The 288,358-nt window shown below is 27.7% G+C and overlaps 33 protein-coding genes and 2 long non-coding RNA genes across 50 annotated transcripts; 14 read left to right on the top strand and 21 right to left on the bottom strand.

Moving 5' to 3' along the window:
- The first annotated feature begins 9,067 nt into the window (after positions 1-9,067).
- On the top strand, positions 9,068-10,921 carry LOC109604769 (UDP-glucosyltransferase 2). The gene is made up of 4 exons (XM_049968514.1): positions 9,068-9,174; positions 9,245-10,077; positions 10,134-10,356; positions 10,406-10,921. The coding sequence occupies exons 2-4, from the start codon at positions 9,256-9,258 to the stop codon at positions 10,894-10,896; spliced, it is 1,536 nt and encodes a 511-aa protein (XP_049824471.1). The 5' UTR covers positions 9,068-9,174; positions 9,245-9,255; the 3' UTR covers positions 10,897-10,921.
- A 3,285-nt stretch (positions 10,922-14,206) lies between these two features.
- LOC109604770 (PP2C-like domain-containing protein CG9801) lies at positions 14,207-37,591 on the top strand. 2 transcript variants are annotated; one of them, XM_049968676.1, is made up of 10 exons: positions 14,207-14,357; positions 14,446-14,566; positions 14,624-14,838; positions 19,230-19,748; positions 26,992-27,219; positions 30,642-31,049; positions 34,642-34,889; positions 35,343-35,583; positions 35,642-36,044; positions 36,112-37,591. In XM_049968676.1, the coding sequence occupies exons 2-10, from the start codon at positions 14,448-14,450 to the stop codon at positions 36,491-36,493; spliced, it is 2,763 nt and encodes a 920-aa protein (XP_049824633.1). In that variant the 5' UTR covers positions 14,207-14,357; positions 14,446-14,447; the 3' UTR covers positions 36,494-37,591. The 2 variants fall into 2 exon arrangements, with proteins under 2 accessions (XP_049824633.1, XP_049824634.1); XM_049968677.1 differs by lacking the exon at positions 19,230-19,748.
- Positions 37,592-38,005: 414 nt separating this feature from the next.
- On the top strand, positions 38,006-38,341 carry LOC126265990 (E3 ubiquitin-protein ligase SIAH1B-like). The gene has a single exon (XM_049969104.1). The coding sequence runs from the start codon at positions 38,006-38,008 to the stop codon at positions 38,339-38,341; it is 336 nt and encodes a 111-aa protein (XP_049825061.1).
- Positions 38,342-38,895: 554 nt separating this feature from the next.
- LOC126265989 (glutamate [NMDA] receptor subunit 1-like) lies at positions 38,896-40,840 on the top strand. The gene is made up of 5 exons (XM_049969103.1): positions 38,896-39,024; positions 39,080-39,807; positions 39,856-40,161; positions 40,214-40,486; positions 40,540-40,840. The coding sequence occupies exons 1-5, from the start codon at positions 38,896-38,898 to the stop codon at positions 40,838-40,840; spliced, it is 1,737 nt and encodes a 578-aa protein (XP_049825060.1).
- A 2,312-nt stretch (positions 40,841-43,152) lies between these two features.
- LOC109604771 (glutamate receptor ionotropic, kainate glr-3-like) lies at positions 43,153-44,682 on the bottom strand. Its single transcript, XM_049969102.1, has 4 exons — positions 44,270-44,682; positions 43,921-44,221; positions 43,590-43,867; positions 43,153-43,536 (listed from the first exon to the last, which is right to left on the bottom strand). Exons 1-4 carry the CDS (start codon positions 44,680-44,682, stop codon positions 43,314-43,316), a joined length of 1,215 nt encoding a protein of 404 aa, XP_049825059.1. The 3' UTR covers positions 43,153-43,313.
- Positions 44,683-45,256: 574 nt separating this feature from the next.
- Positions 45,257-46,127, bottom strand: LOC109604773 (uncharacterized). Its single transcript, XM_049968735.1, has 3 exons — positions 46,004-46,127; positions 45,673-45,950; positions 45,257-45,619 (listed from the first exon to the last, which is right to left on the bottom strand). The coding sequence occupies exons 1-3, from the start codon at positions 46,049-46,051 to the stop codon at positions 45,319-45,321; spliced, it is 627 nt and encodes a 208-aa protein (XP_049824692.1). The 5' UTR covers positions 46,052-46,127; the 3' UTR covers positions 45,257-45,318.
- Positions 46,089-47,095, bottom strand: LOC126265988 (glutamate receptor 1-like). The gene is made up of 3 exons (XM_049969101.1): positions 46,353-47,095; positions 46,170-46,304; positions 46,089-46,122 (listed from the first exon to the last, which is right to left on the bottom strand). The coding sequence occupies exons 1-3, from the start codon at positions 47,021-47,023 to the stop codon at positions 46,089-46,091; spliced, it is 840 nt and encodes a 279-aa protein (XP_049825058.1). The 5' UTR covers positions 47,024-47,095.
- Positions 47,096-50,155: 3,060 nt separating this feature from the next.
- Positions 50,156-50,945, top strand: LOC109604774 (uncharacterized). The gene is made up of 2 exons (XM_049969100.1): positions 50,156-50,170; positions 50,445-50,945. Exons 1-2 carry the CDS (start codon positions 50,156-50,158, stop codon positions 50,943-50,945), a joined length of 516 nt encoding a protein of 171 aa, XP_049825057.1.
- Positions 50,946-51,235: 290 nt separating this feature from the next.
- Positions 51,236-52,070, top strand: LOC126265987 (MAGE-like protein 2). The gene is made up of 2 exons (XM_049969099.1): positions 51,236-51,251; positions 51,709-52,070. The coding sequence occupies exons 1-2, from the start codon at positions 51,236-51,238 to the stop codon at positions 52,068-52,070; spliced, it is 378 nt and encodes a 125-aa protein (XP_049825056.1).
- A 3,538-nt stretch (positions 52,071-55,608) lies between these two features.
- Positions 55,609-56,593, top strand: LOC109604775 (uncharacterized). The gene is made up of 2 exons (XM_020021309.2): positions 55,609-55,620; positions 55,923-56,593. The coding sequence occupies exons 1-2, from the start codon at positions 55,609-55,611 to the stop codon at positions 56,562-56,564; spliced, it is 654 nt and encodes a 217-aa protein (XP_019876868.2). The 3' UTR covers positions 56,565-56,593.
- Positions 56,594-57,163: 570 nt separating this feature from the next.
- Positions 57,164-57,766, bottom strand: LOC109604776 (proteasome subunit beta type-2-like). The gene has a single exon (XM_049969098.1). The coding sequence runs from the start codon at positions 57,764-57,766 to the stop codon at positions 57,164-57,166; it is 603 nt and encodes a 200-aa protein (XP_049825055.1).
- A 155-nt stretch (positions 57,767-57,921) lies between these two features.
- On the bottom strand, positions 57,922-59,389 carry LOC109604777 (uncharacterized). The gene is made up of 2 exons (XM_020021311.2): positions 59,309-59,389; positions 57,922-59,006 (listed from the first exon to the last, which is right to left on the bottom strand). Exons 1-2 carry the CDS (start codon positions 59,318-59,320, stop codon positions 58,365-58,367), a joined length of 654 nt encoding a protein of 217 aa, XP_019876870.2. The 5' UTR covers positions 59,321-59,389; the 3' UTR covers positions 57,922-58,364.
- A 1,475-nt stretch (positions 59,390-60,864) lies between these two features.
- Positions 60,865-62,140, bottom strand: LOC126265811 (uncharacterized). Its single transcript, XM_049968622.1, has 2 exons — positions 62,007-62,140; positions 60,865-61,702 (listed from the first exon to the last, which is right to left on the bottom strand). The coding sequence occupies exons 1-2, from the start codon at positions 62,016-62,018 to the stop codon at positions 61,061-61,063; spliced, it is 654 nt and encodes a 217-aa protein (XP_049824579.1). The 5' UTR covers positions 62,019-62,140; the 3' UTR covers positions 60,865-61,060.
- A 3,217-nt stretch (positions 62,141-65,357) lies between these two features.
- LOC109607140 (uncharacterized) lies at positions 65,358-66,524 on the bottom strand. Its single transcript, XM_020023666.2, has 2 exons — positions 66,496-66,524; positions 65,358-66,193 (listed from the first exon to the last, which is right to left on the bottom strand). The coding sequence occupies exons 1-2, from the start codon at positions 66,505-66,507 to the stop codon at positions 65,570-65,572; spliced, it is 636 nt and encodes a 211-aa protein (XP_019879225.2). The 5' UTR covers positions 66,508-66,524; the 3' UTR covers positions 65,358-65,569.
- A 7,737-nt stretch (positions 66,525-74,261) lies between these two features.
- Positions 74,262-87,050, top strand: LOC109604476 (adenylate cyclase type 10-like). Its single transcript, XM_049969096.1, has 3 exons — positions 74,262-75,020; positions 82,948-84,575; positions 84,675-87,050. Exons 1-3 carry the CDS (start codon positions 74,295-74,297, stop codon positions 87,019-87,021), a joined length of 4,701 nt encoding a protein of 1,566 aa, XP_049825053.1. The 5' UTR covers positions 74,262-74,294; the 3' UTR covers positions 87,022-87,050.
- Positions 87,051-87,133: 83 nt separating this feature from the next.
- LOC109604488 (inner nuclear membrane protein Man1) lies at positions 87,134-109,751 on the bottom strand. 3 transcript variants are annotated; one of them, XM_049969156.1, is made up of 12 exons: positions 109,447-109,735; positions 109,218-109,387; positions 108,774-109,168; positions 108,342-108,522; positions 105,495-105,722; positions 100,345-100,517; positions 94,892-95,109; positions 94,693-94,827; positions 93,986-94,310; positions 90,465-90,594; positions 89,388-89,666; positions 87,134-87,963 (listed from the first exon to the last, which is right to left on the bottom strand). In XM_049969156.1, exons 2-12 carry the CDS (start codon positions 109,385-109,387, stop codon positions 87,834-87,836), a joined length of 2,364 nt encoding a protein of 787 aa, XP_049825113.1. In that variant the 5' UTR covers positions 109,447-109,735; the 3' UTR covers positions 87,134-87,833. The 3 variants fall into 3 exon arrangements, with proteins under 3 accessions (XP_049825113.1, XP_049825112.1, XP_049825111.1); XM_049969155.1 differs by lacking the exons at positions 87,134-87,963; positions 89,388-89,666; positions 90,465-90,594 and adding an exon at positions 93,052-93,930 and having other exon boundaries at positions 108,774-108,948; positions 109,000-109,168; positions 109,447-109,742; XM_049969154.1 differs by lacking the exons at positions 87,134-87,963; positions 89,388-89,666; positions 90,465-90,594 and adding an exon at positions 93,052-93,930 and having other exon boundaries at positions 109,447-109,751.
- A 90-nt stretch (positions 109,752-109,841) lies between these two features.
- On the top strand, positions 109,842-123,350 carry LOC109604477 (DNA repair protein REV1). Its single transcript, XM_049969153.1, has 13 exons — positions 109,842-110,213; positions 110,269-110,499; positions 110,556-110,763; positions 110,818-111,027; positions 112,587-112,972; positions 113,023-113,231; positions 113,382-113,779; positions 113,835-114,131; positions 114,192-114,442; positions 122,444-122,603; positions 122,660-122,815; positions 122,870-123,053; positions 123,111-123,350. The coding sequence occupies exons 1-13, from the start codon at positions 110,157-110,159 to the stop codon at positions 123,241-123,243; spliced, it is 2,880 nt and encodes a 959-aa protein (XP_049825110.1). The 5' UTR covers positions 109,842-110,156; the 3' UTR covers positions 123,244-123,350.
- LOC109604487 (probable cytochrome P450 6a23) lies at positions 117,433-120,005 on the bottom strand. Its single transcript, XM_020021021.2, has 4 exons — positions 119,939-120,005; positions 118,137-119,280; positions 117,833-118,084; positions 117,433-117,778 (listed from the first exon to the last, which is right to left on the bottom strand). Exons 2-4 carry the CDS (start codon positions 119,278-119,280, stop codon positions 117,609-117,611), a joined length of 1,566 nt encoding a protein of 521 aa, XP_019876580.2. The 5' UTR covers positions 119,939-120,005; the 3' UTR covers positions 117,433-117,608.
- A 2,753-nt stretch (positions 123,351-126,103) lies between the features above and the next one.
- On the bottom strand, positions 126,104-134,213 carry LOC109604485 (testis-expressed protein 10 homolog). Its single transcript, XM_020021019.2, has 10 exons — positions 133,687-134,213; positions 133,419-133,625; positions 130,691-131,022; positions 128,686-128,906; positions 128,288-128,400; positions 127,986-128,232; positions 127,702-127,933; positions 126,703-126,857; positions 126,478-126,651; positions 126,104-126,419 (listed from the first exon to the last, which is right to left on the bottom strand). Exons 1-10 carry the CDS (start codon positions 133,879-133,881, stop codon positions 126,394-126,396), a joined length of 1,902 nt encoding a protein of 633 aa, XP_019876578.2. The 5' UTR covers positions 133,882-134,213; the 3' UTR covers positions 126,104-126,393.
- Positions 134,214-136,350: 2,137 nt separating this feature from the next.
- LOC109604478 (uncharacterized) lies at positions 136,351-147,387 on the top strand. Of its 8 annotated transcripts, XM_049968523.1 has the most exons (9): positions 136,359-137,221; positions 137,272-137,373; positions 137,443-137,541; positions 137,611-137,656; positions 146,161-146,213; positions 146,283-146,381; positions 146,610-146,708; positions 146,778-146,876; positions 146,941-147,387. In XM_049968523.1, exons 2-9 carry the CDS (start codon positions 137,295-137,297, stop codon positions 147,003-147,005), a joined length of 639 nt encoding a protein of 212 aa, XP_049824480.1. In that variant the 5' UTR covers positions 136,359-137,221; positions 137,272-137,294; the 3' UTR covers positions 147,006-147,387. The 8 variants fall into 8 exon arrangements, with proteins under 8 accessions (XP_049824481.1, XP_049824488.1, XP_049824480.1 ...); XM_049968524.1 differs by lacking the exon at positions 146,161-146,213 and having other exon boundaries at positions 136,351-137,216; positions 137,611-137,709; XM_049968531.1 differs by lacking the exons at positions 137,611-137,656; positions 146,161-146,213 and adding an exon at positions 137,657-137,709 and having other exon boundaries at positions 136,356-137,221; positions 137,443-137,488.
- LOC109604484 (signal peptidase complex subunit 1) lies at positions 138,997-139,602 on the top strand. The gene is made up of 3 exons (XM_020021018.2): positions 138,997-139,153; positions 139,207-139,353; positions 139,411-139,602. Exons 1-3 carry the CDS (start codon positions 139,121-139,123, stop codon positions 139,522-139,524), a joined length of 294 nt encoding a protein of 97 aa, XP_019876577.1. The 5' UTR covers positions 138,997-139,120; the 3' UTR covers positions 139,525-139,602.
- LOC109604483 (chromobox protein homolog 1) lies at positions 139,879-142,258 on the bottom strand. 2 transcript variants are annotated; one of them, XM_020021017.2, is made up of 5 exons: positions 142,071-142,258; positions 141,759-141,908; positions 141,649-141,709; positions 141,420-141,595; positions 139,879-141,364 (listed from the first exon to the last, which is right to left on the bottom strand). In XM_020021017.2, the coding sequence occupies exons 2-5, from the start codon at positions 141,904-141,906 to the stop codon at positions 141,012-141,014; spliced, it is 738 nt and encodes a 245-aa protein (XP_019876576.1). In that variant the 5' UTR covers positions 141,907-141,908; positions 142,071-142,258; the 3' UTR covers positions 139,879-141,011. The 2 variants fall into 2 exon arrangements, with proteins under 2 accessions (XP_019876576.1, XP_019876575.1); XM_020021016.2 differs by lacking the exon at positions 142,071-142,258 and having other exon boundaries at positions 141,759-142,012.
- Positions 147,388-149,123: 1,736 nt separating the features above from the next.
- LOC109604481 (chromobox protein homolog 1-like) lies at positions 149,124-152,128 on the bottom strand. 2 transcript variants are annotated; one of them, XM_049968867.1, is made up of 3 exons: positions 152,059-152,128; positions 149,449-149,721; positions 149,124-149,391 (listed from the first exon to the last, which is right to left on the bottom strand). In XM_049968867.1, exons 2-3 carry the CDS (start codon positions 149,690-149,692, stop codon positions 149,237-149,239), a joined length of 399 nt encoding a protein of 132 aa, XP_049824824.1. In that variant the 5' UTR covers positions 149,693-149,721; positions 152,059-152,128; the 3' UTR covers positions 149,124-149,236. The 2 variants fall into 2 exon arrangements, with proteins under 2 accessions (XP_049824824.1, XP_019876570.1); XM_020021011.2 differs by lacking the exon at positions 152,059-152,128 and adding an exon at positions 151,807-151,819.
- Positions 151,872-152,372, top strand: LOC126265939 (uncharacterized). Its single transcript, XR_007548414.1, has 2 exons — positions 151,872-151,947; positions 152,070-152,372. It is a non-coding gene; the product is annotated as an uncharacterized LOC126265939 (long non-coding RNA).
- Positions 152,373-159,300: 6,928 nt separating this feature from the next.
- Positions 159,301-159,741, bottom strand: LOC109604479 (protein GVQW3-like). The gene has a single exon (XM_020021010.1). It carries the CDS (start codon positions 159,739-159,741, stop codon positions 159,301-159,303), a length of 441 nt encoding a protein of 146 aa, XP_019876569.1.
- A 2,967-nt stretch (positions 159,742-162,708) lies between these two features.
- On the bottom strand, positions 162,709-173,617 carry LOC109606272 (chromobox protein homolog 5-like). Its single transcript, XM_049969095.1, has 5 exons — positions 173,458-173,617; positions 173,067-173,397; positions 172,856-173,007; positions 163,253-163,523; positions 162,709-163,192 (listed from the first exon to the last, which is right to left on the bottom strand). Exons 2-5 carry the CDS (start codon positions 173,395-173,397, stop codon positions 163,059-163,061), a joined length of 888 nt encoding a protein of 295 aa, XP_049825052.1. The 5' UTR covers positions 173,458-173,617; the 3' UTR covers positions 162,709-163,058.
- A 4,325-nt stretch (positions 173,618-177,942) lies between these two features.
- On the top strand, positions 177,943-180,719 carry LOC126265938 (uncharacterized). Its single transcript, XR_007548413.1, has 3 exons — positions 177,943-178,572; positions 179,461-179,844; positions 179,898-180,719. It is a non-coding gene; the product is annotated as an uncharacterized LOC126265938 (long non-coding RNA).
- LOC109606273 (zinc finger CCHC-type and RNA-binding motif-containing protein 1-like) lies at positions 178,578-179,451 on the bottom strand. The gene is made up of 4 exons (XM_020022836.2): positions 179,301-179,451; positions 179,140-179,248; positions 178,871-179,083; positions 178,578-178,817 (listed from the first exon to the last, which is right to left on the bottom strand). Exons 1-4 carry the CDS (start codon positions 179,411-179,413, stop codon positions 178,605-178,607), a joined length of 648 nt encoding a protein of 215 aa, XP_019878395.2. The 5' UTR covers positions 179,414-179,451; the 3' UTR covers positions 178,578-178,604.
- A 955-nt stretch (positions 180,720-181,674) lies between the features above and the next one.
- LOC109606274 (uncharacterized) lies at positions 181,675-183,119 on the bottom strand. 2 transcript variants are annotated; one of them, XM_020022837.2, is made up of 4 exons: positions 182,971-183,119; positions 182,889-182,918; positions 182,627-182,830; positions 181,675-182,003 (listed from the first exon to the last, which is right to left on the bottom strand). In XM_020022837.2, exons 1-4 carry the CDS (start codon positions 183,029-183,031, stop codon positions 181,708-181,710), a joined length of 591 nt encoding a protein of 196 aa, XP_019878396.2. In that variant the 5' UTR covers positions 183,032-183,119; the 3' UTR covers positions 181,675-181,707. The 2 variants fall into 2 exon arrangements, with proteins under 2 accessions (XP_019878396.2, XP_019878397.2); XM_020022838.2 differs by having other exon boundaries at positions 182,980-183,117.
- Positions 183,120-200,036: 16,917 nt separating this feature from the next.
- LOC109608079 (uncharacterized) lies at positions 200,037-201,037 on the bottom strand. The gene is made up of 3 exons (XM_020024517.2): positions 200,899-201,037; positions 200,790-200,843; positions 200,037-200,738 (listed from the first exon to the last, which is right to left on the bottom strand). The coding sequence occupies exons 1-3, from the start codon at positions 200,948-200,950 to the stop codon at positions 200,122-200,124; spliced, it is 723 nt and encodes a 240-aa protein (XP_019880076.1). The 5' UTR covers positions 200,951-201,037; the 3' UTR covers positions 200,037-200,121.
- A 7,502-nt stretch (positions 201,038-208,539) lies between these two features.
- Positions 208,540-209,500, bottom strand: LOC126265937 (uncharacterized). The gene is made up of 3 exons (XM_049968866.1): positions 209,351-209,500; positions 209,262-209,291; positions 208,540-209,210 (listed from the first exon to the last, which is right to left on the bottom strand). The coding sequence occupies exons 1-3, from the start codon at positions 209,400-209,402 to the stop codon at positions 208,582-208,584; spliced, it is 711 nt and encodes a 236-aa protein (XP_049824823.1). The 5' UTR covers positions 209,403-209,500; the 3' UTR covers positions 208,540-208,581.
- A 45-nt stretch (positions 209,501-209,545) lies between these two features.
- LOC109606034 (bone morphogenetic protein receptor type-1B-like) lies at positions 209,546-226,381 on the bottom strand. 3 transcript variants are annotated; one of them, XM_049968862.1, is made up of 6 exons: positions 226,219-226,381; positions 225,981-226,093; positions 225,839-225,925; positions 218,098-223,503; positions 213,813-214,551; positions 209,546-210,725 (listed from the first exon to the last, which is right to left on the bottom strand). In XM_049968862.1, exon 4 carries the CDS (start codon positions 219,848-219,850, stop codon positions 218,399-218,401), a length of 1,452 nt encoding a protein of 483 aa, XP_049824819.1. In that variant the 5' UTR covers positions 219,851-223,503; positions 225,839-225,925; positions 225,981-226,093; positions 226,219-226,381; the 3' UTR covers positions 209,546-210,725; positions 213,813-214,551; positions 218,098-218,398. The 3 variants fall into 3 exon arrangements, with proteins under 3 accessions (XP_049824819.1, XP_049824820.1, XP_049824818.1); XM_049968863.1 differs by lacking the exon at positions 209,546-210,725 and having other exon boundaries at positions 213,322-214,551; positions 225,981-226,100; positions 226,266-226,381; XM_049968861.1 differs by lacking the exon at positions 209,546-210,725 and having other exon boundaries at positions 213,322-214,551; positions 226,266-226,381.
- Positions 226,382-233,056: 6,675 nt separating this feature from the next.
- Positions 233,057-242,002, bottom strand: LOC109606032 (DNA (cytosine-5)-methyltransferase 1-like). Its single transcript, XM_049969094.1, has 6 exons — positions 241,936-242,002; positions 241,753-241,871; positions 236,447-236,996; positions 235,966-236,287; positions 233,309-233,535; positions 233,057-233,244 (listed from the first exon to the last, which is right to left on the bottom strand). The coding sequence occupies exons 1-6, from the start codon at positions 242,000-242,002 to the stop codon at positions 233,057-233,059; spliced, it is 1,473 nt and encodes a 490-aa protein (XP_049825051.1).
- A 1,079-nt stretch (positions 242,003-243,081) lies between these two features.
- LOC126265986 (DNA (cytosine-5)-methyltransferase PliMCI-like) lies at positions 243,082-256,981 on the bottom strand. Its single transcript, XM_049969093.1, has 6 exons — positions 256,793-256,981; positions 256,554-256,726; positions 248,387-248,657; positions 248,197-248,331; positions 243,394-243,602; positions 243,082-243,337 (listed from the first exon to the last, which is right to left on the bottom strand). Exons 1-6 carry the CDS (start codon positions 256,979-256,981, stop codon positions 243,082-243,084), a joined length of 1,233 nt encoding a protein of 410 aa, XP_049825050.1.
- Positions 256,982-286,349: 29,368 nt separating this feature from the next.
- LOC126264145 (proto-oncogene tyrosine-protein kinase LCK-like) lies at positions 286,350-288,039 on the top strand. Its single transcript, XM_049968865.1, has 8 exons — positions 286,350-286,428; positions 286,494-286,683; positions 286,749-286,813; positions 286,870-287,171; positions 287,231-287,428; positions 287,511-287,671; positions 287,729-287,855; positions 287,907-288,039. Exons 2-8 carry the CDS (start codon positions 286,517-286,519, stop codon positions 287,910-287,912), a joined length of 1,026 nt encoding a protein of 341 aa, XP_049824822.1. The 5' UTR covers positions 286,350-286,428; positions 286,494-286,516; the 3' UTR covers positions 287,913-288,039.
- Positions 288,040-288,358: the final 319 nt, after the last annotated feature.

Raw genomic sequence — 288,358 nt, 5'->3', positions numbered from 1 at the left:
AATAAGTGTAACATAATAAAATAAAGGTAATAGAATGAAACAGTGGAATACAATAGATAAAAAAGGGGAGTGAAGTTAAAGATAATATAAAAAAGAAAGGGATATAGTGAAACAAAAAGTAAATAATGAAATGTGGAAAAAAGGAACACAGTCGAAGAAAATGAAAAAAAAATAATAGAATGGAATATAATAACATAAAATTGAATAGATTGGAACAGAATGGAATAAACTGGAACAAAATAGAATAAATTGAACAGATTGAATTGAAATAGATTTGAATAGGATGAAATAGAATGGAACAAAATTGATTAGAATTGACTAGAGTGGAATAAAATAAACTAAAAGGGAATCTAATAATATAATTAATACTACTGATATAAAAGAATAGAATAGAATAAAAAATATAATGTAATAAAATGAAACAAAATGAAGAATAATTTTAATATAATGAAACAAAATAAAATTTAATTTAATGGAGTTAAAGGGAATAGACTAAAGTTGAATAGATTCACATGGAACAAATCTGAAAAGAACGAAATAGAATGGAATAGAATGGAATAAAATGGAAGAAAATGGAAGAGAATGGAAAAGAATGGAAGAGAATGGAAGAGAATGGAAGAGAATGGAAGAGAATGGAAGAGAATGGAAGAGAATGGAAGAGAATGGAAGAGAATGGAAGAGAATGGAAGAGAATGGAAAAGAATGGAAGAGAATGGAAGAGAATGGAAGAGAATGGAAGAGAATGGAAGCGAATGGAAGAGAAAGGAAGAGAATGGAATGGAATACAATGGAAGAGAATGGAATAGAATATAATGAAACAGTGGGATTCAATGGATAAAAAAGGGGAGTGGAGTTAAAGATACTGTAAAAAAGAAAGGGATATAGTGAAACAGAAAGTAAATAATGAAATGTGGAAAAAAGGAACACAGTCGAAGAAAATGAAAAAAAAAAAATGAATAGAATGGAATAGAATAACATAAAATTGAATAGATTGGAACAGTATGGAATAAAATGGAACAAAATAGAATAAAAGAATGGAATAGAATGGAATAGAATGGAATAGAATGGAATAGAATGGAATAGAATGGAATAGAATGGAATAGAATGGAATAGAATGGAATAGAATGGAATAGAATGGAATAGAATGGACGAGAATGAATGGAATAGACTGAAATAAAATGAATAAAAAGGAAAATAATGAAATAGAAGGGAATATAATGAAATAAATGGAACAAATTAAGAGAGAATAAAATAGAATGGAATAAAATTAAGTAAAATACAATCGAACACAATGGATAAAAAGAAAGAGAAAATGAAGAATGACATTAAATAATATAAAAAGAAGGGAAAACAGATCAAAGTGTGATATAACGGGATAGAATGAGATAGACTAAAATAGAATGCAACAGAATGGTAAAGAATGGAATAGAATGGGATACACTGAAATAGTATGGAACATAATGAAATAAAATGAATTATAATATAATTGAATTGAATACAATTAACAGAAATATAATGAAATAAAATAGGATAAATGGAATAAATTGATAAAGAATAGAATGTAACAAAATGAAGTAGAATACAATCAAACACAACGGATAAACAGAAACAGAAAATGGGCAATGAAATTAAATGAAATAAAAAAGAAGGGAAAACAGAACAAAATGGGATAGAATGGAACAGAATGGGATAGACTGAAATGGTATGGAAAAAACTGGGAGAGAATGGAATAGACTGGAGTAGAATGGAATATAATGAAATAAAATGAAATATATTTGAATTTAATAAAATTGACAAGAATAGAATGAAATAAAATGGATTAAATGGAACAAATTGAGAGAGAGTAGAATGTAATAAAATGTAGTAGAATACAATCGAACACAATGGGCAAAAAGAAACAGAAAGTGGAGAATGAAATTAAATAAAATAAAAAAGGAGGGAAAACAGAACAAAATGGGATATAATGGGATAGAATGGAATAGAATAAGGTTAAAATTAAATGAAATAGAATGGGAAATAATGTGATAAAGTGGAATAGAATGGGATACACTGAAATTGTATGGAACAAACTGGGAGAGAATGGAATAGATTGGAACAGAATGGAACTTAATGAAATAAAATGAATTATAATTGAACTGAATAAAGTGTAATAAAATGAAGTAGAAAACAATCGAACGCAATGGATAAACAGAAACAGAATGTATGGAATGATATTAAATAAAATAAAAGGGAATGGAAAACAGAATAGAATGGGATAGACAGATATAGTATGGAAAAAATGGGAGAGAATGGAATAGACTGGAGTAGAGTGGAATATAATGAAATAAAATGAATTATACTTGAATTAAATAAAATTGACAGGAATAGAATTAAATAAAATGGAATAAAATGACAAAATTGAGAGAATAGAATGTAATAAAATGAAGTAGAATACAAACATAATAGATAAACAGAGACTGAAAATGGGGAAAGAAATTAAATAAAATAAAAAAGAAGGGAATAGAATGAGATAGGCTAAAATAGAATGGAATAGAATGGGAAATAATGCGATAGAATGGAATAGAATGGGATACACTGGAATAGAATGGAACATAATGAAATAAAATGAAATTTAATAAAATTGACAGGAATAGAATGAAATATATTGGAATAAATGGAACAAATTGAGAGAGAATAAAATGTAATAAAATGAAGTATAATACAATCGAAAACAATGGATAAAAAAACAAGTAAGTAGAGAATGAAATTAAATAAAATAAAAAAGAAGGGGAAAGAGATAGACTAACATAGAATGGAACAGAATGAGGTATAATGGAATAAAATGAGATAATCTGAAATAGAATGAAGCAAACTGAGAGAGAGCGGAATAGAATAGAATGGATTTGAGTAGAATGGAACATGGTGGAAAGAAAAACAAAATGGTTGAGCATTATTAGAACAAAATGTAATAAAATTAAATAGAATATTCACAGAATACAGTCTAATGCAATTAAGAAGATAAATAGAAAAGGAGAATGAATAAAAATAAAATAGAAAAGAAAGGAATATAACAGGATGGGATATAATGAGACAGAATGAAATAAAATGAGATAAAATGAAATAGAATTGAAGAAAAAGGGAGAGAATGAAATAGTATGTAATAGAACATAATGAACTAGCATAATTTATATAACTGAAGTAGAAGGAAATATATGGAAGATAATGGAATAGAAGAGAATGTAAATAGATTACAATGGAATAAAAGGGAAAAGAAGAAAATAGAACAGAAAGGAATATAATGGAATGGAATGAAAGTGACTGTAAAATAATTGAAAAAATAATGTAGTAGAATTAAATAGAATACAACACAACGAAATTAGAAGGGAATAGAGGGGTATGAAATTAAGCAAAATGGAAAAGAAGAAAATAGAATACTATGGTTTATAATGGAACATTATAGAACAGGAAGGAAAAGTAATGTAAAAATTTAGACTGGATGAGATAGAACAGAATGGAAATGAGGGAAGAGAACAAAACAGAAAAAACGGATGGAAATTTAATTAAATAATATCCACATAAAAAATATTAGTTCTATATTTCAAAGTTAGCCTACTACGCCTATGTAAATCATGCGTTTTAACCTCGTGGTCCACCTTTGTGTCAAAACAAAAGCACCTGAACTTTCGTCCAATATGCCTCTCTATCGTTCGAAATAAAACGCAGTTGTTGCATTGTTCTTAATCCCAACCATCTCATTAACGTTTTGTTTTCTACACAGCGTGATCGACGATCATTCGCACTGTTATCACCCGTGAGAATGTAATTTATAATATTATAATTATAGATATGCAACTGAAACAAACATTGAAACCATCAAATCAATCTTCGTGTGGTATTTTCTCAAACGCAGTTTATTGTCTGGACCGCACTAAATTTAAAACTGTGTCTTTGTTTCCGAAAGTCGTCAACTATTTTTAGGCATTTGCACCGTAATATTTTTATTTTGGGGAATTTTTATTGGTTGTTGCCTTCGGTCATTTATTGTTGAGTACCAATATAATAATATATAACACCAAATCGTTAATGTCAAATGACATTAAATATGAGCAATAGACACATCAGGACTGAAATACCAAAGATATTTCGAATATTTTTTTTTCGCAAAATTATGTGTTCAGACTATAAAATATATTTAACGCTAACATTATATTAATAATATAGCTATTTTATTATTTATTACTTGTTTAATTGCTTTGCGTTAATGTTTTTATGAAGGACGTTTTATAAATAGAAAAAAATAATGCGCCATTTATGAATTGTTTTTGCAATGATCTTTGTTTCGGATCAAGATTGATTTTCACAATGAAAATACCAAGCTATATTTATATCAGCGTCGAATTTGTTACGTTGGTCAGTGCCGGTTAAATAAATTAATGTCAATATTTTAAATAGTTGGATGTTACTTTGGCTGTTGTTAACTTAATAATATTATTCTTATAAATTGGGACAATGAAAATGGTACTATCAATTGATGATAAAAAGTATAATTGCACATTATAAATAAAGTGTGGAATAAAATTCAATAAAATGTAATAAAATTAAAAAGAAAATATATTCGAATACAAAGGATAAAAAGAAACAAAAGCAGAAGGAAAAAATTAAATAAAACTAATTATTACATATAATATAATAGGTCATCAATATAAAGTAATTTTTTAATCATTTGGTGATAAAACAAGATATAATTGGGCATAATAAATGAATAAATTCAGAACAAAACTTTTGTAAAGAGAAATTTGTGAACTGTTACCAAATGACGATTAAACTTATGGTCAAGTTAATATATTAAATAACTTTGACTGGAATATACTAAAATTAAATGAAATATATGAAACAAAATGGGAGAGAATGGAATAAAATACATCAAAATACTCACATGATGATAGAATAGGTAATCAACATGAAGTAATTATCAACCATTTGGTAATAAAATAGAATAAATGGGAGAGAATAGAATAAAATACCATAAAATGTAATAAAATTAAAATGAATAGAATAAAATCAAATATAAAGTATAAAAAGAAACAAAGAAGGGAGAATGAATTTGTATAATATTAAATTAAAAAATAGGATTGAATGAAATACAATGGAATACAATGACATAGAAATACTTACATCAGCCATTTGGTTGAACATTTGAGGCATAATTGGGAATAATACATACACAAATTCGAACTCTTGGTGATAAAACAAAACACATAACTAAACAAACTAAAAGAGAATGCAATAAATTAGGAAAATGGAAAATAATGGAATATAATAAAATACAATGTAATAAAATTAAAAAGAATAGAATATAATCGGATACAAAGGACAAAAAGAAAACAAAAGAAGGAGAATGAAATTAAATACAATGATAGATGAAAGAAGGAGATAGAACAGAATGGAATACAATGGAACACAATGACTTAAAAATATAAAAATACTTAATCATAATAGAATTGGTATCAATATAAAGTAATTCTTCAACCATTTGATGATAGAACACAATTGGGTATATTAACTAAACAAACTAAAAGAGAATGAAATAAATTAGAATAAAAAGGGTAATAATGGAATACAATAGAATAAAATTTTAAAAAAAGGACAGAAAAAAACAAATGAAGGAGATTGAATATAAATAAAATGAAAAAGGAGGAGATAAAACAGAGTAGAATACAATGAAACAGAATAACGTAAAAATATAAAAATACTTACATCATCAATATAAAGTAATTCCTCAACATTTGTTAATAAAACAAAACACAATTGGGTATAATAACTAAACAAACTAAAAGAGAATGGAATAAATTAGAACGAAATGGGAAATAATACAATACAATAAAATAAAATGTAATAAAATTGAAAAAAATAGAATATAATCAGATATAAAGGACAAAAAAAACAAAAGAACGAGAATGAAATTAAATAAAATGAGTAAGGAGGAGATAGAACAGAATGGAATACAATGGAACATAATGATGTAAAAATATAAAAATACTTACATCATAATAGAACAGGTCATCACTATAAAGTAATTCTTCAACCATTTGGTGATAAAACAAAACACAATTGGATATAATAACTAAACAAACTAAAAGGGAATGGAATAAATTTGAACAAAATGGGAAAGAATGGAGTACAATAGAATAAAATTTTAAAAAAAAAATAGAATATAATCAGATACAAAGGACAGAAAAAAACAAAAGAAGGAGATTGAATATAAATAAAATGAAAAAGGAGGAGATAGAATAGAGTAGAAAACAATGAAACACTATAACGTAAAAATATAAAAATACTTACATCATCAATATAAAGTAATTCCTCAACATTTGTTGATAAAACAAAACACATTTGGGTATAATAACTAAACAAACTAAAAACGAATGGAATAAATTAGAACGAAATGGGAAATAATACAATACAATAAAATAAAATATAATAAAATTGAAAAGAATAGAATATAATCAGATATAAATGACATAAAAAACAAAAGAAGGAGAATGAAATTAAATAAAATGAGTAAAGAGGAGATAGAACAGAATGGAATACAATAGAACACAATAACGTCAAAATATAAAAATACTTAAATCATAATAGAATTGGTATCAATACAAAGTAATTCTTCAACCATTTGATGATAAATCAAAACACAATTGGGTATATTAACTAAACAAACTAAAAGAGAATGAAAAAAATTAGAATAAAAAGGGTAATAATGGAATACAATAGAATAAAATTTAAAAAAAAAAATAGAATATAATCAGATACAAAGGACAGACAAAAACAAAAGAAGGAGATTGAATATAAATAAAATGAAAAAGGAGGAGATAGAATAGAGTAGAAAACAATGAAACACTATAACGTAAAAATATAAAAATACTTACATCATCAATATAAAGTAATTCCTCAAAATTTGTTAATAAAACAAAACACATTTGGGTATAATAACTAAACAAACTAAAAACGAATGGAATAAATTAGAACGAAATGGGAAATAATACAATACAATAAAATAAAATATAATAAAATTGAAAAGAATAGAATATAATCAGATATAAAGGACAAAAAAAAAACAAAAGAAGGAGAATGAAATTAAATAAAATGAAAAAGGAAGAGATAGAACAGAATGGAATACAATGGAACACAATGATGTAAAAATATAAAAATACTTACATCATAATAGAACAGGTCATCACTATAAAGTAATTCTTCAACCATTTGGTGATAAAACAAAACACAATTGGATATAATAACTAAACAAACTAAAAGGGAATGGAATAAATTAGAACAAAATGGGAAATAATGGAAAACAATAGAATAAAATGTAATAAAATTAAAAAGAATAGAATATAATCGGATATAAAGGACAGACATAAACAAAAGAAGGAGAATGAAATTAAATAAAATGAGTAAGGAGGAGATAGAACAGAATGGAATACAATAGAACACAATATCGTAAAAATATAAAAATACTTACATCATAATAGAATTGGTATCAATATAAAGTAATTCTTCAACCATTTGATGATAAATCAAAACACAAACTAAAAGAGAATGAAAAAAATTAGAATAAAAAGGGTAATAATGGAATACAATATAATAAAATTTAAAAAAAATAGAATATAATCAGATACAAAGGACAGAAAAAAACAAAAGAAGGAGATTGAATATAAATAAAATGAAAAAGGAGGAGATACAACAGAATGGAATACAATAGAACACAATAACGTAATAATATAAAAATACTTACATCATAATAGAATAGTTCATCAATATAAAGTAATTCTTCAACCATTTGGTGATAAAACAAAACACAATTGGGTATAATAACTAAACATACTAAAAGGGAATTGAATAAATTAGAACAAAAGGGAAATAATGGAATACAATAAAATAAAATGTAATAAAATTAAAAAGAATAGAATATAATCGGGTACAAGAGACAGACATAGACAAAAGAAGGAGAATGAAATTAAATAAAATGAAAAAAGAGGAGATAGAACAGAATGAGATACAATGAAACACAATGACGTAAAAATATAAAAATACTTTATCATAATAGAATAGGTCATCAATATAAAGTAATTCTTCATCCATTTATTGATAAAACAAAACACAATTAGGTTAATAACTGAACAAACTAAAATAAGGACAGAAAAAAACCAAAGAAGGAGAATGAAATTAAATAAAATGAAAAAGGAGGAGATGGAACAGAATGGAATCTACACACAATGGTATCTAATAAGCAGTGGAAACTCTTAGAAATGGAAAATTTTGGATTATTAACAAAGGACGATTGGACTTATAATCAAACGAAAAAACTAAATAAAATTTACTGGAATATACTAAAAGAGAATGAAATAAATAAAACAAAATAGGGAATAATACAAATTGGATAGAATGGATGAAAATAAACAGAAAGAAGTAAATGAAATTGAATAAAATGAAAAGAAGGGAGTAAAATTAAGTTAAAATACTAATTTAATCTTAATACAACGGATAACCAATTTAAAATAATTCTTCAACCACTTGTTGATTAACATACATTTGGGCATAATAAATAAACAATGTTAGAATAAATTATAAATTTTTGACCCATCAACAAGTGGTGATTGGAGTTTTGATCAGGTCAAAGAAAAACCAAAAAAAAAAAAACTGATGTTACATATTAATACAAAACAAGTTCAGAGCAATTTTTTAAATAGAATAAAGAGTTTGGAAATACATATACATAGACATAATATCTCTCAACATGTTGTAACATTATGAAGCAAGTTTAATAAACAATATTTTTATTAATTTATGTAAAAATTAGTATTATTCTATTAATAAAAACTTATTGGTAAACTTAAATCTGGGAGAAATATTTCTCACAAATTATATTACCAATAAAATTGTAACTGAACTGTTCTAAACACAAGAAATAATATTTTAATTTTTATTTTTACAGATAATTAATCACATTAATTAATTATCGAATAAAAAATAAAAAACGATTGTAATTTATAGTTGTGTCATTATATTTACTAAATAAGATAAGTAAATGACCTATACCAGTTATAAATATCTCTAGTACTCACTACACACTGTAAACACTGGACGATGTCCAGTACAGACAGGTAATATAACAACCCTGTGAAAGTATTAAAAAATGTAAGTAAAATGATATACCAATAACTAATTAATGAGCCAGGACTGAACAATATTCTCATTTTTATTTTAGTCCCTTACAAAATGGATCCTAAGTATCTTATATGTGTGTTAGTGATTTTGAAGTGCGGTGAATCAGCAAGAATCCTCGCCATTTTTCAGGTCCCCTCCTTCAGTCATCAGTGCGTGTTTCAGCCCATTTGGAAAGAGCTGGCTCTACGAGGTCACGAACTGGTCGTCGTCACCTCTCACCCACTCAAGGATCCCACCATAAAAAACCTAACTGAAATCGACATAAGCTACACCAAAGACATTTTCCTCAGGCACGGCTTTCAATATGCCATGTCAAAGAGCAAACCCACCACGGATAAAATCCAGTTCATTTTCAAACTGAACTACGAACTGTCGGAAGCCGTATTCGAAGATGCTGAATTTAGGAAAATATACGAGAATCCCGACGAAAAATTCGACTTGGTTATGGTGCAGATGTTTATAAATCCCATTTTCCTCAGCCTTGGGGCAAGGTTTAAGGCCCCGGTGGTGGGTGTCAGCTCAATGGGGGCGTACATCGGTACGCACTTTGCTATAGGCAACCCTCACCATCCGGCTCTGTACTCGGACATGTTCCTGCCGTACCACGGGAAGCTGTCGTTCATGGAGAGGTGGTACAGTACCTTCTATTACTTGTGGGTTAGGGCGTACTTGCACTTTAGTGCCATTCCGAGGTGTGACCAAATAGCTAGAAAATATTTAGGAAGTGATATTCCATCCTTGGATGATTTGCACAAGAACTTGAGCCTCTTGTTTTTGAATACAAACCCCATTTTGTACGAACCGAGGGCCAACATACCAACAATAATTGAGATAAGTCAGCTACATATCAAACCTACAAAGACCTTACCTCAGGTTTGACTGTAACTTATGGTAAATAATTCAATATTACCTACAAATATTTATTTTAGGACTTACAAGACGAGTTGGACAAAGCAAAGAAAGGAGTAATTTACTTTAGTCTTGGCTCAAACATCCAAAGTGTGAACATTCCTGTAAGATTCAGGAATGTTCTCATCGAAACTTTCGCGGAGCTGCCATATACAATTTTATGGAAGTGGGAGTCGGACCACTTGCCAAACAAACCAAAAAATGTCATCACCAGGAAGTGGCTCTCCCAGCAGGACGTTTTAGGTACGAGTACCAATAATTATAGTCATAAATTTTATTGGTTGTGTTTTAGCACATCCAAACATCAAAGCCTTCATCACCCAATGTGGCTTACAATCACTGGAAGAGTCATTCCGTGCTGGCGTACCAATTGTTGGAGTACCATTCATAGGAGACCAAGAGATGAACATTAAAAGGTTAAGTGCATATGGTGTTGGGGTAGGAGTTGATTACTTGACAGTAACTAAAGAAGAACTTAAGGCAGCCATATTGGAAGTCGCTGAAAATGATAAATACAGAAAGAAAAGTAGAATGTTAAATGAACTTTTGAACGACCATCCCCAAACCAGTTTGGAAAGAGTTGTTTGGTGGACTGAGTACGTCATTAGACACAATGGTACGACTCATTTAAGAAGTCCCACTGTTGATATTAGTTGGTTTCACTTCTTGTTACTGGATGTTGTTGGAGTAACTTTAACAATTGTTGTTGTTATTGTTTATGTAATTGTGTGCATAATACGTTTATTGTTTTGTATGAAGACCAAAAAATTTAAGCATAATTAATACAAATAAATAATATACTGAATTGTAAATGATTTTTTCTTTAAAACTAATAAAATTCCAACTATAAAAGAAAAGTTTATTAAGTTTATTAACCGCTTTAAAAAATTATGCAATACAATTATTCTAATATTAGAAGATGCTTGGAATATTACCAGTAAGATATAAACATGTAATAAAAATTACCAACGGTTATTAAAACTGATAAACATGACAAGCAACTAATAAATAAAAACTTGATAATAAAGTTCAAAGCAGCAAACACCTACCTATAATAAATATACAAATATTATCTACTTTACCTGTTTTATTGACCATCTAAATAAATTAAAGTGAAGCCACAATATATTTAATATTTATGTTTCTATGCTAATTTTAAAAACATTAAAAACGATGTACACAATTTGTACTTTAAATTACAGAATTATATAAATAACATGTACTGAGTTTTGCGTTTTAACTTTCTTCAAACAATAAAATTGAAATATCTCAGAAACAACTGTAATAATCAAAATTAATCAAGGGTAATTTTTTTCCTTAATTGTAAATATAATATGAAGAGCTTAATAGTTTGAAATAGGAGTTCCCATAATCCAGGGAACTCTATCATTATGAATAAAATTTACTTACTGCAAATCAAATTAACAATGCGAATTTAATTTTTATTTGATTTTAAAATCCATATTGTCATACTAATGACAATACTTTTCATAAAATTATTTCAATATTTAAAGAAATTTTATGATTAATATTTTAATTTATTTATTACTTCAATTTTAAATCAAGATTTGGTTGCCATATTTCTAACAAATAATCAAAATTTCAATTAATTATTAAATATTATTATACTTTTCTTCTTTTCTTTCCTTTGAAAAAGATTGTGTGTAAATTTTAACAAAGTAACTGTTAATTAAGAATTCTCAAAACAGTTAAATAAAAAATTGATGAATATTCAATTATTAATACCATTTTAATTTAGCTTTTAAAATTCAGATTGTATGTTATTTCCATACTAAGGAAATATTTTTTAAAAATTTCCAAATATTTTGATAACTTTTTTTATCAACATATTTCAATATTTTAAGAAATATTATGATTAATATTTTAAATAATTTAGTATTTTATTTTAAAATCCTAATTTGGTTGTCACATTTTTATGAAAAATATATAAAATATTATTTTAGTTATTAAGTTATTTGATAAAAAATTGTCAGTAAATTTTAACTAAATAAATGTTACTTGAGAATTCTGAAACAATTTGAATAAAAATATAAAATTATCAATATAATTTTAATTTACATTAAATGTTAAAATACAGATTGTATTGTCACACTAAGAAAATATTTAAAAAAATCTCTAAATAATTTTATTTACTATGACAGCTAAATTGTCTAACATTTTTATCATAAATTTCAATTTTTTAAGAAATTTTATAATATTTTAATTAAATTACTACTTAATTTTAAAATCTGAATCATTTCCATATTTCTAAGAAAAAAATAGAAATTTCAATTAATTATCTAATATTATTTCAATTTCATTATTTAAGAAATATTATGATTAATATTTTAAATTATTTAGTATTTCATTTTAAAATCCTAATTTGGTTGTCACATTTTTATGATAAAAATAAAAATTTCAATTAATTTTAAAATATTATTTTAGTTATTAAGTTATTTGATAAGAAATTGTCAGTAAATTTTAGCTAAATAAATGTTACTTAAGAATTCTCAAACAATTTAAATAAAAATATCAAATTATCAATATAATTTGAATTTATATTAAATGTTAAAACACATATTATATTTTCACACTAAGAAATTTTTTATCAATTTATTTCAATTTTTTCAGAAATTTTATAGTATTTTAATTAAATTATTTCTTTATTTTAAAATCTGAAATTTATTTCCATATTTTTAAAAAAAATAGAAATTTCAATTAATTATCTAATATTATTTCAATATTTTAAGAAACATTATGATTAATATTTTAGATTATTTAGTATTTAATTTTAAATTCCTTATAAAAAAAATAAAAATTTCAATTAATCACAAAATATTATTTTAGTTATTAAGATCTGAATATATTTTAATGATTCTAAACAATAGACGTTTCCTTATTTAAAAATAGATTTACTCTACAAAGTGTTTTTAAATAATGTAGGAAATCTAAAAATATTTTTTTAGTTTTTCCTGGATTAAATATAGATACTTAAATATAGATCCTTAAATTTAAATTTGTTTTATTCTTATTCTATTATTTAATTTAATTTAATTAATTTACACAGATGGTCAATAAAACAGGTAAAGTAGATTGATGTTTGTTTATTTATTATAGATACGTGTGCATTGCTTTGAACTTCACTATAATGATTTTAATTACTAGAGCATTAAATTCTCTATAAAAATATGTATGTCTCTGACTTATTTTAATTTTATTTGTCTCCAAGTAAGAACATTCTAAAGTACGAAAGAAATTTTTCCATGTTATTTCCATAAGAAACTTTGGCTGGAATGAGAGTTAATATTAAGAGCATAAAAAGTTAGTAATTAAAAACATAAAGTTCAAAGCAAGGCACATGTATCCGTAATAAATAAACAAACATCTTGTTTACCTATTTTGTTGATCATTTACATAAATTAATTAAATGAACTAAATTAAGAAAATATGCAAAATCACAATATTAATGTTAATAAGAGTAAAATAAATTTAAATTTGAGAGTCTATATTTAGGTATTTAGGTATTCATTACTGATGCTCCATATTATACAATGAGCTTTTTGAAATATATTCTGTAATACAATTAAAATATTGGAGAGACCGGTAAGTAATGTCGTTTCTGCGCATGTCGATATTTGATTGTCATTTGTCACCTCACAAACTATCTCGAAAGCGTGGCAAAACCGTTTTAACATTATTGTAACTCCTGAATCATTAAATATTGAACTTTTTTGCAATTTATTGAGAAATACAACAGCATTGTGTGGTTTTCGACATTATATAATGATTAATTATTATACTTATTATTGATCAAAAATAAAGCCTCACTAGTAAAAATTTATTCGTTTGAATTTCATTTAAGAAAGCGACATTTCTTTCCGGTCCCCTAGTATATTTTTTACTGCATATTATATAGAAATTTCTGTAGATTTTCATTGCATATAAATCCTGATTTTAATATTAATATAAAATTTTCTGTTTACTAATCTATTAATGTAGGCAACCCAGATAGCAGCAAAACGGACAGGTGCATAAGTCGCGACAGTTGCAGCACTGCAATTGCAAAATAAACGAGAACTGGTAGGGTGTGACCTCAGCCAAATGTATTTAAAAATAAGTATTAACTAATAATTACACGCTGAATAAAAACACGACGTCCGTCTTTATAAGAACACGCAATCTAAATGATTTTTCACGAAGGCAGCTTTGTAGTCGACGTTAAATTTATCCAACACATTTGACAGGTAGGTTAAGTTTTCACAGCACATTGTAAATAATAAATATTTATCGTTTGTTAATTAAATCACCGTTGACATGATGTTTGTTTTGTAGCTATGCCATCGCTAAGGAAAAGAGTGTCAAGCTATTTCAGACAATTAAGTTTTCACAATGAACCCAGGGACAAGAAACACAACATTAATGAAAACTCATTTGTCACAAAATATCTGCAGGGGTAAGCCCACTGAAATAACCGGGCCTCCACAACTCTATGTAACAAATTAAATTTTAGTCAAATAACTTTAAAAGAAGGCCCTGAAATTATTTACGGAAAGAATCCCACTGATCTCCCAAATTATGAGCTAGGAAAGTATGAAAGTGGTGCTGATTCAATTATTGGTTGTTACTCAGGACCAAATGGTGGACTGACAACAGTTAAAAGGACTGAAAAACATTTATCTGTGTTGGATGCTGACATTGATTTCATAGACACAACAGATGATGTGGGTGAGTGCTCTTTTAAACCGTTCATTTTGGTTAATCTGTTTTTGTGTGATAATTGCCTTCGACTCAATATTTACTTTTACAGGAATAAAATGTATTATTATTGAACATTTTTCGCAAATAACTAAACACTTTAATAATGAATACCTGAATGATGGGCACTGCCTGTTATTTTAACAAACCTGTATGATAGTTAGTCACCACTTGATGTACTGACAAACCAGTATATCAATGCTATATAGTGGCATTCTGTCAGACCTAATTGGCAACATCATTGCTTGTCAGATGCATAATATAATTTTTTGTTGGAAAGTCGAGGAAAAATGGCAACAGTGTGGTATTTTAGAATAAAAACTCAAATATTTCAAATACAATATCTAGAAAACAGTCATTATTTGAGGAATATCCAAAACTATTTTGAGTAACTTTTATTTATATTATACCAGTATCTAAGAAAAGATTATTGATTATTTGTGATAAGAATATACTCTTTGTAATAGATGATTTAATCTTTGTTCTTTTTAAATTACATTTAATTACAACTATTTAAGTTTTCAGTAAACTAGAGTTATAAATATTGTTTATTATAATAAATTTTATGATTATTTTAATTTATTTATTACTTTGTTTTAAAACTTGAATTTGATTGCCAAATTATTAAGAATAAATTAAAATTTCAGTTAATTATCAAATATCAAAACATGTGTTATTTAAGAATTGTCAATAAATTTAAATAAATGTTTGTGGATATCAAGATGTCAATACGATTTTAATTCATGATACATTTTAAAATTCAGATTTTGTTATTATACTAAAAAAATATATAAAAAATATAATAATTATATTTATAATGACAATCAAAATTTCTAAATTATATTTACTAAATTATTATAAATATAATTATTACTTCTTTTTAAAAATTAAAAATTTTTATATTTTAAAGAAAAAATCAAATTTTCAATACAATTTTAATTTATGTTAGATTATCTAGATTGAATTGTAATACTAAGAAATTATGTAAAATAAACTACAAAAAATGTCATTTATAATGACTTAATTATTAATTATTATCAAATTATTATTAAAATTAACTATCAAATACTATTATATTTTTTAAAGTTACTTGAATAAGATTGTTAGTAAAATTAGTTAACAAAACGAGTATTATTTAAGATAATTTTTAAATAAATTCAAAAATCCAGATCTAATTGCAGTATTAAGAAAATATTTAAAAGAATCTCCAAATAATTTTATTTAAAATGAATGTCTAATTGTCCAACATTTTTTTATCGAATTTCATTTTAAAATTCGACTTTATTCATATCATCATATTTTTAAGTAAAAATCAAAATTTCAAAGTTATTTAAATAAGATTGTAAGTAAAATTTTACCAAACAAATGTTTTGTATTGATTCTTAAAGGTTTTAAATAAGGAATTGCTGAATATCAAATTATCGATACGATTTTGATTTATATTGTATTCTTATACGCAGGAAACATTTTGAAAAATCTGCAAATAATTTTAATTATAATACAGTTGAAATTGTTTAAACATTTTTCCATCGAATTATTTCAATATTTTTTAATAAGTTTTATTATTAATAATTTAATTTACTTATTAATATAAATTTAAAATCTGGATATGATTACTATATTTTTTAAGTGATTTGTACAAAATTGTATTAAATTTTAACAAAAGCCAGTGTTAATTAATAATTATTAAAAATTTTAAATAAAAAATTGGTTATTAATACTATTTTAATTTATATTAGATTTTAAAATTCATATTGTATTGTCATACTAAGGAAATATTTAAAAAAATCTCCAAATAATTAAATATTTATACTGACAATCATTTTTTATGAAATCCGAATTTGATTTACCATATTTATCATACCATAAGTTTAAAATTTTTTTCATCGAATTATTTCAATATTTTTAAAAGTTTTATAATTAATATTTTAATTTACTTATTAATATTATTTTAAAATCTGGATTTGATTGCTATATTTTATAAAAAATGTCAACATTTCAATTAATTCAAATCAAATATTATATTTTTTAAGTGATTTGTACAAAATTACTGCCAAAGTTTTAATTAATTATGAAATATATTTTTTTAAGTTATTGAACAAGATTGTAAATTTTAACAAAACAAATGTTAATTAAAAATTTACAAAAAAATATAATATCCGAATCATTTTATTTATAATAAAACAATGACAATTAAATTATCTAATACTTTTTCATCAAATAAAAAATTATGTAATTTAATTTTAAAATCTGAATATTATTACCTTGTTTTTAAATTCCTTTGACCACTTTTAAAAAAAATTTTATTGACAATTCTTAAAAAAATTAATTAAAAATTTCGTAAATTTCAAATAATCAATATAGTTTTAGTGAATTAAATTAAATCGTAAATTCATAGGAGGAGGGAAGGGCAATATATTAAATAAAATAGCTTTATTTTAATATATAATGATTAAATTAACTAATTGTCATCAAAGTATTTCAATATTTCGAGAAAATTACAAATTGTAATTAATTTTTCATGGGGATTAATATTTTCATTTATTTATTAGTTTATTTTAAAATACCGATTTATTTACCATATTTTAGTAAAAAATTTTATTTCTAAATCAAAATAACTTTCAAATATTATTATATATTTTTAAAATTCTTTGAATAAGATTTTCATTAAACTTTAATGAAGCAAGTATTATTTAAGAATTTTCAAAAAATTAAATGAAAATTTAGTTGATTTCAAATTAAAACATCTCCAAATAATTTTATATATAAAACTTTTCATATAATTTTATTTTCACTCATAAATTTCACATTTTTCAATGAAACTTTCAAGTGATAAATATATTTTAATTTCGTTATTATTTCAATATAAAATCCATACATGATTGCCTTATTTTTAAGAAGTAAAATTTTTAATAATTTTCCTATTTTTTTTTTTAAATTTCTTGAAACAAATTATTACTTAATTTTATCAAAATTTTCAAAAAATTGTTAATTGTGAATTTGACAATTCACAAAAATATACATATTAAAAAATTTAGAGGATTATTATACAGCGTGATTCATCATATTTATTATAAACTAGGAGAACGGAAAAGGGTTTTGATTTGCAATTTTTATAGTAATTATAAATTGATTTGTACTATGTACTTACTAATTTATTTTCAACATTATGTCGGAAATGTCATTAACTTTGTTATTTACAATGGAACACTCTGTATATTATTGGTTTTTTAAATTCTACAGGTATTTGTAAATAAAAAGACAAACCGTCTCCTATACCTAAATTTAATAGTTTATTAATATTAATTTTTTTTTCATCAACATTTTCTGGTCCATCAAAAATGTCTCTAAAGTCAACAATTTTAATTATGAAAAATTCATTTTTTTCATACGTGCTAAAAAAAGACCATTCTATAAGAACTTAGTAGTACTCTCAAATTTTTCACGGAGTGTTTGTTATTTATGTTTATTTTTATATATTTTAAAATATCAATAACTATTATTTTTAATCGAACTTCATATATGTTTAATCATAATTAAATTGAATCCTCTTTGCAAAAAATATTTTGTGCCATTTATTTCTCAATTACTATTAATTCTGTCTGTAGGGAATTATTATATCAATCGAAAGATATTTTTAATTTTCAATTTAATTATGCTGAAACATATGTGCTGTTCTAATATGTTAATATACGTAAAATTAAACGTAAATACTGAACATTCTGTATAAAATATAGTAGTACTAATATTGACTACATATAGGATGGTTTTTAGTTAAAGTATATGCCAAAAATGAACATTTCAGCTTCGAAATTAGTGACTTTACAAGCATTTCAGATGGACCATCAATATGTCAAAATTTTTGAAAAAATCTTAATAACTCAAAGACTATTTTATTTGAAATTATATGTAGAAATTAAAAATCTAAAAATATACAGGATGTTTCATTGATAATAACAAACTTAATGTCACTTCCGGTTAAACCGGATGTGAAATTTTATCCAAAATAAATTAGATAAATTGTTTCAGTCAACTTATAATTGATATAAAAATTTCAAATTAATACATTTTTCTGTCCTTTATAAACTTCTAATGAATAAGTTAGGTGAATCATCGTGACGTTTATGAAAGTTTTAAATTGTACCTCGATTAAAACCTAATTAAATAGTTATTTGTGAAAAATCAATTTAACAAAATCACCCATCCCAAAAGCCTGACGCACGGGAAACCTGGAAACCGCTTTTCTAACGACAACCAAGCACCCACACGCCTCCCCAACAACAACAACAACAAACCAAAACAAAAAAAAAAAAAAACTCAGGTCGTAACCCGTGGTGAATCTGTTGTGATCTCTCTTCTAGTTCCCGCCGCGTCGCCGAAACGGTCGCCGCAAAGAAAAGCCGGCCAGCCGATCGACAACACGAAAATGATAATAAAAGTGGCCGGCCACGAGTACTGCGTGACCAATTTGCCGAAGAAGTCGCACAACAAGAGCCACAGTCTGGGCAGTCTGGGCGACTTCAGCGTCGAGATCGAGAAGACGCGCATCGACCGCGAGTCGACGACGCGCGGCAGCAACAACAATTGCGACAGTTGCGAGTGCCGCAACCAGAGCCGCAACCAGGTCGGGCCGGAGACGGCGAAGGGCAGCGTCAGCGTCGACGGGCTGGCGAGAAAGTCGACGGCGGACGCGCGGCCGAACGGCGTCAGGACGAGGAAACAGTCGTCCGACGGACAGAGGCCGGCCAAGAGGGCCGAGGGCTGTGATAAGAAAGCGACGGAGAATTATCCGTTGTCGAAGTCGAAGTCGGAGGGTAACCCGTTCAATAACCGAAAGAAGGGGAAGATCATTCGAATTGCGCAAAGAGCCAACGTACAGGGTAAAGACTTGTAGCATGGAAGTGAATGCATCTACCGACAGTCATGAGAATGTTAATTTTCTTGTTTTTGTTTTTTCTAGTTTAGGTAGTTGCCGATTTTTCGTTTTGTTTTTGCATGGTTTTTTATCATTTTTTGCATTGTGCAATGGACGTTAATTGTTGTTTATTTATTTGGCAGGGTGGAATATTATTTTAAAGTTGAAATTTGCACATGTTTTTAAGGGCAAATATACTTATCAAACTAACTAACTGGTTATCCAGTTTTGTCCAAGAAATTAAGGCACCACAACAAAAATATACTATACTCCATTCGAGCTAGGTACAGCTAACCTAACATAAATAATAGTCTTTTAAAAATTATCAAAAATAGTATAAGTAAACAAGTCACAATGAAATAAGTATCACTTCAAAAAGTGTTTGTAATTTTTTATTTAATAAAATGAAATTTTTGTAAACATTCAATAATTTTACTTTTTATATAATGATTTTATTATAAATATTGGCACTAATGAAACACATATTTTTTTTTGGATTTACCAAGTTTTCCAAAGAAAAAGAACATTTGGTCTTAAAAACCTGCTGCGAACTTTACTTTTATAACGTTTCATCCTTTGTTACTTTTAGGTCTTTTGTAAATTTTTTTTATATGTGTTTTTGCATATGTTTTGCACAAAATTATATGGTTGTCTTCCCAACATAAGGAAAAAGTTTTAGACTATAGTTGGGCGTAATTGTACTTCAGCCATGTTCTGAAACTTAGCACTAATTAAAGCCCTAATTACAATTATGTTCCATTATTGGGAAGACATACGAATGACCTGTATTTAGATTTACATTGAATATTTTGTTGTGCTTATTTATTTTATTGATTTTAAAATCTTAATTAGATTACATATTATTTCTGATAAGAATTTGTTTTGGTTAATTCATTAAAAAAAAAAACTCAATTTTATTATTTTATTTATACAAAATTAATTTTATTATCAATTTTTATTATTATTTAATATTTATTTATTTATTTATTTTTTTAATTATTAAATTGAATTTTTAATAATTTTAAAAAATTAATCAATTAATTTTATTATTCTTATTTTTAATTTAAATTAAATTTTTATTACATTTTATTAAAATTACGTTTTTAATGGAACGTTCATTTTTATATGTATTATATCATAAATATAATTTAAAAGTATATATTTTAAAATAAAAATTGTATTTTCTTACTAAAAAAATATGTTTAAAACATTTCAACAAACATTTTACCAGTTTATTTTTAAATTAACTAAAAATCGTTAATAAAACAGCCAAGTGACAAACTAATTAACTAATTAATTCGTATAATTATTAATATTTTTTAAACATTCTGTTTTGATTTTAAAATCTTAATTATATTATTTCCGATAAGAATTTGTGTTTTGGTTAATTCATTAAAAAATTTCTAACTCTTAGTAAAATGTTTCTAAATTTCATTCAAATTACTTTCTACCATTATATGGTAAATACAGTTTATATAAGTATATATTTTCAAATTAAATTTTAATTTTTATAAATTTAAATTACTAATTTTAACTCAATTACTCATTTTTAACTTGAATTAATTAATATCAATTTGTTAAACTCAATTTTATTATTTTATTTATTAAAGTTAATTTTATTATCAATTTTTATTATTATTTAATATTTATTTATTTATTTTTTTAATTATTAAATTGAATTTTTAATAATTTTAAAAAATTAATCAATTAATTTTATTATTCTTATTTTTAATTTAAATTAAATTTTTATTACATTTTATTAAAATTTCGTTTTTAATGGAACGTTCATTTTTTATATGTATTATATCATAAATATAATTTAAAAGTATTTATTTTAAAATAAAAATTGTATTGTCTTACTAAAAAAATATGTTTAAAACATTTCAACAAACATATTACCAGTTTATTTTTAAATTTAAATATTCTGACAAACTAATTAACTAGTTAATTTATATATTTTCAAATAAAATTTTAATTTTCTTAAATTTAAATTACTCATTTTAACTCGATTACTCATTTTTAACTTGAATTAATTAATATCAATTTGTTAAACTCAATTTTATTATTTTATTTATTCAAAGTTAATTTTATTATCAATTTTTATTATTATTTAATATTTATTTATTTATTTTTTTAATTATTAAATTGAATTTTTAATAATTTTAAAAACTTAATCAATTAATTTTATTATTCTTATTTTTAATTTAAATTAAATTTTTATTACATTTTATTAAAATTACGTTTTTAATGGAACGTTCATTTTTATATGTATTATATCATAAATATAATTTAAAAGTATATATTTTAAAATAAAAATTGTATTTTCTTACTAAAAAAATATGTTTAAAACATTTCAACAAACATTTTACCAGTTTATTTTTAAATTAACTAAAAATCGTTAATAAAACAGCCAAGTGACAAACTAATTAACTAATTAATTCGTATAATTATTAATATTTTTTAAACATTCTGTTTTGATTTTAAAATCTTAATTAGATTACATATTATTTCCGATAAGAATTTGTGTTTTGGTTAATTCATTAAAAAAATTTCTAACTCTTAGTAAAATATTTCTAAATTTCATTCAAATTACTTTCTACCATTATATGGTAAATACAGTTTATATAAGTATATATTTTCAAATTAAATTTTAATTTTTATAAATTTAAATTACTAATTTTAACTCAATTACTCATTTTTAACTTGAATTAATTAATATCAATTTGTTAAACTCAATTTTATTATTTTATTTATTAAAGTTAATTTTATTATCAATTTTTATTATTATTTAATATTTATTTATTTATTTTTTTAATTATTAAATTGAATTTTTAATAATTTTAAAAAATTAATCAATTAATTTTATTATTCTTATTTTTAATTTAAATTAAATTTTTATTACATTTTATTAAAATTTCGTTTTTAATGGAACGTTCATTTTTTATATGTATTATATCATAAATATAATTTAAAAGTATTTATTTTAAAATAAAAATTGTATTGTCTTACTAAAAAAATATGTTTAAAACATTTCAACAAACATTTTACCAGTTTATTTTTAAATTAACTAAAAATCGTAATATTCTGACAAACTAATTAACTAGTTAATTCGTGTAACTATTAATATTTTTTAAACATTCTGTTTTGAAAATTTTAGTTAAATTTATATGTCTTGATAATAATTTAATTTTAAAATTTTAAGAATAATTACAAACTTTTCAAAAAGTGGTGGTTAGTTAGTTAATTCGTGTAATTATTAATATTTTTTAAACATTCTGTTTTGAAAATTTTAGTTAAATTTATATATCTTGATAATAATTTAATTTTAAAATTTTAAGAATAATTACAAACTTTTCAAAAAGTGGTGGTCAGAAGAATAGCACCATTACTATTTATTATTAATTAGGAATTGTTCACAATGTATATTTTATATTTTAATTTAAATAATTGCACTACAATTATTCATTTAGTATATAAATGTAATAATTTTTACTTAAATTAAATCTTAAACACGAATTGAGACTTCATGTCGGTCCCTAAATTTTCAATGGGATTTAGATCCGGATTTTGCACTGACCAATAAAATGCCATATACAATACCATCTGATACCATGTAAAATTAATCTGAAATATTTAAAAAAATTGTAACTATGCCCCCTTCAAAATTCCTTCACTGTAAGAATTAACCATATTTTTGTCCAAACTTTAGTGTTGTTCGAATATTGTTTTTTGATGCCAGTGGATTCTTTATTGAAATACATTCTTGCATGTTTGTTCATTCAGTTGAATAGATATTGTATGACTCAATTCATTATTTATTTATCTAGGTGAAAAGAATTTCATTTATTGATTCTTTCAACTTATCTGTCTCTACAAAGAATTGATTTTTTAATAAGACGATTTCTTATTGTATTTTCTGTTGATTATGTTGAAATCTATTTGTTAATAACATTGTAATCATTTTTTTGTTTTTGGGAATTTCAGCAGCAATATTTAAATCTTTTTATGAAATATCTTACAAAATGTATCTTTTTAAATTTTGTGCTACTTCTCTCTCCACCACTGTATAAAATATGTGACATTTACAATACAAAGTTTTTAATGAAAGACTCGATTCTTAAATATATTTTACATAAAGATAATATTTATTTTTAAAAATTTATTTCAGTAATCATTTTATTATTATTATTTTAATTTAATTAGTTAATTTTAATTTTTATAAATTTAAATTACTTACTTAAATTTTATTACTCATTTTTATCTTGAATTAATTAATATCAATTTGTTAAACTCTATTTTATTATTCTATTTATTCAAAGTTAATTTTTTTTTAAATTTAATTGGTTTATTTTTCAATCTTATTTTTTTTTTAATTTGTTTGTTTAATCGGTTAGGTCATATGTTTTTTTTATTATTTTTTAAACTTAATTTTTTATATTTTATTTATTTAATTTAATAATTTTATTTTTTAAATTAAATTAATCATTTTATTTTTTTTTAATTTAAGTAAATTTCACTTCTTATATATTTAAATTACTCAGATTAATTCTTTAAACATGAATTAATCAATATTAATTTGTAAACTCAATTTTAATTTTTTTAATTAATAATATTTGTTTAATCGGTTACGTTTTTTAAAATATAATTTAATAATCATATTATTATTATTATTTTAATATTTATATTTAACTTTATATTAAAATTTTTATTATTATATTTGATTAGTTAAAATTATTCTTTATATTCTTTAAAATTAAGTTAATAATTTTACTTTTTAAATTTAATCATTTTGTTATTATTTTTTTTAATTTAAATGGTTAATTTATTTTATTTCGTATAAATTTAAATTGCCCAATTTAATTCTTTAAACTTAAATTAATTATCAATTTTTAAAGTCGATTTTAATTTCTTTTAATTCAAAGTTAATTAATTTTATTATTATTATTTAATATTTGTTTATTTTTATAAATATTATTGAATTATTGAATAATTTTATAATAATAATTTAATTATTTATTTTGTAAACTTGTCTTTTAATTTAAATTACTAACTAAAATTTTTCTATCTAAATTTTCTGAATTTATTTATTAATAATAATTAATTTCAATCTTACATTATACAATTTTTGATATTTCATAAATTTATATTAATAATTTTATTATTATTATTTAATAGTTAGTTATTTTTTTATATTTTATTTGAGTTATTAATTTTATTTTTTAAATTGAATTATTTTATTATTATTTTTTAATTTAATTGATTAATTTTAATTTTTATAAATTTAAATTACTCATTTTTCTTTATTCAAAGTAAATTTTATTATCTTTAAGTTTTAATCATAATATAATAATAATAATTATAATTTATTATAATCATTATAATTTATTAATTTTATATTTTTCTAAATTTAATTGGTTATTTGAAATTTTATAAAACTTATATATATAATTTTATTATTTTTAAGCTAAACTTTTTTATTCTTTAAATTTAAATTGATCATTTTATTTTATTTTTGAAATTAATTATAAATTTATTGTTACTCAATTTTATTATTTAAACTTGAATTAATTTATTTCAAATTGTAAACTCCATTTTTTTAATTCAAAGTTGTTTAATTTTATTATTATTATATTTGTTAGTTTTTAAACTTGATTTTATTTTTTTATTTAATTAATTTTTTTTAACTAAACATTTTTTAATTCAAAGTTAATTAATTTTATTATTATTATTATTTAATATTTGTTTAGTTTAGGTTTTTATAAATATAATTTAATAATTTTTTAATAATAATTTAATTTTTTATTTTGTAAGCTTATCTTTTAATTTAAGTTACTAATTTTATTTTTTTTTATATAATTAGTTACTTTAAATTTTTCAGTCTAAATTTTCTGAATTTATTTGATTAATTTCAATCTTATATTTAACCTATTAACTTATATTAATAATTTTATTATTATTATTTAATTTGATTAGTTAATAGTTAAAGTTTCTTTTATATTATTTAAATTTAAGTTAATAATTTTATTTTTTAAATTTAATCATTTTATTAGTATTTAATTTGAATTTTTATATATTTAAATTATTATTATAATTAATTATTTTTTCTTTATTCAAAATTAATTTTATTATCATTATTTTTTAATTATCGGTTAGGTATTTAGAAATATAATTTAATAATTTTATTATTATTTAATATTCATTTTTTAATTTAAATTATTAATTTTATATTTTTCTAAATTTAATTGGTTATTTTAAATTTTTGAATCTTATTTTTTTTTTTAATTTTATTATTTTTAAGCTTAACTTTCTTTCTATTCATTAAATTTAAGTTAATAAATTTAATTTTTAAATTTAAATTAATTATATTATTTTATTTGTGAAATTAATTGGTTAATTTTAATTTTTATGAATTTAAATTACTCATTTTAATTCTTAATTAATTTATAAACTTCATTTTTTTAAATTCAAAGTTAATTAATTTTAATATTTATTGTTTAATCTGTTAGTTTTTAAGCTTGATTTTTAATTTAAATTGCTAATATTATTTTTTTTTTTATTTTGTTATCTTTTATTCTCTTTAAATTTTATATTCTTTAAAAATATAAATTAGTAATTTTACTTTTTTGTTTAATTAACTTATTTTAATTTTTATATATTTAAATTACTCAATTTTTTTTAATTCGAAGTCAATTTTATTATTATTATTTTTAATTGGTTAAATTTTTAAACTTTATTATTTAAATTTTTTTTACATTTTATAAAAATTACGTTTTTAATGAAACGTTCAATTCTTAAATATAAAAATTTCTTAAAGAAAATAGTGAAAATTTTAATATACATTAACGTGATTTAAAACAAATTATTTTTCATAAGAATTTATTATTAAAGGCTGTTTTAATAAATTAAAAAACTGCAATTTTTTAATAAAAATAAAATTTTCCAATTAATTATGTTATTATTTTGTAACATATTCATGTATATAATTGTAATAAGCTTTTTTTAAAATGTTGAATGATGAAAACAACAGCAAATGTTCTAACAAAAAGCAAACATAAATTAACAAAAATTCATAAATTTTATCACACACATCATTTTCGTAACAAAACTAATAACAAATGTAAATATGTAAGAGAAAAATTGTCTATGTCACAACCAAAATTCATGTCACATTGCGCATGCCTACATCGCAACACTCTTTTTCTTTGCAGCCGAGGATGCGCCGGAAGTGTCGAACATCCCTTCGGTGGTGATCAACGATTCGTCGCTGCCGAACGAATGGAATCGGAAATCGGACTTCGTCTACGGACTGTCGGACTCCCTTTACGATCGCAACCAGGTCACGAAGAACAAGAACGGCGACCCGATTGCCGACTGTTTCGGCATCATAGCCCGTCATGATTCTGCCATACTGGCCGTCGCCGATGGCGTCAACTGGGGTGAGTTCTACTAACGAGTTACGGGGTTGTTGGTTATTTCTTAATTCTCTAAATATTTGTTTACTTGAAAGAAATACAAAAGTTTGTTATAGATTTTAGTAATAATTTTATTATTTAATTTAATTGTTTACTTAGATAAGTATTAACAAAATTTTACCAAATATCAACCGAAAGATTTTTTTTCTCATGTTTAATTTAATTATGCTAAAACATACATGGTGTCCCTTGGAAAATAATAACAATAATATGCTATGTGCAATAAATAACAAATAATCTATAAAATATTTTTTAATTTAATTGTTTAATTTTAATTTTTATGAATCTAATTCAAATTTAATTAATATAATTTATTTTTAATCTTTGTATAATCGGTTATGTTTTTATAAATATAATGTAATAATTAAGTATTTTTTTAAGATTTCTTTTTTAAACTAATTTTTTTAATTTAAGTTACTGTTTTTATTATTATTATTTTTAATTTAACCGGTTACTTTAAATTTTTCAGTTTTATTTTTTTTATTTATATATTTTAATTATTTCTTCATTTTTTAATAATTTTATTATTATTTTATGTGTGACTAAATTGATTAATTTCAAACATATATTATATCTTAAATTTCTTATTTTTTTTTGATAAGTTTGTAAGTTTGACTTTTAACACATTTTATTTATTTATTTATTTATTTTTTTTTTTTCATTTTGTTGGTTACTTTAAATATTTCAATCTTCATTTTTTTAATTTATTTAATTAATTTCAATATTAAATTTATATTAATAATTTTATTATTTTATTAGTTACTTTTTACCCATTTAAACATAATTTTTTGTTCTTATTATATATATATATATATATACATATACATATATATATATAATAATTTTATTACGATTATTCCTTAACCTTTGTTTAGTCAGTTAGGTTCCTATAAATATAAATTTTATTTTATTTTTTAATTTATCTGGTTACTTTAAATTTTTATTTTTTTTTAACATATGTTTTATATAGAATTCAAATTTATGTAATAATAATTATATACTTTTTTAAATTTTATTAATTTTAATATTTATAAATTTAATTTAATCATTATAATTTTCAACAGTAATTAATTATTATCACTTTATAAACTACATATATATACTTTATAAACTACATATATATATATATATATATATATATATATATATATATATATGTGTGTATATTATATATATTATATGTTTTTTTGAATATAATTTTTAATATTTATAAATTTAATTTACTTATTTTAATTAAATTAGTCAATTTTTTATTATATTTTTAATTAAAATTAATATCTATGGCTAATTTTTTATACTTTATTTAAATTTAATTTGCTAATTTTATTTTTTATTTAATTGGTAATTTTTAATTTATTTTCTTTTTTTTTAATTTAATTGATTTTAATTAATTAATACCAATTTTGATTTCTTTCTATTCAGAATTAGTTAAACTAATTTTATTTATTATTGTTTTAATTGATTATTTTTTATGCTTTATTATTTAAATTTAATTTACTACTTTTATTTTATTTAATTAGTCTCATGAAATTTTTAAGCTTTATTTTTTAAATTTAAGTGGTTATTTTTTTATAAATTTATTGATAATAAATAATTTCAATTAAATTTTAATTTTGTACATATTATTTACTAATTTTATTTACTTATTTTTGTTTTAATTGATTAATTTTTTTTATGCTTAATTATTTAAATTTAAATTACTAATTTTAATTTTGTAAATTTTAATAACTAATTTTGTTAATTGGTTTCTTTAATTTTTTAAGCTTATTTTTTTAAATTCAATTTGTTATTTTTAATTTATTTTCTTTTTCTAAATTTAATTGGTTGATTTTAATTTATTTCTATTCAGAATTAGTTAATTTTTTATTATTTTCTAATTTTTTTTGTAAATTTTATTTATTTATTTTTGTTTTAATTGATTATTTTTTTTTTTGCTTTATTGTTTAAATTTAATTTACTAATTTTATTTATTTATTTATTTTTATTTAATTAGTTTCTTTAAATTTTTAATCTTCATTTTTTCCATTTAATTGGTTATTTTTTTTATAAATTTATTTGATCAATTTTAATATTTATAAATTTAATTTACTCATTTTAATTAATTAATACCAATTAAATTTGTTTTTTTTTCTATTCAGAATTAGTTAATTATATTTTTAATTTCAATTTTGTAAATTTTATTAACTAATTTTATTATTTTAATTGGTTAATTTATTTCTTTATTGTTTAAATTTAATTTACTAATTTTATTTTTTATTTAATTAGCATGTTTAAATTTTTAAACTTTATTTTACAAATTTAATTGGTTATTTTTAATTTATTTTTAGTTGAATTGGTTGATTTTAATATTTATAAATATAATTTATTTATTTTAATTAATTAAATTATTAAATTCAGGATTTGTTAATTTTTTATTATCTTTTAAATTTTAATTTTGTAAATTTTATTTATTTATTTATTTTTATTTAATTAGTTTTTTTAAATTTTTAATCTTCATTTTTTGCATAATAATTGGTTATTTTTTTATAAATTTATTTGATCAATTTTAATATTTATAAATTTAATTTACTCATTTTAATTAATTAATATCAATTAAATTTGTTTTTTTTTTCTATTCAGAATTAGTTAATTATATTTTTAATTTCAATTTTGTAAATTTTGTTAACTAATTTTATTTTTTATTTAATTGGCTTTAAATTTTTATTTATTTTTATTTAATTAGTTCCTTAAATTTTTTAACTTTTTTGAATTTAATTAATTAATACCATTTTAATTAATTAATACCAAATAAATTTGTTTTTTTTTCTATTCAGAATTAGTTAATTATATTTTTAATTTCAATTTTGTAAATTTTGTTAACTAATTTAATTTTTTATTTAATTGGCTTCTTTAAATTTTTAAGCTTAATTTTACAGATTTAATTGGTTATTTTTAATTTATTTTTGGTTGAATTTACTTATTTTAATTAATTAAATTATTAAATTAAGGATTAGTTAATTTTTTATTAACTTTTAAATTTTAATTTTGTAAATTATATTTATTTATTTTTGTTTTATTTGATTAATTTTTTATATTTATTGTTTAAATTTAATTGGTTATTTTTAATTTATTTTCTTTCTAATAAATTTTGCTAATTTTAGTTTTTTTATTTTTTAAATTTAAATACTAATTAAATTTATATATATTTTTTATTTATCTAATTAATTTTTTAGCCCAATATTTCAAATGTAATTGAAATTTTTTTTTTTTAATTTTTGACATTTAAATTATTAAACGTATATTTTTCTTTATTATAATTTGTTTGTTTAATTTTAAATTTTTTATTTTGTTTAAAAGGATACAAGTACTAACAAAATTAAAACATATGATGAATGAATTGGTTGCAGGTGAGAAGGCGTGCATCGCGGCCAAATCGGCCGTCCACGGCTGCCTCCACTACCTCGACAAGACGATATTCAACGACACGAAACCGTTCGACGACCTGACGATAAAGTCGGACGACTCGGCGCCGACGAGTCTCAGCATCGCGGACGCCCGTCCGGAGAACCTCATCAAGAACACGCGCGAGGTGTTCGTGTGTCTGCTGAGGGCGTTCAATTGCGCCCACGACCTCATCCTGGAGAACAAGGGCATGCTGACGACGCTGACGGTCGCCATAGTGTTGCCGCTGAAGCAGAGGGCGAGGCGGAACGGCGAAGAGCAGGGCACGAGGTATATTTGTTGCGTGTGCAACGTGGGGGACACTCTGGCGTACGTCTACTCGCAGAAGTACGGTGTCAGAGAGCTTACGAAAGGTTAGTAATCCAATAGGGTTCTGGATGAAGTCATGTTCTAAAAGTTGAATTCGATATTGGGAAAACTATGTAAAATTAACTTTAACCTTTTGTTACTTTATACATAAAAATAAATATAAATAATTTATTAGATTTTATGAGAAATACTACTTTCCATTTTTTCTCCTATTTTAAGAAATGCTGATTTTTGATAATTTATATCATTAATTATATTATAATTATTATAATATATACAATTACAATGCATTTAGAATCTCAAAATTTTTATGTGTTTTAGAAAATTTTGATTGTATTTATATATATATATATATATATATATATATATATATATATATTAAATTTATAAAATATTCTAAATTGATATTTTTTTTTTCTTTTTTAAGAAATGCTGGTTTTTGATATTTTATTTTTTATAATTTTAATATATTTATTTAATACCTCAATAAATGTTAAAAATTAGAATTTTCAAATTTCATTTTGTCAAATGTCTTTTTTGTTAGATTTTACTTACTCACCTATAAAAAATACTATTTTCCATATTCCCTCTTTTTTTAAAAATACTGAATTTTGATAATATTTTATTCTTTTATAATTTTTAATATATTTAGTATCTCAGAAATGTTAAAAGTTAGAAAGTTTAAGCTTGATTTTTTAACATTTTTGTTAATTTTCTATAAAATGTTCACTCTATTCTTATAATTTTTTAATATATATACAATGTTCATAACTGACAATTTTTTCCTTTTTAAGAAATGTTGGTTTTTGATATTTTATTTCTTAATTAATATTTCAAAAAATGTTCAAAATTAGAATTTTCAAATATCATTTTACTTACCACCTATAAAAAATACTATTTTCCATGTTCCCTCTTTTTTTAGAAATGCTGAATTTTGATACTTATTCTTTTATAATTTTTTTTAGAAATTTTAAGCTTGATTTTTCAACATTTTTGTTAATTTTCTATAAGATGTTCACTCCTTTCTTATAATTTATTAATGTCTATAAAATGTTCATAACTGACAATTTCTTCCTTTTTAAGAAATGTTTGTTTTTGATATTTTATTTCTTAATTAATACCTCAAAAATGTTAAAAATTAGAATTTTCAAACATCATTTTATTTACTCCCCTATAAAAAATACTATTTTCCCTCTTTCTTTAGAAATGCTGAATTTTGATATTTTATTCTTTTATAATTTTTTTTAGAAATTTTAAGCTTGATTTTTCAACATTTTTGTTAATTTTCTATAAAATGTTCACTCCTTTCTTATAATTTATTAATTTCTATAAAATTTCATAACTGACAATTTCTTCCTTTTTAAGAAATGTTGGTTTTTGATATTTTATTTCTTAATTAATACCTCAAAAATGTTAAAAATTAGAATTTTCAAACATCATTTTATTTACTCCCCTATAAAAAATACTATTTTCCCTCTTTCTTTAGAAATGCTGAATTTTGATATTTTATTCTTTTATAATTTTTTTTAGAAATTTTAAGCTTGATTTTTTAACATTTTTGTTAATTTTCTATAAGATGTTCACTCCTTTCTTACAATTTATTAATATCTATAAAATGTTCATAACTGACAATTTCTTCCTTTTTAAGAAATGTTGGTTTTCGATATTTTATTTTTTAATTAATACCTCAAAAAATGTTAAAAATTAGAATTTTCAAACATCATTTTACTTACTCACCTATAAAAATACTATTTTTCATGTTCCCTCTTTTTTATAAATGCTGAATTTTGACATTTTATTCTATTTTAATTTTTAATATATTTAGTATCCCAGAAATGTTAACAATTAGAAATTTTAAGCTTGATTTTTCAACATTTTTGTTAATTTTCTATAAGATGTTCACTCCATTCTTATAATTTTTTAATGTATATAAAATGTTCATAACTGACAACTTGTTCCTTTTTAATAAATGTTGGTTTGGATATTTTATTTCTTATTAATACCTCATCAAAAAATGTTAAAAATTAGAATTTTCAAATATCATTTTACTTACTCACCTATATAAAATACTATTTTCCATGTTCTCTTTTTTTAGAAATCCTGAATTTTGATCTTAATTTTTAATATATTTAGTTTCCACAAATGTTGAAAATTAGAAAATTTTAAGCTTGATTTTTTAACATTTTTATTAATTTTATAAATGACAAATTCTTCCTTTTTTATAAATGTTGGTTTTTCATATTTTACTTTTTAATTAAGACCTCAAAAAATGTTCAAAATTAGAATTTTCAAACATCATTTTAGTTACTCACCTATAAAAAATACTATTTTCCATGTTCCCTCTTTCTTTAGAAATGCTCAATTTTGATATTTTAATGTGTCTCAGAAATGTTAAAAATTAGAAATTTTAAGCTTGATTTTTTAACATATTGTTAATTTTCTATAAGATGTTCACTCTTTTCTTATATTTTTCTAATATCTATAAAATGTTCATAACTGATAATTTCTTCCTTTTTAAGAAATGATAGTTTTTGATATTTTATTTCTTAATTAATACCTCAAAAATGTTAAAAATTAAAGTTTTCAAACATCATTTTACTTATTCACCTATAAAAAATACTGTTTTCAATGTTCCCTCCTTTTTAGAAATGCTGAATTTTGATTTCTTATAATTTTAATACATTTAATACCTCATAATATTTATATTAGAATTTTGATACATCATTTTGTTAGATTTTACTTACTCAACTTTGAAAAATACTATTTTCCATGTTCCCTCTTTTTTAGAAATACTTATTAGACACTATTTTATTTTTTTAAATGTTCTAATACATTTAGTATCACACAAATCAGAAATTTCAACATTTTTATTAATTTTCTTTAAGATATTCGCTATATTCTTATAATATTTTAATATCTAACTGAAAATTTCTTCTTTTTTAAGAAATGGTGATTTTTGATATTTTATTTCTTATAATTTTGATAAATTTAATACCTCAAAAAATGTTAAAAATTAGAATTTTCAAACTTCATTTTGTCAAATATGTTGATTTTTAATAATATCTGTTTGTTTTATGATTTTTAATACATTTGACAGACTTAGTGTTTCAAAAAAGTGAAATTTAGAAATTTCAAGCTTAATTTTTCAACATTTTTCTTAGTTTTCTACATAATTTTTACTCTATTCTTATAGAGGGTGGACCTTCTTTATATTTTATATTTTATATTTTATATTTTATATTTTATATTTTATATTTTATATTTTATATTTTATATTTTATATTTTATATTTTATATTTTATATTTTATATTTTATATTTTATATTTTATATTTTATATTTTATATTTTATATTTTATATTTTATATTTTATATTTTATATTTTATATTTTATATTTTATATTTTATATTTTATATTTTATATTTTATATTTTATATTTTATAATGTTTTATGTTTTATATTTTAAAAATTTTATATTTATTTTACATATTATATTATTAATTAATTATTAATTATTTGGTGTAAAGTGTGTAAGTTTCCCTGCCTCTATTCTGAATATACTAGTACCAACCAAAATCAACCGATTTTAAGATAACCTCTGTATTTTTAAAATTAAAAAATTAATAAACCTTTCAGGTTCCCACGACATCAACTGTAATCGTGACATGCGTGACGCTCTGGGAGCCCTGGGCCCTGTAGACGGTATCAACCCGGAGCTCAGCAATCTGACGCTCAGCATAACGACGCTGAACGAAGGCGACATCGTTCTAGTGGCGAGCGACGGTCTGACCGACAACTTTGATCCGAACGTCTGCAAGTTCACCGTGAACGCGAACGTCGCCGAGCCGCAGAAACCTAAAAGGCAACCTCCTCAAAAAGAAGTGGTGAGTTTTAGCTTATAACAAGTGAGGATATATAAAATCTCTCTTTATTCATGTGTAATAAATAATTCAAAGTTCAGTAAGGTTTTTTATGACAGTAAATCAGTAAAATCAGTTTGTTTATATTTATTATATTATTATTTCATTGTTTAAAATCTTTTATATTATAATTTTGTACGTCAATACTAAACTTTTATATTTTTACTATAATATAATTATTAAATATTTATAAATATCTTAAGTAAAATTCATATATAATTAATTATTTGTTTTTTTGATATATTTAATAATATTAATTCAAAATTTCAAGTCGATTCCAAGATAAAAAAGTTTGTAAATACATACACATATTTTTTTTCTTTAATTTAATTCCAAATGGTTTAAGAAAATTTAGTTTTGCCACTCCTGCAAGTAACAATTACAATTTTATTAACAATAATCAATGTATGTGTACAGATAAAACCTCCACGAATTAAAAATCCGCCCACCGTCGAACAACGACCGAAGCAACCAGAACCACGAACAGATAGGACGACGACGGAGACGGCGGCCAAGCCGCCCATAAAACCACCTCGTCGTAGTAAAATGAACCGAGATTCGGTGGAGAGGGCGTCCATTAAGAGCAACACTCCCTCCATGCAGTCCACAGTCTCCACCGACAACAGTTCCAGCGTCCCAGACGATTGGCAGTCTCAAAGTAATTGTTAATTACAAATATTTGTACAATCCGAGATGATAATCTTGTTCCCACATAGGCAGCACGTCCATATCGGTGTCGACGTCGGACCACCTAGCGAACGCGTCACGAACCGACGCCCCGCCAGCCAACCACTCACGATCACCGTCCGCCAACCCAGATCCGGAATTGGAGAACAATCCGTTGGTCGCGCAGTTCGTGAAGCAGAACGCTTTGCCGCCGCCACAGCAGCAACAGGTTCAGAAGAAGACGGCCAGCTTGGACGCCAGACGGTCGACGGCGGTCGTGGACAATCGGGCGAGCAGCCTGCGCAAGCAGTCCGGCGTGAAAGCCAGTGCGCAGACGCAGACGGGCAGGGATAGGAAGCCGAAGCAGGACGCGAAGCAGCAGAAGAGCGCCACCGTCAAGGAGACCACCGGCTATAAGTTCTTGCGGTCGAAAACGTCCATCGATTTTACAAGGTAAATGTAGTTAAATATCTTCTCAGAATGTTAAAATGGTTGATTAAAATTTGTGCTTCACAAACAGGTCGTCGATCACCACGAAACAAATATCGAGAAACGCCGAAGGGGTGCCGTACGTGACGCCGATCCAACGCTACGAGTTGCAGCTGTTGCTGATCGAAGACGTGCTGCGCAACGGCATATCGGGCAAGGACCAGCCGTGCAGGACGGCCAAACGTCTCTGCGAGAACCTGGTCAACTTCACGTTGAGCATCACGTCGGCGAAACGGCACACGCTGGAGGACGTCGACCTCTATTTCGACAATCGTAACGGGGTGCTAGTTGAGGTGACGGCCATGGAGAAGAAGCTGCGCAGGAAGAAGGGGCTGGAACGTGTGCAGAATCTGCCCGGAAAGCTGGACCACGTTACGGTGGTGGCGTACAACGTCGGCAACACTTGGAGTTAGTGTGGGAAGTTGCTCAAAATGCGTTTCGTGGAAATTGTGTACATGTTTGGTTTGCAGCTTGACAATCGTAATGGAATATTTTAGTTTTATGGCAACCACTGCTACAGAAACTTATTCTAATTATTTATTTTAAAATTTAATAATTATATTCGTCTAGAAAGGTTCATTTTTAAATATATTTTTACAATTTTTATCTTATCGTTTCATCTATGTATTAATTTTACATGTGTTTTAATTATATCAACACATATAAAATGAGTTAAACATGTACATATATATTCCAGCCATTCTCTAGATTTTCTGTAATCACAAAACATTCCTAATGTTGAGCTTCCTTCAAAGCTGAGTTTGTGTCAATTTCAGTTTGTAAATAATGTATATTAGAATGCTTTTTCCATCGACGAATGAAAATCCATCAAATTACAGGGTTCCATGTCTCAAAAACGTATTTTTTAATTAAATTATTTATTAGGTAACTTTAAATTAAAATGATTTAGAAGGCGAAAAACAATGTTGATGTGACCCACAGATCTCCAGTATTGACTGACCTTAATTCTAATATGTAACGTTCCTATTACATCTTAGCGTTATTTTCAAAGGTTTCTGCTTCACCCAAATTATATAATTCTGATATAGCATTTCTTAACATATCCATTTGTATATTTGTTATGTCAAAAAAATAATGGAAATAATCCTGTACTGCCATAAACGTATTAGGTTAATAAAATATTAACTTTCAATCGAGACAAAGTACCATGTGCAATATTTTCATAAAATAACGATTATAAATCTAATTTAGAAATTTTATTTGAGAACATTCCATCATATTTTGATTATCAGGGATATTCAAAATCAAAATGTATTGATAATTTTAAATATTGAAAATTTTAATTTTCGAACACATTTAAATATCAAATATTTTTATACAGCATGTTTTTTAATGTTGTCTGACCGTTTATTTTTTGAATTCTATACATTTTATTTGATTTGATGTAATAAATTATTTTATTTTTACAAATAAGTCGTACGTTGTTGCTATGTTGTTTGCATGTTTTTCTTTTTTGTTATGTTAGTGTAATAAACGAAATAACTGATTAATATGAATTTTTATTTCATACCTTTTGTGACTGAAGACTACTTTTAATGATACTCATAGAAATTTTTATAACTTGATTCTGAGGACTCCTTATTTAATAACATAATATATCAACATTCCTAATGTTGAGCTTCTTTCAAATATGAAAATCTGAAACTGAGTTTGTCATTGTCAATTTGAATTTCAAGCTTTTCCATCAATAGAAGAAAATCTATCAAATTACAGGATGCAATGTCACAAAAACTCTCTTTATTTATTAGGTAAGCAATAAAATTTAGAGAGGACACCATTAATTTTATATAATTAATCTGAATTAATTTAATCCATCTTTGCCCCAATAATAATACTACCTGGAAGCATTAGAACAAAATAAAACTCAACTCGGACCTCCAAATCACTGCAGACTTCAATCGACAATGGAGAAAGCAAAGTCCCCCTTCAACCAATCTGAGTCCATAGCCGAATTGGCCAAGACCAACAGGGATCTGATCTCGTGCTATGAGTGTCCGGTGTGCTTCAATTACGCACATCCACCCCTACGTCCGTGCGTTAACGGTCACATCTTCTGCGACAGTTGTAGGAGCCGTTTAGACAGGTGTCCCGTGTGCCGTCAGGAAAAATCGCCGGCCAGAGATTGGGTATTGGAAGCTGTGCACGACAAGCTCTATTTCCCGTGCAGGCGAAGCTGCAGGAAGATGGTTAGGGGTGACTTGCTGTGGGATCACGAGCAACGGTGCCCGGCAAGAAAGTAGAATTCGAGGAGGTCGAATTCATATATTGTCATATATTGAGAATGGGAGACTGTGTAATTTTTTATGTCTGAATGAAACAATGAATGTGTAACCATAATAAAGAAAATAAGTATATAAAGAATATTTTTATTCCATACTGTACTTAACATCTACATATAATTAATACATAAATATACTTTATTATTTATTTAAAATAATGTTTTGTGCCCTCACGAAATTGGGAGTGAATTTTGTCCAATGAAACACTGTAATTAAATCTCTAGGAAACGTGTAATTATCTGGCTTAATACAATGGCTCATATAAAAGTTGGGAGTGTCTTAATGCTCAAGATAACTAAAAAACAATGTTGAAATTATATTTGTTATTTTTTTGTTTGGTCAAAATCGTTCAGTCTAATGATTACATGCATTTGGTTAAAGATTTTGTTAATTATCAAAAAACACCTACTAAACTTAATGCCTACGTTTGTTGGAAAAACAGTGAGTAAAACAAATGTTAAATAAATAAAATGTTTCATTTAACTTCTTTAGATGAGCTTCTAGAATTTTATAAAATGTTGTATCATGGCAAAATAATTGCAAAAATCTCTTTAGTCAACACCATCAACTACAACTTACCAGAAGAACACCAGATGTTCGTTCTGGACATGAGTTGCAACAATTCCAAAACCTTCTTAGCAAATGCAAGTGTTACCAGTAATTTTGGTTCAATATATACAATTTTCTGGGTTCTTTTAGGCAAACAAACAACAGTTTTTTAAGCAACGTTGGGTAATCTGGAACCACGACACGATCGACGACTTCAAATACATGGACTTTAGAGTTGGAAGCCACGTTTGCACAGTCTCCAAAATTGGAATCGAATACAAAATCACCTCCTTGTACAGACTCACCTTTAATTCCACAAACCTGATCGAAAACGATTTGGGCACGTGGTCGTATTTCGGTGGAATTTCCATGGCTTATCACTTCCCCAACGTCAGAAACCGGAGTAACTTGACGGAGTTGCCGTTGGGCGTCTCCTACGTGATCATAAATCCTGACATATTGAACCATTTGAGCGATTACAGGGACAAGCACGTAGACTCAATCACAAAGAACAACTACATTCTGACAAACCATGTGATTGAGACCATGAACGCCACGATTGTTCCCACTTACAAACCTTCGTGGGGTTACTACAACCAAACCACCAAAAGTTACGATTTGCAAAGTGGGCTAGCGGAAATTGGTGGTACTCCTTCTTTCATAACCATCGATAGGTTAAAAATTGTGGATTACACAGTCTCCACCACCAAAACCTACTTAAGATTTATATACAGAGATCCACCTTTGACTTACGTCACCAACATGTTCACACTACCATTTGATACGTATGTTTGGTACGCTTGCTTAGTTGTTTTTGGTGTCGTTATGGTCGCTACTTATGTTATAGTTTATTTAGAGTGGAAGGATCCGAATTTTAAGTGAGTTAGTTGAGCTTTAAGGAGTTTTAATTACAGGAAACGTTTTAGTGAAACCTTGAACTATCACGACTTCATTGCACCTTTAAAACCGGACGTTTCTGAAATTTGTATAGCTGGGGTGGGATTTATCACCCAACAGGGAACGGAGTGCGAGCCTAAAAGTAATGGTGGAAGAATCGCCACGTTTTTCTCCATGTTAAGTTTTATATTTTTGTACTCGGCTTACTCAGCAAACATTGTTGCTTTGCTACAATCTACAACTGATAGTATTCGCACATTGGAAGACATTTACAACTCGAGGATGAAGCTGGGAACCGAAGACATTGTCTATGCTCACTATTTCTTTGAAGTCAGGTTATTTCCTAGAGCATAAACTTCGTTATTTACCTCTAGGAATATTAGTTAGTTACAGTCCACTGAGGAAACAGATTTATGATCAAAAAATTGCACCCAAAGGCCAAAAGTCGAATTTCATGAAGATAGAGGAAGGCATTGCGAGGATGAAATCGGAATTCTTTGCTTTTCACGTGGAACCTTCGCGTGGTTATAAAGTTGTGGCTGACACGTTTAAGGAGAACGAAAAATGTGGTATCAGGGAATTCAACTTTTTTCCCTATGTTGTTTCTCCTTGGTCGTTGGCCAGGAAAAATACTACTTACAGGGAAATAATCAAAACCAAGTATAATTAGGATTTACAACATACCTATTTAGTTCTGAAGCGTTTGCTTTTAGTATGAAACGAATTGCAGAGTCTGGACTTCAACAAAGAGAATATGTGAAGATATACACCAAAAAGCCGGTGTGTCAAAGCCAGAGTAGTAATTTTGGAAGTGTTGGACTTATTGATTGTTATGCGTTGTTCTTGATTTTTGGTATTGGTATAGCTGTTTCTGTCATCCTTCTTATTATTGAGATTATATTTAAAAGACTTATAGGAAACTTTACTAACGAAGAAGTTAGACCTTCTACTATAAAACTTGATGATGTCGTTAAGTCGTTTAAAGATCTACCAGTTGTGGAGTATATCGAATAAAAAGGCTATTCATGTCTTGCACTTTTAGTAGTTGTTTTAACCATTTCAATTTACAAATGTAAGTAAAAAATTAAAATTATTTAATCACAAACGAGTTTTATTTGAAAAATTAGTGTTAGCTTGAATTTGTTACGTCTTCTAGACGAATACGCATCAGTTACAGACAACAAGATGGCCGACCTAGTCAAACATTTCTAAAGACCTGACTCGAAAAAATGATCTTTCTTCTTCACTAGAGCTAAATTACATGACAAGAGTGCTATGTGGAGATTGCAGTAGTTAAACAGCCTTCAAAATAGCTTCCAGAGTTTAACAAAACTCCAGAGACTTCATTGAACAAAATTTGATTGTCTGACTTTAAATAGTTTACCAAATATATGTACTTCGGAGCTGGCACCCACGTTTACTCAGTCATTAAAAAAGAAATTTAATACAAAATCAGGTTCTTGCAAAAACTCACTTTTAATACCAAAAAACCTGATCCAAAATGAATTGACACATGGTGGTATTAATTATTAATAAAGAGAAAATTAATTTTTGGGACTTAAAGCTGTCGACCAATAAGAATGTGTGATTGAAGACAAATGACGGCCATTTTGAATAATTGTGATATGTGACTTATCTCCCACTGAACTCTCCCCAAAAAGTTGTCACTAGACATGCGTGACTTATATAGAAAGCCCCATCCCCACCCACACAACGACATCTACTTGCAATAAAACATAATTATAATTATTTAAATACAATTATTTATATTGTACAAGTGCATGCAAAAACAAGGGAATAAAACACAATTATAATTATTAAATACATTTATTTATATTGATTGATAATTTTATTGGCTTTTTGAATACATATCCTTATATAAAAACAATCGCAGGTGTCGGGACCAGCAAAGGTGACTCCTCATCCTCATAACAATGTTCCAGTTGTTTTTAGTACTTTGATTATCAGTATCAGCCGAGTTGTTCTAAGTTGAAGCCTTAATGTCCGTAATTGATCTATCTTATTTAAAAGTTGTCATAGAATTATAATCCATGTAAATTTTTCATTAACCATACGACTGTAGATAGTGATCTGAACGAACCCACTTTTAAATAGTAGAGGGATCAAAGTGTTTGTTACACATCCTTCAATGCTTTATATATTTAACCAAAATCCGAACAGTTGTGTCCATTAATTCTTTAAAATTAACTAATCCAACACCACTAATGTAGGGTTCATATTTCTGTATTCAAGTACTACTAATCTCCCTTTACATCTATTACGATTTTTTAAAAACCGTTCCAATTTGTTAAGAGTCTTATTTGTTTGGCTTATAAACACAATTCACTTTAAACAATGCTGCTGCTGCTGTTGTTGCCATTCTGAATATTTGACAGCGAATGCCGCAGTGTGGCCTGGGTACAAGATTATTTTTTGACCTTCATGTGCAAGCAAAATCACCTCTGTTCAGGCAGACAGTGACGTCCCGACCATGGTACCAGTTAATGGGTTTGGGCACATCAGTATGGCCTTTGTCGGGTTAATGGATTGTTTATTGTTTTAATGCGTTGTTAATAAAGACATGGATTTGAGTCAAATGAACGGAGTCACAGATCAAAATAAGATGCTCATTATCAAATTGAACACACTTGCTGTAGGCAAAAATCACACAATTCTCATGGAATTGAGTCAAATGAACGTAGTCACCGATTAAACAAGAAATAGATTGAAATAATTCACAATTTTTATATCGATGGTTCCTGTTATAGTCCATATAGTTTAAGATGTCACTGTTTATGACCACACACAATACATCCAGAAGTAACCCCATCAAGTTAGTTCAGTTTCTGAAGTTGAAAAAATGGTAACCCTTGGAAATTCCATGGAAATACCACCATGGTCAATTCATTTTAGGTCAAGTTAAAGAGTTAAAGATGAGTTTATACAAGGAAATGATTTTGTATCAAATTACTGTTTTGGTGACTGTGTAAACGTGGTTGCCAGCTCCAAAGTACATGTATTTGGTGAACTATTTAAATCTTAAACCAGGCAATCAAATTTTGTTCAGTGAAGTCTCTGGAGTTTTCAAAACAATTTTGACAAACTCTGAAAGCTATTTTGAAGGTTGTTTAACTACTACAATCTCCACATGGCACTCTTGTCATATAATTTAGCTCTAGAGAAGAAGAAAGTTCATTATTTGAGTCATGTCTCTAAAAATGTTTGACAAGGACGGCCATTTTGTTGTCTGTAACTGATACATGTTCGTCTAGAAAAAGTTAAAAATTCAAGTTAACACTAATTGTTCCAATAAAACCCGTTTGTGATTAAATAATTTTAATTTTGACTTACATTTGTAAATTGAAATGGTTAAAACAACTACTAAAAGTGCAAGACATGAATAGCCTTTTTATTCGATATACTCCACAACTGGTAGATCTTTAAACGAGTTAACGACACCATCAAGTTTTATAGTAGAAGGTCTAACTTATTCATTAGTAAGGTTTCTTGTAAGTCTTTTAAATATAATCTCAATAATAAGAAGGATGACAGAAACAGCTATACCAATACCAAAAATCAAGAACAACGCATAACAATCAATAAGTCCAACACTTCCAAAATTACTACTCTGGCTTTGACACACCGGCTTTTTGGTGTATATCTTCACATATTCTCTTTGTTGAAGTCCGGACTCTGCAATTCGTTTCATACTAAAAACAAACGCTTCAGAACTAAATAGGTTTGTTGTAAATCCTAATTATACTTGGTTTTGATTATTTCCCTGTAAGTAGTATTTTTCCTGGCCAACGACCAAGGAGAAACAACATAGGGAAAAAAGTTGAATTCCCTGATTCCACATTTTTCATTCTCCTTAAACGTGTCAGCCACAACTTTATAACCACGCGAAGGTTCCACGTGAAAAGCAAAGAATTCCGATTTCATCCTCGCAATGCCTTCCTCTATCTTCATGAAATTCGACTTTTGGCCTTTGGGTGCAATTTTTTGATCATAAATCTGTTTCCTCAGTGGATCTGTAACTGACTAATATCCCAAGAGGTAAATAACGACGTTTATACTCTAGGAAATAACCTTACTTCAAAGAAATAGTGAGCATAGACAATGTCTTCGACTCCCAGCTTCATCCTCGAGTTGTAAATGTCTTCCAAAGTTCGAATATTATCAGTTGTAGATTGTAGCAAAGCAACAATGTTTGCTGAGTAAGCCGAGTACAAAAACATCAAACTTAACATGGAGAAAAACGTGGCGATTCTTCCACCATTACTTTTAGGTTCGCACTCCGTTCCCTGTTGGGTGATCAATGCCACCTCAGCTATACAAATTTCAGAAATGTCCGGTTTTAAAGGTGCAATGAAGTCGTGATAGTTCAAGGTTTCACTAAAACGTTTCCTGAAATTATAACTCCTTAAAGCTCAACTAACTCACCTAAAAATCGGATCCTTCCACTCCCAATAAACTATAACATAAGTAGCGACCATAACGACACCAAAAACAACGAAGCAAGCGTACCAAACATACGTATCAAATGGTAGTGTGAAAATGTTGGTGACGTAAGTCAAAGGTGGATCTCTGTATATAAATCTTAAGTAGGTTTTGGTGGTGGAGACTGTCAAATCCACAATTTTTAACCTATCGATGGTTATGAAAGAAGGAGTACCACCAATTTCCGCTAGCCCACTTTGCAAATCACCAATTAAGCCATTGTAAGTGTTGATGGTTTCGTTGTAGTAATCCCACGAAGATCTGTAAGTGGGAACAATCGTGACGTTCATGGTCTCAATCAGGTGGTTTGTAAGGATGTAGTTATTCTTTGTGCTAATTCCTGTAATAGTCCACATAGTTGAACATGTCAGGGTTTATGACCACACACCATACATCCAGAAGTAACCCCATCAAATTAGTTCAGTTTCTGAAGTTGGAAAAATGGCAACCCTTGGAAATTCTACCGAAATCCACCATGTATCACTTCATTTTAGATCAGGTTTTTGTAATTAAAGGAGAATTTATGCAATGAGATACTTTTGTATTAAATTTCTGTTTTAACGACTGTGTAAATGTGGCTGCCAGCTCCAAAGTACATGTATTTGGTGAAATATTTAAATCTTAAACCAGGCAATCAAATTTTGTTCAGCGAAGTCTCTGGAGTTCTCAAAACAATTTTGACAAACTCTGAAAGCTATTTTGAAGACTGTTTAACTACTGCAATCTCCACATTGCACTCTTGTCATATAATTTAGCTCTAGAGAAAAAGAAAGTTCATTATTTGAGTCATGTCTTTAGAAATGTTTGACAAGGACGGCCATTTTGTTGTCTGTAACTGATACATGTTCGTCTAGAAGACGTTAAAAATTCAAGTTAACACTAATTGTTCAAATAAAACCCGTTTGTGATTAAATAATTTTAATTTTTGACTTACATTTGTAAATTGAAATGGTTAAAACAACTACTAAAAGTGCAAGACATGAATAGCCTTTTTATTCGATATACTCCACAACTGGTAGATCTTTAAACGAGTTAACGACACTATCAAGTTTTATAGTAGAAGGTCTAACTTTTTCATTAGTAAGGTTTCTTGTAAGTCTTTTAAATATAATCTCAATAATAAGAAGGATGACAGAAACAGCTATACCAATACCAAAAATCAAGAACAACGCATAACAATCAATAAGTCCAACACTTCCAAAATTACTACTCTGGCTTTGACACACCGGCTTTTTGGTGTATATCTTCACATATTCTCTTTGTTGAAGTCCGGACTCTGCAATTCGTTTCATACTAAAAACAAACGCTTCAGAACTAAATAGGTTTGTTGTAAATCCTAATTATACTTGGTTTTGATTATTTCCCTGTAAGTAGTATTTTTCCTGGCCAACGACCAAGGAGAAACAACATAGGGAAAAAAGTTGAACTCCCTGATACCACATTTTTCGTTCTCCTTAAACGTGTCAGCCACAACTTTATAACCACGCGAAGGTTCCACGTGAAAAGCAAAGAATTCCGATTTCATCCTCGCAATGCCCTCCTCTATCTTCATGAAATTCGACTTTTGGCCTTTGGGTGCAATTTTTTGATCATAAATCTGTTTCCTCAGTGGATCTGTAACTGACTAATATCCCAAGAGGTAAATAACGAAGTTTATACTCTAGGAAATAACCTTACTTCAAAGAAATAGTGAGCATAGACAATGTCTTCGACTCCCAGCTTCATCCTCGAGTTGTAAATGTCTTCCAAAGTTCGAATATTATCAGTTGTAGATTGTAGCAAAGCAACAATGTTTGCTGAGTAAGCCGAGTACAAAAACATCAAACTTAACATGGAGAAAAACGTGGCGATTCTTCCACCATTACTTTTAGGTTCGCACTCCGTTCCCTGTTGGGTGATCAATCCCACCTCAGCTATACAAATTTCACAAATGTCCGGTTTTAAAGGTGCAATGAAGTCGTGACAGTTCAAGGTTTCACTAAAACGTTTCCTGAAATTATAACTCCTTAAAGCTCAACTAACTCACCTAAAAATCGGATCCTTCCACTCCCAATAAACTATAACATAAGTAGCGACCATAACGACACCAAAAACAACGAAGCAAGCGTACCAAACATACGTATCAAATGGTAGTGTGAAAATGTTGGTGACGTAAGTCAAAGGTGGATCTCTGTATATAAATCTTAAGTAGGTTTTGGTGGTGGAGACTGTGAAATCCACAATTTTTAACCTATCGATGGTTATGAAAGAAGGAGTACCACCAATTTCCGCTAGCCCACTTTGCAAATCACCAATTACGCCATCGTAACTGTTGGTGGTTTGGTTGTAGTAACCCCACGAAGATCTGTAAGTGGGAACAATCGTGGCGTTCATGGTCTCAATCAGATGGTTTGTCAGGATGTAATTGTTCTTTGTGATTGAATCTATGTGTTTTTCCCTGTAATCATCTAAATGGTTCAACGTGTCAGGATTTATGATCACGTAGGAGACGCCCAGCGGCAACCCCATCAAGTTACTCCGGTTTCTGACGTTGGAGAAGTGATAAGCCATGGAAATTCCACCGAAATACGACCACGTGCCCAAATCGTTTTCGATCAGGTTTGTGGAATTAAAGGTGAGTTTGTACAAAGAGGTGATTTTGTATTCGATTCCAATTTTGGTGACTGTGTAAACGTGGCTCCCAACTCCAAAGTCCATGTATTTGAAGTCGTCGATTGTGTCGTGGTTCCAGATTAACCAACGGAAATGTTGCTTAAAAAACTGTTGTTTGTTTGCCTAAAAGAACCTAGAAAATTGTTTATATTGAACCAAGATACTGGTAACACTTGCATTTGCTAAGAAGGTTTTGGAATTGTTGCAACTCATGTCCAGAACGAACATCTGGTGTTCTTCTGGTAAGTTGTAGTTGATGGTGTTGACTGAAGAGATTTTTGCAAATATTGTGTCATGATACAACATTTTATAAAATTCTAGAAGCTCATCTAAAGAAGTTAAATGAAACAATTTGTTTATTTAATATTTGTTTTACTCACTGTTTTTCCAACAAACGTAGGCATTAAGTTTAGTTGGTGTTTTTTGATAATTAACAAAATCTTTAACCAAATTCATGTAATCATTAGACTGAACCATTTTGACTAAACAAAAAAATAACAAATATAATTTCAACATTGTTTTTTAGTTATGTTGAGCATTAAGACACACCCATCTTTTATATGAACCACTGTATTAATATTTCAATAAAGCCAGATAATTACACGTTTCCTAGAGATTTAATTACAGTGTTTCATTGGACAAAATTCACTCCCAATTTCGTGAGCACACAAAACAAAACTTTTGATAAATAATAAAGTATATTTACTGATTAATTGTATGTAGATAAGTTTATTTTAATTTTGTTGTAACTTATTTGTGAAAATTTTGCTCCACAAAAAAACTTGAAAATCTATCCAAAAAAGTTTTATTATATTACAGAATTTTTACTTTTTAGTTGTTTTCAAGTTTTCCTACTGTAATTTATAAAATGCCTTCTTCAAAGTCAAAAAAAAAAAAATGTGGGACACAATCTGACACTTTAGATATTTAAACAGTATCAGATTTAAAATTATTTTCAGACCATCATTGAATGTTAAAAGTATATCCTTAAATATAAGAATTTTCTGTTCTCATATCATTTGTTAAAGCTTTTGGTACTGTATAAGAATAAATGGAGGTTATGTTTAATATTTGAAGAATTTAATTATTCCAAATAGTTTTATTCTATTACCCAATTGTTATTCTTTTTTACTTTTAAGATTTTCCCACTGTAATTTATAAAGGTGATGTTAAATGTTTCAGGAATGGTATGATTTTTATAAGGAAATTTTAGGTATTTGTTTTCCTTGGTATATTTTATAAAAATGTTTTAGAAATGGTTTGGCTTTCATAAGCGAATGTTAAGTACCTGTATCTTCTTCCCAATCTTTTATTGTTAAGATTTTCCTACTGAAATTCAGAGTTACATGTTACAGAAATAGTATGACTTTCATAATTATATTTCAGATCTCTGAATTTTTATAATTCTCTAATGTGAACTTATCAATGTCTAAATATTCTTAAGGCTGAAACACAACTAAAAACGTTGGTTTTAAAGGGTTCAAATCCTCCAATATTTTTTATTCGTGAAGAGAAATGTTTTACAAATGTTTTCAAAAGTAGATGTTAAATTTCTGCATCTTCTTCCCAATAATTTCCAATGCTGGAAAATTCTTGAATTTGAACTCAACAATACTCAAATCTTCCTCCAAGTCTAAAAAAATATTAAATAACTTTCCTCCAATATCTGAAATTCCTGTTTCAGTTAATTGTTGAAAATTTTGATATTTTATAAAAAAGAAGGTTTGGTTTAATATTGGAAGAATTAAGTTGTTTATTTTTTTTTAGTAAATATGTTAAACTACAAACAACAAAAGCTTTATTTATCTCTTTATCTCTTTTAATAAATATTATTGATACTATTATCCTAAAATATAAACTGAAAACTAAATAATTCTGATTCAACTCAATACCCGGAAAATTTCCCGGAATATACAACAGCCTTATGTAAAATTCAATAACCCACAGATAAAATTACTGACAAGTAACGTGATCATTCAAAATATCATTCATATTTAATCTATTACTCTGTTTTTGTAATTTTTTATTTTTAAGATTTTCCTACTAAAATACACATGTTTCAGAAATAGTATGACTTTCATAAGCATATTTCAGATGTCTGAATTTCTCTTTCAGTGATTTAATATAATCATAATTCTTTAATGTGAATATATGAATGTATAAATCTTCTAAAAGCTGAAACACAACTAAATACGTTAGTTTTGAAGGGTTCAAATCTAAAATCATAGAGAATTGTCACTATTAAATGTTTCTCCTACTGAAATTCGTGAAATGCTTTACAAATTATATGGTTTTCAAAAGCAGATATTAGATTCCTGCATCTTCTTCCCAATAATTACCAATACTGGAATTTCTTGAATGTAAACTGGACAATGCTTAAATCTTTCTAAATGTCTATAAAGATATTAAATAACTTTCCTCCAATATCCGAAATTCCTGTTTTAGTTGTTGAAAATTGTGATATTTTATAAAAAAATGAGGTTTGTTTTAATATTTGAATAATTAAGTCGTTTAGTTTTTTTAATAATTTATTATTAGTAAATATGATGAACTAAAAACAACAAAAACATCACAAAATATTGTAATCCTAAAGTAGAAAACTGTGGACAATTCCATCTAAATAATTCTTAAGTAAATTTAATAACCCACAGCTAAAATTATTGACAAATAATGTGACTATTCAAAATATCATTCATATAAAAAAAAAAATGATATTGATGCATTGAGTACTAAATAATGTCAGAAATAAACTCCTACAATCCTTATAAGTAGATTTTTATCAATAAATATTCTTTTCTTTTTTTTAAGTAGTCTCGATTAGGAGAATTAACTAATGATTAATTTCTAAATTAAGTGACTTGAAATGCACATAAATTAAATTGAAATGAAAAAAATATATTTAGTTTAAAATTTACCAATTAGTTCTATTGATACACAGGGCGATCAAGAATGGTTGACTGTCAAAAACTATTGTCTTTTTATAATTTTTTAATGTTTGGGCAAATTTGAGTTGATGGACGAATGAAATTATTCTAATTCGGACGTATTTTATTTTAAAAACACCATGATTATATCTACAATACTAAGATGAAATCAATTAGATTCAGATCAAGATTTTGGCTCTTGAATTCCGGAAGTTTCAGTGGAAGCGGATAATCTACATACCAGTCTACCATCATGTACCAAAACACGGTGAAGTAGTGGATGTCACGCCAAGGCATTAGGACATCTTAAAATATTATTTGTGGTTCTTTATTATGTTACATTATTTATAATTCGTTGCTGTTTTCGATGGCGAAATGTGGTCTGTATATTCATTCACTTTCTAACACACAGGTCGCCTGAGATTGTTGATTAAATTCGGGTCCATTTACCAATTACCATTCTGGTTCTGGTTAGTGATTTTAGAGAGTTATGTCTCGGTGACCAGATTTTAATGAATATTTTGGTTTTATTCCATTTTTAGTGTGATGTAATAGACATAGGAGCTAGTACCAACGCTTACGAGTCCGGAACTGGTGGAGGTTCAACACAGGGCGGCGATTTCGAGTCCAAACACTTGGAGGAGCACGTGAGCATCCCGACGCACACCATCGAGCACACGAAACCGGTGCCGGTGCCCGTTTACAAGAAGATCGGCGTGCCAGTTCCGCATCCGGTGGGAGTACCGGTGCCGCAAGTTATCAAGGTGCCAGTACCGCAACCCTATCCCGTTCACGTTCCGGTACCACAGCCGATCGCAGTTCCCATCTACAAATTGGTGCCGCAGGAGATTGAGAAGAAGGTTCCGATTACCGTGCATAAGATTGTGCCCGTGGAAGTGGAGAAGCCATATAAAATAGAAATCGAGAAGCACCATCTTCAGTACGTGGAAAAGCCGTACCCAGTTCACGTGCCATTCTACAAACATGTCTACCATCATGTACCAAAACACAGTGGTGGTGACGGAGGCCACGGATGGCATTAGGGCATCTTAGAATATTAGTTGTTGTTGAATTTTATTTATGATTTGTTGTACATTATTAATTGTTGTTTTATATTTCCTCATTAATCATTTGCTAGTCATCATTATCACCATAGTTTTGTCATTTATGTTTTTAAAATATTGTTGCTACTTTTCTAATAAAACTATTGATTATTACTTTGAATCATCTTACTTATTTTACATGGTACATTTAGAAGAGTGAGATGAGGAAACTATTCCTAGTTTTACATGCTGATATAAAATATAAAATTAGCATTCCATCCTCTACTAAAATGTTTCTAAAATTTGGTACTAACTAACGATTCGTTAAGTATATTTTATTTTAAAATATTGTTGCCACTTTTCTAATAAATCTATTGATTGTCTTCTATCACATACCAAAATACGTAGATGGATCATCACATATTGTGGTCATTGATGTTCCTAAAACATTTTTGTTACTTTTTTAATAAATTATATAATTAAATTATTACATTTGTTTTATATAAGACATATAAAACTAGATATAATTAAACTTATTATATTTGAAAACATCTGCTTAATTAATTAACTAATAACTTTTGAGTAAAATTAGGCAAATCTCTAACGCCATCTTTAGCAATGACTTGAATCTTAAATTTACTCAAATTAATCATAAGCCTTTTCTCAACCTGTTGAACGCAGTTCTCTAACAGTCTACAACCATCGAAAATATTCATGTCCGTCTGATAGTACCGAATCGGTACTACCGATCCATAATAGGTAGCGAAACTAGAGGTGCCCGTTTACAAGAAGATCGGCGTGCCAGTTCCCCATCCGGTGGGAGTACCGGTGCCGCAAGTCATCAAGGTGCCAGTACCGCAACCCTATCCCGTTCACGTTCCGGTACCACAGCCGATCGCGGTTCCCATCTACAAATTGGTGCCGCAGGAGATTGAGAAGAAGGTTCCGATTACCGTGCATAAGATTGTGCCCGTGGAAGTGGAGAAGCCATATAAAATAGAAATCGAGAAGCACCATTTTCAGTACGTGGAAAAGCCGTACCCAGTTCACGTGCCAGTCTACAAACATGTCTACCATCATGTGCCAAAACACGAAGGTGGTGGCGGAGGTCACGGATGGCATTAGGGCATCTTAGAATATTAGTTGTTGTTGAATTTTATTTATGATTTGTTGTACATTATTAATTGTTGTTTTATACTTTCTCATTAATCATTTCCTAGTCCATCATCATCAATCATCATCATCACCACCAGCATCATCAATATTATTATCACCATAGTTTCGTCATTAATGTTTTTAAAATATTGTTGCTACTTTTCTAATAAAACTATTGATTGTTACTTTGAGTCACCTTATTTATTTTACTTGGTACCTCCAGAAGAGTGAGATGAGGAAACTACTCCTAGTTTAAAATATAAAATTAGCAATTTGATACTAACTAATGATTACTTAAATATATTTTATTCTGAAATTGAGTAATCTAAATGTACATTTAATCAATTTTAGGATACACTGACATACTGGCTAAATAAGAAACAATCAAAAACTATTTTCCGAAATTATAAACTTTCTATTTCATTTGTAAAATATTATATCTGATATGAAATGTTTAACGTTGCATTTAAAATAAACTGAAAATTTGTGACAAGAGGATTTGAACTAATAAATATATACTATGCAATCAAAAATAAACTACTTGAAAAATCTACTTTCTAAAATAAGTGGCGGTAATATATTTTCTATCATCCTTTAAAGTTCTAACAAATTCTAATATGTCTGAATGTGGTACAAGTGAACTGATATTAATGTCAATTCTGATAATTTTATTAGGGGGCCGCTTTCTTACATCAAGTTCAAACGAATAAATTTTTAACAAGCATTTATTTCTAATCAATAATATAATCACCCTCGTTATTAACAACCTTTTGCCATCTAGTGTGCAAATTTTCAATCTCTCCAGAATTTTTGCCACTAAGAAAATGTTGTTGGAATAAGTGGAAATCCAGGGATGCAATGTAGAGTGAGTATGGTGATACCTCCCACCTCAATTCATGAATTTTTTGCAGTGTTTGTCTTACACAGTGTGGTCTTGCACTGTCGTGTTGCAGAATGACGACTTTTCTGCAGGTCTATATTAACAGTTTGTCCAGGTTTCACCACTTCAAAATGAAAAATTCTCCACCAAACAGAAGCGCCTTTATGGGATGTAAACTCGGCTTCGCAGTCCTTCGTGGTGATTTATTTGGAGAGAGCCATTGCCTTTTACAATTTAGATTATCATATAGGACCCATTTTTCGCCTCCAATAATCAAACGATCAAAAAACAGTTCTGTATGGCGCCATTGAAGCAATACGTTGCATGTGATGGATCGATTGGCTTTGTTCTCCTCAGACAGATTATGGAGGACCTAAACATCTGTTCTGCTTATTTTTCTAATATGCTGTAAATGTTTCTGTACGTTCAACCAAGATTGGTTAAGGGTGTTTGACAGTTTTTCGATTGTTTGACAAGGATTTGCTTCCACTTCTGCCCTTAGCATGTAGTTGTCTAATGTTGTTAGTCTTCTTGATTAAGAGGAGTCAGGGAGATCATAAACATGGTTGTTACTTTTTAGAAAGTCGATATATTGTTACTTTGAGTCGTCTCAAAAGATTCCAATTACTGTGGGTAAAATTATACCTTTAGATGTGCAAGAGGTACATAAAAATTAAATCCAGAAGCTGCAGCAGTAATGGGTGAGGAAGCCGTATCCAGTTTACATGGCGGTTTAAACATATGTCTTCCATCATGTACCAAATCACAGAGAAGCAATGGAGGCGATGGATGGTATCATGGCATATTAGAAAAATGTTTGTTGTTTTTTATTTGTTATAATATCTTGTACATTGTAGGTTTCTTAGTTCACCAAGACCATTTTTTTGTCATTCACATCCATAAAACATGGTTGTTAATATTTAATAAATTGCTAAATTGTTATATTGAGACAGTAGCCTAGTTCTGGTAAATTCTAATATGTTTGGATGGTATTAAAGGGTGTGCAAGTGAAATTCTTATGTTCACACAAGCCAACTTATATTGAAATCACCTAGTAATTAAGAGAAACGGTGTTTCATTGGAAAAAAAAGTATTTTTAAAATAAAAAGCTGTTTATCCAAATCAATTTTACTACAAAACTATAGACAAAATCATGAAAATAAATTTTATATAGTGCAAATAATATAAAAGTGAATTACTCATAAATAAATTTTAAGGTAAATTAGATTTTAAGAAAAAATTAAAGGATTTTACTAATCTAATAATCAATGTTGACATCCGTAGCAGAAATGTAAGCACAAATTCGACGTGACATGCTTTCTATTAAATTATTAATGTCTTCTTGGGGAACATTTTCCAGTTCTTCCGGTGCTGGTATAAGTTGTTCTGTGTTGCCACGGATATTTTGACCAGCTGTAATTCTTTTTGTAACGTTATCCCATCAGTTCTCAACGGGATTAAGGTCCGGCGAACCACTCTAATGTGGTCACACCTTCCATTTCCAAACAATTTTAGGCAAATTTGCGGGTATGTCGAGGAACACTGTCCTGCATAAATAGGAAATATTCTCCTAAAACACCTTTCCAGAGGCTTACTACAGATTGTAGCACTAAATCTACATACCTTTGACCGGTTACTGATTGTCTAATGGCAATCAAAGTAGTTTTTTCATCAGCCAAAATGCCACCCCAAAACATTAAACTTCTTTCTTTATATTTCGGGACCAATTGGTGATGATGATTGAATGATTTGTAACTTGCACACGTTGCCTTTAAAGCTTAGGATGGGATATTGTGGGACTTCCTTTTGCTATGTGAGCTAAAAAACGGTTTTGGCCTTTTGTGGTGGCTCCTCCAGGACTTATGAAGGTTCCCAACTCCAAAAACCTTGAAATATTACACCCTGTGTGGCTCCTACCGTTTGTACTATTTCTCTTTTCTACATGTCTTGTTCTGACAGAGCAATAATTCTTCCCCTTTGGACTTCTGATCCAATTCAATCCCCATTAAATAAAATTTGTAAAAATAAGTAAGTTTACTTCACTACTTCTATACCATGAGATTGGCACTGCAAGAACAAATCTTACCACATATTTATATTTTTTGTCAAAAAAATATTCGTTTTTATTAATTATTTTTTTATGAAAAACATATCTATATTGAAAATACTAAAAGGTTTCATATAAGTTTAGTTGTGTGGATTTTATTATAGAAACACCTTGTACCTTGTACACCCTTATAATACCACTTCTGCAGTTTTATTTAAATTTCGATTCACAATAAAATGTATTCCTAGGGTTTTAACAACCTCTGCTGTATAAAATGAGGAACAGCTGCGAAATGAAACAATACGAGGCCTTTCAATTCACCAAAAATATTTTGATCAATTTCTTAAAAAGCAAGTTGTGTCTTGTAAACCTTCTAATCAATAACTATTAAAACAACTAATCTAATGCTTAAATTATTAAATAATTCAGACCAATCTATCGCCAAGCAAACCAAATATTTTAATCGTCATTAAACTGCAACCTTTCACTGACAGCACACCACCCATCAGTTAGTATAAAAAGAAAAAATCCATCTGATTGCACCATCAGTACCAAAAAGTTCTTCGTCACAAGCATATAACATGATATTTCTGGTGAGTAGTGCGTTTAACATTGGTAAAAAACTTTCGACGGCGAAATGTGATCGGTACATTCATTCACATTCCACATGCCGTTTGAGATTGCTCATTAAATTCGTGTCTATTTACCAATTACCATTTTGTTTCCGGTTAATGATTTTGGATAGTTTTACTTCGTTGTTAAGATTCCCCACTTTTATTGTGAATGTAGTATAGGTTTTAGACGTGGAGATGAAAAAGCAGTTGAGCCATCTGTCTAAAATGGACATTGTTTTTGTTGCTAGAAAAATGATTTGAAATTGGATATGTTGTTGTAGAGTGCAAATTTGCTTCTGGCCTTCGTTGTGGGAACATCCAGCTCTGGCTTCGTCGGAGGTTACGGCGAAGGAGCTTCTGCCAGCCAGACGTTCGATCACGGACAAGGTTACGGACAAGGAACCGAATTGCAGAGCGGGGACGGACACGGTCCCGAGATCGACACCGGTGCCGGCAGTTACGAGACCGGAATTGGTGGAGGTTCGACACACGGCGGCGACTTTGAAACCAAACACTTGGAGGAACACGTGAGCATCCCGACGCACACCATCGAACACACGAAACCGGTGCCGGTGCCCGTTTACAAGAAGATCGGCGTGCCAGTTCCGCATCCGGTGGGAGTACCGGTGCCGCAAGTCATCAAGGTGCCAGTACCGCAACCCTATCCCGTTCACGTTCCGGTACCACAGCCGATCGCGGTTCCCATCTACAAATTGGTGCCGCAGGAGATTGAGAAGAAGGTTCCGATTACCGTGCATAAGATTGTGCCCGTGGAAGTGGAGAAGCCATATAAAATAGAAATCGAGAAGCACCATCTTCAGTACGTGGAAAAGCCGTACCCAGTTCACGTGCCAGTCTACAAGCATGTCTACCATCATGTACCAAAACACGGTGGTGGTGGCGGAGGCCACGGATGGCATTAGGGCATCTTAGAATATTAGTTGTTGTTGAATTTTATTTATGATTTGTTGTACGTTATTAATTGTTGTTTTATACTCTCTCATTAATCATTTCCTAGTCCATCATCATCAATCATCATCATCACCACCACCATCATCATCATTATCACCATAGTTTTGTCATTAATGTTATTAAAATATTGTTGCTACTTTTCTAATAAAACTATTGATTGTTACTTTGAGTCACTTTATTTATTTTACATGGTACCTCCAAAAGAGTGAGATGAGGACACTACTCCTAGTTTTACATGCTGGTATAAGATATAAAATTAGCATTCCATCCTCTACAAAAATGATTATAAAATTTGGTACTAACTAGTGATGCGTTAAATATTTTTTATTTTAAAATATTGTTGCCACTTTTCTAATAAATCTATTGATTATCTTCTATGACATACCAAAATACGTAGATGGATCATCACATATTGTGGTCATTGATGTTCCTAAAACATTTTTGTTACTTTTTTAATAAATTATAAAGTTAAATTATCACATTTGTTTTATATAAGACATCTAAAACTAAAAATAATATTAACTTTTTATATTTGAAAATATCTATTTAATTAATTAACTAATAACTTTTGAGTAAAATTAGGCAAATCTCTAACGCCATCTTTATCAATGACTTGAATCTTAAATTTACTCAAATTAATCATAAGCCTCTTCTGAACCTGTTGAACGCAGTTCTCTAACAGTCTACAACCATCGGAGACACTCATATCCGTCTGATAGTACCGATCCAAAATGGGTAGCGAAACTAGAGCACCGTAACCATGAGCTGCATAATTAACGTCGGCCAACGCTGCCAAATAATCCATATAGAACAGCTGCGGCCCATCCTTATCGTCGTATCCGGCAATCAGAAGGTTCACAAGACACGACTTGCTTTTTAAGAAATCAATCAAACTTTTCCTGGTGAAATGGGCGGCCTCGTGCGGTCTCATTTCGTAGCCGTTCCTCATTTTATACAGCAGGAGGTTTTTGGCTACGTACTGAGTGAACATTGTTTTGTCCCCTTTGTGTCCAGCCACAGCCATAACCAGTTTGGTGCCTAATTTTTGTAGCTTTTCGTCGTCCACCTTAACGACGATTATGCCTTCCAAGTTCACTGTGTCCGAAGCTAATAGGACGTAATCGTTACATTTGATGCCCATTAAGCATTCCATTTTGTTTATTTAATTCAAGTTGTGTTTGAAGTTGGATCTGACAGATCTGCTTATCAACAATACATATTATTGTTAATCCAAATTTAGTTAATTTATGAATTACAAAATGTGTCTAAAGTTGGTGGTCAAAATTTGGAAGTAGAACAAAGACAGTTTAAGTTGCGCCCAAAGAAAATACAGAAACACAATTTTTTTTATATTTTCTTCATTATTGGACGTGCTCTACCTGTGCTCAAATTTTAACCATTTATTATAAAAAATATTGGTGTTAAACATATGAACCGTCCCAAAGTTCAAAGAATATGATGATGATGAACCTGCACCACACAGTGTTTTGGTACGTGTAGAAGCTTATCGATCTCAGTGTTTTTATGTTTCATGTAATGAGGCAACTCGAAGTAATAATAAATAGATTTATTAGAAAAGTGGCAACAATATTCTAGAAGCATAAATTATAAAACTATGACGATAAAGATGATGGTTATGATGATGATGGTGGTGGACTAGGAAATGATTAATAAGAAAGTATAAAACAACAATTAATAACGTACAACAAATCATAAATAAAATTCAACAACAACTAACATTCTAAGATGCCCTAATGCCATCCGTGACCTCCGCCACCACCTTCGTGTTTTGGCACATGATGGTAGACATGTTTGTAGACCGGCACGTGAACTGGGTACGGCTTTTCCACGTACTGAAGATGGTGCTTCTCGATTTCTATTTTATATGGCTTCTCCACTTCCACGGGCACAATCTTATGCACGGTAATCGGAACCTTCTTCTCAATCTCCTGCGGCACCAATTTGTAGATGGGAACCGCGATCGGCTGTGGTACCGGAACGTGAACGGGATAGGGTTGCGGTACTGGCACCTTGATGACTTGCGGCACCGGTACTCCCACCGGATGCGGAACTGGCACGCCGATCTTCTTGTAAACGGGCACCGGCACCGGTTTCGTGTGCTCGATGGTGTGCGTCGGGATGCTCACGTGCTCCTCCAAGTGTTTGGTCTCGAAGTCGCCGCCGTGTGTCGAACCTCCACCAATTCCGGACTCGTAGCTGCTGGCACCGGCGCCGATCTCGGGACCGTGTCCGTCCCCGTTCTGCAATTCGGTTCCTTGTCCGTAACCTTGTCCGTGATCGAACGTCTGGCTGGCAGAAACTCCTTCGCCGTAACCTCTGACGAAACCAGAGCTGGATGTTCCCACAACGAAGGCCAGAAGCAAATTTGCACTCTACAACAACGTATCCAATTTCAAATCATTTTTCTAGCAACCAAAACAATGTCAATTTTAGGCAGATGGCTCAACTGCTTTTTCATCTCCACATCTAAAACCTATACTACATTCACAATAAAAGTGGGAAATCTTAACAATGAAGTAAAACTATCCAAAATCATTAACCGGAAACAAAATGGTAATTGGTAAATAGACACGAATTTAATGAGCAATCCCAAACAGCATGTGGAATGTGAATGAATGTACCGATCACATTTCACCGTCGGAAGTTTTTTACCAATGTTAAACGCACTACTCACCAGAAATATCATGTTATATGCTTGTGACGAAGAACTTTTTGGTACTGATGGTGCAATCAGATGGATTTTTTCTTTTTATACTAACTGATAGGTGGTGTGCTGTCAGTGAAAGGTTGCAGTTTAATGACGATTAAAATATTTGGTTTACTTGGCGATAGATTGGTCTGAATTATTTAATAATTTAATCATTAGATTAGTTGTTTTAATAGTTATTCATTAGAAGGTTTACAAGACACAACTTGTTTTTTAAGGAATTGATCAAACTATTTTTGGTGAAATGAAAGGCCCCATATCGTTTCATTTCGCAGCTGTTCCTCATTTAATACAACAAGGGTTATTAGAACCGTAACAATACATTTTATTGTTAATCTAAATTTAAATAAAACTGCAGAAGTGCTATTATAAGGGTATACAAGGTATAAGGTGTTTCTATAATAAAATCCACACAACCAAACTTATATGAAACCTTTTAGTATTTTCAATATAGATATGTTTTTCATAAAAAAATAATTAATAAAAGCGAATATTTTTTTGATAAAAAATATAAATATGTGGTAAGATTTGTTCTTGCAGTGCCAATCTCATGGTATAGAAGTAGTGAAGTAAACTTACTTATTTTTGCAAATTTTATTTAATGGGGATTGGATTGGATCAGAAGTCCAAAGGGGAAGAATTATTGCTCTGTCAGAACAAGACATGTAGCAAAGAGAAATAGCACAAACGGTAGGAGCCACACATGGTGTAGTTTTGAAACTGTATTCATTCATTCTGCAACACGACAGTGCAAGACCACACTGTGTAAGACAAACACTGCAAAAAATTCATGAATTGAGGTGGGAGGTATCACCATACTCACTCGACATTGCATCCCTGGATTTCCACTTATTCCAACAACATTTTCTTAGTGGCAAAAATTCTGGAGAGATTGAAAATTTACACACTAGATGGCAAAAGGTTGTTAATAACGAGGGTGATTATATTATTGATTAGAAATAAATGCTTGTTAAAAATTTATTCGTTTGAACTTGATGTAAGAAAGCGGCCCCCTAATAAAATTATCAGAATTGACATTAATATCAGTTCACTTGTACCACATTCAGACATATTAGAATTTGTTAGAACTTTAAAGGATGATAGAAAATATATTACCGCCACTTATTTTAGAAAGTAGATTTTTCAAGTAGTTTATTTTTGATTGCATAGTATATATTTATTAGTTCAAATCCTCTTGTCACAAATTTTCAGTTTATTTTAAATGCAACGTTAAACTTTTCATATCTGATATAATATTTTACAAATGAAATAGAAAGTTTATAATTTCGGAAAATAGTTTTTGATTGTTTCTTATTTAGCCAGTATGTCAGTGTATCCTAAAATTGATTAAATGTACATTTCAGATTACTCAATTTCAGAATAAAATATATTTAAGTAATCATTAGTTAGTATCAAATTGCTAATTTTATATTTTAAACTAGGAGTAGTTTCCTCATCTCACTCTTCTGGAGGTACCAAGTAAAATAAATAAGGTGACTCAAAGTAACAATCAATAGTTTTATTAGAAAAATAGTAACAATATTTTAAAAACATTAATGACGAAACTATGGTGATAATAATGATGATGATGCTGGTGGTGATGATGATGATTGATGATGATGGACTAGGAAATGATTAATGAGAAAGTATAAAACAACAATTAATAATGTACAACAAATCATAAATAAAATTCAACAACAACTAATATTCTAAGATGCCCTAATGCCATCCGTGACCTCCGCCACCACCTTCGTGTTTTGGCACATGATGGTAGACATGTTTGTAGACCGGCACGTGAACTGGGTACGGCTTTTCCACGTACTGAAGATGGTGCTTCTCGATTTCTATTTTATACGGCTTCTCCACTTCCACGGGCACAATCTTATGCACGGTAATCGGAACCTTCTTCTCAATCTCCTGCGGCACCAATTTGTAGATGGGAACCGCGATCGGCTGTGGTACCGGAACGTGAACGGGATAGGGTTGCGGTACTGGCACCTTGATGACTTGCGGCACCGGTACTCCCACCGGATGCGGAACTGGCACGCCGATCTTCTTGTAAACGGGCACCGGCACCGGTTTCGTGTGCTCGATGGTGTGCGTCGGGATGCTAACGTGCTCCTCCAAGTGTTTGGTCTCGAAGTCGCCGCCGTGTGTCGAACCTCCACCAATTCCGGACTCGTAGCTGCCGGTACCGGCGTCGATCTCGGAACCGTGTCCGCTGCCGCTATGCAATTCGGTTCCTTGTCCGTAACCTTGTCCGTGATCGAACGTCTGGCTGGCAGAAACTCCTTCGCCGTAACCTCTGACGAAACCAGAGCTGGATGTTCCCACAACGAAGGCCAGAAGCAAATTTGCACTCTACAACAACGTATCCAATTTCAAATCATTTTTCTAGCAACCAAAACAATGTCAATTTTAGACAGATGGCTCAACTGCTTTTTCATCTCCACGTCTAAAACCACTCCTACATTCACAATAAAAGTGTGAAATCTTAACAACGAAGTAAAACTATCCAAAATCATTAACCGGAAACAAAATGGTAATTGGTAAATAGACACGAATTTAATGAGCAATCTCAATTGTGGCATGTGGAATGTGAATGAATGTACCGATCACATTTCGCCGTCGAAAGTTTTTTACCAATGTTAAACGCACTACTCACCAGAAATATCATGTTATATGCTTGTGACGAAGAACTTTTTGGTACTGATGGTGCAATCAGATGGATTTTTTCTTTTTATACTAACTGATGGGTGGTGTGCTGTCAGTGAAAGGTTGCAAATTTAATGACGATTAAAATATTTGGTTTACTTGGCGATAGATTGGTCTGAATTATTTAATAATGTAGTCATTAAATTAGTTGTTTTAATAGTTTATTCATAAGAAGGTTCACAAGATACAACTTACCTTTTTAAGAAATTGATCAAACTATTTTTGGAGAAATGGAAGGCCTCGTATCGTTTCATTTCGCAGCCGTTCCTCATTTTATACAGTAGGAGTTGTTAAAACCCTAACAATACATTTTATTGTTTATCCAAATTTAAATAATACCGCATAAGTGCTATCTATTATAATGGTATACAAGGTACAAGATGTTTCTATAATAAATTACACACAACCAAACTTATATGGAATCTTTTAGTATTTACAAGATAGACGTTTTTCATAAAAAATAGTTAATAAAAGTAAATATTTTTTTGATAAAAAAAGATTTGTTCTTGCAGTGTCAATCTCATGGTACCCATGTATAGTAGTAGTAAAGTGAACTTACTTATTTCTGCAAATTTTATTAAAAATGCCTTATGGGGGGTTATCAGAAGTCCAAACGGGAAGAATTGTTGCTCTGTCAGAACAAGGCATGTAACAAAGGGAAATTGCACAAACGGTACGTGTCACACAGGGTGTAGTTTTGAAACTGTATTCAAGGTTTCTGGAGTTGGGAACCCTCAAAAATAGGCTCAGAAGAAGTCCTGAAGGAGCCACCATAAAAGGCCAAAACCCTTTTTTTAGCACACATGGCAAAAGGAAATTTCACAATATCCCATCCCAAGCTTTAAAGGCAACGTGTTCAAGTTACAAATCATGGGAGACAAGCTAGGATCCGTGCTGCCCAATCGATCCCCAAATATAAAGGAAGAAGTGTAACGTTTTGAGGTGGCATTATGATTGATGAAAAAACTACTTTAATTGCCATTAGACAATCACAAACCGGTCAAAGGTATGTGGATTTAGTACTCCAACCTGTAGTAAGCTTCTGGAAAGGTATTTTAGGAGATTCTTTCCTATTTATGCAGGATAATGTTCCTCGACATGTCCGCAGATTTGCCTAAAATTGTTTGGAAATGGAAAGTGTCACCGCATTAGAGTGGTCTTCTTGTTCGCCGGATCTTAATCTCATTGTGTCCTAATGGGATAACGTTACAAGAAGAATTACAGCTGGTAAAAATATCCTTTTTCAACACAGAACAACTTATACCAGCACCGGAGGAACTGGAAAATGTTCCCCAAGAAGACATTAATAATTTAATAGAAAGCATGTCACGTCGAATTTTTGCTTACATTGCTGCTACGGATATCAACATTGATTATTAGATTAGTAAAATCCTTTATTTTTTTCTTAAAATCTAATTTACCTTAAAATTTATTTATGAGAAATTCACTTTTATATTATTTGCACTATATAAAATTTATTTTCATGATTTTGTCTATAGTTTTGTAGTAAAATTGATTTGGATAAACAGCTTTTTATTTTAAAAATACTTTTTTTTTCCAATGAAACACCGTTTCTCTTAATTACTAGGTGATTTCAATATAAGTTGGCTTGTGTAAACATAGGAATTTCACTTGCACTTCCTTTAATACCATACAAACATATTAGAATTTGCCAGAACTAGGCTACTGACTCAAAATAGCAATCTAGCAATTTATTAAATATTAACAACCATGTTTTATGGACGTGAATGACAAAAAAATGATCTTGTTGAACTAAGAAACCTACAATGTACAAGATATTATAATCAATATAAAACAACAAAAATTTTTCTAATATGCCATGATACGAACCATCGCCTCCATTGCTTCACTGTAATTTGGTACATGATGGAAGACGTATGTTTAAACCGCCATATAAACTGGATGCACCTTTCTCACCCACAACTGCTGCAGCTTCTGGATTTAATTTCTATGTACCTCTTGCACATCTAAAGGTATAATTTTACCCACAGTAATTGGAATCTTTTGAGACGACTCAAAGTAACAATATTATCGACTTTCTAAAAAGTAACAACCATGTTTATGATCTCCCTGACTCCTCTTAATCAAGAAGACCAACGACATTAGACAACTACATGCTAAGGGCAGAAGTGGAAGCAAATCCTTGTCAAACAATCGAAAAACTGTCAAACACCCTTAACCAGTCTTGGTTGAAGGTACAGAAGCATTTACAGCATATTAGAATAATAAGCAGAGCAGGTGTTTAGGTTCTCCATAATCTGTCCGAGGAGAACAAAGCCAAACGATCCATCACATGCAACGTATTGCTTCAATGGCGCCATACAGAACTGTTTTTTGATCGTTTGATTATTGGAGGCGAAAAATGAGTCTTATATGACAATCTAAAAAGTAAAAAGCTGTGGCTCCTCCAAATAAATCATCACGAAGTACTGCCAAGCCGGGTTTACATCCCATAAAGGCGCTTCTGTTTGGTGGAGAATTGTTCACTTTGAAGTGGTGAAACCTGGACAAACTGTTAATGCAGACCAACAGAAAAGTCGTCATTCTGCAACACGACAGTGCAAGACCACACTGTGTAAGACAAACACTGCAAAAAATTCATGAATTGAGGTGGGAGGTATCACCATACTCACTCTACATTGCATCCCTGGATTTCCACTTATTCCAACAACATTTTCTTAGTGGCAAAAATTCTGGAGAGATTGAAAATTTACACACTAGACGGCAAAAGGTTGTTAATAACGAGGGTGATTATATTATTGATTAGAAATAAATGCTTGTTAAAAATTTATTCGTTTGAACTTGATGTAAGAAAGCGGCCCCCTAATAAAATTATCAGAATTGACATTAATATCAGTTCACTTGTACAACATTCAGACATATTAGAATTTGTTAGAACTATAAAGGATAATAGAAAATATAATACTGCCACTTATTTTAGAAAATAGTTTTTTCAAGTAATTTATTTTTGATCGCACAGTATATATTTATTAGTTCAAATCCTCTTGTCACAAATTTTCAGTTTATTTTAAATGCAACTTTAAACATTTCATATCAGATATAATATTTTACAAATGAAATAGGAAATTTATAACTTTGGATGATAGTTTTTGATTGTTTCTTGTTTAGCCAGTATGTCAATATATCCTAGAATTGATTAAATGTACATTTCAGATTTCTCAATTTCAAATTACAATATATTTTATATTTTATACTAAGAGTAGTTTCCTCATTTCACTCTTCTGGAGGTACCAAGTAAAATAAATAAGGTGACTCAAAGTAACAATCAATAGTTTTATTAGAAAAGTGGCAACAATATTTTAAAAACATTAATGACAAAACTATGGTGATAATGATGATGATGGTGGTGGTGATGATGATGATTGATGATGATGGACTAGGAAATGATTAATGAGAAAGTATAAAACAACAATTAATAATGTACAACAAATCATAAATAAAATTCAACAACAACTAATATTCTAAGATGCCCTAATGCCATCCGTGACCTCCGCCACCACCTTCGTGTTTTGGCACATGATGGTAGACATGTTTGTAGACCGGCACGTGAACTGGGTACGGCTTTTCCACGTACTGAAGATGGTGCTTCTCGATTTCTATTTTATACGGCTTCTCCACTTCCACGGGCACAATCTTATGCACGGTAATCGGAACCTTCTTCTCAATCTCCTGCGGCACCAATTTGTAGATGGGAACCGCGATCGGCTGTGGTACCGGAACGTGAACGGGATAGGGTTGCGGTACTGGCACCTTGATGACTTGCGGCACCGGTACTCCCACCGGATGCGGAACTGGCACGCCGATCTTCTTGTAAACGGGCACCGGCACCGGTTTCGTGTGCTCGATGGTGTGCGTCGGGATGCTCACGTGCTCCTCCAAGTGTTTGGTGTCGAAGTTGCCGCCCCCAAATCCGGACTCGTAGCCGCCGGCACTGGCGCCGATCTCAAGACCGTGTCCGCCGCCGCTCTGCAATTCGTATCCCTGTCCGTAACCTTGTCCGTGGTCGAACGCCTGGCCAGAAGCTCCTTCGCCGAAGCCTCCGGCAAAGCCGGCGCTGGATGTTCCCACAACGAAGGCCAGAAGCAAATTTGCGCTCTGCAACAACGTATCCAATTTCAAACAATTTTCCATGCAACAAAACAACGTCAGTTTTAGACAGATGGCTCAACTGCTTTTTCATCTCCACGTCTAAAATCTCTCCTACATTCACAATAAAAGTGGGAAATCTTAACGCCGAGACAAAACTATCTAAAGTCATTAACCGGAAACAAAATGATAATTGGTAAATGGACCCGAATTTAATCAGCAATCTCAAACGACATGTAGAAAGTGAATGTATGTACAGATCACATTTCGCCGTCGAAAGTTTTTTACTGATGTTAAAACGCATTACTCACCAGAAATATCATGTTGTGTGCTTGTGATGGAAAACGATTTGGTACTGATGGTGCAATCCGATGGGTTTTCCTTTTTATACTATCTAATGGGTGGTGTGTGGTCAGTGAAAGGCTGCAGATTTAATGACGATTAAAATATTTGGTTTGCTTGGCCATAGATTGGTCTGAATTATTTAATAATTTGATAACAATCATAAGATTAGATTTTTTAATAGTTATTCATTAGGTAATAATAAAAAATAACATTCCAAAGTCTTAATTTGATACATTTCATAATACAATTACTTATTGAATATTAATATTTATTATTAACATATTTTTTTAATTTATGATATTAGTACTAAAAATATTTCACGGACAGAATTAATAAATTAATAAACTTAATTTTTATTGAAATAATTAATAAATTCCTCTCAACTCTATAAAACTGAAAAATAATATTTGTAAAAATTGTTGCCAATATAATTTAAAATTGCAATAAATATATAAAATAAAATAATATTTAAAGGCATTTCAAATAATTAATAAAATAAAATTATAATTAATAAATATTATCAATGAATTTCTAATATTAATTATTAATATTGATAGAATTAAGGCAGATATAGAGTCAATAAAATTATTATATTATTTATATAAAATAAAATATATTTGTACACAATTTTATTTATTAATGTATTTTTAATAACATATATTATAGTTACACACATTATATTAAAAAATTATTTAAGAGTAAATCAATTGAATAGGATATTTTTTTAATTTATGATATTAGTGCATTAAAAAGATTTCACGGACAGAATTAATAAAATAATAAACTTAATTATTATTGAAATAAATAATAAATTCCTCTTAACTCTATAAAACTGAAAAATAATATTTGTAAAAATTGTTTGCCAATATAATTTAAAATTGCAATAAATATGTAAAATAAAATAATATTTAAAGGCATTTCAAATAATTAATAAAATAAAATTAAAATTAATAAATATTATCAATGAATTTATAATATTAATTATTAATATTGATAGAATTACGACAGAAATAGAATCACTAAAATTATTATATTATTTATATAAAATAAAATATATTAGTACACAATTTTATTTATTAATGCATCTTTAATAACATATATTATAGTTACACACATTAAATTAAAAAAATATTAAAGGGTAAATCAATTGAATAGGATATTAATTAAGAAATTTATTATTTATTTATTTTTAACATTATTTTATGAGTATATATAATATATATAAAAATATATATTAAATGTATTTTAAATTCAAAATTTAAATATTTAAAACATATTAAATATATATTAATATAGACACAATAATAATTTTTTAAAATATTGTATTAATTAGGATGAAAAACATTTATTATGATGATGATAAAAATAAAAAAATAACTACAACCTAAAAATATGATTCATCTAACTTATTCAATAAGATAATGTATAAGTTTTTGAAGAACGAAAAAAAATATTGATTTTCATAATTTAGTATAGTATATATTAGTATAACAGTATATTATGTGTAAAAATATAATATATTGTATTATTTTTTACGTATTTTTAATATTGTTTATTAAATTTACATTTTTGTAAACTATAAAATATTTAAAATATGTTAATAAATTAATTAATATAGACATAATTATAATATTTTAAAATATAAAATTAATCATTTTGATAAAAAATTAACATTAATCTTAGATTTATTGTACATATTTGATTTTGTGTTTTTTTTTTTAATTTAAATTTGAGAAGCCGCATTTTATTCATAAGAAATTATTAAATGTACCCGCTTCGAAATTTTGACCATCTTTTTTTGAGACACATTTATTAAAAAATTAATATTTGGAATAAAATAATAAACAAAAAAAAATTAAATAAAAAATAAATAATATCTTGGGTTTTTTCATCTTCTTTTTTTGATATAAATATAAAATAAACCATCATAGAATCTACAATTATTTGATAGAAAATAATAAATTAATAAATTTTAATTATTATTAAGGTCAACTAGAACATCGAGAGACATTTTGAAGACAGAAAGTACATTCGTAGCACTAAAAATGCGGTCAATAAATTAAAGAATGCATTATTAATAGTAATTGTTAAATGTAAGAATTATGGAACATAATTTAATAGTTAATACTGTATATTAATTTAGGGATAATTAAGTAATTGTTGTATAAAAATTTATGTACTTTACTGTAGTTATCCCTTAGTTGTATAATTTATTTATTAATAGAACTTATTAATTAGTCCATATCATAAATAATATTTAAGTACAAGACCACTAAATGAAGACCATAAAGAGTTTTACAAAAGACACATTATAATAATAAATTTTTAATATGATACAGTTTAAATTGTCCATTCACTTTCTTAAAATTAATGCTGTTTTTAATAGGAATTACCGTAGTAAAAGTAGTTTCTTTGCCGTTACTTTTTCGGCAACACTAAACATTAATTAATTATAATACTAAAATTTCTGCAATAACATTTTATAAGACTTTTCGTATTTAATTAAAATTTTAATTAAATCTGGAATTTATTAGTATTCAAAATTATGAACATATGCCAAGTACATTTAACATGGAAATACCCCTCTAACTTTTTAATTCAATAAAAAAAAAGAAAAAATTACAATAAGACACAATTACATAATGATAATATGTTTTCTGATCCACTAAACTAACTATGTTATTGAGAAATAAATAAGCTCATATATTTTTAATAACAAAATATTACTAATTGTGTAAAAATTATATAAAAAATAATAAAAATGTTACCCAAATAATGAAACATTTTTAGATGTTAAGACAAAGCTAAACTATTAAATTCTAATTTAAAACTAGTATTTTTAAATAAATCTTCCCATAAATAATTAATTTTAATGTAACTCAATAGTTCATACAATTATTAATGATTTTTATATGATATTCGTTATTTTCGTTACCTGAATAATTTTTTTGGACAAGCAATTTGAATTTCCCAAATTCTCAAAACGTTTTCATATTTAATTAAAATGTCAATCAAATCTGAGAGTTAAATATATATATATATATATATATATATATATATATATATATATATATCGACATTTTTTTTTGTTTCTTTATATTGAAAATCTTGTTGGAAATTGTAAAAAAAAAAATACTGTGAAAGTTACAGCTCTTAATATTAATATTAAGAGGTGCTGCATCGTAAATTTTAATTTCAGGTTTAAATATCACGGGAACGGTGTTCTCTTGAATTTTGAATTTTTTTAACTCTCGTTAGAGATAATATTTTAAAATGATCAAAACAGATTTTTATAGAAAATTTAACGCTCTACAAAAAATGTCTCTTACAGTTTTTCGATATATTCATTTTTTCAAAAGTTATTTAACATTAAAGTTGGATTGATTTAAAATTTTGACATTTTTCTCATTTTCTGACGCAACCATCAACTTTATGGGAAAATTTTATATGACATTTTTTGTAGAGAATTCAATTTACTATAATTTATCTTCGAAAAAGTTTTTGATATTTTTTACAGATCATAAGTTATCTGCAGAAAACTAAAAATTTTATTAAATAAATGTTATTTTACTGCTTAAATTTAAGCATTTTATTTAAATAAATAGATTTTTACTAAAAGAATTGATTGTTTATTATAATCAAAGTAGTATATATCTTTACACTAACATACTTTTACTACAATTTGGCAATTTTTTTCTGTATTCACTTATAACTAGCAACAAGTGTTTCACGAAAAATGAAGAACAATTACAATACTAGATATATATTAATATGACTTATTAAAGATGAAAACATGCCTGTAACTTTTTATTTAATTGGATTTTAATGAGTAATAGGTAAAAATTGAGAATAATTTATTAGCACATCAATGAAAAATTCTATATTAAATACCCTTCAGAGGGAGTAAGTGCCAAATTCCATAAAATATATTTACGTTAGAAAAATTGTGATAAAGAACTGCTGTACGATTTCTTAGCTTATATGAGCTATTTACTTTTCCAAAATATATATTTTCAATAACAAAATATTAGTAGATGTGTAAAAATTAAATATAAATACAAAAAAAGGATTGTCCAAATAAAGATAGATTTTTATATATTAAAGCAAAATATGAGTCAAATAATTATGTTCAAATTTAAAACTAATATTTTTATTAAAATCCTCCAATCAATATTAATGTTACTGTAATTCCAAAGTTCACACAATTATTGATACATTTTTGTTATTTGAATAATATTATTCGACAAGTAATTTGAATTTCCTAAATTCTCAAAACGTTTTCATATTTAATTAAAATGTTAATCAAATCTGAGAGTTAAATATATTCTAAATCACGAATATATCTTATATAAATACAGTGTATCTATTTAATATGAAAACATCTCTGTAACTTTTTATTTAACTCGATTTTAATGAGTATATTTTTAAATAAATCCTCCAATGCAATATTAATGTTATTGTAATTTCAAAGTTCATAATATTATTGATTATTTTTATACATTTTTGTTATTTGAATAATTTTTTTCAACAAGTAATTGAGTTTTCCAAATTCTCAGTTTTTCATATCTAATTAAAATTTTAATCAAATTTGAGAATTCCAAATCCCGAATATATGTTATATACATTCAGTGTGTTCAATTTAAGATGAAAGCATCCCTGTAACTTTTTCTTCAACTCGATTTTAATAAGTAATAATTAAAAAAATTAAAATTATTGAGACACTGAGGCAAAAAATAAGTTCTATATTAAAAATCCTTCAATGTGCCGCCCAAATTTCATTAAAAAATGTGACAATAAAAGGACAATTGTATTATGTTTTCTGTTCCACTAAATCAACTAAGAAAATATAATATTTATATATAATATATATAAAGTATAGAAATTAAAAAAAGGAATAAAATGTGTTACACACAATAGACAATTTTTCATATCTAATTAAAATTTTATCAAATTTGAGAATTCCAAATCCCGAATATATGTTATATACACACAGTGTGTTCAATTTAAGATGGAAACATCCCTGTAACTTTTTATTCAACTTAATTTTAATAAGAAATAATTAAAAAAATTAAAATTATTGAGACATTGAGGCAAAAAATAAGTTCTACATTAAATATCCTTCAATATGCCGCCCAAATTTCATTAAAAAATGTGACAATTAAAGGACAATTGTATTATGTTTTCTGATCCACTAAATCAACTAAGAAAATATAATATATATAAAGTATAGAAATTAAAAATAAGGAATAAAAAGTGTTACACAAATAGACACATTTTTAGATATTCAATCAAAACAGAAATTAAATTGCTAAATTCGTAATTAAAATTAGTATTTGTTGAAAATTAAACGCTCTACAAAAAAGATGTCTTATAATTTTTTCATAACTCTTACGGTTTAGAATATATCGGACGTCAAAGTTCGAAGAAATTTTTGTTTTACTTCAAAACTTGTAGATAATTAAATATTATAAAATGCCCAACACATATCATTTTAGAATATTAAATGTATTTTATTTATATAAAGTTTTTTATTTAAGAAATATCATTAAATATATAAATAGAAAAGAAAAATGTATATATATATATATATATATATATATATATATATATATATATATATATATATATATATATATATATATATATATATATATATATATTAAAACTGTTAATTATTTGGTTAAAGTTATATTTAATTATATATAAAAAGACACAAACTCAGGTGCTTATGAAAAACAGAACTTCCAACATTTAAAACTATTCTCAAATTTCTCAGACAAAAAATATTCAATTATAAATTTTGTTAAAAAAAATTGAGTTACATTTTAAATAATCCTATTGAAAAATATTAAATCACTATGTTAAATTCTGATAAGAGCAAAATTATGAAATGAAAATAGTGTTAAAAAATTGACTAGAAAGAAATATACTTCGTAACATTTTCAAAATTCATCACTTAGATGGATAAATTTAAAATATTTATTAAAAAACTATTAAAATTCTTACAAAAAATGTAAATAGATTTGGCGAGATATGGATTTTGATATATAGGATTGAAGAAAAAATGGAAAAATGAGATGAGGGGACCTTCCTATTAAGAGCATTTTTTAAAGATGTTTATGAACCAATTTTTCAGTGTAGAAAAAAATCGACAAAATTTTTTTTCTTATTTATATCGAAAATCTTGTTGGAAATGGTAAAAAAAATACTGTGAAAGTTACAGTTCTTAATATTAATATTAAGAGGTGTCGCATCGTAAATTTTAATTTCCCGTTTAAACACGGGAACGGTGTTCTCTTGAATTTTTGAACTCTCGTTAGAGATAATATTTCAAAATGATCAAAACAGATTTTTATAGAAAATTTAACGCCCTACAAAAAATGTCTCTTACAGTTTTTTGATGTATTCATTTTTTCAAAAGTTATTTAACATTAAAATTGGATTGATTTAAGATTTTGACATTTTTCTCATTTTCTGACGCAACCATCAACTTTATGGGAAAATTTTATATGACATTTTTTGTAGAGAATTGAATTTTCTATAATTTATCCGGGAAAAAGTTTTCAATATTTTTTACAGATCATAAGTTACCTGCTGAAAACAAAAAATTTTATTAAATAAATGTTATTTTACTGCTTAAAATTAAACATTTTATTTAAATAACTAGATTTTTACTAAAAAAATTGATTGTTTATTATAATCAAAGTAGTATATATCGTTATACTAACGGACTTTTACTACAATTTGGCAATTTTTTTCTGTATTCACTTATTACTAGCAATAAGTGTTTCACGAAAAATGAAGAGCAATTACAATACTTATTGCTAGTTATAAGTGAATACAGGAAAAAATTGTCAAATTGGAGTAAAAGTCTGTTAGTGTAACGATATATACTACTTTGATTATAATAAACAATCAATTTTTTTAATAAAAATCTATTTATTTAAATAAAATGCTTAATTTTCAGCAGTAAAATAATATTTAATAAATTTTTTAGTTTTCAGCAGGTAACTTATGATCTGTAAAAAATATCAAAAACATTTTCGGAGATAAATTATAGAAAATTGAATTCTCTACAAAAAATGTCATATAAAATTTTCCCATAAAGTTGATGGTTGCGGCAGAAAATGAGAAAAATGTCAAAATTTTAAATCAATCCAACTTTAATGTTAAATAACTTTTGAAAAAATGAATATATCAAAAAACTGTAAGAGACATTTTTTGTAGAGCGTTAAATTTTCTATAAAAATGATTATTTTGAAATATTATCTCTAACGAGAGTTAAAAAATTGTATGTATATATATATGTATTTAATTTGGTCCTGTTATTTTGGATTTCCCTGTTGGTCTAAAGTCTGAATTGGGTGTAAAGTCAGTTGAAATTTTATAAAATCAGGCCAAAGGTGTGGACATGAAACCATTAAATTATTACCAAGAAAAGAAACAGGTTTAAACTGAAATAAATTAATTAAGGCATCAGGTTCAAAACTTTGGACGAGTGCTATAACTTCCTTCAGAGCCTTCCTCGAACGAAGTTTATAAAAGATTAATCGAAACAGGTGATTAATTGTTTTATTTTAGTGCTTTTATATTTGTTCAATGAATAAATTTTAGGTATGAGAGAAGTTGTCTCACTTTGAAGCTTTTGGTGAGAGCTAAAAATGCAATTTTGACAACGTACTTTGGAAACACCTTGTATATTGAAGTGACATTTACCTATTGTCAGAAATTAAAGAACTAAGAAGTTTCATGTCCGGTAACTGACATGAACATGTCAAGCTTAAGACAGTCAGCCCAGGACGTAGCATCGCCCGATAAACAGAAAGGCGTCAGATGGGATCCCACCTTCTCCGAAGAGAACAACGAGCTGCGACGGCAACTCGAGCTGCGCCACATAAAACGGCAGGTGGAGATCCTCGCCACCTTCCTGCCCGACAGCATCCTGAACCTGCCGAGCCTCTACCGCAACACCGGCAGCTCCTTCTCCGGCGTCGTGCTCCAGATCGACATCACGAACTGCGGCAAAATGGTGGAGAAGTACCACAAGAACAAGGGCGGCGGCATCAACCGTCTGACCAACACGCTGAACGCCTATTTCGGCGCCATAACCGAGGCGGTCGTGTACTTTGGCGGCGACGTGCTTCGGTTCACCAACGTGGGGTTTCAGTGCGTGTGGAAGTCGGAACTGACGGAGGCCATACACGAGATCATCCATAACGTGATTGTTTGTTCGATTTACATTAGGGACACGTTTGGGAACTTTCACACGGAGGTCAACGTTGATATGACGTTGAATTTGATGATATCCTCCGGTCACTTGCAACTGGCCGTCATTGGGAATGAGCACAAGAGCTTCATTTTGTTGGGTTGTACTGGAGTGGAGAAGAAATATTCGTATGAAAAAGACATTGTTATTATCGATGTGTCTGCTTGGGGGCATTGTCGTGAAGATGCTTACGAAGTTGAATATTTGACAGAAGACAAAGTTGAAGTAAGCAATATTATTTTCTTACTTGATGATTTTTTTAATAGTATTGTAAGGTAACTCCTATGGTACCCCATAAGAAATTAATAACAAATTTACAGTATAATTATTTCTTCAGATCAAGTAATTCATATATGTTTAAAAGAAAAAAGGCAAAAATGTCCAAAATATCTGAAAATCTCTATTTTTTCCTAATTCTTAATGACAACAGTTAAATAAATTCAATTTTGTCAGATGGATTTAAATATTCAGGGAACAGTGATCATTAATTGGCTAACAGAATATTTTTTTTTTGGTGTCAGAATACAAAGAACTTCTTAAAACTCTTTTAAAATGCTGGTTTCAAAAATTCCATCAGATTTCCACTACCAGCTCTAGTTTTTGAGATGTAGACTAATTGAATTTAATTCAAGTAAAGGACATAAGTAAAGATATCTTTTGAGTATAAAATTTTATACCATAAATTGTAAACTCCAGATACTACTGATATCAGGGATTTCTGTATCATATGACTAAGGTATCCCATAAAGAGTGTAATAACTAATCCACAGTAAAATTGTTTCTTCAGATTAAGTAATTTATATATGTATTAAAAAAAAAGGCAAAAATGTCAAAAATATCTAAAAGCCTTGCTTATTCTTTTCTAAATCTTAAAGCCAACAGTTGACCAAATTCAATTTCGTCAAATGGATTTAAATGTTCAGTGAACAATGGTCTCTAATTGGTTAGAAATGTCACTCATTAACAAAATATTTTTTTGTTTGGTGTCAGAATACAAAGAACTTCTTAAAACTCTTTTAAAGTGCTGGTTCCAAAAATGCCATCAGATTTCCACTACCAGCTCTGGTTCTTGAGATGTAAACTAATTGAATTTATTTCAAATAAAAGACATAAGTAAAGATATCTTTTGGGTATAAAGTTTTATACCATAAATTGTAAACTCCAGATATTACTGATATCAAGGATTTCTGTCTCATATGACTAAGGTATCCCATAAAGAGTGTAATAACAAATCCATAGTAAAATAGTTTCTTCAGATCAAGTAATTCATATTTGTATTAAAGAAAAAAGGCAAAAATGTCAAAAATATCTGAAAGCCTTTATTATTCTTTTCTAAATCTTAAGGCCAACAGTTGACCAAATTCAATTTCGTCAAATGGATTTAAATGTTCAGTGAACAATGGTCTCTAATTGGTTAGAGATGTCGCACATTAACAAAATATTTTTTGTTTGGTGTCAGAATACAAAGAATTTCTTCAAACTCTTAAAGTGCTGGTTCCAAAAAAGCCATCAGATTTCCACTACCAGCTCTAATTTTTTAGATGCAGACTAATTGAATTTAATTCAAATAAAAGACATAAGTAAAGATATCTTTTGGGTATAAAATTTTATACCATGAATTGTAAACTCCACATATTACTGCTAACAAGGATTTCTGTATCATATGACTAAGGTATCCCATAAAGAGTGTAATAACAAATCCATAGTAAAATAGTTTCTTCAGATCAAGTAATTCATATATGTATTAAAGAAAAAAGGCAAAAATGTCAAAAATATCTAAAAGTCTTTCTTATTCTTTTCTAAATCTTAAAGCCAACAGTTGACCAAATTCAGTTTCGTCAAATGGTTTTAAATGTTCAGTGAACAATGGTCTCTAATTGGTTAGAGATGTCACACATTAACAAAATATTGTTTATTTGGCGTCAGAATACAAAGAACTTCTTTAAACTCTTTTAAAGTGCTGGTTCCAAAAATGCCATCAGATTTCCACTACCAGCTCTAGTTTTTGAGATGTGGACTAATTGAATTTAATTCAAATAAAAGACATAAGTAAAATATCTTTAGGGTATAAAGTTTTATACCATACATTGTAAACCCCAGATATTACTGATATCAGGAATTTCTGTATCATATGACTAAGGTATCCCATAAAAAGTGTAATAATAAATCCATTGTAAAATAGTTTCTTCATATCAAATAATTCATATATGTATTAAAGAAAAAAGGCAAAAATGTCAAATATATCTGAAAGCCTTTCTTATTCTTTCCTAAATCTTAAAACCAACAGTTGACCAAATTCAGTTTCGTCAAATGGTTTTAAATGTTCAGTGAACAATGGTCTCTAATTGGTTAGAAATGTCACACATTAAAAAAATATTTTTTGTTTGGTGTCAGAATACAAAGAAAAACTTTTAAAATGCTGGTTTCAAAAATTCCATCAGATTTCCACTACCAGCTCTAGTTTTTGAGATGTAGACTAATTGAATTTAATTTAAATAAAAGACATAAGTAAAGATATCTTTTGAGTATAAAATTTTATACCATAAATTGTAAACTCCAGATATTACTGATATCAGGGATTTCTGTATCATATGACTAAGGTATCCCATAAAGAGTGTAATAACTAATCCATAGTAAAATTGTTTCTTCAGATTAAGTAATTTATATATGTATTAAAAAAAAAGGCAAAAGTCAAAAATTTCTAAAAGTCTTTCTTATTCTTTCTTAAATCTTAAAGCCAACAGTTGACCAAATTCAATTTCGTCAAATGGGTTTAAATGTTCAGTAAACAATGGTCTCTAATTGGTTAGAGATGTCACACATTAACAAAATATTTTTTGTTTGGTGTCAGAATACAAAGAACTTCTTAAAACTTTTTTAAAGTGCTGGTTCCAAAAAGCCATCATATTTCCACTACCAGCTCTAGTTTTTGATATGTAGACTAATTAAATTTAATTCAAATAAAAGACATAAGTAAAGATATCTTTTGGGTATAAAGATTTATACCATAAATTGTAAACTCCAGATATTACTGATATCAAGGATTTCTGTATCATATGACTAAGGTATCCCATAAAGAGTGTAATAACAAATCCATAGTAAAATAGTTTCTTCAGATTAAGTAATTCATATATGTATTAAAGAAAAAAGGCAAAAATGTCAAAAATATCTAAAGGTCTTTCTTATTCTTTCTTAAATCTTAAAGCCAACAATTGACCAAATTCAATTTCGTCAAATGGATTTAAATGTTCAGTGAACAATGGTCTCTAATTGGTTAGAGATATCACACATTAAAAAAATATTTTTTTTTGTGTCAGAATACAAAGAACTTCTTAAAATTCTTAAAGTGCTGGTTCCAAAAATGTCATCAGATTTCCACTACCAGCTCTAGTTTTTGAGATGTAGACTAATGGAATTTAATTCAAATAAAAGACATAAGTAAAGATATCTTTTGGGTATAAAGTTTTATACCATAAATTGTAAACTTCAGATATTACTGATATCAGGGATTTATGTATCATATGACTAAGGTATCCCATAAAAAGTGTAATAATAAATCCATAGTAAAATAGTTTCTTCATATCAAATAATTCATATATGTATTAAAGAAAAAAGGCAAAAATGTCAAATATATCTGAAAACCTTTCTTATTCTTTCCTAAATCTTAAAACCAACAGTTGACCAAATTTAGTTTCGTCAAATGGATTTAAATGTTCAGTGAACAATGGTCTCTAATTGGTTAGAGATGTCACACATTAACAAAATATTTTTTGTTTGGTGTCAGAATACAAAGAAAAACTCTTTTAAAATGCTGGTTTCAAAAATTCTATCAGATTTCCACTACCAGCTCTAGTTTTTGAGATGTAGACTAATTGAATTTAATTCAAGTAAAAGACATAAGTAAAGATATCTTTTGAGTATAAAATTTTATACCATAAATTGTAAACTCCAGATACTACTGATATCAGGGATTTCTGTATCATATGACTAAGGTATCCCATAAAGAGTGTAATAACTAATCCACAGTAAAATTGTTTCTTCAGATTAAGTAATTTATATATGTATTAAAAAAAAGGCAAAAAAGTCAAAAATATCTAAAAGCCTTTCTTATTCTTTTCTAAATCTTAAAGCCAACAGTTGACCAAATTCAGTTTCGTCAAATGGAGTTAAATGTTCAGTGAACAATGGTCTCTAATTGGTTAGAGATGTCGCACATTAACAAAATATTTTTTGTTTGGTGTCAGAATACAAAGAACTTCTTAAAACTCTTTTAAAGTGCTGGTTCCAAAAATGCCATCAGATTTCCATTACCAGCTCTAGTTTTTGAAATGTAGACTAATTGAATTCAATTCAAATAAGACATAAGTAAAGATATCTTTTGATTATAACGTTTTATACCATATATTGTAAACTCCAGATATTACTGATATCAGGGATTCCTGTATCATATGACTAAGGTATCCCATAAAGAGTATAATATCCAATCCATAGTAAAATAGGTTCTTCAGATCAAGTAATTCATATATGTATTAAATAAAAAAGTCAAAATGTCAAAAATATCTGAAAGCTTTTCTTGTTCTTTCCTAAATGTTAAAGCCAACAGTTAACCAAATTCAATTTCATCAAATGGATTTAAATGTTCAGTGAACAATGGTCTCTAATTGGTTAGAGATGTCGCACATTAACAAAATATTTTTTGTTTGGTGTCAGAATACAAAGAACTTCTTCAAACTCTTAAAGTGCTGGTTCCAAAAATCCCATCAGATTTCCACTACCAGCTCTAATTTTTTAGATGTAGACTAATTTAATTTAATTCAAATAAAAGACATAAGTAAAGATGTCTTTTGGGTATAAAGTTTTATACCATAAATTGTAAACTCCTGATATTATTGACATCAGGGATTTCTGTATCATATGACTAAGGTATTCCAAAAAGAGTGTAATAACAAATCCATAGTAAAATAGTTTCTTCAGATCAAGTAATTTATATATGTATTAAAAAAAGGCAAAAATGTCAAAAATATCTGAAATCCTTTATTATTCTTTTCTAAATCTTAAGGCCAACAGTTGACCAAATTCAATTTCGTCAAATGATTAAATGTTCAGTGAACAATGGTCTCTAATTGGTTAGAGATATCACGCATTAACAAAATATTTTTTTTTGTGTCAGAATACAAAGAACTTCTTAAAACTCTTTTAAAGTGCTGGTTCCAAAAATGCCATCAGATTTCCACTACCAGCTCTAGTTTTTGAGATGTAGACTAATTGAATTTAATTCAAATAAAAGACATCAGTAAAGATATCTTTTGATTATAAAGTTTTATACCATATATTGTAAAGTCCAGATATTACTGATATCAGGGATTTCTGTATCATATGACTAAGGTATCCCATAATGAGTGTAATAACAAATCCATAGTAAAATAGTTTCTTCAGATCAAATAATTCATATATGTATTAAATAAAAAAGCCAAAATGTCAAAAATATTTGAAAGCTTTTCTTGTTCTTTCCTAAATGTTAAAGCCAACAGTTGACCAAATTCAATTTCATCAAATGGATTTAAATGTTCAGTGAACAATGGTCTCTAATTGGTTAGAGATGTCACACATTAACAAAATATTTTTTGTTTGGTGTCAGAATACAAAGAACTTCTTAAAACTCTTTTAAAGTGCTGGTTCCAAAAAGCCATCAGATTTCCACTGCCAGCTCTAGTTTTTGAGATGTGGACTAATTGAATTTAATTCAAATAAAAGACATAAGTAAAGATATCTTTTGAGTATAAAATTTTATACCATAAATTACAAACTCCAGATATTACTGATATCAGGGATTTCTGTATCATATAACCAAGGTATCCCATAAAGAGTATAATATCCAATCCATAGTAAAATAGGTTCTTCAGATCAAGTAATTCATATATGTATTAAATAAAAAAGCCAAAATGTCAATAATATATGAAAGCTTTTCTTGTTCTTTCCTAAATGTTAAAGCCAACAGTTGACCAAATTCATTTTCTTCAAATGGAATTAAATGTTCAGTGAACAATGGTCTCTAATTGGTTAGAGATGTCACACATTAACAAAATATTTTTTGTTTGGTGTCAGAATACAAAGAACTCCTTAAAACTCTTTTAAAGTGCTGGTTCCAAAAAGCCATCAGATTTCCACTACCAGCTCTAGTTTTTGAGATGTAGACTAATTAAATTTAATTCAAATAAAAGACATAAGTAAAGATATCTTTTGGGTATAAAATTTTATACCATGAATTGTAAACTCCACATATTACTGATACCAAGGATTTCTGAATCATATGACTAAGGTATCCCATAAAAAGTGTAATAACTAATCCATAGTAAAATAGTTTCCACAGATCAAGTAATTCATATATGTATTAAAGAAAAAAGGCAAAAATGTCAAAAATATCTGAAAGGATTTCTTGTCCTTTCCTAAATCTTAAAGCCAACAGTTGGCCAAATTCAGTTTCGTCAAATGGATTTAAATGTTCAGTAAACAATGGTATCAAATTGGTTAGATATTTCACACATTAACAAAATATTTTTTGTTCGGTGTCAGAATAGAAAGAACTTCTTAAAACTCTTTTAAAGTGCTGGTTCCAAAAATGCCATCAGATTTCCACTGCCAGCTCTAGTTTTTGAAATGTAGAATTTAATTCAAATAAAAGACATAGGTAAAAATATCTTTTGGGTATAAAATTTTATACCATAAATTGTAAACTCCAGATATTAATGATATCAGGGATTTCTGTATCATATCACTAAGGTATCCCATAAAGAGTGTAATATCAAATCCATAGTAAAATAGTTTCTTCAGATCAAGTAATTCATTATGTATTAAAGAAAAAAGGCAAAAATTTCAAAAATATCTGAAAGCCTTTCTTGTTCTTTCCTAAATCTTAAAGCCAACAGTTGACCAAATTCAGTTTCGTCAAATGGATTTAAATGTTCAGTGAACAATGGTCTCTAATTGGTTAGAGATGTCACACATTAAAAAAATATTTTTTGTTTGGTGTCAGAATACAAAGAAAAACTCTTTTAAAATGCTGGTTTCAAAAATTCCATCAGATTTCCACTACCAGCTCTAGTTTTTGAGATGTAGCCTAATTGAATTTAATTTAAATAAAAGACATAAGTAAAGATATCTTTTGAGTATAAAATTTTATACCATAAATTGTAAACTCCAGATATTACTGATATCAGGGATTTCTGTATCATATGACTAAGGTATCCCATAAAGAGTGTAATAACTAATCCATAGTAAAATTGTTTCTTCAGATTAAGTAATTTATATATGTATTAAAAAAAAAGGCAAAAAAGTCAAAAATTTCTAAAAGTCTTTCTTATTCTTTCTTAAATCTTAAAGCCAACAGTTGACCAAATTCAATTTCGTCAAATGGGTTTAAATGTTCAGTAAACAATTGTCCCTAATTGGTTAGAGATATCACACATTAACAAAATATTTTTTTTTGTGTCAGAATACAAAGAACTTCTTAAAATTCTTAAAGTGCTGGTTCCAAAAATGTCATCAGATTTCCACTACCAGCTCTAGTTTTTGAGATGTAGACTAATTGAATTTAATTCAAATAAAAGACATAAGTAAAGGTATCTTTTGGGTATAAAGATTTATACCATAAATTGTAAACTCCAGATATTACTGATGTCAGGGATTTCTGTATCATTTGACTAAGGTATCCCACAAAGAATGTAATATCAAATCCATAGTAAAATAGTTTCTTCAGATCAAGTAATTCATATTTGTATTAAAGAAAAAAGGCAATAGTGTCCAAAATATCTGAAAGTCTTTCTCATTCTTTCCTAGTTCTTAATGTCAACAGTTGATCAAATTCAATTTTATCAGATGGATTTAAATGTTCACTGAACAATGGTCTTAATTAGTTAAATATGTCACAGGTTAGTTGTTATGTTATAGACGAAATCTGGATTTTGTTCCAAAAATCATCTTCGTCATTGTATTTTAGTGTGAAATTGATTTTTGAAAATCTTATATTCTCATATATATGTTGTATATTATATTATTATTTTAATTGATTAGAAGAATAAATATATGAGAATACAATTTTTAATTGAACTGATTGGTACTCAGATGTTTATAAATATAACTTTTCCATTTCCAGATAATCCGTTATTACGACAAGTTGGCTTATTCGAAAGTGAACACTCACGAGCAACTCCAAACAGTACAAATCATGTGCCAAAAACACTTAAAGCACAGAGAGACGTTGCACAAACTACGTAAATTCAACGACACCCTGACCGACTTCAAAATCACCGAAAGCTTCATGCGTGACCTGCCTTCAAGACCTGCAGTTTCGGACGCACCAAGAACATGGATGACCAACGAGCTGAAACCCTTCGTCATCGATCCCATCGGGTACCAAGTCGAAGAGAAATTGGCCGTCGACTATTTGACGGAGAGTCGCGAGATAACCGTCACCACCGTCACGTGCGAAATCGATCTGGAAGATGTGGACTTGATAAAGAAGATCGAGGAAATTTACAACGTCACCTGCAAATACGTTTCAATGTACCTGGGACACGTGATAAGTCTGAGGGTCATAGGCAAAATCATCAACATCACCATCTCCTTCGGTTTGCGAGGTGTGAAGCACGAGCTGGAAAGTAGGAACGCCCTAAGGGCCTCGAATAAAATCACTTATCACGTGCGCAACGTCATGAAGATGACGAACATATCGGTCAGCGTTTCCATCGGGTTCGTTTATTGTGGCGTCTTGGGGCATCCGCACAGGCGGGAGTATTGTCTGATTGGCGAAGCTTACAAGAGATCGATAACGTTAATCAAACATTACCCCAACCAAATCACCTGCGACTATCTGACTTTCAAAAACTCCAAGCTGTCCTCTTCGTACTTTATTATTTTGAGCCAAACCCCAGGAACTAGTGGGCAAACCAACTTTAGTTACTGCGAAAACATGGACGTGGAGCCACCTGTGGAGCCACACATCAAACCCATGTTGGGACGGGAGTCCATAATGGAGTTCATCAATATGGTGATCCACCATCCACATAAAGTTGGCTATGTGTCTGGTTTAGTCCTTAAAGCCCCCCACGACATGGGGATCACTAAAATACTAAAATCAGTCGTAAGAAAGTATACAGCTGACGCATATACATTGGCAGCCATTGAATTGATCGGCAAACAAAGGCCCTATTACACAGTCTCCATACTATATAATCAAATCTATAACAAGTGGGCAGACATCGACAGCCCCAACGTGTCCGTGATCAAAAGCATGCCCCGAGACTTATGGAGCTTCAACGAGGCACTACAAAAAAATGCCAAACTAAATCCCAAAATGTACTCCGAAAGGAAGTACAAAATCGTCCAATCCTTCAAGACAATATGCAAAGGTGACAGCTCGACGAACACCATTTGCGTCATCGACAACGCCCAGTACATCGACCAGAAGAGCTTCGACGTGCTGCAGGCAGCAATGGAAGAGAAGTCGGTCCGGGTGATTTGCGGCGGATGTTTCGATCAAGGTAACTGGGACACGTTGTGGAAGTTCTCTCTGGGTGGACTTATGAAGGTTATGGACGTGTATCCGCTGCCGGAACTGTACATCGCCCCACTGCTGTGTCAGATGTTGAATGTGAAAGGCGTGTCCAAAAAGTTGGTGTCGTTAATTGTGAAAAGTTGCGACGGCAAACCCGGTTACGTACAAAAAAGTATCCTAAGACTGATTAACAGTGGTTGCATTCAAATGCAGTACATGCTGCTCTCGTATGCGGAAAGTTTGAACGAGTTGATCATCCCGGAGGAAAATACAATTGTTGAGCCAGAGTTGATGACTAGTATAACTGCCATCGATAAGTTGTTGAGCAAAAGTTTTTTGCAAGATGAAAGATATGTTATACCAGTGGCTAGGTTTGTGGAAAATGACACTGAAATAGGCAATCTAACGTTGGATGCAATAACTTACGAAGAATACAGCATGTTCACAGCCTATCAACAGTTGGTGATCAAAACCAGTTCCGTTCTGGGGGAGTCCTTCAGCAGAACTTTGCTAGTGGTTGCCCTGAAATATCCCAACGATCAGCTTCTAGCAAGCTCCATCAAAATCTTGTTCGAAGAGAACATATTTGACTGTGGCACCAAATACATCAACTGCATAAACAAAGATGTCAAACCTTTAATTTGTCAGTGTTACGACTATGACAAGGAAGCAGACCACTTGTTTGGTCTGCCTCCTTATGCCTTCTGTAAATTCATTTTTTTCAAGAACAAAACTCTAAGAGTCTTTGCTTACAATCTGGTACCTGAACACCAACGACGCGAGTTGCATACAAAGGCCACAGAAATTTTAGAATACCAGAACAACTTGTGCCCGTACTGCGTTCACGACAATTCCGCTGTTGTGATAGTGATGAGAAAGTTCGACGAACTGGCCGAAGCTTGTAACACGGGAATCTATAAAAAGCCCGCGCCAAAATGTATGGAGACTTCAAAACCCGCCGACAAAAGACTAAAAAAAATTATACGGGAAAGCATTTTATTGAGTTGCCAGCCTGGTAAAAGATCCGAAAAGCCCCCTCTGAGAAAGATATACGACTCGTCCACGTGTTTTTGTCTGGAGATGCTTACCAAAGTGTATGCCGACCTGGTGTATCACAGTAGAGCAGCTGAACACTTGGGGAAGATGATTTTTTTCCTCATCCAGTACAGCATCATCTTTTTAATTATGAACGAGGTGGAAGACTGTATTCCTCTTCTGACCGAAGCCAGTGAGTTGTGCATGTGCAATTCGAAGTTACAGTATCTGACGGAAGACTTTAGGAAGGTTAACCTAGGCAAAATTCACATGCTTCTGGCTGAGGTGCATTTAATACTCAACAATTTGGCAATTGCCAAGAATCACATTTGTGTCAGTTTAAGGCAATTCGATGCACCTATGATTGCAATGTTCTATAAATCAGCCAACTCTCTCTTAACTACAACATATTTGGAGCGAAGCGACCATTTGGTCAGGAAACCGAAACTCATACCGTTTCTAAAGTACGACTTTGGCATTTGCATGAATCTGGTGAGCATTATTCTATACAGGGAGGGGCGATACGACATGGCTAAAATGGCTACAACCAAAAGTTTGACCTATATCAAACAATTGAATCCTGATGTAAAGATGTTGTGTGATGTATATTCGACTGCCATTGAGCTTTATTCGTTTTGCGGTGACACTCACGTTTGTGAACAATTGGAAAATCGAATTAATTTAGAGATTTTAAAGTGTTACACTCAAAATACTGTGATTGAACTACTGGATATATGCAAATTGTTGTACTTGGTGTTTCAAAACAGATCTTTGTCGGGGAACATTCAAGACACGTTGAAGCTGGGTTACAGAACCATAGAAATAAATTTGGTTTGTCAGTCTTACAAAATTATTATGGACATGCTGCCTATTATGAGTTCCTTATTATTAATGGCTCAAAAAATTGAAGATGCTGTACAACTGGCCGTAATGTTGTGTGGCTATTCCACAAAATATGACCAATGGGCACTCATTGGATATTTTGCCTTTTGTTTGGAACTCGCTTTGGAGTGCAGTTTCTTTTTGGAACCGGTTGACAAAGTAATAAGATTCGTGAACATCTATTACATTGAAGAGAATAAAACGGTGGCAACAAACATTGACAACAAACTTATTTTATTAGTGGTCAACTATCACGCCAAAAACTCTGAAATACAACAAGCCAAAAAGTGGATGTTATTCTATAGATCCGAATTGGATCAAGAGTTTTCTTATATTTCCGTCTGCAATTTGATGAAAAGATTCGAAAACGAACTACTGATCATCGTAATGAGTTTAAAGTACCAAATTCCAGATCGGGACGTCCATGAGAAGGACGCAAAATTTCTAAACAAACAATGTAAAAATGCCGCACAAAAATGGAAGACATATTATCCCAGATATTTACTACTCCAAGCTTACTATTCGTTAATAAGGCAAAAGAAAAAGAAATATAAATCGCTTCTGAGGAAGGCATTGAAGGTGGCAAGTAATAGAAATAATATTTTGGAACAAAGTTGGATAACATTAAATCAATTGTCATGGAAATCTAACGGTACTTCAGACCTTGTGGAAATGAAGCAATATTCATGGTCTTTGGCTTCGCATTATTCACCACTACATTGGTCTCAAATCATGTATCCGTTACCCTTAATCTGAAGACATTAATTAAAAGTTAATAGATTTTATTAATGTGTGTATTTACTTTAAATACCCAACTTTTATGAAATTTAAATTACTGCAAACATATTTTATTAATTAAAACAACACATACAAATACGTCTTTATTAATAAATCCTGAAAATACACGTTAACACTTTAAAATTCAAAATTAACCTAGATTAAATTAACATGTAGACTAAATAAAAATTTAACTATGTTAAATATAATACATTCAATCAGTCATTTAATACCTAACAATAACTTACTTTTTTGCATAAAACTTTGTCGTCAGGGCGGATTCTAATCAAGAATTTATTGGTTTCCATTAAAAAGAAACAATTTCGACTGTGGTCCCCAATTTATATCAAAAATCTTATTAGACAACTCTTAAAGGGACTGAACTAACGTCAAATTTCAGCACCCTGTTAATTTACACGAATCAGCTGCCCAAAAAAAAAAAGAATATCAAAACTAACAAGTGCCAAACATACAATTTTAATAAAATTATCGAACAAATCTGTGGGTTGTAAGCTTGAAATCTAGTGGCTGATTCATTGTTTAGAAGCGTGACAATAGTTTTATTGTTAACCAACACGTATTCCTTAAATCAAACGTAAAATTCGCAAATTTGGCGTGTACCATAAATTAAACACGTGGTAAATATTGATAAAACCGTTTTGCGTCACCACCAGACAATAAACCATGTCACAGGCGTCCGTTAACAATAAATATTACAAGTAGTTATTTGAACAAATTTTTAAACGAAAATAACTAAGCGTATGTCTGTCTAAATAACGAACAGATCGGGCTTAACTGTCCCAATCGGTTCCTGGGGATATGGCTTTGAGGAAGGGTGGCCCGCTGACCGGCGACGAGGGGAAACGTTGCATGTATCTCTCCAAACGCAGATATTTAACCGTTACCAAATGACGGGCGTACCTGTTAACAAACAACCACATTTAATAAATTAATTGTAAACTTACGCATCGTTTAAGTGAGTCGACTCACAATTAATTGTTTTAAAATATCCATCTAGGCAAACAGAGGCCGTGAAATTCGATGTAATCGGCTTTACATTTTGTTTTAATTATACTTTTGGCTTTGGGGACTCGACTTTGGTCTTGGTGATGGGTGCCACACGCCTCAGCGAAGGCGGAAGCCCACACCACCAAAATGAGCACGTACAAAATGAAACACTTAACGTACATGTTGCTGCTTTCGAACTACTGCCAAACATGTTGAGATTGTGTTGTTTAATTGTTAATGTAAATATTGCAACACACAATTAAATTATTGCCTGTTATAATTAGTGTTAGATAAGGGGATTAAATCCACTAATAAAAGTTAAGAAATTAATGGACAATGGACATGAAATTTTGTGCTGAAAACTTTATTAGGTTTTATTAAAACATTTATGGTAAGTTTTAACAAATAATTTATGTCGAATACACTTTGAAAGAAACTAGAAAACTTATTTCTGAATTTGTAAGGTGACCAGGATAAATGTTGGGCTTCATATTTCTTATGAACAACATATGTTAAACATTTGTGACAGTGATACCATGAGAAAGAGATAGCGTCTGGAAGTTTAGTGTACCAATGATTTGGAGGGAACCACGAAACCATCACAACAATTGTCAATCTTGACTTCTAAATATCAAAAGTATTTATAGAAAAAATAGACACATATAGACATATCTTAAGCTGGATGGAGCAAATAAACGTGTATCCAATTCTGAAGGAACAACCATTTTATGCTTCAGCAGTGTTCCTGTGATGTAGGCAACATCAACGTCAAATGAAGAACACGATAGTAACTTTGAATCAGATTTCACAATTCCTTAACGTTTTAATCAGTAAGAAAGGAAGGATCTCATAAGGGAACTCAAAGAAGTCTACTGAATTACTCACAATTAGATTAAAAGGGTCCACTTTATCCTTTGTCCTTGTTCTTTCAGGAAAATGAATAAACCCCAACTAGTCTTGGAGTCTTTAGAAGACTGTCCAAGTTAACCCCTTTCTAGATCTCAAAAACTACATCTGACTGTTAAATATTTTGTATTTTGCAACCTTAGGTGAAAAATCGTTGGTTCTATGATACTCGATATCCAAAGTTAAAAAATACACTAATCCAAGAAATTAAAGCACCAACAATTAATATTAAAATAGAAAAACCTAAAGTAAAGTGTTAAATACCCCGATTCAACACACATTTTTAAGGGATGTTAATAACCATTAAAAAATCATGAAGGAAGCAAACGTTTTTCTATCCAATTCTCCCAAACTGAACCAATAACGGAAATTTATGCGCATTGTCCATTAAAACTCTAATAATCTAAATGAATTATCATTTCCACACTAACCACCATCCGTGCAAACTCATGTAGGCCTTGGCTGCGTCCGACTGGTCGGCGCACTTGAGGTAGACGCAGTTCGACGCCGTGTCGACTGCGCAGTGCAGGATGCGACACTGGTGCGCACACTTGCTGAGCACCGCCTCGCGTATGGTGTGCGTGTTGCGGTCGCCGTCCTCGACCATGCCGCGGATCTTGAGGCACGGCGTCGGCGAACACGGCAGACTGTTCACCGATCCGACCTGCGTCTCGAACGCCTGTCCTTGCCAGCTCTTGTTGCGCGGTGAACTGGAACATAATTGACAACTTACAATGGTCGAAAATCTTGTTGGAAATGGTAAAAAAATACTGTGAAAGTTACAACTCTTAATATTAATATTAAGAGGTGCCGCATCGTAAATTTTAATTTCCCGTTTAAATAACACGGGAACGATGTTCTCTTGGATTTTGAAATTTTTTAACTCTCGTTAGAGATAATATTTCAAAATGATCAAAACAGATTTTTATAGAAAATTTAACGCTCTACAAAAAATGTCTCTTACAGTTTTTTAATATATTCATTTTTTCAAAAGTTATTTAACATTAAAGTTGGATTGATTTAAAATTTGACATTTTTCTCATTTTCTGACGCAACCATCAACTTTATGGGAAAATTTTATATGACGTTTTTTGTAAAGAATTCAATTTCCTATAATTTATCTCCGAAAAAGTTTTTGATATTTTTTACAGATCATAAGCTACCTGCTGAAAACTAAAAATTTTATTAAATAAATGTTATTTTACTGCTTAAAATTAAGCATTTTATTTAAATAAACAGATTTTTACTAAAAAAAATGATTTTTTATTATAATCAAAGTAATATATATCGTTACACTAACAGACTTTTACTACAATTTGACAATTTTGTTCTGTATTCACTTATAACTAGTAATAAGTATTGTAATTGCTGTTCATTTTTCGTGAAACACTTATTGTTGGTTATAAGTGAATACAGAAAAAAATTGCCAAATTGTAATAAAAGTCTGTTAGTGAAACAAAAATGAATTTTAATAAATGGTAATTGCTAATATCTATACAAAAATTTACCTTTGCAAATTGCTACCGATCCACCTCCAAACTTCATAAGGCTCGCCCTGAACATTTTGAACTTCGGTTCTCACTCTAGATTCATTGTCTTGAATAAACTTCACAGCTTTAGCCCAAGTTTTCTCTTTTCCTGAAAATAAAACACTTAATTTAGATTTTATTACTACATTTTTTTCTTTATATTATTTTTTCCTTTGAAAGGGAAATAAACATTAAAATGGAAAGATGAATTTACTGTTTTCATAATATTTGTGGTAACAAATTCTTTACGTAAGGCACATCTTTCTCGGTGTATTTTGTTCAAAAGTTTTTAATTCTTTTAATAATTAAAAATCACAAATCTAATAAAAAATATTGTTATAGGTACAAAATATTTATTAATTAAAATATGCTTCATAAGATAGAAACAAGAAAAATGTTAAAATATTAAAATTGAATAATATGTAAGTAAAATTTAGGTTTCATAATTAACTATAAACAAAACATTTCAATTATAAATGTAAATATTATAAGAAGTAATATTTTAAGAAACAAATGGATTTAGAATAATGATAATATTTAACATATTCTATTCTAAAGTGGTTTTCAAATATAATCAAGTTTTCCCAATATGTCCAAATCTTTCAGTAAAATTATGAAAAAAACTAAAAATAAACTTTCTACTTTGTAACTTTTTCGTTTTAAAAGGATCAAAAATATAATTACATATTCATAAATGATTTTACTGACAAATGTTATCATGGAAATTTTCTTCAAATATTCTAATTCTGACTAATTAATGGGAGTAATAAAATTAAATTAAAAAATATGTATATAAAAAGGATTAATCTATTTTTTTTTTTTTTTTTTCATTTCATTTTCTCATAAAGAAATTATTTAGTTTTTCACTGATAATTAAAATTAATGATGAATTAAATGTTTTATAGTGAAATGACGTAGTTAAAATAATTTGTTACTACTCACAATTCTCATGGAATAATTCTGACAACAAATGCTCCATAAAAAACACATCCAATTTCTCAATGCACCTTTTCCAAAAACTTACTTCTTTTTGGTAATTTAAAGCCACAAATCTAATAACGAAATATATATATTTCTAGGCACAAAGTATTTGTTAATTAAGACAAAATAATCTTATTAGAAACGTCAAAAATATTATAATAAAAAGTAATATATCAATTTTATTAATGATTTAAAATCACAAAACTAATAAAAAAATTCTAGGTATAAACTATTAATTAATTATAATATACATATAGAGAATACAATACATATTCTATAATTATTTTATATATATATATATATATATATATATATATATATATATATATATATATATATTAATATTACATAAAATATAATCATATAAATACTTTAGTTTAAAATTAAGTTTTATCAAAAAATCTTTTTTTTTATAAAGGGTTTCCAATTATTTAGTTTTGTTAAATCTAAAATAATTATTTATTTTTTGTTGTTTTATTTGAATATAATAAACAATAATATATTATTATATATATTTATAAATAATTTTGTCAATAAATGTATATTAATATTAAAAATTTTGCTCAAATCAAAATAAATATACTAATCATTATTAATAAAAATTAAGAGTTTTATCAAAAAATATTTTTTTTAACCACTTTCACCCATAAAGAACTTGCCAATTATTTAGTTTTGTTCAATAATAATCAATAAGAATTAATTATGTTGTTTAAATTATTCTACAGTGTTTTTTAAAATAATCAAGTTTTTTCAGTATATCAAAATATTACAGTAAAATAGAATTTTGGACAATAAATGTTGGCTATGAATATTTTAAATCAGTCTTCAAAAATAATAAATCATAAGAAACTAATAAGATGAAAAAAGTTTCTTTGAAATATAAGTACACAAAAAGGTTTAATCCATTATATGTTATATGGTATTAATATCCATATAATATTTAAAGTCTTTAAAAGTCAGTTAATAACAAATATAATATTATTATTCATCATAGCTAATTTATGAGGGTAAGAATAATTTAATACTTTTTCATACAATTATTAAATTAGTTTTAACCAAAATTGTTTTTCTGTTTAATTTAGTCAAATTTACAACTATGAACTATTTGTTGATGATCTAGACAAATCAGTTATTATAAAATATAAATTAATAATGAATTGAGTCATTATACAATTCTGATAACAAAACTACTTCTCACTTCAGCTCTTCCAAAAGCTTTCAACCCTTTTAATAATTCAAAATCATAAATCTAATAAAAAAAATATTTTCCTGGGTACACAAACTATTTATTATTTATTAAAACAAACAATAGAAAACAAAAACGACAAAAATATTGAACATTAATTGAATAAAATAAATTAGTGGAATTTAGTATTCATAATTAATATTTAGGTAACAACTGTATTTGGGATATGAATGAATATTATTATTTAATCCAGATTATATAATTACTTTCTTCTATGAAAAAATTATATTATAAAGCTTCTCTCTTAATTCGTCCAAATTTTTCAATAAAATTAAGTGTTGGAAATAACAGTAAATCTAAAACTAATCTTTATATTTTTTGTTGTTTCATTTAAAAAGATTAAACAACTTATCTATAAATGATTTTGTCGGTGTTTATATTAAAAATTTTGCTCAGTCAAAATAAATGCACTAACCATTATTATCAAACAATTTTGTTCAATAATAATAAATCAAAATAATTTTTAGGTCTCAGATTTCACTTTTAACAATTCTGGCAACATATGCTCCATATAAAACACTTCCAATTTCTCCATGCATCCTTTCCAAAAGCTTTCATCCTTTTTAATAACTTGAAACCACAAATCTTTGGTGGTCCAAACAATAAAATAACATTCAGAACGACCAGTTATATTAAGTTGTCCTTGAATTTGGTAATAATAATTGTGATTATCGCGTAACACCAGTTTTCCATTATCAAAACCCAAAAATTTCAAAAGCCCCTTTCGCACAGCCTCCTCCACCATCATGTCTTTGGCCGAAAAGGGGCATTTCACCTCCACCAAAGCGTCCTGCGATTCCAGAACACCGTCGGGAGAGGCCGCGACAAACGGTTTCGACTCGTCAATAAATAAACCGCATTTTTTAACCGTAAACCCCGTCACGTCCTCGAAACAACGCAACGCCACGTCCTCGTGGTCGCAGCCCCACCGAACGGCCTCGTTCCCCTTAAAATCCGAATACAACAGTCCCCGCACGGTCTTCACCCGATCCGTCGTCGGCCTCAGTTTACAAATCTTGCCGAAATTGGAGGCGGTCAGACGTACGTGCCGCATCTCCCGCCACAAGGCGCTGTCCTTCTGGCCGACAGTGCGGAGCTGTATATCGTGCGGATCATCCATCGACAACCGCCGAAGGAAACCGTCTTTGGACGTCCAATCGTCCTCCACATCCTCCACGCGAGTACCCATGCTAACGTCATCCAACTCGCCTAGTTCTCCTTTAAAGAGACACCAGTTTGTCCGACCGATTACTGCGTTGAATTGGTTACTTACGTTTCCGGTCGGCCACCGGCAGGATCATGTCTCGCACGTGGTTGATCACCACGTAGTTGTCCTTCTCCTCGCTGGCCTTCATCTGCAGTATGTCGATGATGCGTTCCACCATGAAGCCGACCTCCTCGTTCTCCTTTTGCTTGTGGTGACGGTAATACTTGTAGAGATAGTTGAGGAGGTAGAACAGGGTGAAGACGGCGCCCAGGAAGAGGGCGCTTTGCACCAGGAAACGGAACGTGTTCGTCAGGAGGCAGCTCCATGGTAATTCGGGCTCCAACACCACCAACGAGGTTATCTTCTGGCCCACGTTGAAGATCACTTCCTCCTGTAATTGGCAACTTGGTAATTAATTTTGCTGGTTACTATTAAGGGAACCGGAAAGTAATCTTGCTTTCAAAGCAATAAATTCAACATGTCAATTGAGATGAAGTTGTTAGGGCCTCTGCAAGAAGGTCAATCACAGAGGTTTATGGCAAACTGGCTCCAAAAAAGTCAGCCAGTTATTTATAGATTGTGGAATCGGTGCAGAGACATTGGTATCAGTCATAGGAGACCATTTATGACCACAGGAACACATTTATCTACTCAAATCGTACGTAACAGGCTTCAAAAAGCCAATTTACACTCAAAACATGCAGCCATTGTTCAGCAAAGACATTACTTTCCAGTCCAATGCAACATTCCCAACATTTTTAGTGATTACAAACCATATTAGAGGGAAGATCCTTTTCAGTTATGACATCGTTGTCCTGGAGCGTCTGTGCTACCCGGATGTTCCAATGTTTGTTCACGTAGCTCAGTATTTCCACGTTCCTCAAGTCCCTTCTGACCTTAATTTTATCCTAAGGATGAAACAAATGGTGATTTTAGTGAAGTGGTTTAAAGTCATTGAGGTTGTTAGTTTACCTGTATGCCAAACTTGGTGGTGCAAAAGGACACGACCTCGTCCTCGCTCATGTGCGATCTGATGCTGTTGTCGTGGCACTTGTTGTTAACAGCTCTGGCGTTCAGTTCGGGCCGGAGTACGTTCAACAGGTTGATGGCGTCCTCGACGTCGTCCTCGATGATGCAGTTCACGCCGCGTTTGTTGCTCACGTCGTGCTTGCACAATGGCAAAGTGGTACCTGAAGGGAACTCTATTATTATTACAAATTGGAGACAAAATTTTGTTCTTCATTTATAACATCTATTTATCAAATTTGTAGCAGAAAATGATTTCAAACAATTTTAATTATTTTAAAGCAATATATTTGAGTGTATCAGTATTTTTTGTTAATTTTATTAATGTTTATAGATTATAATACATAATGTTTAGTAATTATGATTAAAATGACAGTTGACAGTCGTAAATTCTTAACATATAGAAGTGTATAAAATGAGCTACAACGAAGAACTGAACAACAAAAAAAGAAATTCGACATATTTAATAAATCACAACGGGATAACCAGCAATAGATACATCCCGCACAGTCATAAACATGACAGGTCGTACTTTGACAGCTGAAGAAAGGTCTTATAGAAACTTATAACATCTTAATGAAAGTCAAGTCACTGACAAGCAATGTTACGAGTATGGAGTACTGATAGTAGTAAACAGTTATAGTGAAATCTGAGGATTACAAACAAACATTGAAGAACTCCTGGACCTAACAAGCTATCCAGAATTGGCTCAAGATCCAACACAGAAAAAACTAAGAAACATCAACCTCCTAAACGGATATCTAAAAATAATTAATCAAATCAGAAGCACTTCCACATAAGGATCATGTACCACTTCGACCCATCGTTAGTACTACTAGGTCACCAACATGTAACTCAGCTAAGTATCTTACCAGATTGCTGCAACCTCATGTTGGAAACACCCCACCTTTATCAAAGATTGCACTCATTTTGTTGAGATATTGAAAGGATTACATCTTGATGTAGAAGATACGACAGGTTAGTTTCGACGTGGTGCCACAATAAAGTTTCTGTCAATGAATCCTTAAACATGATATCAGAAATATTCCCTCCAGATATAGTGGATCTTTTCCGTACGTGTCTTACTGAAAGCTTTTTCGTTTGGAACAACAAATTCTATGAACAGACTGAAGGATTAGCAATGGACACTCCTCTTAGTCCAGTGATCGCCAATTTCTTTATCGAAGAGTTTGAACAAAAAGCGAGTGAGACTTCCAAACACAAACCTTCTATTTGGTATCGTTATGTGGATGATACTTTCCTGATATGGAAACATGGACAAGAAAGACTAGATCAGTTTCTAAAACACCTAAACTCTCAACATAACAATATCAAATTGACAATGGAATTAGAGGAGAAGGAGAACCAAATACCTTTTTTGGATGTCCTAGTAAAAAAGTGAGTGAACATTTAGACCATACAGAACCGAAAACCTACACACACCCATCGGTATCAACATAAACTATCTAACCATCATCCTAGTCAAAAACAAGGGGTCATCAAAACACTAACCGAATGAGCCAAAAGGATATGTGCCGCACAGCACCTTGCTGAAGCACAAGAACACTTAGAAAAGACACTTCAGGCCAACCTAATGAGCACACGATTGGTAAAGCTTTTCTCCCATATATATGTCAAATTACCGATAGAATTTGAAAAATCTTATTAAAACATAACATCTATACTATTTTTATACCAACAAGGAACATTTAAGATTCAGATTTGCCAAAGATAGGAGAGACCATCAAACAGCTTCTGGGATATACCGCATACCATCCTCTGGCGGTACTACAAAACGTTCAATGGGGACTAGGATTAAGAAACACAAACGAAACTGCAAACTAGGACAATCAGACAAGTCTGCTGTAGATGAACATTTACTGTCAGATGAAAATCATAGGGTAAAATTCCAAGATACACAATTGCTTGCATCGACAACTGGACATCACAAGAGAATGATTAGGGAAGCAATTGAAATCCATAAACACAGAAACAACTTCAACGGAAAAGAAGAAGCTTTGGACACCAAAATCGTTAAGCAGATAAGAACGACCAATGAACAGAACGAAATTTCTAGAACATCAGTTGTCTACGTTGTCATTTACTTGTCAAGCAGATGTCAAAGAGAGACGAACCAAATCAGACCTCTGATGATGATAGCTAGCCACTCGTGCTAGTGAAACGTCAAGAAATAATTCCAACAAACGTCAACCAATAAATAAATTGTAACTTGTAATAAAATTACAATAATTAAAAAAAATATTCAATAAATAATTTTAATAATAATATTTGTTAATATATAATTTATTTGTTACTAAAATCAATAATAATCTTAACACTTCATATTAATAATTAATATTTTATCGTTTTAAATATTAATAATAACAATTCTAAGAATTTAATTTCGATTTAAGAATAGGTCATTTATTAATAATTATTTTTATTTATAAGATTTTCAAAAATAAAAAAAACTTATTATGAAGATTTAATAACAATAATTTATAATTTTAATAATATTTATTAATTTAAATGTTAACAATGTTATTTTATTAATTTTAATTTTTTTATATATATTTCTTGTTAAAATGAATAATTTTAATTTTAATGATAATTTCTTTATTAATTTAAATTGTTATATTAACTTTAAGATACAAAAGAATACACAACGTTTAATAACAATAAGGATATTATTAAGAAAATAAGTCAAAACTTAATTTAATGTAAAAAATTATTGTTACGATTTGTCACTTTGAAATTGAATTATTTTCTTCTTTTTATAACTACATTATTTCCTCTTAAAATGAATAGACTTTAATATAATAATAAAATTAATTACAATAATTTTGAAATTAATTTTAATATTATTAATATTAATCTTTATAATTTTAATAATATTAATTTAAATTATAACAACGTTATTTTATTATTTTCATTTTCTTTATGTATTTATTATTAAAATCAATAAGTTTAATTTTAATGATAATTTCTTTATTAATTTAAATTGTTATATTAACTTTAAAATAGAAAATAATACACAATGTTTAATAACAATAAAGATATATATTTTTATATTTACATTATTTTTTGTTAAAATTAATTACAATAATTTTGAAATTAATTTTAAAATTTTTGATATGAATCTTTAAAAAATGTTATTTTATTAATTTTCATTTTCTTTATGCATTTCTTGTTAAAATCAATCATTTTAATTTTAATAATAATTTCTTTATTAACTTAAATTGTTATATTAACTTTAGAATACAAAAAATACACATCGTTTAATAACAATAAAGATATTATTAAAAAATAAAACTAAATTTAATGTAAAAAATTATTGTTACGATTTTTTCCTTTGAAATTGAATTATTTTCTTCCCCTTTTTATATTTACATTATTTTTTCTTAAAATAAATAGACTTTAATATAATAATAAAATTAATTTTACAATAATTTTGAAATTTTTATAATTTTAATAATATTAATTTAAATTATAACAATGTTTTTTCATTTTCTTTATGTATTTCTTAATAAAATCAATAATTTTAATTTTAATGATAAGTACTTTATTAATTTAAATTGTTTATTAACTTTAATTTACAAAAGAATACACAACATTTAATAACATTAAGGATATTATTAAAAAAATAGTCATAAAAGTAAATTTATTGTAAAAAAATATTGTTACGATTTCCACTTCGAAATTTAAATATTTTCTCCTCCTTTTTATATTTATATTATTTTTTCTTAAAATGAATAGGCTTTAATATTATAATAAAATTAATTACTATAATTTTGAAATTAATTTTAATATTATGATATTAATCTGATTAATTTTACTAATAAGAATTTAATATTAGTAATTTTAGAAGTGTGATTGAAAAATAAGATTTTTAAAAATAAGTGGATTGTAAATAATTATTGAAATAATTTTTTGCTTTTCAATTTATTAAATTATTTTGAGCATATTCTTTTAAACATTTCTTTTTAAAATAAATATTTTTGAAAATTATTCAAAATTCAATTTACTAATTTAAATTTTAAAATAATTTAGAAATTAAGTGAGAAAATAATTGTCATATGTAAAATGTTTTAAAAATTATTAATTAATATCAACATAATATTTTATTAACTTAAATTTTAATACCTAAAAATTTAATAGTAAATTTAGTGCAATTTTTATAAATTTAATATCATTAATTTCTACTTTTATAATTTTAATATTATTCAATAATTAATATTGTCTGTACAATTCATTTATTAAAGAATTTTTTGTTTCTCAAAATAATGAAAAATAAGTTTAATTTTAAAATATTAGTCACAATTTTAATACACATGTATTTTGCTTACTTAATAATTTAATAATGATAATTTTAATACAAAATATATTATATAAAAAAGTGATAAATTTAATAATTTTATTAGTTGATCATTTATAACTTAATTAAAGAATAATATTTATTAATTTATTGGTTAAATTTAATAATGTTTAACACAAATTGTACACTAATAATTAGTACTATAGTAATTCTCCAATTTATGGATATATCTTTGTATTCATTTTGAAAATAATCTAAACGTGATCTTTCAAAAAAAAAATTATTAATTTTATTGTTCATTTTTTCATATATATTCGATTAATTTCTATATATAATAATTTTTAGTCATAAATAAAACAAATAAGATTAATCTTAATAATAAGAAAAAATCAATAGATTCTGTCCATTTATTTTATGTAATTAACAACATATTTATTGATTATTAGAACAACAAAGGAAATCTGAATTAATGTGACTTTTATGGACTTGAACTAAACCTGGGGTTTAACAAATGTGATAAATGGATGTTATCATGGAACCCTAATACTTTTGCTTTTTAATAAGCAATAAATATTTTGGTTGTAAATTAAATTGGAAAAATGAGTGGCCAAAACGGGGAGCAAAAGGTTCAATAAAAAAACAGTTTTAGAGAGCAAAATATTTATTGTTTATTAAAGTAGTACAGTAGTACATACACAAAAATGCCTAAATGTAGAAAACACAACCACCAGGGTATGAAATATAGTAAAATAAACAAACTAAAACAATGCAAGATAAAAACAAAGACCAATGAAAATGCAGTTAAAACATTGTACTTTCCGCGTCCTGAAATTCGACAGGGGGGGGTTAAATCCGTTCAAAGATGTCTCCGATAAACAAAAAATTAAAACGAAATTGTCAACAACAACTAGAACGTAACAAATCGATAAAATAAGGCACTAACTTTGATCACATGGTTAAAGTACTTGATGCTGATTCGAGTGTGTAAAATTACGCGTCTCGCCCGGAAGAGGCCCCCCGCGTGCCCAAGGCCCCGTGACGGGGCTCCGGGTCGTTCAGTTTTTAGAATAATAGTTAGGTTTACCTGCCGGCACGATCGACGTGTCGGACCGCATGCCCAGGTACAAGATGGCCAGGACGATAAAGAATAGGGCCGCACCGGCGAGAACGGCGAACGACACGAAGTTGTTCTTCAGCAGGCTCGACTGGTTGGTGCGGTAGTCGTAGGTGGTGTCGCGGCCCTTTGTCGCCCTGTAGCTGGAACAAAATGAACGTTTAGTTGTTGGTCCTCGATGAATTGTTAGGTGGGGTTCCCTTAGAAGGGATAAGAAACAGCCCATTTTTTCAAATTATATTTGTATATACAGTGAACACTCTATATAAGCAATCTCTCTATATCTTATATCTGTATAAGCAACTTATTTTTTTAAATTTGAATATTTGAGTTAAGTTTAGGCCAATTCAGAAGTAAAATCAACTGTTGAATTCTGATAGTTTCTGTTATTAAATAAATTAATTAATTAATATTTTTGTGCTTTAAATTCAACCATAAAATATGAATCAGAAGAAAAAAAGACGTTCAATTTCGTTAAAAGATAAACTATTCATTTTAAAGGACAGTGAAAATGGTAAGAAAACAAAAGACATTTGTAACGAATATAAAGTTGCTAAATCTACAATAAGCAGAGTAAAAGAAAATAAAGAAAATTTAGAAGAATGTAACTCAGAGTAAGATTAAGCGAATGAAGACAATAAAATATGGTGAAATCGACGATACAGTGTTTTCTTGGTTCTTGGAGCAGCGACATTTAAACGATTTAGTTCCAAATGATAAAATTAAAAGCACTCGAAGTAAATGGATTAAGTAATGGACCTGTTTGTGGAGAGAGTATGTCTTGCAATGTGGAGATAGCTAATTCATTTAAAAATAAATTTAAAAATTATATTGATGAAAATGGCTTTTGCCTGAACAAATATATAATTGCAACGAAACTGGTCTCGTCTATAAAAGCTTGCCCAATAAAACTAACGTTACAAATTTTGAAAAATCCGCTGCTGGAAGAAAAGCAATGAAGGAACGAGTAACAATTATGCCATAGGTAAACGCTACAGGTACGCATAAATTAGATTTGATGATGATGGGGAAATCGAAATCTCGTTGCTTCAAAAATATGGATTTGCCAGTATATTATAAATCATCTATAAATGCTTGGCAAACTTATACACTTTTTAGCGACTGGTTTAATGATATATTCATACCTTCAGTAACTAAACACTTGGAATCTAAAAACCTTCCCGTAAAAGCCCTTCTCTGAATAGATAATGCGACTTGTCATGGGTCAGAGAATAATTTTACTGGTAACCCTAATTTCAAAGTTATGTTTTTCCCCCTAATAACATACCATTATTGCAACCACTAGATCAAAATGTGATAAAATCACTAAAACAACGCTATCGCAAACATCTACTTCTATGTCTTGCAGCCTTAGGTGCAGTAGATGGAATAGTTTCAGCACTGAAAAATATAAATTTGAAAGATGTAGTTTATTTAGTGGTGCAGACATGGAATGAAATTCCCGGTCAGTTATACAAAATTCATTTAAACATCTTTTTTCGTCAACTGATGAAATTCAATACAACATTCCTTCTGATCACATTTCAGAAGACGATATTCCCTTGGCAAGATTGTATTATTCAATATTTAATGATGTAATTTAGCAGATACTGAAATTATGGAGTGGGCAAGTGGAACAAACGAAGCAAACCAACCATTTATCCTTGAAGAAAATCCTGAAGTAGAAAGTGAAATTACTCCTGTTGAATAAAATGAAAAAACATCGTGACTCCAATAAAAACATCAATGATGCTATAAATTCTTTTAATTTGGTGATAGAATGGGCAAAAAAAAATGACTTGCCCTGCAATGAGGTCCTTTTGTTACAAAGAATAAGAGAAAAAGCTATCATGAACAAATATATTTAATTGTTTTCGTTTGTTTAGGCAATTAGTGCTGTACTAAAACAAAGATTTATTAAAATTTGATTGTTTAATTTTTTTAATATAATAAATAACTACACTTATATGATAATAATAATAAAATATTTTCTTTTGCAAAATAAAACTGAATTTATTTATTCTACACAGCTTAGTTAGTAAAAGAAATAAGTAAAAATAATTTCCAGACGATAAGTATTTTTATACTGGTTTTTTCCCTATAAGCAACTTTTCCCAGTAAGAAACTTTTTTATTGAAATTGGTTCAAATGAGTTGCTTATATAGAGCGTTCACTGTATATTATATACAGCAGTGGTCATTATTACGTCAGCTACTTAAAAGTTTACCCACAACATATATTTATTGTGAACTGTTAAAATAATAGTTTACTATTGTTACATTATACAGTATTATAAATACTACTATATTCTTATTCTATAAATTTCGACATACTGTTCTTATTAATATTTTCTGAAAACGGGAAAAAGGAAAAACGTATACATACACTCTTTGTATGTATATTTAAAAATAGATTTATATTTATAATTGTTAAATCGTTTTTCTAAAAAAAATAAAAATTAACAAAATTTTTGTGTATAATAAATTTAAACTTGAAATGGGGTAAATCGGCCTCTACTACGAATGACACCCTTCTATTCATACTCAAAATTTTAATTCGAATTTCATTTTGGTCCAAATTCTCCCAAATTTCGAGTAGAAGTAGCTCCACATCCTTTAAGATATTCGGACTGTTAAGATAGTCCCTTAAATGTGTCCCAAGAATGTCTCTAAGTTCTCTTGGGTTAAGGCTGTATGTGATCGTGCATTATCCTGCATTAGTAAAACATTTGGACTTATAATAGAGACATATGGAACGACATGTTCTTATAGAATATCCAAATATAACGCTCAGTATTAAGATTCCAGGCTAATTTGATGACAATTGTAAATGGAATTCCAGACAAAACTACAATACTCCAATTTGCTTCGTACTAGAGCAGAAAACAGAGTCTAAGTCGTTGTCGAATAGTTTCAATGCTTATTCAAACCCCTTATACGTTTTCTAACTGAGTTTTTGTCATGTAAATTTAGCCCACAACCATAAAAAGCCTTTTTAGACCAAAATATCTTCAATAAGACATAGTCGGCAAAAATAATTGGTTCATTACTGTTCCTCCACATTAGCCCAACAATATTTTTCTGCTTATTAAAATAAAATATAAATATCAAACAAAAACATATTATCACACTGATCCAAGACATTAATTCATCATGTATTATTTTTAAAATAGAAAATAGTATAATCGTTTTTAGTTTTTTGTTAATCATGTTTTATTTAAACATACTAACTCTGATAAATTAGTAAAACAGGTTAAACTATCGTCATTTCCTTAGAACTAAATTAACAATCTCATATTCGTTTTAATTTTTGTATATTTTCTATATGAAATTCAAATCGGAATGAGTGTCCTCAAGATGTTCAGAAGGCATCAGAAGACCAGGAGAGGGCTGCACTCTTGTTCAAAATCATTTTTTCAGACATTCAACTCAATTAGAAAACGTAGGTGCTCGAATAAGTATTGAATCACTTGGTCAACGTCATAGGGAAGATAATTTACAACCCCTTGTTCTTGCTACAGGTCCGAATTGACCGTCGTTTATCAAAGAGCTAAATTTTGCTAGAGGACAGAACCGGATTTGGGATTTTGCACTATACAAATGAGAAATGCCCAATGTACTTACTGAATATCTCTTTATTTGGCGGAGGCGCAATTATGATGTGGGGAGGCTTTAACAGCACGTACCAATTTGATGGTCATAAATAATGGGAACCTTAAAACTGAGATTTACTTTTTGACATTTTTTAAGAACATGTCGTTCCATAGTGTCCTTTTATAGGTCCAAATTTTTTACTAATGCTGTGTTGCTGACGTTGGGATTAATGCTATGGCCCGGCCAGCTCGCAGTCCAGACCCTATCCCAAGAGAACATATCTGGGACATTCTTAGGACTATCTTAACCGTCCGAATAACTTGGGCTTTACCTTTTTGACATTATAATGCTCTTTATATTAGCCCATTTTTTTTACTAACGTAGGATAATACTTGTCCACACATTACTTATGTAGTCCATAATTAAATTGCTTCCTTTGGAATTGTTACTATGGCCTTCTTACCAAAATTTGAGATAATCTGGGTTAAAAAGAAATTCTTTTCGGATTCGAAAATCCATTAAAAAAGGCTGTCAAATTTGAATAAACTCTACGAAGAAGTTTAAAATCAATGGAAAGAAATATCTAACGATTATATTGAAATATTAATGAAATCGAGAAAAATAATGGATATACTACTAGACACTAAATAAAGAAAGAATAAATGTACGTAAACATATCATATTTTTAAACATACTGCATAACAATAATATGGATATTTAAAAATATACCTTTAACAAGACAAATGGAAATTTGCTCCAGTTTTTATAAACCTTATATAAACAGATTTAAAATTAATCTTATTTAATTTTAAATTAAAGTAAAGCATTGAATATATAGAAAATTATAATTAAATTACTTTTATGTTTTCTTTATAATAATTTGAATTAGGAACTAATTTTATGTAAAAATACTAGTAGTGGTATTGGTACATTAGAACACAGTGTTTATAATAATAAAGAAACTTTTTATAGAAAATTTTGTGCCAAAATAATATCTAATTCATAATATCAAGTGTCACTTATTTTCAGACGGTTGATTTGCCAAGACAGTGTCAAGTTTGCCAAAATATTGTATCAAAGTTCTAACACAAAAAATAAAAACGTTTTTGGCTTTGCAAACTTTGATCAACCTGCATAAATTGCATAAATAGAGAGTGATTCAAAATTATGGAATACTTTTAAAAATTAACAAAAATTATCTTATTTTTCTTATATTATTTTTTTTTTAAATAAATTAAGGATGCAGTTTTAAGGAAAATTAATATTGAAAAGACAAAAATACAATGCTATTAGGGTAATAATTAAATATAATCAGATTCTTATATTTTTCAATTTATTTACACTAAACGTCGAAGTTTAGTTTTTTCTATTTAACGGTCGAAAACAAATATTTTGGCTAAAATTTTAGGATAGCATATGGCGGAAGTTGTGAATATTCCAATATTTTGCGACGTAGTGTAGGAAGAAACTTCCATGTATGTTTACTATCCATATATAAAAATATAAAAATAAATGAATTTTACTTACTTAGAGAGCTGACTGCGGATAGAGGAGTAGGACGACCCGTTGGTGTCGTGTTCTTTAACGTCGCTCTTGTAATCAAGGTCTTTGGGCACGCTCAGTGCCGACAGACGTTTCGTGAAGTTACTCAAGTACGGAGTCTCGGCATCCAGCTTATCCGTGTTAAGTACAGACGTTGAGGGGAACGAAGGCTGGTCCGTCACCGACGTCGACTTGTTCAAACTCAATCTGGACCTAGAAAACGGATAATTTTGATCAGTCGTCGAAGTGGACAATCGCAAATATTTTCGCCTAATGATACTTGTTGGTCATAAACTCCCTCATTGTCACAGGTAATAAAAACATTTTTCAAGAGAAAATATAATCAAACAACTAATTTTTTATTGCTATCATCCAAAAATAAAGGATGAAGAGCTAATAAAAATTGATTTTTTTAAATCATAATTGGTAAAATATCTGTTAATATTCATATTATGTATAAAAAATACCTAACGTATCGAAAGGTTATTTAATTTATTCATTCTAACACACATAATGTTCCATTGAAAACTACAAATTAATGTTTTAAGGCACAAAATTAAATATCAGAAACACTCTATGTATGCCAAAAATGAACTAATATTGTAATTACTATAAAAATTCAAATTAATACCGTTCTCCGTTCATCATAAATTGAATCTTTAACACATTTATAAAAACATAAAAAATATGAAAATTCATCAGAAATTAGCTTAATTTAAAATTTAAATCGTTTGTAAGGTCAAGAGTCATAAAAAAACAGGTTACAAAATTACATAAAATAAATGATGAATGTATAATTAAGCAAATAAAATAATACACACAAAAAATAATAAAATTAATGAAATCTTGGAAATTACATTTAATAATTATAGTAGAGATCATTATTACATTGTAACTATTTTATTTAATGTGAACTGTTAGTTTACTAAAACTTATAAAAACTAATATTTTCTAAATCTATAAAATGTTACATATATTTTTTTAAATTGAGCTGGAAATAATATTTATATACCAACATGATTAAATCTGCGTTATTTAAATTAACAGTAACACTCACATATTTTTTTTATAAGATTGATGCCTCAAGATTGGGACGATCAAGACAAAACATCGATCTTTTAACCAAAATAACAGAGTTAATGTCACTTCAGGTGAAACCAAAAATAAAATTTTGTTCAAAAAGTAAATTAGAAAACTAAGTTCAACTTATAAACTTCCTATAACAGTTTCAAATCAATCATCAATCATTTTTCTGTTCCTCATATACTTCTATTAAATAAATTAATACGTCTGATGTAATTTTAAAAATGCCCACTGAAAGGTACTCACAATAAAACTGATCATTAAATATAAGAGCTATAAAAAGCTATATAAAGATAAAAAAGAAGGTAACTTTTATTTTTGATATACATATTTTGTTTGAAATTCAATGATATCAATGAATATGCACTAATTAAAAAAAAATAATACATATAATAATTAATGTTATTAATGAAATTTTGGAAATTATATTTAATATTTATCTAATTAAGTATAAATATCTTAAATAATTTAAAAAATGCTCACTAAAAATTACCTATAATAAAACGGGTAATTTTAATTTATACTTTTAATATACATATTTTGTTTGAAATGCATTCAATGAAATCAACGAAAAACTTTTATAAAATAAATAATGAATATATAATAATTAAACAAATAAAATAATATATATAATAAATAAGATTATCAATAAAATTTTGGTGTTGTTGTTGTGTTTAATAAATATATAATTAAAAATAAGTATTTGATATAATTTAAGAGTTGGTAAATAAAAGTTACCCATAATAACACAGACATAAGGGTTATAAACAAAGATATAATAAAACAGATAATTTTTACCTTTGATATACATATTTTGTTTAAAATTCATTCAATGAAAAACAGGTGACAAAAGTTTATAAAATAAATAATGAATATGCAATAATTAACAAATAAAATAGTATATATAATAAATAAGATTATCAATGAAATCTTGGAAATTATATAAATAATTATGTAATTAAAAATATGTATTTGATATAATTTAAAAGATACCCATTAAAAGTTACCCACAACAAAACACATCATTAAACATAAGTGTTACAAATAAAGATATAATGAAACAAGTAATTTTTATTCTTGACAATTAAAACAATAAAATAATACACATAATAAACAATGTTATCAATGAAATTTTGGCAATTATATTCAATAAATATGTAATTAAATATAAGTATTTGATACAATTTAAGAGATGATCTTTAAAAGTTACCCATAACAACACAGATCATTACACATAAGAGTTACAAAAAAAGATATAATAAAACAGGTAATTTTTACCTTTGATATACAAATTTTGTTTGAATTTCATTCAATAAAATCAACGAAAAACTTTATAAAATAAATAATGAATGTGTAATAATTAAAAAAATAAAGCAGTATATATAATAAATAAAATTATCAATGAAATTTTGGGAATTATGTTTAATAAATATTAAAAATAAGTATTTGAGGTAATTTAAGAGATGCTCATTAAAAATTACCCATAATAACACAGATCATCAAACATAAGGGTTACAAATAAAGATATAATAAAACAGGTAATTTTTACCTTTGATATACATATGTATGTGTAATGATAATTCAACTAATAGTCTAATATTAACTGAAGTAGTTTTAAAATGTCTGAAACTACATAATTCAACATACTTCTAAATTAAAACCTTTAGATAATTGTAACTGAAGGATCTTATTAATTATTTGACATTTAATAATGAATACAGCTTAATATTAAAAAAATTCAATATATACCTGATTTGGTTGAGGCGCTCCGTGGCGTAATCAGAAGCTAAAGAACCACTAAGGGGCGCAGTATAACTGGAACGTCCGGGTGAAACACTAGTAGTGTATGATACATTCCTTGAGAAGGAACTCTCAAGATTCTTTGACGGACTGTATGATGAATTAAACGTAGACGATTTTATGGGAGAACCTGTAACAATACAATTATTGAACACTTATCATTTATTACACCTTGAGAATATATATATTGAATTATATATGATAATAGTTTGAACAAAAGTAAACTCAAGAACAATTTTTACTTAACAAATAGCAAAAATAGAGCTTGCTGGTGATATTTTTAAGTAATGGACTGTTAAATTTTATGATAAATTTACCTATAATCTACTGAGGGTAAAATTTACTTAAAATTATCATCACTGAACTGAAGATAAAGTTTACCTCTAGCATATTCTGCAGAATTTGTTGATTTAAAACTGTTTGAGACAATATCAGATTCAGAATCAGATCCAGTATCAAATTCATCTTGCGCCTTGGCGATGATCTTGGATGTTCTAGTGGTGGCTGAAATAGTGCTTCTATACTCCTTCTTTGGAGGGCTTCTTGGCAGTGAAGCCTGTAACGTTTCAGTTAAATCGTGTGACTGGTTTTGATTGTAGACATTTACATCAGACTCTTGTTCAACTTCATTCAACCTTGAGTTGCTCCTTCTTCCTCTCGATGCTTGGGGTGGTTGCATCAAAGGTGCAGCCATCGTGGCCCTTCTGTTCTTGTCCTTTTTGACCGTTTTAACATCATTGTCACTTTCTTCTTCACTCGAATACCTTCCTAGGGATCTACGGTAAGTGTTAGAGGTTGTACGGTTGGTTATTGGTGTGCACTTACCTTCGGCCACTGGCTCCATCACCTCCGATTTTGTTTTTGTTTTCAAGCAACAGCTTGAGCTTCTTCGTCATCACCTTCCGGGTGGTGCCGGTTATCGGCATCACCGGAAACCCGAACTCGAGCAATTTCGTACGCAATTCAGCGTCGGTTAATTTATCCACATCGACCATCTGAAAATTCAACGGGGTTATACTAAAATTACATTCGAAAATTTATGCAATTCGCTTACCTTGCCCCGCGTTTAACTATACGAACAACACAAATATAATCGAAACGTTGATTTGTCGTCTGTAAATCACATTTGATCACCGATGGAAAAAAAACTAGTCGTAGCGGCGGCCGATCTAGTTAGAACACTTGTAAATCCCAACGTGTCGTTTTGTCGGTTGGATGTGCGATTGATCAAATGCAAGACACGTTAATTAACTCGGTCGATATTTAAATAAAAGCATCGATGCCGCTAAACTCCACGAGACACGCTGAAAGATTTCGGACACGGCGTGCCATAAATAGACGTGACGTCACTGTGTTTTCTAAAATGGCGGTTGGAAAAGAGCGGGTTCAAATTTATAACATAACATAAAATGGAATTAATTCTACAAATCAACATACCCTGGCGAGTAATTGAATGGAAGCTTGTTTTTATTTGTTATTTATTATTTTGAAAACTTAAAAAACAGTTTAGCTACTTAATTAGTACGCTGGAGCTACCACCAATGAGGTAGTCTCAAAGTTTGTCGGAGCATTCTGTCTAAAATATCAACTTAACCTGTATCTTTGGGATAAACAACTGATTCAAAACACATAATAAAATACGGCTTATTAAAAATATAAGTAATTAAAACAAACAATACATAAAAGCCACCAAATCTATGTTTTAATTTTACACAAATAATTTACTTGAATTTTAACATAAATTGTCCAATTAGAAACTGAATAATGGATAAGAAGCGCCGGAGACGGGAATCGGACGAAGACAACGGTTTTAAACAATGGGTAAATTTACTAAAGCATCCTCGTAAGGATGTCCTTTAAACGTTTCAGGTTTTAGGGAGGTTACATGGCTGCAAAAGTGGCCAAACTGGACGAACAATTTAAGTCAGACGCCGAACTTACCAAGATTTCCAATATTTTCAGTGGTGTTGCAATTTATATAAACGGTAATACAAAGCCGAGTGCCGAAGAATTAAAGAAACTGATGGCACAACATGGTGGTTTACATCATATGTATCAGTTGTCTTCGACCACCCACATAATTGCTTCGAACTTGCCTAATGTTAAGGTAATTTTTGGACATTACTTAATGACATGAAACGCTAATAAATAATTATGTTATAGATAAAAAATTTAGGCACTACCCCAGTGGTAAAGCCTGATTGGATTGTTGAAAGTATTTCTCTAGGAAAGTTGTTGGATTTTCGTAGATATTTGTTGTATACTTATCAAAGTGTCACACAACCAAAATTAGATTTCCCTGTTGTTGAAAAACCTAATTTAACCAACTCAGTTATAAATAACTCTAGCAATATCACTGATGTCTCTTACAGTAAGTCTCTTAGTACTTGTTCTTCATTCACATTTACAAGTAATTAACTTTCAGAAAAAAATAATGTCAGTGTGGATAAGGAGCCTACCAATAATAGAATTGCAAAAACAGCCTCAGATCCCAATTTTGTACAAGAGTTTTTTGAAAATTCCAGATTGCACCTGATAAGCACATTAAGTGCTGAATATAAGCAGTTAGTTTGTCAAATGAGGGATAAACATGATGGTATATTTATAGGACGACAAAATTTAATAGCAACCAAAGGTAAACAATTTGTTAATAATACAAATACATTTTGGCTTTATTTTTCCAGAAAAAATTCCTTCTATTCTACTCTTCTATTATTAAAAAATATGTTATTAATATTGTATGCCATTATAAATATTTGGATATCTCCGAAAATTTGGTTTAAGAAGTTAAATGTGACATTATGCTCATAAATGGGAGTCCTTGTTTTTATTTTATTGTAGTATACATACAAAGAATGTTCCAATATATAAGATGTTTCTAATGTAGGTGGTCAAAATTTGATGCAATAGTTTTACAGTCGTTTTTGAGGCATATCAGTTTTGATGATTGAAGAAATTTAAAATATTTACATTATTAATGAATACCATATAAGTAAGGATCCTAAAATGGACCATTATCTAATGCATAAGTAATTACAATTATTTAATTGTTTATTGCTCACTCAAATATGGCTGGTTTCTTTATTGCATTCTAAACAATGCATCTAATTAACAATTAGAGTTATAAACCATTTCTATTTCACAGTGGTATTTTTTTTAAATCCTTGAATTGAATTTGAAAGAACGTTTCTTAATTAGGCAGAATATTGATTAAAGAAACTTAATTATAAGAAAGTTTTAATATAATTCTCTTTTCCTTATTGACATCAAATTTATAATTTTTAAACTATTCAAATACTTTAATAATTTTGCCTCTGACTTATTGATTGAAATTACAATATTACCAATAGCAATGTACAGATTTGTACATTGTGAATTGACAGCTAGTGCATAATGGAAGGTCATTAATGAAAATTATAAAAAGTAAGAGTTCTTCAATAGAGCCCTGGATAATAAAGTAATATAGTGTTTGAATGATCCCAACTTGAACCCTTGAGTATGATTTTATTCCTTTCACAGCCAGGCATCTAAGAAATAATATACTTCATTTCATGGTGGTATTTTCTGTAAATTCTTAAACTGAATGTGAAAGGAGGTTTCTCAATTATATAGAATTTTAACCAAAGAAGCTGAGTTAATTGAACACAATTATAAGGAAGTTTTAATACCTCTGTTCTTATTGACGACAAATTTATTATTTTCTAACTATTAAACCACTTTACTTAAATCTGCTTTTGATTTGTTAATCGACGTTTCCATACTGCCTCTAGTAACATGCAAATATGCACTTAATTGTGAGTGCATAATGGAAGGTCATTAATGAAAATTAAAAAAAGTGAGGGTTCTTCAATGGAACACTGGATAATGTAGTGTTTTTCAATAATATCTAGTAATGTTACCAATGTCTGATTCGTGGGTAATCCCAATTATTTAATCTTGATCACTTGAGTATGATTTTATTGCTTTCACAGCACGGCATCTAATTAATAATCAAAGTTACAGATTTAAAATTGGTAATTTCTGTGATTCCTTGAATTGAATGTGAAAGGAGGTTTGTTAATTATACAGAATTTTGACTAAATAAACTGAGTTAATTGGACATAATTATAAAGAATTATCCTGGAATTTTCTTCCTATCTCATTACCAATTAAAATTACAAGGTGTTCCCATTTTATTCATTAACATATTTACAGGTAAAAAAACAGCAACAGTTTTACCGAACAAAGTGATAATGCACATCGACATGGACTGTTTCTTCGTGTCGGTCACCCTACGCAAGTATCCGGAGCACAGGGGCAAACCGGTGGCGATCACTCACGCCAAAAACGGCGAGACCCACACCGACCGCTCCAAATCCCGCAGCATAGAGTTCAATCTGATGCAGGAGCAGGGCAGGCACTTCGTGACGGAGGGCTCGTCGTCCACCAGTCGCATCGACAACCTCGACGGGTTCTCCTCGATGTCGGAGATAGCCAGCGCCAGCTACGAGGCGAGGAAGTGCGGCATCAAGAACGGTATGTTTTTGGGCGCCGCCGTCAAACTGTGCCCCGAATTGGTCACCTTGCCCTACGACTTTGAGGTGCTTGCTGGTTTGATGTGGGTTCGTGATGGTGATTGGATGGTTTGCAGGGTTACAGGGAGGTGTCGAACACTTTGTACAGGACGATTGCGTCCTACACTCTGGACATAGAGGCCGTTAGCTGCGATGAAATGTACGTGGACTGCACTCAGATACTGAAGGACACGGGACTGACTGTTTCCGAGTTTGCAAGCCACATCAGGGGTGAGATAATGTCGGTTACCGGTTGTCCTTGTTCCACAGGATTTGGAGCCAACAGGTAATCGTCATTCTGGTCATTTTTTGCACAATCAATTAGACACAAACACTATTTTGGAACACTTTTATTCCATTTTATACAGCCAAATTGAAAATACAACACAAACTCAAAACAGGAAACTACCCAATTGAAAAGAATGAAACGTTTCAGGTTGCAAGCCCGATTGGCGACCAGAAAGGCAAAACCGGCAGGCCAGTTTTATCTTCAGCCTGACGATGTGGAGGCGTACTTCTCCAAAATTCCCCTAGGTGATTTGCCAGGCGTGGGACACGCAACTTTAGCCAAACTGGCCGCTTTGAATATTGCAACCTGCGGCGACGTACAGGTCTCCAATTTGGATGTGCTGAAGTCTGAATTGGGTGCAAAGTCGGCTGAAATTTTATACAATCAGGCCAAAGGTGTGGACATGAAACCATTAAATTATTACCAAGAAAGGAAGCAGGTTTCGGCTGAAATAAATTACGGCATAAGGTTCAAAACTTTGGACGAGTGTTATAACTTCCTTCAGAGCCTGTCGAATGAAGTTTATAAAAGATTATCCGAAACAGGTGATTAATTGTTCGTCTTTAGTCCTTTTATATTTGTTCGTTGAATAAATTTTAGGTATGAGAGCACGTTGTCTGACGTTGAAGCTTTTGGTGAGGGCTGAAAATGCACCGGTTGAAACGGCCAAATTCTTGGGTCACGGGGTTTGTGATATCCTTACGAAGAGCTCACCATATACGATCATCAACAACGCTGAAACGGTGTTCAAACAGGCGAAACAACTGTACGATAAGCTGAATCCACCTTTTGTTGATTTACGAGGAGTTGGTATCCATTTGACTAAGCTCGAAAAGGTGACTGGTGTTAATACGATGTTGGCTAAATTCTTGGCCAAAAAAGATGATGATAAAAGTGGTAAGGTTGAAAACTAAACTCTACGCATTGATTTAATAAAACATAATATGATAATTTTAGAAAAAGATACAAGTAATATTAAAAAAGAAGAAAGAAAGTCTATTGAAACTGTTAATTCTTTAACAAGAGGTGAACAGAAAACTCCATCACCGATTCCGAAGCAAGATCAAGTTAAAAGTGTAGATAAAACCAAAGTAAAATCAGGTGGCAACAAATTAAAATCATCCAAACGAGGATTGGTAAAATCTACAACTAAACCACCCTTAAACAACACGTTGGAGAAATTTTTCAACAAAAGGAAGTCTTCAACGGTGCGTAATTATTTACTTAAACTGAAATACATCATTCATCAAAATATTTGTCATTTTTAATTTTAAATATAATAATAATTTTGTTAAAATTATTATTTAAAATTAAAGTTTTTTATTTTTATATTAAAGATCCACCAATATTTAATTAATTTTAAGAAAAACAAGATAAAATATTACAATTCAGTTATGATTAATTTAATTCAGACGAATTTGAATCTTTCTAGGATCTAAAACAATATAAAATGATGCATTATTTTTCTTATCACGTACATTTTTCAATTTAAGGCTAATAAATATTCATAATTAAAATTATTAATATCAAATATCTAGATTTTGAAAATTAATACAAACATTTTAATAAGACCATATTAAACTTGCAATTAAAATAAAATTATGAAATTTAGTAATTTTTGATTCTAGATGGGTCACAGAAATGTTGATATTTAATTTTTACATTTAGTTTTACATCATTATATTTAATGTTCACAATAATAAGATGTAATTTAATTATCAATTAGTATATTAGTTATTAAATAAATTTAAAGGTATGAAATTATAATATATATTTTTTAATTTCAATGAAAGATAAATTTTTACCAAACTATTTATTAGTAACTAATTATTTTCTTTAATATAAAATTTCTGTCTAAAATTTAAGCCAAAATTATTTAAAAATTAAATGCTGTTTTATGTCATTATATTTAAAGTTCACAATAATAAGACATAATTAAATTATAAATTTTAAATACTATATTAGTTATTAAATAAATCTAAAGGTGTAAAATTATGATATATATTTTTTAATTTCAATGAGAGATAAATATTTACGAGTCTTTTTACTAGTAACTAATTATCTTAGTTTTTCGTCATTATATTTAATTTTCACAATAATAAATTGTAATTTAATTAACAATTTAAAATACTATACTAGTTTTTAAATAATTTATAACATATATTTTTAAATTTCAATGAGAGATAAATATTTAGAAGGATTTTTATTAGTAACTAATTATTTTCTTTAATATAAAATTTCAGTGTCAAATTTTGTTATTTAAATCAAAATTATTTAAAAATTAAATGTTTTTAGTTTTACGTCATTATATTTAATCTTCACAGTATTAATTAATTTATAACATATATTTTTAAATTTCAATGAGAGATAAATATTTATGAGGTTTTTTGTTAGTAACTAATTATTTTCTTTAATATAAAATTTCTGTCTAAAATTTTCCTATTTAAGTCAAAATTTTTGAAAAATTAAATGTTTTAGTATTACGTTATTATATTTAATGTTCGCAATAATAAGATGTAATTTAATTATCAATTTTTAAATACTATATTAGTTTTTAAATAAATCTAAAGGTATGAAATTATAATATATATTTTTTAATTTTATTAAGAGATCATTTTTTCTAGACTATATATTATTATGTAATTATTTTCTTTAATAAATATTTTCAGTCGAAATTTTACTTTTATTTCAGAATAATTTAAAAATTATTTTATTTGTTCACAAAATATCAATTTAAAATACTATATTAGTTTTTAAATAATTTTAGAGGTATCAAATTATAATATGCATTTTTTAATTTCAATGAGAGATAAATATTTACGACGCTTTTTATTAGTAAGCAATAATTTTCTTTAAATTTCAGTCTAAAATTTTGCTACTTAAATTAAAATTATTTAATAATTTAATAATAAAATGTACTTAATTATCAATTTAAAATACTAAATAAAATATTAGTTTTAAAATAAATCTAAAGGTATGAAATTATAATATATATTTTTTAGTTTTATAGAGACATTATTTTTCTAAACTATCTATTATTATGTAATCACTTTTTTTAATAGATATTTTCAATCTAAATTTTACGTTTAATACAGAATAATTTAAAAATTAAATGTTCTTAGTTATACGTTGTTATATTTAAATACTATATTATTAAATAATTCTAAAGGTATAAAATTATAATATATATTTTTTAAATTTAATAAGAGATAAATATTTACGAGGCCTTTTATTAGTAACTAATTATTTTCATTAATATAAAATTTCAGTCCTAAATTTTCCTATTTAAATCATATTTATTTAAAAATTAAATGCTCTTTGATTTACGTCATTACATTTAATGTTCACAATAATAAGATGTAATTAAATGATCAATTAGTATATTAGTTATTAAATAAGTCTAAAGGTATAAAATTATAATACATATTTTTTTAATTTGAATGAGATAAATATTTACCAAATACCAAATTATATAAGTCTAAAATTTTCCTACATAAGTCAAAATTTTTAAAAATTAAATGTTTTAGTTTTACATCATTATATTTAATCTTCACAATAATAAAATGTAATTTAATTATCAATTTAAAATATATTAAATAAATCTAAAAATATAAATTTATAACGTATATTATTAAACTTCAATGAGAAATAAATATTTATGACGCTTTTTATTAGTAACTAATTATTTTCTTTAATGTAAAATATCAGTCTAAAATTTTACTATTTAAATCAAATTTATTTCAAAACTAAATGGTCTTAGTTTTATGTCATTATATTTAATCTTCTAAAATGTAATTTAATTAATAATTATCAATTTAAAATACTATATTCGTTTTTAAATAAATCTAATGGTATATTTAATATTCAATTATATTAAGATATAATATAATTTAAGCAATTTAAAATACTATATTGGATTTTAAATAATGTTTTTAATTTTTTAATTCTTCATCCTGTTAATATCCACAAACCTCACTAATTTTTTTTCTAATTATTTATCTATTTCTTATTTTGAACATTTCTCTTGTTAGCATATTTTAATTTAAAATCTTATTACTAATTACAAACCTACATAAACCTCTTTTTTAATATAAAATTAATTAGCGTAAAATATCAAATTTAATAAATGAATATGATATAATTGTTTCCAAATACCACAATTAATTCAAATGAAATAGTTAATTTTAAGTAGTTGTTAATTATTTCTATTTTATGTCTAGACATATCTTTTGACAATTAAAGAATGTTTAGTATTGATCAACTTTCATAATAAAAATAAATTTAGCAAAGATCATTATTTCGAAAAATTTTAAATATAAATAGTACGAATGTATTATAGTATATTTAATATAATTATTACATCAATAATCACCATTATTTACATTTTTCAACGTTAAGCCACACGTTTCCCTCAACAGCTAAGACACCAAAAGATTGTTTGTCAAATTTAATGGGAGTGGCAGTTTTATTGTTAAGAGATATTTTATAGTTCTTAAGAATCGTCACCAAACCAACTTTGGCTTGTAAAGTTCCAAATCTGAGCCCTACAAAGAAAATTTAATTAAAAGAGATTATTCATTAAAATCATTCTCTATTACCGATGCACACTCTTGGACCTTCCCCAAAAGGTATCCACGCAAATTGATGTCTTTTCGCCTTATTTTCCGGAGAAAATCTATCCGGATCAAAAACTTCGGGATTAGGATAAAATTCCGGATCGTTGTGTATCCCCAAAACGGGAATGGCGACCATGGTACCCTTTTCAATGACCACATCAGACCCGGGTACTTTATATGTTTTGTTGCACACTCTTGTTAAGGTTGGCCCTGGTGGATATTTTCTAAGGGACTCTGAAAGTTTATTAATCATCATGTTATTAATAAATATTACGAATTATTTTACCATGAATAACTTGCTCCAAATAAGTCATGTCCTTTATAGCTTCATAGGTAAGTTTGTTGTCGTGTTTCTCCAAAACCTCGTGGATTTCATCCCTAATTTTCTTCTGAAGATCAGGACGAGTTGAAAGTTCCAATAAGGCGAAAGTCATGACTGTAGAAGAAGTTTCGTAGCCCGCTATAAAGAAGACAAAAGCTTGAGCCGCAAGTTCGTTGAAAGTTAAGGCACTTTCTTTAACATCTTCAGCATCGTTTGTCAGCTTCTCATCGTCAAAAACTTTACCACGGTTTTTCAGCTGCAGGAGCAAATGCATGAAGTCTTTTCTGTAAATATTGTTCTCTTCTCTGTAATTAACTGTCTTCTTGACGACATCCATAAAAAATGAGGAGATCTCCTCATTGGTAAGTTTAATATTCAGCCACAAGAGAAGTCTGTGTGGGAAAGCCAACTGTGCAATGTTCTTAATAGCTTCGGTGGGTGTTAATTCGAAAACACGTCTTCCGTATTTGGCAAAATCAGAATCCGGGTTCTGCATACTGTTGCAGTCAATACCGAAAGCAACTGAGCCAATTATGTCGATCGTGAACCGTTGCAACGTTTCTTTGATGTTAATCGGCGTGTTGTCTTGTGAATGTTGGTCCACCATGCCCTTTAATCCGTTAGTACATTCAACCAACGTGTTGAACATCATCTTCAATTTACCCGAAGTGAACGTCGGTGTCAGCTTGGTCCTGAGGTTTCTCCATTTTTCGTTTTCTAGTGTGAATAAGTTTGCGCTTAATGGGTCCCCCGTTTCGTTAAAGTAAAACCCGTGGTTTATGAAGTGTTGGAAGTCCGTCTGCATGATTGATTTGATGATGTCGAGGTCGGCTGGAATGTAGAAAGGCTTGAACAAGAAGTATGCTCCTCCATGCCTTAGTCCTTTGGATTTTATGTCGAAGTAAATGTCTCTGAACAGCTCGGCGGCCGTTTGTTGTTTTGTGAAGACGTTTTTGGAGTTTCCGAAAGGTAACGTGGTGGGAGGTGCGTATAAGCCTTTTCTGGCGAAGTACGAGAAGTTCCACTTCAGATATATTATCGTTCCTGCCAAAAGAGTTACGACGAGGGCAATGAGGTCATATACTATATTGTTTGTAAGCAAAACCATCTGAAATAATAATAATAATAGACTATCTTAAATATAAAAATCCACCACGTCGACAGATATAATAAAGTGATGCAGTATTAAAAATCTTTCCTCAACTGAATCCACCAGACTCTCACACGATCAAGTAGTTTTTTGAAACTGAAGGGTCAGCAATGTTCGGGAGCTTCGTTTGTGTTGGTATTTGGAGTTGGCTGGAGGCACGCCTCAGCTCCCCTACCATTGAAACAATAGCCCGATCTTAAAGAGCATGCGCAAATGTTGGAAGCAAATAGAAATATTCAAGATTTACTTATGAACAGAATTGGAGTAAAAAGGCACATTTAGAAGTGCCTCTGGAGAACATGCATTAATTCATAATTGTTATTATTTGTTTCAGTCTCAGCTTTACAACATATATTTGTTTAAATATTAAATTATATTTAATTTTAAATGAGGTATTAAATGAACATTTTTTTATGTAATATAATTTTTGTCCCATATATAATATGCCTCACCAGACTTAAACCTCATGAGCTGCCACTGTTTTATACTCAAATCAATCTTTTTTGACTCTTTGAATTAATGGTGGAAATCTGTACCTTTTGGGGACACCCTGTATTTTATCTATTTAAATTATTTTTCTTAAATAAGAAACCTATAGAAAAAAATCAATACTTACGATTATTAATTTTTGAAAAACTACTTTTAATATTTATGTTTACTGCAACTGTGATATGCGTTTATGTATATATATTAATAAAAGTAATAATGTCATCATGACTAGGAATATGCACAGTCATCGTAATTATAGTAGTATGATGAGATCAAATAATTGTCTTAAAAACAAAAACAATGGTTTTATGACTAATTATTTTAGTTTCACTTAATTTTCATTCATTTTAAGATTAAATCAAAAGCTGTCTCCCTTAAAATAATTTTATTAAATATAATTTCATCAAATTGTTTAATACTAATTAATTATCTACATTTTTCTCTCCATATAATGAAATTTAATTTTTGTTTTTATTACTATAATTACTTTAATGAAAAATATTGATTAAATGATATATTTTTTGTTGTTATTTATAAATTCCATATCTACAAAATTGTTTTTATATTAATAATTATCAGCACTTATATTTATATTATTGTTAAGAATAATAATTTAAATTTTAGTGTAAATAATACCCATTTATTACTATTAAATTATATTATATAAATTATTTTATAAAATATAAATTTATTAATATCCAATATCTTAATTATGAAAATTATTACATTCATCCTTTTAACATAACAAAATTAAATATTCGCAAAATATCATTAAGTCAGGAATTTAAATACTACATTATATTTAAAGTTGATCTAAATATATAAAATTGTAATATAATTTTTTTAATTTCTAATATAGTATCTATTTTCTTCAATATAAAATACTAAATTCTCAAATACTATGTAACAAAAGCTAAGTATACAAAATGTCAAAAATCAAAACTATTAAAGTAATTCAGTCATAAGATGTTACTTAATTTATAATTTAATCAACAGGTCATAATTTCCACTCACTGTATTTAACTGTCGCATTATTAAAACAGAACTAAATTGAACATTTAATATATTACGTGTTTGAATTTGAATTCAGATTCATTTAGAAATTTACTAACTATTCTCTTTAATATACAATAATAAATATTCAAAACTTATATAAAAAAAATTTAGAAACATAAAACATTAAGAGGAGAATCTTTGAATATTAAATCAAAGCTTTTAAAATAATTCAGTCATAATGTCTTACTTAATTCAGGTTTTAATCAACCGGTCATAGTTTCCATTTACTGAATTTAATTGTCACATTATTATTTAATTGAACATTTAATACATTACAATTTGAAATTCTGCTGTTTAATTCAGATTAATTTAAAAATTTAGTAACTATTTTCTCTAATATAAAATTATAAATGTTCAAAACATATATAACAAAAATTTAGAAACAAAAACATTAAGAAGAAAATCTTAAAATATTAAATCAAAGGTTTTAAAATTATCATAAAATCTTACTTACTGAATTTAATTGTCACCTTAATAGAAAGAGACGTAAATTGAACATTTAATATATTACATTTGAAATTCCATCGTTTAATTCAGATTAATTTAAAAAATTAATAACTATTTCCTTTAATATAAAATTATAAATGTTCAAAATCTAAATAACAAAAATTTAGAAACAAAAAATATTAAGAGGAGCATTTTAAGATATTAAATCAAAGGTTTTAAAATAATTCAGTCATAAAATCTTATTTAATTCAGGATTTAATCAACTGGTCATAATTTCTATTTATTGAATTTAATGGTCGCATAATTATAAAAGACTGAAAATTTAATATATTCACATGTTTGATTCAAAACCCATATAACAAAAATTTAGAAGCAAAAAACATTAACAAAAAAATCTTAAAATATTAAATCAAAGCTTTTAAAATAATTCAGTCATAAAATCTTACTTCATTCGGGTTTTAATTAATTGGTCATAAATTCTATTAATTGTCACATTATAAAAACATTTAATATATTACAAGTTTGAATTTGAAATTCTGCTGTTTAATTCTGATTAATTTAAAAATTTAGTAACTATTTTCTTTAATATAAAATTATAAATGTTCAAAATCTATATAAAAAATTAGAAACAAAAACATTAAGGAGTAAATTGAAAATTTAATATATTTACATGTTTGAATCAAAACCCAAATATAAAAATTTGGTAACAAAAAACATTAAGAGGAGAATCTCAAAATATTAAATCAAAGCTTTTAAAATAATTCAGTCATAAAATTATAAAATCGTTAAAACAGAACTAAATTGAACATTATTCAAACATTTGAATCTAAAAATTCTGTTGTTTAATTTAGATTAATTTAAAAATTTATAAACTATTTTTTTAATATAAAATTATAAATAACAAAAATGTATAATATTTATTTATAATATATATATCATATATTATTAAGACATAACTAAATTGAAAATTACATGTTTGAATCTGAAATTCTATGGTTTAATTCAGATTAATTGAAAAATTAAATTAATTATTTAAAAAACCCAACTGTAAAAAAATTGTGAAAAATATATTTTTTATAATAAACAATTTTATTAAATCGAGGTAAAATATTTGATCTGTTGTTTTTAGCAAAGACCTGTCAAAGTGGATATGGATGTTTTAAGTGAACTACCCGAGGATATTCGAAACGAAATCATAAAGGAATATCAGTTAGACACAACAACAGAGGAGTCTCCGAACTTAAATTCTAAAACGTCGAAAAAGTGCACCGATACGGATGCACCAACCTGTAAGTTGGTATAGATACTATAGACACTAATCTAGTAAAACTATAATTATTTACAGGTCTTAATATGAGTGTTTTAAATGAGCTACCGGAAGATATAAGGGCTGAAATAATTACAGAGTACAATTTGGATAAGAACCTCACTCAACACAAAAATGAGAAACCAATAAACAAGGAGGTTGTTTCAGAAGCACATAAAAAGAAACAACATGATTGTAATTATAAAAATATTACCCCTATAATTTCACCTAACTTTCCAACTATTTTAGCCAGTGAACAATCGCCGTTTAAAAATTTATCCTGGAACGAAACCAAACCGGTGTTAAAAATTTGGATAAGCTCCGAACGAAGTCCTGAACCCTGCGATGTTAAAATGATCGCAGACCATTTGAGTGAGATGGTTTTCAGCAGCAGAATTGAAACTTTATTTAGTGCCTTTAATTTTATTCACAGGTAAGTCAAATTAAAACTTATTTTAACGATTTATGATTTTATGTTAATTTATTTCAGGGTTTTAAGTCAGTTAGACTGTCATTGGCACAACGCATATTATCAAATGTTGGAAGTTAGTCAAAAAGCCATGAAGGATAAGTTTGGATGTGGTCTAGATCTGAAAACAAGTTTTAACTGTTGTAAAATGTGATTTATGTATCTTATTTTGTGTTGATATTATTATTTATAATATGAAGAAATATGTGATATTTAGTTTTTATATTGTACTACATTCAAAAAATATATTTAATATTTTTAATGATAATTTAATAATTTGTTTTTTTTTTCATGGACTTTCTCCAAGTTAGTTTATTGTTAAAACCCTAAAAGGTGACTTACGTATTAATTTATTTGTGTTGTCATGTAAATTTGGTCTGCAAGATAAATTTTTCAAATCAGAAAACTCCTTTTTTATACATTTACATTTCGTTTTAATAATTTAAACTAGAAATTTACATTTATTTAATAAAGAACCCATCACATCAACGGCATTTCTTATGTTAAAAAGTTATTTCGGTGTTTTACTGGTGATGGAAAATAAATATGCAGTATTTCAAACCTTTCCACAACTGAATCCACCACGATTAAGTAGTTTTTGAAACTAAAGAATCAGTAATGAATAGCTAGAGGCACGCCTCAAGTCCCCTACCATTGAAATAAAACTGTTATTGCATATTTAATTGTCGGTTTTACTATATATTACCCCTCTATCTTAATTTAAATATTAAGTTATAGTCTATTTTAAAGAATAAAAACATAAAAAATGAATTTTTAATGTTGTTATATCAGTATAATAATTTTTATAGGGGGTTGTATATATTTTTATTTATTTGTTTTTTTTTAATTTAGGAAAATTTGAACCCAAATTAAAGTTGAACACAGATCTTGAGTATAAATAAGTTTATCAAAATGTAAATAATAAATAAAGGCACTGCAAAACACATTATAGAAAGTGTATAGTTGTTTTTCCCTTCATTTAGATATTATGACTTCACAATCTTTTAATAATTATAATTTCTGAAATTTATTTGAAATTATATCTTTACGTTAATTAGTTATTGCACAATTAAAAAATTTTGTTGTTTTGTTCAACTCAGAATTGTACTTATATCAAATATGTTTATATATAATTATATTTTAATTGATTCAAATTATTAGTATCGATTAGTTGACTGAATTCAAGTTTTGTAATTTAATTTTACATAAACTTGACTGATAAAAATAAATCTGTGACTATATGTGTTGATTCATTTTTAACTGAATCTGTGAATAGAAAAAATATGGAAAAAGATTATTTGAAAATTATAATAATTCTTGAAATTTATTTGAAATTGTTATTGACTTAGATTTTAAAATTATAATTATTCTTATAACAAACTTATTTAATTTTAATTGATAAAAATTTATTCCATAATAATTATTTCATCACACTAGTTATATCAATTAAATATTATTTTTTTTTCCTTTCAAATTGAAATTATTTTCAGATATTAAGTGACTCGAAATATTCTGAATCTCGATTAGTTAGTTATTGAATTCAAGTTTTTAGCATATCTGATAAAAATAAACCTATGACTATATATGTTGATTATTCAATTTTAATTGAATTTGTGATTATTTATTAGAATCTATATATATATATATATATATATATATATATATATATATATATATATATATATATATATATATACAAAAATTAGATCAATAAAAAAGTACTGTTTTATTTTTCTTAAATCATAATTGTTTTTAAATTCTTTGATCAAATTTAAAATTATTATTAAATAATTAAATAGTTCATCTAAAGATTTTAAATTTATTTAATTAACATCACAAACAAATAATTAACAGAATATATTGATTTTTATTTTATAATTAAAGGTAATTGAAAAAAAAATAAATAGACAAAATGATAATATCAAAATTATTCATCGCAGTGATTAATTAAATCAGAATTATATCTATCGATTAGATTAATTAGTAATTATATCAATAAAAAATACTGTTTTTTTTTCATATCAGAATTGTTTTTAGATCAAATTATTTCTTATATATTATTGTAATAATTAATTACATTAATGAATTAAATTTTTAATTTTTTTTCATAAAATTAGAATCTCGAATATGTTGATTTTTATTTAATAATTGAATTAGAGATAGTTTATTGAGAAATAGTGCTAATTTTTAAAAAATTATATGGAAATATTTCTTATAATAATTATATATAATTATATCAACACATTTTTTTTTATTTTCAAATTAAAATTATACTTAGATTAAAATGTTCAATTTTAATTGATTCGGAATATTCTGAATATCGATTAGTTCACCATATTCAACTTTCTTAATTTAAATTCATTTGAAGTAGCTCATAAAAATAAATCTATGACTGTTGGTTACACATTTTTAAGTGAATATAAATTAATTGAATTGAAAGAATTGATTAGAAAAAATATGAAGATTATTAGAAAATTACAATAATTTTCAAAATTTATTTGAATCACCTCAATTAATAATTCAGTAATTAAAAAATTAATAATTAATTTTAATTTATTCAAATGAAAATTGTTCTTAGATTAAATTTAATTACTCGAAACATTCTGCGAATTTGATTATGAATTTAACTTTAAACATCAGCGATAAAAAAATTTATAACTGAATATGTTAATTTTTATTTTATAATTAGAGGTAGTTTATTGAAGAAAAATTAATTAAACTTTAAGAAAAAAATGCTAACTTTAAAAGTATAATTTTTTATATTTATTTGAAATTATTTCATTTCACAAATTAACTACAGAAATCAGTCTAATGGGGCCTACACCGTAAGAACTGAAGCCCATAGTATAATTGAATCGCCACCATGTTTAATTGGTATTATTATGTGTAATTTGTAATATTTAATATTAGCATAATTCCCAGTGTTCTATGGTCCAGTGGATGTGACCCTAAGTATAAGTAAAAATTAGTCACATTTTAGTAGAAAACAAGGTTTAAAATAAAGTACACTCACAGAGAGTATATAATATTTTATTAAACATTAAATAAACAACACATTATAAAAAAATTAACGAGATCTTATATTTATGTATTATACAATAATACATATGGTCGTATTTGATATTTTATTGAACAACAGTTTATTACGAAAAATAAACTAGTTTTAATTATAAAAAACATTAAAATACTTCGTATTTGATAATCCAACAAACGTAAGACTTTATTACAAAAAATAAACAACATTTATTTTTATAAAAACATTGAAAAACAAAATAAATACTGAACTTAAAAACTTAAAAAAAAACTAGTTGGCAGCTTGTCTTGCACTAGCTAAAATACAAACATTTATTTAATTAGTAATATACTTAATCTACATATTGGTACATACCCCTTAAATTCAGCATCATTTTTAAGTAATCCATCAAATGAGCATTCTGTTTGGAATATGACAAAGAATCTGGTTTCATGGGTTCTTGGAGCAAATAATAAAATATTTTTAATATATCCATCTTAATTAGCTCCTCATCTTCGCAATCTAATATTTTTATTTTGTGTATATTACCTACGAATATAAATTAGCAATCAAGTTTTAGAGAATATTACCATAATTTACCCAAAACATCCATCCAATGATCATAGAAACTCTCCAAGAATGCTGTATTGCCACGTTTAGCCATTGTAAGGAGCAGTTTCACTTTTTTGGCTGAAATTTCAGGCTGCCATAGACAGTTGACGGTGTTTTGAATCCACTTATCATAATTTTCAGTACTGTAAATAATTTAATTCATTAATAATAATGTACAAACTTATTTCTACAAACATAAAATGATTAAAATTGGAAATTAATTGATTAATTTTGAAGATTTTTGATATATATAACGTTAGTTCATTTATAGTTCTCAAAGTACTTCAAAAGTTGATATTTTACCTAAAATAAATATTAATATTTACATTTTTAACTTAATAGATGAAGAGTTCTTTTGAAAATATTAGTAATAATAACCTATTTTCAATTTATTTAAAACTACGTAAACTTTAGTTGATTAATTTTGAAGATTTTTGTTATATAAATCATTAGTTCATTTATATTTCTCAAAGTACTTCAAACGTCGATAATTTTTTACCTAAAATAAATATTAATATTTAAGTTTTAAAATCTTTAAAATTATTAAAATTTAAAACTTTGTAAAGAAATTGAATATTAGCATTAATACGATATTATTATTGTTTTCTTTTAATTTAGAACTCTTCTGATACATTTTCAAAATATATAAGGAAATATAGAAAATTAAAATATTTAAATATTGGGTAAAAAATATTCAACATTTGAAAACATCAGTTTCAAAAACTTAAGTGATAATTTTAACTATAATTCCTACGAGTAAAAGTTAAATTATTTTAGAATCTTTAATCACTAATTAATGTTTAATATTTGAGAAACTTTTATTACAAGTTTTATTGGAAAAATAGATAAGGACAAGAATTAAAACTTATCCATTAAACGTCAATTAAAACCATAAATCAAATCTTTTAAAATATTCGAAAATGTGGTTAGTGGTTAAATATAATTGATAAAATCACATAAATTTTATAAAAATAATTTAGTACACACCTTTTAACTAAGTTATTTTCAGACACATCAACTAAAATAGCAAATATATCTAACTTTGTACTTTCCAGTAGTCTAGAATTTTTGTAAAATGTTATAGTATGCTCCAAAATACTTTCAATAGCTACATTATTTCTTTCCCACAACTTAGTGTCCTCAAGTAGAATTGATCTTAAAATTAGTACCAGGTACTTAATATTGGATCCATTGATAAAACCGCTAGACAGCAAAACTTCTGTAAGATAAATTAGTTATAACATCACACAACACACATATTATTTACTTACTTGTTATATACATGACGATGTTGTGAATTTTAGAATTCTTAGTACCAGTGTGAATGTAAAGAATCGAATAGATGTAACAAATTAACAAATTTTGCTCGACACATTTGGGATCGTCATTACTTTCAAGGATAGACAAAACACTCTTTGATTTTTGTTTCTGTTTGATTTTCTCGCCTTGGCTGTACGGGAAATTACTCACCAAGTGCTTAAGGAATTTTTTACCTTCAATCGATAAAAATACGTCGCTCTAAAATAGTTAAACGGTCTTAGATTAAAATGTAACTGAAACAAATTAGACTTACCACATGTAAATTTTTCTCATAGTAATTTATTTTGGTGTACTCGAACAACAAATATGCAATTTTCATGACGCAGGACAACATTGCTGCTGCCTCCTCATTTAGTATGGTGTTTTCTGTAATATTAAAATTGTATGGATATTCGAATTAAGAGAAAAAGAGGAAAATGTAATTTACGTTTCTGATTCAAATGTTTGTCACTAAGAAAAGCTTCTTCATGACAACACAACATGTTTAATGCTGAAGAGGTGAGTTCCAAGTTCAAGTTACTTGAATTTACTTGTTGAACATTGGCAATAAAATGGTTGATTATATAATATTTTGTTGAACTGAAGAAGTCAGACGTTAGAAACGTAAACTACCTTTTCCTGAATATAATTTAAGATGTTAAATATAATTACCAGTTTTAAAACCTTTATCAGGAACAACTTCAATCCAAGTTTCGTACAAAAGTGGCATTAAAGACATAATGTGTTTATTTAATTGTTTAACATTGCCACTTTCCACATCCGTGGTATTATTATTCAAAAAGTCAAGATCACATTTTTCCAGTTTGTCATTAAGATTGGTGTTATAAAGGGCATGAGTTGTTTGATTAAAATTGTAATGAATACAATTACAACTGAAATAATTAAATATGATTTAATATTGGTTTTACACAGGCAAATGGGGCAGTTCAAAGAAATTTATTAATTGAGCTTTTCATTGTTAATTAAATATATAATATATTTCAATATATTTGTTCATTCTACGTTCAATTATAATAAAATTTTATTGTTTTAAAATTATTTAAACCAAATATTAAATATAAGAATTTCAAAAATTTAATAGATTTTAGGGCTCTATTCATCAAAATTTATTTAAAAATAACTATAAAAAAATTTGAAACTTCTGGGTTACAAATTAATGACACTAAATAATAATTTCAGAATCCAAATTCACATTTGAAAATAAAATGTCAGAAGTCATACAATTAAAATTAAAAATCTTATCTTAAATTTGAGAATTAACTAAATTTTTTAGAAAATATGAGAAGGAAAACTGATACTATTCTCATACATTAAAACTATAATTTCAACAAGAAATATATCAATATTCTTAACAAAATTCAGAAATTTAAAGCAATTAATACTTAATAAGCACAAAAGTTTTCAAATCATAGATTTAAATTTAAAATCTTGTAAAGCAATTGAAACAGCCATTTCAGCAGCATTCAATAATTAAGTTATTATTTTAGAATAGATGAGGAGAACAAATACTATTGAAATTAATCTATTAAAAGTACAATTTTATCGTGAAATATATATCAATATTCTTAACATAATTGAGAAATTTAATATTTAATACACCAAAAAATTTAGAATTTGTAAAAAAAATTGAAAATTAGTCTTTTCAACAGCATAAAATAATATATTATATTATTAAATATATTACTAATGTTTTTAGAAAATATGAGAAGGAAAACAAATAGTAAAAAACATTAAAACTATAATTTAAACAAAAAATAAATGAATATTCTTAACAAAATTCAGAAATTTAGCATTTTATGAGGCCGAAAAATTTAAAAACAAAAAAATTTCAGCAGCATAAAATAATCATAATGTTAACTATTTTGGAAAGGATAAAAAGAAGAATTAAGTACTAACAAAACTTATCTATTAAAATTATAATTTAAAAGAAAAATTTGTCAATATTATTGACAGAAGTAAGAAATTTAAAGCAATTAATACTTTATAAACACAAAAATCTTCAAATAATAGATTTGAATTTAAAATCTTGTAAAGCAATTGAAAATTAATAATAATAATCATAATGTCAAACATTTTGGAAAAGGTAAAAAGAAGTAGAAAATTTATCAATTTTCTTAGCAGAATTAAGTTATTTTAAAAAACATTTAATATGTCATAAGCACAAAAATCTTCGAAGATAGAATCTTATAAATTGTAAATTAAATATATTTATTTTATATTTTGTAAAATAATTTAGCAGCATAAAATAAGTAAATTTAAATATCTAATATTATCAGTTATGATATCATCAGAATTTGATTTTTTTAGAAAACTACTAAAATATTATAATTTAGAGAATTATTCACAACAAATCCATATTTTTAGAAAAATATTCTATAAAATGTATGTAAATATTCTATAAAAATATGTTCTTGATATCAGTAAACATGAAAATTTAAAATTTCAATTACTATTTTTTTAATATTAAATTATTATTATTCACAAGATAATCATGAAAATATGAAATTATAAATATTACACGAAAGTACAAAACCCTGAAAAAATTACAAAAATTTCGAAAAAAGACTTAAATAAAATATTTAAAATTTCAAATCTAAAACTTAAACTTTCCAAACTGTCCAATTTGGCGAGAAATGTGAATACTTAAATATCATACCCATTCTCTTCCTGTTGTGACATAATGGCTTTCAGTATTTGATAAAGTCTGCTTAAAACTTTCAACCTCCAGCTGACACTGGTCATTTTGCTGTTCAAATTGACGGTCAAAGTCCTGTCGACCTGCGAATCACTCCTCAGTTTTGAAATCAATGTGAAAAAATCAGTCAGCACTTTTTCGGGATTTCTGGCGACCAAATTGGATACATGTTTTAAAAGAGCATCGAGCAACATGAGCGAGTCCTCCTGAATTGTTTTGTTTATATTGGTCATGGCACATCTCAAGTTGACCAATATGAAACTGAAGAATGGTTCAATCTTTTCCGCTGTTGCCTAAAATTTTTATTGTATAGTTATGTATTTCAATAATGTGTAATCTTATTACATTAGGAAATTCAATCACGACTTATACATAGAGAAAAAAATTAATTATTATAATTATTTAAATCAATAATAAAATATGAAACTAAAATAAATTTAACTTTTTATTGTTATTTTACAATTTTAAACCAAAAAAATCACTGAAAGGTTGTTGAAACTATTTAAATTATTTGAAAAAAATATCTTCAAAATTCATTAAAAGCACGTTAAAACGTGTATAAAAATGAAAATGACACAAATTCAATTAAATATGTAAACATCAATTTCAAGTTAAAAATCATTGAAAGAACCACGAAAAAATATAAATTATTTGAAAAATGTTTTTAAAATTAATTAAGAACATGCGTTGGTCAAATTTTTCAACATAGAATGAGAATAAATGTCAAAATATAAATTTCATGAAATAATGTTTGAAACTAGAGAAATTTGAAATTTTATTGTGTGATTATACAATTTTAAGCTAATAATCACTGAAATAATTTTGAAAAAATTTGAATTCAGTATGGAAATCTTAAATTGATTAAATTTGTCAACATACTAAAGAGTAAAAATGAATATGACACAAAAATAATTAAATATATAAACAAAAGTCATCAAATAATGTTTTAAAATAGACAAATTTAAAATTTGGTTGTGTAATTTTATAATTTTAAGCCGAAAATAACAGAAAGAACTATGAAAAAGTTAAATTATTTGAAAAATATGTTTTAATTAATTAAAAATATGCGTTAAAATTAGAAATTCAGAAAGGAAATTTTTAATTAGTAATTTTCAACATACTACATGATTAAAAATATAAATCAAAATCAGTTGATGTTATCAAATTTCATCAATTAATGTTTGAAACAAGACAAATTTGATATTTCATTGTGTAATTTTACAATTTTAAGCTAAAAATAACTGAAATAACTTGAATTTAGTAAGGAAATCTTGAACTGATTAAATTTTTCAACATACTATGGAGTAAAAGTTAAAATGATAAAAAACAATTAAATATATAAACAAAACTCATCAAATAATATGTGAAACTAATTAATTTTAAGCCAAAAATAACAGAAATAACTGTGAAGAAGTTAATTTATTTGAAAAATATTTTTTAATAATTTAAAAAAATGCGTTAAAATTAGAAATTCAGTAAAGAAATTTTAAATTAGTTTTCAACATACTACATGACTAAAATTATAAATCAAAATTAATGAAATCATCAAATTTCATCAATTAATGTTTGAAACAAGACACATTTGAAATTTTATTATGTAATTTTACAATTTTAAGCTAAAAAATCACTGAAATTACTTTGAAAAAAATTGAATTCAGTAAGGAAATCTTATACAATTAAATATATAAACAAAACTCATCAAATAATGTTCAAAACCAGATAAATTTAAAATTTGGATGTGTAATTTTATAATTTTAAGCCAAAAATAACAGAAAGAACTATGAAAAAGTTCAATTATTTGAAAAATATTTTTTAATAAATTAAAAATATGCGTTAAAATTGGAAATTCAGTAAGGAAATTTTAAATTAGTAGTTTTCAACATACTACATGACTAAAAATGTAAATCAAAATCTGTTGAAATCATAAAATTCCATCAATTAATTATTGAAACAAGACAAATTTGAAATTTTATTGTATAATTTTACAATTTTAAGCTAAAAATCATTGAAATTACTTTGAAAAAAATTGAATTCAGTAAGGAAATCTTAAATTGATTAAATTTTTCAACATACTAAAGAATAAAAGTTAAAATGACACAAAAGCAATTAAATATATAAACAAGTCATCAAATAATGTTTGAAACTAGACAAATTTAAAATTTGTTTGTGTAATTTTATAATTTTAAGCCAAAAATAATATAAAGAACTATGAAAAAGTTAAATTATTTGAAAAATATTTTTTAGTTAATTAAAAATGACTTAAAATTAGAAATTCTGTAAGAAAAATTTAAATTAGTAGTTTTCAACATATTACATGAATAAAAATGTAAATCAAAATCAGTTGAAATCACCAAATTTCATCAATTAATTTTTGAAACTAGACAAATTTGAAATTTTGTGTAATTTTACAATTTTGATATAAAAAACCTTAAAAAATTTAAATTATTTGAAAAAAATCTTTAAATACACCTAAAACATGTGTTAAAATTTGAAATTCAGTAAGAAAATTTTAAATTAATCAAATTTTTCAATATAATATGAAAATAAAAGTGAAAAATAAACAAAGTCATAAGAAATTTTGTTCATTGTTTTCAACCTAATATGGGAATAAAAGCAAACTTGAAATAAAATTAGTTAAAACTCATCTATTAAACTATGAAATTGTGTAGAGAAATAGTACTATACATACATATTCCAGAAGCTTGTCAATAACTGCCACAGATGCAGCCCGAACTTTTCCACACTTATCTTGAACTAGCGTCGTAACATTCTTTACCAGAACAGATAAATGATTTTGTATCATCTCATCACGGAAATGCTTGAGCATGTCAGTGATTTCCTCACATGCACTGTGTCTCACGTTCTCATTGTAGTGCTTCAATCGGACAACCAAATCCTTAAAAACATTTCATTAATATTATTATTAATGATGTCAATTTGCTTATCAGTTTACTTACTTTGATATCCAAACTTCTCTTACTCAAGGGAATGTCTTTGTTTTTCGACTTTAACTGCTCGGGCAGTACAATCGCCTTCACTTTGAAAGTTGTGTCTGTTACATTTTGTCCCTTCGGTAAAAATTTCGTCTTGGCACTCGTCTTCAACTTTACCTTCGACTTTTCCTCCCTCAATTTCTTCTTATGTTTACCCATTTTGTTTTTCGGACAGCTTTAGATATAACCTATATAACCAAACTTATGCACGTTGTTCCCGTTACCGGCTTTTCAAACTGAACCATAGACAAGGACGTAGGAGATTATGCACCACCGTTACAAAAGTATCAACGGGTCTCACAGCAACGAACAAATTAAATTTGTTGTTTATAGGTGAAAATACAACTTTGTTTATTTATTTATTTGTTTACTAGTTTCAAGATTTTGTGTTACCCATAGACAAATAAAAGATAGACTGATATTATAGACAGTCACTGAATCGTGTTGTCATTGAATTTAGTTATTTATCCTTTGGAATATTTTAATTAAAACTTGGTTTTAGTAAAAATATAAAAAATAATAAAATTTATTTAATAATAATATACAAGACATATTAAATTTATCACAATTCAACAATTTTTATTTTTAATCAAAATTACCATATACAGTGTGGCCCATTTTAAAGCGGAACACCCCATTAATTTTATATTTTCGTAAAATGATCAAATTTTTCGATATAGTAGAAAGAATAAAGGTGAAAATTAAATAAAATCCATTAATTATAAAACAAAAATCACCAAATTTCATCTAATAATATGTATAATTTTATAATTTTAAGCCAAAAACAATAGAAAGAACCATGAAAAAAGTTAAATTACTTGAAAAATATCTTTAAATATACTAAAGACATGTGTTAAAATTTGAAATTCAGAAAGGAAATTTTTAATTATTCAAATTTTTCAATACAGTAAGAAATTAAAAGTGAAACAGTAACAATAAAATTAATTAAAACTATTCAAATTTGAAATTATATTGGATAATTTTACAATTTTAAGCTAAAAATCACTGAAAGAACTTAAAAAAAATAAATTTCTTAAAAATATCTTCAAATTCGCTAAAAAAATCTTAAATTGAATGAAATGTTCAACATACTAAGAAAGTAAAAGTAAAAATAACACAAAAACAATTAAATATATAAACAAAAATCATCAAATAATGTTTGAAGCTAGACAAATTTGAATTTTGATTTTGTAATTTTAGAATTTTAAGCCAATAATAACAGAAAGAACCATGAAAAAAGTCAAATTACTTGAAAAATATATTTAAATACACTAAAAACATGTGTTAAAATTTGAAAAATATAAAAAATAATAAAATTTATGTAGTAATAATATACAAAACTTATTAAATTTATCATAATTCAACAATTTTTTTAATCAAAATTACCATATACAGTGTGGCCCATTTTAAAGCGGAACATCCCCATTAATTTTATATTTTCGTCCGATTTTAACAAACTAATTTTTCAATTGTTTTCAATTGTAAAACTCTGGACAAAATTTCACGTCTTTTCGCATTAAAACAAAACCTCTGAGTAATTTTTAGGTGTGAAATTAGGAGAAATTACAATAGCAATTTTTTTATAGTAAATTTAACTACACCCCCATTTTAGGCATACCTTAAAATGGGTATACACCAAACTTCAAGTTATATATATTCATAATTTTGTGGAACAATTAAAAATGGTATTCTTCTTTTGAATTTATTTTTTTTAATCATGAATGAATTTTCACCAATCCTCCATTCAATTTAACACAAGATATTATTATATCATTTTTGTAAATTCATGGTTGAATTAATGAATCATGTGCAGAAATGGCCCCACAACAATTAGGAAAAATAACCACGAACATTCGAAAAAAATATAATAAATCCATTGAATTGAACAGTGAGTTAATTAGTGGAAGTAAATGAAATTTTATATTATGTTTTTCAATTTTTAGTATAAGTACAATATTGTTGAAAAATAAGTTAATTTATATTATTTTTCATAGTATATTTTATAGACTTCTTAATCACAAAAATAAATTTATAAGAAAAAAATTTTAAGTTGGCAATTATAGAGACTGCCGATAGAACTTTTAGTATTAAAATTTGAAATTTGTTTATATGGTTTTTTATTATTTAAATATATTTGATTAAGCACTCTACAAACAGTCAAAAAGGCACAAATTATCTTATTTTTGAGAATATTGGAATATACTAATAAACTTATACTATAGTCCTTTTTTAACCCTTTAACACAATTAGTTGTTGTATTGTTTGTCCAAAAACTAATTTTGAATTTGTATATTCATAATTAAAGCAATGTCATTGAAAACAAATATTTACAATCCAATAATAATGTTTTGTTTAGAGTGACCCCATCAGTCTGTCTCTGCCTCTGATAAGTTGCGGACATATTTCTCTCTCTAGCACCCAGTATAATCGAATAATAGCCAAAAATATTTATTATGTCACAGCACAGACCACCTATCTTGCTTGTTTTTAGCTTTTTAAATAATGAAGCAAATTTACATAAACTAACTAAAGTTTCTCCTGAAGAAAATACAGTTAATTAAAAATTGTTTTTGGTCATATTACGGTAACCTTTGATACAGTCGTATTTTAATTTGGTACGTATTTTCTACACCACTGAATGAATATTTATTAAAACTGTTTAATTTTCATATTCTTAGCACGATTTAGAAAAATAGGTGCTTTTGATTAATACCAATTATCAAAGCCGTTTTTGAGGCACAATTATATCTTATTAACAGGCAGATCCATTATTCGACCTCACATGATAAAATCAAATGGATTAAGGTCTGGTGACCTAGAGGGTCAATTTATGGGAGTGTCATCTCTAATTAATTTAATTTTTTTATTTTAAAATGAATTTTTTGTTTAGATTTTTGCCAAAAAATCTATTTTCATTGTTCTTTGTGACTAAAAAATATCAATAATCTCATAAATGATCGTTATTTTTAGATAATTACTATAACTTAATAAGTGTGCGAAAAAATCATTGTTTAAAAATGTCATCACTGTGGGACTTCACTGATTTCGAAACCGCATATCAATTATTCTTTTTAAAAAATACAGTTTATTTCGGACACTCTTTATAATCCACCGAGGGGTTCCCCGAATTACGAATTATTGTTGATCAATAGAGGACACCTTGGTTTGTTGCCACGTGGAATAAATAATCGCTGTCCTGCTAAAATATCCAATGACCATTAAGTTTAGCACCACCACTTTAAGATTAGTGTTATTGTTTGTTTTTCTACATGTCTTTCATTTGATTATTTGTGAACTAATAGCTTGGTAAAATACGTGTAATTAACGAACAATAAATTTTGATTGCAAGGTATAATAATTACTTTAGCAACTGCGCTGTTTCTCTGGATAGTAGCCAACTGACTATTTAACCAACAGATATTTGTGATTTGAGACAAATATCAAGTGTTTCCGAAGTGCTCAACTGCAGCAGTTAAAAGCAACTTAATATCGGAGTTAGGTGAGTGTTGTGAGTGAATACATAAATATATTAGGTATAATATTTTGCAGATTTTAAAATTAAATTGACTACAATGGATCAACATGCATTGAACAACAGATCTAGACAATTGAATCCACAAGATCCTGTGTATTGGAGTTCCAGAGGACACAGTAAGTTTTCTTTAAATTTTTAGATCAGATTGCTAACATATTGACAATTATTTGTATAACGTTTTGTAGATCATGTAAGTACATCTCAGATGTATCAAACAACTTTAAATAACAGGTCTAGACAAATGAATCCACAAGATCCTGTGTATTGGAGTTCCAGAGGACACAGTAAGTTTTCTGTATATTTTTAGATCAGATTGCAAACATATTGACAATAATTTTTATAACGTTTTGTAGATCCTGTAAATACATCTCAGATGTATCAAACAACTTTAAATAACAGGTCTAGACAAATGAATCCACAAGATCCTGTGTATTGGAATTCCAGAGGACACAGTAAGTTTTCTGTATATTTTTAGATCAGATTGTAAACATATTGACAATAATTTTTATAACGTTTTGTAGATCCTGTAAATACATCTCAGATGGATCAAACAACTTTAAATAACAGATCTAGACAAATGAATCCACAAGATCCTGTCTATTGGAAATCCAGGGGAAGCGATAAGTTTTTTTTATATTTTTAATAGTTGGAATTGATTGAAAATATATTGATAATAATTTATAGAATACTTTGTAGATCCTATAAAATATTCGCCTCAGAGGAATCAAGAAATTTTGGATCTGATCTAGACAAATGAATCCAAAAGTTCTTGTTTATTGGCGTTTTATGGGATACACTATGTTCTATTTATATTTTTATTAGAGATATTATAGTAATATAAATATTTTTTTGTTTAACCACCTTTCTAGGCAGTTCATTAATTTAACAAGGCAACAGGCTCTTCAATAGCTTCGCTTAAGAATCTGGGGGGTCATAATAGACCAATAACGTCTGCCTCACATATATGTATATTTATATAAATATTATAAATTACTCTCAATATGTTATTAATCATATAATATTAACTCTAATGTATATATTTTACTGTATGGTTCAATTATGTGGGAAATACTCATTCAACTTTTATATTTATATCTGTGTGGTCCAATTATGTGAGAAATATTCATTCAACTTTTTTATTTATATCTCGGTGTTAAAAAAGAGATAATAAAAAGGTCTATGAATTTCACAGCTTTTTATTTTAGTCCTACAGAAATCCACTATCTTATATTAAATAGGTAGAAAATATGACAATTGATCAGGGTATTCCCCTATGAATTTTTGTCAATTGGTACATATCAAATAGTCAATTAATTACAGAATTAAATAATAACATTTTTCTCATATTGGAAAAAATATATTTTTTGTTAAAATTGTTAAAATATGGTTTTCTAAAATAAAATTGACTAAATTATTTGCAATTCTCCAAATTTTTATATTTATCTTTTGGTTTGTTATATATAAATAATACACAATTCTGAAAGTGTAAATGTTAATAACTTTTCATTCAAGATAAACCTTAAATTTTTAAAATATTAAACTATTGTCAATTTCTGAAATTTAAAAAAAAAATTAACTTTCGAATACTTCTATTAATTTATTATATTAATTTTTAAATTACTCTAAAGGCATAATAATATTTTTGATTTAAAATTGGAAAAATGAATTAAAGAAGTAGCTTTCCTATTGTGGAGACATCTAGTAGCGAAACGTCATTTTATTACCTCAACTAGTCGTCCCAGTGTGTGTTCCATGCCCCGCTATCTGTGGTTGACGTTTCACATTTGAAAGAAGAAGAAGAACCGATGTCAGTCTGGTAAAAACACGTCAACAATCTGCAATATCGAAAACAGAAAATTAAAAATGGATTTATTTAGTTCAATTCCCACGCATATGGTGAGTTTGGTCGTGCAAAAATAATATATTGTTCATTCAACATTTTCAAATAGGACTTTGAGGGTCAAGCGCGAGCAGAAAAATTGTCCAGAGTAATAATCACCCTGTTTGGTATTGTCGGTGTTGTTTGGGGCTACATTATTCAACAGTTTTCGCAAACAGTGTATATTCTCGGCGCCGGCTTTGTTCTGGCTGCATTGGTGAGTTTTATTAATCAAGCATAACTTGACTTTGATTAACATATTTCATTTGTTTAGCTTACAATTCCACCTTGGCCAATGTACAGGAAGAAACCACTAAATTGGCAACCAGCGAGGGATGTAGATGGATCTGTAAAGGAACAGTCAAATAAGAAAGGAAAAAAGAAATAATATTTTAGTTTTTTATTATTTAATAAATAATTTTTCTGTGTAAGTGACTTTTGATTCCTGAATATATTATTTACTATACTTCTTAATAGTCTGATTTACAAATAATATACTTCTAAAACTAAAATGGAGATATTAATTAAACATATTTGGCAATATTATCTAGTCAAATTATTTATAAAATCCAATTTAATACTTTGTTGGGTACCCTTTGTTATAACCACCTGTAAACAGTGTAATTGTCTTATATCATGCCCAGGGAAGGAACCCTAAACCGAAACATCCTCCTTAGTGTTTCTAGGCATCCGAATGTCCCAAATATAGAGTTTATTTAGGCAAAGAAATAAAACATACCACTGTGCTTATATAATACTTATAATTTACATAAAATATAACAGAATATAAATACCAATTTTATTGGTATATTTGGTATATTAATTCTTTAAGTAATAAATTTGTTTCAAACAGACTTTGAGTTATAATGATGAAGTTAATGAATGATTAAAATTTTATATACATTTGTATGTCTTATTTGAAGTACACAATAAATTTGTGAATTCAATAATTTACTGGTGTATGTGTAATATAATTTTAATCTTGTATAATAAAATCTTGATTTTGAACCTATCATCATGACTGAAGGTCTGTTTATAATAAATAAATTTGTTACTTATAAAATTTAAAAGTGCACACAATAAATTTGCTACTTATAATAGTATATAAGGGCCAATTCAACTAAGTACTGGTATATGTGTAATAAAACCTTAATCTTATTCATGAACTTCATTATCATTGCTCAAAGACTGTTTAAAACAAATTTATTACTTAAATAAAGAACTAATATAAAATTTAAAAGTACACACGATAAATGTGCAGCTTATAATACTATATAAGTGCCAATACAATAATTTACGGTGTGTATTAAAATATTAATCTTGTGCATGAACTTCATCATCACAGCTCAGTTTGTTTGTAAAAAAATTATTACTTAAATAAAGAAAGAATATGAAATTTAAAAGTACCCAAAATTAATTTACAGCTTATAATAGTATATAAGTGCCAATACAATATTTTACTGTGTGTAATAAAATATTAATGAACTTCATCATCACAGCTTTGAAGTTTATGAAAGTCCTAATTCAATAATTTACTGATGTAAGTGTGATAAAATCTTAAACTTATTCATAAAATTCATCATTATGGTTCAAAGACCATTTAAAACAAATTTATTACTTAAATAAAATAATAATATAAAATTTAAAAGTACACACAATAAATTTGCAGCTTATAATAGTATACAAGTGCCAATTAAATAATTTACTGGTGTATGTGTAATAAAATCTTGATCTTATTCATGAACTTCATCATAATGACTCAGGGTCTGTTTATAATAAAATTGTTACTTATAAAATTCAAAAGTACACACAATAATTTTGCTACTTATAAAAGTAGTTAATGCAATTGTTCATTGGTGTATGTGTAATAAAATCTTATTCATGCACTTCATCATCAGGACTTTCACTATCATCATCATTAAAATGATCTGAATGTGCGGCATCCTCAGAAATGCTATCCTCATCTGAGTGATACGTTTCTTCAAAACTTACTAGGGGACTATAATCGATTTTTTGTTTCTCAATTATTTCCGGCGGGGCGGTTTTCCATTCAAAATCTTCATCTTCATCTTCAGCCCACCGAATCGTTTCACCGTGCATATTCACAATCCAAAGCTTGCTTTCCAAATATCTGATCACGTACTGCGGGATTTTTACGTTGCACAATTTGGCCGGGATTATATCCACTTTGTTTATGTGTTTCCACGCCACAACGTACATAATTTTGCCTGAATTATTAAAATTTAGTGACTTATATTAATCAGAAATTGTAACGTAACATACCTCTATATTCGAAGGCGTTTATAATTTTTCTTACAGGCAACCGTCTCTCGAACGCCAAAGGCACAGGACTAGTTCGACACAGTTCATCGAACTGCTCTCGAAGTTCCCTATCAACTGAGTCCTCTTCCAGTAACATTTTCGTATAGAATTTCCTTTGAAGTGGCTCCAACTGGTTCCTGCATCATTTGATCTTTAGTTTAATATTTTCACTATTTCCCATTACACTCACATTTCGTAGTCCTTCCACATTTGTTTCTGTTCCATTTTGAATTGTCGAAGAATTGGAAATGCTAAAGTGAACAATTTTAGTACACGTAATCGTATGTGCAGAAAACTTACTTATGTTAATGGATGGCACCCATGAATCTTTCGAGCCGTCCTTCCACTCAACCAAATACATCTCGACAAATTTGTCCTCTTTGGGATTTTGCTGCACCAACTTCTGTTTCTTGATTCGTTTAATTGCATTGTAAAATTCATCATTCATATCTAGAAATAAATCGCAGTATGTAAACTCTTCGTATTATAAATGAAATTGTGGATATTTCTTAGGATTTTAATCATTTTTACTATTAGTGTTTTCACATAATGAATATATCATCTAACATAGAAAATTCAGATTTTTTAAACCCAATAAATATAAATACTTACTAAAAAATTGTAAACACACAAGTTAGGGTTAGTCCAATATACAGGCTTCTGTTAATGGTAAACAAGCCAAGTAAATCATAAATCTTTTAAATTATAAGTCAATGATTAAAGCTTTTTAAATTGTTTTAAAATTATTTATTACATATACACTATTCATTTGAACAATTCATTAATATTTTTATCGACGAAATTTTTTTAAAATAAGAGAAAAATGATAATCTTTATAATTAATAGGCAACCCAGATTACACAAAATGTGTTTTCAATGATTAAATACAAGGTATTTCTAAAATAGGTGGTCAAAATTTGAATACATGAATATTGATATTTGAATTTAGAATATATTATCCTAAAATATATACTAACAATTCTATGTAATAAACTTTTTTCACACCGTATTTTGAATGCCATTTTTTTAATTATTTCCACGCCTCATTTTGAATATAATTTTTTAACTATTAAGATTTATTTAAAGTTAAAATATTTAATTTAAATTAAACAATAATAAAATGTATAATTTTTACAAAAAAAAAATAAAAATACTTAACTTAAAATAAAAAAATTAATTAAAAAAAAAAACTAAATATTTCATTCAAAAAATAATAAATATTTGATTTAAATTAAACAAAAAGATGAAATATTTAATTTAAAATTAAAAAGTTAATAAAATATATGCATAATTTAAATTAAAAAAATTAAAAATGTTTAATTAAAATTTATAAAAAAAAATTAAAATATACAATTGAAAATTAAAAAATAATGAAATATTTATATTACATATAATTTAAATTAAATGAATAATAAAATATACAATTTTTACTAAAAAAATAAAATAAATTTATTTAAATTAAAAAGAATTGAAATATTTAATTTAAAATTAAAGAAGTAATAAAATATTTAATTTAAATTCATTTAAAATAAAACAAATAAATATTAACTATTTAACTTAAAATAAAAAAATATAAATTAAACTAAGTATTTTATTCAAATTAAAAAAATAATAAAATCTATAATTAAAATTTAAAAAAAAATATAATAAAATTAAAATAAAGAAAAAAGCTTAACATAAAAAATAATAAACATATATACTTAAAAAGGAAAAAACTAAGTATTTTATTCAAATTAAAAAAATAAGATATCTAATTAAAATTGAAAAAATATAATTGAAAAATTAAAAAATAAAAATAAAATACTAATGTTTTGAATGACATTTTTTTAACTTAAGCTTTGTTTTATTTAATTAAAATTTAAAAAAATAACAAAATAATGAATTTGAATTAAAAAATAGTAAAACATATAATTTTTACAAAAAAAAAAAAAAAATAATAATAAAAATAAAAATATTTAACTAAAAAAATATAAATTAAAATAAAAAACTAAATATTTTTTTAAATTAAAAAACATACAAACAAATAGATATTAACTATTTAACTTAAAATAAAAAAATATAAATTAAAAGAAAAAACTAAATATTTTATTCAAAGTTAAAAAATAATAAAATATTTAAATTAAATATTAAATATTAAAGAATTGAAATATTTAATATAAAAATTAAAAAAATAACATATTTAATTTAAATTGAGAAAAAATTAAACAAACAAATAAATATTAACTATTTAATTTAAAATAAAAAAATATAAATTAAAAAAAAAATCTAAATATTTTATTCAAATTTAAAAATTAAAACATTTAATTAAAATTAAAAAAATATTAATAATATATTTGATTTATATTAAATAAAAAATGAAATATTTAATTTAAAAATAAAAAAGTAATAAAATATTTATTTTTTAAAAATATTTAAATAAAAAATATAAATTAAAAGTAAAAATATTGTATTCAAATTAAAAAATTAATAAAATATTTAATTAAAATTAAAAAATAATAAAATATTTGATTTAAATTAAAGAAAAATTAAATGAAATATCTAATTTAAATTAAAAAGAATTGAAATATTTAATTTAAAATTAAAGAAGTCGTAAAAATAATAATAAAATACTAATATTTAATTTAAAATTAAAAAAAAAATGAATAAAGTGTTTCATTCATGTGACAAGTTAAAATATTTATTTAAAATTTCAAAATGTATTATCAAAATTTTCATGTAATTGACTGGCAAATTAAAATTGATTAAGGTCTGGTGCCCTTGAGGGCCTTTTATAGTATTTATATTTATATTTTATAAGACTCATTTCCAATTAATATTTTATTTTATTATTTAAAAATGGTTCCATTTATAAATTTTTAATCTTTTTATCATGTAATCATCTCTGTATGATTTCACTGGCATCGAAACCGCGTATAAATTATCAGTTTTAAAAAATACAATGTTTATTCAGAACATAATATATAATCTATTGGGGGGTTCCCCGAATTACCGCCTTGTTGATCAATAAAGGACACTTTCACTGCGTCTAGAGAATGATTCTTATTTTACTAAAATACCTAAAGGTCATTTGGCTTAGCATCACTATTTTAAATTTAGTATTACTGTTTTTTTAATAATTGTATTTTATTTGTTTATTTGTAAACAAATAGACTGATACAGTAAGTTTAAATAATGAATTTTGATGGAAAATAATGGGAATTAATGGGAATATTATGCTCACACTCTGGCTACAGGCAAAGATTTCTTTAATTATTTAACCAACCGATATTTATTATTTAAGACAAATAACAAGTGGTTCCGGACTATTCAACTACAAGTGGCAACTTAATACAAGAGATAGGTGAGTATTATAACTGAGTACTCTATTATTTTCTGTTTGATAGCATGATAAAACTTAAAAGCAACTACATTACTTTTCTACGATGTGGTTTTGTTGTTGTACCTTTGTTTGGTACCCAAATGTGAAAATACAAGTCTTAAGAACTATATATTGGGAAAAAATAAAATGCATGCATAATTCAGGTATTTCACATTTTGTTTATTCCATTATTTTAATTTAATACCATATCCTAGTTTACAAAACAATTAATGAAAACAATGAACAACACGAGAAACAAAATACTCTTGGAACAAGGTACGATATTTTATGTTTAATAGAATCCATTCCATTGAGGCTCAATTATATCTTATAATTGATCTACGTTATTAACAGGCAGATCCATTATTTGACCTCACACGGTAAAATCAACCTAGAGGGTCAATTTATGGGAGTGTCATCTCTAATTAATTTAATTTTTTTATTTTAAAATGAATTTTTTGTTTAGATTTTTACCAAAAAATCTATTTTCATTGTTCTTTGTGACTAAAAAATATCAATAATCTCATAAATGATCGTTATTTTTAGATAAATTACTATAACTTAATAAGTGTGCGAAAAAATCATTGTTTAAAAATGTTATCACTGTGGGACTTCACTGGTTTCGAAACCGCATATCAATTATTCTTTTTAAAAAATACAGTTTATTTCGGACACTCTTTATAATCCACCGAGGGGTTCCCCGAATTACGAATTATTGTTGATCAATAGAGGACACCTTGATTTGTTGCCAAGTGGAATAAATTATCACTGTCCTACTAAAATATCTAATGACCATTAAGTTTAGCACCACCACTTTAAGATTAGTGTTATTGTCTGTTTTTCTACATGTTCTTCATTTGTTTATTTGTGAACTAATAGCTTGGTAAAGTATGTGTAATTAACGATTAATAAATTTTGATTGCAAGGTATAAAGATTATTTTGGCAACTGCGCTGATGCTCTGGATATTAGCCAACTGACTATTTAACCAACAGATATTTGGTGATTTGATGCAAATATCAAGTGGTTCCGAAGTGCTCAACTGCAGCAATTGAAAGCAACTTAATAAAGGAGTTAGGTGAGTATTGTGAGTGAGTACGTAAAAATATTAGGTATAATATTTTGCAGACTTTAAAAATAAATTGACTGCAATGGATAAACATGCTTTGAACAACAGATCTAGACAACTGAATCCACAAGATCTTGTATATTGGAGTTCCAGAGGACACAGTAAGTTTTATTTATATTTTTAGAACAGATTTCAAACATATTCACAACAATTTTTATAACGTTTTGTAGATCCTGTAAGTACATCTCAGATTGGTCAAACCACTTTAAATAACAGATCTAGACAAATGAATCCACAAGATCCTGTGTACTGGAGTTCCATAGGACACAGTAAGTTTTCTTTATATTTTTAGATCAGAAGGCAAACATATTGACAATAATTTTTATAACGTTTTGTAGATCCTGTAAATACATCTCAGTTGGATCAAACAACTTTAAATAACAGATCTAGACAAATGAATCCACAAGATCCTGTGTATTGGAGTTCCATAGGACACAGTAAGTTTTCTTTATATTTTTAGATCAGAAGGCAAACATATTGACAATAATTTTTATAACGTTTTGTAAATACATCTCAGTTGGATCAAACAACTTTAAATAACAGATCTAGACAAATGAATCCACAAGATCCTGTGTATTGGAGTTCCATAGGACACAGTAAGTTTTCTTTATATTTTTAGATCAGAAGGCAAACATATTGACAATAATTTTTATAACGTTTTGTAGTTCCTGTAAATACATCTCAGTTGGATCAAACAACTTTAAATAACAGATCTAGACAAATGAATCCACAAGATCCTGTGTATTGGAGTTCCAGAGGACACAGTAAGTTTTCTTTATATTCTTAGATCAGAATGCAAACATATTGACAACAATTTTTATAACGTTTTGTAGATCCTGTAAATACATCTCAGATGGATCAAACAAGTTTAAATAACAGATCTAGACAAATGAATCCACAAGATCCTGTCTATTGGAAATCCAGAGGAAACGGTAAGTTTTCTTTATATTTTTGATTGTTGGAATTGATTGAAAATATATTGACAATAATTTACAGAACACTTTGTAGGTCCTATAAAATATTCGTCTCAGAGGAAGCAAGGAACTTTGGATCAGATCTAGACAAATGAATCCAAAAGTTCTTGTTTATTGATGTTTTATGGGATACACTATGTTCTATTTATATTTCTATTAGAGATATTATAGTATTATAAATATATTTTTGTTTAACCACCTTTCTAGGCAGTTCAGTAATTTAGCAAGGCCACATGCTCTTCAATAGCTTCACTTGAGAATCTGGGAGTCATACTAGACCAATAATGTCTGCCTCATGTATATGTATATTTATATAAATATTATAAATTACTCTCAATATGTTATTATTCATATCATATTAACACTAATGTATATATTTTACTGTGTGGTCCAATTATGTGAGAAATACTCATTCAACTTTTTTTGTCTTGTGTCAAAAAAGTGGCAATAAAAAGGTCTATGAATTTCACAGTTTTTTATTTTAATGCCACCTTACTGAAATCCACTATCTTATATTAAATAGGTAGAAAATAAGACAATTGATCGGGGTATTCCCCTATGAATTTTTGACAATTGGTACATATTGTAGAATTAAATAATAACATTTTTCTCATGAAAAATATTGGAAAAAATATACTTTTTATTCAAATTGTTAAAATATGGTTTTCTAATTGACTTTAAATTATTTGCAAATGTTAAAATTTTTATTTTTATCTTTTGGTTTGTTATATATAAATAACAAATAATTCTGAAAGTATAAATGAAAATTACTTTTCATTCAAGATAAACCTTAAATTTTTAAAATATTAAACTATTGTCAATATATTAAACTACTCTTTAAATTTTTTTGGATCAGATTGATAGTCGGAATTGGTTGAAAACCCATTATTGATAAGCATACACCAAGTATTCTTTATTTTTTTATTACAGATGTTATCCCTGTCCATTTTGTAAATGCAAAAATGTATAGTGATATCTTTTTATACATTAATTTTACAAGAAGTCTGTAACATGTTCTTCAATAGCTTGGTTTAAGAACCTAGGGGTTGAACTAGCCCATTAGTTTTTAATTCTTCTAACTTCTACCCTTAAAATGTTATTAATCATCTAACTAACTGTAAGCAAATATACAAACCATATCTTAAATAGTGTGGGGTTCAAATATGATAGGAACATCATAACTTTTTTATTTATATTTCTATTTTAATGAATAAGATGTTTAAAAATGGACAATAATAAATCAATTATTATTAATATCAGAGTTTTTTTAATGTAAGCCTTTTTTCTCAAATTTAAAGTAGTTCCCCTTATTTGTTATGTATTCTGTTCTGACTCATATGAATAGATCTTCCTTTTCGGATATCTCAGAGTCAGTTTGGATATTGAGAGCTAACGATTGATTCACTACATACATTTACAGGGAATATCTACCTTCAAAATGTTATCAGACCGACTACTCAACCCATGAGACAAAATCTGGGAGAAAATTTCATTTTTATGGACGATAAATCTCGACCCCACCGCACAAGAAATAGCCAAAATGCTTTAGAAGAAGCAAAAGTGCAAAGATTGAATATGGATATGGTAGGTTAAGCAATTTTAAGGAGGCCAAATTCACTCACAACTCCTCAAGACGAATAGGCCAACATTTCACAAGGGGACATCAATATTTTAATTTTTTCAATGCCATGGCGGATCAATTTTACTGTTTCAGAACAAAGGAAGACCTACAGAGTACTAAAGAATCTATGTATTACTGGATGTAATGTAAATTTGGTTGCGTGTATCTTCCAAAATGTATATATCTTCATTTTATTTGCCAAGATATCTATTGATTAAGTAACCTAGTAGTTTCCTTACTTAGGTATGGTGCTGGTAAAGTACCATATCTTACAGATAAACAATCTTATATTTGGGACAAGACTGGTTTGAAGAAGAAATTGTACGATATCTACTATATAGACGACATTAATTCACTTCACATTGATTGATTCTCCCAGTTGGAGGTGTTGGTTTCGTGAACTTTTCTCCAGAGTTTCTTCCTAGTTTTCCAGTGAAACCACCAAGATACAGACAAGACAAATTGATTAATTATATCCTTAATTGACCTATTCGTCATTTTAAGCTTTTATTTACAACTAAACCTTAACATCTTACATTCCCTGATGAAGAATAATAATATAGAAAGGGAATAAAATATTTGAATTAATTATGGTATTGCTTTATTTTATTGGAAAATTTTTATTTGAAATGTTTTTAACATTATTTTTACTTATTAATGTTTCACTGAGTGACTGAACATAGATCTGTCGAACCAATTACGAAGTCTTCTTATCCTCCTTGTTTTCCCTCCAACGTACACGTTCCTCATAAAATTTAATGACCACATGGGGACATTTTTCATTCGCTTCTTTGGAGTCCACCAAGTCAACCTCGTCCTTTCCCACCCACTTCATCACAAACATAAGTTTGCCTGGAACAAACATTGACGTGTTATTGCACACTTTTAATCGACGACTAAATCAAATACCTGAACAATTAGTTGCGCCTACAATTTTTTCCGGCTCGTACCAGCGAGTTCTGACGTCTTCACCAATTTTGGCTTCGAACGCTTGAATCAAACTCGGACAGTCCAAGTTCTCCTCGGGTTCCCAAGAGTTCTCGTCGCTCTCGAAGCCGATCCATTTCAGTAGATACTCCTTTTTACCGTCATCGTTTATTCTCACATCGAGGACCTCCTCGACCACGTATTCATCACCGTGTTTCCCCGCCATCTTTAATGGAAACTATCGTCAGCTATTTGCTGTAAATAAAGCCATGTTAAAAAGTTTGGGATATATAAACTTCTAAAATTTGTGTTATTTTTTGTTTGGATACTCGATGTTATTAAACTCCAATGATCGATTCATCGAAGAACTGAATAATCTCATATAGGGCAATGCACATTAAAAAATACATTTTTTATGCTTTATTTCTCTAAAATAGAATATAACTTTACATTTAAACAAAGGTAGAAGGGCAATATGTTGTAAAATCGACAATTAAATAAGCAATAACAGTTTTATATTAAATTTCTCCAGAGGCACTTTTAAATGGGCCAATTCGTCTCATAAGTAAATCTTGAAAATTTCTATCTAAACATTCACGCATGCGCTTTAAGGTTGCAATGGTAAGGTCAGGGGTAGGAAACTGTAATGTATAATGTGGTTCTAGATATCTTTACCGCCATCTTAAATTATCACTAGAGAGATAACTCTCCCTACTTCCTGTCTCTTGGACAAATCAATTTATCGTTATTTTTGGTATTCTTTGGTTAGTGTTGCTTTTATATATCGCTTTTATTAATAACCTGAGTTTTTCAATTAAAATTATTATGCTTTAATTTTGTATATTATTGTAAGATTTCGATTAGATATTCGTTCTAGTACTCGAAATATTACAATATTTCACAAAGTTAAAACAACATTAACCTAATCCAAAGATATTCCCCTAATTTAATCTCTATTTTAAGCTTATATAAATTTGCCTGGTTCTTTTATTACTGTTCAGTCCCAATAGATGTCGCTGTCCACCTTAATATTGGTCACCAATATTTAGTAGTGATATGGATAGGGGTAGAGTAGGGGAGTTGAGGCGTGCCTCTAGCCAATGAGATAACTCCAAATATCGACACAGACAGAAGTTCTAAAACATTGATGATTCTTCAGTTTCAATATTAAATCAATATACACTGCGCCGCAAATTTATGGGATACTTTATGGAATAGTTTTAAAGGAAATCTATGAACATTTATTGAAAAAGAAAAAAATACTATGCTGATAGTACTATGTAACTGAAAGAACCTTTGAGGGCCTATATCTCTTCTAGAAAGCATATTGGTATTTGGGTCGCATAGGCCTATTTTGAGGTTAAGAATATGAGGTTAGTTTATTTTTATTAATAACCTGGGCTTTTGAATTAAAAATATTATACTTCAATTTTGTATATTATTGGAAGATTTATATTCATTCTAGTGGTCGAAATATTGCACAAAGTTAAAACAACATTAACCTAATCTAAAGATATTGTCCTAATTTAATCTCTATTTTAAGGTTATATAAAATGGAGATTAAAATTGCTGTTCAGTCCCAACAGATGTCGCTGTCCACGTTAATATTGGTCACCTATATTTTGTAGAGATATAGGTAGGATAGGGGAGCTGAGGCATGCCTCTATCTAATGAGATAACTTCTCAACTTCCGACACATTTTTTTTTGAAACGTTGCAATTATTTGCTGTATTTTTCACTTTAAAAATTTTAAAAAGTAATTCTAAAATACTGTTACAAGTGTAAAACTAATTGTTTTAAAATTACAAGAATTGTCGATGTTTAGTCTTTTTCTGTTTAACAAATATTTTGGCAAAAATTTTTGGATACTTCATGGAAAAATTGCAAATGTTAATAATTTAATATACAGGTCGTTTAAAATTTTATGTGTCCCTAATTTTGCGACGCAGTGTATATTTTCAATTTAAATTACTATGACAAAATGTTTGTTGTTAAAGAAATAAACGAAGAAGAATTATCTAAGAAGAAGTGAAGTAATTAATAAATTATTTTACTGATCATATCTTTTATTTTTAAAGGGTAATACAGACATTTGGTATAAAAGGGGCCTTTTTGATTTGAAAAATTTATCTTAAGGACTAAACTTACATGACAAACGTACTGATCATTCGAATTAAGTGTTGATAATTACGCCTAAATATAAATAAAATATTGTTTTTGTTTTATTTTTTTTTTCTATATATAATGTGTCTCATCAGACTCAGACCTCACAAGTCTGCACTGGTTTGAGTATCTACATTTGTTTGGGTTTGTTGTTAAACGTTTATTGGAATTTTTTACCTACATTGAATTTAATCCCTACGTCTCTTGAATAAAAATTTTTTTGATTTTAGTAACGGTTGTTATAACAATCAACCGTTGTTTGACTTAAAGTAATTCTAACCTAATTTTGTCAACCAACAAAAGACATCAATCATCGGGGTGAGTATTCACAAAACTGTTTTCAAGTCTTAAATTCATTGTACATCAATGACCCATTGCAATTTGTCTTTTTATTATCTTATATAAAAAATACATAATAAAAGTACTTACTTGTGTTTCAGCTCCGGCACAACACACGAGTCAACCTAATATAGAGTGAAATGAGCAAGGTAGGATAAAGTCAGTGTTGCCAAATCTACCGTTTTGGGTTTGTCTAGCATAGAAGACCCAAGAAGTACCAACCCAATGTTATAAAACAACATAAGGGGGGTAATTTCGAGATGGGGCCATGTTGCCATGTTGAATACGGTGTTGCCTTTCCTTATAGATTACACATATCTCTCTCTCTTTATAAAAGGCGGGAAATTTTATATTTAAAATTTTATTTTTCTGACGGTATATAAAAATAAAACAATTAAATAATTCCCATAAACTTTATTATATATTCATGGTAAGAATAAAAAAAATTAAAAATTCGTACTATACATAAACGATACATAATATATCAAATGAACAATTTAAATATAACTTCAACATAACTGAGTATTAACATTTCTTATAGATTCTTATTCTTCTTTTCGTTAATCTTCAGAGGGAATGGGAAATCTATGTATATATTTTTTTATCAGATTAGGTTAAGAGAGTATATAAAAATAAAACGATTAAATATTTCGCCTAAACTTGTAAAGTCTAGAGATAATTTAAATATATACGATAATTTTATTTTAAACTTCAGTTTTAATTTAATTTGAATATGAATACACAAAATTGAAAAGTAGATTATTGAAACAAATGAAAAAGCTGTTAACAAAGGTTTATTAAGAAGACGAATATTTTAAAAATGTGTGAAAATGTATGAAAACTAAAAGCGATGTCCTGTTGGGGAATCCCATTTCAAGCACTGTGAAGCGTTAAAAAAAGAGGTCTTCTGTTGTCTCTTAGCCTTTTCGTACGAAGAACTCTTCTTTGAAGCATGTTCCACAAGTGGTTGATGGGGTTCAGGTCTGGGGACTGTGCTGGCCATGGTAACACATCATTATTGTTGTTTTCCAAAAATTCTATTGAAATCCTTGATGTGTGAGGCTGTTATTGTCATACATGTAAACAAAGTTGGTCTTATGTTAATTACTACTGCATATGGAAAGATAATTGACGTCAGTATCTGATTCACGTATGATCTATCCATCAAAAAGTTCTCCAGCGACTCTGGTGCCTGTCCCTCACATCTCCCTCTTCTCTATACTGTACATAGAGTGGTGAAATCAAGCTTTGACTAGTGCTCATTTCTACTGCTACTTAAATTTGATTCATGCCGAGAGGTGTCCCAAATAAGTACTGTGAGCATCGATGATGTATAATGATAAACTGAAAATAGTTGTTAAAAATGGAAGAACTAGGAAAAGCATGTACTCCAAAAAGGTACCACATGCTCTTCTAGATACTAACCAGCGTTGGTGTTATTTTCCCAAAATGATTCTAAAGAAATGTTTTACTGAGTCTTTATACCTCCACTTCCAGGGGGGTTCTAAGAGAAAAATAACACTGGATATGTCATTTTTCAGGTACTAGGTATGTTGTCAGCGATCGAATGAATATATGGCGGAATGAGTCTTATTTGCAAGGGAATGTGTTTCCATTCGTCTATACTCCATTCAATATAACTTTGCAAATTTCGTATTATTTTGTTTGATTCGTAGAAGAAGGCCTTCAACTGCATTTGTTGATCGTGTTTTTCGTCCAGATAGGACATTATAGAATTTTTAACAACAAAACACGATTATTTTCTGAAATTTGCAAGTTGATCCTATCAAAGAAGTGAAATAGTAAGAAGTATAGTGTATTCATATAAGGTATGGAGTATAAGTTCAAATAATATTTTTAGACAAATATTTAAAAGATATCCTTATGGGCTTAATAATTTAAAGTTATGTTGGCAATATTTTACCGTAATTTTTAAATAAATAATAATAAAAAATTAAATCAGTATGTAACCGGAATTGTACCATCTGGAAAAAGTTATGTATGTAGCAGTGGAGGCTATTGAGGCAGTGCCTCACCTATGACAATGATTTTATTGACATAACCTTAATATTAAAAAAATCCATTTTTTATGTTTTATTCATTAAAATAGAGTGTAACTTAATATTTAAACAAAGATAGAAAGAATATTTTGAGGCACTCAGAGGCACTTTTAAATGTGCCTCTTCGAGCCAATTTGTTTCATAAGTTGATTCCAACATTCGCACATGCACTTTAAGGTCGGGCTATTGTTTCAATGAACTACAGGGGAGTTGAGGCGTGCCTCTAGCCAATGAGATAACTCCAAATACAGACATCTAGAAATAGAAATTGATTTACTTCAATTTAGAAAAATATTAACTTATTACAGAATAATAATGGATTAAAAAATTTAACAAAAATCTTAAAATGAGATTATCGACTTTTTTGAGGCATCTCATCACAGGCGCACTGAAACTGACGTCTTAGTTCATTAAGAATCCATGGAGGGCGTTATAAATTTCTTATGCGTCGCCCTTTCATATCCTACGCATGTTCGATTGGGGAAAGGTCTGGAGATTTGGGTGGTCAAAGTAGTAAAATTATGGGATGGGATGGAATGGTTCTAGTTTAGTATTACTGGCAATGTGTGGACGTGTATCTTGCTGAAAAATTAGTCCGAGATTTCTTCTTATGTAAGAAAGAAGATAAGGCACCAAAAGATCATCTACATATCGCAGGGATGTGATATTGTCACTAATAAAAACTAAAAGTGACCTTCTGCAAAATTTTATAAAAATATCTTAATACGTCCTGGGTGTTGGGTTTCTATTTACAGTTAGTATACAGGGTGTTTCATAACTTATCCCAAATTTTTTAATCAAATATGCAAATAAGTCGATTTTAAAAAAAAACTAATAAAAGTCCAACAGAAAATGAGATAAAAAATGTTAAAGTCAACAAAACTTATTCTATAAAAGCTATTCAAAGTTTTCTCCAATACAAACATTTTGTCATACTAATTTAATTTGAAAATATACACTGTGTCGCAAAATTATGGAATATTTACCAAGGTTTGAATATCTTTTTTGAACATAAATTTTAAACGGCCTGTATATTAAATTATTAACTTTTACATCCAAATTTCTGTCAAAATATGTTTTTGTCCATTAAACAAAAAAAAACTAAAAATCGACATTTCTTGTAATTTTGAAACAATTAGTTTTGCGCTTGTAACAGTATTTTACGGTCTTAGTATAACTTTTTAAAATCTTTAAAATGAACAACACAGCAAACGATTGCAACGTGTCAAAAGTAAATTGTGCGGTGGCCTCTTTAAGAAGAAGGAATAAGTCAAAATGAGATATCAAATCAATTAAAAGTGACACAATCGTTGATTTCAAAAATGACTAAATGATTTTCGGAACGGGTACCAACGAAAGAAGACCTGGACATGGATGAAAAAGAACAATTTCATCACATCAAAACAGATATTTAAGAATCCAAAGCCCTTGGACAACGTAACGAGTGCTTTTCATTGACTTATAATGTAAGACAGTAAAACCCCATATGGTGCTGTAACAGGTCTCTTATTGACTGCAACACACCGTAGAGGCCGACTGAATTTTGCTCAAGAGTATCTTCATTGGGGATAAGCTGAAAGAGTGATGTATAGTTTACTGATGAGTTTAGATTTCTTTTAAATATCGGTGATCGTCGTAAAAGATCATATAGATGACCAGGAGAACGTTACGCTCAATGTAATATAACTGAAACTCTTACTTTTGGTGCAACATCGGTTATTATTTGGAGATGTATTAGTTTGCAGACACATATGGAACTAGTTGTCACTGTTAGAGGTTTAACGGCTGATAGGTATATAAGAGAAATCCTAGAACTTCATGTTGTACCCTTTGCTCCATTTATTGGCGAAGAGTTTACTTTTTTACATGACAAGAATAGTCAGAGACTACCTTGACGAGGTAAATATTCCGCTAATGAACTGATCAGCTAAAAGTCTGGACTTAAATCCGATTAAACATCTATGGGACCATAAGGAAAGACAAACAACCACCACCAAATACTTTAAACCTACTAAAGGAAAAGATCATAGATATTCGGGAGGGCATTGATCAGGATGGTATAAAATAAGTTCGTTGTCGTTATCAATCGGTAATTAGCGCATGTGGTGGAAAACATCCATATTAGTGTAAATAAATTTAACTTGAAAAATGTTAACATTTTGTTATATTTAATTTTTCTCTAATAGCATTGTATTTTTTTCTTTTCCAATAAATGTTCATAGATTTTCCTTAAAACTATTCCATAAAGTATTTCATAATTTTGCGGTTCAGTGTACATTTATTTAATAAAAAATCCACCAGGCCAACGTCATTTTTTATGATAATAATTTTTTTTTTGTGACTTTACTCGTCATACTACATTCAGCAATGTTATGGAACTTCGTTTGTGTCGATATATAGAGTTATCTCATTGGCTAGAGGCACTCCTCTGCTTCCCTACCCTATTCCTATCTTTACTAAATATTGGTGACCAACAAAGTGGACAGCGACATCTGTTGGGACTGAACAGTAATACAACAACCTGGCAAATTTAAACTTTATTTTATATAACCTTAAAATAGAGGGAAATAACTTTGGATTAGGATAATGTTGTTTTAACTTTGTGAAATATTGCGATATTTCGAGTATTAGAATAAATGTCTAATGGAAATCTTACATTAATATACAAAATTAAGGTATAATATTTTTAATAAAAGACTCTAAGGCTATTAATAAAAATAAAAATAATAAAAATTAATTAACCACATATTCAACCCAATTTACCATACTTATATACCATTATGCTTTCTAAGGTACAGGCCTTCAAAGGTTCTTTCAGTTGCTGTAATGCTCTTAGTAACTTATCTCATAAAATTCTAAATTAATTTTGATTTTTTAATATTTGTGAAAAAAAATTGTGATAAGTTATTAGTTACCTTGTATTATCGACTGATTGTTAGGGCATATGTTGATGTGGGTAGTCAAGAAAACCATATTTCTGCCATCAATTGAAACTACCTATTAATAAGCAAGGTACTGGCGTCCCACTTTGTAGTTTTGGAGGAGGCATTGTTGACAGAGGTGGACAAGCTAGAAGAAAGTTGTTGATTGGGCAATCAACGTTCAATATTCCGGCGGTCACGGCATCAACGATATCTTCGTTGTAGTACCTCAATACAACGGATGTGGGTAGTAGTCAAAAAATCACCCAAATCTGAATTATTATTTTTATCATGAGTAAAATAAATGTTGTCCAATTTCTGGAATAATCAAGTCGCAATAATTTGGGTATCACGTTGCAATTTTTGACAACCGTTGTGAGATTTCATTTTATCAAATCGTTGGTTAATAAAAGAGGCTGACAAGCGAGTGAATCACTAATATTGTTATTAAAAATAAGGAAAAGCACTGTTCCAAAATTTGAGCCCTGTGGCACGTCTGATGATGGAAGAGATGCCGTTAAATATTCCGGTACTCCATGTATTGTCGCCTATCAAGTAAATATGAGGACATGAGTGTACACAAATTAATTGTTAATCTAAAACATCACAACTTGTCTAAAAGAACTTTAAAGAATGACAGAGAATATTTGACAAAATGCTTTTCAAAATGGAGGTAAATTGTATCAATTGGACCTTTACTGTCCATACTCAGCGGTATAACATATTAAATGAGGCAAGCAAGATTATAGTTAGATGCTAGTTAAGTGAGATGATGTTTATCAGGAGGGCCAAAGGGTAATTTCACTTTCTTACATTAAATTCAGACGAGTAAATTTAAAAATTAATTCTTTAATTTTAAACAACAATTTTTTGCCACCTAGTGTGTAGACTTTGAATTCCGGACCTATAAATATCAATTGCCTTTTAAGTAAAACTTCTCGACATGGCATTTTATACCATCAAAATTTACAGAATAAATGGAAATCAGAAGATGGAATATAGGGTGAGTATCGTGGGTGGGGCAGTATCTTCTACGCTCCTGTCGTGACGCCTTTTCTCTTGATAATCATCGGATACTATTCGACTAAAAATTGGTTTATACGAACCAGTTGCTCACAATAAAGGTCTGCATTAACAATTTGTCCAAGTTTCAGCACTTCAAAGTGAATACCCCATCAAATACACAGAAACGCCTTTTTTGGGATGTAACCCGTGGGCTGAAAAGTCCCGGGCCTAACAAAGAAAACACGTTTTTTTTTTATTTCACCATCAAGAGCAACGCAATCTAATATTTCAGTACCACTTTTATGGAACGAATTATCTTTAGCCTCAAAATAGACCTCAGTTTCAGCGATAACCTCTTTATTCCCGCAAAATTTCTTACCTGCGAGCATTTTTTAGGTTTGCGAACAGCCAGTAGTCTCTGGGAGCCAAATCTGGCGAATACAGTGGATGTGGGAGCAATACGAAGTTCAATTCATGTAGTTTTGCCATTGTTTTGATCGACTTGTGACACGGTGCGTTGTCTTGATGAAACAATCTTTTTTTTGTCACATGCGATCGTTTCTTTGCAATTTCGGCCTTCAAATGCTCCAATAATGTTATATAGGACAGAGTTTGATCCATCTGAATCCTATGTGCAATAGAGACAGTAAGTCTCCCACTATAGGACTGACTTCTACTGTCTCTGTCATGCATGATGTCTCTCTCTAAATTCAGACGGGTCAAACGTTTTTCGTACTGTATAATATTCACTGTTGATGGTATTTCTTTTCTCAAGATAGTCAATGAATATTACATCACGCACATCCCAAAATACCGAGGCCATAACCTTTCTAGCCGATTGTTGAGTTTTCTGGTGCTTTGGACGAGGTTCACCAGTTGCTGTCCACTCAGATGGCGATCGTTTTGATTCCGGAGTGAAGTGATGGATCCATCATATTTCATCCATTGTCACGTATCGACGCAAAAATTCCCGTTTGTTACGTTGAAACATGGCCAAATACTGCTCAGGAACACGTTCTTGTTTTTGGTCAACAGTGAGACCACTTTGAACAGAGCTAAAGAAGTTTTCACTTAAATCTATTATTATTTGTTAGGAAAGGCTAATTTACATACTTCCCAAGACTAACAACGAAAACAACATTTTTTTCTTCAAAAATCATTTTTATTCATCAATCAATCAACTTTTAGAGTGATGCAATCGTTCCAACGCCTTTCCAACATTTCTATACCATGTTTATAAAAGGATTTATCCCTTTCTTTCAAAACAGGATTCAGTTTCGCCAATGGCCTCCTCATTTGAGCCAAATTTTTTTTCTTGGAGAATACGGGGGGAGTGGGGAAGCAACTCAAAGCCCAACTCGTTCAATTTTGCCTTTGTTTTCGTGGACTTGTCGCTTGCAGTTTTGTTCCACTGAAAGCAATGGCGGCACCCACTTGGAAAAAACCTTTTTCATGTTCAATTTTTCATGAAGGATTGTAAATACGCTTCCAGATGATATCTGTGTCATTTCTGCAATCTCACGGACCTTCACTTTGCGATTTTTCATTACGATTCTTAACACTTCACTCACATTTTCCGGTGTAACGGCCTCCAATGGCCTACCCGAACGTTCCGCATTGTTTGTGTCCGTACGACCACGTTTAAACTCAGCATACCACCGACAAATCGTTGGTTTGGATGGAGAGGAGTCCGGGTAATGTTTTTCAAGCCATTGCTGGGCTTCTACGGTGTTTTTATCCATTAAAAAATAATGTTTTATCAACACTCGAAACTCGCTTTTCTCCATTTTTCAAACAAATTACAAAGTGACTTTACTCTAACCTCGATAATTTTGCTGTTTGTGGTCCGATCGACGTGAAATATTTACACGTTTCATGTAAAGGTTCGTACTCTAAGGAAACGTGGCCAGTTTGGTACTACTAGGACCATTTCTGGGTTTGTCTCGGGACTTATTGAACGATGTGTTATATATATATATATATATATATATATATATATGTTAGCTTACGTCATCACCTTCTCCGATGGACCGATGCGACGTGCTCACATCTATTTAGACTAGTTTTGTTTTATAAGCAAATCTGAAGTATTTGTTTACATTTAATAATCGGGGCAGTTCTTAAGAAAGAACCAGGCAGTCAAGCTTTAGATGTTGAGGGTTAAAGTACGTTTGTTGTAATAAAGCGTATTATTGTGAATTTAGTGTTTTAATCAAACTAAAAAGACAGATTAACAGTTGCTAATCTATCATCAGAAGTGGGATATCTTCTCGTGAATTATTTCCGGATGAAAGGACCTAAAAAAAAGTAAATTTTTTTTTGTGTTTCTTTGTGAACGAAAGACAATAGTGAAAAACGCAAACGCGCAGTGAGTCCGAACGTTGTGAACAGAAAGGCATCTGAGAAAGACATTATTATTCGTTATTATTCAAAATGCAGCAAGAAAGTAACAACAGATTCCAAAAACAAAACATGGAAATTTTATCGACAATGGCCAACTACTTAAGCAATATTGAAGATGGCTGCGCAGAAGGTTTAAGTGTGGCTGCAGCGCAGTTTCGACTTGTAAGATTTAGAAATTGCATTTGAGCAACATGACTTGAATTTGTCAGGAATGGACGAGTGGGTTACGAAAGAAATAAAAGAATAACCGAATGCCGTTTGATCCCATAAACTCTCCATCAGATTATCAGAGCGCCATCGTTAAAGCCCTTGGACCACTTAAAGACGATATTGCGTTTGTTTATGTTGATGATGTGTTGTACCCTTCTCGACCCATTCAAGAATGTCTTAAGAACTTAAGAAAGGACATTGACGCCCTCAAATATACAAAAATGTAACTTTTTCCAAACATCTGTGAAATATTTAGGTGTGATCGAAAAAGGACTGGCTGGATATTTTAGACATCTTGTGAAAAACTTTGCAACTTTAACAGCACCGATATCTGCACTGTTACGTGAGGGAAAATCTTTTGAATGGACATGTAAATGTGAAAATGTACGATTGACTTCTTATCCGATTTTCAACATTTTTGATCTGGAATTGTCAACCGAACTACATACAGAAGCAAGTTCGTTAGGATTAGATGTCGCTGTTAGCTGTCGAATAGAGGAAAGTTGAAACCAAAGTATCACGGACCCTTTGAGGTAACGCACTGTTTACCTAATGAGAGGTACGCACTCCGAAGGATTGGCAGCCGAGGTAGAACTACAATAGCAGCGCATGAACAGTTACGAACCTGGCCAGATACAGAAATTCTATAAGGTATGATGGATATAGATTTATTTAATAAGATTGATGTGTGAATGTGTGTAAAGGTCCCTGCTTAGTAGGCTGTTTAAGGTCCCTGTGTATCAGGCTATATGTGAAGGTCCCTGCTTAGTAGGCTATGATTAAGGTCCCTGCTCGGCAGGCTATTTTTAAGGTCCCTGCTCTGCAGGCTTAGATTGTTGTGTCCTGGGTCTGTGAGACAAGCGGGTAATAGACCTGGTAGTGGTTGAACCGCCTCTGAGCTCCTGGCTAGAATATGGTATCTTTTGATAGCACTTGAGAGTCATGGGTGTAATAGACCTGTTGATGGTTGAGCCGCCTCTGAGCTTCTAGTGGTTGTTAACTGTGCCACATAACAGTCTATTTTGTTAAATGAAATAAGGTTTAGACTTAGTTCTTCGAATATATTTTGAGCTTGTACTGCTGTTATAATGTTTACAGATTACCGGTGTCAGGTGAATCTTTGCAAAACTGCGGAAGGTGCGAGGACGCCCCACATGTCAGGAAGGCCGTGTTAGCTTACGTCATCACCTTCACCGATGGACCGATGCGACGTGCTCACATCTATTTAGACTAGTTTTGTTTTATAAGCAAATCTGAAGTATTTGTTTACATTTAATAATCGGGGCAGTTCTTAAGAAAGAACCAGGCAGTTAAGCTTTAGATGTCGAGGGTTAAAGTACGTTTGTTGTAATAAAGCGTATTATTGTGAATTTAGTGTTTTAATCAAACTAAAAAGACAGATTAACAGTCGCTAATCTATCATATATGTATATACCATTTATCAGATCCATTACTTTTCGACGAAATTGAGCACGTTGGTAACAAATGGTAAGAGAATTGGGCACTGAATTTTGTTTTGAAAGTACATCAGAAATAAAGATGATCTTGAAAATTTCTAATATTTCTATATAGAGATTCCTTTCAGACGGCCTGATTTCAAAATGCTCTCAAATGTACAGCTGTAACTCACCCTCTAGTTCCGGGATTTTATTCTTAAGGACTAGTTTTCGGGTACCTCTCGAAACGCCGACAGACACATAGTTTGTTGGCCTAGTAACCGATGTTAAAAGCCAAATCAACAACTTTGTTCTTTTGTCTGAATTTATTAACAAAAGGAGGACGAGCATGTCGGTGACGCGAACCCTACCAACAAGTGGCCAACGCTTCTAAAAAAGTTTTCTCTTCAAAAAGTTTAATATTGAATTATTTAGAAGTAAACAAGTCACAATAACCTTAAAATGACTTTGGCACGCCTTCGAGATTCACGATGAGCTGACAATTGATAATCAAATATGGACATGCGCAGAAACGACATTACTTTCCGTTCCTCCTAATACTTAATTTATAAGGATTCATCAGTACGGTACGGTGACCATCAAAACTTACAGACAAATGCTTGATAGAATTGTTTGATCTTGAAGTTAAGCAACATTTTTTTATTATAGGCTAAAGATTTTGGGATGAAAATAAAACAATAAAACTAATAATTACAAATTTAATTTAATACAATATGATTTAAATAATAACAATTAGGGTTACATAATTAAATATACCACTATTTATAATTCTAATTCTAATAATTAATAATAATAATAATAACAAATATTTACAGTGTAATTGTGAATTTTTTTGTACTAAAAATATTCACAATAATTATTAAAAATAAATTTTTAGTTTGGAGTACTACTACAGTGTATTTGACTTTGTCATGAACAAACTATATTTGTTTAAATACTTTTCTTACCCCATACACACATTAGTTTCCAATAATTGTCTGACTCAATGACCCAAAATTCAACTGACTTAATAATTACATTGTGTTCTTGCTCACTTAGTTTGAGGACCAATCCAATCGTTCCTCATAAAATCTAATAACCATATGTGGACATTTTAAATTGGCTTCTTTGGCATGGACCAAGTCAGCCTCATCAGTTCCCACCCACTTGATCAAAAACATTAATTGACCTGTAATAAACATGTTGTTGTTGTTATTATACACTATTAATGAACGATTAGAACAAATACCTGAACAATTAGTTGCGCCAATAATTTTTTCCGGCTTGTACCCACGATTGAACCCTTCAACTTTTTTACTCTTCTCGCTTTCGAAGGCCTGAATCAAACTTGGACAACTCAAGTTCGTCTCAGGTTCCCAAGTGTTCTGACTGTCCGGGTAGCCAATCCATTTTAGTAGATACTCCTTTTTACCCTCGTCGTTTATTCTCACGTCGATGATCTTCTCCACCATGAATTCCTCTTTTTGTTGTGCCGATCTAGTCCTCATGTTTAACAGAAACTACCGGCAAAGGATTGAATGTTTATCCCAAATGATTCTGTCGAAGGAATGTGACAATATGTACGCCAAAGTTGAAGAAGACGCCACTTTATGAGGTTAGCATTTAATGTTCAAATAGAGGGGGGAAACTAAGTCCGGGAAGTTCAAATATGTACTTTAATGGTGTCTTATTTTTAAATATAATCAGAGCCCTATTTAGATATCCTAATTCTCACAGCAAATAACTTGAGAAACCCTTCACTGTTGTTGGATTTTTTGAATGTGTTGAAAGTATGTTGTATGTATGACAGTTTATAATGAGCATGCGTCAACTTAGGCCACATAGTTGCCAGATTACAGATTTTACAAAGTATGCAGGGAAAAATGTTTTTTAAAAAATCAATGGGTAATTTTATTTCCTTTTCACACTTGTGACGTTTATCTTCCGGTTACTCATATTTATTTATTAATTATTTTTACCTTATTTTACATTATTCTCAACTGTTGCGTTACTATCCTTGTAAACCTCGAAAAGCATACATTGCCGGATAAGCTCTTCTGACATTTGAGTGATTATTTCATCCAAAATTACAATATAAGTTTAATATTGAAATATTTGGAAGTCAAGAAGTCACAAAAACCTTAATATACCTTTGGCACGCCTTCGAGAAATACAATGAGTTGACAAATGACAATCAATTATTCACAATCATGACTATACTTATTAAATAAATAAAAATAGTTAAAATGCAAATAATATATTGTCATTACCACAAGATTAAATATATATAATGTTTCTAAAAATAACATCACAGGAATAGAAAGTAAAGTATTAATTATTCTCTATTGTCTCTTTTATGAAAGTACTGTAAAACCATAAATGACTGATCGAAAAAGTATTGTCAATATCATCCTCTAATTTTTATCATCGTTTAAAATTCAGATGAATTAGTACTATATTAACCCATACTTCCTTTCCCTTATTTTTACATATATTTAGGGTCACATTTAAAATACTGAGGCCCTGAACTAATATTCGTAGGAGACGAGTAAACTTTTTTATTTTGTCTCTTTGATAAGAGTACTGTAAAACCAAAAATGACTGCTCAAAAAAGAAGAAAGTGTTATCAATACCATCCTCCAATGTTTATCAACATTTAAAATTCAGATGAATTCGTTATAAATAAGGGAGAACTCGTCGGTGTCCTTTGTACGAAAAAAAAAAACATCAGTACTATATTAATCAGTACTGATGTTTTTTAATTTTCTTGTTCTGCATTTAAAATTCGGAGGCTTTAAAGTCAATATTCGGAAAAGGAGGAGAGGAAACTTATTTTAGTTGTTGTCAGTGTCATCCTTCCATTTGTATTAATGTATAAGCCATTAATAAACAATTATATTTCCGTTTTGTTGTTACCAAACGTACTGCATAACTGATAATAATGTGGATATTTAAACGGACACTTTTATCAAGACAAAATGAGTTCCCTCTATTTTTTTAACATAAACAGGCCTAACCTTCTTAGTATATTATTGACTATTATTATTTAATTTCAATAAAAAATCCACAACAAAGAAATTTGTCTTTTTTTCGAAAGTCAATTATTACTATTGGATTATTTTTAATACAGATTATTGTTGGTTACTTCTCATTAATTAAAACTTTCTATTACTCTAATGTTATGTTTGGTAAAGTTGCATTATAAAGGCCTGAATTTATGTTGGTAGTTCCCGCAGGCGCATTACTATCAAGAACTCTCACAGCGTTGCCACATCTGATATTTTATTATTTTTTGGGATACTTTGTGACTGTTTTTATATTCTGATATGAGCAGAAAATGTACATTACAATTAAATAAAACGCTCTAATTTAATTAAAAATATATTGTTTGCTTAGACAAACTAAGAATGAATTGAAGAAATTTCGACTAGTTTTATACTTATTTCGCCAAACAAATTCGTGTTGATGAGAAATAAATAGAGCTTCTGATGTCCCAAACTGACGCTTTTTGTCCTCATACACATGTTTTCTATATTTTGTGTGCATCATAAGTGTAAATCTCATCTTTTCAATTATATGTCCTACACCCATTTGAGGCAACTGAGCTATCGACATTTTTTTTCTAAAAATTAATACTAAATAAGGAATATATTTTGATCGAGTAAAATTTTCTTAGAATAAAATTAATTTTAAACTTGAAAAAGTGTTACTTTTTGCGGTTTTTGCTTGAAATTTTTATAATTTTTTTTTTTATACTATATGCCTATTTTTTTCAAAAAGTTCATTAAAAGTAGCATATTACCAAAAGAAAAAATATATGTAACATAATTTTTCGATTTTTGATGAATTTTTGAAAATTTGACTTTTATTAAATTGAGGTTTTACATTTTATATAATAAAAAATCAAATATTCGTTTCAAATATTTTTTTAAATATAATATATATATAATATTTAGAGGTAATGAAGAACTTGTCCTGGCCAATTGAAAAGAATCAAAATTTCTTAGAAAAAAATTTTAAAATTGAACCATACTGATTTTTGAAATTTTTCCTTGAAATTTTTATCAAAAATTCATATAATTTTATTTTTTTAGAAAGCTTAAAAAAATGGAATATTTTCAAAAAAAGGAAATAAAAACCAAACTTAATCTAACTTAACCTTTTTTTTTCAGGAAGTTCATCAAAAATAGAATATTATAAAATATAAAAAATTTAAGTTTTTGTTATTAGATAAATATTTGAAAATCCTACAAATAATAAAAAATTTGGAACGAAATCAAAAAGTTTGAAATAATAAATATGCTAATTTCAAAAAAAAAAAACTCAAAAATCAATATTTTTCAAATTTAAAATTATTTTTTCTGTAAAATTTCATGTGATAAAAAATAAAAACGTTATTGACATTTTTTTTTTTTTTTTTGAAATTATTCTAATTTTGATGAACTTTCCGAAAAAATATGTTATGTTAGGTTTCCATTTCTTTTTTTTTTAATATTTTATTAATTATTATTTATTACATAAAACCGTAAAAATCAAATTTAAAATCAATTTTTCTTTAAGAAATCTTAATTTTACTTGATCGAAACATATTCTTTAATGTGTCTAGAGTAGAATATTTTGAAAAAAAAGTATGAAAAAATGTCGTTTTTTATAGCAAAAAATAGGTGGAGACGAGATTCTAAACAACTACTTAAATTATTAATAATTTACTGTTAGATTCAGTGAATAAATCAAGTTTCACTTTATCGAGTTTCGGGTAGTTTCGGAATTCCCACCGAAAACCGTCTATTCCACTTGAATATTTATTTAATGACATAGGAACATGTCATACAACACAAAAGAACTGGTTCCGTATTAGTCCCCATCGAGCCAACCACTCCATCATCTTTCTTATTGAGTCAGGGAAATCTCTCAATGTGTGGTTTTCTAATTCTTCAAGTGTGTGGACTTGGTCAACAATTTCTGCGCCATCATCATTCAAATCCTTAAAAAAAAAACTAAATATGTTAATTTCGTTTCAATATTATTATTATTCATGGCTGATAATTAAAATAAACCTGTGAATACCTAAAAATACTAAGCTAAAGCTGTAGCGAAATCTAAAATAAAATTAATAATATACAAATAAATTAATATTTTACTTACCAACAAAATTAATATAAATCACACTAATCAAACACAATAAAAATTATCTATAAATCAATGAATAATCAAACTAACACAAATTAATAATTACGGAAATAAATTAAAGATAAATATAATATTATATAAAATAAATGGAAAATGTCCTATTTGGAGGTTCCAGGTTGTTAACTTAATTTTAGACCGCTATAATTCAGTTTTACCTTATGTTTTAAAATATTATATGTTATTAGATTTTTGCTTTAATTAATTGTGTAAGTTTTTATATTTTATTAATATACTTACTACTTGTTAATAATTATAGATTATTGTATATATTTGACTTTTATTTCTTATAAATTTATTTCCTTTTGTAATTAATTAATTAATTAATTAATTAACTAATTATTTAATTAGATTTTAAACACATTAATAAATAAATAAAAACATAATTTACGCATTACATTACATATTTCGATTAACATTTTCTCTACATACTTTGTTCCAATCTGAAATCTGGCAACCGTGTGGTTTAAAATCTTCCACATCGTCGATTTCAAACGAAGTTTACGCATGCTCTTTATAAACTTTCTTACGTAATCGAAGTCTGTAACTTTCACAATAAGCACATTGAAGTACTCATTTATCAACTTTTTTATAAAAAGCTTTTAAAATAATAAACGGTTATTAGACTTATCAGCATAACCTAGTTTAACTCCCCACATGTTCCATTAGCTACCTTTATGATAATCCAAGGAACTGTGTAGAAACATATTCAGGTTCTGAATAACAGTACACGCCTTACCAACGATCGAAATATTTGAATTTGTACAAACTTACATAATAAATAACACGATAAATTTACTTGCGTTTCTGCTTCAGTCGTCACGTAACATCTGTATCCTCATATAATTTCTGCCTGCAACCCTCTTTACAGGAGTGTAATCGAATGGAACGGGGACAATAAAGAAACACTTCTTACAAGAACGTAATAAGTAGCTTCGAAGGAAACAGTGCAATAGGGATACAAAACACCCGAGAAATACCAACCTTCTAATAAAAATGAAACACAACATTGGTTGATATATTGATTTGTGGTGTGTAAAGACTATTCAATAGATGTCGTCTTTCAGTTTCCTATATTGACAACTGACAAAAAGAGCGGGAATTTAAATTCAAATTAAAAATAACATTTTAATATCACTTTGTAGAGTAAGGGCTTGCACTGTCGACTTAATAATACAGTTTCAAATCATCAGCATAGGCTAGACTAGATCATAAAAACAAACTCAACAAGTCATTTCCTGTTTTAAAGACTTGACGCCCAACATAACGTTGGAGTTGTCTGTAAAACGTTTCAAAACAAAGATGGAAGTCATTCTTTGGGACATTTTTGTGTCCCTGTACTTTGGATCTCTTCCATGGACTCAGAGAAGGGATCCAGAAGAAGTGAATTATTCTTTAATGATCAATTTTAGTTTAGTGAATAGTTAGAAGTTCGCTGATTCTAAATTTGGATGTTTCAACACAGCAACCGAAAACAAATTATAATTTTTATTTAATATTATTCGAAATTATCTCTTTCGTCATTTATACAACGTTGGAGTCGTCTGTAAAACGTTTCAAAACAAAGTTGGAAAGCATTCTTTGGTATATTTTTGTATCCCTGTACTTTGGATATCTTCTATGGACTCAGAGAAGAGATCCAGAAGAAGTGCATTATTCTTTAATGATCAATTTTAGTTTAGTGAATAGCTAGAAGTCTACTGGTTCTCAATTTGGAATGTTTCAACACAACAACCGTAAAACAAATCGTAATTTTTATTTAGTGTTATTCGAAATACTCTCTTTCGTCATTTATACAACGTTGGAGTCATCTGTAAAACGTTTCAAAACAAAGTTGGAAATCATCTTTTAGTACATTTTTGTGCCCCTGTACTTTAGACTTCTTCTATGAACTCAGGGAAGAAATCCAGAAGAAAAGCATTATGTTTTAATGATCAATTTTAGTTTAGTGAGTAGCTAGAAGTCTGATGGTTCTAAATTTGGGATGTTTCAACACAACAACCAAAAACAAATCGTAATTTTTATTTAATATTATTCGAAATACTCCCTTTGGTCATTTATACAACGCTGGAGTCGTCTGTAAAACGTTTCAAAACAAAGATGGAAATCATTCTTTGGGACATTTTTGTGTCCCTGTACTTTGGATCTCTTCTATGAATTCGGAGAAGAGATCCAGAAGAACATCATTATTTTTAATGATCAATTTTAGTTTAGTGAATAGCTAGAAGTCTACTGGTTCTCAATTTGGAATGTTTCAACACAACAACCGTAAAATAAATCGTAATTTTTATTTAGTGTTATTCGAAATACTCTCTTTCGTCATTTATACAACGTTGGAGTCGTCTGTAAAACGTTTCAAAACAAAGTTGGAAATCATCTTTTAGTACATTTTTGTGCCCCTGTACTTTAGACTTCTTCTATGAACTCAGGGAAGAAATCCAGAAGAAAAGCATTATTTTTTAATGATCAATTTTAGTTTAGTGAGTAGCTAGAAGTCTGATGGTTCTAAATTTGGGATGTTTCAACACAACATCCAAAAACAAATCGTAATTTTTATTTAATATTATTCGAAATACTCCCTTTGGTCATTTATACAACGCTGGAGCCGTCTGTAAAACGTTTCAAAACAAAGATGGAAATCATTCTTTGGGACATTTTTGTGTCCCTGTACTTTGGATCTCTTCTATGAATTCGGAGAAGAGATCCAGAAGAACAACATTATTTTTTAATGATCAATTTTAGTTTAGTGAATAGCTAGAAGTCTGCTGATTCTAAATTTGGGATGTTTCAACACAGCAACCGAAAACAAATCATAATCTTTATTTAATATTATTCGAAATGCTCTTTTTCGTCATTTATACAACGTTGGAGTCGTCTGTAAAACGTTTCAAAACAAAGTTGGAAATCATCTTTTAGTACATTTTTGTGCCCCTGTACTTTAGACTTCTTCTATGAACTCAGGGAAGAAATCCAGAAGAAGTGCATTATTTTTTAATGATCAATTTTAGTTTAGTGAGTAGCTAGAAGTTTGCTGGTTCTAAATTTGGGATGTTTCAACACAATAACCAAAAACAAATCGTAATTTTTATTTAGTATTATTCGAAATACTCTCTTTCGTCATTTATACAACGTTGGAGTCGTCTGTAAAACGTTTCAAAACAAAGTTGGAAATCATCTTTTAGTACATTTTTGTGACCCTGTACTTTGGACTTCTTCTATGAACTCAGAGAAAGGAGAACAAGAAGCATAATAATTGCTAGTCGAAACGATTTGGTTCTTGTGAGTAGCAGACCACATTCTTGAAACAGTGTCGAAAATAATTAAGGTAGTGCTGTTGACACACAACAACCCCAACAACCTCCTGAAAAGACAATTATAAGAAAACTAGCAGCAATTATCTCAACAAGAGTAGACAAGCTTGTCAAACAAATGTTCTACACGAAGAGGAGAAATGAGACCCTTTATATATCAGTATTCCTCATTCCAAACAGAGTTGGTATCACTTTAAATTTGATAGGGCACCAATGAAATACCTACCTACTACACAGTGAAAAGAAAAAGGTAATAGTTGGATGAGGGGACAAATTAAGCATTATTATAAGCAGTCGTGAATGTGAATGAAAATTTCATATAAATTCTTTATTGTATGTATACAGTCAGCATTACTCAGACACATATTTTGGGAAGAAGGACACTATACATGATTGAATGAGTTTAATTTGCGTTTACTATTGTCATCGTAATATAATGTTAAGCCATATATGACGGGGACTCCTTGGATGAACAACCCCTCCTAGGCCCTCCAGGAAGCAAATGTATGTACATTTTATTCTAGAAGGAAAGCTCAAAAACTTTTTTGCACAAATTGTAGGAAGATCCAAACATAAGAGAACCCCAAAAACCATGGTAGAAAATTAATCAAATTACGACTAGAAGCATTAGAGACTAAATAACAACGTGGGTACTTAACAAAGGTGAAAACGTGATAATCGACAATTTATAACTGTAAAATTTGTCTTAACTGTTTTAATTATCTGTATCTCCAATATTTCAATATCTCCTCAAGGAGGAAATGTTGAACATTATTTTTTTTTTAATTGTTTGGTCAACTCGATTTAAATTATTTGGTGAAATCGGTCTAATGAACCTAGTACCGATTATGGAAAACACCCCACACCATGATCCCACCACCTCCTTGTTGCCTGTAGGATGTTGATATGTTGAAGTGAATCGTTTTCCAACTGGACATCTAGCAAATAATATTCTACCAGTTCCAAACATTAAAATTTTGCTTTCATCACTGAACAATTTTCTAGTCCTCTTTGTAATAATTCAAAAAAAGCGTTATCAAACGAAATTTATTTTTTTTTTTGTTTTATCAGTCTCTATATATTCTTTAATTATTTGATTTTTTTATAATCCAAGAATATAAACTTACTAATAAATGACTAATAATCATCAGACGATTGTAATGAGTAGAAAATATTGAAAGGTTCTAGAAATAAAAAAGTCTTCCGTCTTTTTATTTTCGTATATTTATAAAAACATCTGTATACCGCCGTTGATTAAATAAAATATTTAAGATTGATAAGATGTTTGAACTCCTTTAAAACCTATCCTACAATTTATCATAATAGTAATAACAATCCAAACAAATTATTTAACAACGTTTATGGAGTAAATTTTTTAAAATTTTGTTCTAAAACTAATTTCGTGTAGACGTATTTGGACGATTTAAAAAAATATATCTACTTCTATGATTTAACCTAAGAAACTACTACTCACTGCTAGATGGCACCACACGAAATTGCTTGTATTGCATATTTTTCATAATTTTGACTTTGTAATAATTATATCTTTCGTCTGTGCTCAATAATCAAATCAAATGTTTTTGTATGAAAAGCTTCATATACAGTCTCTTTTGGTTAATATTCCGTATATGAGGCAAAAAACAAACAATAAATTTATTGATTGCTATTTAAATATAAAATAGCAAAATATGAAATAAATACAACATAAAAAATGTTCTTTAACAATCTGATAGATGGTTAATAAGGAAACAAATAAAACAATAAGTTTGACAATTACTATTTTAATATAAAACAGCAAAATTACAAATTTCCTTTGTAAATACAAGCAATAAACAATAACAATTTGTGTCAAAAAATTCTAATCAGATCAAAATAAATTTCTTTAACAATTGCTAAAATATAACGTGGTTTACTTAATTAACAACAATTCCAAGGATGCGTATTTTTAAATATTACAATGAAGATACCAGAGATTTGAAATTAATGAAAAAATTGTATCTATGACATAAGTGATCATTTTTGTAATATAATATATAAATATTTTTTAAATCAGATATTTACATAAATTCTCTTTATGAAGAGAACTTCATAGCAAACTCCCAAAGTCACATTTTGTTACATAGTATAAATAAAATTAGTAATAATATTAATAAATTACTGATAAATATAATTAATGTCAATTAATATGAGTTATGAGTTGATTGTTAATACTGACAATTTATTTATATTATGTTGAATAATGTTTTACTTTGGGAATTTGTATAAAATATACGTTAATTAATAGTGGTCTTTAGTTCCAAATATTTTTCTTACCTTTTATGGGCTGACTGAAAATAAAGCAATGATAATAATTATGTCGTCTTTTCCTTCTCCTTGTTCGTAGCCCAAGTCAATCGTTCCTCATAAAATTTAATGACGACATGTGGACATTTTACATTGGCTTGTTTGGCTGGTACTAAGTCAGCCTCATCAGTACCCACCCATTTCATTAAAAACATTAATTGACCTGAAGTAAATATGTTTGATAATTTTTATCATACTTATTATTAAAAGGTAAACAAATACCCGAACAATCTGTGGCTCCAATAATCTTTTCAGGTTCACAGCCCCGATCAAATCCAACATTCTTCTTCTCTTCGCCTTTACGTTTTGTCGTTTTTGTATCTGGTGTAGGTGTATTTGTGCTCTTTCTTTTTTTGCCTTTCTCAGCTTCGAATGCCTGTATTAGACCGGGACAGTCCAAGTTTTCTTCTGGTTCCCAAGTGTTTTCACTGTCCGAATAGCCAATCCATTTTAATAAATACTCCTTTTTACCTTTATCATTTATCCTAACGTCAATGATCTTCTCCACCACGAACTCCTCTTCTTGTTGTGTAGCTTTCTTCGTTTTGCTCATCTTCAAGAGAGACCATCTTTATTTATTAAACAAATACTTCACACTGAAGTTATGACTTACATTGGTGTATTTTTCCAAAAAAAAACGATATAATACAATAAAATGTACACACAACAAACTATTTAAACAAATTTAAACTGTTAAATAGAGAAGACGCAACTTTTTGGGGTTAAGTTTCAATGCCATAGGTTAGTAAAGGCGGGAAATAAAAATATTGCCAGTTTGCAACCAATAGAAAACCAGCAGTAGCTAATAAGAGCAATGTATTGGTGGGTAACTTGTTTATCTTATTTTTGAAAATTTAGTGCCAGATTTAAAACTATATAAAATATTGAGGTGTCAGAGTCGAGGGAGGATAAATATTTGAGATTTTCGGTGTACACTCTGACAACCTGCGATTTGAATCTGTTTGTAAACAAATTTAACATAGTCTACATTTACATGTAAACAATTAGGGTACTGGTAATTAAAGCTCGGATTCATATGTACTATAAACCAAAAAAACTTAGTCCATGTGTCTCCGGATTTATATGCAATGACAATTTAAGATTAAAATTGCGCAGGTGCAAAGCATTTGATATTATTTTTTTAATATCTTTGTATATTTTATTTTATTGTTTTTTGCATATGACTTTTTTATGTACCTAGCATAGGCAATGCTAATATCTGATTATTTAACATTTCGAAGTACTATGAATAACTTCTTATAGGATACATTACAATTTTTGTTAATAAAAATATTGTCGTTAATAACTTTTTGAAATGAATCTCAACAGCAAGGAAAACGATTTAAAATATGTCCAGAATTTTACGAATAACTCAAAAATGCATTATAAACGTATATTGTAAAAAGTCCCCCTCAGATTACTTTTCAATGGAACAAAATAAATAAAAAAGTTAATGAAATAGAGAATTCTGCCAGGTTATCTAAATTTAATGAATATCATATAGATTTGAATTTTTATAAATCATAAAATAGCCCTGCACATATTTCTGGCTTAAATATGATCAATTAACTTGACAAAATCGTAAAGACATATCTGATTTTTTATTCTTTTCTATTTCAAAACTAAATAAAAAATCTATGTTAAGAGATATTTATGACATAATAGGGGGGCCAAAAAGTAATGTCGGTTCTGCGCATGACGATATTTGATTATCATTTGTCAGGTCAAGTAGTATCTCGAAGGCGTGTCTAGGTTTATTCACTTCTAAATAATTCAATTTAAACTTTTTGCAATTTGGGGTGAAATGGCTAGCCCCCTCGATAACTTCTCTGCATCGTTTGGGTATGCTCAGAATTAGATTATCGATGTTTTGTTTGGGGAATCTCATCCCAAGCATCGTGAAACGCTTAAAAAAAGTATTTTTCTGTTGTCTCTTGGCATTTCCATACAAAGAACCCTTCTTTGAAGCATGTCCCGCAAGTGTTTGATGGGGTTTAGGTCTGGGGACTGTGCTGGCCATGGTAACACATCAATATTGTTGTTTTCCAAAAATTCCAATGCAGTCTTTGAAGTATGTATCTGATCAACGTAAAATGTACCCGTCAAAAAATTTTCCAGCAAAATGAGATCGGTTCTTCCTCTGATACTGATTCCTCCCCGGACCATAAGGAAAAGAGTGCACCGTATTGTTTGGCTTTCTCAACATTCGTACTATTCTAGAATCGGGGTAAATTCCAAATCGGGATTCATCAGTGAATAGGACTGTTGCCTAATTTTCATTTAGCCACAAAGAATGTTCCTGTGCCCACAAAAGACAAACACCTCAATTTACCTATGAGAGTGATTAAACTCTCAAAGATTTGCAGTTCTGGTGTCGTCTTAGTAGGGAGTCTTCGTGCATTAATTAAGTTGCAGAAAACGGTCGTATAAGACGAACGCAACCCCGGAGCTTTACCCTCAGACCCCCCTTTTCTCTATATCGTGGATGGAGTGGTGAAATCACGTTTTCAGTAGTACCCATTTCCACCGCAATCTGAGTATCACCCTTCAAAAGACCCACCGCCCTTACCATTATTCTCTAGTTAAATATCTTCGCTCAGAGTTATCAGAAAAATTATCAACGAAATGTTTTATTATGTGCATAGCAAATAATTGATTCTTGAGCTCAATTAATTTGAATTTCTTGATATTAATTTCATTAATAAATTAATAATTAATAATATTGTGCAAAACATAATTAGAATCTTAATAATAATTCTAAAAAAAATATATAAATATATTTATGGTAATTACACCATTTCAATATTTTTTCCTGGAGCAAAATAATATTCATTCCTAAGTCTAACATTTTTGTCGTTAGTCTATTCAATTATGAGTATTTCAAGGCCTAATAGGTTATGACCGGATACAAAATGAAAATATTATGTTGAAAGAACAAGAATATAGGATATAAATAAATAAAACCTTGACTGCTGAAGTTAAAAAACATAGAGGATAGTAATTTTTCACAAAAACTAATGGTTCTTTTAATACATTCTGTTTGTCAAGAAATAATGGACAAAAAAAGACAGCTTATAAAGTCTGAGAAGTATTAAAGCAGCTGATTGAGGCTATAGCCAATCATAATTTAGATCTCACAGTTACACTGCATCCTCTGGTGTACCGCAGGGGTATAACTTGGGATCCCTATTATTCCTTTTATTCATCAATGACTTATTGAGTTTGTTTTTATGCTGTAGTCTACCCTATGCTGATTATCTGAAGCTGTATTATTAAGACGACAGTATTGTACAAGATCTTACTCTACAAAGTGATATTGACACTTTGGTCGCATGGTGTCAGACAACCTCCAGCTAAATGTAAAAAAAATGCTTTATCGTAAGTTACACCAAACGTAAATTGCCAGTCAAGTTTTCATACAACATAAATATGTGAGTGCTGGTGAGGAAGGATTGCTGTAAAGATCTGAAAGTTTTACTCGACAACGAATTATCTTTTTTCCCGCAAATAATAGAAGTTTCTACACCAGCTTCCAAGACCTTGGGATTTGTCTTAAGAAACTGCAAATTGCTTAATTCTCAAATTGCATTACAGACACTGTTTTCTGCATTAGAACGAAGCAAATTGAAGTAGTGCAGTATTGTCTGGAATCCCATTTCCACTTTCCATCAAATTAGCCTGGAATCTATTCAGCGACAATACCTTAAGTACTTGAGCTTTCGTAAGAACAATGTATACCCTGGTCTTAACACCGATCACAATCTATTGCTGCAGGAACATTCTATGGACTGCTAGTAAGAAGAGAAAAATCTTTAGCAAAGTTTCTTGTCAGTATTTTACATGGCAAAATTGATTGTTCTTATATACTAGCCAACATTGGATTTAACGTGCCAAGATTTAATTCAAGAAGCAGCGTTTCTCTCACCATACCAATACATAGAATCAATGTTCCATTAACAAGTAGTAGTCCAGTTTTCCAAATGTGCAGGAATACTAATAAATATTGCGATGACATTTTTAATTAAGATGTATTATTTTATACAGTAGGAAAAGGGTTTGACCCTTCTGAATGTAGAAAGATGCATCATGCAAGACAGACACAGTAGAACTCTGTCTGGGAGACCGACTGTCTCTATCGTATATGATATTTCTCCCAAGATTCAAATGAACCAAACACTTTTCATACTGTATAAAATATTATTATGTAAAAAATGAATTAATTGAGTCATACAGTATTAGTGTGTCTAGTAGAACAATCAAGCGACGACTGAATGAACAAAACATCCAAGAATATATTTTAGTAAAGAAATCATTGAAATCAAATAGGAATATTCGAACAAGACAATAAGTTTGAACAAAAATATATTAATTATGCTCCAGAACTTTGGCAAAGATACTTTGGGGTGATGAATCTATGTTCAATAATATAAAATCATCCAGTAAAAATAAGTTCATCGTTAAAACACTGAAACATTGTGGAATAGAAGTTTTGGTTGGGGTTCCATTCTTTGGCATAGCATAGGACTATTACAGAAAATTATTAGTAAAATGAACTGTTTCATATAAGGAGACATCATGAGAGGTGTAATCGAACCATTTGCCAACGATAATGTACCAGTTACATGGATATATATGAATGATAATGATTAATGAGTTAATCAAAGTTCGTCAAAAGATAAAAATATTGAGACCAGCGTAAAGTCCGGATCTAAATACAATTGAAAAATTATGGAACATGTAGTCTCAATTAACACAAAAAACCATCAATGGTTACTAATTGAAGAGTCTATTTCATTGAATCTTTATATCATCGTTTATAAGTAACAAACGGTACCCAACAGAATATTAATAATTTTGTTTAAAGTTATGTCACCAATTTTCGCAATTAATTTGTTTACGATTTAATTTAAGTAGAAATTATTTTGATTCAGATACAAAACGAATAATGGTAGAAAGAATAAAGTGCAGTTATTTTAAATAAAATATTTTGTTCTATTTAATTGGAGGTGTGCCTTTCCTAATTAACGATAGGATAGTATGTATGTTTTTTCTTTGGACACCACTGTATGTTGAATTTAAGATTAAGATGAGGCATGGTTCCACTTAAGTGGATATGTTAATTAAGTATTTGAAGTGCTGGTAATTTACACGTTCTTCAAGAGACATCTGATCCCATAAAAATTGGTCTCTATTTAGCAATGTCAAGAAGATAGATAAATGGACTTGTTTTATTTTTCAATGATAAGCTAAATGCTGAATGATATCAAAACATGACAAGTTTTTGTAGATCAACTTCCCCATGATGAATTGCAACAGAGATATTTTCAACATGATGATGTTCCTGCTGTAAGAACAACATAACATATTGAATAGAAGAATATTATGAATGTCAACTGATTAATAGAGGAATTTGACCACTAAGATCTTCAGATTTAAGTACTTTGGACTACTTTTAGTTTGGGTATTTAAAGAATTCAATTTATGGGAATGGGAATTGACACAGCAATCGAAGAATAAAAAGATGCAATTACAAATGTCGTTCACACAATGAACAACAATTACAATGTGTGTTTGAAAAGATGAAAAAAAGATGGATCTTTGTGTAGTTAATTGTAGATTACATTTTGTACAGTTCTTATAAAACAAAAGGCGTAACCGAGTGTTGTGAATCATAACCATTATCAATCAGTTATTTAACAACAAAGGAGTAAATACAAAGAACATTTTGGTATGGTATAATCACTCAGTATATATTTATATTTAATCACTTTCTTCTTCATCACTAAAATATGAACTTTTTTTTATTTTTTTTGAAGAAATATTCGTTTTTTCATCATCTTCATATTTTCCTGTTGCCACTCTGTACCTATAATTCTCCAATTCCTGTTTCTCCTGTTCCAAAGCAATGGCTGCACTTAATGTTTCACAGTCGTCTACAATCTTATCTTCACTGTCCGAGTCTAATATTTGTGCCTACGAGACAACAAATAAAACTTATATAAGAATCTATTTATATCAAATAGTACCTCTTCATCAACAATCTTCTTTTTCCTTTTGCGCACTTTTTTCGGCGGTGGTTTCCGTTCACCAAGTAAATTGTTGCAGCAATTGTAGCTCATGTGGCCGTACTCACCACACTCGTAGCATCTGGTTTTGTCCGGATACTCTTTTCTCCTAATGAATTCCGAACTACGCCCATTATCCTTGGCTATGCTGGCCTTTAGGGTTCTGCCATACATCTAAAAGAGTATTATTTTAAACTAATTCATTAAACATACATACACTAAAACCATACCTCCTTAGAGTCAGTTTCTGCGACGCATTTTTTAGCGTCTTCCGGGTTCAGGTACAGGATAAAAGCGACCCCTTTGCTTTTGCGGTTGTTGTCTTTCAGCACCGTTACCCTACGATTAATATATTCAAATCAAATAGGTTAAAGCTTTGGACATTTTTTACTTTACTATTTTGCCGTGTTTCTCGAATAGTTGATGGATGTCATTGTTTTTCAAATCAAACGGGAGATTTGATACGTATACTGTACTTTTACTTGGCACAAGTCCTCCACTCATTCTTTTAAATTAAATTGTTGTTGTTTCAATGTTTGTTTACATTTTAGGTTATGGATTTCTTCTTCTTCTGTGTGGTTTCATAAAACGGTTGTCATAACTCTTCAGCAGCAGCCAAGGATGTGTTTTTACCAATGACATTGCATTATTAATATATAAATAATAATATTAGTTTAAGATAAGTTTTTTGTTTGAAAATTATTTTGTGTAAACAAATGTAATATTTACATGACTATTGTCTACAGGTATACACTTGTGAATCTATTGTAAACAATCTTGTTATACAGGATGATTCATTTATAACCGTAACGGTGTTGTACAGGGTGTTCCAAAATTGGCACAAATAAATGATACTACAGTAATGATCATTATTATAGCAACTTTTTAAAATGTAAAATATTTAGCCTGGAAAAAAATAAAATAGTTTATTTAAGGTGAGTTGTTAAATTAATATTAATTAACTACTGTTGTTTTATATTTTGTATAGGGTTGATGTTTGGAGGTTGGGATAGGCAATTTTACCAGTCAGTGAGCCATTTCTTCAGTGCAAACGGTTGTTTAATATATCCCTTTTCATGTCAGTCCAAGGTGGCCTACGCCAGAAGAATTGAAGCATCCCCATAGCATAAGATTGACTATAAGTTTTTTCAGACAAATTTTTTCATAGATACACTTTGCCAGCTTTTCTAGCTAGATAGAAGAAAACTATAGAAACTATATAAAGAATGAGTTGGAGAATCCAAACATTCTACCAAAAAAACTTCTCATGAAGATAGTATTGATATTTATGATCACTCGGTGGAACATATTTTCACTTTGAAATCCATAAATATGAATTCAATTCTGAAGCTTTTAAAGAGGGACTACTCTTTGGATACTGTTTTGAATCTTGTGACTCGTCTTCTTCAGTTTTTAATGAGTCTGTATTTTGAAATGAGGAGGAAGAGGAACTGGAATTATACTGGATCTTACTCTAAAAAGACATACAAAGAAACCAAAATACAAAGAACAAAAGATGAGAAAAAGCCAAGGAAAGAAAACGAGAGTTTTGGTGAGCTTCAAAAATAAAAAATATACCATAGATTATTCGAAGAAGTAAGGATGAAATATCAATTAAAACACTTTCAAGGAAAGAAAAAAAATGTATTGGAGTTCAATAATTCCTTCCCAGTCTTCGATTTGGAGCTACACCTATTAACATTCCTGAATTGTATTCAAATTTAGTCGTAGTGATTAATGTCAATTATTTAAATTTAGATACGAGATGTTAGTAAAATTGTGGTTTAATATAGAATTGAACCAATCAATTTCTGTGTGACTTCTTTTAATAAAATATGTCCTCTTCAGTTCGTGCAAATCTCATAATAGCCATCGAAGTGAAGTTGGACAATGTATGAATGAACATTGCGTAGCCAGGCCATTGAGGTAAGTCCTGACTCAAACTAAAATCCGCTATTAATATGTAGAGGGATCCTATTATACATCCAAATAGGAACATTAAACAAAATAGCAGAAGCAGTTTGGCAACGAGAGCTGATTTGCAACACCCATCTTCATAAAATGATCTTTCACGTAACACGTTCAAGGGAATCAAGTTCAAAAGGATACCACAAATCGTGCTTAAGGTGGCTGAAATGATTAATTTATAAAGTGAGACATTTGTGGTACTGGAAGTACCTGGTACACAGTAAATTCGATTTTCTTCTAAAATATTTCCATATTGCACAATCACGTCAATGAATATCCACCATCCAACAAAGAACAAACATCCTGCGAGTATGGAGACAACAGAGTTCCTCGCAATTATCTGGTGAAAGTTCATTATTACAAGTACAAATAAAAATAAAGTGTTTTAATAATTTATGACATTCCATTTGACAAGCTCTAATCATCAATTAAGTTCAATTCTTCGTTTTTAACTTCAGTGGATCAAACTGGGTATGGTCGTGTAAAGATTTTGGACTTCCTTGAGGGTTGCCCACTCATTATCGTGTCTTTGATAATGATAATTATTATTGGTTGAATCATTGCATAAGTAATGCAAAACCTAATTGATTTCTGAATAAACTACTTCGTGTTAATAGATGTCAAGTTTATTAATTGTCTACATTGGAATTATATAATTACCACAATCAGTGCCTTACACAATTTTCTTGATAACTTGTCCTCACTGTAATTAATATGTCCTTGATTAGTAATCAATAAAGACTGAGAATACAATACTTCTCCTTCAATGTCTCTGATTTCCAAAATATTTTAAAAAATATAAGACGATTCTTTATTTTTTTAAAATCTCATTACAAATATTTTATAATATTTTTTAAAATTGTTTTCAATATTTTTCTATATTCATAAAATTCTTCTCCAATATTTATGTGGAAGATTTCGAGTAATTTCTTCAATACATCTATTATTTTATTTATATCTGGTACAACATTAATAGATGGAGACTGACCAATATTTATTTGGAAGATTTCGAGCAATTCTTTGGTTATATCTACTATTTTATTTATATCTGACGTCTGAACAGGTGAACCTGTAAGGGTATTTACGAGGTTGAGGATGAGGGGAAGTTTTTTTTTCAAAGTATTATCTAAAATAACAACGATGTTAATAAGTAGAAAACTTATGAGATTAATTAGTTGCTGAAAAGTTTGTACAAATTTCTATAACATATTACAAAGGTGGAACAAAAGACACAGCAAACCAAACGTAATGACAACGACGTCACTTTAGTCAGTTTCATCTAGACTTAACTCTCATCATCATCTTAAGAGATTTATTGACCTCCATTACAGGAACTGTTGTACTAACAGCAATAATGGACCTCTTGGAGAGCTATCTAAGAAAGTTTATAATCTAAATCGATAATAAAGTCCTCTACTAACAGGATGGTTTACCAGTGGGTTCAATCAATGTGCATCGCACCCCTAAATTTTGTTGTTAACTGTTGGCATATTCCAAAATTAAAATTACAGGGGCAAGGTGTTCAGAAGAAAGTCTTCTTTGAGTCATTTTGGCGTCCTAAACAACAGATAAATTAATAAAAACCGAATAAAATGTACTGAATGTCCAATTCCTTTTAAATATATAAAAATATAAAATAAATATAATAAACTGACCATTTAGAGTAGCAAATATTTTAGTTAAAATTATTATGACCACACGTGTTAAGAATTTGTTCAAACATTTCAGCAAATACTAAGAAGAATATACCATTTCCAGATTTAGATCCATATTTTTCATTACCAGAAATGTCATTATTCATTAAAAACGTCATTACATCCCCATCATTGGTACTTGTTGTCAGAGGACTTAGAAATGTTACATGATCATCTGAGGAAATATCTTCCTCACTACTACTTCCTACTTCCACATCGTTTTTAATTACATAGGAAATAGCCTTGATTATGTCGGGATCTAAACAAAATGTTAATTTAGAATAAATAAAAAATATATATTTTGTAAATTTATTTACCAATGGGACGTCTTTTTGGCCGAAGTGAACCTACAAAATAATACACTCAAAATCATGGTTATTTTACTGTTAGTGAAATTACCATATTCACCTGCAAATCCTGAAACGATACAAAAAGTGAGAAGGACAATAAAAGTTTTCATGTTTTCATTAAATTTTGTATGTTGATTTATATTAAACTGATTTAACACTTTTTGAACAAATAGTAAATGTGACCTTCCTGATAAGAAATATGTGTTCACTTTTTATTTATTTCTAAATTTAATTTGATTTTAGGTGTACGTTTTATGGCAAAACATTAAATTTGTATTTTTTGTTATTGAATAACGTATTAAAGTTAGTTTTTTATTTATATTAATGAATAATATTTTACAATTTATTACTATTCTATTGATTCTTACTTATGGCATTTGTTCCTTGCAGTAAACGTGTCTGGTGGTCAAAAAATTACTTTTTTCCAAATACAAAAACTATTATTCGATGAAAATAATAATAATATTATCAATTGTTCATAAATATATATATATATATATATATATATATATATATATATATATATATATATATATATTATAATTCTTGTTCATTGTATAGGTACAGAGTGGCAACAGAAAAATATAAAGATGATGAAAAAACGAATATTTCTTCAAAAAAAAAAAAAAATAAAAAAAAATTAATATTTTAGTGATGAAGAAGAAAGTGATTAAATATAAATATATACTGAGTGATTATACTATATCAAAATGTTCTTTGTATTTACTCCTTTGTTGTTAAATAACTGATTGATAATGGTTATGATTCACAACACTCGGTTACGCCTTTTGTTTTATAAGAACTGTACAAAATGTAATCCACCATTAACTACACAAAGATCCACCTTTTTTTCATCTTTTCAAACGCACATTGTAATTGTTGTTCATTGTGTAAACGACATTTGTAATTGTATCTTTTTATTCTGAGATTGGTGTGTAATCAATTCCCATAAATTGAATTCTTTAAATGCCCAAATTAAAAATAGTCCAAAGTACTTAAATCTGAAGATCTTAGTGGTCAAATTCCTCTATTAATTAGTTGACATTCATAATATTCTTCTATTCAATATGTTATATTGTTCTTACAGCAGGAACATAATCATGTTGAAAATATCTCTGTTGCAATTCATCATGGGGAAGTTGATCTACAAAAATTTGTCATGTTTTGATATCATTCAGCATTTAGCATATCATTGAAAAATAAAACAAGTCCATTTATCTGTCTTCTTGACGTTGCTAAATAAAGATCAATTTTTATGGTATCAGATGTCTCTTGAAGAACGTGTAAATTAACAGCACTTCAAATACTTAATTAACATATCCACTTAAGTGAAATCATGCCTCATCTTAATCTTAAATCCAACATACAGTGGTGTCCAAAGAAAAAGCATACATTACTATCCTATCGTTAATTAGGAAAGGCACACCTCCAATTAAATAGAACAATATATTGTATTTAAAATAATTGCACTTTATTCTTTCTACCATTATTCGTTTTGTACCTGAATCAAAATAATTTCTACTTAAATTAAATCGTAAACAAATTAATTGCGAAAATTGGTGACATAACTTTAAACAAAATTATTAATATTCTGTTGGGTACCGTTTGTTACTTATAAACGATGAGATAAATATTCAATGAAATAGACTCTTTAATTAGTAACCATTGATGGTTTTTTGTGTTTTAATTGGGACTACATGTTCCATAATTTTTCAATTGTGTTTAGATCCGGACTTTACGCTGGTCTCAATATTTTTATCTTTTGACGAACTTTGATTAACTCATTAATCATTATCATTCATATATATCCATGTAACTGGTACATTATCGTTGGCAAATGGTTCGATTACACCTCTCATGATGTCTCCTTATATGAAACAGTTCATTTTACTAATAATTTTCTGTAATAGTCCTATGCTATGCCAAAGAATGAAACCCCAACCAAAACTTCTATTCCACAATGTTTCAGTGTTTTAACGATGAACTTATTTTTACTGGATGATTTTATATTATTGAACATAGATTCATCACCCCAAAGTATCTTTGCCAAAGTTCTGGAGCATAATTAATGTATTTTTGTTCAAACTTATTGGCTTGTTCGAATATTCCTATTTGATTTCAATGATTTCTTTACTAAAATATATTCTTGGATGTTTTGTTCATTCAGTCGTCGCTTGATTGTTCTACTAGACACACTGATACTGTATGACTCGATTAATTCATTTTTTATTTAGTAATAATATATACAGTATGAAAAGTGTTTGATCCATCTCAATCTTGAGAGAGATACAGATGGACAGAGGCAGTCGGTTTCCCAGACAGAGTTCTATTGTTTCTGTCACACATGATGCATTTTTTTACATTCAGACGGGTCAATCCTTTTCCTATTGTATAAATAATAAATTTTATTTATGGCCCACTTTAAATAGACACAACAACAAATAGATATAAATAAATATATATATACAGTACGAAAAGAGTTTGGTCCATCTGAATTCTGAAAGAGACATCATGTACAATAGAGACTGCTAATGTAGAAACTTCCATTATTTGTGGCATAAAAGATAATTCGTTGTCAAATAAAACGCCAAGATCTTTACAGCAATCCTTCCTCACCAACACACATCCATTTATGTTGTATAAAAACTTGACTGGCAATTTATGTTTGGTGTAACTTACAATGAAGCATTTCTTTACATTTAGCTGGAGATTGTTACTCTGACACCATGCCACCAAAGTGTCAATATCACTGTATAGACTAAGGGCTTGTACAATACTGTCAACCTGATAATACAGCTTCAGATCATCAGCATAGGGTAGACTACAGCATAAAAACAAACTCAACAAGTCATTGATGAATAAAAGGAATAATAGGGGTTCCAGGTTATACCCCTGAGGTGCGCCAGAGGATGCAGTGTAAGTGTGTGATCTAAATTATGATTGGATATAGCCTCAATCAGCTTCTTCAATACTTCTCAGACTATATAAGCTGTGTCTTTTTGTCCATTATTTCCTGACAAATAGAATGTATTAAAAGAACGATTAGTTTTTGAGAAAAATAACTATCCTTTCCGTTCTTTCAGCATAATATTTACATGTTTTAACCTGCTGGGTCTTGAAATAATAATAATTGAATAGGCTATGGACAAAAAATGTTAAACTTAGGATATGAATATTATTTTACTGCAGGAAAAAATGAAATGACGTAATTACCATAAATACATTTTTATAAATTGTTTTGTAATTATTGTTAGGATTCTGTTTATGTTATTAAATACTATATTTATACACAATAATATTAATTATTAATATATTAAAGAAATTAATATTAAGAAACTCAAATTAATTGAGCTCATAAAATAATAATAAAATTAGTTTAAGAAATAAAATATTTATAATAAATTAACCATCATTAGACTTCAATAATACCATTTTATATCTGAAATCAATATTTATGTTTTATTAGTTACGCATTTGTTATCAAATAAAAATAAGTATAGTAGTAATTTACTATTACTACTTACGTATACATCAAGGTAGAGTGAAAACTATGAATATTAAAAGCCATTCACAAATCTTAAGTACGTTCATTTAGCATAACATTAATTGTGTTACACTAAACATTATTTTAGAAATTGTTAGACTGTACTGGATTCTCGGGAGTATTCTTAGAAGCTTCGCAGTTGCTAAATATGCTGCAGTATTTGTACTAACTATACAAGTGCCTATAATTATTAATCATATCATTCATATTCATCGGAAATTTGAATTAAATATTGTGATGAATGACATGTGTATGATTAGCCTTTTGGTACACGTAAGTATTTTAATGTAACAGGTCTTTGTTATTGATGTCGTCAGAGTGACTGTGATTTATTTGGTGGGCTAAGTGCTTGAAATTTAATGACAAAATTAAAACATGTTTTTTTTTTTAATTTTTGACAAATAAATATTGGGATAATATATAAACTGGTGACAATGAAATGGGTAACCATGTATAATAATGTAACAAGTGGTCTGAAAAGTAATCATCTTGACCACCAAAATGGGCTGCGAAAAAGATTATGATGACTTAGACTCCATTCATGCTCCACAAGAGCATCGATTTAAGGCCAATTGCTTTCCCATCCACCTTATTCGTCAGATTTAGCTCAATCGGACTATTATCTCTTCCCAAATCTCAAAAGATGGCTCATCAATAAAAAATTCAGCTCAAGGAGGAGTATTTTGCAGACCTACTGGAAAATTATTTTTTTAATTTTCGGACAGGATTAAGAAGTTGAAAACTCTCTGGAATGCTCGAAGGCAACAATATTGAATAATAAAATCAAATTCTGTAAAAAAAAAAAGATTTGTTCTATGGTAGCCTACGAACTTTTCAGCCCAACTGTTACACATTTTTTACACACTACAGTACGTTTCAATATTACAAAAAACTTCTATAGAAATACTTAAAAATTGAAATTTATCATAAATGTATTTCTTAATTCTTAACTATTGTAAGATTTGAGGAAGTAAAAGTTCAATAACAAAGATACAATAAATCGACCCTCTGCATATTATGATTTGTTATATTTCAGTTTGTTGTATGTGCGATGTGTCTTACAAACAAATTTTACGAAGCACAGTACGTCATCGTTAGAGAAGGGAAAAAAATTGATGATTTAATCAATTTTATAATAGAATATCAATATGTCCAACGAGTTGTTGTCTTTAGATTAATATTTTATATTAACATCCATTTTTTGGCTATTATTTTTCAATGTATTACTCTCAATGTGGAGTTTTATTCATTATCTTCACTGTACTTAAGTCTAGAAAATATCAGTTATCCAATGTACGTATGTTTCTTCTACTTGTTTAAACTAAGTTGGATAATTGCTACTTACGTTGCGTTGACTGATCCATTAATATTTTATTGTCTTTCTACTTATATATCAATGAAAATTGTTGTTTGTAAAAAAGTTTGTAAATTTATTAAAACCACCAAAAATAATAAGAGGCGTTGGTATTACATCCGACATTTGGTTAAAAAGCATCATGAAACAAAAGCGTAAGTAACTGGTAAGATTACACAACGAAATTAGATATTAAATTTATTTATTTCAGATTGGTGGAAACTTTACAAAATTTCATGCAGGTCAACATAATTACATATACGACTTCAGCAACATTCTTGGGTTTGGGAATATTGTCAAATATTATTTTCTATCAGGCAAGTACCATTTTCAGTCTAAAAAGTACAAGTGTGAATAAATATTTTTTTAGATTGTGGACCATATTTCGATAATTGAAACAATTTTCATTGGAATTTTATATGTTCACATAATATTGTGTTTTTCAAGTGGTGGACAACATGTTGAAGATGACGTCAGTATTGATATTAAATAGTATACAAAAAATGTTTAATTATATATTTCAGAGTGAAAAGCTCCAATATTACATTTATGATACAATGTGGGAAACAATGGATTATAAAAACAGAAAAGCTTTAGCTATAATCATAGGAAATACATCTAAACCAATAAGATTTTATTTTATGGAGGGATTGGCAATAAACAATCTACTTATAATGAAGGTAATTCGATTTTTTGGAAATTTAATTTCAAATTCTGATCGATATTAATTATAGATTTTCAAAACTGTATATACTGGTGTTATGATGGTGTTTAGCATAATGTGATGTGATCAGAAGAGTTTTAATTTGTACTATTTAATATAGTACATTCATGTACTGTACATCTACGTATACATTTTTGGGTTTATTCAAACACATTTAAAAACTTCGAAAGAGTGAAGACGCACAAATTAATTATGTGAAGTATGGCTGGCATTGTACACACGTATAATATTTTTGTGTACTTCTAAAATTTAAATTTTTGAAATTTGTACATGTATTTTCTCTTAATAAAGTTAAACTAACATCAAGTGTACTATATATTTTTTATATACATCTATATTATACATTAATACTCCGAACATCATACCTATACACCATTCAACAAAGGTACGTAATAATATACATTTAGGAGCGTGATAAGCACGTGAATGAATAACATGTTTATTTTTGGTCAGTTCGAAAAGGTTGGCCCGTGTTGATATCAATTTCATATCTAAATTTTCATTTTTCACCATTCCAGTTACATATTTAATAAATTTATTATTATTTACAATTACAGTAAATAATACCCATGATAATGTTCCTCTTTATGTATAGTTTTAAATTAATATTCATAAACTCAAATTAATCAATACACTAGAGGTCATAAAATAAGTAATGACCTGATTTTAAGAAATAAAATATTTATCAGCAATTAACAATATAATATTAATTTCCGATTACGAATACACCACAAATGATAAACTGATGACATTTTTTGTAAATAAGGAGACGTTTCATTTAATTAGTTAATTGTTTCAAAGCCGATATTGATTTTAGATCTTCAAATCTGTATTCTCTGGTGTCATGATGATGTTTAGCATAATGAGACATGTTCGGAAGGGTTTTACTATTCAATAATGTACAGTACCTTCATGTACGTACACAGTTTATGAGTTTATTTGAACATATTCGGAAATAACTTGGTTAACAGAGTTTTGACTGGCACGTACCATGAATATATGGTATATTATTTATATGTATTTCTAAAATTCAAAGTTTTGGAATGTTTGTATGTATTGTCTTTGGATAATAATATAACATCATACCTATACTCCATTCAACATAGGTACCGAATGACATAAATTTAGTTACAATGTTCCTCTTTATGTATAGTTTTAAATTAATATTCATAAACTCAAGTTAATCAATACACTAGAGGTCATAAAATAAGTAATAACATGATTTTAAGAAATAAATTATTTATCAGCAATTAACAATATAATATCAATTTCCGATTATGAATACACCACAAATGATAAACTGATGACATTTTTTTGTAAATAAGGAGACGTTTCAATTAATTTGTTAATTGTTTTAAAGCCGATATTAATTATAGATTTTCAAAACTGTATACTCTGGTGTCATGATGATGTTTAGCATAATGTGATATGTTCGGAAGAGTTTTACTATTCAATAATGTACAGTACCTTCATGTAGGTACACAGTTTACGAGTTTACTTGGACATATTCGGAAACAACTTGATTAAGTGAGTTTTAACTGGCACGTTCCATGAATATACAGTATAATATTTATATGTATTTCTAAAATTTGAAGTTTTTGAATGTGTGTATGTATTGTCTCTGGATAATATTAAACTACCATTAACTGTATCATTATATGTATGTTATAAATAACGCATCAAACATTTTATATATATACTCTATTCAAATTACGTACGGAGCAACACAAAATACGTGATCGTATGTAACTGATGGATAACATGTTTCATTCTGATCAGTTCGCATGGTTGGCCCATGTTGAAACCAATTTCATACTTAAATTTTTGCCAGGATGGCATTCAGGCACAAATAGTACCCATCATTCCAGTTACATATTTATTAATTTTATTATTATTTAAAATTACAGTAAATAATACCTATTATAACGTTCCTTTTTATCTACTTTTACATTAACATTGATAGACTCAAGTTAATCGATATCCTAGACCTCATAAAGAAAATAATAAAATAATTTTAAAATATTAAATAGTATACAAAAGATGTTTAATTTTATATTTTAGAGTGAAAAGCTTCAATATTATATTTATGATACAATGTGGGAAACAATGGATTACAAAAATAGGAAAGCCTTAGTTATAATTTTGGGAAATACATCTAAACCAATAAAGTTTTATTTTATGGAGGTATTGGCAATAAACAATATGCTTATAATGAAAGTAATTCAAGTTTTTGGAAATCTAATTTCAAATTATAACCGATATTAATTAAAGATTTTCAAAACTGTATATACTGGTGTCATGTTGGTATTTAGCTTAATGTGATATGTTCTGTATGGTTTTACCCCGACAATTTAATTAAGTGAGGTATGACTGGCATTGCATACACACATAATTACATATATAATTCAAAAATTTAAATTTGTGAAGTTTGTATGTGAATTGTCTCTAAAGTTAAACTATCATTAACTCTATCATTAAATAATATAACATCATACAGCATTATACCTATACTCCATTCATCATAGGTACCGAATAACAAAAATTTAGTTACAATGTGTCTTTTTATGTATAGTTTTAAATTAATATTCATAAACTCAAGTTAATCGATACACTAGAGGTCTTAAAATAAGTAATAAACTGATTTTAAGAAATAAAATATTTAACAGCAATTAACAATATAATATTAATTTCCGATTACGAATACACCACAAATGATAAACTGATGACATTTTTTGTAAATAAGGAGACGTTTCAATTAAGTAGTCTAATTGTTTTAAAGCAAATATTAATTAGAGATTTTCAAAACTATACTTTGGTGTCATGATGATGTTTAGCATAATGTTTGGAAGGGTTTTACTATTCAATAATGAACAGTACTTTCATGTAAGTACACATATTACATATTCGGAAATAACTTGATTAACAGAGTTTTGACTAGCACGTATCATGAATATATAGTATATTATTTATATATATTTCTAAAATTTAAAGTTTTGGAATGTTTGTATGTATTGTATCTGGATAATGTTAAACTATCATTAACTGTATCATTGTATGTATATTTTAAATAACGAATCAAACATCATATCTATACTCTATTCAAACTACATACGGAGCAGCACAAAATATGTGACCGTATGTATGGATAACATGACACTGACAACTTGATTAAGTGATATATTACTGGTACTGAGAGCACGTACCATGAATATACCCTATAATATTTTTATGTATTTCTAAAATTTAAATTTTTGTAACAACCATTAATTGTACCGTTATATATACACTAATACTCCATTCAACAAAAGTATGAAGTGACAAACAAATTACGTAGTGTGATAAGCATATGACCGCAGTTAACTGATCGATAGTATTGAATGATTGCCTACTTAATACTACTAGACTACCCACATTATTATTTAAAATTACAGTAAATAAACCAATTATAATGTTCCCTTTTATGTACTTTAACATTAATATTGATAAATTCAAGTTCATCGATACACTAGAGCCCATAAAATAAATATTAAAATAATTTTAAGAAATAAAATGTTATGTTGTTAGAAATTAACAATATATTATGACTTGTCTATTACGAATAAAAATAAAAAATAATAAAATTGATATTTTTTTTTAAATAAGAGGACATTTTAACTAATTACACAATTGCTTAACGTTCGTCATTAGAGTTCAACAATTATATTTTATATTTGAAATCAATATTAATTTTTTACTAGTTATGCATTTGTTATAATATGTATATCCTTTGAAACTAGTTCAGTAGTTTACTATTATTATTCATGTATGCTATAAGGTACAAGCAAAAAATATGTATATTAAAAGCAATTCACAAATTTTAAGTAAGATAATTTAGTAGAACAACAACTCATCTTATATTAAACATCGTTTTAGAGATTGTTAGATTGTACTGGATTGTGGGCAGCATTCTTAGAAGATTCGTAATTGCTAAACATGCTGCAGCATTTGTACTATCAATACAAGTACCAATAATTATTAATCATATCATTTATATTAATCGAAAATTTGACTTAAATATTATGATTAGGGACATGTGTATGATTAGCCTTTTGGTACACGTAAGTATTTTGATGTAATACATAGGTCCTTGTTATTGAGGAAGTTGTCAATACTATCAAAAGCTTTGAGGAAGTAAAAGGTCAATAGCAAAGACACGTTAAATTGACTCTTTTACTGCAAACTCTGCATAATGGGTATTGTTATATTTTAGTTTGTTGTATGTGCGATGTGTCTTAGAAATAAATTTTACGAAGCACAGTGCCTCGTCGATAATGAAAGGAAAAAAGTTGATGATACAATAAATTTTATAATAGAATATAAATATGTCCAACGAGTATTTATCCTTAGACTAATATTTTATTTTAACATTCATTTTTTGGCTATTCTTTTTCTCTATATTACTCTAAATATGGAATTTTATTCATTATCTTCACTGTACTTAAGTCTAGAAAACATCAGTTATCCAATGTACGTATGTTTCTTCTACATGTATAAACTAAGTTGGGTAATTGCTACTTACATTGCGTTGACTGATCCATTAATATTTTATTGTCTTTCTACTTACATATCAATGAAAATTGTTGTCTGTAAAAAAGTTTGTAAATTTATTAAAACCACCAAAAATAATAAGAGGCGTTGGTATTACATCCGACATTTGGTTAAAAAGCATCATGAAACAAAAGCGTAAGTAACTGGTAAGATTACACAACTAAATTAGAAATTAAATTTATTTATTTCAGATTAGTAGAAACTTTACAAAATTTCATGCAGGTCAACATAATTACATATACGACTTCAGCAACATTCTTGGGTTTGGGAATATTGTCAAATATTATTTTCTGTCAGGCGAGTACATTTTTAGTCTAAAAAGTACAAGAGTAAATAAATATTTTTTAGATTGTAGACCATATTTCGATAATTCAAACAATTTTCATTGCAATTTTGTATGTTCACATAATATTGTGCTTTTCAAGTGGTGGACAATATGTTGAAGATGACGTCAGTATTGACATTAAATAGTATACAAAAAATGTTTAATTTTATATTTCAGAGTGAAAAGCTCCAATATTATATTTATGATACAATGTGGGAGACAATGGATTACAAAAATAGGAAAGCTTTAGTTATAATTTTGGGAAATACATCTAAGCCAATCAAATTTTATTTTATGGAGGGATTGGCAATAAACAATCTACTTATAATGAAAGTAATTCAAATTTTTGGAAATTTAATTTCAAATTCTAACCGATATTAATTATAGATTTTCAAAACTGTATATACTGGTGTCATGTTAGTATTTAGCTTAATGTGATATGTTCTGTAGAGTTTTACTCCGACAATTTAATTAAGTGAGGTATAAATGGTACTGCATATACATATAAAATTTTTATATAATTCTAAAATTTAAATTTGTGAAGTTTGTATGTGTATTGTCTCTTAATATAGTTAAACTACCATCAACTGTATCATTAAATAATATAACATCATACCTATACTCCATTCAACATAGGTACCGAATGACATAAATTTAGTTACAATGTGTCTTTTTATGTATAGTTTTAAATTAATATTCATAAACTCGGGTTAATCGATACACTAGAGGTCATAAAATAAGTAATGACCTGATTTTAAGAAATAAAATATTTATCAGCAATTAACAATAAAATATTTATTTCCGATTACGAATACACTACAAATGTTAAACTGATGACATTTTTTTGTCAATAAGGAGACAATTCAATTAATTGGTTAATTGTTTCAAAGCCGATATTAATTATAGATTTTCAAAACTTTATACTTTGGTGTCATGATGATGTTTAGCATAATGAGACATGTTCGGAAGGGTTTTACTATTCAATAATGTACAGTACCTTCATGTACGTACACAGTTTATGAGTTTATTTGAACATATTCGGAAATAACTTGGTTAACAGAGTTTTGACTGGCACGTACCATGAATATATGGTATATTATTTATATGTATTTCTAAAATTTAAAGTTTTGGAATGTTTGTATGTATTGTCTTTGGATAATGTTAAACTAGCAATAACTGTATCATTGTATGTATATTACAAATAACACATCATACATTATATCTATACTCTATGCAAACTACTTATGGAGCAACATAAAATACGTGATCGTATGTAACTGACGAACAACATATTTTTTTTAGTCTAATTAATATCTAGCGTAACTAACTGGTAAAATTACACAATGAAATTACAAATTAAATTTATTTATTTCAAATTGGTGGAAACTTTACAAAATTTCATGCATGTTAACATAATTACATATACGACTTCAGCAACATTCTTGGGTTTGGGAATATTGTTAAATATTATTTACTATCAGGCGAGTATATTTTCAGTCTAAAAAGTACAAGAATAAATAAATATTTTTTAGATTGTAGACCATATTTCGATAATTAAAACAATTTTCGTTGGAATTTTGTATGTTCACATAATATTGTGCTTTTCAAGTGGTGGACAATATGTTGAAGATGACGTTAGTATTGATATTAAATAGTATACAATAAATGTTTAATTTTATATTTCAGAGTGAAAAGCACCAATATTGTATTTATGATACAATGTGAGAAACAATGGATTACAAAAATAGGAAAACTTTAGTTATAATTTTGGGAAATACATCTAAGCCAATAAAGTTTTATTTTATGGAGGGATTGGCAATAAACAATCTACTTATAATGAAAGTAATGCAATTTTTTGGAAATTTAATTTCAAATTTTAACCCATAAGTACAGATTTTCAAAACTGTATATAATGGTGTCATGTTGGTATTTAGCTTAATGTGATATGTTTTGTAGGGTTTTACTCCGACAATTTAATTATGTGAGGTAAGACTGGTACTGCATACACGTTTAAATTTTTTCACATAATTCTAAAATTTAAACTTGTGAATTTACCCATTAACTGTGTCATTAAATAATATCACATCGTACAGCATTATATCTATACTCCATTCAACATAGGTACCGAATAACATAAATTTAGTTACAATGTGTCTTTTTATGTATAGTTTTAAATTAATATTCATAAACTCAAGTTAATCGATACACTAGAGGTCATAAAATAAGTAATGACCTGATTTTAAGAAATAAAATATTTATCAGCAATTAACAATATAATATTAATTTCCGATTACGAATACACCACAAATGATAAACTGATGACATTTTTTGTAAATAAGGAGACGTTTCAATTAAGTAGTCTAATTGTTTTAAAGCAAATATTAATTAGAGATTTTCAAAACTATACTTTGGTGTCATGATGATGTTTAGCATAATGTTTGGAAGGGTTTTACTATTCAATAATGAACAGTACTTTCATGTAAGTACACATATTACATATTCGGAAATAACTTGATTAACAGAGTTTTGACTGGAACGTATCATGAATATATAGTATATTATTTATATATATTTCTAAAATTTAAAGTTTTGGAATGTTTGTATGTATTGTATCTGGATAATGTTAAACTATCATTAACTGTATCATTGTATGTATATTTTAAATAACGAATCAAACATCATATCTATACTCTATTCAAACTACATACGGAGCAGCACAAAATATGTGACCGTATGTATGGATAACATGACACTGACAACTTGATTAAGTGATATATTACTGGTACTGAGAGCACGTACCATGAATATACCCTATAATATTTTTATGTATTTCTAAAATTTAAATTTTTGTAACAACCATTAATTGTACCGTTATATATACACTAATACTCCATTCAACAAAAGTATGAAGTGACAAACAAATTACGTAGTGTGATAAGCATATGACCGCAATTAACTGATCGATAGTATTGAATGATTGCCTACTTAATACTACTAGACTACCCACATTATTATTTAAAATTACAGTAAATAAACCAATTATAATGTTCCCTTTTATGTACTTTAACATTAATATTGATAAATTCAAGTTAATCGATACACTAGAGCCCATAAAATAAATATTAAAATAATTTTAAGAAATAAAATGTTATGTTGTTAGAAATTAACAATATAATATGACTAGTCTATTACGAATAAAAATAACAAATAATAAAATTGATATTTTTTTTAAATAAGAGGACGTTTTAACTAATTACACAATTGCTTAACGCTCATCATTAGAGTTCAACAATTATATTTTATATTTGAAATCAATATTAATTTTTTTACTAGTTATGCATTTGTTATAATATGTATATCCTTTGAAACTAGTTCAGTAGTTTACTATTATTATTCATGTATGCTACAAGGTACAAGCAAAAAATATGTATATTAAAAGCAATTCACAAATTTTAAGTAAGATAATTTAGTAGAACAACAACTCATCTTATATTAAACATCGTTTTAGAGATTGTTAGACTGTACTGGATTGTGGGCAGCATTCTTAGAAGATTCGTTGTTGCTAAACATGCTGCAGCATTTGTACTATCAATACAAGTACCAATAATTATTAATCATATCATTTATATTAATCGAAAATTTGACTTAAATATTGTGATTAGAGACATGTGTATGATTAGCCTTTTGGTACACGTAAGTATTTTGATGTAATAAATAGGTCCTTGTTATTGAGGAAGTTGTCAATACTATCAAAAGCTTTGAGGAAGTAAAAGGTCAATAGCAAAGACACGTTAAATTGACTCTTTTACTGCAAACTCTGCATAATGGGTATTGTTATATTTTAGTTTGTTGTATGTGCGATGTGTCTTAGAAATAAATTTTACGAAGCACAGTGCCTCGTCGATAATGAAAGGAAAAAAGTTGATGATACAATAAATTTTATAATAGAATATAAATATGTCCAACGAGTATTTATCCTTAGACTAATATTTTATTTTAACATTCATTTTTTGGCTAATCTTTTTCTCTATATTACTCTAAATATGGAATTTTATTCATTATCTTCACTGTACTTAAGTCTAGAAAACATCAGTTATCCAATGTACGTATGTTTCTTCTACATGTATAAACTAAGTTGGGTAATTGCTACTTACATTGCGTTGACTGATCCATTAATATTTTATTGTCTTTCTACTTACATATCAATGAAAATTGTTGTATGTAAAAAAGTTTGTAAATTTATTAAAACCACCAAAAATAATAAGAGGCGTTGGTATTACATCCGACATTTGGTTAAAAAGCATCATGAAACAAAAGCGTAAGTAACTGGTAAGATTACACAACTAAATTAGAAATTAAATTTATTTATTTCAGATTAGTAGAAACTTTACAAAATTTCATGCAGGTCAACATAATTACATATACGACTTCAGCAACATTCTTGGGTTTGGGAATATTGTCAAATATTATTTTCTGTCAGGCGAGTACATTTTTAGTCTAAAAAGTACAAGAGTAAATAAATATTTTTTAGATTGTAGACCATATTTCGATAATTCAAACAATTTTCATTGCAATTTTGTATGTTCACATAATATTGTGCTTTTCAAGTGGTGGACAATATGTTGAAGATGACGTCAGTATTGACATTAAATAGTATACAAAAAATGTTTAATTTTATATTTCAGAGTGAAAAGCTCCAATATTATATTTATGATACAATGTGGGAAACAATGGATTACAAAAATAGGAAAGCTTTAGTTATAATTTTGGGAAATACATCTAAGCCAATCAAATTTTATTTTATGGAGGGATTGGCAATAAACAATCTACTTATAATGAAAGTAATTCAAATTTTTGGAAATTTAATTTCAAATTCTAACCGATATTAATTATAGATTTTCAAAACTGTATATACTGGTGTCATGTTGGTATTTAGCTTAATGTGATATGTTCTGTAGAGTTTTACTCCGACAATTTAATTAAGTGACGTATAAATGGTACTGCATATACATATAAAATTTTTATATAATTCTAAAATTTAAATTTGTGAAGTTTGTATGTGTATTGTCTCTTAATATAGTTAAACTACCATCAACTGTATCATTAAATAATATAACATCATACCTATACTCCATTCAACATAGGTACCGAATGACATAAATTTAGTTACAATGTGTTTTTTTATGTATAGTTTTAAATTAATATTCATAAACTCGGGTTAATCGATACACTAGAGGTCATAAAATAAGTAATGACCTGATTTTAAGAAATAAAATATTTATCAGCAATTAACAATATAATATCAATTTCCGATTACGAATACACCAGAAATGATAAACTGATGACATTTTTTCTAAATAAGGAGACGTTTCATTTAATTAGTTAATTGTTTCAAAGCCGATATTGATTATAGATTTTCAAATCTGTATTCTTTGGTGTCATTATGACGTTTAGCATAATGAGACATGGTCGGAAGGGTTTTACCATTCAATAATGTATGTATCTTCATGTACGTACACAGTTTATGAGTTTATTTGAACATATTCGGAAATAACTTGGTTAACAGAGTTTTGACTGGCACGTACCATGAATATACGGTATAATATTTATATATATATATATATATATATATATATATATATATATATATATATATATATATATATATTTCTAAAATTTAAATTTTTGGAATGTTTGTATGTATTGTCTTTGGATAATGTTAAACTAGCATTAACTATATCATTGTATGTATATTCTAAATAAGGCATCAAACATTATATCTATACTCTATTCAAACTAGGTGCGGAGCAACACAAAATACGTGATCGTATGTAACTGATGGATAACATGTTTCTTTATGGTCAATTCGGAGGGGTTGACCCTTGTTGTTGCCAATTTCATACTTAAATTTTTGCCAGGATGGCATTCTGGCACAAAGATTATTCCATGATAAACTGATGACATATAAATTTTTTTACATAACGCGACGTTTCAATTAATTAGTTAATTGTTTTAAAGCCGATATTAATTATAAATGTTCAAAATTCTATAATTTGGTGTCATGATGATGTTTAGCATAATGTGACATGTTCGGAACGGTTTTACCATACAATAATGTACAGTACCTTCATGTACATACACAGTTTACGAGTTTATTTGAACATATTCGAAATCAATTTGATTAAGAGAGTTTTGACTGGCACGTACCATGAATTTAAGGTATAATATTTATATGTAGTTCTAAAATTTTTTGTATGTATTCATCATTATATGTATATTATAAATAACTCATCAAACATTTTATCTATACTCTATTCAAACTAGGTACGAAGCAACACAGTTCAGAAGGGTTGGCCCGTGTTGATACATACTTCATACTTTAATTTTGCCAGAGTACGTGCATATAAGTACCATGAACATGAGTTTAAAAAGAATTTATAAGTTAAGCAACAACTTCCTTGAGGCATTTTACAGTGATGAATTAAGAGTGAACCGAATAAACTGTGTTCATATCCACAAAATGACTTTATTGGAAATTTTATAGGAAATGTAATATTGGGTATTCATAAAAAGTCATAAAATTCGGCAACATTTTCAATTTTATTATTTTTAATAATAATTAAACAGCATATTTGATATTTATATTTTCACACATATATGGGTTATTTAGACACCTACTATATATTTTACACCACTAAGTCTCTTTGACATGATGTCCACTGCTTTGGTAAATATCTCGACAGCATTACTTACAACAGGTATTCCATCAGCAAGAGACTCCATGAAGTACCGGCTTAATTGAGCAAGCGTACTGAATGCCACTTGGGTGGAGGTTACGTCGACTTTGGTGGATAATTTAAGGATAGTATCTAACAGAGCTTTAAGCGCAGAACCAGATCCACCAACAGACAACACTCTGTCTGCCAAACCCATAATAATATTTTGTAATTTAGACACTAAAACTCCAGATAGACCAGCTGAAGCATCTTGAACTATTTGATTTATATTGTTCAAATTGTTGCCAATCCCTTTTATAACCTCTTTGATTATATTGAATGTAGTTCTTCCTATATTTTTAATGCTTTTCTGAATATCTATTCTAAGCTGGAGTATAAAATCAGGTAGTTGCTCTTCAGAAAGGGAACCTTCTGATTCAATATCGGAAATGGCTCCTTTGATAACGTATCCTACATTTGTGTTTATCTCTTCGACCATTGATAAGACAAGCTCTCTAGAGGCATTCTTAAGGTAAGCATTTATTATAGGATTTTTAAATACGTTAGCTACAATTTTTTAATGATAATTATTATTCTCAATTTGAGGTTCATACTTACGATTATTATTATTATTATTATTATTAGGGGTTGGTTTTGATAGTGGGAACCAAGCTACAAAAAAGTATTAACATAATGGTAAGTAGTAATTTGTGAAGTTTCAACTAACCTGAAGACACTGATACAGCACAAACAACAAGCATAAAAATAGCTTGTTTCATGTTGGTAATGATATTATTGTAAGTGTTTTTCAACAAAATTCCACTTCACTACTAAACAATACATATATATTTATGCTTTATATCATATAAAATTTATTTCTATTAATTTTATCTGAAAATTAAATTTTTATTATTATTATTTTATTATAAATTTTAACGGTGTGTGATAGTCCATTTGTTGTGGGTAGTAACTGAAGAATAACATTTCTTATTGGTCAGTTAGGAAGCGTTGACCCATATTGGTACCTACTTCTTATTTTAATTAATAAAATAGGTACCATGAATATGCTTTTATAAAATTTTATTATTGGAATTTGTGTAAGAATATATTACCTCTAAAGTTAAGCCAACAACTTCTCCAAGACCTTTTACAATGCTAAACAATTAAGAAGAAAAAGAATTAATAGAGAATCGAATAAAATTTGTTTATATTCACAAAATGTGTTTATTGCAAATTTTATAGGAAATGTAATGTTTCTAATTTTTATGCTTTGTGTTACTTCTAGGCTGCCCTGAAATTCGGAAATTTCTAAACAATATGTATACTATGTATAAATTTTTTCAATTTTGTTAATTTTCAAACTAAAAGCTCATATATACTTTCGTTTTTTAATGTAAATGTTAATGCTTTCGTGACCATTGCTTTCATATCTACAGTAGGAAAAGCGTTTGACCCGTCTGAATTTAAAAAGAGACAGTAGAAGTATGTGCCACAGTGGGAGACTTGCTGTCTTTATTGCACATAATATTTCTTTCAGGATTCAGATGGATCAAACTCTTTTTTTACTGTATAGTTGTTCGGGTTTATAGATCGACGTTTGTTGGAATTATTTCCTGACGTTTCGCTAGACATGAGTGGTTATCATCTTCAGAGGTCTGATTCGGTTCGTGTCACTTTGGCATCTAATTGACGACTAAGTGACAGCTTAGACAATTATGTCCTAGAAATTTCCTTCTGTACGTTCTTTTCTGCTTAGAGATTTTGGTGTTTTGGAGCACTGGTGTCCATATTTTATCAAGCTTCAAAGCTTCTTTTTTTCTGTTGAAGTTGTTTCTGTGTTTATGAATATAAATTGCTTTCTTAATCATTCTGTTGTGTTATCCAGTTGCCGACGCAAGCAATTGGGTATCTTCGAAATTTATCTTGTGATTTCAATACTGTCAATACTATTAAAAGTTTTGAGGAAATAAAAGTCCAATAACAAAGACACGTTAAATTAGCGCTTTTACTGTAAACTCTGCATAATGTGTATTATTATATTTTAGTTTGTTGTATGTCCAATGTGCCTTAGAAATAAATTTTACGAAGCACAATGCCTCGATAATAAAAGGAAAAAAATTGATGATTGACAATAAATTTTATAAAAGAATATAAATATGTCCAACGAATATTTGTTCTTAGATTAATATATTATTTTAACATTCATTTAGGTACAAGCAAAAATATGTATATTAAAAGCAATTCACAAATTTTAAGTAAGATAATTTAGTAGAACAACAACTCATCTTATATTAAACATCGTTTTAGAGATTGTTAGATTGTACTGGATTGTGGGCAGCATTCTTAGAAGATTCGTAATTGCTAAACATGCTGCAGCATTTGTACTATCAATACAAGTACCAATAATTATTAATCATATCATTTATATTAATCGAAAATTTGACTTAAATATTGTGATTAGGGACATGTGTATGATTAGCCTTTTGGTACACGTAAGTATTTTGATGTAATAAATAGGTCCTTGTTATTGAGGAAGTTGTCAATACTATCAAAAGCTTTGACGGAGTAAAAGTCCAATAACAAAGACACGTTAAATTGACCCTTTTACTGCAAACTCTGCATAATGTGTATTGTTATATTTTAGTTTGTTGTATGTGCGATGTGCCTTAGAAATAAATTTTACGAAGCACAGTGTCTCGTCGATAATGAAAGGAAAAAAGTTGATGATACAATAAATTTTATAATAGAATATAAATATATCCATCGAGTATTTGTCCTTAGATTAATATTTTATTTTAACATTCATTTTTTGGCTATTATTTTTCTCTATATTACTCTAAATGTGGAATTTTATTCATTATCTTCACTGTACTTAAGTCTAGAAAACATCAGTTATCCAATGTACGTATGTTTCTTCTACATGTATAAACTAAGTTGGATAATTGCTACTTCATTGCGTTGACTGACCCATTAATATTTTATTGTCTTTCAACTTTCATATCAACGAAAATGATTGTAAAAAGTTAGTAAACTTATTAAAAGTACCAAAAATAATAAGAGGCGTCGGTATTACATCCGATATTTGGTTAAAAAGCATCATGAAACAGAAGCGTAAGTAACTGGTAAGACTACACAACGAAATTAGAAATTAAATTTATTTATTTCAGATTGGTGAAAACTTTACAAAATTTCATGTAGGTTAACATAATTAAGTATACGACTTCAGCGACATTCTTGGGTTTGGGAATATTGTCAAATATTATTTTCTATCAGGCGAGTGCATTTTCAGTCTAAAAAGTACAAGTGTAAATAAATATTTTTTTAGATTGTGGACCATATTTCGATAATTCAAACAATTTTCATTGGAATTTTATATGTTCACATAATATTGTGCTTTTCAAGTGGTGGACAATATGTTGAAGGTGACGTCAGTATTGATATTAAATAGTATACAAAAATTGTTTGATTTTATATTTTAGAGTGAAAAGCTCCAATATTATATTTATGGTACAATGTGGGAAACAATGTATTACAAAAATAGGAAAGCTTTAGTTATAATTTTGGGAAATACATCTAAATCAATAAAGTTTTATTTTGTGGAGGGATTGGCAATAAACAATCTACTTATAATGAAAGTAATTCAAGTTTTTGGAAATTTAATTTCAAATTCTAACCCATATTAATTAAAGATTTTCAAAACTGTATATACTGGTGTCATGTTGGTATTTAGCTTAATGTGATATGTTCTGTAGGGTTTTACCCTGACAATTTAATTAAATGAGGTGTGACTGGTACTGCATACACGTATAAAATTTTTATGTATTTCTAAAATTTAAATTAGTGAATTTTGTATATGTATTGTCTCTTAATAAAGTTAAACTACCATCAACTGTATCATTATATAACATAACATCATACAATACAATAACATCAAACCTACACTCCATTCAACATAGGTACAGATTAACATAAATTTTATAGTTTTAAATTAATATTCATAAACTCGGGTTAATCGATATACATAAAACAAGTAATGATTTTAAGAAATAAAATATTTATCAGCAATTAACAATATAATATTAATTTCCGATTACGAATACACCACAAATGATAAATTGATGACATTTTTTTGTCAATAAGGAGGCGTTTCAATTAATTAGTTAATTGTTCCGAAGCTGATATTAATTATAGATTTTCAAATCTGTATTCTCTAGTGTCATGATGATGTTTAGCATAATGTGACATGTTTGGAAGGGTTTTACTATTCAATAAGGTACAGTATTTTCATGTACTTACACAGTTTACGAGTTTACTTGAACATATTCGAAAACAACTTGATTAAGAGAGTTTTGTCTGGCACGTACTATGAACACACTGTATATTATTTATATGTATTTCTAAAATTTAAAGTTTTGGAATGTTTGTATGTATTGTCTCTGAATAATGTTAAACTAGCATTAACTGTATCATTATGTGTATATTATAAATAACATATCAAACATTATATCTATACTCTATTCAAACTAGGTAAGGAGCAACATTAAATACGTGATCATATGTAACTGATGGACAACATGTTTCTTTTTAGACAGTTCGGAAGGATTGGTCCGTGCTGTTGCCAATCTCATACTTAAATTTTTGCCAGGATGGCATTCAGACACAAAGAGTATCTATGATAAACTGATGTCATATATATTTTTTTAAGTAACGCGATGTTTCTATTAATTAGTTAATTGTTTCAAAGCTGATATTAATTATAGATTTTCAAATCTGTATTCTCTGGTCCATTGATGATGTTTAGCATAATGTGACATATTTGGAAGGTTTTTACTATTCAATAAGGTACAGTATTTTCATGTACTTACACAGTTTACGAGTTTACTTGAACATATTCGAAAACAACTTGATTAAGAGAGTTTTGTCTGGCACGTACTATGAACACACTGTATATTATTTATATGTATTTCTAAAATTTAAAGTTTTGGAATGTTTGTATGTATTGCCTCTGAATAATGTTAAACTAGCATTAACTGCATCATTATGTGTATATTATAAATAACATATCAAACATTATATCTATACTCTATTCAAACTAGGTACGGAGCAACATTAAAGACGTGATCATATGTAACTGATGGACAACATGTTTCTTTTTAGACAGTTCGGAAGGATTGGTCCGTGCTGTTGCCAATCTCATACTTAAATTTTTGCCAGGATGGCATTCAGACACAAAGAGTATCTATGATAAACTGATGTCATATATATTTTTTTAAGTAACGCGATGTTTCTATTAATTAGTTAATTGTTTCAAAGCCGATATTAATTATAGATTTTCAAATCTGTATTATCTGGTGTCATAATGATGTTTAGCATAATGTGACATGTTTGGAAGGGTTTTACTATTCAATAAGGTACAGTATTTTCATGTACTTACACAGTTTACGAGTTTACTTGAATATATTCGAAAACAACTTGATTAAGAGAGTTTAAACTGGCACGTACTATGACCACACTGTATATTATTTATATGTATTTCTAAAATTTAAAGTTTTGGAATGTTTGTATGTATTGTCTCTGAATAATGTTAAACTAGCATTAACTGTATCATTATGTGTATATTATAAATAACATATCAAACATTATATCTATACTCTATTCAAACTAGGTAAGGAGCAACATTAAATACGTGATCATATGTAACTGATGGACAACATGTTTCTTTTTAGACAGTTCGGAAGGATTGGTCCGTGCTGTTGCCAATCTCATACTTAAATTTTTGCCAGGATGGCATTCAGACACAAAGAGTATCTATGATAAACTGATGTCATATATATTTTTTTAAGTAACGCGATGTTTCTATTAATTAGTTAATTGTTTCAAAGCTGATATTAATTATAGATTTTCAAATCTGTATTCTCTGGTCCATTGATGATGTTTAGCATAATGTGACATATTTGGAAGGGTTTTACTATTCAATAAGGTACAGTATTTTCATGTACTTACACAGTTTACGAGTTTACTTGAACATATTCGAAAACAACTTGATTAAGAGAGTTTTGTCTGGCACGTACTATGAACACACTGTATATTATTTATATGTATTTCTAAAATTTAAAGTTTTGGAATGTTTGTATGTATTGTCTCTGAATAATGTTAAACTAGCATTAACTGTATCATTATGTGTATATTATAAATAACATATCAAACATTATATCTATACTCTATTCAAACTAGGTACGGAGCAACATTAAAGACGTGATCATATGTAACTGATGGACAACATGTTTCTTTTTAGACAGTTCGGAAGGATTGGTCCGTGCTGTTGCCAATCTCATACTTAAATTTTTGCCAGGATGGCATTCAGACACAAAGAGTATCTATGATAAACTGATGTCATATATATTTTTTTAAGTAACGCGATGTTTCTATTAATTAGTTAATTGTTTCAAAGCCGATATTAATTATAGATTTTCAAATCTGTGTTCTTTGGTGTTATGATGATGTTTAGCATAATGTAACATGTTTGGAAGGGTTTTACTATTCAATAAGGTACAGTATTTTCATGTACTTACATAGTTTACGAGTTTACTTGAACATATTCGAAAACAACTTGATTAAGACAGTTTTGACTGGCACGTACTATGAACACACTGTATATTATTTATATGTATTTCTAAAAATTAAAAGTTTTGGAATGTTTGTATGTATTGTCTCTGCATAATGTTAAACTAGCATTAACTGTATCATTATATGTATATTATAAACAACATATCAAACATTATATCTATACTCTATTCAAACTAGGTACGGAGCAACATTAAAGACGTGATCGTATGTAACTGATGGACAACATGTTTCTTTTTAGACAGTTCGGAAGGATTGGTCCGAGCTGTTGCCAATCTCATACTTAAATTTTTGCCAGGATGGCATTCAGGTACAAAGAGTATCCTATGATAAACTGATGTCATATATATTTTCTTAAATAATGCGACGTTTCTATTAATTAGTTAATTGTTTCAAAGCTGATATTAGTTATAGATTTTCAAATCTGTATTCTCTGGTGTCATAATGATGTTTAGCATAATGTGACATGTTTGGAAGGGTTTTACTATTCAATAAGGTACAGTATTTTCATGTACTTACACAGTTTACGAGTTTACTTGAACATATTCGAAAACAACTTGATTAAGAGAGTTTTGACTGGCACGTACTATGAACACACTGTATATTATTTATATGTATTTCTAAAATTTAAAGTTTTGGAATGTTTGTATGTATTTCCTCTGAATAATGTTAAACTAGCATTAACTGCATCATTATGTGTATATTATAAATAACATATCAAACATTATATCTATACTCTATTCAAACTAGGTACGGAGCAACATTAAAGACGTGATCGTATGTAACTGATGGACAACATGTTTCATTTTAGACAGTTCGGAAGGATTGGTCCGTGCTGTTGCCAATCTCATACTTAAATTTTTGCCAGGATGGCATTCAGGTACAAAGAGTATCCTATGATAAACTGATGTCATATATATTTTTTTAAATAATGCGACGTTTCTATTAATTAGTAGTTAATTGTTTTAAAGCCGATAATAATTATAGATTTTCAAATCTGTATTCTGTGATGTCATGATGATGTTTAGCATAATGAGACATGTTCGGAAGGGTTTTAATATTGAATAATGTACAGTACATTCATCTACGTACATAGTTTACGAGTGTATTTGAACATATTCGGAAACAACTTGATTAAGAGAGTTTTAACCGACACGTTCCCTGAATATACGGTATAATATTTATAAGTATATCTAAAATTTAAAGTTTTGGAATGTATCTATGTATTGTCTCTGGATAACGTTAAACTAGCATTAACTGTATCATTGTATGTATGTTATAAATAACTTATCAAACATTATATCTATACTCTATTCAAACAAGATAATACCAAAGCTTCAAAGCTTCTTCTTTTCTTTTGAAGTTGTTTCTGTGTTTATGGGTTTCAATTGCTTCAATAGTCCCTATTGGACGTTTTGTAGTACTAATGTATACTTCTCTACAAAAACATGGTATGCGGTATATCCCAGAAGCTGTTTGATGGTCTCTCCTATCTTTGGCAGATCTGAGACTGTGTTGAATCTTCCTTGTTGGTATAAAAACAGTATGGATGTTATGTCTTAATAATATTTTTCCAATTCTATGGGTAACTTTACATATATATGGGAGAAAAGCTTTACCAATAGTGGGCTCACTAGGTGGACCTTTATTATTAGTATCAAATCTCATTGTATGTCTTATTTCTGAGTGTTCTTGTTCTTCAGCGAGGTGGTGTGGTGTGTTTAGGTAGAATAATTAAACAGCATATTTGAAAATGTTATATTTTCACACATACAATATAGGTTACTTAGATGCCTATCATACTCATTACACCATCAAGCCCCTTTAACATGAGGTCTAATGCCGTCGTAAGTATCTGCGCAGTATTATTCGAGAATGACAGTCCTTCTGCCACAGGCCGCATGAGTTGCCGGTTTAATTGAGTAATTATATTCAATATTATTCGGGTGGAGGTTGTAACGACTTTGGTGGATATCTTAAGCATGGTACCTAACAGAATTTTAAACACAGGCAAAGCTCCAAAACCGGACCCAATAATAGACACCACTGCATCGGCCAAAGCAACAATAACATCTTGTACTTTGGACACTAAAATTCCGGTTAGACCCTCTGAAGCATTTTGAACTATATCTCTTATGTCGCTCAAATTGTCGCCAATCCCTTTCATAACGTTTCTAATTATATCGTTTATAGTTTTTCCTACATTCTGAATACTTTTCTGAATATCTTTTTTAAGCTGGTTTATAAAATTGGGTAGTTTTTCTTTGGTCATAGAATCTTCTTTTTCAACTTCGGAAATGGCGTCTTTAATAACGGTTCCTACATTTGTGTTTATCTCACCGACCATTGATACAGCAAGTTCTTTAGTGGCATTTGCAAGGGAGGAATTGACTAGAGGATTTTGAAATAGGCTAGCTACAATTGTATAATGATTATTATTATTCTAAATTTGAAGTTTATACTTACAAATGGAGGGTAGTTGTATTGGGAACCAACCTATAAAAAAGTATCAATATAATAAATAGTAATTAGTAATTTTGGAAGTTATAATTAACCTGAAGTCACTGCTATAGCACAAACCACAAACGTAAAAATAACTTGTTTCATATTGGTACCTGTGTTTCTACAAAATACCAATTAAGTCACTACTAAACAATACATATATACTAATCTTTTATTTTATATAATTTTTTTTTTCGATATGCCATTAAATTTATCTAAAAATTAAATTTTTCATTATTTTAATATATAATATAATTTTTAAGGAATGTTTATGATATTATATTTGTTGTGGGTAGGAAATAATGAATGCCGTTATCAAAAATAGAAATAGAAAATAATCGAATAAGAAAAAACTATATTTAATAAAAGTAAAAAGGAGAACAGAACAAAGTACAAACAAATTATTTTACATGTAACATTTAATTAATTAATCTTTTGCAACGAAATGTGACGAACGGCAGAATTACGGTACCAACTAAACAGTACTTGACAAATTGAGTATGATAAATTATCGAATATCAATTTAAAGAAAACATAATATTATGTTATTATTATTGTAATAATTTAATGAGCAATTTTTTTCTCGTGATTATTCATGTCAAAATTATACACTTCGATGCCTTTATATCTTATCAATATGTAACTATGTTACGTAAAACCTTGTCAAGTATGTTCTTGCTACAATTGTATATCATGTGTCTAATGAAATATTTTAAGGCCACTACACCAACTAAAATTAATATAAAATTTACATAGAAATCATCTCCATTATACAATCTTTATAGAAGTTTGTGCAGGAACCTTCGATAACATCTCCTTCTCCCTAAACGAAGTCAGACGAACAATACGACTGCGGTTCCAATAATCCTGCATGAACTTGTTCTACATTTGGAGAACATTTTCTGCTTCACACCTTTTTGGTATATGAAGACAGACGGATCTTCTTCACACACACTCAAGTTGTTGCATGTTCTCGATACTTGCATCGCATGGTAGTACTCAATCTCATTGAAATGTGATTTATGAAATTAAACAGTCTAAGTCTTTATGAAGATGTTTATTGTATCTATATCAAATACATACCACCTGAACACTAACCAAATAGTACTTCACAAAATAAGTATAGCAAACTATCGAGTATCAATTCACAATTCAGAAAAACATATTGTGTGAATATTATAATAATTCAATGAACAATTGTTTTCTCATGATTGTCCATGTTTTGTCAAAATTATATACTTCGAGGCAATTACACCCCCAATATGTAACTATATTATGTGAAACCTTGTCATGTATGTTCTTACCAGAATTGTATATCATGTGTCTTAATGAAATATTTTTAAAGCCACCACATCGTCTCAAATTAATATAAAATTTACATAGATATCATCTCCTTTATACAATCTTTATAAAAGTTTGTGCAGCAACCTTCGATAACATCTCCTTTTCCCTAAACGAAGTCAGACGAACAATACGACTGCGGTTCCAATAATCCTGCATGAACTTGTTCTACATTTGGAGAACATTGTCTGCTTCACACCTTTTTGGTATATGAGGCCAGACGTATCTTCTTCACACACACCCAACTTGTTGCATGTTCTCGATACTTGCATCGCATGGTAGTACTCAGTCTCATTGAAATGTGATTTATGAAATTAAACAGTCTAAGTCTTCATGAAGATGTGTTATTGTATCTATATCAAATACGTACTACCTGAACACTAACTAAATAGTGCTTCACAAAATAAGTATAGCAAACAGTCGAGTATCAATGCACAATTCAGAAAAACATACTGTGTGAATATTATAATAATTCAATGAACAATTGTTTTCTCATGATTGTCCATGTTTTGTCAAAATTATATACTTCGAGGCAATTACACCCCCAATATGTAACTATATTATGTGAAACCTTGTCATGTATGTTCTTACCAGAATTGTATATCATGTGTCTTAATGAAATATTTTTAAAGCCACCACATCGTCTCAAATTAATATAAAATTTACATAGATATCATCTCCTTTATCCAATCTTTATAAAAGTTTGTGCAGCAACCTTCGATAACATCTCCTTCTCCCTAAACGAAGTCAGACGAACAATACGACTGCGGTTCCAATAATCCTGCATGAACTTTTTCTACATTTGGAGAACGTTGTTGGCTTCACACCTTTTTCATATATGAGGACTGACGGATCTTCTTCACACACACTCAACTTGTTGCATGTTCTCGATACTTGCATCGCATGGTAGTACTCAATCCTATTGAAATGTGATTTATGAAATTAAACAGTCTAAGTCTTCATGAAGATGTTTATTGTATCTTTATCAAATAGATACTACCTGAACACTAACTAAATAGTACTTCACAAAATAAGTACAGCAAACAGTCGAGTATCAATGCACAATTCAGAAAAACATACTGTGTGAATATTATAACAATTTAATGAACAATTGTTTTCTCAATTGTCCATGATTGCTAAAATTATACACGTCGAGGCCATTATACCTTCAATATGTAACTATATTATGTGAAACCATGTCAAGTATGTTTTTATCACAATTGTACATCATGTGTCTTAATGAAATATTTTTAAAGCCACCACATCATCTCAAATTAATATAAAATTTACATAGATATCATCTCCTTTTTACAATCTTTACAAAAGTTTGTGCAGCAACCTTCGATAACATCTCCTTCTCCCTAAACGAAGTCAGACGAACAGAACGACTGCGGTTCCAATAATCCTGCATGAACTTGTTCTACATTTGGAGAATATTGCCTGCTTCACACCTTTTTGGTATATGAGGATAGACGGATCTTCTTCACACACACTCAAGTTGTTGCATGTTCTCGATACTTGCATCGCATGGTAGTACTCAATCTCATTGAAATGTGATTTATGAAATTAAACAGTCTAAGTCTTTATGAAGATGTTTATTGTATCTATATCAAATACATACCACCTGAACACTAACCAAATAGTACTTCACAAAATAAGTATAGCAAACTATCGAGTATCAATTCACAATTCAGAAAAACATATTGTGTGAATATTATAATAATTCAATGAACAATTGTTTTCTCATGATTGTCCATGTTTTGTCAAAATTATACACGTCGAGGCCATTATACCTTCAATATGTAACTATGTTATGTGAAACCATGTCAAGTATGTTTTTACCACAATTGTACATCATGTGTCTTAATGAAATATTTTTAAAGCCACCACATCGTCTCAAATTATTATAAAATTTACATAGATATCATCTCCTTTATACAATCTTTATAAAAGTTTGTGCAGCAACCTTCGATAACATCTCCTTCTCCCTAAACGAAGTCAGACGAACAATACGACTGCGGTTCCAATAATCCTGCATGAACTTGTTCTACATTTGGAGAACATTGTCTGCTTCACACCTTTTGGGTATACGAGGACAGACGGATCTTCTTCACACACACCCAACTTGTTGCATGTTCTCGATACTTGCATGGCATCTTAGTACTCAATCACATTGAAATGTGATTTATGAAATTAAACAGCCTAAGTATTCATGAAGATGTTTATTGCATTTATATCAAATACTACATACATACTACCTAAACACTAACTAAATAGTACGTCACAAAATAAGTACAGCAAACAGTCAAGTATCAATTCACATCCCAGAAAAACATATTTTGTGAATATTATAATAATTCAGTGAACGATTGTTTTCTCATGATTGTCCATATTTTGCCAAAATTATACACGTCAAGGCCATTATACCTTCAATATCTAACTACATGTGTCTTAATGAAATATTTTTAAAGCTACTACTCCAACTCAAATTAATATAAAATTTATATAGAAATCATCTCCATTATACAATCTTTATAGAAGTTTGTACAGCAAACTTCGATAACATCTCCTTCTCCCTAAACGAAGTCAGACGAACAGAACGACTGCGGTTCCAATAATCCTGCATGAACTTGTTCTACATTTGGAGAATATTGCCTGCTTTTTTGGTATATGAGGACAGACGTATTTTCTTCACACACACCCAACTTGTTGCATATTCTCGATACTTGCATCGCATGGTAGTACTTAATCTCATTGAAATGTGATTTATGAAATTAAACAGTCTAAGTCTTTATGAAGATGTTTATTGTATCTATATCAAATACATACCACCTGAACACTAACCAAATAGTACTTCACAAAATAAGTATAGCAAACTATCGAGTATCAATTCACAATTCAGAAAAACATATTGTGTGAATATTATAATAATTCAATGAACAATTGTTTTCTCATGATTGTCCATGTTTTGTCAAAATTATATACTTCGAGGCAATTACACCCCCAATATGTAACTATATTATGTGAAACCTTGTCATGTATGTTCTTACCAGAATTGTATATCATGTGTCTTAATGAATTATTTTTAAAGCCACCACATCGTCTCAAATTAATATAAAATTTACATAGATATCATCTCCTTTATCCAATCTTTATAAAAGTTTGTGCAGCAACCTTCGATAACATCTCCTTCTCCCTAAACGAAGTCAGACGAACAATACGACTGCGGTTCCAATAATCCTGCATGAACTTGTTCTACATTTGGAGAACATTGTCTGCTTCACACCTTTTTGGTATATGAGGACAGACGTATCTTCTTCACACACACCCAACTTGTTGCATGTTCTCGATACTTGCATCGCATGGTAGTACTCAATCTCATTGAAATGTGATTTATGAAATTAAACAGTCTAAGTCTTTATGAAGATGTTTATTGTATCTATATCAAATACATACCACCTGAACACTAACCAAATAGTACTTCACAAAATAAGTATAGCAAACTATCGAGTATCAATTCACAATTCAGAAAAACATATTGTGTGAATATTATAATAATTCAATGAACAATTGTTTTCTCATGATTGTCCATGTTTTGTCAAAATTATATACTTCGAGGCAATTACACCCCCAATATGTAACTATATTATGTGAAACCTTGTCATGTATGTTCTTACCAGAATTGTATATCATGTGTCTTAATGAATTATTTTTAAAGCCACCACATCGTCTCAAATTAATATAAAATTTACATAGATATCATCTCCTTTATCCAATCTTTATAAAAGTTTGTGCAGCAACCTTCGATAACATCTCCTTCTCCCTAAACGAAGTCAGACGAACAATACGACTGCGGTTCCAATAATCCTGCATGAACTTGTTCTACATTTGGAGAACATTGTCTGCTTCACACCTTTTTGGTATATGAGGACAGACGTATCTTCTTCACACACACCCAACTTGTTGCATGTTCTCGATACTTGCATGGCATGGTAGTACTCAGTCTCATTGAAATGTGATTTATGAAATTAAACAGTCTAAGTCTTCATGAAGATGTGTTATTGTATCTATATCAAATACGTACTACCTGAACACTAACTAAATAGTGCTTCACAAAATAAGTATAGCAAACAGTCGAGTATCAATGCACAATTCAGAAAAACATATTGTGTGAATATTATAACAATTCAATGAACAATTGTTTTCTCAATTGTCCATGATTGCCAAAATTATACACGTCGAGGCCATTATACCTTCAATATGTAACTATGTTATGTGAAACCATGTCAAGTATGTTTTTATCACAATTGTACATCATGTGTCTTAATGAAATATTTTTAAAGCCACCACATCGTCTCAAATTAATATAAAATTTACATAGATATCGTCTCCTTTATCCAATCTTTATAAAAGTTTGTGCAGCAACCTTCGATAACATCTCCTTCTCCCTAAACGAAGTCAGACTAACAATACGACTGCGGTTCCAATAATCCTGCATGAACTTGTTCTACATTTGGAGAACATTATCTGCTTCACACCTTTTTGGTATACGAGGACAGACGGATCTTCTTCACACACACCCAACTTGTTGCATGTTCTCGATACTTGCATCGCATGGTAGTACTCAATCCTATTGAAATGTGATTTATGAAATTAAACAGTCTAAGTCTTCATGAAGATGTTTGTTGCATTTATATCAAATACATACTACCTGAACACTAACTAAATAGTACTTCACAAAATAAGTATAACAAACTGTCGAGTATCAGTTCATATTTCAGAAAATCATTGTGTGAAAATTATAATGATTCAATGAACAATTGTTTTCTCATGATGGTCCATGTTTTGTCAAATTTATATACTTCGAGGCAATTACACCCCCAATATGTAACTATATTATGTGAAACCTTGTCATGTATGTTCTTACCAGAATTGTATATCATGTGTCTTAATGAAATATTTTTAAAGCCACCACATCGTCTCAAATTAATATAAAATTTACATAGATATCATCTCCTTTATCCAATCTTTATAAAAGTTTGTGCAGCAACCTTCGATAACATCTCCTTCTCCCTAAACGATTTATGATTTATGATTATGATTTATGAAATTAAACATTCTAAGTCTTTATGAAGATGTTTATTGTATCTATATTAAATACATACTACCTGAACACTAACTAAATAGTACTTCACAAAATAAGTATAGCAAACAGTCGAGTATCAATGCACAATTCAGAAAAACATACTGTGTGAATATTTTAACAAATCAATGAACAATTGTTTTCTCAATTGTCCATGATTGCCAAAATTATACACGTCGAGGCCATTATACCTTCAATATGTAACTGTTATGTGAAACCATGTCAAGTATGTTTTTACCACAATTGTACATCATGTGTCTTAATGAAATATTTTTAAAGCCACCACATCATCTCAAATTAATATAAAATTTACATAGATATCATCTCCTTTTTACAATCTTTACAAAAGTTTGTGCAGCAACCTTCGATAACATCTTCTCCCTAAACGAAGTCAGACGAACAATACGACTGCGGTTTCAATAATCCTGCATGAACTTGTTCTACATTTGGAGAACATTGTCTGCTTCACACCTTTTTGGTATATGAGGACAGACGTATCTTCTTCACACACACCCAACTTGTTGCATGTTCTCGATACTTGCATCGCATGGTAGTACTCAGTCTCATTGAAATGTGATTTATGAAATTAAACAGTCTAAGTCTTCATGAAGATGTGTTATTGTATCTATATCAAATACGTACTACCTGAACACTAACTAAATAGTGCTTCACAAAATAAGTATAGCAAACAGTCGAGTATCAATGCACAATTCAGAAAAACATATTGTGTGAATATTATAACAATTCAATGAACAATTGTTTTCTCAATTGTCCATGATTGCCAAAATTATACACGTCGAGGCCATTATACCTTCCTTCAATATGTAACTATGTTATGTGAAACCATGTCAAGTATGTTTTTACCACAATTGTACATCATGTGTCTTAATGAAATATTTTTAAAGCCACCACATCGTCTCTAATTAATATAAAATTTACATAGATATCATCTCCTTTATCCAATCTTTATAAAAGTTTGTGCAGCAACCTTCGATAACATCTCCTTCTCCCTAAACGAAGTCAGACGAACAATACGACTGCGGTTCCAATAATCCTGCATGAACTTGTTCTACATTTGGAGAACATTGTCTGCTTCACACCTTTTTGGTATATGAGGACAGACGTATTTTCTTCACTCACACCCAACTTGTTGCATGTTCTCGATACTTGCATCGCATGGTAGTACTCAATCTCATTGAAATGTGATTTATGAAATTAAACAGTCTAAGTCTTTATGAAGATGTTTATTGTATCTATATCAAATACATACCACCTGAACACTAACCAAATAGTACTTCACGAAATAAGTATAGCAAACTATCGAGTATCAATTCACAATTCAGAAAAACATATTGTGTGAAAATTATAATAATTCAATGAACAATTGTTTTCTCAGGATTGTCCATGTTTTGTCAAAATTATATACTTCGAGGCAATTACACCCCCAATATGTAACTATATTATGTGAAACCTTGTCATGTCATGTTCTTACCAGAATTGTATATCATGTGTCTTAATGAATTATTTTTAAAGCCACCACATCGTCTCAAATTAATATAAAATTTACATAGATATCATCTCCTTTATCCAATCTTTATAAAAGTTTGTGCAGCAACCTTCGATAACATCTCCTTCTCCCTAAACGAAGTCAGACGAACAATACGACTGCGGTTTCAATAATCCTGCATGAACTTGTTCTACATTTGGAGAACATTGTCTGCTTCACACCTTTTTGGTATACGAGGACAGACGGATCTTCTTCACACACACTCAACTTGTTGCATGTTCTCGATACTTGCATCGCATCTTAGTACTCAATCACATTGAAATGTGATTTATGAAATTAAACAGCCTAAGTATTCATGAAGATGTTTATTGTATTTATATCAAATACTACATACATACTACCTAAACACTAACTAAATAGTACGTCACAAAATAAGTACAGCAAACAGTCAAGTATCAATTCACATCCCAGAAAAACATATTTTGTGAATATTATAATAATTCAGTGAACGATTGTTTTCTCATGATTGTCCATGTTTTGCCAAAATTATACATGTCAAGGCCATTATACCTTCAATATCTAACTACATGTGTCTTAATGAAATATTTTTAAAGCCACTACTCCAACTCAAATTAATATAAAATTTATATAGAAATCATCTCCATTATACAATCTTTATAGAAGTTTGTACAGCAAACTTCGATAACATCTCCTTCTCCCTAAACGAAGTCAGACGAACAGAACGACTGCGGTTCCAATAATCCTGCATGAACTTGTTCTACATTTGGAGAATATTGCCTGCTTCACACCTTTTTGGTATATGAGGACAGACGTATTTTCTTCACACACACCCAACTTGTTGCATGTTCTCGATACTTGCATCGCATGGTAGTACTCAATCTCATTGAAATGTGATTTATGAATTAAAACAGTCTAAGTTTTCATGAAGATGTTTATTGTATCTATCTCAAATATATACTACCTTAACGCTAACTAAATAGTACTTCACAAAATAAGTATAGCAAACTGTCGAGTATAAATTCATGTCAGAAAAAACATATATTGTGAATATCATAATAATTCAGTGAACAATTGTATAAAATTATTTCATTACACAATCTTAATCGAAGTTTCTGTAGCAACCTTCGACAACGTCTTCTTCACCCTCAACGAAGTCAGACGAACAGCAGGACTGCGGTGCCAACACTCCTGCATCACCTTGCTCAACATTTGCAGCACACTGTCCTCTGCCCACCTTTTAGGTATATGTGGACGGACCTTCTTCACACACACAACTTGTTGCATATCTTCAACACTTGGATTGCTCGGCACACAATCGTAAAAGGGCATTTGGTACTCCTCGGAAAACATGAGTTTCTCCCCAGTCACACAACGCCGCGCCATCTCCCACAAAACCAACCCGAATGCGTACATATCAGCACTGTTGTGAGCCTCGATGTTGTGCACGTTGATCGTGTTGTCCAGCAATTCAGGGGCCATGTATCTGATGGTACCACTCCTCGCGTTTGGAGGCACGTCAATTTTACGCAAGTCGGACAAATACTTGACCGCCAACCCAAAGTCAGCGAGACAACACTCTCCGTTGCGTTTGACCAAAATATTCTTGCTCTTAACGTCCCTGTGGGCAATTGAAGGTTTGCCCCGCGTTCCAAACACCTCCAGATGTAGATGGCAAAGTCCGCTGATGATGCTCTGAGCCATCAGCAACAAAGACGAGGGATCCAAGTGGTTGGTTTGAAGGTAGTCGTACAGGGAGCCGTTTTCGTGGTACTCAGTGATGAGTAACATCTGCGTCCACGACCCTGTGCCTTTAATGTCGGCGGCTATGAAGCCCAATATGTTGTCGTGTCGCATGAACACGGTCTGGTAAATTTCCGTCTCCCTGAACCAGGACTGTTCCTCGGTGGTGTAAAAGACTTTAACGGCAACCTTTTGTCCTCTCCATTTCGCTTGCCACACCTCCCCGTACCGCCCTTTGCCCACGGAATTAATCATTTGTATCTGTTTGGAGATGGTCCTTTGCACCAAAAGCGGCAACCCGGAGCCGGAAGCGCTGGACTGTTCGATCAAGTCGTTCAGTGGCTCCCGAATCTCGACGTTGGGGTGCGATTCAGTGTCGAACCACTTCCGCTGCATTTTAGCTCGGTGGTACTTTATATAGAGCAGTACTGCCACCACCACGAGTATCGAGATTGATAGACACGTGAAGATCACGACCAGAGGCAAGTTGCAGTCGTTCAAGTCCGGCGTTTTGGTGGTCGGTTTGTGGTGGTTCGTCGGGTCCAGCTTGCGGTTGCACAGGTCCGAATCGTCGCAGCATTGGATCGTTTTCCTTTGCTTGTGCGGTACTAAATGTGCCATACACTGCATCAAACCTCCTTCGTTGGCTGACAAGCAGCCGTACGATGTAATTTCGATTTCGTTGCCTTCGTCGTCGTACTCAGCAACCACGGATATGAAGCATTTGCCACCAGGTTGGATGACGCACGTACCGCTGTCTAGCTCGTTGGGGCAGTACCCTTCACAGTAGCAACGTCTCATCTCGACGTAAGTGGCGTCCACAAACAAAAAGCTTAGCTCACTCTTTTTGAATTGTACTCACAGATGCACGTGATTTGGAGGAATATGTTTAGGTACTGATGTGTTTTGTGCTGAAGATCCTCAGTTTTATGCATGTACTAACAGGTATACAAGAATTTTTCTGGAAGAATTAAGGTTTATGGTTTTCACATACCTCGATATAACATAAATTTAAACCTAAAATTAATCTTAATAGAAGTTATTATGACCACTTTTACAAATTTATGCCTATAAACTCTTTACAAATTGTAAAAACGATGGCCCACAATTTAGGAGCAGGTAGAACACGTCCAATATTGAAGAAAATCTAAATCTATTTTTTAATTCAAATTATTTTTTTCCCACATTGATTCAGTAGCACAATTCTCTCCTTTAGGTTTCCTAATCTCTGTCAGTATTTCTAAGAAGGTAAAACCATTTAAAAAAAGGGAAAAGATGAGTGTGACAGTGAAATAGTTTGGAGTATCTGTTGTGTTTTCGGGGAACTGAAACATCAGGTGTTCATTGGAAAGATTTTATTAATATCTTAAAGGCTTATCACAACAATTTTGCCATTCAATTTCACTGCGATAGACGAGGACCTGTTTGCGTCCTTAGTACGCGGAACTCTTCTTCGCCAAAGATTTCGGTGTTGTTGTCGAGTCCTCCACATATGTATTGTTTCCAGTTTCAGTCAAATGTCAGAAGAGAGAGAGAGAGAGTGACCTTTAACAGTAACGGAGTAAGACGTAAGCCATCCACTTGAGTTCTAAACTAAAGCAACCACTTGAGCCAAAAGCTGAAGACTCTTGATAATGAAAAATTACCATTTGTAGCAAAGTTCTTTCTAAGGAAAGTCAACCACTTGAATTCATCAATTGAACCATACAACTCTTATCAATTTTCATCTGATAGATTGCTATTTGTGGACAAATTCTTCAAACAGGGTGGCCACCTATAAGACTCATCCCCCTCGTCAGTGGTTAGCTAAGATAAATTTACTACCAACAGCACTTCCAACACTGGTAACACTTCAGCCCCACGCGTCTTCATTCATTTGAACCCTAAGACAATCAATTTTCATCTGATAGATTTCTATTTGTGGCAAAGTTCTTTTTAAAAAAGTCAACCACTCGAATTCATCATTTGAACCCTAAGCCAAGCCAACCACATGAGCTCTAAACTAAACCAACCGCTTGAGCCTCAAGCCGAAGATACCTGATAAAGAAAGATTACCATACAACTCTCTCTCTGATACATTGCTATTTGAGGACAAATTCTTTCAAAAGGGTGGCCACCTATGAGACTCATTCTTCTCGCCAATGGTTACCCGAAGCGACGACATCCACTTGAATTCTAAGCCAAGTCAACCACTTGAGCCCCAAGCTAAACCAATCTCTTGAACCTTAAGCCGAAGTCCTAAACAAAACACTACTCATTCTGAAGCAATCAGCTGTTGATAAATATAAATTTTATTAAGTTTTAGTTACAGAATTGAAATGATGAGTTGGCTTGTAATACCTTGTTCTTCATGTCTTAGAACCTCCAAAGTCTATAGGGGCTGGGGTAACTTTCCTAGCTTTTACACATCATATCCCAACCATGTTCTAAGAGTCTTTTCAAAAAAGTTTAAGCTAACCCTGACAACTAGGGCGTGGCTCCGGGTGGGCCAACAGTCTCACACGAGTAAGGTATAGGAGACTGCTAGATGGGGCACAGAGGAGATGTTCTTTTAGGATATGTAGGGAATACCTAACAGTATCCGCAGTAGCGGCCAGAAAGTTGCTGCCACTGGAAGTGGCGGAGGTGGTGGAGAACGAAGAGGTCGACAGGCTGAAGCTGAGAGAAAGAACCATAGATGGTGGGATGAGTGAAGAACTGCACAAAAAAATGAATACAATTCAGAAAAAGAAAATAAGAAGAAAAGAACTATAAAAATTCTCTGAATGATAAATATTTCTATATACTTCAATTTTAATAAATTAATTAATCAATAATATGTATCCTAATCTTGATTGGCACCATGCTTTCTTCGGAGGAGAGATGGGCAACGGTGACTGATTGCTAGTCATCACAACTCAGGGACAAGCAGGGCGAAGAGAGATGCAGAGAACATCAGTACCACAGATATACTAAACTGGTTAATTCCAAAGGATGATCTGAAGGACACAGGCCAGTGAAACCACCTAAAGAATCTCAAATTAGAAATCAGTTTAATAAGCTACATTGACCAAAGTTTGCAATTACTGTGAATTTATCAAACTCCAATTTTTTGGAGCAGTAAGTAATAAACCTTAATTTGATGATTTTAATTGCAAACTGTATATGTGCAATAAACAGCAGTCACGTTCCAATTCGGAAACCGATAATTGCCGAAAGTAGTAAACGAAGATAAGCACTCCAAAATGGTCTTAAACCCTAGAAAGTCGGTTTCCTAAATGGCTACACACGGTTGGTACTTCTTAGGTTTTCTATGCGAGTGTTCTGTAATGTATATCAAATTGATATTTGGTGTAAAATGTAACTTATATGAAAGTTTTTAGTAACCAACTACACCTTAATGAATCACAAATGAGATATTTTTAATATGATACTGCCCATAATGCAAAAATAACGGTACGTTTTCTGAAAAAATACTTTGATGAGTAATTGGAGGAGAAATTAGGCCATCAAGATTCCTTTAACTGCCTTGGATTAGTTTTTTTGGACATTTAAATAATACTATTTGTAGAAATAGATTACAAAACATATATGAATTATAAGATACAATAACAAATGGTGATCAAACAATAAATGAAAAATAATTACAATATGTGTTTGGATTTTGCCGGATAATACCGACGACTTCACCATGATGAATCACAGACGAGTTATTTATAATATGATTATGTTCTTGCTCATACTGTAAAAACGGAACGTTTTCTGGAAGAATACTCTGATAAGTAATTGGAGAGGAACTTGGCCACCAAGATCCCCTGATGTACCTCCTTTGGACAAATTTTTGTCTGGAGATTTAAAAAACACCATTTACAGAAGTACCAGACCACTCATGCACACAGTACATTAAAAGAAAGTAATAAAAAGAAGAATGGAAAGAGCTATGGAGTGAAGAGAATACAGGCTGTACGAGATAATAAAGGATGTAGATCTTGTAGGTAAAGAAACACACTTGTTTTGGAAGACAGCACACCAAAAAAATTAAAAACGATAAAACAAAGAAAAATGGTTAATTCTAAAGGATGATCTGAAGGACACAAACCAGTGAAACCATCTAAAAAATCTCAAATTATAAATCAGTTTAATAAGCTACATTGACCAAAGTTTGCAATTATCGTGAATTTACCAAACTCCAATTTTTGCGGAGCAGTAGATAATAAACCTTAATTGACGATTTTAATTGCAAACTGTATTATGTGCAATTATGTGCAATTATCCTAAAAAAAGTTCACATAATACATTGTTATACAAAATTACGTAAATATTACTTAAAATATTACCTATTTTAAGTAATTACAACTGTTGTATTTTTATATTTCTTTGTTTCTTTTGGTGACTGTCGCTTTTGAGTATTATGTCCATTAAATATATTTGGGAGAGGTTAAAAAATTCCTTGTATGTGTTATGTGATATAATACCTAAAAAAAAATAAAAGTTGACAATTATAGAGAATGCCGATAGAAGTGAAAACTTAGAACTTAGAAAATTTGAAATTTCATAATGTTGGAATTAAATCTATCAACATCATTCTGGTTTTCACATCTATTAACACTCCAAGCAAATATATTACGAGCTGTACAAGATCATGATAAAATATAAATACAATTCAACTGAAGTAACAATTAATATACAATCATTATTTATGAATAGTAATTGTACTTACTTAAATTTCAATGTACTTGATTTTTAACATTTATTTCATTTTTTTATACAATAAGCTTATGGAAACTAAAGTAAGAAATGAAAATGTTTGATTCAAATTTATCTAAGTATCGCGTAAAAACGAAATCGATTGACGTTTAATATTTTGTAGTACTGAGTTTTCGATCATTGGACGTGGCCATTCAAAAATAATCAAACAAAAACACTAATTCAACAATGCACTGCTAGAACCATGTCGGTGACGCGAACGCACGAGATTTCACCCATCCAAAAAATGACAAAGACTATGATTTTTTCCTATCAAAAAGGGCCCAACGCGACTAAAGAAGTTTTCACTTGAAAAATAGTTGCTTTTTCTTTACCTACTTTTATTTTTAATAATATAAAAATTTTTTAAATTATTAAAAATTTTATTATTTTATTGTCAAGTATTGCACAGAACAAATTTTATACAATTATTTATTATTACTGTGTGCATCTTAAATGTAATAGTACGTTTTCATACTAATGTTTAAAGAATTTCAGTTTAAAACCCTATATTTGATTTTAAAGGTTTAAAGTTTATTGGTTATTAAGGGTTGATTTATTTTATTAGTGTTTCAAAAGGTTTCAAATAATTTTAAACACATTTGGAAAGAGTAATATAAATAAACCAGGCAGTATAAGTAGTAGACATTTATAGTTTTGTTTGTAAGCTAACACAAGTGCATAACATCAAGCATGTTTTGCCAAATTGCACAGCTTGTCGCAAAATTGAACATACGTATATATAACTATGACTATTTATTGAATATTATCAGTAATTTCATTTTTAACTTTAAATAATTTAAAGATTATAAGACAATTCTTTCTAAGTTATGTTATATATGTTGAATAAATAAGAGTAATGTGAAATAATTGATTATGAAACTAATATATTTATAAGTACAAAGGTTTTCTTTCCTAATTTTTGTATATTAAATATTGATAGGAAGTAATCAAGAAAGGCAAGAAGGTTTTTTAGACTAGTTTAGCAACAATCTTGTTAAAAGATGAAAATATCTGTTAATTTCATTGGCCACCACTTACTTCATCCCTTTCAAATAACAAGTTTATATAAATTTAATTTGTTTGTCTTTTATACTTTTAAATTGCTTTTCCTTTTATTTATTACAAATATATTTAGGTTATTGTTAACAAGAGTTTTTATTAAAATTAAGTGTATTGTTAGTGGATTTAAATTTAATCTGAGGAAAGATGATCTTTCAAAAGGACTTTTGGTCTTTGGTAACTAAAATTACATTCCATACCCATAACAATAATAATTTATTATAAAACATCTTGATTAACTTTAATTTAAAAAATATAACATGCACAAAGACTAAATTGATAATTGTTAAAAGTAAATCCTTTTATTCATTTTTGTGACTTGTATTTGAAATTAAATTAATAATTGAATAAATGTGAATACCTCAGATTTAATTTATAATTCACATATATTTCCTACTTTTAAAATATAAAAATAATGATTCAAACAAAATCAATTCATTATGCACAAATATTCATAGATTTCAAGATTAATTTGAATGTATGTATTAAAAAGTGTTAAAAATAATATAAACAAAGTTATTTTACATCATATTGACAAAATTTAAAAACTAAACATATACTAGTAGACTTACAAATAAATTAATTAAAAATTAACCAATCAATAAAAGGTTTCATTTTATATTTGTATTACTTGTTTCTGAAAATCAGTTATAATTTTAGGAATCGTTTTAAGAGTATCGTATAGAATATTCTGTTTGTTATTACAGCCAACTTTTAGATATTTTATAATAACTAAATTCTAATATAACTACTGTCTTTGTAAAGCCCTATTTAGAGGAATTCTAGTCACATTAGGTGACATAAGCAGGCTTTTCGTTCATTTGTTGTAAACTTAATTTAAGAATAGGAAAAGGAGACTGTACAAGTAAACCATTAACATCAGAATTTGGTACAATCAAATTGAAAATCAAACCATTGTTAACAACAATTTAAATAGGCCAAGTAACAGGTGATTTTAAATTAGAACCAAACAGAATGATACAACAAATAGATTGTTCTTACCTATGTGGTGCAGGCAGGGATGAAGGCAAGCTTCCGAACACACATGGAACATTGAGTCCTGGTTCAGTGTCTTTTAAAATAATTCCCCTAAAACATTAAAATCTCGTATTTTATTCACACAACACAAAGTCTAAAAGATTACCTCAAGTAGGCTGCCACAAACAAACGGACACGAGGGGAAACACTGGACGATTAGCCCAATTGGACCGACATTACTCGGCGTTGTGGATTTGGACTCGCACTTGAAGCATCCCCCTTAAAACTCAATCTGATTTAAAATATGTGCTACAAAACTGGCGTAACAAAATGACAAACAAAACAAGATGAGTCGGAGAAGCTTACCCTGTACCGTCAAAATGTTAGGTTAGGTATGTACCTACCGTAAAATCCAATTTTATGGCGAGACCGAGGAAAACTAAGTACATACCTCAATTGCTTGGTCATCGAAAACCCTGCCACATAGGGAAACTAGATGATCCAATAGACAAAATTGAAGCCAATTGAAGACGGAATTTCAGATGGACATCCCAAGCTTGTACGACGCACTACACAGCTCACGCACACGCGCATGCGTTGTAGCAACCAGTGTGGCCATTCAGGAAACCGTTCCCCTCTGAACTTGATATTTTCGTGAGACACGTTCGGCACCTTTGGACTCGGCACGGTTCGGTTTCTGAATCGGAAAGGAACTGCTTGGACCCACATGTTTATAATACATTAGCAGTGAAGTAAACAAGAGTTTAGCCTGTTTCTTATAGCGTTACACAAACTTGAATATATGGAATTCAATGTGAATCTTCAACATTGTTGTTGATATATAATTTGATTTAATATATAATTCGTGATATTCATGTAATATAATACCTTTATTAATCAGGCCTATCAGACGAATAAAAACTATGTTTTAAGAAAGTAAAAACCATAAAACATTCGTTAATTTATACATAAATTATCTATTATACGTTACTAAAGATTAATTTACTTCAATGATAAAATGGTATATAAAGATTGAAATTATATTTTTATATCTTGAGTAAAATTTAAGTACATTATAATAATTATTGTTTATTACTAACAATATTAATTAAAAGTAAAGTAAAACACAATAATATTACTATGTACAGTCGGCTGCAGAATGGCATTACCACTTTCCAAACAAAATCCTTTGCGACCCTCTCTCGTTAAGCCTCGCCCAGAACCCCAAAAAAATGTGGGCCGTAAAACCCAGGTATACGTAACAAAGGGTCAATTGCGGGTCAAAAAATTTACTCCTGTCGATTATATAATAAGTATTTCATATTTTTGGAAACACTTCTTGAGAAAATTAGAGATTGACTAAATTAAAGAAACTTAGTTTTTGTAAATTATTATCACAGTTAGTCATAAATTAAATATAATAGCCCTATTTATAAAAACTAATAAAAATGTATAAAATTAGAAAAAAAATTCTTTATTTTTCTCTCATCTGTTTGAACTAAAATTAATCCTATTGACATAAACTAAGATATTTATGACTTTATTAATATATAGCAGAGGTGGCCAACCTGAGGCTCTTTGAAGGAATATTTGTGGCTCTCGATAAATGTACCCCTTTTCCCTTTTCATTCCAGAATTATCAAGAGAAGTAAAATAAATGGTCAATTTTTAATATTTAAATTCAATACACATATTTTGTACTTTTCAATAAGTATAATTTTTGTGAACAAATTTTTTTAATACATTGGGGTGGAGCTGGCCACCCCTGATATACAACATTACTTTTCCGTTAAACTATTTGAAAATATCAGTGTAATATATTATGTAACTTGTATAAAATATGTTGTGTATTTCGCTTGTTTGAGAATTCATTAACTAAATGCTTTTTAGTATTTATTATAGATGTGTTAAAAAATAGTCATACTTTTTAGTTGTAAGCAATTGGGATAATAAATTATTATGTGATCATTGGTCACGATTTCACTCTAAGCATATGTCGTGTATTAATTAAAAACCGCTTATTCAGTGAACGACTAAAGATCTACACAAATGTATCATAGTCTAGAATTTTCTTTAACATGAGCTTCATCACAAATCAGAGCAATTACAATACTATATATATAGTATTACAATATATATATATATATATATATATATATATATATATATATATATATATATATATATATATATATATATATATATATTGTAATTCATTGTCAAATTGCTAAATTGTAGTAAAAGTCTGTTAGTGTAACGATATATACTACTTTGATTATAATAAACAATCAATTTTTTTAGTAAAAATTTATTTATTTAATTTTAAGCAGTAAAATAACATTTATTTAATAAAATTTTTAGTTTTCAGCAGCTAACTGTAAAAAATATCTAAAACTTTAAGGTAATTAAGGTACCTTAATATTAGGATTAAAACTAAGTCTTACATGATATTTAATTTAATAATAAAACTATCTTAGACCTAAATAACACAACAAATGTAAAATTAAATATTTATTATAAGTTTGTACACAAATGTAGTATTCGGAATATTTATATTACAAATACATCAAACAAAGTGCAAATACTGTTAAATTATTGGACAAATATGATAGTTAAGACTACCAGAAGTTAAATTTGGATGTTCGATCAGTTTCGAGATACACGTATATGAACAAAATTTAATTGTTTCTTGTTTTTCAAAATATTCTCCATGAAGACTGACACAATTTTTTTTATGTGAACCAATTTTCAAAGCACTTTGCCATCTTATCCCAACATAGTACTTTCAAAACAAGTGTTTAAAAACTTACTAAATTAAGGACTATACGGAGAATATTCCATCAGCAAAAAATAAAATATTATAAATATTATAATTTTATCGTTATGTATTCCATTTCCACTATAATAAAAGTAAATTATTTCAAGTTATAAAATGTCAGTTATTTCAAGTTATTAAAAAAGTCAAATAATTATATTTAATTATATTGTATGGTTCAAATTAATTTAAAGTTTTCGTTTAATATTTAAATTAAATACAACATTTATTTTTAATCAACATACTTTTTTAATATTAACATTTGTAATCAGTTCAATTAAACAAACTTAATAATTCAGTAAATAATTTGAAGTTCTTCAAATATAAAAGAAAATTTCTCTTTTGGTTTTCATTAATCTGAACTAAATTGTTATTATGATTATTATTGAACGAGTCGTGCTGTGTAATTAATAAAATCTATACCAAATTTATTCTAAAAAGTACCAATGTTTAAGATTTATCAGTAATTTTATAATTGAATATTATTTTCCACACTTTAGATATAAAATAAATGTTTGTCCTTTTTTATAGTCCTAAAACCGAATAATATGATATCTGCAATAATGTTCCTACTATATAATTATTTTTAATAGTTATATTAAATATACATTTGTATTAAATAATTTAGAATTTAATGAACAATTTGTACGGTGAACAATATTAATATTAACAAAACGGGTAGCTAATTAACACATTTGTGTTTGAAATCAAAATCATAGTATTTCTCTCAGAATTATTTTATTGTATAAGATTATTTTAATAATTATATAATATATTTTTACAATTAAATTAACCATAAATAAATATTGATTGTTTATTACATTATTATCATTGTTTATTTTATAATTGTAGTTATATTATTAATTTCATAATTATATTGAAACAAAAATGTACTATATTCACACCGACTTCAAAATTTTATTCTAATAATGCAAGGTCGTCAATTAATGCCGACCGCAAATCTTATTTAAAACGCTTTGCAGGTAAATATAAAATTGGAAAAAACTAATACTAAAAACGGCATGCGTATCCACGGCAGTCGCGTTTCGATTCGGAAACCGAACATGATGAACGAAAACGAGCACTCCAAAATCGTCTTAGACCCGAGAAACCCGGTTTGCTGAATGGCCACACTGATGCGCATGCATAGAAAACCCATAGAAAACCTAAGAAGTACCAACTCAATGTTATAAACGAGAAACATAACTGGGCACGATTTCGGGATGTAGCCATGTTGCCATTTTGAATGCGGTGTTGCCTTTTCTTACATATGTTGTTTATCTGTCCCTTTTTTAGAGCGGGAAACCTTTCATTTAAAATTTTCAATTTCAAATGTGTATAGGTTAGGTTTTTTCAAAAGTATATAAAAACAAAACAATTAAATATTTCACATCAACTTTATTATATATCAATGGTAAAAACAAAAAACATTAAAATATATATACTATATAACCAGAATTAAATCAGAACAAATATTTTCTAATCTTAATTTAAGCTTTTAATATTGAAATTTTAGAAATAGTATTTCGATGCATCTTATACAACAAAGAATTCTTCTCAGCATTATTATTACTAATTGTAGTTTTAACACAGACGGAAGATACAGATTTACCATATGAATTATTTGAAAGAATAGGGCAAAAACTAGAACTAGGAATTTTGGATACTTGAACATTATTAATACTAATAAAAGTAGAAAGAACTGTAGAAAAATGTGTAGTGGAACAGAAAAAGACTTATTCTTAAAATTGAAATTTTTAACATTAATAAGATATTTGTTAGAATAACTACAATATTTACTATTATAACCAAAAACTAGAGATTGCTGAGAAAAATCCATTATAAAATTTATTCTATTATATTATAATTATATATATACCTGAAAGTATTTTTTGCATTGGGGATCCTTAAAGATACATCTCTTCAAGAGCTCATCTAACCTAAAACCGTAATGTAATTATTACAACTGCTTTATAAGAACTTTATGAAATTTGGCAAAAATAATAACTAACCAGCAAAAATGAAATGAATTAAGAAAAATTTTACATTAAATTCAATGACTGAACAATTTAAATAAACAACATTCTAACAAGCTATGTAAAATAATATACAATAACAAATACAAACAATTAAATTATATATAGTGGTATATAAAAAGATTCTTACCAGAAATATACTTTCTCAAAGTACTAACATTCCTCGACCACGCTCTCTTCTCTAAACTAAATACTACTGAATTTTCGCCATTCTAAAATCTAGTAAATTACTAAAATCATTAAATATTCCCTATACATCTCAGACATTTTTGGGGAATTTCCATTACCAATTTTTAAAATTAAACATTAAAAATCCCTACAACCCCAGACATAAAGGTCGTGCCTTTTCGACGATTCCGAACGTCTATCATCGGCTGTTGCCCCTCCGTCCCTATTCGCTTGGCCCCCCCTGTGCGCATGCGATGTAGCAACTCCACAGAACACTCAATGTAATAAGAGGAACATTACTGGTTTAAGGATAAGTGGCGGATTGCCAAATGTAACAACATGCGATGTTGCCATTTAATTTTATTACAGATATCTTTCTTAAAAAAGCGAGAAATCTTATAATATTCAACTTTTATTATTATAGAATAGGTTCTATAGAAAAATAAAACAATTATATAATTGATATACATATACGATAAAAACAAAAAAATTAAAAATTACATATTATATGTACTTAACTGATACAAACATACAAAAAATGTTACAAAAAATAAAAATTTTGATGTGATAATGCCATGAACAATTAAAAAAATATAAATAAATAACATTGCTATTAATAAAATAATACATCAACAAAAATAAACATAAATATACGTACAAATGACATAAATTAATTAAAGGGTACTTAAAATCATAAATTCTTTCAAAAATAATTTGTTACTATTTTATTCTTTTTTCTATAACCAATAAACCACTAAAGAAGCACGCCACGGCAAAAGTCTGGCGAAATATTACTGTCAATTTTAGAAATTTCTTTCCATGTTTCTCCCAGATGACAGATATTGACTTTTATCCCCACTGACCTCCCACGCATAGGCTCGTACATTTCCGATGGTGCCGAACGAGTATATTCAGCTGTTGCTCCTTCGTCCCTCTTCACTTGCCCCCGTGGAGAAATTTCTATTACCAATTTATAAAATCTATCATTACAAATCCCCAACATTCCATTTGTCACCAATCCGCATACCGTCACATAAAGGTCATGTCTTTTCAATGGTGCCGAACATCTACGATCGGCTGTTGCCGTCTATGCCGAATGTCACACCAACCAACATATCAATCAACTCATTAAAAATTTAAAAAACTAATGATAAAAATTTGATCCGACTGAATTTTGAGAGAGACATTATGCACGACAGAGACAGTAAAAGTCTTCCCATATTCGCTTCGTAGTGGGAATCTTTTACTGTCTCTGTTATGCATGATGTCTCTCTCAAAATTCAGTAGAATGAAAGGTTTTCCAATCAGTATATTAATTAATCAAATTAAAGTAATTAATTTAACTTAATAAAAATTAAACAATTAAATGTTAAAAATTGTAATCAACCATTTAAATTAAGAATATTAAATAAAAGCTTAAAAAATAGTAAAAAGTAAATTTAAAAAATCAAGCTTAAAAATTTTAAATTAGACATTAATTTAAAAATTAAAATAGCTAGATTGATTTCAATAAAAATTTAAAAATTGAAACATATTAATTAATTAAATTAAAAGAGTAATAAATTCAAAATGAAATTAAAAATTAATAGTTAAGAATTACAATTAATTAACAAATTGAATTTAAAAAATAGGTTAATAGGATGACAAATTATTGATATAAATTTTGGAATTTTAATAAATTAATCCAATTAAATTTGTAAAATTGAGCTTAAAAAATTAAAAATTGAAATTCATTTATGAATAAAATTAAAATAACTATTTTTAGTTTATAAAAGTTAAAAAATTGAGGTTAAAAATTAAAGTGTTAATTAAATTTAAACATAAAGTTAAAATTATTAATTTAAATTTACAGATTTTAAAAATGTATGTTTAAAAAATTAAAATTAATAAAGAATAACAAAATAAAATTATATTAATTAATTAAATTAAAAGAATAATAAATTGAAAATGAAATTTAAAATTAGTAATTAAGAATTACAATTAATTAATTAACAAATTAAATTTAATAAATAATTAACATTAATTTTTAGTTAAATATTGCCAACGAATTGTTGATATAAATTTATCTATTTTAATAAATTAAATTAATTAATTTTGTAAAATTAAGCAAGGTGGTAATTAATCTAATTAAAATTAGAAATTACCACCTTGCTTAATATAAATAAAATGCATGTTTTTTTAAAATATATTTTTAATTAATAATATTACAAACATATCAAAGCCTTAAGGATCGTTAAGCACTGCTTTTATAATTTCTTTTCCAATATAATAGGCAAGTGGAGGAGGTACCGCATTCCCGACCTGTTTATATCTGTCCAAAATATTACCAAACAAAACGTGATGGTCTGGTATGCCTTGGGAGCGTGCACACTCACGAACGCTCAATATCCGGTTCACCCTCGGATGCAAAACTAATGGAAAAATAAATTTTATTAGGTGAATGTATAATCAAAATTGAAGGAAGAATTGTGGTACCTCTGCCCTGTTTGCTGCTGGGTTCTGGTTTTGTCAGGGTCGTGCTGAAATAACCCTCCCATTCCAATCGACCGTAAACTCCGGCCCAGTTATTATGTTTGTTTGCTGTGTGGACGAAATTCCATGGAATTATGGTGTTTTCTTGTCTATCTTTTGGGTCACATTTATTTGTTGATGAACATTTACATACAGAGCGATTAGGTTCATCGTCGTATTGAGTACTAAATCTAAAAAATAACGTTTAATGTGTTGATAAATATGAAACCCAATAAATATGAACGTCTAAACATTTGTTAAAAACTGATAATATTTAATAAGTGTATGGTGAAATTTTTTATCAAATGTTATTAAAAAAATTAAAAATTATATTAGTGATAATAATGACTGATAATAGTGATAATGATGATCATGACAATGACAACAATGACGACAATGACGACAGACGACAATGACTATAATGACTAGAATGACTACAATGACTACAATGACTATAATGACTGCATGACTGCCATGACTGCAATGATGACTATGACTACAATCACTGCAATGACGATAATGACGACAATGACAAGAATGGCGACAATGAATGATTATAATGAATGTTGACAATGAATGATAACAATGAATGATGATAATGAATGATGATAATGAATGATGATTATGATGATAATGATTATAATGATGATAATGATGATAAATAATGATAAATAATGATAAATAATTATAAATAATGATAAATAATGATAAAAAATGATAAACAATAATAAAAAATGATAAATAATGATAAAAATGATAAATAATGATAAATAGTGGTAAATAATGGTAAATAGTCATAAATAGTGATACATAATGATAAATAATGATAAAAAAAGATAAATAATGGTAAATAATAATAAAAAATGATAAATAATGATAAATAATGGTAAATAATGATAAATAATAATAAAAAATGATAAATAATTATAAATAATGGCAAATAGTGATAAATAAAGATAAATAATAATATATAATGATAAATAAAGATAAACAATGATAAACAATGATAAAAAATGATAAATAATGATAAAAAATGATAAATAATGTTAAAAAATGATAAATAATGATAAATAATGGTAAATAATGATAAATAATGATAAAAAATGATAAAAAATGATAAAAAATGATAAAAAATGATAAAAAATGATAAATAATGATAAATAATGATAAATTATAAATAATGATAAATAACGATAAATAATGTTAAATAATGATAAATAATGATAAATAATGATAACTAATGATAAAGAATGATAAATAATGATAAAAAATGATAAATAATGATAAATAATGATAAATGGTGGTAAATAATGTTAAATAGTGATAAATAGTGATACATAATGATAAATAATGATAAAAAATGATAAATAATGATAAATAATGATAAATAATGGTAAATAATGATAAAGAATGATAAAAAAATGATAAATATTGATACTAATATTTATCAGTATAAATATAGTAAAGAGTGATAAATAGTGATACATAATGATAAATAATGATAAATAATGGTAAATAATGATAAATAATGATAAATAATGATAAATAATGATAAATAATGATAAATAATGGTATATAATGGTAAATAGTGATAAATAGTGATACATAATGATAAATAATGATAAATAATGTTTGATAAGTAATGATAAATAATGATAAATAATGATAAAAAATTATAAATAATGATAAATAATGATAAATAATGATAAATAATGATAAATAATGATAAATAATGATAAATAATGATAAATAATGATAAATAATGATAAATAATGATAAATAATGATAAATAATGATAAAAAAAATGATAAAAAATGAGAGAAAATGATAAAAAATGATAAATAATGATAAATAATGATAAATAGTGGTAACTAATGATAAATTGTGATAAATAGTGATACATAATGATAAATAATGATAAATAGTGATAAATAATAATAAATAGTGGTAAATGATAATAATGATAATAATGATAGTAATGATAATAATGATAATAGTGATAATAATGGTAATAATGATAACAATGGTAATAATGATAACAATGATAACAATGATAATAATGATAATAATGATAATAATGATAATAATGATAATAATGATAATAATGATAATAATGATAATAATGATAATAATGATAATAATGATAATAATGATAATAATGATAATAATGATAATAATGATAATAATGATAATAATGATAATAATGATAATAATGATAATAATGATAATAATGATAATAATGATAATAATGATAATAATGATAATAATGATAATAATGATAATAATGATAATAATGATAATAATGATAATAATGATAATAATGATAATAATGATAATAATGATAATAATGATAATAATGATAATAATGATAATAATGATAATAATGATAATAATGATAATAATGATAATAATGATAATAATGATAATAATGATAATAATGATAATAATGATAATAATGATAATAATGATAATAATGATAATAATGATAATAATGATAATAATGATAATAATGATAATAATGATAATAATGATAATAATGATAATAATGATGATACAAACAAAACGTCATAATGGTATAAAAAACGAAACAAATTTTTATTAAAGAAACAGTTTAAAGATACCTGTATGGATATTGTAACTTATTAGTCTCGACTCCATCAGACAATTTAATCACAATGTTTGGCAAATCCCTCCAGTCTGCTCCAGGCTTTTTTGGAACTAACTCTATACGAGTCTGGCATAGAGGCGATAATGTCCTTGTAGTATGATTTGTAAGTTGATTGCTCGACTTCAGGCGCATTCTTCTCTGATATTCAGTGCAAATGTTATAACAAAGGTGTACTTGGTCTTGACTACGATTTCGATGGATGATCGGAGGTAAATCACTTATGGCATCGAAGACTGTCAAAGTACGGTACGGTGCTGATGGTATTGATTGAAATCCTGGAACAAAATTGTCACAGAGGGGAACCCAAGCTAAGACATTAATAACATTGTCCAATGAACTCGATATATAATCAGTTTTTTTACTGTGATTTGGTCTGGAAACACTCTTAATGGACTTATATCTACATTAAACAAATAATAATTGATGAAACTTACTATTTTGATACCGTACACCATCTATTGTAAACGAAAGATGGCAAGCACTTTCATCAAACACATGTTGGGGTTCCGGCAAGTTAGGTAGTACCATCCCAGGTCCTGCAGCAATCAGAATAAATCTCCTTCTACTTTGTGGAACTCCATATTGGCCACACTGCAGAACTCCACAATTCACTTGATAATCAAGGTCTAGAAGGCATTTCAGGAATAATTTCAAAACCATTCCCCTCATGAAACTGGCAAAGGCCATAACATTTTCAAAAACAAAATATTTGGGTCTGTAATAATCTACGAAACCCAACAGAGTTACGATGAGGGAATTCTGGAATTTAGAATATATTCCTTTATTAAATCGATTTAATGAACAAAAGCCTTGGCAAGGTGGGCCGCCGATTATAATATCCACTTCTTTTTTGTTAGGAATATTCAATTTAGATCTAGATGGGCTCATAGCTTTTTGTAATATGTAATTACAATCGTTATTAAAGCATATACATTCAGGATGGTTCAATTTGTATGCATGACAGGTGTTGGCATTATTCTCTACCTAAAACAAATACAAATTTAAAATAAAAAAAGAAATTTAAACAAGATACAGGGTGACGGTAAATGATACTTTTAAAATAGATTTGAAAAAATTACTTAAATCTACAGGAATAGATTATTTTTAAATGTTAATGATCAATTAAATTTAAAAATATTAAAATTCTTTATTTAATTAATTAAAAGTAAATTTTAATGTTAATTTAAATTATTTAAAAAGAATCTAGTCACATAGTTAAAACAAAAATAATATTATTTTAAATTTAAAAAATTAAAATTAATAAATAAAATTAAAAATAAATTAATAAAATCAAGATATATTTATAAATCAAGCTTAAACAAATAAAATTAAATATTCAAATTAAAATAATTAATTTAATTTTATAAAATTCAAACAATTAAAATTGTAATTAAATTAAAAATAATAATTAATAAAATTTAAAATTAGAAACTAATTTAAAAATATAATTAAGATAAATAAGAATAAAAATTAAATTAAATCAAGTTAAATATTGATGACGAATTATTGATATAAATTTATGAATTTTAATAAATTAATTTAATTAAATTTGTGAAATTGAACTAACAAATTAAATTAGAAATCAATTTAAATCAATGATAATTAATTATAAATAATGGTAAATAATGATAAATAATGATAACTAATGATAAATAATAGTAAATAATGATAAATAATGATAAATAATGATAAATAATGATAAATAATGATAAATAATGATAAATAATGATAAACAATGATAAATAACGATAAATAATGATAAATAATGATAAATAATGATAAATAATAATAAATAATGATAAATAATGATAAATAATGATAAATAATGATAAATAATGATAAATAATGATAAATAATGATAAATAATGATAAATAGTGGTAAATAATGGTAAATAGTGATAAATAGTGACACATAATGATAAATAATATTTGATAAATAATGTTAAATATTGATAAATATTCATAAATAATGATAAATAGTGATGATAAATAATGATAAATAATGATAAATAATGATAAACAATGATAAATAACGATAAATAATGATAAATAATGATAAATAATGATAAATAATGATAAATAATGATAAATAATGATAAATAATGATAAATAATGATAAATAATGATAAATAATGATAAATAATGATAAATAATGATAAATAATGATAAAAAATGATAAATAATGATAAAAAATGATAAATAATGATAAATAATGTTAAATATTGATAAATAATCATAAATAATGATAAATAATGATGATAAATAATGATAAATAATGATAAATAATGATAAACAATGATAAATAATGATAAATAATGATAAATAATGATAAATAATGATAAATAATGATAAATAATGATAAATATTGAAAAATAATCATAAATAATGATAAATAATCATAAATAATGATAAATAATGATAAATAATGATAAAGAATGATAAATAATGATAAATAATGATAAATAACGATAAATAAAGATAAATAATGATAAATAATGATAAATAATGATAAATAATGATAAATAATGATAAATAATGATAAATAATGATGAATAATGATGAATAATGATGAATAATGATGAATAATGATGAATAATGATGAATAATGATGAATAATGATGAATAATGATGAATAATGATGAATAATGATGAATAATGATGAATAATGATGAATAATGATGAATAATGATGAATAATGATGAATAATGATGAATAATGATGAATAATGATGAATAATGATGAATAATGATGAATAATGATGAATAATGATGAATAATGATGAATAATGATGAATAATGATGAATAATGATGAATAATGATGAATAATGATGAATAATGATGAATAATGATGAATAATGATGAATAATGATGAATAATGATGAATAATGATGAATAATGATGAATAATGATGAATAATGATGAATAATGATGAATAATGATAAATAATGATAAATAATGATAAATAGTGGTAAATAATGGTAAATAGTGATAAATAGTGATACATAATGATAAATAATGCTTGATAAATAATGTTAAAAAATGATAAATAATGATAAATAATGGTAAATAACGATAGATAATGATAAAAAATTATAAATAATGATAAATAAAATGATAAATAATGATAAATTAAATTAGAAATCAGTTAAAGAATAAAATTAAAATAGCTAGTTTAAGTTTATAAAACGAATTATTGATTTAATAAATTAAACTGATTAAATTTGTAAAATTGAGCTTAAAAAATTAAAATTAGAAATAAAATTAAGAATAAAATTAAAATAGATAAGTTTTATAAAAATTTTAAAAATTAAGGTTCAAAATTAAATTGATAATTAAATTTAAATATTAAGTTAAAATTATTAATTTAAATTTGTAAAATTTAAAAGTGTGTGCTTAAAAAATTAAAAATAAAATTAAATGTTAGTAGTTAAGAATTACAATTAATTAACAAAATAAATTTAAAAAATACAATTGTTAATTAAATTTACATAAAAGTTAAAATTATTAATTTAAATTTATAGTATTTAAAATAGTGTGCTTAAAAAAATTATTAACAAAATTTGATATAAATATATTAGCTAATTAAATTAAAAGAGTAATAAAATTAAAATTTAGTAGTTAAGATTTAGAATTAATTAACAAATTAAATTTAAAAATGGATAAAATTAATTTTAAGTTAAACATTAATGACGAATTATTCATATAAATTTATGAATTTTAATAAACTAAACTAATTAAATTTGTAAAATAGAGCTTAAAAAATTAAATTTAGAAATTAATTTGAGAATAAAATAAAAATAGATAGTTGGTAAAAAATTAAATGGTTAAAATTAAATTTAAATATAATGTTAAAGTAAATAATTTAAATTAACAGAATTTAAAAATATATGGATAAAAAATTATAATTAAAAAGATTAATAAAATTTAATAATAAAATATAATTTAAAAATAAAATTAAAGTTAAATATTGATAAAGAATTATTGACATAAATTTATGAATTTTAATAAATAAAACTATTTAAATTTGTTAAATTGTGCTGAAAAAATTAAAATTAGAAATTAATTTAAGAATAAAATTAAAATAACGAGTGTAAGTTTATAAAAATTAAAAAAAATTAAATAATTATTAATTATTTAGATAATACAAATAAATTAAACATAAAATTAAAATTTAAAAAATTGGGCCTAAAAGAATTAAATAAAAAAAGAAAATTATAAGAGAAAAAGAAAATATTGAGATTAAAATATTAAAATTAACAATTTAAAAAATAAAATGAAATTTAACAATTTGAATATATAAAACTTAAAAAATTAAAAGTAACTAAAGAAATTAAAAAGTAATATAAAATAAAGAACTTCAAGATCAGATAGATTATTAATTAATTTTCAATAAAAATAATAATTATTAATTATCATCAAAAATAAAAATAAAAAATTATAATAATTTAATTAAATTAAAAAAAAAAATAATTTTAAAGATTTAATAATTCAAAAAAATAAATAAAATTAAAATGTATGCTGAAAAATGAAAATTAATAAATATTAACAAAATTTAATAGTAATATTAGCTAATTAAATTAAAGGAGTAAAATTAAAAATAAATTTAAAAATTAATAGTTAAGAAATAAAATTAATTAACAAATTAAATTTGAAAAATAGGTAAAATTATTTTATTATTTATTAACTTACATTTTGATAAAGAATTATTGATATAAATTTATATATTTTAGTTTACAAAAATTAAAAAATTTAATTCTTGAAGATATTTAAACATAAAGTTCATAAAATTATCAATTTAAATTTATAGAATTTAAAATTGTAAGCTTAAAAAATTATAATTAATAAAAATAATCACAATTTAATAATATTAGTTAATTAAATTAATAGAGTAATAAATAAAAATAAAATTCAAAATTAGTAGTTGAAAATTACAATTAGTTAACAAATTAAATTAAAAAATAGGTAAATTTAATAAATTAAATATTGATAAAAAATTATTGATACATATTTATGAATTTTAATATTAATTTAATTAGTTTAATTACTAATTAAATTTGTAAAATTGTACTGAAAAGAAATAAAATTAGAAATTAATTTAAGAATAAAATTAAAATATAGAGTGAATGTTTATAAGAATTAAAAAAATAAGGTTAGAAATTAAATAGTTGAAATAAATATAAAGTTAAAATTATTAATGTAAATTTATTGAATATAAATATATATGCTAAAAAATTAAAATTAATAAAGATTAACAAAATTTAATAATAATAATATATGACGTAATAAAATTAAAAGAGTAATAAATTAAAAATAAAATAAAGAATTTATTAGTTAAAAAATTGAGCCTAAAAAATTTAAAAAAAAATCATCTGAGAATTAAAAAAAATAAATAAATTCAGAAAATATTAAAATTAACAATTTAATTGGAAAAGAAAATTAAATTGTTAATTATTGATTATCATAAAACATAAAAATAAATAATTATAATTACTTAATTAAATTAAAAAATAAATTAAATTCATAAAATTTAAATGATTAACCTTAAGAATTAAAATTAACAAATAAAATCTAAAATAATTTATTTAATTTTTAAGTTTTTATAAAATTATAGAAAACTAATATTGGAAAATTAAAATTAATAGGTTAAAAAAAAATGAAATTAATTATTTAAACCTATAAATTTTAAAAATTTAAGCTTAATCAAAATTAACGAATTAAGTTAAAAAAGTCCTAAACTTACTGCCCATTTTGTATTAATCAAGCCAGCATCACGTAATCCAGAACTGAGTCCCCCACATCCAGAAAATAGATCAAAACAATCTAATTTCTTTTTCAACTTTGGCCAATTACTGCAGAAGTCTGAAAATAAATGTCCAATAATAAACAATTATTCAACAAAATCAAATTCAGTAAAAAATCTTACCTACTGAATGCAACGAACATAATTCAGTTGGTATTTCGATAAAATCTGAAATCGACGGTGAATACATCTTGGAATAATAAAATCTATTTGGGCCCTTCGTACACCAGTCTCTGCCCTCCGAGTCGTATATTACAAAACATTTTCCAACCACCTGAACAAAGGGAATATCTGAAACTATTATAAAACAAATTAATTTAATAAATTCCTTTCATTGATTAATGCAAATCAGACAGAAGAATTTTATTACCTTCATCTGTAATGTAAATATGGTACCAATCTTGAGTGTACGCAACTTCTTTTGAGATACATTCAGGTCTATAAAATTTTCGTATTGTCAGTATTATATTTGATTTATCTAAGATTACATCATTGATGTAGCCAATACACAGTGCTGCCTTCGTATTTTTATTTGAACCCTTAATATACTGAGTTTTCCTGTAAAATTCAGTTTTTGTTTCATCATCGTGGTCATCTGATGTTTCTATTTTGGAGTTAAATGTACATTTTGGTATTTCTACTGGATTATAAAAGACATATGATCCCTGGGCATACTCTTCATCCCTCCAAATCACTTTTTTGTCTTTGTATTTGGGGGTGTTTTTCTTATTATTATTTATTTTATTTCTGAAATGTTGTTGATGTTTTGTTAGTTAATTTTGATGTAAAAAAATAAAAAATACCTGCACGACGAGCAGTTACCCAGTACATCATCAATGGGTTCATTATCAAAGTTTTTAAATGTACAAAAGTCCGATGAATATGCCTTAGAAAAGTAATAACTGCTGTTACAATACACTGACTTGCAGGGTTCAGTGTAGAGACCTCCAATCTCCGACCAATTTGAATGGGCCTTATAAAACATAACCTGAAACACAATTGTTAATTAAATTTCAAAATTGATGAGCAAAATTTACATCCGTTAGTCCAACAATAGCACCAAGAGGTACATCAAAACAAATGTCGAAGACAAACAGCTCTTTCTCATCAGCAGTTTCACCCAAAATCGTATCGGTTCCTCTACCAAAAAGGTGGGCATGGAACATATCTTGTGCCCCTCGATAAATTGATTCCACCCTACAAATTAATTGGGGGTCGTTTATTTTTTCAGCGTTTAAAAGCACGAAGGATCCCTGTTCCACCATCATTTTACCTAAAATTACGTCGAACTTTGTCGAGGGAACTTTTACACCTCAGTCTTATCTTACCAACTTTAACAGCGGTGTAATAGGACTTATTTTCAAAAATTTTGACGTGCCTCTCCAAAAACTCAACGCCGTTCACTATTTTATAGTTAAACAAGTTCCTTTTCCTGTAGAAGAAGTCCTCGTCGGTGCCGGAGTCCGAGGTGTACGACTCCGATGAGCTGTCGGTGCTCGAATCTGAATCGTTTGTGGAAGAACACCTAAAATATCACGAGCACGTCACACAGATACTGATTTAAGTTTGAATTCAACTCACTTTTTCTTTTTGCAACGTGTTTTATCGGGTTTGGTGCCGCCGAATTTCTGTTTACTTTTACATTCCATACAATCGCCACAGTCTATTTGCTGACATATCGGACATACGCCGCAATATTTGTCTTTGAAGTTGACCTGATAAAATAATTTGTCAAAAATGTTGTGGACCAGCTTTGTTGCCACAGCTTTTGTACGTTTTGGGTAGTTTGTCTAAAAACGTTTAAAAAGAGTTTATAACATATATATAATCAATATAATCAATATAATCTAATTTACTAATAAGGAGAAGGACATTGAAAGTCTAACTTTTCAACTTCTATCAACTGTTAGACTCTATTTAACCAAACAAAATAATACTAGTAAAATGAGCACTGATGACGTCAGCTACTGAAATGAAACGTCATTTTGTTTGTATTAATTATATACTAAAGGAGAAAGAAATTGCAACACTATGAAGGGGATATTCAAATTGTAAACTTTTTTGAAAAAACCATGTGAATCTGATGCCATGATATCCAGATCCCTCGACCTAAGCTAGTAAATTTACCCCAGCCCTCAAAGACTTTGGAGATTCTAAGACATGAAGTACAAGTTCCTCAAGAGTAAATAGACCACCTCATTGACTCAATGCCAAGACCTGTTGGGGAGTGTTTAGATAACATCGATAGACAAATATATACTTAACTAAATTATTAAAAATAATCTAAAATCTTTGATATTTTCTTTCCAAATTGTTATATTATTATATATATTAGACTGTTTCTTGTTGTAAATGCTAAAAAAATACTGTGAAAGTTACAGCTCTTAATATTAATTTTAAGAGGTGCCGCATCGTAAATTTTAATTTCCCCTTCAAATAACACGGGAACGGTGTTCTCTTTGATTTTGAAATTTTTTAATTCTCGTTAGAGATAATATTTCAAAATGATCAAAACAGATTTTTAAAGAAAATTTAACACTCTACAAAAAATGTCTCTTACAGTTTTTTGATACATCCATTTTTTCAATCGTTATTTAACATTAAAGTTGGGTTGATTTAAAATTTTGACATTTTTCTCATTTTCTGACGCAACCATCAACTTTATGGGAAAATTTTATATTACATTTTTTGTAGAGAATTCAATTTTCTATAATTTATCTCCAAAAAAGTTTTTGACATTTTTTACAGATCATAAGTTATCTGCAGAAAACTAAAAGTTTTATTAAATAAATGTTATTTTACTGCTTAAAATTAAGTATTTTATTTAAATAAATTTTTACTAAAAAAAATTGACTGTTTATTATAGTTACACTATAATTTGGCAATTTTTTTTCTGTATTCACTTATAACTAGCAATAAGTGTTTCACGAAAAATGAAGAGCAATTACAATACTTATTGCTAGTTAGAAGTGAATACAGAAAAAAATTGCCAAATTGTAGAAAAAGTCTGTTAGTGTAACGATATATACTACTTTGATTATAATAAACAATCAATTTTTTTACTCAAAATCTATCTATTTAAATAAAATGCTTTATTTTAAGCAGTAAAATAAGATTTATTTAATAAAATTTTTAGTTTTCATCTGGTAATTTATGATCTGTAAAAAATGTCAAAAACTTTTTCGGAGGTAAATTATAGGAAATTTAATTCACTGTAAAAAATGTCATATAAAATTATAATAAAGTTGATGGTTGCGTCAGAAAATAAGAACAATGTAAAAATTTTAATTCAATCCAACTTTAATGTTAAATAACTTTTGAAAAAATGGATATATCAAAAAACTGTAAGAGACATTTTTTGTAGAGCGTCAAATTTTCTATAAAAATCTGTTTTGATCATTTTAAAATATTATCTCTAACGAGAGTTAAAAAATTTCAATATCCAAGAGAACACCGTTCCCGTGTTATTAATTACTACTATTACTTACTAACTGGAAATATTGATATGCTATCTATAAAACCTATAAAACATTGTATTCATTAATATTTAAATCAATTTGTTTAACAAAATGGTTATAAATTATTATAGAATTGCCCAATTATCTTCCAGCATTATCATGAACTTATAAATTGTATAAACTTCTGTAAATTCCTGAGTGGCTCTAGTACTTAATTTATTTATAGTATAAAGAAATATATATATATATATATATATATATATATATATATATATATATATATATATATATAACTTTTGTGGATATTTTAAATTATATTACTCATTTGAGAAGTTTCTGCAAAACATGGTATACTATAATTTTGTATAATCTTAAATGAAAAAATTGCTATTGTCATGAAAAAATATATAAAATATAACATATATCAGATATAATTTCTTATAAAATGACTTAAACTATACTTAATATAAATATTTATTTGTTATTTATTAAACCTATAAACCATTGTATTCATTAATATTTAAATCTATTCAATTTGTTTAACAAAATGATCTCCCATCATTATCATAAACATTTCTTGAATAAAACTCATCTATACATTTCTGGGTGGTTCTGGATCCTTTGTTTTATTTATTTTTAGTATAAAGACATATAATTATTGAGATATTTTAGTTCATAATACACATTTTACAATGTTCTACAGAATATGGTAATTATTATTTATTCTTAAATGAAAAAGTTGCTATTATCATGAAAAAATATACAAATTCAATAAAAACATATTTTATAAAATGACTTAAATCATACTAATTATAATTAATAGTGTATTTAGAATATTAAAATACTTAATTTCCACATACTTTTGCTTAATTATTTATTTATTCTTAAATGAAAAAGTTGATGTTGTCATGAAAAAAATATATATAAAATCAATAGAAACATGTTTCTTATAAAATGAGTTAAACTATACATTTATAAATATTTATTTGTTACTCATAAAACCTATAAAATATTGCATTCATTAATATTTAAATCTGTTCAATTTGTTTAACAAAATGATTTTTAATTATTATAGAATTGTCCAATTATCTTCCAGCATTATCATGAACATTTGTTGAATGAAACTCATCTGCAAATTTCTGAGTGGCTCTGGACCCATTTATTTATTTATTTATAGTATAAAGAAATATAATTATTGTTATTAATTTTAGTATATATTACACATTTGACAAGGTACTTTTGCTTAATTATTTATGTTTTCTTAAATAAAAAGTTGTCATTATCATGAAAAAATATATAAAATCAACAGAAACATATTTCTTATAAAATGAGTTAAACTATACTAATTATATATACCGTACGAAAAATGCTCTTCGTGTCTGGATGTTGTAAGAGATGGATGCACGACAAAGAGAGAAAAGTTTTGCCCGGTAGTAAGAATCCCTACTCTCAGAGTTAATGCGCCGTGCTGGTGCGCGCCGGCGCACAATGTAAATTAATCTTTGCGAATGCATTTAGTAACTCTCCGTATGCGTAGGGATGTAGTTCGAGTTCTTCGGATGCTCCATTTAAATTCCGTAACTTTGTATAATTTTCAATCTGTAAAATGAAATATTTTTTGAGGGTATATCAAAAACAAAAATAAGTATTCTAAAAATAAACTACTTTTTTCAAAATAAAAATGTATCCCAAAAATTAAATAAAATATACTAAAAACAACGACTGCGGAGACGAACCGCATGCTAAACGCAGCAAAACCAAATGATCCCCTCCAGTCAGTTCGGCCCGCCCACATAATTGCATGTATACCTTTCCTTTTTGTTTACAAAGGGGTATTGATGTTCCGTCTCAATATGCGAGTAGACACGCTCATCATTTTTGATACGGTATATATATATATATATATATATATATATATATATATATATATATGTATATATACTACTATAAGTAATAGTAGTAATGCTGCTAAACACGTAACCGAAAATCAGCTGTCAAAACAAAACTAAGGGCTATATCACACTGAAACTTGACATGTCGGCCTAAATATGAATGTGCTATAAGGCATCATAATCTTTTTTGCGGTAGCAGCACATTTTGGTGGTCAAGGCGGTTACTTTTCAGCCCACCTGTTATTGGAGGCTCTCTAAAGGCTGCACTTGAAGAAGAGAATTATATCCCTTAAGAATGATTTATTGCATCTAATAAAAGACATAGCTCAGGTTTGTGATGTATTATCACAAATTAAATTGTAAACTTACATTGTTATCGTTTTTTATAATAAAGTTAGTTAAAACCTTAAGTAATTGTACTACAATTTCTTTTTATTCTCTATTTGGTAAATGTTAAAACGCTTTAAAGGTTCTTTACAGATATGAAGATCGGAGTTTAATAATTGGTATAGTTATTATATCAAATTTTTGTTAAATTTGAATTTAGATTTGACAATTTTAACATTCGGACAATTTTAACAATATATTCTTTGGTATCTTATTTCTGTATACAACATGAATATGTTAAATAAAACCAAAATAAACTATGCACTTTTGGTACTATACAGACGAGTAATTGAGTTTGTTTGTTTTGTTTCTGTCTGTGAAATATTTAGAAGTTGACAGAATTCGAATTTCATACCTACAACATACCACACAACGTTAAACACGTCGGACTTTGTGTTTCACAATTGTGATATGCGATGAGCATTGGTTTTTTGTCACCATTTGAAGAAAACTGTGCTTCGAAAGAAGAAAATTTTTTTGGCGAGGAATTCACAAACAGTCACAGAGATGGGAGAGTTGTATTGCTATCGATGGGAATTAATTTGAATAAAATATATTTTCTCACTTTCATAAAATATACCTTTACGTGTACAACTCAAAAGGGCAGTTTCATATACATATTCTTGATATAGTACATGTATACTTACATAATCCATGTAACCATTTTTTATTCTCGGGATCCTGCTGATCGGAAAGTTTGATATTTCTATCAAACTTCTTACACAAGAAAGCGAAATTAGCATCTGGTCTTCTTTGCGAGAAGAATTGTCATACTCCTTAATCTAAACACAAACAAGGCTTAAACAATTTGTTAAAAAATATTAAATGTAATATTACCTGTTTGCAAATAAAATGTGCATTCTCCAATACATACTCCTCCGATATATAGTGAGCTGTATATAAATACTGAAGGAGCTGATTGTAAGATGGGTCGTCCCATTCATATTTAATTAAATAGTCTAAGATATACTTCGTGGTTTTGATTTTTTGATAAAATTTGTCAAACGCCTCCTTATATCTAAAATTTGGCAAACTTATATAATATCCAGCCAATTTACTTTGAAATCCAACGAGGGCTGTGTCACCACCGTCAAAGCCCGCTGTAAACCTAACACCCCAATTATAAATATTCTGAAAGGCAAAAACGACACACCGCACCATTTAGATGATGATTTTGTACTAAAATATATTTTACAATATTCTACTCATTTTTTTTATACTAGTTTATATTAATTTCGCGTTGTTATTGACTTAAATAAAGGTATGAGGCATTACAAGATTACATTTTTAAACATATTATAAGTAAATGAAACATAATTTTAATAAAATTAATAAAAATTTGTATAAATGTAAACTATTAACGAAATAACTGGTTAAAAATTAATTTTTTTTTAGGTAAAGTTCTTTCAAGTTTCATATTTAACAAGGATGGACAAATGGTTTTTTATTTTTATTTGAATGTAGAGAAATGTATAAACATTATTATTTTATTTAAAAAATATAAAATGTTATCTATTGATTTAATTAATATTTAAATAAAAGCAATTAGTTTTAAAATACACATTTTACAAGAACGTTTTCAGAACATTATGTGTTATGATGTATTTATGATGAAAAACTATAGAAATATATTTCTTTTAAAGTTAAGACTTATTATTACATATATATTTATTTAATTTATAATAAAGAATGATTAAATAATGTTTAAATACATTTAATTTATCCAATACTAAGGCAAATATTATTTTATATTTAAATAATAAATGATAATAGATATATAAATGATAATAAATATATAGAAATATGAAAGTTTAAATAGACAAAAAAGTATTTGTTGAAGATAAAAATTTTACATCAAAACTTTTCCAATTATAATTTATATGCTTAACAAAAATATTTCTAAAATATAATCTGATGTATTTGGAATATTAATTTTTATTTGTGTATGAAAGAAAAAAAATATGAAAGTATATATTACCTCTCAACAATATCATAAATTCCTCCAATTCAAAGTAACACTGAATTCTTTATTTATAGGAAAAAAAAAATTATTGTACTTTTTTAGTTTTATATTAGACATTTGACAAGGTTTTACATTACATGGTATATTTTGATGTATTTGGAGCATTAAAATGCTTAAATTTGCTTAATTATTTGTGCTTAAAAAATAATTAAATAAAAAATCCTTTGTAAAATATACAAAAATTTTAGAAACATATTTCTCGTCATAATTTTATTAATATGTAAATATTCATGTACTATTTATAGAAAGTGTAAAATATTATATTTACTAATATTTAAAACATGCAATTTGTTTAACAATATGATGATTATTAAAGAATTGCCAAATTATCTTCCGGCATTATCAAAGCCATCTGTTGTATAAAATTCATATGCATATTGATACTACATCCATTGATTTATTTATTTATGGCACAACGAAATAATTATTGTTATTTTATTATTTATTAGTACATTTCACACAGTTTTATACGACATAATAAGTTTGGTTATTAATTAATATTAATTATTTATTTGAGCATAAAACGAAAAATAATTGTATTAATTAATATTTAAATCCACGCAATTTGTTTTAACAAAATATATAAATTATTAATAATTATTTCAAAATTGACTAATTATATTCCAACATTTCTTATAAAATGACTTAAATTATATAAATTGTAAATATTTATAAAACTATAGAAAATTATTTTCATTAATATTTAAATTAATGCACAATTTATTTAACAAAATGATTATTAATTATTATAAAAATGCCTAATTACCTTAAAGCATTTGAAATATAAAAACCATAGAAATTTGTTTCTTATAACATGACTTAACTTATATTAATATGTAAATATATATAAAACATTGTATTCATTAATATTAATATATATAAAATTTGTTTAACAAAATGATTCTTAATTATGCAAGAATTTCTGAGTGGTTCTGGATCCATAGATTTATTTATTTATTGTATAAATAATTATTAAAATATTCTAATTTAACATGCTTTTGTTCAATTATTTAAGCTTAAATGAAAAAGTTATTATTTTCATGTAAAAATAAATATATAAAAACAATAGAAACATATTCTTACAAAATGACTTAAATTGTACTAATTGTAAATATTGATATGCTATCTATAAAACCTATAAAACATTGTATTCATTAAAATTTAAATCAATTTATTTAACAAAATGGTTATATATTATATTTTTGTGGACATTTTAAATTATATTACTCATTTGAGAAGTTTCTGCAGAACATGGTATACTATAATTTAAATGAAAAAATTGCTATTGTCATGAAAAAATATATAAAATATAATATATATCAGACATAATTTCTTACAAAATGACTTAAACTATACTTAATATAAATATTTATTTGTTATTTATTAAACCTATAAAACATTGTATTCATTAATATTTCAATCTATTCAATTTGTTTAACAAAATGAATATTAATTATTAAAGAATTGCCCAATTATCTTCCAGCATTGTCATAAACATCTGTTGAATAAAACCCATCTGTAAATTTCTGAGTCACTCTGGATCATTTGATTTATTTATTTATAGTATAAAGAAATAAAATTATTGTTATTAATTTTAGTATATATTACACATTTGACGAGGTTCTGCAAAAAATGATATATTATGGGGTATTTAGAGTATTAAAATACTCAAATTCAACATATTTTTGCTTAATTATTTATTTATTTTTAAATGAAAAAGTTGCTATTATCATAAAAAAATATAAAAAATCAATAGAAACGTATTTCTTAAAAAATGAGTTAAACTATACTAATTATAAATATTTATATGTTATTCATAAAATCTATAAAACATTACATTCATTAATATTTAAATCTGTTCAATTTGTTTAACAAAATGATTATTAATTATTAAAGAATTGTCCAATTATCTTCCAGCATTGTCATAAACTTCTGTTGAATCATACAATTCTGAGTGGCTCTGGATCCATTGATTTATTTATTTATAGTATAAAGAAATATAATTATTTTTATTAATTTTAGTATATATTACACATTTGACAAGGTTCTGCAGAAAGTGGTATATTATGATGTATTTAGAGTATTAAAATACTCAAATTCAACATACTTTTGCTCAATTATTTATTTATTCTTAAATGAAAAAGTTGCTATTATTATCATGAAAAAATATATAAAATAAATAGAAACGTATTTCTTAAAAATGAGTTAAACTATATTAATTATAAATATTTATTTGTTATTCATAAAACCTATAAAACATTGCTTTCATTAATATTTAAATCTGTTCAATTTGTTTAACAATATGATTAGCAATTATTAAAGAATTGCCCAATTATCTTCCAGCATTTTTCATAAACATCTGTTAAATAAAAATCTTCTGTAAATTTCTGAGTGGCTCTGGATCCATTGATTTATTTATTTATAGTATAAAGATATATGATTATTGTTATTAATTTTAGTATCTATTACACATTTGACAAGGTTCTGCAGAAAGTGGTATATTATGGTGTATTTAGAGTATTAAAATACTCAAATTCAACATACTTTTGCTTAATTATTTATTTATTCTTAAATGAAAAAGTTGTTATTATCATGAAAATTTATATAAAATCAATAGAAACGTATTTCTTAAAAAATGAGTTAAACTATACTAATTATAAATATCTATTTGTTATTAATAAAATCTATAAAACATTGCATTCAATAATATTTAAATCTGTTCAATTTGTTTAACAAAATGATTATTAATTATTAAAGAGTTGCCAATTATCTTCCAGCATTTTCATAAACATCTGTTAAATAAAACTCTTCTGTAAATTTCTGAGTGGCTCTGGATCCATTGATTTATTTATGTATAGTATAAAGAAATATAATTATTATTATTAATTTTAGTATTTATTACAGATTTGACAAGATTCTACAGATAATGGTATATTATGGTGTATTTAGAGAATTAAAATACTCAAATTCAACATACTTTTGCTTATTTATTTATTCTTAAATGAAAAAGTTGTTATTATCATCAAAATATATATAAAATCAATATAAACGTATTTCTTAAAAAATGAGTTAAACTATACTAATTATAAATATCTATTTGTTATTCATAAAATCTATAAAACATTGCATTCATTAATATTTAAATCTGTTCAATTTGTTTAACAAAATGATTATTAATTATTAAAGAATTGCCCATTTATCCTCTAGCATTATGATGAACATCTGTTGATTGTAACTCATCTGTAAATTTCTGAATGGTTCTGGATCCATTGATTTATTTATTTATAGTATAAAGAAATAAAATTAATGTTCTTAATTTTAGTATATATTACACATTTGACAAACTTTTGCAGAAAATGATATATTATGGTGTATTTAGAGTATTAAAATACTCAAATTCAAAATACTTTTGATTAATTATTTATTTATTCTTAAATGAAAATGTTATTATCATGAAAATATATATAAAATCAATAGAAACGTATTTCTTAAAAAATGAGTCAAACTATATTAATTATAAATATTTATTTGTTATTCATAAAATCTATAAAACATTGCATTCATTAATATTTAAACCTGTTTAATTTGTTTAATAAAATTATTATTAATTATTAAGGAACTGCCCAATTATCTTCCAGCATTGTTATAAACATCTGTTGAATAAAACTCATCTGTGAATTTCTGAGTGGCTCTGGATCCATTGATTTATTTGTTTATAGTATAAAGAAATATAATTATTGTTATTAATTTTAGTACATATTACAGATTTGACAAGATTCTAAAGATAATGGTATATTACGGTGTATTTAGAGAATTAAAATACTCAAATTCAACATACTTTTGCTTATTTATTTATTCTTAAATGAAAAAGTTGTTATTATCATCAAAATATATATAAAATCAATATAAACGTATTTTTTAAAAAATGAGTTAAACTATACTAATTATAAATATCTATTTGTTATTCATAAAATCTATAAAACATTGCATTCATTAATATTTAAATCTGTTCAATTTGTTTAACAAAATGATTATTAATTATTAAAGAATTGCCCATTTATCTTCTAGCATTATGATGAACATCTGTTGATTGTAACTCATCTGTAAATTTCTGAATGGTTCTGGATCCATTGATTTATTTATTTATAGTATAAAGAAATAAAATTAATGTTCTTAATTTTAGTATATATTACACATTTGACAAACTTTTGCAGAAAATGATATATTATGGTGTATTTAGAGTATTAAAATACTCAAATTCAAAATACTTTTGATTAATTATTTATTTATTCTTAAATGAAAATGTTATTATCATGAAAAAATATATAAAATCAATAAAAACGTATTTCTTAAAAAATGAGTCAAACTATATTAATTATAAATATTTATTTGTTATTCATAAAATCTATAAAACATTGCATTCATTAATATTTAAACCTGTTCAATTTGTTTAATAAAATTATTATTAATTATTAAGGAACTGCCCAATTATCTTCCAGCACTGTTACAAACATCTGTTGAATAAAACTCATCTGTGAATTTCTGAGTGGCTCTGGATCCATTGATTTATTTGTTTATAGTATAAAGAAATATAATTATTGTTATTAATTTTAGTACATATTACAGATTTGACAAGATTCTAAAGATAATGGTATATTACGGTGTATTTAGAGCATTAAAATACTTAAATTCAACATACTTTTGCTTATTTATTTATTCTTAAATGAAAAAGTTATTATCATGAAAATATATATAAAATCAATAGAAACGTATTTCTTAAAAAATGAGTCAAACTATAATAATTATAAATATTTATTTCTTATTCATAAAATCTATAAAACATTGCATTCATTAATATTTAAATGTATTCAATTGGTTAACAAAATGATTATTAATTATTACAGAATTGTCCAATTATCTTTCAGCATTATCATGAACATCTGATGAATAAAACTCATATGTAAATTTTTGAGTGGCTCTGGATCCATTGATTTATTTATTTATAGTATAAAGAAATATAATTATTGTTATTAATTTTAGTATATATTACACATTTAAGAAGATTCCGTAGAAAATGATATATTGTGGTTTATTTAGAGTATTAAAATACTCAAATTCAACATACTTTTGCTTAATCATTTATTTATTCTTAAATGAAAAAGTTGCTATTATCATGAAAAAATACACAAATTCAACACACTTTTGCTTAATCATTTATTTATTCTTAAATGAAAAAGTTGCTATAATCATGAAAAAATACACAAATTCAACATACTTTTGCTCAATTATTTATTTATTCTTAAATAAAAAGGTGTTATCATGAAAAAATATATAAAATCAATAGAAACGTATATCTTAAAAAATGAGTTAAGCTATACTAATTATAAATATTTATATGTTATTCATAAAACCTATAAAACATTGCATTCATTAATATTTAAATCTGTTCAATTTGTTTAACAAAATGAATATTAATTATTAAAGAATTGCCCAATTATCTTCTAGCATTATGATGAACATCTGTTGAATAATACTCATCTGTAAATTTCTGAGTGGCTCTGGATCCATTGATTTATTTATGTATAGTATAAAGAAATAAAATTATTGTTATTAATTTTAGTATATATTACACAATTGACGAGGTTCTGCAGAAAATGGTATATTATGGTTTATTTGAAGTATTAAAATACACAAATTCAATATACTTTTGCTTAATTATTTATTTATTCATAAATGAAAAGTTGCTATTATCATGAAAAAATATATAAAATCAATAGAAACGTATTTCTTAAAAAATGAGTTAAACTATACTAATTATAAATATTTATTTGTTATTCATAAAACCTATAAAACATTGCATTCATTAATATTTAAATCTGTTCAATTTCTTTAATAAAATTATTATTAATTATTAAAGAACTGCCCAATTATCTTCCAGCATTGTCATAAACATCTGTTGAATAAAACTCATCTGTAAATTTCTAAGTGGCTCTGGATCCATTGATTTATTTATTTATAGTATAAAGAAATAAAATTATTATTATTAATTTTAGTATATATTACACATTTGACAAAGTTCAGCAGAAAATGGTATATTATGATGTATTTAGAGTGTTAAAATACTCAAATTCAACATACTTTTGCTCAATTATTTATTTATTCTTAAATGAAAAAGTTGATATTATCATGAAAAAATATATAAAATCAATAGAAACGTATTTCTTAAAAAATGAGTTAAACTATACTAATTATAAATATTTATTTGTTATTCATAAAACCTATAAAACATTGCATTCATTAATATTTAAATCTGTTCAATTTGTTTAACAAAACGATTATTAATTATTAAAGAATTGCCCATTTATCTTCCAGCATTGTTATAAACATCTGTTGAATAAAACTCATCTGTGAATTTCTGAGTGGCTCTTGGTCCATTGATTTATTTATTTATAATATAAAGAAATAAAATTAATGTTCTTAATTTTAGTATATATTACACATTTGACAAACTTTTGCAGAAAATGATATATTATGGTGTATTTAGAGTATTAAAATACTCAAATTCAAAATACTTTTGCTTAATTATTTATTTATTCTTAAATGAAAAAGTTGTTATTAAAGAATTGCCCAATTATCTTCCAGCATTGTCATAAACATCTGTTGAATAAAACTCATCTGTAAATTTCTGAGTGGCTCTGGATACATTGAATTATTTATTTATAGTATAAAGAAATATAATTATTGTTATTAATTTTAACATATATTACAAATTTGACAAGATTCTGCAGAAAGTGGTATATTATGATGTATTTAGAGTACAAAAATACTCAAATTCAACATACTTTTGGTTAATTATTTATTTAAGTTTAAAAGAAAAAGTTATTATTTTTAGGAAACAATATATAATAACTTTGGAAACATATTAATATTTAAATTAATTAAAAGTCCAACAAAAGAAACGTAAAATATAAATTTACTCACCATTCATCAATCGGTCCAATGTTTATAACTGGTACCCCAGTATTAGTTGATGGATCATCATCATCTATTTGTTTAACGAATCCAGACGCAAATAAGTCAACACCTTTTTCTATAAGTCCTTCGTCAAAAGTGCAGAAATGACCACTTTTATCGTATATCATGACATTTGTAATCTGAAAAAGTCAAATTAATATATAATAAAATTTTAAAATTTATTATTATTATTATTATGTTATTACCTTAAAAGATGGCAAATCATTTTTGTCGCTGGTACTTAAATAACCCAAATTAATTATCGCATCAGCTTCGTCGACACATTTGCTGAATTCACCTTCCGATTTAAATCTGTATTTATTCGGGGGTTGTCTGCAATATTTACACTTTTTTAAATTTTCCACGTTTGACACGGAAGATCTTGTACGCTTCATGTTATCCAAGAAAATATCGTAACAATTAACCAGTAATACAGTTTCAGTCGGTTTGGCCTTAAGGTGTGGCGGGGCGAAATTCCTTTGTTATTTGTGAGGGTAAGGGGTTCATTTATATTCAAGGTTGGGTGATTTAAAATAAACAAGAAAAAATTCCATTACCAAAATATATCCGTATTATGTTATCTATATATTTTATTTATTGGTTTTCAGTATATTTAGCTCATTTTTTGAAAACAGAGATCAGAAATACTTAATAACAATTTATTTTTTTATACGAATTTAGTAACAAATTATGATTTTAATTTTCATTGCTATGAATAATCAGTATAATCCGAAATTAAAATATTCTGTAAAAAATGTAAAAAATTTGACATGTATATAACTTGATAACAGTAATAATGATTAGATAGATTAATTAGTTAAACAACTATAATATTAGTAATAATAGTAATGGTTACATAACAACAAGTTACGTAACTTTCATGTTAAAAACAAATCTATTAGTTGAACTGATCGAATCAAATTCTAAAAATCTCTGAACTCTGAATCAGCAAAGTCAAATAACAAAAAAAATATTATATAGTAAACTTAACACTGATCAGATCAGTTTTATAATAAAAATAAAATTACTAATGTGTCTAGATTCTAAAAATCTCAACTCTAAATCAGCAAACTCAAATAACAAAGAAGTTATTAGATGGTACACATAACACTGATTTCAGACTGATCTGAACTGAACTGAACTGAAGAAGTTTTGGAAATTCAAATTAATGCAGATCCTGATACGTTACTTAATGTGTAACATTCATTTTAAAATCAAATCTATTAATCTGATCAGATTAATTCTTTATTAAAGAGAAAGTTATAAATGTTTCAAGATTGTGAAAAATTCAACCCCCAATATGCAATGCCAAACAACAAAAAGGTTATTACATAATAAACTTAACACTAATTTCAGACTGGTCTGAAATCCATACTTTTTTTAATTCTGAAACAAAAGTAAAGTTGGGAAACTCATTATTTAATTCTCCTAGTTCTTAGTGAAAAATATAACTTTCGTTTTGGATAGTAGATAGAACTGATCAGACAAGTTACTAATGTGTCAAGATTTTAAAAATTTCAACTCTGAATGAGCAAAGTCAAATAACAAAAGAATTATTATATACTAAACATAACACAGATTTCAGACTCATCTGAACTGAACTGAACTGAAGAAGTTTTGGAAATTTAAATTAATGCAGGTCCAGATACGTTACTTAATGTGTAACTTTCTTTTTAAAATCAAATCTATTAATCTGATCAGATTAATTCTTTAATAAAGAGGAAGTGACTAATGTTTCAAGATTGTAAAAAGTTCAACCCCCAATAAGTAATGCCAAACAACAAAAAGGTTATTACATAATAAACTTAACACTAACTTCAGACTGGTCTGAAATCCGTACTTTTTTTAATTCTGAAACAAAAGTAAAGTTGGGAAAGGCATTATTTAATTCTCCCACTTCTTAGTGAAAAATATAACTTTGGTTTTGGATAGTGCTATGAAGTTAGTTAAACAACTATAATATTAGTAATATTAGTAACAGATACATAACAACAAGTTACGTAACTTTCATGTTAAAAACAAATCTATTAATTGAACTGATCAGATCAGTTCTTTAACAAAAATATAATTACTAATGTGTCAAGATTCTTAAAATCTCAACTCTAAATCAGCAAACTCAAATAACAAAGAAGTTATTAGATAGTACACATAACACTGATTTCAGACTGAACTGAACTGAACTGAAGAAGTTTTGGAAATTCAAATTAATGCAGATCCTGATACGTTACTTAATACTTTCTTTTTAAAATCAAATCTATTAATCTGATCAGAATAATTCTTTAATAAAGAGAAAGTTACTAATGTGTCAAGATTGTAAAAAGTTCAACCCCCAATAAGTAATGCCAAACAACAAAATGGTTATTACATAATAAACTTAACACTAATTTCAGACTGGTCTGAAATTCGTACTTTTTTTAATTCTGAAACATAATAAACTTAACACTAATTTTAGACTAGTCTGAAATCCGTACTTTTTTTAATTCTGAAACAAAAGTAAAGTTGGGAAAGGCATTATTTAATTCTCCCACTTCTTAGTGAAAAATATAACTTTGGTTTTGGATGGTGCTATAAAGTTAGTTAAACAACCATAATGTTAGTAATAATAGTAATAGATACATAACAACAAATTACTTAACTTTCATGTTAAAAACAAATCTATTAATTGAACTGATCAGATCAGTTACTAATGTGTCAAGATTTTAAAAATCTCAACTCTGAATGAGCAAAGTCAAATAACAAAAGAATTATTATATAGTAAACATAACACAGATTTCAGACTGAAGTGAACTGAACTGAAGAAGTTTTGGAAATTCAAATTAATGCAGATCCTGATACGTTACTTAATATGTAACATTCTTTTTAAAATCAAATCTATTAATCTGATCAGATTAATTCTTTAATAAAGAGAAAGTTACTAATGTGTCAAGATTGTAAAAAGTTCAACCCCCAATAAGTAATGCCAAACAACAAAATGGTTATTACATAATAAACTTAACACTAATTTCAGACTGGTCTGAAATCCGTACTTTTTTTAATTCTGAAACAAAAGTAAAGTTGGGAAAGGCATTATTTAATTCTTCCACTTCTTAGTGAAAAATATAACTTTGATTTTGGATAGTGCTATGAAGTTAATTAAACAACTATAATATTAGTAATATTAGTAACAGATACATAACAACAAGTTACGTAAGTTTCATGTTAAAAACAAATCTATTAATTGAACTGATCAGATCAGTTACTAATGTGTCAAGATTTTAAAAATTTCAACTCTGAATGAGCAAAGTCAAATAACAAAAGAATTATTATATATTAAACATTAAACAGATTTCAGACTGAACTGAACTGAATTGAACTGAAGAAGTTTTGGAAATTCAAATTAATGCAGATCCTGATACGTTACTTAATGTGTAACATTCTTTTTAAAATCAAATCTATTAATCTGATCAGATTAATTCTTTAATAAAGAGAGAGTTATTAATGTTTCAAGATTGTAAAAAGTTCAACCCCAAATAAGCAATGCCAAACAACAAAAAGGTTATTACATAATAAACTTAACACTAACTTCAGACTGGTCTGAAATCCGTACTTTTTTTAATTCTGAAACAAAAGTAAAGTTGGGAAAGGCATTATTTAATTCTCCCACTTCTTAGTGAAAAATATAACTTTCGTTTTGGATAGTGCTATGAAGTTAGTTAAACAACTATAATATTAGTAATATTAGTAACAGATACATAACAACAAGTTACGTAACTTTCATGTTAAAAACAAATCTATTAATTGAACTGATCAGATCAGTTACTAATGTGTCAAGATTTTAAGAATTTCAACTCTGAATGAGCAAACTCAAATAACAAAAGAATTATTATATACTAAACATAACACAGATTTCAGACTGATCTGAACTGAACTGAACTGAAGAAGTTTTGGAAATTCAATATAATGCAGATCCTGATACGTTACTTAATGTGTAACTTTCTTTTTAAAATCAAATCTATTAATCTGATCAGATTAATTCTTTAATAAAGAGAAAGTTACTAATGTTTCAAGATTGTAAAAAGTTCAACCCCCAATAAGTAATGCCAAACAACAAAATGGTTATTACATAATAAACTTAACACTAATTTCAGACTGGTCTGAAATTCGTACTTTTTTTAATTCTGAAACATAATAAACTTAACACTAATTTTAGACTGGTCTGAAATCCGTACTTTTTTTAATTCTGAAACAAAAGTAAAGTTGGGAAAGGCATTATTTAATTCTCCCACTTCTTAGTGAAAAATATAACTTTGGTTTTTGATAGTGCCATGAAGTTAGTTAAACAACTATAATATTAGTAATATTAGTAACAGATACATAACAACAAGTTACGTAAGTTTCATGTTAAAAACAAATCTATTAATTGAACTGATCAGATCAGTTACTAATGTGTCAAGATTTTAAAAATTTCAACTCTGAATGAGCAAAGTCAAATAACAAAAGAATTATTATATATTAAACATTAAACAGATTTCAAACTGAACTGAACTGAATTGAACTGAAGAAGTTTTGGAAATTCAAATTAATGCAGATCCTGATACGTTCTTAATGTGTAACTTTCTTTTTAAAATCAAATCTATTATTCTGATCAGATTAATTCTTTAATAAAGAGAGAGAGTTACTAATGTTTCAAGATTGTAAAAAGTTCAACCCCCCAATAAATAATGCCAAACAACAAAATGGTTATTACATAATAAACTTAACACTAATTTCAGACTAGTCTGAAATCCGTACTTTTTTTAATTCTGAAACAAAAGTAAAGTTGGGAAAGGCATTATTTAATTCTCCCACTTCTTATTGAAAAATATAACTTTCGTTTTGGATAGTGCTATGAAGTTAGTTAAACAACTATAATATTAGTAATATTAGTAACAGATACATAACAACAAGTTACGTAACTTTCATGTTAAAAACAAATCTATTAATTGAACTGATCAAATCAATTACCAATGTGTCAAGATTTTAAAAATCTCAACTCTGAATGAGCAAAGTCAAATAACATAAGAATTATTATATACTAAACGTAACACAGATTTCAGACTGATCTGAACTGAACTGAAGAAGTTTTGGAAATTCAAATTAATGCAGATCCTGATACGTTACTGAATGTGTAACTTTCTTTTTAAAATCAAATCTATTAACCTGATCAGATTAATTCTTTAATAAAGAGGAAGTTACTAATGTTTCAAGATTGTAAAAAGTTCAACCCCCAATAAGTAATGCCAAACAACAAAATGGTTATTACATAATAAACTTAACACTAATTTCAGACTGGTCTGAAATTCGTACTTTTTTTAATTCTGAGACATAATAAACTTAACACTAATTTTAGACTAGTCTGAAATCCGTACTTTTTTTAATTCTGAAACAAAAGTAAAGTTGGGAAAGGCATTATTTAATTCTCCCACTTCTTAGTGAAAAATATAACTTTGGTTTTGGATGGTGCTATGAAGTTAGTTAAACAACCATAATGTTAGTAATAATAGTAATAGATACATAACAACAAGTTACTTAACTTTCATGTTAAAAACAAATCTATTAATTGAACTGATCAGATCAGTTACTAATGTGTCAAGATTTTAAAAATTTCAACTCTGAATGAGCAAAGTCAAATAACAAAAGAATTATTATATACTAAACATAACACAGATTTCAGACTGATCTGAACTGAACTGAACTGAAGAAGTTTTGGAAATTCAAATTAATGCAGATCCTGATACGTTACTTAATGTGTAACTTTCTTTTTAAAATCAAATCTATTAATCTGATCAGATTAATTCTTTAATAAAGAGAAAGTTACTAGTGTGTCAAGATTGTAAAAAGTTCAACCCCCCAATAAATAATGCCAAACAACAAAATGGTTATTACATAATAAACTTAACACTAATTTCAGACTGGTCTGAAATTCGTACTTTTTTTAATTTTGAAACATAATAAACTTAACACTAATTTTAGACTAGTCTGAAATCCGTACTTTTTTTAATTCTGAAACAAAAGTAAAGTTGGGAAAGGCATTATTTAATTCTCCCACTTCTTAGTGAAAAATATAACTTTGGTTTTTGATAGTGCTATGAAGTTAGTTAAACAACTATAATATTAGTAATATTAGTAACAGATACATAACAACAAGTTACGTAAGTTTCATGTTAAAAACAAATCTATTAATTGAACTGATCAGATCAGTTACTAATGTGTCAAGATTTTAAAAATCAACTTTGAATCATCAAAGTCAAATAACAAAAGAATTATTATATAGTAAACATAACACAGATTTCAGACTGATCTGAACTGAACTGAACTGAAGAAGTTTTGGAAATTCAAATTAATGCAGATCCTGATACGTTACTTAATGTGTAACATTCATTTTAAAATCAAATCTATTAATCTGATCAGATTAATTCTTTAATAAAGAGAAAGTTACTAATGTTTCAAGATTGTAAAAAATTCATCCCCCAATAAGCAATGCCAAACAACAAAAAGGTTATTACATAATAAACTTAACACTAATTTCAGACTAGTCTGAAATCCGTACTTTTTTTAATTCTGAAACAAAAGTAAAGTTGGGAAAGGCATTATTTAATTCTCCCACTTCTTAGTGAAAAATATAACTTTGGTTTTGGATAGTGCTATGAAGTTACTTAAACAACTATAATATTAGTAATAATAGTAATAGATACATAGCAAGTTACGTAACTTTCATGTTAAAAACAAATCTATTAATTGAACTGATCAGATCAGTTACTAATGTGTCAAGATTTTAAAAATCTCAACTCTGAATGAGCAATGTCAAATAACAAAAGAATTATTATATACTAAACATAACACAGATTTCAGATTGATCTGAACTGAACTGAACCGAAGAAGTTTTGGAAATTCAAATTAATGCAGATCCTGATACGTTACTTAATGTGTAACTTTCTTTTTAAAACCAAATCTATTATTCTGATCACATTAATTCTTTAATAAAGAGAAAGTTACTAATGTTTCAAGATTGTAAAAAGTTCAACCCCAAATAAGCAATGCCAAACAACAAAAAGGTTATTACATAATAAACTTAACACTAACTTCAGACTAGTCTGGAATCCGTACTTTTTTTATTTCTGAAACAAAAGTAAAGTTGGGAAAGGCATTATATAATTCTGCCACTTCTTAGTGAAAAATATAACTTTGGTTTTGGATAGTGCTATAAAGTTAGTTAAACAACTATAATATTAGTAATAATAGTAATAGATACATAACAACAAGTTACTTAACTTTCATGTTAAAAACAAATTTATTAATTGAACTGATCAAATCAGTTACCAATGTGTCAAGATTTTAAAAATCTCAACTCTGAATGAGCAAAGTCAAATAACAAAAGAATTATTATATACTAAACGTAACACAGATTTCAGACTGATCTGAACTGAACTGAACTGAAGAAGTTTCGGAAATTCAAATTAATGCAGATCCTGATACGTTACTGAATGTGTAACTTTTTTTTTAAAATCAAATCTATTAACCTGATCAGATTAATTCTTTAATAAAGAGGAAGTTACTAATGTTTCAAGATTGTAAAAAGTTCAACCCCCAATAAGTAATGCCAAACAACAAAATGGTTATTACATAATAAACTTAACACTAATTTCAGACTGGTCTGAAATTCGTACTTTTTTTAATTCTGAAACATAATAAACTTAACACTAATTTTAGACTAGTCTGAAATCCGTACTTTTTTTAATTCTGAAACAAAAGTAAAGTTGGGAAAGGCATTATTTAATTCTCCCACTTCTTAGTGAAAAATATAACTTTGGTTTTGAATGGTGCTATGAAGTTAGTTAAACAACCATAATGTTAGTAATAATAGTAATAGATACATAACAACAAGTTACTTAACTTTCATGTTAAAAACAAATCTATTAATTGAACTAATCAGATCAGTTACTAATGTGTCAAGATTTTAAAAATCTCAACTCTGAATCATCAAAGTCAAATAACAAAAGAATTATTAAATAGTAAAGATAACACAGATTTCAGACTGAACTGAACTGAACTGAAGAAGTTTTGGAAATTCAAATTAATGCAGATCCTGATACGTTACTTAATGTGTAACTTTCTTTTTAAAATCAAATCTATTAATCTGATCAGATTAATTCTTTAATAAAAAGAAAGTTACTAATGTTTCAAGATTGTAAAAAATTCATCCCCCAATAAGCAATGCCAAACAACAAAAAGGTTATTACATAATAAACTTAACACTAATTTCAGACTGGTCTGAAATCCGTACTTTTTTTAATTCTGAAACAAAAGTAAAGTTGGGAAAGGCATTATTTAATTCTCCCACTTCTTAGTGAAAAATATAACTTTGGTTTTGGATAGTGCTATGAAGTTAGTTAAACAACCATAATATTAGTAATAATAGTAATAGATACATAACAGCAAGTTACGTAACTTTCATGTTAAAAACAAATCTATCAATTGAACTGATCAGTTACTAATGTGTCAAGATTTTAAAAATCTCAACTTTGAATCATCAAAGTCAAATAACAAAAGAATTATTATATAGTAAACATAACACAGATTTCAGACTGATCTGAACTGAACTGAACTGAAGAAGTTTTGGAAATTCAAATTAATGCAGATTCTGATACGTTACTTAATGTGTAACATTCATTTTAAAATCAAATCTATTAATCTGATCAGATTAATTCTTTATTAAAGAGAAAGTTATAAATGTTTCAAGATTGTGAAAAATTCAACCCCCAATATGCAATGCCAAACAACAAAAAGGTTATTACATAATAAACTTAACACTAATTTCAGACTGGTCTGAAATCCGTACTTTTTTTAATTCTGAAACAAAAGTAAAGTTGGGAAAGGCATTATTTAATTCTCCCACTTCTTAGTGAAAAATATAACTTTGGTTTTTGATAGTGCTATGAAGTTAGTTAAACAACTATAATATTAGTAATATTAGTAACAGATACATAACAACAAGTTACGTAACTTTCATGTTAAAAACAAATCTATTAATTGAACTGATCAGATCAGTTACTAATGTGTCAAGATTTTAAAAATTTCAACTCTGAATGAGCAAAGTCAAATAACAAAAGAATTATTATATATTAAACATTAAACAGATTTCAGACTGAACTGAACTGAATTGAACTGAAGAAGTTTTGGAAATTCAAATTAATGCAGATCCTGATACGTTCTTAATGTGTAACTTTATTTTTAAAATCAAATCTATTATTCTGATCAGATTAATTCTTTAATAAAGAGAGAGTTACTAATGTTTCAAGATTGTAAAAAGTTCAACCCCAAATAAGCAATGAAAAACAACAAAAAGGTTATTACATAATAAACTTAACACTAATTTCAGACTGGTCTGAAATCCGTACTTTTTTTAATTCTGAAACAAAAGTAAAGTTGGGAAAGGCATTATTTAATTCTCCCACTTCTTAGTGAAAAATATAACTTTGGTTTTGGATAGTGCTTTGGAGTTAGTTAAACAACTATAATATTAGTAACAATAGTAATAGGTACATAACAGCAAGTTACGTAACTTTCATGTTAAAAACAAATCTATCAATTGAACTGATCAGATCAGTTACTAATGTGTCAAGATTTTAAAAATCTCAACTTTGAATCATCAAAGTCAAATAACAAAAGAATTATTATATAGTAAACATAACACAGATTTCAGACTGATCTGAACTGAACTGAACTGAAGAAGTTTTGGAAATTCAAATTAATGCAGATCCTGATACGTTACTTAATGTGTAACATTCATTTTAAAATCAAATCTATTTATCTGATTAGATTAATTCTTTAATAAACAGAAAGTTACTAATGTTTCAAGATTGTAAAAAATTCATCCCCCAATAAGCAATGCCAAACAACAAAAAGGTTATTACATAATAAACTTAACACTAATTTCAGACTAGTCTGAAATCCGTACTTTTTTTAATTCTGAAACAAAAGTAAAGTTGGGAAAGGCATTATTTAATTCTCCCACTTCTTAGTGAAAAATATAACTTTGGTTTTGGATGGTGCTATGATGTTAGTTAAACAACTATAATATTAGTAATAATAGTAATAGATATATAACAACAAGCCATGCATGTCTCAGTACAACTCATTAACTTTCATGTTAAAAACAAATCTATTAATTGAACTGATCAGATCAGTTACTAATGTGTCAAGATTTTAAAAATCTCAACTGTGAATCATCAAAGTCAAATAACAAAAGAATTATTATATAGTAAACATAACACAGATTTCAGACTGAAGTGAACTGAACTGAAGAAGTTTTGGAAATTCACATTAATTCAGATCCTGAAACGTTACTTAATGTGTAACATTCTTTTTAAAATCAATTCTATTAATCTGATCAGATTAATTCTTTAATAAAGAGAAAGTTACAAATGTTTCAAGATTGTGAAAAATTCAACCCCCAATATGCAATGCCAAACAACAAAAAGGTTATTACATAATAAACTTAACACTAATTTCAGACTGGTCTGAAATTCATACTTTTTTTTAATCCTCTGAATCAGTAAAGTCAAATAACAAAAAAAAATATTATATGTTTAACACTAATTTAAATAAATTAAAATTTGTAACTTATATATTAAAATCAAATCTATTAATTGAACTGATCAGATCAGTTCTTTAATAAAAATATAATTATTAATGTGTCAAGATTCTTAAAATCTCAACTCTAAATCAGCAAACTCAAATAATAAAGAAGTTATTAGATAGTACATATAACACTGATTTCAGACTGATCTGAACTGAAATGAACTGAAGAAGTTTTGGAAATTCAAATTAATGCAGATCCTGATAGGTTACTTAATGCGTAACTTTCTTTTTAAAATCAAATCTATTAGTCTAATCAGATTAATTCTTTAATAAAGAGAAAGTTACTAATGTTTCAAGATTGTAAAAAATTCAACCCCCAATAAGCAATGCCAAACAACAAAAAGGTTAATACATAATAAACTTAACACTAATTTCAGACTGGTCTGAAATCCGTACTTTTTTTAATTCTGAAACAAAAGTAAAGTTGGGAAAGGCATTATTTAATTCTTCCACTTCTTAGTGAAAAATATAACTTTGATTTTGGATAGTGCTATGAAGTTAATTAAACAACTATAATATTAGTAATAATAGTAATAGATACATAACAGCAAGTTACGTAACTTTCATGTTAAAAACAAATCTATTAATTGAACTGATCAAATCAGTTACTAATGTGTCAAGATTTTAAAAATCTCAACTCTGAATCAGCAAAGTCAAATAACAAAAGAATTATTATATAATAAACATAACACAGACTTCAGACTGAACTGAACTCAACTGAAGAAGTTTTGGAAATTCAAATTAATGCAGATCCTGATACGTTTACTTAATGTGTAACTTTCTTTTTAAAATCAAATCTATTATTCTGATCAGATTAATTCTTTAATAAAGAGAAAGTTACTAATGTTTCAAAATTGTAAAAAGTTTAATTCCAAATAAGTAATGCCAAACAACAAAAAGGTTATTACATAATAAACTTAACACTAACTTCAGACTAGTCTGAAATCCGTACTTTTTTTAATTCTGAAACAAAAGTAAAGTTGGGAAAGGCATTATTTAATTCTCCCACTTCTTAGTGAAAAATATAACTTTGGTTTTGGATAGTGCTATGAAGTTACTTAAACAACTATAATAATAATAGTAATAGATACATAGCAAGTTACGTAACTTTCATGTTAAAACCAAATCTATTAATTGAACTGATCAGATCAGTTACTAATGTGTCAAGATTTTAAAAATCTCAACTCTAAATGAGCAAAGTCAAATAACAAAAGAATTATTATATACTAAACATAACACAGATTTCAGACTGATCTGAACTGAACTGAACTGAAGAAGTTTTGGAAATTCAAATTAATGCAGATCCTGATACGTTATTTAATGTGTAACTTTCTTTTTAAAATCAAATCTATTATTCTGATCAGATTAATTCTTTAATAAAGAGAAAGTTACTAATGTTTCAAGATTGTAAAAAATTCATCCCTCCATAAGCAATGTCAAACAACAAAAAGGTTATTACATAATAAACTTAACACTAATTTCAAACTGGTCTGAAATCCGTACTTTTTTTAATTCTGAAACAAAAGTAAAGTTGGGAAAGGCATTATTTAATTCTCCCACCTCTTAGTGAAAAATATAACTTTGGTTTTGGATAGTGCTATGAAGTTAGTTAAACAACCATAATATTAGTAATAATAGTAATAGATACATAACAGCAAGTTACGTAACTTTCATGTTAAAAACAAATCTATCAATTGAACTGATCAGTTACTAATGTGTCAAGATTTTAAAAATCTCAACTTTGAATCATCAAAGTCAAATAACAAAAGAATTATTATATAGTAAACATAACACAGATTTCAGACTGATCTGAACTGAACTGAACTGAAGAAGTTTTGGAAATTCAAATTAATGCAGATCCTGATACGTTACTTAATGTGTAACATTCATTTTAAAATCAAATCTATTAATCTGATCAGATTAATTCTTTATTAAAGAGAAAGTTATAAATGTTTCAAGATTGTGAAAAATTCAACCCCCAATATGCAATGCCAAACAACAAAAAGGTTATTACATAATAAACTTAACACTAATTTCAGACTGGTCTGAAATCCATACTTTTTTTAATTCTGAAACAAAAGTAAAGTTGGGAAACTCATTATTTAATTCTCCTAGTTCTTAGTGAAAAATATAACTTTCGTTTTGGATAGTGCTATGAAGTTAGTTAAACAACTATAATATTAGTAATATTAGTAACAGATACATAACAACAAGTTACGTAACTTTCATGTTAAAAAAAATCTATTAATTGAACTGATCAGACAAGTTACTAATGTGTCAAGATTTTAAAAATTTCAACTCTGAATGAGCAAAGTCAAATAACAAAAGAATTATTATATACTAAACATAACACAGATTTCAGACTCATCTGAACTGAACTGAACTGAAGAAGTTTTGGAAATTCAAATTAATGCAGATCCTGATACGTTACTTAATGTGTAACTTTGTTTTTAAAATCAAATCTATTAATCTGATCAGATTAATTCTTTAATAAAGAGAAAGTTACTAATGTTTCAAGATTGGAAAAAATTCAACCCTCCATAAGCAATGTCAAACAACAAAAAGGTTATTACATAATAAACTTAACACTAATTTCAGACTGGTCTGAAATCCGTACTTTTTTTAATTCTGAAACAAAAGTAAAGTTGGGAAAGGCATTATTTAATTCTCCCACTTCTTAGTGAAAAATATAACTTTGGTTTTTGATAGTGCTATGAAGTTAGTTAAACAACTATAATATTAGTAATATTAGTAACAGATACATAACAACAAGTTACGTAAGTTTCATGTTAAAAACAAATCTATTAATTGAACTGATCAGATCAGTTACTAATGTGTCAAGATTTTAAAAATTTCAACTCTGAATGAGCAAAGTCAAATAACAAAAGAATTATTATATATTAAACATTAAACAGATTTCAGACTGAACTGAACTGAATTGAACTGAAGAAGTTTTGGAAATTCAAATTAATGCAGATCCTGATACGTTCTTAATGTGTAACTTTCTTTTTAAAATCAAATCTATTATTCTGATCAGATTAATTCTTTAATAAAGAGAGAGTTACTAATGTTTCAAGATTGTAAAAAGTTCAACCCCAAATAAGCAATGCCAAACAACAAAAAGGTTATTACATAATAAACTTAACACTAATTTCAGACTGGTCTGAAATCCGTACTTTTTTTAATTCTGAAACAAAAGTAAAGTTGGGAAAGGCATTATTTAATTCTCCCAGTTCTTAGTGAAAAATATAACTTTCGTTTTGGATAGTGCTATGAAGTTAGTTAAACAACTATAATATTAGTAATATTAGTAACAGATACATAACAACAAGTTACGTAACTTTCATGTTAAAAACAAATCTATTAATTGAACTGATCAGATCAGTTACTAATGTGTCAAGATTTTAAAAATTTCAACTCTGAATGAGCAAAGTCAAATAACAAAAGAATTATTATATATTAAACATTAAACAGATTTCAGACTGAACTGAACTGAATTGAACTGAAGAAGTTTTGGAAATTCAAATTAATGCAGATCCTGATACGTTCTTAATGTGTAACTTTCTTTTTAAAATCAAATCTATTATTCTGATCAGATTAATTCTTTAATAAAGAGAGAGTTACTAATGTTTCAAGATTGTAAAAAGTTCAACCCCAAATAAGCAATGCCAAACAACCAAAAGGTTATTACATAATAAACTTAACACTAATTTCAGACTGGTCTGAAATCCGTACTTTTTTTAATTCTGAAACAAAAGTAAAGTTGGGAAACTCATTATTTAATTCTCCCAGTTCTTAGTGAAAAATATAACTTTCGTTTTGGATAGTGCTATGAAGTTACTTAAACAACTATAATATTAGTAATATTAGTAACAGATACATAACAACAAGTTACGTAACTTTCATGTTAAAAACAAATCTATTAATTGAACTGATCAGATCAGTTACTAATGTGTCAAGATTTTAAAAATTTCAACTCTGAATGAGCAAAGTCAAATAACAAAAGAATTATTATATACTAAACATAACACAGATTTCAGACTCATCTGAACTGAACTGAACTGAAGAAGTTTTGGAAATTCAAATTAATGCAGATCCTGATACGTTACTTAATGTGTAACTTTGTTTTTAAAATCAAATCTATTAATCTGATCAGATTAATTCTTTAATAAAGAGAAAGTTACTAATGTTTCAAGATTGTAAAAAATTCAACCCTCCATAAGCAATGTCAAACAACAAAAAGGTTATTACATAATAAACTTAACACTAATTTCAGACTGGTCTGAAATCCGTACTTTTTTTAATTCTGAAACAAAAGTAAAGTTGGGAAAGGCATTATTTAATTCTCCCACTTCTTAGTGAAAAATATAACTTTGGTTTTTGATAGTGCTATGAAGTTAGTTAAACAACCATAATATTAGTAATATTAGTAACAGATACATAACAACAAGTTACGTAAGTTTCATGTTAAAAACAAATCTATTAATTGAACTGATCAGATCAGTTACTAATGTGTCAAGATTTTAAAAATTTCAACTCTGAATGAGCAAAGTCAAATAACAAAAGAATTATTATATATTAAACATTAAACAGATTTCAGACTGAACTGAACTGAATTGAACTGAAGAAGTTTTGGAAATTCAAATTAATGCAGATCCTGATACGTTCTTAATGTGTAACTTTCTTTTTAAAATCAAATCTATTATTCTGATCAGATTAATTCTTTAATAAAGAGAGAGTTACTAATGTTTCAAGATTGTAAAAAGTTCAACCCCCAATAAGTAATGCCAAACAACAAAATGGTTATTACATAATAAACTTAACACTAATTTCAGACTGGTCTGAAATTCGTACTTTTTTTAATTCTGAAACATAATAAACTTAACACTAATTTTAGACTGGTCTGAAATCCGTACTTTTTTTAATTCTGAAACAAAAGTAAAGTTGGGAAAGGCATTATTTAATTCTCCTAATTCTTAGTGAAAAATATAACTTTGGTTTTGGATGGTGCTATGAAGTTAGAAACAGCTCTAATATTAGTACTAACAGTAATAGATACATAACAACAAGTTACGTAACTTTCCTGTTAAAAACAAATCTATCAATTGAACTGATCAGTTACTAATGTGTCAAGATTTCAAAAATCTCAACTTTGAATCATCAAAGTCAAATAACAAAGAAGTTATTAGATAGTACACATAACACTGATTTCAGACTGATCTGAACTGAACTGAACTGAAGAAGTTTTGGAAATTCAAATTAATGCAGATCCTGATACGTTACTTAATGTGTAACATTCATTTTAAAATCAAATCTATTAATCTGATCAGATTAATTCTTTATTAAAGAGAAAGTTATAAATGTTTCAAGATTGTGAAAAATTCAACCCCCAATATGCAATGCCAAACAACAAAAAGGTTATTACATAATAAACTTAACACTAATTTCAGACTGGTCTGAAATCCGTACTTTTTTTAATTCTGAAACAAAAGTAAAGTTGGGAAAGGCATTATTTAATTCTCCTAATTCTTAGTTAAAAATATAACTTTGGTTTTGGATGGTGCTATGAAGTTAGAAACAGCTCTAATATTAGTACTAACAGTAATAGATACATAACAACAAGTTACGTAACTTTCATGTTAAAAACAAATCTATCAATTGAACTGATCAGATCAGTTACTAATGTGTCAAGATTTTAAAAATCTCGACTCTGAATCATCAAAGTCAAATAACAAAAGAATTATTATATAGTAAACATAACACAGATTTCAGACTGAACTGAACTGAACTGAAGAAGTTTTGGAAATTCAAATTAATGCAGATCCTGATACGTTATTTAATGTGTAACTTTCTTTTTAAAATCAAATCTATTATTCTGATCAGATTAATTCTTTAATAAAGAGAAAGTTACTAATGTTTCAAGATTGTAAAAAATTCAACCCCCAATAAGCAATGCCAAACAACAAAAAGGTTATTAAATAATAAACTTAACACTAACTTCAGACTGGTCTGAAATCCGTACTTTTTTTTAATTCTGAAACTCCGGGTTACAAGGGTAAATTTGGGAAAGGCTCTATTTAATTCTCTTCTTTAATTTTCCGTTTCTTAGAAAAAATATAGTTTTGGATAGTACTATGAAAGAACACAAGTTTTTATTTGAATATTATAAATTATCAAGTGGCACTAAAACATGTAATTTAGTTATAAATCTAATCCATTACTGTTATAAACCGAGTAAATTAGATAAACATTATTGAATGGTAGATACAAATTTTACCATCAACTGTTGTGGTAAATGTTTGCAATGGTCAGGATTATGAACGTTCCTCCAACTAAGATATCCAGAAAAAAACAAAAAATCAATTATTTTAATTTATAATATTCCTATTAACATAATATTGGAATATTTTTTAAATTGTTTTCAAGAAAATTATTTGATACAAATATTCAAAATGTACGAATTGAATTAAGACCCCTTAAAAATGTCTACAACGAAACTAAACAAATTTGTATCTGAATTAAACTGGACAATCCTCACCATCTCACAGTTTAACCGAAAAGAAATTAAAGCATTTTATTTTAAGGAAAATATAAGAAATAAATTAATTTTAAAAATTAACTATTTTGAAGTTTGATTTAGAGCTCCCTATTTATCTAAACTACGATTACATAAAGCAATTAAAGTATTAAAATTCAAAATAATAGAAACACTTGTGAATAATTAGAAACTATGTAAGCAATTAATGAAAGCTTAGTTTAAATTCTTAATTGTAGTAGGAAAATACTTGTTTCAAAATATTTTACAAGTAAAATTTCAAATTCACATTCTGGAAACTTGGTTTTTTATATAATTGGTGTAATTACATAATAAATCATATTTTTATAATATAGATATAATATTTGAAGTGTTTAGGTTTAAATTTAATCCATTACTGCATAAAAATCGACAGTTTACTTCAATTTATGTCATTTATATGACTAGTGACATTTTACGAAAATTCTTAAAATATACAAATTGAAAATGTCTGCAATGAAACAAAGCAAATTTGTATTGAAATTAAACTGGAAAAGCATCATTGACACATTATTTAAAAATTTATAGTTGGCAGTGAACACTTAGAACTTTTAGTATTAAAATTTGAAATTTCATAATATTGAGACTCTGAGCAACAATTTTATGCATGTTTATATGGTTTTTATTATAATTTAAATATATTACAGGCTGTACAAGATTATGACAAAATATAAATACAATTCAATTGAAATAACAATTAATATACAATTGTATTATTTATAGTTAGTATTTGTAAAATAATGTTAAAAATCAGGTGATTTTTAACATTATTTTAATTGTTTGCATCATTGTCATCACTAATTTCAACAATACTTAGACTTTTTGTACTTTCAATTATTTCCTTTTGTTCTAAACAAGATACAATAGGCTTATGGTAGCTAAAGTAAGAATTGAAAATGTTTTATTCAAAATTTATCTAAGTATCGTGTAAAAGAGTCATCGATTGTCGTTTTATGTTTTGTAGTACTGAGTTTTCGATAATTGGACATATTTAAATAAATTTTTCACTAAATCCATTCAATTTCACTTATAAGATATACAAAGAACTATGCGTCAATTGTATAGCTACAGATATACTGGTATAAGCATGTCGGTGACGCAAACGCACGAGATTTCACCTATCCAAAAATACAATAAATCTATTATTATTTGTTAGGAAAGGCTAATTTTTAGTTTACACACTTTTGTTGACGGTATAAAAAACAAGTAAGTTGATCTTGAACGATTATTTGGAAAATTTACCTTCTAAACTTACCCCCTATATATATATATATATATATATATATATATATATATATATCGAAAATCTTGTTGGAAATGGTAAAAAATACTGTGAAAGTTACAGCTTTTAATATTAATATTTTAATTTCCTGTTTAAATAACACGGGAACGGTGTTCTCTTGGATTTTGAAATTTTTTAACTCTCGTTATAGATAATATTTCAAAATGATCAAAACAGATTTTTATAGAAAATTTAACGTTCTACAAAAAATGTCTCTTACAGTTTTTTGATAAATTCATTTTTTCAAAAGTTATTTAACATTAAAGTTGGATTGATTTAAAATTTTGACATTTTTCTCATTTTCTGACGCAACCATCAACTTTATGGAAAAAATTTATATGACATTTTTTGTAGACAATTCAATTTCCTATATTTATAAAGTTTTTGATATTTTTTACAGATCATAAGTTGCTGCAGAAAACTAAAAATTTTATTAAATAAATTATTTTACTGCTTAAAATTAAACATTTTATTTAAATAAATAGATTTTTACTAAAAAAATTGATTGTTTATTATAATCAAATTAGTTTATATCGTTACACTAACAGACTTTTACTATAATATGTCAATTTTTTTCTGTATTCACTTATAACTAGCAATAAGTGTTTCACAAAAAATGAAGAGCAATTACAATACTTATTGCTAGTTATAAGTGAATACAGAAAAAAATTGCCAAATTGTAGTAAAAGTCTGTTAGTGTAACGATATATACTATTTTGATTATAATAAACAATCAATTTTTTTAGTAAAAATCTATTTATTTAAATAAAATGCTTAATTTTAAGCAGTAAAATTATATTTATTTAATAAAATTTTTAGTTTTCTGCAGATAACTTATGATCTGTAAAAAATATCAAAAACTTTTTCGAAAATAAATTATAGGAAATTGAATTGTCTACAAAAAATGTCATATAAATTTTTCCCATAAAATTGATGGTTGCGTCAGAAAATGAGAAAAATGTCAAAATTTTAAATCAATCCAACTTTAATGTTAAATAACATTTGAAAAAATGAATATATCAAAAAACTGTAAGTGACCACTTAATATTAATATTAAGAGCTGTAACTTTCACGGTATTTTTTTTTACCATTTCCAACTAGATTTTCGATTTAAATAAGAAGAAAAAATTTCTATATAGAGATTCCTTTCAGACGGTATTCTCCTCTATGAACCCTCCACTTTCAAAACAGTAATAGACAGCATAGATATTAGCGTCAAACTCATTTCCGGCTTAGTTCTGGTCCTCGGTAGGTTACCAGCCAAATCAACAATTTCTTTCTTTCGTCTAAATTTACTAACAAAATAAGGACGACCATGTTGGTGACACAAACCCATAAGATTTTTCCTTACCAAAAAGTGCACAACGCGGCTAGAGAAGTTTTCACTTTAAAAATAAATCAGAAACCAACTAAATTTGTATAGAAATTAAACTGGAAAAGCATCATTGACACATTATGTCATACGTTATACTTTCAAGTAAACAATTTTGTTTAGTTTAGATTTCGAGTCCTCATATTTTATCTAAACTACGATTACATAAAGCAATTTATTTTAATGCGTGTCTCCCTATTTTTATTCGATTTTTTTATCATAAAATGGAAGCAACACAAATTGTGTGTGTGTATCACATTTCTGTCAGCTAAAACATCTGAAGAACACCAACAAATTAAATAATGAGCACTGTTACTGCATTTCTGATACATTGTCGCTTGAACAGTTGCTAATCAGACAGTCTTGGTTAGGAACTTATCAACCCCAGATGGGGTTTACATAAACAATATTTGGACTTCTGATGAGATCTCATACATATAGTGAATTTACTAGTTATAAATAGATTATGAAATTTATAATAGTAATGAATTCTTAATATATTTTTATTAATAAAAATTATATAAAATTAATATTTAATACAATAATATATATTAAAAATATAATAACGTATACAGTTATTAACTTTTTATTACTGCTAATAAGTTTTGTCATACTTTGTCGTATAGTTAGTTGTAAACCAATCACATTTTATCATATAAACAAATATAATAAATACGATATACAAATACGGAAGCCGATTTAATATCTATTATTAATTAAAAAAAAAATGATATCAGTGACCCTAGCTCTGAATTTGTATTTACTTCATACTCTTACTTTCGCACCCTCAGAGTGATGAGTTATACAAATCAGTGCATGTAACCTGCATATAATTTTATATGTCGAAATTTAAGTGAAATGTAATAACAAAACAGATGGAATTTTTCTGTTCCGGGTAGTACTTGACTTAGAAATTTTAGTTCAGTTTTGGTGGTTGAAAAAACATCAGTTTCAAGCAGAGAAACAAATTAGTCTTATTTTAGTGGTCAGACAAAGTGTAATTTGTTAAAAACTTTTAAAGGTAAGTTTTTTATTCAATTTTTTATTTTATATTGCTGTATTATTGTTTCGTATGTGTTATGTATATTTGTTAATTCATGTCATCAATTAATTAATTAACTTTTACTTGTTTCTGTCACAATTTTGATATTATTTCATATTTTTGTGTGCTTGGTTTTCCATTGGAAGCGTCTGGATGGATTTGTATTCCGTGTTCATTATTTATTGTTGGTTTTTCTCCCCATGAAATTATGAATAAAGATTGATTTATTTCAGGAATGTATTATGTTAATTTTAAATAGACTTTAGTGTATCTAAAATAAATATGATAGTTCTTTTTTGTATATATATATACATATATAGTTTTTTTTTTGTTCATATTATTGGTTCAACTAAAATATTATTTTTCCTGTTGTTACATAACTTGTCTTTGTATTATGTAGTTAAATTAACTTAGACTTTATAAAATTGGAAAGTGACACATAATTTTAATATGAAATTTATAATCAAAGAAGCATGTATGATTATATATTATAATATATTATAATATATTATAATATATAATAATAAAATAAAAGCAATATTAATTTTAGAAAATGCCAAAAACGCGTAAATTTGCTTCTTGGTCTAAGAAAAAATAATCAAAACTTTACATTTACTTAAACTAAGAAACAGGAAACGGAAGAAAATAGGATCATATATTGTGGATAATCTTTTAGAACGAGATGAGAAGTATAACGAATCTACCCAATGTTCACAATTTATTTTAAATGATATTAGATCAATTTAAAATTACTAAAAAAGAACAATTTAAATAAATGAAAAGCAACTGACAATTTAACAACCCAATTTATTATTAATAAATGCACCGGCTTAGTGTTTCAAATTTTGGAGATGTTAAAATTAAAAGAATCTTGTGACAATAAAGTAAAAAAAATTAATAATTTTTCTACAGAAGCTACGAAATATGAGAAAATTAATGATTCGTTAGCAATAAAAAAATTTGAAGAAGAATACAGTAAAATTGTAAAGCCTGCTGGTTTATTTGTAGATGTTCTTCATGGATATTTATAAATTATATTGTGTATTGTTATAATTAAATTTTTATATTTTCAGGAATTATATCTGAAGACGAAATTGTGGAAGTCAAGTGTTCTTATGAGACGATTATAATATAGAACTTATAGAATATTACTTTCAGATATAAGTTAAATTAAATATTATTGGAACTAATCTGTGCTATTTTATTGTATATTCAGGTTCAAAAAATAAACTTCTCGTTGAAGTAATTCATAAAGACGAATTTTTGAATCAACAAAATGCTTACGAAATTAGGAAGATTCTATTTTAATTGTCTAGGACAAGAGATACTATTAAATAGAAGAGGGCGAAATTTAAAATGTTTTGATCCACCCTACATCAGAGAAGCGCAGGAAAAGAGAACAAAAAAATCTCAATTTAATAGAATATTAATTTTTAAAATAATTTGTGTCACTTAAATTCCTATAAATTCCATTCAAATTACAAGGTTTACGCATTAGTTTACTGTAATTTTACATCAAAAAATATTTTATATAAAAAGTGTTTTGATTTTATTTTATCAGATAATGAAAATTGTATTGTAATATATTATAGTGAACAATAAGCAGAATTGGTAAAGTTGCAGAATCGGTCACTCTAAGGAACATTATCTAGCGCATGCGTCGTGAGGCGCTGATTTCGCGCTTCTTGAACATTTTGAAGTGCAGTGTTGTCGGTTTGCAACGGTCAAAATATTCGAATCATTTTTTATGGTTGAATTATTGTTGTGTTGTTGTGTATGTACTTTTTATTTTTTTGGTAAGTATATTATTTCTTCTAATTTGATGATTATGCTCATTATTAAAATATTATACTTTACAGATTATATTCTCATGGCGTTTTTAAATATATATATATATTATTCCTATTCTTCTGCTAATTACTTTCTTAATTTATTTGTATGCTCATTTAATATATTTTACATTATAGATCTTTCTCATTTTTGAAATATTTTACTTTTATTCCTTTAGTAAGATTATTTTTAATTTGTTAGCAGTCATATTTTAAGTTATCTTACTTTATAGATTATTTGTGTGCTGCATTTATTATTTTTTTGTACAATCTTAATTTATTGATACGGGTCGTTAATTAATTAATATATTTTACTATATAGATAATTGTATTGTATTTAATTAAAAATGTTTTTAATTTTTATTATTTTTTAATTTATTCCAATTTATTAATAAATTTATACTATATTTGCATTGAACAATTTTTTTCAAGTTACATAGACCATGACTGTTCCTCGGAAGATCTGTTTCCATCGTACCTCCACGAATTCATATGGAGAAATAAATTTAAAAATCATAATATGTTTATGAGCATTTTAAATTGTATTAGGGAGCAATATCCAGTGGAATAGATTTTTTTGTTTTAATTGATTATGTTTTTTATTACAAAATATATAAATATATCTTTTTCGTTAATTTTATATTAATGTTGTAAATTTACCTAATTTACCTTTGTAAATTTACCTAATTATTTAATAAAGAACTTTTAATTAGATCGTTAAACTACCAAAGAAATATAGAGTAAATAAAAAATGAATATACTAATTAATAAAGTGATTTGAATTTTATCTCTTTTCGAATTCAACCACATAAATAATATACATAGTCATACATGAAAAACATAATAAATTACATATATATTTTTCTAAAAATCATTTCTCTACATATTTCGTTAAAAATGAAATATGGCAACTATGCTGTCTAAAATCTCCGAAACAGACGATTTCAAATCCAGTTGACGCATGCGCTACAAATATTCCTTAGAGTGACCGATTCTGCAACTTTACCGCAGAATTTCCTGTTTAGATTTCCGGGTTAAAAATTACTATTTAAATAATGAGATTAAAATATATATTTATATAACATAAATTTGATGGTAAAGTTGCAGAATCCGTCACTCTAAGGAACATTATGTAGCGCATGCGTCGTGAGGCGCTGATTTCGCGCTTCTTGAACATTTTGAAGTGCAGTGTTGTCGGTTTGCAACGGTCAAAATATTCGAATCATTTTTTATGGTTGAATTATTGTTGTGTTGTTGTGTATGTACTTTTTATTTTTTTGGTAAGTATATTATTTCTTCTAATTTGATGATTATGCTCATTATTAAAATATTATACTTTACAGATTATATTCTCATGGCGTTTTTAAATATATATATATATATTATTCCTATTCTTCTGCTAATTACTTTCTTAATTTATTTGTATGCTCATTTAATATATTTTACATTATAGATCTTTCTCATTTTTGAAATATTTTACTTTTATTCCTTTAGTAAGATTATTTTTAATTTGTTAGCAGTCATATTTTAAGTTATCTTACTTTATAGATTATTTGTGTGCTGCATTTATTATTTTTTTGTACAATCTTAATTTATTGATACGGGTCGTTAATTAATTAATATATTTTACTATATAGATAATTGTATTGTATTTAATTAAAAATGTTTTTAATTTTTATTATTTTTTAATTTATTCCAATTTATTAATAAATTTATACTATATTTGCATTGAACAATTTTTTTCAAGTTACATAGACCATGACTGTTCCTCGGAAGATCTGTTTCCATCGTACCTCCACGAATTCATATGGAGAAATAAATTTAAAAATCATAATATGTTTATGAGCATTTTAAATTGTATTAGGGAGCAATATCCAGTGGAATAGATTTTTTTGTTTTAATTGATTATGTTTTTTATTACAAAATATATAAATATATCTTTTTCGTTAATTTTATATTAATGTTGTAAATTTACCTAATTTACCTTTGTAAATTTACCTAATTATTTAATAAAGAACTTTTAATTAGATCGTTAAACTACCAAAGAAATATAGAGTAAATAAAAAATGAATATACTAATTAATAAAGTGATTTGAATTTTATCTCTTTTCGAATTCAACCATATAAATAATATACATAGTCATACATGAAAAACATAATAAATTACATATATATTTTTCTAAAAATCATTTCTCTACATATTTCGTTAAAAATGAAATCTGGCAACTATGCTGTCTAAAATCTCCGAAACAGACGATTTCAAATCCAGTTGACGCATGCGCTACAAATATTCCTTAGAGTGACCGATTCTGCAACTTTACCGCAGAATTTCCTGTTTAGATTTCCAGGTTAAAAATTACTATTTAAATAATGAGATTAAAATATATATTTACATAACATAAATTTGATGGTAAAGTTGCAGAATCCGTCACTCTAAGGAACATTATGTAGCGCATGCGTCGTGAGGCGCTGATTTCGCGCTTCTTGAACATTTTGAAGTGCAGTGTTGTCGGTTTGCAACGGTCAAAATATTCGAATCATTTTTTATGGTTGAATTATTGTTGTGTTGTTGTGTATGTATTATACTTTTTATTTTTTTGGTAAGTATATTATTTCTTCTAATTTGATGATTATGCTCATTATTAAAATATTATACTTTACAGATTATATTCTCATGGCGTTTTTAAAAACAATATATTATTCCTATTCTTCTGCTAATTACTTTCTTAATTTATTTGTATGCTCATTTAATATATTTTACTTTATAGATCTTTCTCATTTTTGAAATATTTTACTTTTATTCCTTTAGTAAGATTATTTTTAATTTGTTAGCAGTCATATTTTAAGTTATCTTACTTTATAGATTATTTGTGTGCTGCATTTATTTATTTTTTGTACAATCTTAATTTATTGATATGGGTCGTTAATTAATTAATATATTTTACTATATAGATAATTGTATTGTATTTAATTAAAAATGTTTTTAATTTTTATTATTTTTTAATTTATTCCAATTTATTAATAAATTTATACTATATTTGCATTGAACAATTTTTTTCAAGTTACATAGACCATGACTGTTCCTCGGAAGATCTGTTTCCATCGTACCTCCACGAATTCATATGGAGAAATAAATTTAAAAATCATAATATGTTTATGAGCATTTTAAATTGTATTAGGGAGCAATATCCAGTGGAATAGATTTTTTTGTTTTAATTGATTATGTTTTTTATTATAAAATATATAAATATATCTTTATTGTTAATTTTATATTAATGTTGTAAATTTACCTAATTTACCTTTGAAAATTTACCTAATTATTTAATAAAGAACTTTTAATTAGATAGTTAAACTACTAAAGAAATATAGAGTAAATAAAAAATGAATAAGCTAATTAATAAAGTGATTTGAATTTTATCTCTTTTCGAATTTAACCACATAAATAATATAAGTCATACATGAAAAACAATAAATTACATATATATTTTTCTAAAAATCATTTCTCTACATATTTCGTTAAAAATGAAATCTGGCAACTATGCTGTCTAAAATCTCCGAAATAGACGATTTCAAATCAAGTTGACGCATGCGCTAAAAATATTCCTTAGAGTAACGGATTTTGAAACTTTACCAATTTGATTAATGATGAATAATCAATTGTCAATATTTTTTTAAAAAAATATATTATTTTTGAATTTCTTGTGTAATACAGACTCACATGTCAATGGCATTCTTACATGTGGCCAATTTGTATTTCTGAAATTAGTAGTATTATGAATCATAGTTTCTAAATTTTATTGCTATAATAACTGGTATAAAAATGTACAAATTTCCCTGAATACGTCCAGTCAATAGGCCATCTATGAATAATGAGTGGAACTCATGACATACCCCCCTTCCTCTGCCACAATCACTTATAATTACAGATTTCTATAATTATTCGGTTTACGTATGAAATTTTATTATTTTGCTAATTTGGACCAAATCTAAAAAACGCAATATTTTTCTCGGATAATTGTCACCGTACAGTCTTGTTAAATATCTAAGCTTTGACAGGACATATTTCATTTACCAAAATATTCTTTATTTTTTGAGTTATTTGCTGTACAAAAATGGTAGAAAATGACCTAAGTTTGACCATCAATAACTTTGTTATTAAATAATATTACGACTTTAAAACTATGTCATGTCAAAGATCAAACATTTGTTAATTCACACCCAAAATTTGAAATAGGCGTTTGTATAGGGAATTTAACACAGGGAGACGCCATTCTTTAAATCAACTGCATTCAATTACAACGTTTTCGTATTATTAGTAAAAATCCACAAAATTATCACTTTCCTGTCTATCACTTGTCTGGATTCACTTGAGATAGGAAAGTGATAAACGTTAAGTTTGTTGATTATGGAATCTTGTTTAAAACCTTAAATTTTTTGATTAATTGATTCTAAATATTACTCAATATGAGATTTTGTGTTTAAAAATCTCACTTTCCTTGTTATTTCTCAGTATCCGGTCAATAAAATACATTATAAACATTAACATCATAATATTTATTATTATACGTATATATTTAACGGTTTTCACTCGATGTATAAAATATCTATTGTCAAATATATCGGATGTCAACGAAATCCATTAGACAAGGTATAACTTCCAGGATTCTTTTACAATTTTGGATTTATGAGATAATTCACGATTAGACTGTATTGTCATTATTAAATAAATTTAGAAAATATTTCATAAAAATTACAAATAGGAATATTTTATATTTGAAATATATTTTATAATAAAAAACAATCAATTAAAACAAAAAAAAACTGACAGTTGTAGAGACTGTGGATAGAAGTGAAAACTTAGAACTTTTAGTATTAATATTTGAAATTTCTTAATGTTCTCTTTTTTTTTATTTTACCACCGTCTGAAGACATCTTCAGGATCAAGGATCTAATCAAATATATTGCTTCCTCGTGAGGTGCAATGCAAATAAAGATTACCCAATGAATGAGTTAGATTAATCTTCGTGGACTATCTCGAAAAATAAAAACTCATCAACATCGGGTATTACTGCGCATTATTGGAGCAATTGAAGTCAGAAATGGCTGCGAAACGGCCTCACATGAAGCGAAAAAAAAAAATGTTTTTGCAAGACAATGTGCCGGCACACAAGAGCATCGATATAAGACTCCAATTGCTTCCCCATCCACCTTATTCGTCAGATTTAGCTCCATCGAACTATTATCTCTTCCCAAACATCAAAAGTTGGCTCATCAATAAAAAAAGGATCAAAAAGTTGAAAAATCGTTGGAATAAGTATATCGATCTGAAAGGACACCCTTGAATAATAAAATCAAATTCTATAAAAAAAAAAAGATTTTTTCTATGCTAGCCTACGAACTTTTCAGTCCAGTTAAGTTAAAGTTAAGATAAATTTATAACCTTTAAAGTAAAAACATCAATCTGGTACTTTTACAAATCTGGCCTAAATCACATTGTTGCCAAACATAAAGTTTCCTCAACATTAAAACTGATTTCTACATTAAAATGATCTGTGAAACAAGATTATTTTGAATATATAATTAATTATTTTTCATACAATATAATATATTATATGTATTATACATATCCAATTTAATATTTACATTCTCAATGTTGCTTATAGATTCTAAACCGGAACTATAAATGTCTATTACATATACAGTACGAAAAGTGTTTGATCCATCTGAATCCCGAAAGAGACAACATGTACAATAAAGATAGTAATTCTTAGGGCAAACTTCTACTGCCTCTGTCATGCATAACGCCTTTCTCTAAGTTCAGACGGGTCAAACGATTTTCCTACTGTATGATTTATGTATCAAGTAACTGATTTATTTATTATTCCATTCTAAAGTTACATATGTTTCCAATTGCCTTTATTTTCAAATGTTAAATTTTTAAAAATTTATTATTATATTTAGTGTGCAAAGTGGCCAAACATCAAGATTTTGACATAAATAAGCTAAAGTTTTGTGGTTCAGTGGAATAAAACCTCTACATAAATTTTTATTACGATTTCAATAAGTTCTGATGTATGGAAATACATTTTCGAAGGAAAAACTACTTAAAAAATAACCATACGTATTTCAAAACTTTACCGCCAAAAGATGTTTTCAAGTTACCAATCACGATCAGAAAAAAAAAATAAAAAAACACTAGGAAAACATGCATAGACAGTGGCGGCGAATTATGTTAATTTAATTATAAATAATTTTGTTTTTAAAAAATATTTTAACTGAATTAATGTGTTCATTTAATCATGGGAAAACATTTACATTTTGAAATCTTGAAATACATAAAAAAGAAGGCATACAAACGCCAATATTTTAAAATACTAAATACACCGCTCCAAAAAATTAATATACCCCAACAACTATAATTGAGTATTATAATTTCTTTATGAAAATGGAAAATATAGACATATAAACCATTTATTTACATAAAGTGTGTTTCCTTTCGAATTATTCTAAAGAAATCATTATTTATAATATAAAAAAGTGAAAAATTAATGGAACTAATGTCCCAAATATAACATTCGCCATTAAGATTACCATTATTTAACGCCATTAAGTCGATACTTGTTATTAAGGAAAAACTTTCCCATATCATAAGTTACATTGGGCTAAATGGGTGAAATGGCGAATCACACTAACTCGTCTAGTTTATGTGTAAAAGCAAAATCAACTTATTATTTAGAAATGCTAAACAATTTCGGATAAGTTATGAAACACCCTGTATATGTAGCATTTTATGGAATGCTGCATAAAACAACAAAAGTAATATTATTTTTACAATTCATAATAAAAATAAAAGTTATAACCAAAAATTTTTAAGGCCTTAAATAGTTGCTGTAATAATAATTGAATAAATTTTTTAATTTAGTAACCTACGTGAAACGCCACTGCCTATGTCTGGTTGATAGGTCCACTGTAAAAGCCCTACCTACCAACACGCAAATTGTGAGTCGCAATTCGAGGCAGTTGGCAGTACGTGTCCGTGAAGTTAGACACTGAATAGTAGCTTGTCATTCAAATCACATAACACGTAAGTTAATTAATTTTTGTCGAAATTATTTCCACCTTTATATTTAACATATATTGTCCAACTAGTTTTAGTGAAATATAGAAATAAGATGGCATACCCAAACGGGCAAAACCAGACACCACCTCGGTGCTACTGTATGATGAAAACTCTTCTAGGTGTCATATATGATAATCCGGAATATCATAGGAAATTATATTATAAGCAGGTTTCTGGCAGTATAAAAAAGGGGAAAAGAATACTTGCTCACATCAAGAGGTACGTTGTTTATTAAAATATATTGAGACAAATTTATTTGTCATTAATTAAATAAATATTTCTAGTGACATCACCAAGCAATGCACCATTGCAGACAATCAACATGAATTATTAAGAATTAAATATGAAAGTAAGTATTGGGTAACTAAATTGGATAAATTTTATCAACCAAATTGTCACTTACAGCAGCCCTTCCCACTTGTTTACAAGAAAAACTGTTTAAATTGGACAACTTGTTTATCACTGACAAAATTTTGGATTCAAGCATACACAATGTTATTGTTTTTGGTACACTTAACAGAGGCACTCACATAATTGAGGTGGCTGTTAAAATGAAGTTGTGGGAGTTCGACGTAGTCGAGACGGAAGTTTCTGCGATGCGTGCCCTAACCCATCCGAATGTCATGCCTGTTATTGGCCTTAATTTGGAACATGGTATAATTCTCACTGAGTACATGAGAAATGGAACTTTGCAGAATGTGTGCACTGTAAGTGTTAAATTGAATCATTTAATTATTTAATGAATAAACAAATACAAATGTTCTAGACAATGCAAAGCACAAATCAACTATTCAAATATATTTATGATGTAATTAATGGACTCAAATACATCCATGGCAAAAAGTTCATTCACAGAGATTTGGAAATTTCAAATGTATTTGTTGATGATAACTATAGATGTAGGATTGGAGATTTGGAAAATGCTGTTTATTTAGGCAATTCACTAGTATATATTCAGAAAGGGGTATTTTCATATTACAATTACTTAACAAAATATCATTAGCACCATTAAGGTTGTTGATTTGCTTATTGTACATATATTTTAGAAATTTGTTCAGAGTTATCATTGTCCAAAGGAGGCCTTTGAGTACCAAGTATTTTCGTATGCAAGCGACATTTACAGCTTAGCGTATTTGATGATGGAAGTTTTGTTGTCTCCTAATGTCAAAGAATCCGCAAAAAAATCTTATTTGATGTCTGAGTTAGAGTACGTATAGAAATATTTATCAATATACCATAAATAATTCAATCATTTATTATATAGGAAGGTTTCTAAGTCAGAAAGATGTCCAGGCAACATATTTCAGATTGTTATGAAAGCATTATCACCCAATCCACAAAATAGGCCAACCATAGTAGATTTTTACAATGTGGTTGAATCATTATTAAATGTAAATTAATTTTTTCTTTTTCTTAAAAGGATAATTGATAATTATGTTCAGTTTTAGCCTAATTTTTATTTATACGTTACAATAAAGTAGTAAAATAAACCAAATGAAGAACGTCATTTTCATATCCCAGTTAGATGTTCTCAGTACACCTTTATTTACAGGTGGTTCCAAATTAATATATGTGTAATTATCAAATAAAACTTATGGATTAAAACAGTTTTATTGAATTTTATTTAATTGTAGACACAGACAGTGATTATTTTATCAATTTTTAAACAAGTTGACACAAAAAGAAGAAATAAATACAATGAGTATTTAGTTTATAATCGATTAAAGTAATTATACAGGACGTAAATTAACTTCAAGTGAAATGTTGGAATATGGTGTTACTTATATAAAAATAAAAAATAGGTTCAATGTTATACAAAGTGTTATTAATCACATGTGTACTTGATTTTTTCAAACTGACCCTACTTGAGAAAGACGAATGAAGGGGGTAGATT

The sequence above is a fragment of the Aethina tumida genome, chromosome 6 (assembly GCF_024364675.1).
Source record: "Aethina tumida isolate Nest 87 chromosome 6, icAetTumi1.1, whole genome shotgun sequence".
NCBI classification, from domain to species: Eukaryota; Metazoa; Arthropoda; class Insecta; order Coleoptera; family Nitidulidae; genus Aethina; species Aethina tumida.
Note: the sequence above shows the minus strand (reverse complement) of the source record. Positions and strands in the feature narration are given on the sequence as shown.

Excerpts from the sequence above, each read along its gene's own strand:
- LOC109606272 (XM_049969095.1), bottom strand. The coding sequence starts at position 173,397 with ATGAGCAAAACGAAGAAAGCTACACAACAAGAAGAGGAGTTCGTGGTG. Across the intron at positions 173,008-173,066 it reads TGGAGCCACAGATTGTTCGG|GTCAATTAATGTTTTTAATG; the intron begins GTATTTGTTTAC and ends TATTTACTTCAG. Across the intron at positions 163,524-172,855 it reads AGGAGAAGGAAAAGACGACA|TTTCTGTTAAACATGAGGAC; the intron begins TAATTATTATCA and ends CTTTGCCGGTAG.
- LOC109604481 (XM_049968867.1), bottom strand. The coding sequence starts at position 149,692 with ATGGCGGGGAAACACGGTGATGAATACGTGGTCGAGGAGGTCCTCGAT. Across the intron at positions 149,392-149,448 it reads AGGCGCAACTAATTGTTCAG|GCAAACTTATGTTTGTGATG; the intron begins GTATTTGATTTA and ends TGTTTGTTCCAG.
- LOC109606034 (XM_049968862.1), bottom strand. The coding sequence starts at position 219,850 with ATGAGACGTTGCTACTGTGAAGGGTACTGCCCCAACGAGCTAGACAGC.
- LOC109604476 (XM_049969096.1), top strand. The coding sequence starts at position 74,295 with ATGAACATGTCAAGCTTAAGACAGTCAGCCCAGGACGTAGCATCGCCC. Across the intron at positions 75,021-82,947 it reads TGACAGAAGACAAAGTTGAA|ATAATCCGTTATTACGACAA; the intron begins GTAAGCAATATT and ends TTCCATTTCCAG. Across the intron at positions 84,576-84,674 it reads ATGCAGTACATGCTGCTCTC|CAAAAGTTTTTTGCAAGATG; the intron begins GTATGCGGAAAG and ends TAAGTTGTTGAG.
- LOC109606273 (XM_020022836.2), bottom strand. The coding sequence starts at position 179,413 with ATGAGTGGAGGACTTGTGCCAAGTAAAAGTACAGTATACGTATCAAAT. Across the intron at positions 179,084-179,139 it reads CAGAAACTGACTCTAAGGAG|ATGTATGGCAGAACCCTAAA; the intron begins GTATGGTTTTAG and ends ATACTCTTTTAG. Across the intron at positions 178,818-178,870 it reads AGAAGATTGTTGATGAAGAG|GCACAAATATTAGACTCGGA; the intron begins GTACTATTTGAT and ends GTTGTCTCGTAG.
- LOC109604487 (XM_020021021.2), bottom strand. The coding sequence starts at position 119,280 with ATGGTTTTGCTTACAAACAATATAGTATATGACCTCATTGCCCTCGTC. Across the intron at positions 118,085-118,136 it reads TTTGGAGCAAGTTATTCATG|AGTCCCTTAGAAAATATCCA; the intron begins GTAAAATAATTC and ends ATAAACTTTCAG. Across the intron at positions 117,779-117,832 it reads AGGTCCAAGAGTGTGCATCG|GGCTCAGATTTGGAACTTTA; the intron begins GTAATAGAGAAT and ends TTTTCTTTGTAG.
- LOC126265989 (XM_049969103.1), top strand. The coding sequence starts at position 38,896 with ATGTTGTATCATGGCAAAATAATTGCAAAAATCTCTTTAGTCAACACC. Across the intron at positions 39,025-39,079 it reads CCAAAACCTTCTTAGCAAAT|GCAAACAAACAACAGTTTTT; the intron begins GCAAGTGTTACC and ends GGGTTCTTTTAG. Across the intron at positions 40,487-40,539 it reads AGGGAAATAATCAAAACCAA|TATGAAACGAATTGCAGAGT; the intron begins GTATAATTAGGA and ends GTTTGCTTTTAG.
- LOC109604484 (XM_020021018.2), top strand. The coding sequence starts at position 139,121 with ATGGATTTATTTAGTTCAATTCCCACGCATATG. Across the intron at positions 139,154-139,206 it reads GTTCAATTCCCACGCATATG|GACTTTGAGGGTCAAGCGCG; the intron begins GTGAGTTTGGTC and ends ATTTTCAAATAG. Across the intron at positions 139,354-139,410 it reads GCTTTGTTCTGGCTGCATTG|CTTACAATTCCACCTTGGCC; the intron begins GTGAGTTTTATT and ends TCATTTGTTTAG.
- LOC109604776 (XM_049969098.1), bottom strand. The coding sequence starts at position 57,766 with ATGGAATGCTTAATGGGCATCAAATGTAACGATTACGTCCTATTAGCT.
- LOC126264145 (XM_049968865.1), top strand. The coding sequence starts at position 286,517 with ATGGCATACCCAAACGGGCAAAACCAGACACCACCTCGGTGCTACTGT. Across the intron at positions 286,684-286,748 it reads ATACTTGCTCACATCAAGAG|TGACATCACCAAGCAATGCA; the intron begins GTACGTTGTTTA and ends AAATATTTCTAG. Across the intron at positions 286,814-286,869 it reads ATTAAGAATTAAATATGAAA|CAGCCCTTCCCACTTGTTTA; the intron begins GTAAGTATTGGG and ends TGTCACTTACAG.
- LOC109604771 (XM_049969102.1), bottom strand. The coding sequence starts at position 44,682 with ATGTGGACTATTACAGGAATTAGCACAAAGAATAACTACATCCTTACA. Across the intron at positions 43,868-43,920 it reads ATGCTCACTATTTCTTTGAA|TCAGTTACAGATCCACTGAG; the intron begins GTAAGGTTATTT and ends TTGGGATATTAG. Across the intron at positions 43,537-43,589 it reads AGGGAAATAATCAAAACCAA|TATGAAACGAATTGCAGAGT; the intron begins GTATAATTAGGA and ends GTTTGTTTTTAG.
- LOC126265988 (XM_049969101.1), bottom strand. The coding sequence starts at position 47,023 with ATGGACTTTGGAGTTGGGAGCCACGTTTACACAGTCACCAAAATTGGA. Across the intron at positions 46,305-46,352 it reads TGGAAGGATCCGATTTTTAG|TGAAACCTTGAACTGTCACG; the intron begins GTGAGTTAGTTG and ends GAAACGTTTTAG. Across the intron at positions 46,123-46,169 it reads AATGGTGGAAGAATCGCCAC|CAAACATTGTTGCTTTGCTA; the intron begins GTTTTTCTCCAT and ends CGGCTTACTCAG.
- LOC109606274 (XM_020022837.2), bottom strand. The coding sequence starts at position 183,031 with ATGAAAACTTTTATTGTCCTTCTCACTTTTTGTATCGTTTCAGGATTT. Across the intron at positions 182,919-182,970 it reads AGGATTTGCAGGTGAATATG|GTTCACTTCGGCCAAAAAGA; the intron begins GTAATTTCACTA and ends ATTATTTTGTAG. Across the intron at positions 182,831-182,888 it reads GCCAAAAAGACGTCCCATTG|ATCCCGACATAATCAAGGCT; the intron begins GTAAATAAATTT and ends CATTTTGTTTAG.
- LOC109604485 (XM_020021019.2), bottom strand. The coding sequence starts at position 133,881 with ATGGGTAAACATAAGAAGAAATTGAGGGAGGAAAAGTCGAAGGTAAAG. Across the intron at positions 127,934-127,985 it reads CATCGTCATGTATATAACAA|AAGTTTTGCTGTCTAGCGGT; the intron begins GTAAGTAAATAA and ends TTTATCTTACAG. Across the intron at positions 126,858-127,701 it reads GAAAATAACTTAGTTAAAAG|TACTGAAAATTATGATAAGT; the intron begins GTGTGTACTAAA and ends AATTATTTACAG.
- LOC109604477 (XM_049969153.1), top strand. The coding sequence starts at position 110,157 with ATGGATAAGAAGCGCCGGAGACGGGAATCGGACGAAGACAACGGTTTT. Across the intron at positions 110,214-110,268 it reads ACAACGGTTTTAAACAATGG|GGAGGTTACATGGCTGCAAA; the intron begins GTAAATTTACTA and ends TTCAGGTTTTAG. Across the intron at positions 123,054-123,110 it reads GCCTTTAATTTTATTCACAG|GGTTTTAAGTCAGTTAGACT; the intron begins GTAAGTCAAATT and ends AATTTATTTCAG.
- LOC126265986 (XM_049969093.1), bottom strand. The coding sequence starts at position 256,981 with ATGAAGCGTACAAGATCTTCCGTGTCAAACGTGGAAAATTTAAAAAAG. Across the intron at positions 248,332-248,386 it reads CACATTTTATTTGCAAACAG|ATTAAGGAGTATGACAATTC; the intron begins GTAATATTACAT and ends GTTTGTGTTTAG. Across the intron at positions 243,603-248,196 it reads AAAATGGTTACATGGATTAT|ACAAACTACCCAAAACGTAC; the intron begins GTAAGTATACAT and ends AAACGTTTTTAG.
- LOC109604769 (XM_049968514.1), top strand. The coding sequence starts at position 9,256 with ATGGATCCTAAGTATCTTATATGTGTGTTAGTGATTTTGAAGTGCGGT. Across the intron at positions 10,078-10,133 it reads CTACAAAGACCTTACCTCAG|GACTTACAAGACGAGTTGGA; the intron begins GTTTGACTGTAA and ends TATTTATTTTAG. Across the intron at positions 10,357-10,405 it reads CTCCCAGCAGGACGTTTTAG|CACATCCAAACATCAAAGCC; the intron begins GTACGAGTACCA and ends GTTGTGTTTTAG.
- LOC109604488 (XM_049969154.1), bottom strand. The coding sequence starts at position 109,387 with ATGGTCGATGTGGATAAATTAACCGACGCTGAATTGCGTACGAAATTG. Across the intron at positions 109,169-109,217 it reads GATGGAGCCAGTGGCCGAAG|ATCCCTAGGAAGGTATTCGA; the intron begins GTAAGTGCACAC and ends CACTTACCGTAG. Across the intron at positions 93,931-93,985 it reads GCCGGTGGCCGACCGGAAAC|GAGAACTAGGCGAGTTGGAT; the intron begins GTAAGTAACCAA and ends GTCTCTTTAAAG.
- LOC109604479 (XM_020021010.1), bottom strand. The coding sequence starts at position 159,741 with ATGGAGAAAAGCGAGTTTCGAGTGTTGATAAAACATTATTTTTTAATG.
- LOC109608079 (XM_020024517.2), bottom strand. The coding sequence starts at position 200,950 with ATGAAACAAGCTATTTTTATGCTTGTTGTTTGTGCTGTATCAGTGTCT. Across the intron at positions 200,844-200,898 it reads TGCTGTATCAGTGTCTTCAG|CTTGGTTCCCACTATCAAAA; the intron begins GTTAGTTGAAAC and ends ACTTTTTTGTAG. Across the intron at positions 200,739-200,789 it reads TAATAATAATAATAATAATC|CTAACGTATTTAAAAATCCT; the intron begins GTAAGTATGAAC and ends AAAAAATTGTAG.
- LOC109606032 (XM_049969094.1), bottom strand. The coding sequence starts at position 242,002 with ATGTATTCACCGTCGATTTCAGATTTTATCGAAATACCAACTGAATTA. Across the intron at positions 236,288-236,446 it reads TGGTGTACGGTATCAAAATA|GATTTCAATCAATACCATCA; the intron begins GTAAGTTTCATC and ends ATTTTGTTCCAG. Across the intron at positions 233,245-233,308 it reads CAGCAGCAAACAGGGCAGAG|TTTTGCATCCGAGGGTGAAC; the intron begins GTACCACAATTC and ends TTTTTCCATTAG.
- LOC109604483 (XM_020021017.2), bottom strand. The coding sequence starts at position 141,906 with ATGAATGATGAATTTTACAATGCAATTAAACGAATCAAGAAACAGAAG. Across the intron at positions 141,710-141,758 it reads GGTGCCATCCATTAACATAA|CATTTCCAATTCTTCGACAA; the intron begins GTAAGTTTTCTG and ends TGTTCACTTTAG. Across the intron at positions 141,596-141,648 it reads ATGTGGAAGGACTACGAAAT|GAACCAGTTGGAGCCACTTC; the intron begins GTGAGTGTAATG and ends CAAATGATGCAG.
- LOC126265990 (XM_049969104.1), top strand. The coding sequence starts at position 38,006 with ATGGAGAAAGCAAAGTCCCCCTTCAACCAATCTGAGTCCATAGCCGAA.
- LOC109604478 (XM_049968524.1), top strand. The coding sequence starts at position 137,295 with ATGGATCAACATGCATTGAACAACAGATCTAGACAATTGAATCCACAA. Across the intron at positions 137,542-137,610 it reads TTGGAGTTCCAGAGGACACA|ATCCTGTAAATACATCTCAG; the intron begins GTAAGTTTTCTG and ends AACGTTTTGTAG. Across the intron at positions 146,382-146,609 it reads TTGGAGTTCCATAGGACACA|TTCCTGTAAATACATCTCAG; the intron begins GTAAGTTTTCTT and ends AACGTTTTGTAG.
- LOC109604770 (XM_049968676.1), top strand. The coding sequence starts at position 14,448 with ATGCCATCGCTAAGGAAAAGAGTGTCAAGCTATTTCAGACAATTAAGT. Across the intron at positions 14,839-19,229 it reads AGACACAACAGATGATGTGG|TTCCCGCCGCGTCGCCGAAA; the intron begins GTGAGTGCTCTT and ends TCTCTCTTCTAG. Across the intron at positions 19,749-26,991 it reads GCAAAGAGCCAACGTACAGG|CCGAGGATGCGCCGGAAGTG; the intron begins GTAAAGACTTGT and ends TTTTCTTTGCAG.
- LOC109604773 (XM_049968735.1), bottom strand. The coding sequence starts at position 46,051 with ATGAAGCTGGGAGTCGAAGACATTGTCTATGCTCACTATTTCTTTGAA. Across the intron at positions 45,951-46,003 it reads ATGCTCACTATTTCTTTGAA|TCAGTTACAGATCCACTGAG; the intron begins GTAAGGTTATTT and ends TTGGGATATTAG. Across the intron at positions 45,620-45,672 it reads AGGGAAATAATCAAAACCAA|TATGAAACGAATTGCAGAGT; the intron begins GTATAATTAGGA and ends GTTTGTTTTTAG.
- LOC126265937 (XM_049968866.1), bottom strand. The coding sequence starts at position 209,402 with ATGAAACAAGTTATTTTTACGTTTGTGGTTTGTGCTATAGCAGTGACT. Across the intron at positions 209,292-209,350 it reads TGCTATAGCAGTGACTTCAG|GTTGGTTCCCAATACAACTA; the intron begins GTTAATTATAAC and ends ACTTTTTTATAG. Across the intron at positions 209,211-209,261 it reads AATACAACTACCCTCCATTT|CTAGCCTATTTCAAAATCCT; the intron begins GTAAGTATAAAC and ends ATACAATTGTAG.